General features: G+C 36.8%; 6 protein-coding genes and 1 pseudogene across 6 annotated transcripts; all 7 read left to right on the forward strand.

Annotated features, from left to right (window-relative positions):
* The first annotated feature begins 10,506 nt into the window (after positions 1 to 10,506).
* Positions 10,507 to 170,570, forward strand: LOC127230737 (60S acidic ribosomal protein P0-like; annotated as a pseudogene).
* A 65,200-nt stretch (positions 170,571 to 235,770) lies between these two features.
* On the forward strand, positions 235,771 to 239,127 carry LOC127230738 (E3 ubiquitin-protein ligase RBBP6-like). The gene has a single exon (XM_051196048.1). The coding sequence runs from the start codon at positions 235,771 to 235,773 to the stop codon at positions 239,125 to 239,127; it is 3,357 nt and encodes a 1,118-aa protein (XP_051052005.1).
* Positions 239,128 to 241,120: 1,993 nt separating this feature from the next.
* LOC127230739 (E3 ubiquitin-protein ligase RBBP6-like) lies at positions 241,121 to 244,476 on the forward strand. The gene is given in 2 exon segments (XM_051196049.1): positions 241,121 to 243,602; positions 243,605 to 244,476. Coding segments are annotated over 2 exon segments (3,354 nt in total).
* Positions 244,477 to 246,468: 1,992 nt separating this feature from the next.
* Positions 246,469 to 249,826, forward strand: LOC127230740 (E3 ubiquitin-protein ligase RBBP6-like). Its single transcript, XM_051196050.1, is given in 4 exon segments — positions 246,469 to 248,190; positions 248,192 to 248,809; positions 248,811 to 248,952; positions 248,955 to 249,826. Coding segments are annotated over 4 exon segments (3,354 nt in total).
* Positions 249,827 to 251,821: 1,995 nt separating this feature from the next.
* LOC127230741 (E3 ubiquitin-protein ligase RBBP6-like) lies at positions 251,822 to 255,179 on the forward strand. The gene is given in 4 exon segments (XM_051196051.1): positions 251,822 to 253,021; positions 253,023 to 253,433; positions 253,435 to 254,305; positions 254,308 to 255,179. Coding segments are annotated over 4 exon segments (3,354 nt in total).
* A 1,990-nt stretch (positions 255,180 to 257,169) lies between these two features.
* LOC127230743 (E3 ubiquitin-protein ligase RBBP6-like) lies at positions 257,170 to 260,526 on the forward strand. Its single transcript, XM_051196052.1, has one exon. It carries the CDS (start codon positions 257,170 to 257,172, stop codon positions 260,524 to 260,526), a length of 3,357 nt encoding a protein of 1,118 aa, XP_051052009.1.
* Positions 260,527 to 262,516: 1,990 nt separating this feature from the next.
* On the forward strand, positions 262,517 to 265,879 carry LOC127230744 (E3 ubiquitin-protein ligase RBBP6-like). Its single transcript, XM_051196053.1, is given in 2 exon segments — positions 262,517 to 265,005; positions 265,008 to 265,879. Coding segments are annotated over 2 exon segments (3,354 nt in total). The 5' UTR covers positions 262,517 to 262,523.
* Positions 265,880 to 288,358: the final 22,479 nt, after the last annotated feature.

The raw sequence follows: 288,358 nt of genomic DNA on the forward strand, positions 1-288,358 counted from the left end.
TTTCTTTAACCCTATAATGGCTCCCTCTATTATGGTAACTTTTTTTCTTGCTCTTCTCTATTCTTTCCCCGACTCAATCTTACTGCTCCCTCATATTCTGCTTTCCCCTCCTTTTCTCCCCTTCTCTTTCTCTTAACTCCCAATTTTCTCAGGAGACTTTGTCCCTTTCCCTGTCAATGGGGGACCATGTATGTCTCTCTTAGGGTCCTCCTTGTTTCCTAGCTTCTCTGGCAGTATAAACTGTAGGCTGTGGATCCTTTGTTTATGACTAAAATCCATATATGATTGAGTATATACCTTGTTCATCTTTTTGGATTGTGTTACCTCACTCACTCAGGATGTCAGGATGTTTTTGTTTGTTTGTTGTTTTGTTTTTCTATTTCTAACAATTTACCTGTGATTTTAGGATCCCATCATTATTTTTCTGCAGAGTAGTAAATGTACCACATTTCCTTTATCCATTCTACAGTTGAGGGGCATCTAGGTTGCTTTCAGGTTCTGCCGGTTACAAATAATGCTGCTATGAACATACTTAAACAGATGCCTTAGTTGCATGAATATGCATCTTTTTGGTATATGCCTAAAAGTGGAATTGGTAGATCTTGTGGGAAACTGATTATCATTTTCCTGACAAACAGCCATACCAATTTTCAAAGAGGCTGTACATGTTTGCACTCCCACCAGCAGTGGAGGAGTGTGTCCTTTCTCCATATCCTCTCCAGCATAAACTGACACTGGAGATTTTTATTTTAGTCACTCTAACAGGTGTAAGATGGTAATGCAGAGTTGTTTTGATTTACATTTCTCTGATTGCTAAGGATGTTGAGCAATTTCTTAAGTATCTTTCAGCCATTTTAGATTCCTTCATTGAAAATTCTCTATTTACTTCTGTACCCCATGTTTTTCATTGGATTATTTGATGTTTTAGTGACTAGCTACTTGAGCTAGTTGTATATTGTAGATCAGCCCTCTGTCAGATGTGGGGTTGGTAAAGATCTTTGACATTCTGTCTTATTGACTGCATTCTTTGCCTTCCAAAGCTTCTCAGTTTTAGGAGGTCCCATTTATTAATTGTCGATCTTAGTTAGTTGTTTGGTACAAAAAGCAGTCTCCTCTACCAATTCATTCAAACTCTTCTAAGAGGTTCAGTGTGTCTAGGCTTTGGTTGAGGTCTTTGATCAATTTGGACTTAAGTTTTATGCATTGCCATAGATATGGGTCTATCTGCACTCTTCTACATACCAGTATCCATTTAAGAAAGCACAGTTTGTTGAAGATGATTTCTTTTTTCCATTGTAACATTTTAGCTGCAATGTCAAAAATCAGGTGTTCATAGGTAAGTGGGTTAATATTAGGGTGTTCAATCTGATTCCATCGATTTACCTGTCTGCTTTTGTGCCAGTACCAAGCTGTCTTCATGAATATACCTCTAAAATAGAGCTTGAAGTCAGGGATGGCAATGCCTCTAGAACTCCCTTTATTGTACAGGGTTTTTTGGGCTATCCTGGGTCTTTTGTTTTTCCATATAAAGTTGACTATTGTTTTTTAAAAGTCTGTGAAGAATTGTGCTCACACTCTCTCTTGTCCACAAACATGCCAGTGACTGGGATCCAGATGCAGAGATGGAGGACATGACCAGGCTACAGACAGCTGACCTGAACAAGGGGGAGCTAATGGACCCCCAGACTGATAGCTGGGAAACCAGCATTGGACCGACTCAGACCCCTGAACATGGGTCTCACTTAGAAGGTCTGGGCAGTCTGAGAGTGGAACCAGGATGTATCCTTGTTGCACAAAGGAACATTGGGAGCACATTCCTCATCAAGGGATACTCCCTTAACCTAGAGGCAGGAGGGAGGGCCTAGTCCCTACTCCAAATGACTTGACAGATTTTGTTGACCCCCTCCCGGAGGCATCACCCTCCCTCTGGAGTGGGGTGTTGGATAGGAGAGTAGTCAGGGGACATGGGGGGGGAGGGAGACAGAGAGGAAGAAGGAACTGGGATCGATATGTAAAATAAGAAAAAATAAAGAAAAAGAAAATAGCCATCAACACTCCTCAAATAAAAAGGTAATGGCAATTCAAACATCAAAGTATAGCTTGAATTTAATGTACAGCTTATTAGCTATATTATATAAATCACAACATGGACAGGGAAGGAATCCCACACAAAGCTAAAGTTCTATTGGCATTTTATTAAAAAAAATGTGCAGGTATTTTGATGGTGATCATAGTGATTGCACTGAATCTGTAGATAGCTTTTGGCAAGATTGCCATTTTTACTATGTTTACCCTTCTTATCAAGAGCATAGGAGAGATTTCCATTTTCTGGAGTCTTCTTTAATATCTTTCTTGAAAGACTCAAAGTTCTTGCTATATAGGTCATTCATGTGTTTTGTTAAGGTATTATATGTTCTTTGTGACTATTTAAAGGGTGATGTTTCCTCTGATTTCTTTCTCAGCCAATATATCCTCTGTATATAGTAGGGTTACTGATTTTTTTGAGTGAATCTTGTATCCTGCCACTTTGCTGAAGGTGTTTATCAGCTGTAGGATTTCCATGGTTGAGTTTTTCGGGTCACTTATGTAAACTATCATATCATCTCAAGCAGTGAAATTTCGAAGACTTCTTTTTTCCAATTTGTATCCCCTTGATCTCCTTTTGTTGTCTTACTGCTCTTGTTAGAACTTCATGTACAATATTGAAAAAATATGGAGAGAGTGGACAACCTTATCTTGTTCCTGATTTTAGAGGAATCACATTGAGTTTATCTCCATTTAGTTTGATATTGGCTCTTGGTTTATTTTAAATTGCTTCTCTTACATTTAGGTATGTCCCTGTTATCCCTGGTCTCTCTAAGACTAGGTTGTTATTGTTTTTTGTTTGTTTGTTTGTTTGTTTTGTTTTATTTTGTTTTTTTTGTTTTGTTTTTTGTTTTTGTCAAAGGCTTTTTCAGCATAAAGTGAGATGATTATATGTTCTTTGTTTTTCTTTTTCAGTTTGTTCATATGGTGGATTACATTGATAGAGTTTCATATGTTGAACCATCCCTGCATCCCTGGGATGAAGACTACTTGGTAATGGTAGATGATTTTTCTGATGTATTCATGGATTTAATTTGCAAGTATTTTATTGAGTATTTTTGCATCAATGTTCATGAGGAATATTGGTCTGTAATTCTCTTTCTTAGTTGTGTGTTTGTGTGGCTTGGGTAGTAAGGTAATTGTAGCCATATAAAGAGTTTGGCAATGACCCTCCTGCTTCTATACACTTTGAGAAGTATTGGTTTTAGCTTTTGTTGTTGTTCTTGTTCTTGTTAGTTTATTTTGTTTTGTTTTGTTTTGAGACAGGATTTCTTTGTATTGTTTAGGGGCCTGTCCTAGAACTAGCAACTAACTCTGTAGACCAGGCTGGCCTCAAACTCATAGAGTTATGCCTGCCTCTGCCTCCTGAGTGAGGGGACTAATGGTGTGTGCCACCAAGGCCGTTTCTTCTTTGAATTTGTGGTAGAATACTACACTGAAGCCATCTGGCCCTGGGCTTTTGGGGGGTTGGGAGACTTTTGATGACTGCTTGCATTTTATTATGGCTTATAGGTGTATTTAAATTGCTTATTTGTTCATGATTACAATTTGGTAAGTGATATCTATCCAGAAATTTGTTTATTTCCTTTAAATATCTGAAATTTGTGGATTATAGGTTTCAAAATATGGCCTGAAGAACTCTGGATTCCCTCTGTGTCCATTGCTATGTCCACCTTTTCATTTCTTAGTTTGCTAATTTGCATATTTCTTCTCTCTTTTTTGATTACTTTGGATAAAGGTTTGTCTTTCTTGTTGATTTTCTCCAAGAACCAACTTTTTGTTTCATTGTACTTTGTATTGTTTTCTTTGTTATACTATATTAATTTCTGCCATCAACTTGATTATTTCAAAGCATCAAGATAGTGATATTGACTCTAAGATATCATAGTTAGGAGAGCCATTTCACTCTAAGACAAGGATATATGACCTGTAAATAATTCCTAAATTTAATAGTGAGAAATAATATTTAAGAATATTTTATGCAGTAATTTGAGGTACTAAAATTTTGAGTGAGAGGAAATGTGGGAGGACAACACGTTTCAAGTGCAAATACTGGAAAAGAAGTATAAAAGTAAATTCATTAGCTTATGCCAGCAATAATATAACAAAGTCTTCCAGTGCCTCCTCTCTCACTTTTTATGTATCTTGTCCACTAACTTGCTAAAGCCTAAGCCTCCAAACTATCAAATAAATTAGTTTTATTTGACATTCCTAAAGATCCAAGCTCTTTGACCACAATCTTTATTGTGTTTAAATTGTATATAAAGGAGATAATAATGTAATGCAGTGATAAAATATTTTCAGAAAGATCAACCCTGACAGTTGTTGACCATTTTATAAACCATTGACTTACATTGGCTACCCTCTACAAACAACTTTTCTCTAATAGATTTTCAAACAATTGTCTTAATTATAAAGGTAATTACACTACCAGAAAGTTAGGATTTGTGCTTTTAAGTTTTAACTATTTAAATTGAAAGATCCAAATCAATACTTTAAAATATCATTATACATAATCTTTAGGTATTAATGTAAATAAAGAATTTTTTTCTATTTGTTTGTTTTTTGATACAGGGTTTCTTTGTGCAGCTACCATGGCTGTCATGGAACTCACAGACCAGGCTGGTCTGAAATTTACAGATCCACCAACCTCAGCCTCCCAAATGCTGAGATTAAAGTCATAATCCCATAACTCTGCCTGAGGATGGAATTTTTATATAGTTTTAAAAGGAATCACTCAGAGATTTTAACAAATAGAAACAAAGAGATCTTTATTGTTGCTGTTGCAGACTTGCAATAAGCTTACATAAATCAACAATAATTGAAATTTTTTTATTTGATTGTGGAAATTGAGCCGAGTTAAATCAATATGTATGTATGTATGTATGTATGTGTGCGTGTATAATATGTAATATAACCTAATATACATATAAAATATAACCCAGTTCATTTCAATCTATTCTCCATAAAGCTTTTATGTGATTTATCCATATGATGACACTGCTGAGTATGAAAAAAAAGTGTAGCCAGGAAGAATTCTATCAGTCCATCAGGAAAATGCTCAGCAAATAACATTACATGGTAAAGGTATTGGAGCAAGAAAAATACATGGGATACACATGCGCACGCGCACGCGCGCACACACACACACACACACACACACACACACACACAAACACACACTTCATCTTTGGCAAAACCAGAAGCTAGGACAGCCTAAGTGAACTAAAGTCTGGTCTTTATACACAGATACATGGACATGACCATTTGATTTAGGGTTTGAGATAATCCTCAGCATATGGTTCTCTTATAATAAACAGGATTTGTCTCAATGTCCATAGGATAGAGTTTCATAGCAAGACATATGTAAAACACTTAACAATGGTATGGATTCCTTTTGTAATATGCAAAACAATAGAACCTGAGAACTAGATGGCCAAGAGGTCCAAAATAATACAGAATGCATAACACTGAAAATAAATCAATGCTGGATCTAAATACTATAAAGGAGTTAGGACACATTCAGTGAAATATAAAACAAATGAGATTTACACTTTTCCTCAGGAAAAAAAAAATATTTAAATTTGTAGAACTGTAAGGAGTAAGGTTTTTCATGTCATCCTGGATCCACTGTGGTGCCAGCCCCAGTTAACACACAGAGACTCTGTATTAGATATAATGATGTTGGCAAGTTACTAGTTTCTTATCAGATGTATCTGTCTTAATTATTAACCCTTTTCTATTACTCTAAGTACTTCCACATGGTCTTATCTTACCGGAGGGGCAAGTGGTTCTGCTCTCTACAGTCTCTCCATGTTGACTCCTCCCTACTAGTTCCTCGAATCCTCCTTATCTCCTAGTCCATCCTATCTTGCTTTCCTATTGGCCAACAGTATTTTATCCTTTAACCAGTATGAGAAACATATTTACAGAATGACATCTCCCATCATCTCCTCTTTCTGGTATAAATTAAAAGAAGGGTTCTAACCTTAATAAAGCAAAATATATAACACAACACTTATCAATTAAGAATCACAGTTAACAATATTTAGTCCATTAATATTTAGCAAGATTTAAAGAAAATATTTTATCATCTATCCTATCTTTGTGAGTCTAAAGTCTTATAATGTAACTTATCTTTAATCCTAACTAAGGAAAACTATACCCATAAATATATGTCTTCAACTCCATCAAAGACCACAGAAGGATAGTATAAAACTCTAGAAATGACAGAGACAACTCACTGCCTGTTCAGTCATTCGATGTTCTCCTCTAATCATCCATCTTCAGCCCATAAGCCATATTGTGTCTGGCAGACTCTTCATCAAAGCAGGAAACTTTAAACTGTCTTTTTGTATTGGCAGTTTGTCAGTCACTTTTCTCTGTGTTTGTCCTGCAGACTGTCTGCCAGACTCTTCCATGAAGCAGGAATTATGTAGCAGCAGTCACGTTTCTGTGGGTCCTCCATGTCCAGTTTATACAGCATAAAGTCAAACAGTCCAAACAAGGGCAATATCTTGTCCAAATGGCAATTCTTGCCATATTGGAAGTAAATTTCATAACGTGTTCCTTCAATGTCCATCTTGAATCAGCAGTCACTTTTCTGTGGTTCCTGCATGTCCAGTTTATACATCATGAAGTCAAACAGTCCAGACAAGAGCACTATCTTGTTCAAATGGCTAGTCTTGCCATATTGAAAGTAAACTCCATAATGAGTTTTTTCGATGTCCATCTTCCTTTCTGATGTAGGTGGAGTTGCCAGGAGCAGTTATGCCTCTCTGTTAAGAGAAATCCTAAACCATTTTAAATGCCATATTTTGTAGGACTTTGAAAGGTTTGAAGAATGCCTATTTATCTCATATATATCTTGAAAACCTAAGTAACTTAACTATAAGTTTTGACTATTAAAGTAACAATCTATAATCTGTACTAATTTATACATTTTAAAATGAGCTATATAAACACAAAACCTAAACAAAAGTAGAATTATACATATGACAAAATTGAACTTAAATTTGTATCAATAAATGAAAATCATATTTGAAAAAATTGGTTCTGGTCATTAACCATTTATAACCAACCCCATTTAAATGAAAACAAACATTTATAAACAATATTTGGGAATTTGAGCATTACTTTTTCCAAACTGCTTCCTGCTGGTAGGGGGCACTGTCATGGGGATCCTAAGGAGACACAGAAATCCTGGCTTGTCTCAGCTGTTTTGAATGTTAACTCATCTGAAACACTGTTTCAAGGGGTCTGTCTTCATCAAACCATGTTATTCAGGAAGGAATCCACAGTTTTTTATTTTCTGTGAAAACAAAAATAGAAATCCTTTTCCCCAGTAACCTGTCCTTGAACTTAAATTTTGGAGTCAAAGCAATTTTAAAATATATAAATTGGATTGATCCAGCAGCATTTGTTTTAACAGTTGTTCTTATTTCCTGATCAGTCAAGCAATACAAAGACAATATAATACCGTACACTATTCAGATTCTCTCCATCTTTACGTGGTATTTTATTACTCTGTTTCTTTTACTTTTTATTTTTTCATTTTTTTGAAACAGGGTTTCTGTGTGTTACTCTTCTCCAGTATTAGATATGAGTCATAAATTACCTCATGAACGTGGAAAAATATTATAAAGTACGTTACAAGACAGTCACCAAATATCCAGGCTGAACAAAAACAAAATATAATTTCTGAACAAACAGAGGAACCAAAAGCCCTGACCTTAAAATGACTAACAGAACCTGTCTGAGTAAATCAATGGCCTATGACCTCCAAGACTTAGAGACTTTAGAAAAACTGGTTCAGTAACAGCTAAATGCTGGACATATCGAGGAATCGACCAGCCCTTGGAATTCTCCTGTATTTGATATCAAAAAGAAATCTGGTAAATGGAGAATGCTTACAGACCTGAGAGCTATCAATAAAGTTATCCAGCCAATGGGCTCTCTACAGCCTGGAATGCCCTTGCCATCTTTGAAACCTAAAGAATGGCCTATTATAGTTATTGATTTAAAGGATTGCGTCTTTATTATACCTTTGCAAGAACAAGACAAAGAGAATTTTGCCTTAACGGTACCTAGTTACAATAATTCTCAACCGGTGAAGAGATATCAATAGAAGATTTTGCCACAGGGAATGCTAAATAGCCCCACTCTGTGCAAATATTTTGTACAAAAACTGCTAGAAATAATTTGTAAACAGTTTCCACAATCCATAATCTATCATTAAATGGATGATATATTGTTAGCTAACGCTAAAGGAGAAATATTACAAAAAATGTTTGAGAAAGTAAAGGAAGTATTAATTCGCTAGGGATTACAAATTGCACCTGAAAAAGTACAAAAAGGAGATTCTATCAACTACTTAGGATATAAAATAGGTCTACAGAAAATTAGACCACAAAAAGTACAGATCAGGAAAGATTGCTACCAGACTCTTAATGATATTTAAAAATTACTAGGAGAGAATTCTCAACTGCAAACCATTATTGGAGTATAAGGGCATGATTTGAAAAACTTGATTATGGCCCTAAAAGGAGACAAGGACTTGAATAGTCCACGAATAGTATCAGCTGAAGCTGAAAAGGAATTACAATAGGTAGAAAAGAGGACACTAGAAACATATGTGGACAGTGTGGATCCAAACCTAGAGTGTATTCTGGTTATATTACCATCTAGAGAACAATGGAACAAGAGAAACACCTTAATAAAGAGAAATGAAAGTCATCCAACAAATTAGGTCCCATGAGATATGTGGAAACCTCTCAAAGGTAGAGGAAGTTTTCTGTTCTTGTTCTTACAGGAAAACAGAGAACACCTATCTTCAAACAGCCAAAAGCCACTAAACATGTAGGTACCCACAGAAGAGAAAACAACTCCTCAGAAACAATCACTTAATAAAGAATAATCTGATTTATGGAAAAAATATTTAATTCTAATAAACTATTTCTATACAGAAATCTATTTCTTGTTACTGTCTAGTATTCTTGTATTCCCATTTAATGTAAACCAAAATGCTGGCTTTGGAGTTGGATTTTGGCTTTGTTTCTCTAAATTGAAGCATGTTGTTAAGATTAAATTCATGGTTTCTGCCTTAAATCAAGAAGCCAATTGGTGTAAGGCAGAAGATAACAAAATCTGGGGACTTATTTCTTATACGCAATTTTCTCTCTGAAATCCTAATTTTGTCACATACATTTTAATGCTTATTTTTGCCTTTCCCTAATGCATACCATTAAACTTGAAAATTTTACTTTAATATTGATGTTTAAGTTTTCCACAAGGAATAATAACAATTCCTAACAGCAATCTTTGAACTCTCTGGAAAGAAGATGGGATCCCAAGTCATTATTTCCACTTGACTCAACCTGTTGCATCTAGACTACAAACATCACCCTAAAATCGGTTTGAGACTATTTTGCTTGAGACAACTCATGACTAGCTAGCTGTAATGGTGCACTTTCTTATTACACCCTTATTACAAATAGAACTACTGTCAAGCATTTCTTGCCACACAGTGACTAGTTACATATGTCTCAGCTGGTTCTGTTGACAAATTTGGTTGCTAATAATTTTCTTTCTAAAGGATCCCATGAAGCAATCATCGTCCCATTTCAGAAGGAAGCAATCTTAAGATAACAATCCCCCCATTCCCTACTCTTGGAATTTGGAATAATATTCATCTTCTTTGTGTTGGTTTTAGTTACTTAGGGTTGGGTAAGCAAGGTGATGCTTAAAGTTGGGTTTATCTTTTAGACAGGAATAGGGTATGGTTGGGAAAGTTATGGTTAAGATGGGATATAGGTAGATTAGTCTATCTTCTCATGAATTATTTAGTAAGAGTGAGATAATAGTATTATACAGCTTACATTGTCATATATTCTTATTTGTGGTAAGCTATGTAAAATTAAGTTTATATTCCCTTCCTGGAAGAATTATATATTTTATTTTGTCATACTGTGTGAAATATTTCCACTTATGGTGTTTTAGGCACATTATTCTTACCACATTCTATGTATGTATATTTTTCTTGTATTCATGACATTTTGTAAATTGATACAATTGGGGATATTTATCTTGCTGCCCTTTATAGTTCTACTTCTTATTTAGACATTTCTACTCCACCTCTATTTTAGTGATTTACATGTTTATATATATACATAGTTATATTGTTTAAGTATTTATCCCTGCTTTACTCAAGGAATTTTTAATCAGTTTTTTAGCTAAGTTCCTGAGTATTACAGTTTATCTTCACCATTGTTTCCTTTAAATAAGAGATTAGTCAGACATAGATGCTTAATCTTCAATCACTTCATAGGCATGCAGAACATGGCATTTAAATGTTTTAATATTAGAACTCCATTGACATGAGGCACTATTGCTCCTGACAGCACCGTGCACTTTCCCGAAACTATGTTGGACTCTGTTGTTGCTACTTCTGTAGTTCATGCTGCCTTTGGCAAATGGCCTCTTGGGCAAAGAACTGCCCCCACCTTGACCAATGATATGTACATGCTGTCCTATGTGATAGCATGCTTGCAGGAGAAAAACATAGAAGACTGCTCAACCCTGCCTAGTCAGGGTAAGACAGCCATCCCTTTTACCTCCCTACTTTGTTGTGGTCTGTCACGTACTCTAGGCCTTAGCCAAAACGGGATGTACCAATGTTGCTGTGAGACCTTGGGTGACTGTTTAGGTAGCCTGCTGTTGCTGTCCTTGCTATACCTTTTGGAAGTTGCCCATCGCATTTCCTGCCTACCCAAGTATAATTATTTTCTTTCTCAGGTCTTTGATGAGGTTATAGTTTGAATTATCACAACTATTATTCTCCCTTTCTAGTTAGATATATTAGGTACTAGACAAGTTTTCCCAGCTTAGGACAACTCTATTGTAATCCCCCGTTTCGACTTCATCCTAAGACTAGATATTTAGGTTTTAAGTTTGTATTTTTTTTTATTTTCCTTTTCTTAGAGCACACTTGTTATTCACTATTTTGTATATAGTTTGTATATCTAGCCGAAATCTTTTCTTTAGACTAAAAGGGGAATTGTAGTGAGATATTCACCTTATCCTCACCTGTGGCAAAGACCACACCCATGGCTGGTGGTGACAGGGCCAGATGTGACCTGGGAGAACTAAGGCTGGGGAGGGGGCTTAGAGAGCTCTCTTGCTTGCAGCACGGGGACAGGTGCACTTCTGGGAGCACCCCTGGGGCCAGGAAGCTGCTGGTGTTCATCTGTCTATGTTGTGAGTTATTTCTCCCTGAATAAATATCTATTTGGCCTATTTGTTTCTCCTCATCCATATTAAATATCAATATAGAACCTTGTATTTAATGTCTATATATAAAATAAATTTAACTACACTTTACATAGGGATTTAATTGCTTCTTCTTTCAAACTTTTCAGGTGCCACTAATATCAAGTAACTTATGGACACAACTTTTCACAATAGATAAAAGAAAAATCATTCTCTTAAAATTTTCTGTTTTTTTAATATTTAATATATGATATCCATTTATCCTTAGGTTAATTTTGCTGAAGTTGATAGAAGTTAAATAAATCCTAAATCCTCCATTTGAGACTTAGCAATGGGAAATGATTCTATTCTTGCTGAAGTACACTCTAATATGTGCTAATGAGTCATAATCCAAAAGATGACACTAAGAATAGTGAGGATACAAGTCTATGATAATTTCTGCCTTGAATTTCATCTTAAACTTCTTTTCTTTTTATAATGAAGGAAACAAATTTGGGTGGGTAGAGAAGTTATGAAAGTGAGATGAGTTTATGAATGTGTGGGTTCTCAAAGGACAACGTGCATTTGTCTCTCTTCCTACCATGTGAGTTCCAGGAATAACTCTGAGGTCACCAGGCCTATTGGGCGAGTGCCATTTTCCCAGCCTGCAAAGTTTCAAACTTTTCAACCTGTAAAGAATATCAGTAATACATAAAAAGGAGGAAAAAGCACTAATCCTTAATTAATCTTTTGATTTCATTCAGTAATTACTAAAGTACATCACTAGCTAGAAATTTTTAAATGTAAAACCAATTCATATATTTGTGTTTATGAAGTTCTAGACCTTGAAAATCATTTTACTTCTCTTTAATAAAAGACAGTATTTCTCTCTTGTTTTTTTTTTTTTTTTAAATCTCAAACTTAATCATGCTGGACTCCAAAATTTAAGTTGAAGGACAAGTTACTGGGGAAAAGGATTTCTATTTTTGTTTCCACAGAAAATGAAAAGATGTGGATTTCTTCCAGACTAATGTGGTTTGATCAAGCCAGACCGCCTGAAACAGAGTACAAGGTGATCCTACATTCAAAACAGCTGGACAAAGCAGCCTTATAGACTACAGCCAGGATTTCTGCATCTTGTTAGAATCCCCCATGACAGCATCCCTTAACAGCAGGAAGTAGTTTGGAAAGTACAATGCCCAAATTCCCAAATATTGTCTATAAATTTTTTTTCATTTAAATATACTTTGTTATATAAAATAAATTAAAAATAAATAAATAAAAAAGAAATACAAAAGCCATTTTTACTTTATAATATTTTCTGTTCTTTTCACAAAGACAAAATTATATTAAGGTTCATATTATTTTCAACATGGAAACAGAACCAGAAGAAATCAAATAGATATTACAGCTTTATTACAGAGGTAATATTTTTAACCATCTTTTATCCCTGGGGAAATCTTACTTATTTAATGTAATAACTCTTTTGTTTCCTTGCTCAGTAGCTAAATATGATACTATTTATGGGCAGATATATATATATATACATATATATATTCACCTATCTATATTTTGAAAATAAAATAATGCATTCCAGTCTGATACCTGGGGAACAAACTTAAGACAGGCTCTCTGAATCTGAATGTCAGTAGCATGGCCTGGACTATCTATGGGGGTGCTGGCAGTGGAACCAGTATTTATCCCTAGCACATAAATGGGTTTTGGAGCCCATTACCTATTGAGGGATACTCTCTCAGCCTAGATACATGGGGGAAGATCTAGGTCCTGCTCAAAATGATGTGACAGATGTTGATGATCCCCTATGGGAAGGCTCACCCTCACTGAGGAGTAGATGTATGTAAAATAAGTTTTTAAAACAATTTTATAACAATTAATTAAAAATTAAGGCACTCTTTCGTTAACCTATGATTTTATAGCTCATACTTTGATATGCTTATAACTGTGTAATTATTTGAACTATTTAATAATACAATAAAATACAAAAAGTAGCAATTACATTGATTTTTTTTATTATTATAGAATTATTCTGAAGTAATTATTGACATAATTTTAGTTGCTCTAAATATCAGTTTATATACAACAATATAGACTTTATCTGCTATTTATGAATGTTTATACATAAAACTGAAAATTCCCTGGAAGTATGTGAAGCAGTTTTACTCTAAGGTGAGAGCTTAGGGCATTTGGCTGAGTATGAACCTTGACATTAATAGTTGCTAACAACCTCACAAATATGTATACATAATCAATTTCCTGCATATGGTTATAAGTTACCAAATATCAAATGATTCCTTCTTCTTTGTGCTGAAAACAGTATCAAAAGGATGAGTGGACAGTGATTTTGTGCATATTCTCTTCTTTAAGTATGTACAACCCTCAAAGAGTTCTCAGAATTTCACAAAATGAAAAAATTACAATACAGAAAAGTTTATTCTGTTTCTTTCCATCAATCCTCTGCAGTGACTAAGATTATGTCTTCATTTTTATTGACAATAATTGATGGATAATATGTAGATGTGCATGTATGACTCTAAGTGGTTTATTCATCATATTTATTAATGACTTGAAAAATAATTGTCTTTTCAATGACATATAGATAAAAAAACCACAATTTTCCTTATAATTTGAACAGTTTTAACAAAAACAACTACTACTTTATGCAATAAAATTTATTACATTGAAATTTTTGATGAATGGAAAAAGCACTTTGATACAACTAGATACAACATAGAGAGGATAGAGAAATGATTCAGTGGTTACAAACACTTGCTAGTCTTTAGACAATTTCCAGTTCATTGGCACCAGATTGAACAGTTCTAAACAGTCTGAAACTTGAGCTCCAGGAGACCTGATATTTGCTTGTGATTTCTACAGGCACCGATACACGTGACATAAGCTTTCCCCCTCTTTCTTTATCTCTCTATTTCTATCTCTCATCTCTCCCTATCCTCCTTCCTTCCTTCCCTCCCTCCCTTCGTATAGCATACATACATGAAATAATAATAACAAAACTAAAAATAATGAAAAAAATTATAAAGAACATATAAAAAATGCCATTAGCTCCATGTGAAGTGTTCTATGGCATTATCATAGAGTTTCAAGAAAACACAATGAGACTTTATCACACATTTTTAAATTGGGATATTTTAAATATCAAAATAAAATAAACATTGAGGAAAATGGCAAGTAACCACATTTTATACATTAGTATCTAGAATCAAAATATTGTAGTTATGGAAACCTGCCGGGAGCCTTTCAAAACCTGTAATCTTAAACTGTGATATGGCCTAGCATGAGGGGTTGAAGAAAATACTATCTATTCAACAATTATTCTTCAACCTAAATAGAAAGGAAAACCTAGAGGTTGAAACAACATAGTTAAAATTGACTTCATTATTCTAACTAAAATAAAATATGCATGGATGTAAAAACACTGTGATGGCAACATCCTTTGTGTTAATAGTTGTATGTCCTCTATCCCATACCAAAACCTTAGAAAAAAGAAACCAAATAGTTTCTCTTGGAGCTGTAGTTGTATTGTAGTCACTGATTACAATGAGACATAAACAGTTTTATATCATATTGGTGCTAACTGATACTTTGCCAAACAGTATCAGTCAAAGGTATACAAATCATATCACTGAACGTGCTCTCTCTCTCTCTCTCTCTCTCTCTCTCTCTCTCTCGCTCTCTCTCTCCTTCCATCTCTCTCTCTTACGTATTATCACAATCAATCTGATGTGGAACAGCTTCATGGGACATTTCAATGTAGGTATTACATTGAAAGGACTGAGCATCAAATCTTGTCTCTTGGTGGTCTGTGGGGTCTGGACTATGGACACAACAACATAAATATCAAAGAAAGTGAATTTTGGGGGTTGAAGTAAGATAATGAGAGATTAGCACTGTGATGAGCATTTCTCTGCTTCACAAGCATTGTATCATTTAAAATGTTCCTCAGCCATTTGCTGAACAAAGAAAGAACATCTCAAATACACGATTTCACTTCAAGTATTCAGCATGTGTACACAGAAAAGTGGCTAAGTTCAAATCTTATTTTTTTTCCTGTATTTTTCTTTTACTAAGTATGATTTCAATATATACTTCACATGTATCTAGGAAATAAGTGAGAGAAAGTAACACTGTAAGTTTAGAGGTTATATTGAAATTACACCTATAATTAAACTGTTAAAATGATTCCACAAATACACTTTTAGAATCATTTGAATAATAATATTAATAAAAAAACAGAGTTGATTAATGCAAATGTGGAGAAAGGGTATTTTCAAGATTTTAAGATAAAATCCCAAACTTTTTGGATGGGATCAACATTTGATTTTAACGATTTTCTGCATTTTTCCAAGCATTCAATAAATGCAAAGCACTGTGCAAAGATTTTGCACTTAACCAGTTAGATTAGGGTAATAATTATATGTCAAGTTGATAAGCTCTTGAGTAATGGAGATGATGAAGAGGATAGAGCAAATCAAATTTGAAGACTAACATAACCACATGCATTCAAATGAGGCTCAGATTCACTCTTTGATGAGTGAATCAAGGTAACAGATTTTCAAAAGTTTGAAAATTACCATGCCATTGTTTATTTTAATTATCTATTTATTGTATTAATTATGTATAAATGTAAGCAAAATCCAATTAATGACAATAGAGATGTAATTAAATTTGTTATTACTAAATACTATTTACAAGGCTGGAATGAAATCCTTCTGTAACCAATGTCATTAGGCTATTGATTATATATAGTTTTAAAATACTAACTTAATAAACATTTGTCACTGAGTCTGGTGGTGCTAGAAGGTGTGTCATCTGCTAATGAAGAAGAAAAATAATCATTAATTAACCCATATGTGAACTCTGCCAACAACAGCAACAATGGCTGACTTAATATGATACAGCCACTGCTGTAACAGTGGTATGTGTTATTAAGGTAGTAACTACTCATGGTCTGTTGCACTACAGAGAAACATCGGGTGACTATCCAGGTAGCTAGCTGTTTCATATTTTGCATCTTTCACAAGTCATTTGAATGCACTTCCTTCGTACTCGGGTAATATTATTTTTCTTCTCACGTCTTTGATGGAATCAAAGACCAGAAAATTGCAATTAAAATCCTTTCATATCTTAGCTAGGGCATATTAGGTACAAGATTTAGACTTTCCAGGATAGGACAGCTATTGGGATATCTTTGTAATTTGCCAATTTACTATGGCCTGGGCATTTAGTATGTGTTTCTTGCTTGATGTTCCTGTTGTAGTTTCTTTTTTGTTTGTGTTATTACCTTTTCTTTCTTCTGCACAATACTTGACAGTTGTCTTTACTATAAATAGTTTTATATTAGGATTAGAACATTCTTATTTAGAAAAATGGGGGAAGTGTTGTGGTATTTTCATCCATTTAGCTAATGATTTTTGGACAACAAGCACTAGGGCATGGTCTTGTCTGCCTTTGTGACATCTTAAACTCTGAGGGAGAAGGTAACATACTCTCTTGGTCTTGTGCTCTCTTGGGTGGTCAGAGCAGAGCAGGCCATGGAAAGGTGGTTTACTATCAATGCTTTAACCCTTGGGCAGAACAAGTGGATGAAGGCAGCTGGATCAGCAGTGGCATTAATTGGTTCTGTATTAGCGAGTGCTTGTCCCTATCTTATACCCTAAATAAATTCTTGAGACCCTTTAATAGACTCTGGTGCTGCTCATCACATGGTCTGTTTGTATCTTCTGCCCGCTCCATAATATGGAACCCATTCCCTTTAAAGGTAGTAAGAATCTGTATCTAGCTCCTAGGATGCTATATATGCAATGAAACGACTATTATTCTGTTAGATGGAAATAGTATTAAAACTCCAAATGATTTGTTGCTCTACCCACACATCAGAGTTTCTCCTAGCAGTAGATGGCAATTAAAACTTAACCCTCTGCTGGTCAGAGATAATAGATTGGGGAATGTTCAGTCCCAAATAGAATATAAACATTATACCTCTCCACCAAGTCTTTTTTTTTTTGTTTGTTTGAAGTACCAACAAAAACATTTTTTTTTATTTTACATATTGATCCATTCCCACTCCCTCCATCTGTCCATCCTTCCCTACCCTACTTGCTCGCATGCCCTCTGACATGTTCTTAAGGATCTCCTCAGTAGAAATGATAGAAAGAAAGACTGCAAGAGTCAAAGGTGTTAAACAATATCACCAAAGCGAGAAGGTACACAAGTGAACTTAAAATAATCATCACAATGTGCACAACACCTGTACAAGCTCAGTCCAAACACAAAACTCATCATAGCAGTAGGGATGAAGATGATACCCCCCTACGAGATGAGGAACTACTGGCATTTGGTAGCTTTTAGGAAAAAGAGACTCAGATTTCTTTAACGATGTGACTGCTAGTAGATCAGTCATGTACAAGAACAGGTCTTAATCCAAAGACTGGGGGAAAAATGGATCTTGGCTGGATTGAGAACACTCATATTTGGGAGGAAAGTGATTTGAGGCTGGTTATGGTACGTGTGGGGGAGGAGAGATGAATATATTCAAAATACAAATACATTGGGTGAAAGTTTCAAATTATAAATATAAACAGGATTTCAACAAGATAACAGCATAGACAATGTGTTTTTAATAGAATACTTTCACGTGGAAACAGTACCAACAATGTACATATATATCTATTTAAAACTGGATAGATTTTGAATAGCAAATTTAACAAATAGTCAGACAGTCTGTAAAGTGGAACAAATTCTTTGCTAGATATGAATCTGTAAGAAAATTACCATTTAGCATATATTGAGGATTCAAATCTCTAAAAAGTAGACAGACCATATGACTCAGATGCAACACTCTCTAGTATTTACCTAAAAAACTCTAACCCAACCAATAACAAGAATAATTGCACCACAATGATTTTCTCAGCAGTTCTCACAGTGGGTAAGCTACCCAGCCAACCTTGGTACCCATCAACAGATAAGTAGCTAAAGAGACTGGATTCTTTATCAGCCATGAAAAAGAATGAGGTTGTGTCACTTGCAGTAAAAGAGGAACAACTGCAGATGGAATAAATTCAATCTCAGAAAGACAAATATTGTACATATTCTCTCATTAATTGGTTTTAGTTTTTATATAGATACTTAATGATATATAGAAAGATGATGGGAAAGCATAAACAATACACAAGGGGAATCATGCAGTTATCTAAGCTGATTCCTAAAACCACAAAACATTAGAAGCAGAAAAGCAAACAAAACAACAAATCCCAGTACTGACTAGAATGTATTTTCTTTTCATGAGAGGGTTTCCTGTGTATGGGCATTGACTGTCCTGGAACTTGCTCTATACTCTAGCATAGCCTCAAAATCGCAGATATTTGCCTGCTTCTGCTTCCCAAGTGCTGGAATTAAAGGTGAGAGACACCACTGCCCCACCTGACTAGAATCTAATTGTTCTGGATACTAAAGATCAAAACAACATTGTAAAGTACTATTCTGTAATTATGTAATTTGACTGTTGAGATTGATGTAATAGAAACAACAATATAATAGAAAATAGGAAAACACTTATTGGAGCAGCAATCTGTACTTGTACCTTTGAGGGACAAAAGGCAGGTATAAATAAATAAAGCTAAGCAAGGATGTTAATAGATGTTCTTAAGTGGCCAGGGTAAGTCCACAAGCACTCATCTGTATAGAAATATCTACAGGCAAATTAGAAATGTTTACAGCAGGAGAAATGGTCTCCCCAGGATAAAGCAAACCAATTAGTTATCCAATATGAAATAATCATCCCAGAAATCATATCTATGAGTAATATAAAATTAAGAAACTTGTGCTAAACAAACACAAACACACACACACATTCCTTTATACATGTATGCATACAACAATTAATGAATATTGAGGTCATGTATTTGATAGAGCAAGGAGGTAAAACTTTGGAGGTAAGAAAGGAAAATGGCAATTATGTAATGATAATATAATCGCAGAAATAAGTTTTAAAAATATCAAACAGTTTTAAACTTGAATTCAAAGTGTGATTATAACACCAAGATATAAATGAAGCTAATTTATTTGGATGTTTTGTTCTATCACCACTAAATCCAATAGCTACATAGGAAGCAGTCCCCTGAAATGTAAATAATTTTGTGGTTTCCCATAAAAGGAGTAAAGTGTTTTGTGTGATTCATCTGATTTTAAGGTTATAGATTAAAGATACATGGTGAGCTAGGATTGCATTTTAATTATAAAACTGAAAAGTATTATCAGAGACCATTGATAACTTCACAAATCAATTTTTAAAACATCTTGATGGTGCTGAAGCAGAACAAATTTATCAATAATAGCTAAAGTAGATTAAATGCTTTAAAGTGAACAATCCATGCAACCACACTATATTTTCAGAAAGGAATAATTAAACACTAAACTAATTTCCTGCTATGCATGTGAAATAGAAATAAGTATTCTCAAAACTGATAAAAAATAGAAAAGAATTAAAAAGTACCTTTATAATGCTATTACTATGTTTGCATGTAAAGAATCTGTGAAATTCCTGACTATTATATTCATATATTCTTTTCATCACCAAATAAATGAGAAAGGGCAATTACCATCACCAATGGCTGCTAATAACACAAAATACAATGTACTTAAGCATTGCCTCACTCAGAAAATTTAGGAAAATAAGTTTGCGAAAAAAATTTGAGTGTTCACTAGGACTAAATATAACTGCTGAATTTCATGATTGTGGAGGAATAAAACACCCTGAAATACATTCTAGAACATAATCACAGTAATTGATTAATTAAGTTATAAACTTTAAGAAGCTTTAGTTATATAAACCAATTATATATATATATATATATATATATATATATATATATATATATCTTTTATATCCTACTTTCATACTTTCAGTTTAAAAATTCATTAGGGGGAAATGGGATATGTTCTAATCTTGTTTTTTTTTTCTTTTTTATAAGTTAATTTTTTAAATTTAATTTGTTATTTTACATGTTGATCCCAGTTCCCTTTCCCTCCCTCCCGCCCTCCCTCATTTCCACACTCTCTACCCCCCTCACATGCACCCTGACCACCCTCCCTTCCCACACCCCCACCTCAATTCCACATGTAGGGCAATGCAATCCAAGCGGGGTTATGTGTATCTGTCAGGTCACTTGAAGTAGGGACTAGGATTTCTCTCCTGTCTCTAGGTTAAGACAATATCCCTCCATGGGGGATGTGTTTGCAAAGTCCTTTTGTGACCAGGAATACATACTGGTTCCACTGTATGAGGTCCCTTAGACTGTTCAGTCCTACTGGCTAAGACCCATATTCAGGGAGGGGGGCTGAGTGAGTCCCATGCTGGATTCACAGGTATCAGACTGGCAGGGGGGGGGGGTATTTGGCGTTAGCTCCTCCTTGTTCAGACCAGCTGTCTCTATGTGTTTCTGAAACCTGGTCTTGTCCTCCCCATCTGCATAAGGATTCTAGTTCGACTCAGTGTTTAGGTATGGGTGTTTACTTCTGTTTCCAACAGGTACTAAATGAGGGATCCATGGATAAGTTAGTTGATCTCACTAGCCTGGAAGGCTAGTTATGGTAGCCTTTCCATGGTTGCTCAAATTGTTAGTTGGCTGCAGTCTTGTAGGTCTCTAGACCTTTCTTTAGGTTCAGTTTTATCTTCAAACCAATATTCTCTCTCTCTCTCTCTCTCTCTCTCTCTCTCTCTCTCTCTCTCTCTCTCTCCTGTCTTCTATCCTACCCTGACTCAGTCTTCCTAGTCACACATGCTTTCCTCTCCTCCTCTGCTCTTTCTACTACTTCTCTCTCCATTCACTGTCCCCCTACTTCCCCTGTGCTCTGGGGGACTTTTCCATTCCCCCTTCTGTGAGGAAATTTATATGAATCTCTTAGAATATACCCTGAATGCTAGTTCCTCTGGTGGTGTGAATTATAGGCTGGTGAACCTTTGTTCTAGGTGTAAAATCCATATATGAGCGAATACATACCCTTGTTCCTCTTTTCGTGACTGAGTTACCTCATTTAGGATGGTTTCTTCAAGTGCCATCTACTTGCCTCCAAATTTCAAGATTCCATTATTTTTTTCTGCAGAGTAGTATTCCATTTTGTAGATGTGTCACATCTTCTTTATCCATTCTTCAGTTGAGGGGCATCTAGATTGCTTCCAGATTCTTACTATTACAAATAATGCTGCTATGAACATAGTTGAACAGATGTCTTTGGTGATGGATGTGTTTCATTTGGGTATATGCCTAAGAGGTGGATTGCCGGGTCCTGTGGTAAACTAATTCCCATTTTCCTGAGGAACCACCATATTTGATAAAATATATCATTTATTTTTATTTAATTTTGAAACAAGGTTGTTTTACATATCAATCCTTCTCTTCCTCCCCTGTCCCCCCCCTTCTACCTCCATCCCTTCCCCTTTCTGCTCCCCAGGGAAGGTGAGGCCTACCGTGGGGAATCTTCAAAGTCTGTCATATCATTTGGAGCAGGACACAGGCTCTCCTCAATATGTCTAGGCTGAGGGAGTATCCATCTATATGGATTGGGCTCCCAAAGTCAACTCATATACTAGGGATAAATACTTATCCACTCCCAGAGTCCCCATGGACTTCCCAGTCCTCCCAACTAACACCCATGTTCAGGGTTTCCCAGCCAGTAAATTAGAGTTCATGAGCTCCCGCTTGTTCAGATAGCAGTTTCTATGGGTTTTTCTAGTCTGGTCTTACTCTTCACCTGCAACTGGATTCCATGAGTTTGTCTCAGTGTTTAGCTGTGGGTCTGCTTCTACTTTCATCATCTACTAGATGAAGGCTCTAGGGTGGCATGTAAGGTAGTCAACAATTTCATTATCAGGGAAGAGTATTATGGTATCTTCTTCACTATTACTTAGATTGTTAGTTGGGATCATCCTTATTAGATCTGTGGATATTTCCCTAGTCCCAGAATTCTCTTAAAACCTATAATGGTCCCTCTATTATGATATCTCTTTTCTTGCTCTCCTCTATTCTTTCCCTGATTCAATCATCCTGCTCTGTCATGCCCAGCCCTCCCCTCCTCTTCCTCATAACTCTCCATCACCTCCTCCCATACTACCAATTTCCTCAGGAGATCTTGTCCCTTTCCCATTCTCCAAGGGACCATGTTTGTCTCTCTTAGGGTCCTCCTTTTTTCCTAGCTTTTCTGTTGTTGTGGATTGTAGGCTGGTAATCCTTTGCTCTATGTCTAAAGCCATATATGAGTGAGTCATACTGTGGTGTTTTTTTAGTTGTTGTTGTTGGTAGTGTTGTTTGTTTGTTGTTGTTTTTGTTTTTGTTTTCTTTGTTTTTTGGGTTTTGTGACCGGGTTACCTCACTCAGGATATTTTATTCTAGTTCCATTCATTTGCCTGCTAATTTCAAGGTTCCATTGTCTTTTCCAACTGAGTAGTACTCCATTGTGTACACATTTTCTCCATCCATTTTTTAGTTGAAAGACATTTAGGTCGCTCCCAGGTTTTGACTATTTCAAAAAATGTTGCTATGAACATAGTTGAACAGATGTCCTTGTTGTATGAATGTGCATCTTTTGGGTACATGCCAAAGAATGGATTTAATGGATCTTGAGGTAGATTGACTCCCACTTTCCTGACAAATTTCCATATTGAATTCCTAAGTGGCTGTAAGAGTTTGCACTCCCACCAAGAGTGGAGGAATGTATCCCTTTCTCCACATCATCTCCAGCATAAAATATCTGTTTTTGATTTTAGCTATTCTTACAGGAGTAAGATGTTCTCAGGTTGTTTTGATTTTCATTTCCCTGAGGGCTAAGGATATCAAACACTTTCTTTAGTATCATTCAGCCATTTTAGATTGCTATATTGAGAATTCTCTATTTAGTTCTGTACCCTACTTTTTAACTGGATTATTTGGTGTTTGGTAACTTGCTTCTTGAGTTGGATATCAGCCTTCTGTGAAAGGTGTAATTCTCTGTATCCTTTATCCTGTTCAAAATAGTTCCCAGGTGAAATAATCTGCCATTCTCTCTTTCACATCTCTTCAGATTTTACCACTTACTGACTCTTTCAAATGGTTCTTGACTCTGAATAAATAGATTTACAAATATTGGAAAATCAATTTTTTCTCTTTTTAGCAAAGATACTTATTGAAGGTACTCTGAAAACTTGCAATTCACTAAGCATTTGAAAATTACTCTCTAAAGAAACCAGTTTTCTTTAAGAAGTCAGTAATATAGGGTCTAGAGAGATGGCTCAGTGGTTAAGAAGTTAGAAATATAATATATTCCATGGTTCTAATCTTATAGCAAGTGGATTTGAAAGGTTAAGTTCTATTTTGTGTTTTTTTCCCTAGATAAATGTCAACAAGATAAAAACAAAACATAGTGGATATTCGTGAAGCTTATCTTCATATACATATATATATATATATATATATACTCTATGTGGTTTATATATATTTAAGAATTACATATACATACATAATTATATATATACATATCATAAATATATATCAAAAGTAAGGTATGTAACCTATACAAGGGCTTTCATTAGGATTCATTATTATAGTTTTAGGAAACTTGGTAGTAATGTTATGTATTAGAAGAAAAATATAGTTTGATGCATTGTCACAGTTATGAACACATAATTAAATTATAAATGATGGCTTTGGAATATTTAAGAAGTTACTTGTGTTTAATTTATTACACTACATACTTCACTTTTTTATTGAAATATACTGTAATATAATTTGATCAATTCTTCCTAGATTTTCTTTCTTCTACTCTACATGAAACAAAATAATATAATTTGATTAAAGAAGTCCCATAGACAAGGAAGATCCTTAAGACATCATCAGATGAGGCTTAGAGTAAAAACTCAACAGATTTAGCATGATAGTACTACTATACTAAAATAGTAGTTACAAGAAGAATATCAGCAATAACTAAAGGAATACAAATTGATTTAGTATATAAAAATTGTTCATTCAAAGAGAAACTGTAGCATGCTTGGAAGGCAAGTAAATTAGAAACATGGAATACAGTGCTTTGAGATACAGGTTCGTTGCTTGGTAACAACTACGAGCCCTGAACAAATATTCAGAAGGACAAATTTCAGTATCAAATGTTCATGGAGTTTAAAAATTACAATGCAAAACTTGTTCTAATAGTCAGTGTTTCCTTTGGGACACGGACATCAGAATTTACTGGGCCTACCCATAACTATCGCTTTGTGGCTTGCCTGTTATTCTTTTATGTTAATCATATTTCTGGATTTCTACAGCTTAGGGGTATTAATTATTCTTAATCAAGCTGCTATAACTCAGTATACATGTACTATAAATGATGTCATACATGATATCACATGCCTATTACATCACTCTTAGAGCTAAACCTGGAGGATCAGAATGCAATTAATGGCTGTATAGCATACAGCAGATAAATTTTGTGTATTATATGCCTGTCAGCCTATTTCACAGATATGAACTTCTATTTCATTTATTCATCTTCTATCTCTAGCTTTCAAGAATTGAGATTAGATATTACAATTTAATCTCATTTCTAAATCCACATGTATTTTAGCTGCTTGTGGATAGGAACAAATTTGATGCTGTCACAACACTGAGAATTGCAGTGCATTCTGTTGTTATGCATTGACTAGGAATTTTTTATTATGTGGAAATAATCAGTTGTTTGATACCACATTTCTATTTTTAGTGAATCATTTCTGCATGTTTAAGAGGGGAGGGTTACATGAAAAATGAAGACATATGCAGCTACCTTTACCGCTTGTGCATTTTATACATATTCTGTGGGTGAAGCATGTCTCTACATGTGCTAAGAAGTATGCTTTCTGCTTCTCAGCTACATCTCCAACAGTACTGATTCTTTCATGTGTATAACAAATTGCAATTTTTGTTGCAATTAGTTTGTCTATATGATAGAGATGGCACTGATGGAGTACAACATATATTGTACTTGTGATGTTTGTTTCCCTTAGATTTCCACTTGAGGGAAAGAAAATTACTTAGAATTAATTAGGAATCAGTAAGACATAACACGGGGGCACAGATATCTAGGGCAATTTAGTGAATATCTTGCCGCCCTAATAACAAGAATTGAATACTTTTGCAAAGTTATTTTTCTCCCTGTGGTAGTCTATCTAATTATGCAAACCCATAAAGGAAAGTGTTATTTATTAGGTGTACCTTTCTTTTTACTTTCTCCTGCAGTGTGAATCCTTCAGCAGAGTCACACTTGCAAAACTTACTATTAGAGGAAACTATTTTTTTCTTTGGTCCTTTTCTTAGTTTTTTTTTTTATAAAGATGAAAATAGCTGCTTCTTTTTCAAATATTTTCTAAGTTTCAGAACCTTAAAATGCCTGTGATGATCTAGGATATGTCCTAAATTAATATTCAACAACTCATTAGGTGCAGTTGTAGTTTGAAACATATATCATGCACATCTTTGAAATTCTTTAATATAACCCATGGAAGAGTTTATTTTTTTCATGGCTTTATGTTTAGAAGGAATAATAGTTTAAAGAAATAAGATCACTTTTAAGGAATGTAATACATGATCTGGAAATTTCCAGATCTGTCATCTTTGATAGACAGCAGCAGAAACAACTACAACTTTCATTTTAGCAATGTAATTGTTTGCCAGGAAAAGGCTCGTGGCCAGAGAAAGATAAAGATTAACATTAAAGACTGATTCACATTAAAAAAGAAAAAGAAAAAACGCTAAAGGTTTACAGTGTGTTCTAAAATATATGTAGGCTTGGGAGAGAAAATAAATAGAATGGTTTTAAAAATACAGAGAGGAGCTGGGTCTGGTGGCACACACCTTTAATCCTGGCACTTGGGAGACAGAGGCAAGCAGATCTCTGATTGCAAAGTAAAACTGGTATGCAGAGTGAATTCCAGGACAGATAAAAGTTGCACAAGGAAAACCTGTCTCAAAAAATGAAAAATAAAAGTAAAAGAAACAGAGTAATAAAAAAGTCATGTAAAGATGGAAAGCACAGATACTAAATGCTATTCTGTTGTCTTTAAATTGTTTGACTGCTGAGGGAATAACAACTGATAAAAGAAATGCTGCTGGATTAATTCAATTTATATAAAAATGATTTTACTTCAAAATTTAAGTCCAAGTACAAGGATTTCTAATTTTGTTTCCACAGAAAATGAAAAGCTGTGAGTTCCTTCCAGACTAATGTGGTTTGATCAAGCCAGACCCCCTGAAACAGTGTCACAGGTGATCCAACATTCAAAACAGTTGGGACATAGCAGCCTTGCAGACTACAGCCAAGATATCTGGTTCTTCTTAGGACCCCCATGACAGTGCCGCCTACCAGCCGGAAGCAGTTTGGAAAGAATGATGCCCAAATTCCCAAATATTGTTTATAAATGTTTGTTTTCATTTAAATGGGCTTGGTTATAAATAATTAATGATCACAATCAATCTCTTTAAAGGTAAAGGGCAATTATGGAATAGATATGAATACTTTGTTTTGGAATGGATTTTCATTTATTGATACAAACTTAAGGTCAATTTTGTGATAAGTATGTTTCTCCTTTTGTTTAGGTATTGTGTTTATATAGCTCATTTAGAAATGTAATGTGTAATGTAATACAGATTATAGATAATTACCTATGATAGTCAAAGCTTAGAGTTAAGTTAGTTAGGTTTTCAAGATACACAGAGATGTATTTGATATAAAATTTTTCAGACCTTTCAAAGACCTACAGAGTATGGCATTTAAAATGGGATTTTCTTGACAGTGAGACATAACTGCTCCTGGCAACACCACCTGCTTCAGAAAGGAAGATGGATCTTGAAGAAAGGTGTTATGAAGATTGCTCCCAATATGGCAAGTCTAGCCATTTGGACAAGATGCTGTTCTTGTCTGGACTGTTTGACTTCATGATGTATAAAATGGGCATGCAGGACCCACAGAGAAGTGACTGCTTCATGGAAGAGTCTGTCAGATATTCTGCAGGACACAGAGAAAAAGTGACTGACAAACTGCCAATACAAGAAGACAGTTTATTGTTTCCTGCTTTGCAGAAGAATCTTCCAGACACAGTATGGCCTATGATCTGAAAATAGAAGGTTACAGGAGAACTGACCAGGCAGTGAGTTGTCTCTGTCATTTCTAGAGTTAATATACTATCCTTCTGTGGTCTTTGAAGGAATTGAAGACAGATAGTTACGATTATAGATTTCCTTAGGATTAAAGATAAGTTACATATTGGACTTTAGACTCACAAAGATAGAATAGATGATGGAATATTTTCTTAAATCTTGCTAAATATTAATGGACTAAATATTGTTAACTGTAATTATGACTTGATAAGTGTTGTGTGATATATTTTGCTATGTTAAGGTTAAAAACTTTCTTTTTATTTTAGACAGAAAAGAGGAGATGATGGGAGATGTCATTCTGTAAATATGTTTTTCATAATGTTAATGAAAAAAGCACTGTTGTCCATTAGGAAAGCAAGATAGGCAGGACTAGGATACAAGGAGGAGAGAGGGAGTAATAACTAGGAGTCAGCATGGAGAGACTGGGGAAACCAGATGCTGACTCCATTCCCTGGTTAGATAGGACCACGTGGATATACTTAAATTAATAGAAATGGGTTAATAATTAAGACAGAGCTAACCCATAAGTAACTAGTACCTGGCCAACAGAATTATATCAAATACTGAGTCTCTGTGTGTTATTTGGGGCTGGTGCGGTGGCAGGACAAGACCAGCGGTCGGCAAGAAAACCTTACTCCTTACAAGGACCCTTTGTGTAAATGTGAACAAAATACCTAGCAAAATTAGAAGGATTGTTTTTTTTTTCCCCGCTAATATTTTTAGATATTTCAGTCCAGAGTTATTGGCTGTCTTGTGATTGTAAAGGGAACCATGGCATCAGGAACTTGAGATTAGGAAGCTTCTTCAGGTCAAGGATGGAAGGAAGCAGAAACCAATACAGTGGAGAACATGTTGATCGCACAAGGGCACCCAATAAGCTACCTCCTCTAACTAAGCCCTCTCTCCTAAATTTTCCAAAATCTCCCAAACAGGACCAGTTACACTAGGAAATCAATGTACTATTCAGGGATACATTTTACATTTAAACCATGATCCTAAGCAAATCTTAATAGTAACAGAACTTGGTCAATATTATGTTAATAATAGTGTTACCCAAACAATTTTGTTGACATTTTCATAAATAATTTAGATTGGAATTGTGTAACTTTTCCTGGAGAAGACATGGGCTATTAATTTTATTGGAGATGCTTATATGAGGAAGGGGGAGAGATGATGTAGAGGAGCTTGGGTGGTACCACAGTGCTACTGGGAAGTGAATTGCCAAATTAGTGATGATTCCAACCTGAAAGTCAGCTTTGGGAAGTTCTTGGTCCCTGGTACAGATCTAAAGCACAAAATTGCTCTCTTTAACTTACCATCATGGTTAGAAACAAGTTCACAGAGCAGTATCAAATATTCACAGTTTGTATGGAGTTTGTTCCACATGTAACTACAATATGGTCTAACATGGATAGAACAAAGTAAATGTAAACACAATTCTAATGCAGAACTCATTGACATTCTTTGCTTAATCTTAAGAACTAAACATTTTTCACCTTTATAAATACTAAGCATAAAAATTGTCAGAGAACACTGATTACCTGATATGGGATTACTGTTTCCTTTTTAAATCGTTATGATTCATGTTTTCTTTTGAATCAGTCATGTAAGCATTTGACACAGAGTATACATTTAATGCATTATTTTAAAATCTCTTTATTAGGACAGTTGATTTTGAATATTATTGAACTGGAAGCCACTCATCTAAAGAAAGATCGTCTGTGCATTAGTCAATGTAACTTCATTTTACTACCTTGGATATACATGAGTAAGGGAAGTGATTATGACCAGTGTTATTAAACAGATGGCAGGAAACTTCCCCTTTACTCTCTGTAACGCAAAAGGAATGTTCTTTCCTATTGTGCTTCAAAATTATGTTTCACTAAAAGAATAATTGAATCAATTTTATGCTTTCCTGCTTTCAGTTAGGATGTAAGACTAGCATCTCATACTCAGTTGTCAGAATCACTAGGGTAGCTCCATATCTGAAAATAATCATGGACATAAAGCTGGGAAAATATCTATATTTGTTAGATCTTAAATATTATATCTGTCTCTTAAACAATCTTGAGGGACTTCGAAAGTGGGAGACCAGCTAGCCAGGGAGTGAATATAATACAGTTTAGTAGGATAACGCCAATTTTTTTAAACACAGAAAGGTAGCTAAATAAATTATTTTAAATCACAAGGATGCAGAATTACTTAAAGAATGAGGAGAGACTTGTCAATTAAATCTTCCCCAGTGCCCTTTTCTAGAGCAAAATATGCATTGCATGGGTACCATGCAAGACAGCTGGAGAGATTCCCCATGAATAGTGTACGGAACCTCTGATAAAGACTAAGTTATGGGCATTTCTGATATCTTAGGGTTTTTTTGTGTGTACATATGAACAATGATATGAAATTTGTACAAAGCATGTTATAGGGGATTTGATTCAAAGGGACAGGAAACACAATTTAGTACTTAACCAAATATATTTTAAATATTTCACAGAAGGTAACATTGTTTAACAGAAAAGATGAACCTGAAATAAAAAGAGGAAATTTAGCATATGAGAAGCCAGATGTTTCACAGTTTTAGAAATGGTCCTATATATAACAAGATTTCTACTTAAGATTTTTGTTAATTACTAATAGAAATGGAAAGCAATATATTATGAAAACTTAAAATGTGTTCTATATTAAAATCCGAATTACTTTCCATATTGTGTTAATATATTCAGTGCTATTTAATGTGGATACTTTCATATGAAACAAAAATATATAGTGCTGAGATTATTGTTTAAGACCTAGGCATCATACTATCTTTTGTTAATAACTAAATTAGTTAAATCCTTAAAGACAATTAAGATATTATTTTATGGTAAGCACTATTCTATGTCATTTAATTTTCTCTGAAAATTTCCCTTCTACATTTGCTCATGGATTGTCATGATATATATGTCCTAATTGTTTTCCCTCACAAATTATTAACCTAATTTCTAATATTATACATTAATTTTCAGTGAATTTACTATTGTATTAAATACAATTAACTAATAGCTTTCACCTTTGATGTTTTGTTATTAGTTTTAAATTTTCTGTGTTTGTTGTTGGCTCACATGTTCACTTATGTTTAATTTATTTCAATAAAAAATTGCCTTGAGTTATCAGGGAGTACTATTCCCTGTATTCCCTGTTGTGGCTGAGAACATATATTCTATCTAACCCCCTTTGTATACTTAAGTAGTGTATATTGTTTTGGAATCTATGTAAAATCTAGGATCCACAAATGATAATTACCACATGATACACTGCATTTATATTTTAGAGTAGTTTAGAATTTGTATATCTCTGGAGGGGTGTGAACATACATGTGTGGGTTTTTATTTATATTTTGATGTTGATTTCTACAGCTAAGTTAATAACGTAACATTCTAAACTAGACACAAAATTCATCACACCAACAGTATTTGTATCTGTCACTATCAATAATGAAAATATATGAGGTTGTACATACAAATTTTAAGTTATATTGATGTTATTTACTGACCCCATTTATACAATGTTGAGTTTTAAATTCATTATAATGATTATCCTTTAAAATGTCCAAATTTAAATGGTGACTTTTTTGATATAAGGGTCATATTTTAAGTTCTATCTGTGACTATATTTTAAGTAGTATATGTGAATGTTTTTCTGCATATACATTTTCAAGTATAATTGGGGGAAATATATAATCCAATTTAAAAATACTCTAATCAGGAATCACCAAGGCTGCAGCCTGTGCTACTCACCCTGTTGGGAAGAGGGAAGCATGGCCCATTGCTCTTCTTTCTGGCTGTAGTCAAATAGTCATACCCAGTGAGCCTTGGAGAGGCTGGCACCAATGGCAGAAAGATGTGCAGTAGCTTGAAATTCCTGAAGATCCTGCCTAGCTTCAAGACCACTCTGGGAAAAAGTTGGATATCCCAGATGAGCCTTGGTGATAGTCCAATATTTATGCTGTAGTGATGGTCCAATGTTTATGGAGCTTCAGAAACAAGAAAACTTAGATCAATGACATGCTTCAATAAGAAAATACCTCAAGGGTCTGTGCTGCCCAGAGGCCATGTTAATAACAGCCTGGAGACCTTCTGGTGCCTTTAGTCCATGCTGCCACCCCAAGCAGTGTCCAAAGTCAATATGAATGTCTATAGTCTGTATTGCTGCCAAGATTATGCCAATGTTTGTGGCTAGTGCCAGTGCTAGTACGTTGGAGGTCTGGGATAAGTCTGGTCAGTGGTCTGTGCTACTGTTGGAGATCATGTTGATGTCCATGGGTCCATGTTGCCATGTTGCTGTCAGGGAAAATGTTGTAGGTGAGGGCTGTGATGATGTTCTTGGTCTGATTGGGTGCCAGAGGCCATGTGGATGTTTTTGTTTGATGTTGTCTCCAGAAACCATGATCTTTGCTACCTGAAAGGGGCAAGGAAGCTTTCCTTTGCAGTGGTACAGATGATTGCAGACTCACATTTGAAAATTAGAGACATATGAGGCTTCTATGACTCCTGTCCTCAAATGAAAGTGTCTAGACTGGAAGCCATTGAAATGAACTCTTAAAAATGGTAAACATTATCCAAAAGTGTAGCTATTCACAATTGATAGGTGTGATAACAACTCAGTTTTCTTTAAGGGGCTGATCACTGGGAGTTTGAACAGGCCCCAGCAAGTAAATGTCTAACACAAATTTAACTTCCTATTGTTTTCTTTTTTCTTTTCTTTGGAGGAGGTCACAAGGGAGGGATGCCATGAAGATGCAAATACTAGGGAGTAAATGTGATTGGGATATTTTATGTGAAACTATCAATCAATAAAATTGTTATGTTGTTGGAAAAAATAAATATTAAATATGAAAAGAGACTGCAAATACAATTTTATTATGTATATAGCTTTGTTCTTAGTCAATTACGGGTTTCAAAACAGTAACTTGAAAAATTTTACATGAGTATTAATGTAAAGATGGTAAATTTACACTATGAACAAAAAGAGTCCATGTTGTTCTTGCCTCATATCTTCATGTTCCACAATTTGGGTACCACATTAAGTCTAAAAGGAAGATCTGTCCACAAATACAAGAAAGGTTGTTGCAGAAAATTGAGATGATTTGCATCACAAGACAAGTAAAAATCAATGAAACAGCAGACAGGGAAGAGAAGGAATTATTTTCCCCTCTTTATCTTTTTGTGGTATCAAAGTAGTAATGTACAGATGACTAAACAGAAATATAAACAGTGGATTAGGTAAATGAAAGGTCCATTGAGAAGACCTGTAAGTTATAGTACATACAGGAATGAAAAAGCAATACTACACATGTTAACAGATTCTGAAACATGTTCCATTAAAAAAAATAAAAAAAAAGAACCACACACAAAAAAAAAAAAAACCCACAGCTGTCTGTAATATGGAAGTTATACACCACATCTCAATATAGGTAGAAAGACATTAAATCATAATTGTCTACATAATCTAGCAGGGTTGCAAGCAAAACACACATGCAAGAAATACCTGATATTACTCATTAAATAAAATCTAGCACTTGATAGTACTGTAAAATGACAACAGACATTAATATACATGCACATTCATTTGTAGAGGATGAAAATTATATTGCTTTAAAGTGTCTAAGCATAACCCTTTATTTACTACTGGATACCTTTATCCTTCAATCATACAACACTAACTTATAGGAAGCTAAATTAAAAATGCAAGAGGAAAAAAAGTCAACAAAACAGAGTTTTTATTTTTTCATATATCATGGGTAAAAGAGATTTCACAGATTAATATTATGAGATAGAATAGAGCATGACAAGGGCATGAAATTAGAAAATAACATTATTGTCATAGTTGAAAGGGAAATGTGTGTGATGGTATAAATATATCTTTTTTTTTTTTACTTTTTCTGTGAGGAAGACTGGATGACACTGTGTTTATCAATCTCAAAAATTGCACATTAGGCACCAATCAGCTTGTTATTTTTTTATTTTTAAATTTGAAATTCACTCCAAATAGTAAGATTCAGATATTAAAATGCTAAACTTAGAAAATATCATTTTGTTTTATGAAAACAATTTTTCTCATATAATGAGAAATATATTTATTTTCTAATTTACTATAAATATGCATAACAGATACTGAAATTCAGTAAGAGCTTTTCTTAAGCTTTTACATGAAATGTGTGCTTGTGTGTATGTGCGAACTTCCAAGAGACATTTACAGGCTAAATGAACACTTCTCCACCTGTTTTTCATAATAAATGACCTCCATATTTTTTTAGTGATATTTGGTTATGGTTAGTGAGATTTCTTTGACTAATATGGCTTTTGTTTGGAGGTTTTTAATGGTAGGACCAATAATGTAAAAAAAAATCCCATAAAATTCCTGATCGTTAGGACTGTTAAGAAACTTTTCTAGTTTCATATCTTTAAACTATTAAAATTGAAATTAAATACTTGACATTACATTCATTTGAATGCAATTGATCACAGTAGATACTACGTCTATAATATGTAGCTCCCATCTCAGTATTGGTGAAAGGGCCTTACTGGTAGAGTGTTTGTTTAATATTTCTTCAGCCTTGGGTTTGATTTATTGAATTGAAGAAACAAAGGCATTTAGCTGCTATTGTGTTACATGCTTGTAATCCCAGCACTCAGTAAAATCAGAAACACGTGAGTTCAAATCAGCCTGTGCTACCTAGTGAGACTTTTTTTTTAATTATAATAAACAAACAAGAGTTGGAAACTAAATAAAATGCATCATACAATAACTTAAAATTTCCAACTTTTAGGAAATAATCCATTTCTTATAAGTTTTTCTTCCCCTGTATTGACAGTGTGTCCTCAATCAGACTTGTCATACTCCCAATGTGGATATTTCATTCATGATAATTATTACCAATTGAAAATCAACTTTCTCCCAACTAAAAACTACTTGTTAATTTCTATCTATGGTTTTCATTCCCTATAGTCTCATAGGATTCCCTTTTCTTTATTTCATGAATTCCATGCTATAGCATTTTCCTTTAAAGAAGAGGCATGAAATTATTATTTTTTCCAATGTCCAGTACTCCACTTTTTTGTATGTAATTAACAATTTTGAACAAATATAATGACACAATGAACATATAGAAATAGTGCAGACATTTTGTTCTTACTGAAAATTATGACCAGATAGGTTTTGTTCTCCACTGCTATCATTTTGTTACATTTAGGTATGCTGAAATTTTTTTCAAAATAAGCATTTCAAAATATTCATTGGTTAAGGCCATAAACATGTACATTATGAGACATATTAAGGAATACAATAAGCTGTATTGTGAGATAAGTGAACATTTTCTAATTAGAAATTGATTTGGAACATCCAGTCAAATTTGCAAAATCCAAAAGACAATTTTGTCATCTTTTATAAAACCAAACATACACTTATTATGTGATCCACTTTGGAGAGACCCTGTAGACATCATTGTAGGCAGGGAAGTGATCTTATGAGGGAGGCAGGAAACTTGTTTCAGCCAAACTGACCAAGTGCTGGGACCAAACTGACCAAACTTTGGGAGCCTGATCTCAGGCCAATTTAGTTCAGACATACTTAATTTCAGTACAATTATTAAAAACAAACAAACAAACAAAAAACCAAAAAACCTCCTACTGACATATATTCCAATTACATGTACAGAATAAAACCAGGCACTTATCCATTTTGAAACTCTTTCTATAGCTTAAGAATCTAGGATCTGTTGTAGTCTTTGACTGAGGCAAAACAGAGCATATCAGGCTTGAAAGTACATGTAACACTTATCACCCTTAAGGGTTGATTCAATTGACTGAGTGATAAAAGTAGGGCTGAAAATCTGGGGGTGGGGGCTAGGATAAGTACTCTGAGTGATTTCTGTGTGAAATGTCCCTACAGAAAGAAAATGTTGCCAGCTGATCAACCACATCCACTCCCAAACTTCTGTGTGGAAAACAATTGAAGAAACAACCCAGTGTGAGAACATTCCTGGTTTCTCCAATGCTTATCTCTGAGTAACTGTGCTATTTACAAGTCACCAATGATGTACCTTGGATTCGTGTATGACAGGAATAATTATGCCTTTACAGGGAAACTATTCATATGTATGAAAAGAGTAAAAATATAACTGAGAGCAGATGTGTTGGGAAAGGAAAAGCAATGAAAACAATGAAGAAGAGGGATTTCTAGCATTAAGAAATGGACAAAATCTTCAGCAATCCCACATCAGACAGAGGGCTGATTTCCAAAATACACAAAGAACTCAAGAAGAAGTTAATAACCCAATTAAAAAAGGAAAACCCTATTCAACAACCTTATAAGTCATTGACTTACAGATAAATTATTTTCAAAAATTTAAATACCAAGATTAACATTGTTCGCATATGAGAAATGGGTAAATGTTAATAGGGACTCATTAAAGTAGTAATTAGCACAAAATAATGTACATTGGATTATTATTAATCTAATAATTTATTTTGTGTCCATATATACATGAACACCTGAGTCACAATACATGGTGGAAATAAAAGAACTTGCAAGTGTCATTTTTCTCCTATCATGTAGGTCTAAATGATCAAGCTCTGGTTCTCAAACTTGGTGATGGCCACATTACCCACTGACTAACTATCTGGTATGAGCAAATAATTTTAAATATTACTTTTTACAGGTATCTACAAAACAACTTGGCTAAATGTTATGCTAGTATGCAAGTAGGAAGTTTCTTGTATATTAGGTTTACATTTGTCCTCTCAAATGGACTTTTATTGTCCCTCTAAAATTTCCTTTCTCAGCCCTTTTTCCCATCCTTTCCCAATTTGAAACTCCTGCTCCTGACCCCATTCATCTATAACTATGTATTCTTTTTCCCTTTCCTAAGGAGATCTTTCTCTTCCTCTAATCACTTTCTCTGTACCTACATTTTGTGATCATATGGATTATACCTAATTAAAAGATTTAGTAGCTAAAAACTTATAAGCAAAAACATACCACATTTGTCTTCTGAGTCTGTGTTACTTCACTCAGGATAAATTTTTCTAGCCCTTCCTTTATCTGTCAATTTCATTTTATGTTTTGATGGCTAAGTAGTATTCCATTGTGTAAAGGTACTATACTCCCTTTATCCGTTCATCTACTAATGAACATGTAGGATGTTTCTAATTTCTGGATGTTATTATTAGAGAAGGAATAAATATTGTTGAACAAATATCTGTGTAGTAGGATAAAGTACTTTATAAGTATTGCAGTAAAATTGCTTTTCATGACACTATACATGTCAGGTACATCCATTATACATTTGTTTAAATCTATAAAAATACATATCAGAATCAAATATCTAGAAGTGTTCACTTCTCTTCCACACTGATCTCTGAGCCATAGATTCAGAAGGTGTATTGTAGATTTCTCTGTTAAGAACTAGGCTCCTTAACTCTTATCTTTTGATTAGTTGTGGCTTTCTGTAATGGTCTCCATCTGTTACAAGGAAAAGTTTCCTTTATCCTGACTTCATAAGAAAGTAGTTTAATAGTAGTTTTCCCCAGGCAAAAGGAACACCAGTTATGAAATAAAAACAGCCCTGAAATTATTCCTGTAAGTAAACTGATATATACTGAGTCCTTTATATTTATATAAAGGAAAACAGAATCCATGGAATTGCCAAGGAAGGTGGATGGGTATATAGAGTGTCTTGGAAGAAGGAAAGGAAAAAAAGAATTGATATAATTATACTATATTCTCCCAAAATAAAATACATAATTTTAAATACCTAAAATTCAAAAGTCTTATGTAAATCATGCTCTCTGATGATTGTGTGCTAACATAAATTTTACTGATTATTATAAATAATGTACTAGTCTGCTAGAAGATGCAGGCAGAAAAAAGCTGGTACATTTGATAAAACTATCTTTTAAAATAAATTTTGTAGTCAGACTAAGTGTGATAAAAATCTTTAATAAATTTAAATGACAAATAAAAATGTTGCTGACATGCAAATTGAAACTTAAAACTATTTAAACCTGGCATACAAATCCTCCTTATATCATGATGGAGAAAACAATCAGTATGTAAAATGTGTTTCTTAGAAACAAAATATATGACACAAATAGCTGTCCTTAAGTTTAGAAAAGGCTTCTGTTGCAGTAGCTCCTAGTGACAGGTTGTGAAATGTTGTTCAAATGCATACTTTGCTATGTGAACTTTTCTTAACAATTGATGACTTTTAGTCTGTACCTTCTGAAAGGTAGCCTTTTATGCATCCATTCCTTATGTAACATGCCTTCATTAAGAACATCTTCATCTCATCAGAATGACCAATTATGTATGTGATGGAACTCTGTGATAACCCTGAAAATCCATGCTATTGTAGATTCCTTGTCTCTCAAACAGCCAAAGCTAGATCAGATAGCATGTGACTGACAAAATAATGTCTAACACAGTAATCCTTCTGCTAACCATGATGAATGATATCAACATTGGATTTTGTTTAGGTTATGTAGTGGTACATTCACCATTGATATTTCAATTCATTGTATCCTATATTCTGTTAACACTTAGTCTGTATGTGTCAGTAGTGTTGAGGATATCTCTAATGATTACATATGAAATCAAAAGACAAAATGGATCTATCACTTACTGCTATAATGCAGAGCTCTACTAGACAGCCATAGTCTTGGTAAGCAGAATTCACTGGTATTATTGCACAGCTTCTTAATACACAAAAAGTCACAGTTATCAGCAATTTTTATAATATGGAGAAAAAGTGTATGTAGTTGAGAATTGTATTGACATGTTGACTTAAAGACAGCTCATTTTAATAATTTGGACTTTTATTTATTTTATTTCAGGCATATAGGTATTTGGTCTTCATGTATGTATGTGTATCACATGAATCCTTGGTGCCTTTTGAGGTCAGGAAGATCCTATGGAACAGGAGTCACAGATAGCTAAATTAAGGTAGCATGTGAATGCAAGGGATTGAACAAAGCTCTTTTGAACGAGCAGTGGTACCCTTAACTACTGAGGCATCTCTCAACCAGCTTTATCTCATGCTAGATTTGGCGAAATTAAAAAAGGAAAACCCTATTCAACAACCTTATAAGTCATTGACTTACAGATAAATTATTTTCAAAAATTTAAATACCAAGATTAACATTGTTCGCATATGAGAAATGGGTAAATGTTAATAGGGACTCATTAAAGTAGTAATTAGCACAAAATAATGTACATTGGATTATTATTTATCTAATAATTTATTTTGTGTCCATATATACATGAACACCTGAGCCACAATACATGGTGGAAATAAAAGAACTTGCAAGTGTCATTTTTCTCCTATCATGTAGGTCTAAATGATCAAGCTCTGGTTCTCAAACTTGGTGATGTCCACATTACCCACTGACTAACTATCTGGTATGAGCAAATAATTTTAAATATTACTTTTTACAGGTATCTACAAAACAACTTGGCTAAATGTTATGCTAGTATGCAAGTAAAAGTTATGTTTATATTCTTTAAAAGTAATGAAATGAAACTAAAAAATTTAATTATATCTAAAACACAAAAGGAAGATTTTTTTTTTTTCGAGACATGGTTTCTTTGGAGTCTGTCCTAGACCTATCTCTGTATACCAGGTTGTCATTGAACTCATAGAGATCTGCCTCCCTCTGCCTGCCTGGGGCTAGGATTAAAGGTGTGTGCCACCAATGCCTAGCTCCAAAAGAAAGATGATAATTGAAATGAAGAAGGCATGCATAAAATATTTATAGTAGCCTCAAACAAAAATCAAATATGCTTCTGACTTAGAGTATACATAATAAATAAATAAATAGATGAATAAATAAATGAAAAATATAAAATTTATTTCTGTATTAGCAAGTCAGCCATATGTCTTTACATTATAAAAAAGGTTTAAATGACATAATTTTCACATCTATCAAAGTTATTTTTATTAACATGCACTGTCTAGTTTCTTTTTGTTGCAAATTGTTAACAAAATTTGAATAATATTTTCTTACAATTCAATAAATGCTTACCCTTAAACAGAGCATGTGTTGTAGAGGCAATATTTTTCCTACCAGAAGTTTAGCATTGATAATGCTAATCTACAAATATGACTGGGGAAAGCAAGAATAGTATTTTGTAGGTAGATTAATGGTCATTTAAAGGAATTAATTATATTATCTTTGGAATATGAATGTAAGTTATATAGCCAGTTGAGGAGAATAAAAACCAGAAAGAAGAATAAAACTTATTTCACTTATACAAATGATGCTTTTCTCTCTTTATTTTTTATTTTATAATTGCTCATTATGTATTGATGAATTTTCCTTGATAGATTTTCACCTGAAGCTCGGATTAGCCTCAAACACACTATGTATTGGTGGATGACATTATGATTGTTTTGTTTTTCCTAAAACCTGCAGAAAATGAACTACATTTCCCTGCACGTTATTTCATACACAGAGAGTGCTTTGGATGAGTGACCTCTAGCAATGCAGCAGTATATTTGTCTGTCTTCTCTATAGGCCATTGAATTTGTACAAATATGTTTAAGAAACAAAAGGAAATCATATATATATATATATATATATTCATATATATATGAAACAGTTGCTAAAAATTCCCCTTTCTATTCAGGAAACATAATGAATTTTCAAGACAATAATTAGAATAACTAGAGAATACTGGAAATTTTTGAAAAAAAAAACAAAGTACTAGAAATAACTCACATTAAAATAAATATTTTTCTTGTTTAGAAAAATAAATGGAATCAGATATCAAAGAAAATAAATAACTTCATAGAAAAGGACTTTAAACAAAATTAAACAGAAACTCTAAATGCATTCCTCACAAAAGCTTAAAGAAAGAAAAATGCAAATAATTGATAAAATCCAAATAACAAAATTATTTAGATTATTATATGAATAGGTGTTTTTGTAAAAAAAAAATTATAAAGCTTCTTTTGTATATTTTATTATACTTGTAAGTATGTTTATTGTGCTCTTTTGAATAAGAATGTTCCACATAGGCTCATATTTTTGAACGCGTAGACACCAGTGAGTATAACTGATGTATTCAGAAGGATTAGGTGACATGGAGTTTTGTAGGAGACGTATCACTGGAGATGATCTTTAAAGTCTCAAAAGTCTTTGGCATTCTCATTCTCTCTGTGACTAAGGCTGGTGATCAGGATGTAACTCTCAGCTATTGTTTCAGCAGCATTCTGGAAGCCATGCTCCCCACCATCCTCTTGACTATTACTATGGATTAAAACCCTAAAACATTAATCAAGCCCGTAATAAATGTTTTCTTTATAAGAGTTGCTTTGGTCGTGGTGTCTGTTTATTTCAATAGACCACTGACTAAAATATGAATGTAGGTGTATCTGTGTGTGGTATGCATACATGTATATGAGAGACTGTAGAGGTCAGAGTCAATGGATCCTCCAGAATCTAAAGTTTCAGGTGATTTGATGATGACTGATGTGGGTGAGGGAAACTAAAATAGGGTGTTCTGGAAGAGCCATTTGTGTTCTTAAATGCTATTCCACCTCTCCAGTCCATAGACTATTATGTGCACTGTTTCCCATCAGCCTGTTCCCACAGTCATGTCAGCCCCAAATGAACACTCAAAGATTGTCAGAGACTTGGGCTTCTTATTGGCTAGCTCTCTTAATAATTAACCCATTGCTATTAATCTAAGTATTTCCAAGTGGTCTTATCTTATCGGAAAAAAGGTCAAGATCTCTTAACCCTTTGCCGTCTCACATGGAGTTGGATTCTGACTATGTTTCCAAGAATTCTCCTCATTTCTTAGACCCACCTATCTTGCTGTCCTATTGGTTAACAGTGTTTTATTCATCAACCACTAAGAGAAACATATTTACAGAATGATATCTACCATCAATATAGCTCTTCTTATAATATAGGGCCCTGTATGGACCCCGAAGGCACCTTGAGCAAGCTTAAAGCTGTTGGCCAGAACTCTTTGCCCCAAAGCTGTTATTGGTACTTTCCCTGTTTTGATAACACACTCCTTGTGATAACACACACCTCATGGGGAGAAACTAAGCCAGAAAATCCTGTTATTTTCCACTGTGCTGTAAATCAGTATTTAAGCCCATTCCATCCCCTCAATAAACGGAATCTGGCATTTGCATTCAACATTCCAACCTTGCCATTGGACGAATGACCCACTGTGTGGTCTCTTATTTCAATCTCTATGTCTTTGCCCAATTCATGGAACAGATCATAGCACAGGTGCTACAAGTGGAGGTTCCACTGAGATCGGGAAGAAAGGACTACCTAAGAGATCTCCCTCAGAGACCAGCTGACAAAGTAAGTAAATAAGGGTTCATTAAAGGATGGGTGCCAAAAAAAAAAAAAAAAAGGATGGGTGCCAATAACTCTAAGGAAATTATCACTGGAAAATTAGTGACCCTATTAAAAAGACAGGACACCAAGATTAAAACAAGAATTCATTGCCATAAAGAAAATAAATGACAAAGAGAATTAGGACTTTTGAGAAAGTACAAGATCTAAAATCTGTAAATTCTATCAAATAGTTCTACTGTAACTGATTTTTTAAAAAGATACTTTAAAAACAAAATTTAAACAATTAAAACAATTTCTAAAGCCATCTCATTGTATGTATATATGTATGTATGTTCTGTATATATAATGTGGCCACACAAACATGTGTATAAATTGTGATTATAAATATATAAATTCTAACACAAGGTACTATGTAAATTGCTTGGGATATAGTAAAAAAAGACATCAGGTCAATGTCTCAATTAAAAGGGCTGACCATCTGCACCTCCCACAGCTGGCCTCTAGAGGAGAGCTGCAGGAAATGGACAAAACCTGCATGGCCTGAGAGCCAAAGGAATCAGTGTGGATGATTCATAGCCTTAAGCAAAGGAATGTGTACTGCTGTGACTCCAGAATGTAGTACTCAGTTTCTTAATGATCAGATGATAAAGGACACAGAGAGCTTTTTCAACTTTCTGTGTTAAATCATATCCCTGTTAATCTTTGGGGAAGAGATGTGATTCAGGCCATGGGAGTGGTCCTTATTACTGAGCCTGTTAAAAATATGCTAGCTGACTAAGGTTATATACAAGAAAGAGGACTGGGTAAGTTCCTCCAAGGTGACCCTCAGTTAATTATCAAAAGAGCTAGAGATTGCTCTGGGTTGGGAAATTTTCCTTAGTGGTTATTGCTGTGCAGCCTGTTCCCAATCCTATTATCTGGAAAACTGATAACCCAGTATGGGTGGAGAAATGGCCCTTATCTATTGAGAAATTACAGGCTTCACATCAACTTATAGAAGAACAATTAGAGGAAGGACATGGAATATGCCAATTTTTGTTGTAAAGAAAAAAATATGAAAAATGGAGACTCCTGTAAGATCTCCGAGCTGTTAGATTGTATGCAAATTATGGTAGCCACACAACCTGGCTTTATTGAGGTTAAATAAGGATCAGGATAAACAAATAGGCCAATTAGATGTTTATTCTGGGAAAAATAACTTACAACCTAGACAGATGAACATCAGCAAGTTCCACCGGATGCTCTCACTTCTGCCCATGGCTCCAACCACCATTGGGCGTAGTCAGTGCCATAGAAGGAGTCAAAGTAACTATCTCACTACATGGCTTACCTTCTCCTGTAGGTATTTCTCAAGGCTATCATTTATAAGTTATAGATGTAAAAGATTACTTCTTTACCATTCCCTTACATCCTCAGGATAGTGAGAGATTTGCATTTACCGTTCCTTCTATTAATTTTAAAGAGGCTTATAAGAGATATCAATGGGTGGTGTTGCCTCAAGGAATGGCCAATAAACCCACTATTTGTCAATTTCATGTATCTTTGTCCACTGCTCCTATTAGAAAGAAATTTCCATCCTTGTATATTATACATTATATGAATTATATCCTTTTTGCTGGCCCAGATCCTAAGGAAGTAAATAAGGCTTTTGGGGAATTACAACATAATCTTCAACTTGCTGGGTTAAGAATAGCCCCCAAAAAGGTACAACAAGAATTTCCCTACCAATATCTAGGTCATCAATTGTTATCTTCTGGTATCCATCCTCAAAATATTACTTTAAGGCAGGATAGACTGACCACGGTTAATAATTTTCAAAAATTATTGGGATATATAAATTGGATTAGATCTAGATTGGGCAGCTTAGACCCATATTTAATATTTTACAAGGAGATTCTGATCCTACTTCTCCACACACTTTAACACCTGCTGTGCAAGAATGCATACAGTTTGTACAAAATATCTCGAATATACACACCTAAATTAAATAGACTATTCTCAAAACTTGATGTTATTAGTTTTTGCTTCAATATATTCCCCTAATGTGGTGTTTTGGCAAACTGGTCTTATATTATGGGCACATGAAGATGCATTCACAAGAAAGACAGATATTATCCCCAAGCAATGCTTTCCATTATTCAAAAGGCATACAAAATGAGTCAAGTTTCTGGAAAGATCCCTGATGTAATTGTCATTCCCTATACTCAACAACAACAATGGCTTGAACAGTTTGATGAGGATTGGGAACATTTCTTGTGTTCCACACCCTGGCACTTTGATAGTCATTTTCCTTCTAATAAATTAGCTCATTTTTTAAAAAATCACCCTGTGTGTTTGTCCAAGATTATTTCCAAAAATCATTTAAAAGGGGCCCACAATATATTTACAGACAGCTCCCCAAATGGTTGTACAATTGTTGTTTTCTTTCCCATTATTAAACACACTACATTTAAAGTAAAATCTACAAAATTTGCTAAACTAGCTGCAGTAAAATTAGCCCTTCAACATTTTTCTGCTGTTTAACTTATACACTGACAATAAATATGTGTATCATATATTGGCCCCCTTAAAAACTGCTGTCTATACAGCTCTGGTCTCTCATATACAGGAACATTTACTAGCCATACAAAGCCTACTATGGAGGCACTCTCATCCAATTTCTGTATGACTTCTCTGAGCTGAGCACATTTTGATTTGCCTGGCCCTTTAAGTAAAGGAAATGCCATTGCCGATTTTGATACTAAAATAGATAGTGTAGTCTTGTATATAAGACAGTCTGGTTACAAAACAGACTACAAAGCTCATACAAACTTCCACCTTAATACAGGGCCACTTAAATTCCATTTTAAAATTACTAGAGAACAAGCTATAAATATAGTTAAAAAGTGTCCTCTGTGTGCAGAGTTCTTACCTGTTCCACACCTTGGAGTTAACCCCCAGGGTGCCACACCTAATGATATCTGGCAGATGGATGTTACCCATGTTCCTTTCTTTAGCCGACTACAATTTGTCCATGTATCTATGGATACCCATTCTCATCTCATATTAGCCTCTGCCTATGTATGGCTGACAGACAAAATGTTCACCAGAGACAGGTAAGGCAGAAGGAGTCCCATATCCAACCTAAGACAGGAGGGTTACAGGCCTGTGTGACCTCTCCAATGACAGGTAAGGAATTATATTGATATCCTCTGCCTCCTAAGACAGATGTTAGTTTATATTAAAGGAAAGCAGGACCTGTGGGGCCCTGCATGGACCCCTAAGGCACCTTGAGCAAGCCTAAAGCTGTTGGCCAGAACTCTTTGCCCCAAAGCTGTTATTGGTACTCTTCCTGTTTTGATAACACATACCTTGTGATAATACACAACTCGCAGGGAGGAGCTAAGCCAGAAAATCATGTTATTTTCCATTGTTCTGTAAGTCAGTATTTAAATCCATTCCATCCCCTCAATAAATGGCATCCAACACCTGGCATTTAGCATTCCAACACTGCCATTGAATGAATGACCTGCTGTGTTGTCTCTTATTTCAATCTCTAGACCTTCTCCTGATTCATAGAACAGATCATAGTGTGGGAGGTACATTATAAACAATTAAAATATATTCTTAATTATCTGTGCCTGTTAGTTTTGATGGGGTCTTATGTAACTCTGACTGTTCCGGTAATGTTTATGCAGACCTGGGTTCCTTAAACTCCAAAATATAACCTGTCATTGCCTCTTCATTGCTGGGATTAAAACCATGTGCCAAAATGCCAGGTCATGTAACAATTCTTAAACTTAGTTATTATTTTTACTAGAACAAATATATTGAACACTCACCATTATTTATCCAATAGAACAAAATCCTAATATTTAAAAAGGAAAAAAAACTCAGGAATGAGTGAAGACAGATGGATGAAGTAATCTTAAATGTTTATGATTATTAATAATTTGAAAAACTGGAATAGGGCAATTATTTTAATATACTTCTATACTTTTATTAGATGTCTTTCACAATCATATCAGAGAATGAATCTTGTTCAAGTCCCATTTCATGTGAGATAATAGACTATTTGGTTTAGGAATTTATTACTTTTTGGATTTAGTAATTAGATATAGCCTACTTCTCTGTTGCTCTAAAAATAAGTCCTTTCAAAGACAGAATTGTTATTTTGGCTCAAAGTTCAAGGATATGACACATCATTGTCATGAAATCATGGAAACAGAAGCAAATGTAAGAAAAAAAAAAAAAAACAAGAAAAGCAGTCATACAATGTAGAAACTTAGTTATTCCAGAAACTCTATAATATCAAAATTTGAATGTTAGCAGAAAAATACTCATCTAAAACAACTTTAATCGATAAATTCAACTTTCTGGTAGTTTGGTTTCTTCCTTCTCTTCCTTCTCTTTGACGTAGTTTCCTTAGTTATCCCAGACTGTGCTGGAACTTAAAATCCTCCTGATGGCAGGTGTAGGACCTTGCTGTTGGGTGATTTCTTAATAAGCATAGGTTTCAGTAATACCCAAAGAAAATTTGTCAGCCCATTTTAATTGTGTCAGTCACATAATTTGAATAGAGAAAATCCCATTTAGAAATCTAATATTGTGTCATTAGTTGGTGGGACATGCTTTAAATGCCAGCACCCAGGAGGAAGAACAAGGTAATTCTCTGAGTTTGAGGCCAGTCTGTTAAAGAGAGTGAGTTCCAGGACAGCCAGAACTACACACAAAAACTAGATTTAAAAAAAATCTAACATTTCTGGTTCTTCCTGCCTTTTTATATTGTGGTTTATATCACAATTTGCACAGAGACAGCACTGCCACTTAAACACTTCCAGAATCCTTATTCTATGACTTTGTCATGTCAGTAACTTTAAAAGGTAAAACTTATAAAATATTCCAGCATTTGCCACAAGTACTTTAAACATAGTTTATTTTCCTTAGAGCCTTACAAATATATGGTTTGCAGTAACGAATACTGAACGACTGAGCTGATGCTCACATATAAGGGCAAATAAGTTACAAAGAGAACACACTTGATAGAAACATAATAGTTATTAGTAAATTATTCAGGAAAATATGTTCTTTCTGTAAGGACTGCATGACTGCTGCTAAAACATTTCCATCGAGAAAACATAATGATCCCAATGAGACAAATCCAAAACTCTTTAAGTCTCCTCAGAAGGGCAGGTTAATCTTCTATGTAATTAGCTAATTGTTAAAGAGTCTAAATATGACTCTCAGCTTACCAAATACTTCCCTGTGTTTCTATCATCTTTCTGATACACATTTTTTACTGAATAATTCTTCCTGTCAACAGATTTTAGTATTATTGAACTTGTCAATACTTAAAACATGATGCAAATATTTAAGAGATAAGAACTTTGAATCTTCTGACATTAATCTATAATTCCATGTATCTGATCTTACACAGATTCTTACAAAATATGTAAAGATGGTACCGCATTATACCCCAAGTTTTATAAAATAATTCCAAGCCAATTTACCATTCAATGATTTTAAATGAACTAGATGAGCAAACATATGACAAAACAAAACAAACCAACAAAAACAGCAACAACCTCTAACTAGCAAAAAAGTAGGCCATACACATGTAAAAACTCAGTCTAAAAATAACTATATATGATTACATATATGAACACACACATACAGAGCTATGAAATGACTGAGAAAATTCAAAAAATGTTAGTTGGTTTTAAACACTTTTCTTTCCTTAGAAAATAGAAAATACTGCTTTGGCTGTTGAGATTTGGAGTGTCATTTCTTCCTTTGTCTTTTTTTTTCTCTTTGTATGGCCTTCATATCTCAATCAATCATCTGATCTAGAATTATAAATTTGTTTATAGAAGTAAATAACTTACAGGAATATCAAAATATTATTTGTTGGAATGTGAGGTTATTATGATATTCATAAAACAATGTGCATATTTTGACATAAAATAAAAGTATATACATTTGTTATGTGAAGTGTAATATCTAAGTACAGTGTTTGCATACACAAAATAGACTGTTGAAATTTGCTGAATTCTTGAACTCATATGTGTAATGCTAAAAAATTGAGAAATTCAAAACTCTAAGAAAACACACAAGCAAACAAGGACAGTGTGTTAGCAGCATCTGATAGATGATGGGGACATCTTCTCTTTATATGATTTTCTTATTGGTAGATGAATAAAACACTGATTGACTCATTGGCAAAGCAGGAAGTACAGGAAGGGCTAAGAGATGAGAATTCTCTGAAACATAGGCAGATGGAGACGTCATGTAGAGCCCAGAAAGTGAGGATGCAAAAGGTATTCTCTAGTAAGCCAAGGCTAAGTAGAAATGCATAGATGGGTTAATAATTAAGACAGAGATAGTCAATAAGAATCCCAAGCCACTAATCAACAGTTATATAACTGATATAGCATCTGTGTGTTTATTTGGGTTGAAATGGCTATGAGAACCTTACAGCAAGGCTGGATAATGAGTTAGATATCAATGACATCCTTCAGTTTCCCACACTCTTCTGTACAGGGCTGATGAATATAGCCACATGTTAACACTGAATTTCATGTGAACAAAGCTTAGATATTAGTGTTTCACATTTATGGTAAAAGCATTTATATGAAATTCAAGTTTAACTCAGTCCAAATAGTTCATCTAGCATCCCTTCTTCTGTGATCTATTATATATGCTACTCACAAGACACACTGTGCCTTAGCAAAATCCCGTTGACCAGTTTCTCTGGAAAGAGAAGATATGTTGCTTCAGGATGAAATCTCTTTATGAAACTCTTTTCTCAGTTTTTTTATATTCAGATAAATGGAGATATTCTAAGGAAAATCCAAGCTCTCTGCATCAGTTGTTAAATCACCAATATCTAAATACATGAGAAATACAATTCACTACTTAATTATTTCTCAATTTGATTCACTCTGAGAATTTTGGAAAGTCTATTTTGATCATATCATCCCATGCCAGCCTCCTCCAATATTTAACCACCCTTTTCAAGACAGATAAACTTGTATCTTTTTCTAATCATCAATTAATGTTGTGGCTGTTCATATACCCATATACCATTACAGCATCAGTGACCTTGCCCCAAAAGAAAAATCTCTTTAATCCAACAGCTATCAATAGAATATAGCGCCTCAGACAACCTCCTATTCCAACCAAGGTTTTGCTATTATTTGAGATTGAGTTCACATGTACAAATGTCCTACTGTGTCTTCTCATCTGTCACTTTTTTAAAAAAATCTTTAGCATTCCTTCTGCAATAACCCCTAAGCTTGACAAGATGAGGTATGATATTGATATTCCATTGAGTACTAAGCATTTCTCAGTATCTTATTCTCTGCCATTGTGGGTCTATTATTAACTGAAAAAAGAAGTTTCTCTGACAAATTTTGAGGAATCCACTAATCTATGAAAATCCAATAATCTATGAAATGTCCTGTAATTGGATCTTGGTCCCAATGAGCTGCTAGGTGTAGTTGCCCCCCACTTTTGAGGGTCTGCCACCCAGTTCCCAAGTAAACACATGAATGTCTGGGTTTAGCTTATTTTGTTTCTAGCCAGCTTTTCAAACTTCTTTTGAACTATGAGTTCTATGAGTTGCCTCTGGGATTTTTACCTTTTAGTTTTTATTATTGTTTATATCTTTCTTTCCTTCTTACTCAATGGATGGCTGGTTGGCTGGCCCCTGACATCATCCTCTCCTTCGCCTTTTCTCACTCTTTCCTCCTTTTCTTTCCTGTTTATTCTCTCTGCTGCTCAGCCCTTGCCTATTTCTTTCTCCTGTGGAGCTATTGGGTATTAATGTCTTTATTAGACATATCAGGTGTTTTAGGCAGGCAAAGTAACCAGCTTTACAGAGTTTAAAAAAATGCAACTTAAAAAGTGCAATACATTTTTGCATCATTAAACAAATATTCCACAGCATAAACGAATGCAATACTTCTTAAGTTAACATTCCCAATCTAGTGATGTATAGGTTTCAGTTTATGGAGGAGTCCTTAATGCCCATCACAATGTGTTCAGATATGCTCATAATATTCCTATCACTATTGCAACAGTGGTTACACCTTCCCACACAGTTCATTTGTGTGGGGTAGAAGGGTTCACAGATGGATGTGATTAATGAATACTTTTCTGCTTCATTAGTATTAAAGAAGTTTCCAGCCCACAAAAGCCAGTCAGTAGGGATGAAGCTTCTAGGTCAGTAGTATTGTCCTATGTCTCAACAATGTGATGTCTTCTACAAACATGTCTATGCCAAGTTCTGGAGAGTGACAAAGTACAATGACAATTGCCTATAATGTTTAGGGGTGAAGTCTGTGGGACTTCACTAACAATTAACTCCCAAAGAAATAGCTTATTCCTTGCACTGGGCTTTTTCTTTGTTAACCTATCGTATCTAGTAGGGGCATTGTTGCCTTGTTATACAGAAACTCCATTTAAACAGTCAGTATGTGTGTATCCATATATTTTAGGAAGTTTTTACAATAGCAGGTTTCCATATAAACATTAGAAATACCTTTAACATTACTTATATCTCTCCTTCACTCCTCCACCTTCATCTCCCATTTTTCTTAAAAAAAAAAAAAAAGTAGCTATTTGTGAAGAAAACAAACTGTTTTAAACAACTTATGCTCAATTATCAATATCACATCTAGAATTGATTCTGCTACTTTGGGTCATTATAGCTAGCATCTAAGTATTAAATCCTATATCACTATATCTTTAATTGTTATTGCTTTCTAACCACACTATTGCATTATTAAATGAAGTTTCACTGACCAGGAATATAATCCCCAAAGCAAAAAATAAGAAAACCAACAATGACATGAAAAAATATATTTATGGAATGTTGATTCTTATAAAATTTGCTTGTACAAAATTCTTAGTCTTGGATGAAATGATGTTTTGCTACCCCATTGACTGCTATGGGAAAATTAGATACAGAATTGTGAACAATGTATTTCTTTTTTTTAATGATACCAGATAAAAACTGAAGAAATTAAGTCACATATTAAGTTCTGCAATATCTATTTTTCAAATAAAAATAGTCCTTTATTATTATAAATGAATTGGATTCATTGCCAATACTATTCAAATTAGCATATGTTAATGGAATTATACTAGTTTTACAGAAATAAGATATGTTTGCTTTTAATCAAATTTGAGATAAGGGCAATTTTGAAAAGCCAGCAAAGTTCTTATGTATAGAGCAAATTAGGACTAAGAAAACAAATACATATTCATACACTGAGGATATTGCTGTAAAGAGAAATTGCAGGAAGCCTAAAGAAAATCGACTTTTTGAAATGCCTCTTTTTTGAGATTTTATTTTATTTGATGCCTTGTTGAGGATTCAGGACATAGAATTCAAAAAAATTATTTATTAATTAATTTTATTTTTGCTATTGTTTGTTTTCAAGATAGGGTTTATCTGTGTAAGTTCTGGCTCTCCTAGATTTCACTAAGTAGGCAGGGTTGCCTGGAACTCAGAATTCCACCTGCCTCTGCCATCTCATTAAAGGTTGGGATTAATGGCATGTGTTACCATCATAAATATTGTAATAACTTCCTTGGTTTAAGAATAAACACAAGGTCATGAATCACATTTTACCATTTTACTCAGGCAATGAAAACTATTTCCAAAGGCTAGTCAGTTTTGTTTAATGTGATATTTGCATGTGATTATTTCCAAATAGATCAATTAACTGATGGGAAATAATTCCTATGGTGTGTACTGTAAGTGAAAGTGAAACAATTCACAAAACCAAGGCCAATTGACTCTTCATATTAAGGAATTTGACACTCATTAGGTCAACAAATAAACATATCAAATATAACATGTAAATACAGGTAGCTTTATTCTTCCTGGAAGAAATTATAACTATCTCAAAAGTAAATAAATAAATAAATAAATAAATAATCAAAGTCTTGAATCAGATTTATAGAGGTAAGTGTTTCAGCCATTTATTCATTTATTTCTTAAAGCTACCAGACAGAATTATCAATCAATACAATATTCTGGGAAACAATTTAAATCTGATAAAAATCACATTTACAAGACAACTTTGATATGAAAATAAAGTATATTTTTATTTTATTTATAATTACCAAATATCCCCATAAAAAGGAGACAGCCTCATATACTCAATTAAGGATTTGTGTGTTTCAGTGTGTTATCTTATCCTGATTCAATAAATCAATCAAAAATAGTTTAGAGACAACCGAATTATTTAGTCCTTTCCATTCACATTTGAAATTTACTGTTGCTTTCCATTTAGCTTAGTTCTAGAAATAGAAAATAGTATTATCCAGACTATTAGATTCCAAAATTAAATATTCAGATGAAATCTCAAGAGAATGTAATTTATTTTGTAATATAAGGAAAAAGTAGTATTTGTTGTGGAAACAGTTCATTCAAATGTTAATTAGCTGTGAATTAGAGAGATAACTCATCTGGAAATAGCACTGCTACTCCTGCAGAGGAAACATTTGTTTCCCAGAAACCACATGGCTTTTTACAATCTGTAACTTCACTTCCAGGGAATCAAATACCATCTTCTGGCCACTATGGGCACCAGGTACCCTGCTGTGCACATACAGACAGACAGACAGATAGACAGACATACAGACATACATACATACAAACAGACAAAATACTCATACATATACAATAAAAATAATAAATAAGTTTTAAATTGTTATTTACACAAATTTAAAAACTGTATCTAATGAATTGCTTCAATCATAATTTCCAAAATCTATGGTTTTCAACATCAACATCTCTCATGTCAACAGTAGCAATGTAATTCTGGTTTTAAATGGTTACGTTTTCTGTTCTGCTTTGTTTCAGGGTTTTGAGATAGGATTTCATATGGTAGTCCATGCTGATTTCAAACTCACGGGAAATCTTCCTCTACCTTCTGAATGACAAATTGATAGGCATGACAAAAACTCTGAACCCTGAATTTATTTAGTTATTTTCAGAATGAAGAGGAACTTCAGAAATAATAGAGTATTAAATATTTATTTAATTTATTAGAAACTGCAAAAAGTAGTTTTTAACTACGTAAACCTGATGGCAATATATGGAACTTTATTCATACCTTAGGTTTAAGTTATAACGTATTCTGGAATGAAATTAAAAATTATACAGGTTTGTGCAGGTGGCAAGATTTGGTCTTCTTTATGATTCAACTTGGCTAAGTCTATACTACTTGGCAGAAATTGCATACTATTCAGTGGCAGTAGCCTGTGTCATGAATAATGAATAATGGGTTGGGGAACTTGGTGGATTCCACGGCAGGTGTGGGTGACCAAGGTGGGGGAAAAACATGCCAGGCAGACAGAGAAAAGGAAATGGGGTGGGGAGGAAGGTAAAGTGATACAGAGACAGAGAGAGGATAGAAGTGAAGAGGGAGGCAGGAAAAGTCCTATTTGCCCCAGGGAACAGCAGGAAAGAGAGAGGGAAAGAAAGCATATTTTTTTTTCTTTTAAAAGAGGGGTTTTCTTTTAAAGGGGTACATTGCACCTATGTGTATATTAGTAGTAATGGAATCCTACACTGACTAGGGAACTGCCTGAATACACTTTGCCAGGTTACAGGGGCAGGCCAGCATAATGCCAGAATCCTTATAGCTTGAAGTCCAATTAGTCACCTTTTGGCAACTCTAACATATAAGAGATATTATTGCATGATTTTGGACATATTTCTACACTGTTCATAGTTCTTAGAATTTATACCTAGTCAGGACTATCGATTGTTTTTCCCTGTCTCTCAATATAAGCATTTTATATTGGGTGACTAGTCCTAATATCTTCAAGCTATGTCAGAAGCATGTTTTGTCTTCAAATTCTGTGAGGCAACCAAGGTAAATAGTAAAATCATTACATTATTTAAGTAGTTTTATTCACTCTTGTGATCAAAACATCAAAGTGAGTTTTCCTATTCCTGGCATTCAAATCTTTGTTAATTAGTCTATAGCTATTGTGAGCCTTATTACACAATGTGGTATATTTTCAAACTGCATATAATACTACATCACTATTTATAACTTGTGTGTGTGTCTTGATTACTTTGATGTCAGCATGATACAAGATTAGAGTCATTAAGAAACAAAGAACATATATTGAAAAATGTACATACCAGATTAACCTGTAGTCTGGGTAGTAGGTCAATACTTTCTTTTTTTTAACTTGTTAATTTTTTTAATTTATTTTTTTATTTAATTTATTATTTTACAAGTCGATCCCAGTTCCCTCTCCCTCTCTTCCTCCCTTTTACCCTCTCTGCCCCCTCATATGCACCCTAACCACCCTCCCCTCCCATCCCCCCCCACACCAATTCCACATGTAGGGCAAAGCCATCCAGGTGGGGTCATGTAGGTCTGTCCGGTCATTTGAAGTAGGGACTAGGACTTCTCTCCTGTTTCTAGGTTAAGGCAGTTATCTCTCCATGGGGGATGTGTTCACAAGGTCCTTTTGTGCACCAGAGATACATACTGGTTCCACTGTATGAGGTCCCTTAGACTGCTCAGTCCTTCTGGCTGATACCCATATTCGGGGGGCGGGGCATGAGTCAGTTCCATGCTGGATTCTCAGCTATCAGTCTGGGGTCCCGTTAGCTCCTCCTTGTTCAGGTCAGCAGTCTCTATGTGTTTTTGCAACCTGGTCTTGTCCTCTCCATATGCATCTGGATTGAGTCAGACTCAGTGTTTAGGTATGGGTGTTTGCTTCTGTTTCCAACAGATGAGAGCTCCATGATGGTGGATAAGTTAGTTGTTGATCTCACTATCCTGGAAGGATATTTATGGTAGTGTTTCCACGGTTGCTCAAATTGTTAGTTGGAGTCGGTCTTATAGGTCTTTAAAACTTTCTTTTGGTTTAGTTTTCTCTTCAAACCAATAATGGCTCCCTCTTTTATGTTCTATTTCTCTCTCTCTCTCTCTTTCTCTCTCTCTCTCTCTTCTGTCTTCTTTTCCTACCTTGACTCATTCTTCCTAGTCACATGTGCATTCCTCTCCTTCCCTTCTCTTTCTCCTACTTCTCTCTCCATTCACACCCCCCTACTTCCCATGTGCTCTGGGGGACTTGTCAATTCTTGATTAATGATTGATGTGGGTAACCCAACCCAATTGAGGCAGTGCCAGTCCTGGACTCTCTCTCCATGCTTCCTAGTTAAATACATCTGTATTTTCCCAGGTTTCTACTTCAAAGCACCAGTGTCCTACTACACCATTCTCTAGTGCACATCCCAACTATGGTACATTTTACTTTCTTGGTTTCTGTGGCTTGTTAAAATCTAAACTTCAGGGATAACTGAAGTGTTTTCAGATAAGTGCAGTATGCCTTCTTCATCAAAGAAGCTTCTTTTTTTATGGTAGATATCATTCTAGAAAGTTATTACTGGTCAAAATATGGAGAATGAATTATTATGTGTTACCCAACCCCAGATGATACATAAGACTTACACTTGAAGTTAGAGAATATCAAAAGGGAAGGGACAGAAAGATTGGAAGAGCCAGAGAACCAAGGTATTTACTGTGGGACAGTGCCTTCTTTCATGACAGGAAAGCTGCACTCATGAAACTTCAACAAATGATGTTACTATCTAAAGAAGATTAGCATTATGAAAATAACCCCTGATAATCCAACATGGATAAGGAAAATCTCACAAGGTGCAGTTATAGATAAATAGACAGTCAATGGATTCTGAGTGAGGAATTTCAGGAATCAGGCCAGGACCCTAATAATTTATCATACAGGAATGTTCAGCCTAAACATGAATGCCATACAAACACACACACATACACACACACACACACACACACAAAAATCCTGCTGAGACCATTTTTTAGTGTATGTGTGTTTATGTGTGAGCATGTGTGTTGTGTGTATGCAGACAGACAGACAGAGAAAGACATAGTGGGATGTGCATAATTAAAGAACAGAGATTATGAGTTTGAGACAGAGTCAGGGTGGTGATAGCATTAGGTATTCTAGGGGTTTGAAGAAGGGAAAGATACAAGATAAATTCAGTATAAAATTCTCTTTAAAAATAATGTTAAAAGATCAATTTATTTTACATTTATCACTAAGTTATTTTATTTACCAGTATAGTACAATAAAATGTAAGAAAACACTGAGCATGCAATATTGTATATCCTCTTAATATATATGCACCACATTTACAAAAAAGAGATTTGCAGAACACATGCAGTGACTAAAATAATTCTGGACCAAAAATGAACATTTTTCATTTCTTTTCCTTTGTTTAAAAGACAAAGCAATACATGTATCATTTTCTTCAGAACTGGGAGACTAATGATCTGTGGAAAGATTTGAAATGTCGAACATTAAACAAACCTCAGATTTTAGAATGTGAACATACAACAATTTCATAGATGAATTTTTGGTGGTTTAACCAAATATTCATGCAAATCTCTTTGTATTGCATTTTGGATCAGTGGTCTAGAAAATTTTCTGAAAATTGCAGACACTGTAATCAACACTTTAGATGAAATCCTTACAAGGACCTTCAAGGAGAAAAAAAAAAATAGGCTCATCTATGTGCAAAGACAAGACTTCCCCCCAAACAATCAGGTTGTATATAAGCTTTGTATTTTATAAAACAGCAGTTAAATTTATTGTATATATTGCTAAGTAATGATTTTTTAACACAATTTTTTGAAGTTTACTTTACAATACTAGACATTTATTGTGAAAATGTCCCATAATTATGAAAGCAAGTTTTCTTAAGTTAGAGGAATTTGAAATTGAAAGAACCTCTTTCAGACTTCACACATTGATCCAGTTTTATATCTTACTACCATAAATAATGCTGCTTAAAATTCAAATAAAATAAAAATACTTCCAAGAGATAAATATTTGTGCCTGTTGTAAACCAAAATTTGTAGTTTACTATTTGGAAATTCCATAGTCAGACAATTACTTCTTAAGTTGGATTTTCTATTTTATACTTAGCACAAAGGAGGATCAGAAATGCAGTAACTAATTATGATCAAGTGAGGTGACATTATGGAAAAATATTATTGTCCTAGGATATTTCTAATTAAATTATTTCTTTCTAAATGAAAAAATTTCCAAATTCATCCATTAATACCTGGTAGTACTTACTAATTTTGTTTGTTTGTTAAACCAGTATCATTTTGTATACAAAGATAACTTTGCAATTATTAGGTAGTCCAGACTCATTGTGGGGTACTTCCTGCCCCATTATCCTGAGATTTGTGGTTCCAGTCATCAGTTATTATGTCTAGTCCCATGAATATATTCTTGAAATTATTTTATTCACTTTAATAAGATTTATACTTTAGATAAGGATACTTACTAATTCAAAGTTTTATCTTGAGTATCATTGAATTTCCAAAAATAATGTATGCATCGTTTAAAAGACATTGAATCAACATGAGCTATAGTTCATATACAGTAAAATATTTAACTACAACTTATTGAAAGTCTATCCTGTTATCAAAATTGCCTTTCCCTATCCATCGTGTATCACTCTTAGTTCTTTTGTAACCAAATTTTCACATGCAGAATAGTGAGAATATATATAATCATATCAATAATTTAGATCATTCTTAAATATACAGATTTTCCATCTTTTGTGACACTTGTTCATGAAACAAAAGAGTACTAACATTTGTCTTGGTTTACCTGAATAACTTTAAGATGGAAGGCAAGTGTATTATGTTATCTAAAGTGGGCATATATATTCAAAATGTTGCTATTATCTAAACAATATGTCTAGATTCATTGCTGAAACACAGTTAGTGAGTAAAAAAAAATGATGTGATTTTAGTGTCTTACAATTTTAGCTTTGAAAGTCAGAAATATAATATGGGTCTAGGGTTAAAATAAGCTTGTACCTAGAGCTGAGGTAAACTAAGAGGGCATCTTAGGAGTGTCCGTCTTCTGTTGCTGTGAAGAGACACTGTCACCAAGCCAACTCTTATAAAAGTCATTGTGGCTCTTCTTATAGATTCAGAGATTCAGTCCTTTATCATCATGGTGGGAAGCATTGTAGGAGGAATGGAAGGCAAGGTGCTAGAGAAGTAGCTATGCACTACACTGAAAGCCTGAGAGCAAGAGAGAGACAGAGACACAGACACACGAAGATACTCCGAGAGACAGAGGCAGAGACACAGAACTGGAACTAATACGGGCTTTTGAATCCTCAAAACTCACCTCCAGTGGCATACTACACCAGCAAGGCTACACCTCCACTATTGCCACACTTACTCAAGCCATCTCCAGGAGAAAGATGGCCTCATGTTTCTTCTTCTTCTCCTTCTCCTCCTCCTCCTCCTTCTGGAGGCTTTCAGCAGTGTACTAGAAGTCAGGCAGGCTCCAGAAGTAGTTTTAGGATTTTTTTATTTTTGGTAATTTTGTTTATTTGGTTTGGTTTGGTTTTGGTTGTTTTTAAATGTCAGCTAAGTTTTCTCATATTTTCTTCACTTTTCTGAGATGTTTATTATATTGATTTTTTTGAGGATTTTATGCATAGCAGCATTGTTTGTAATAACCAGAACCTGGAAGCAACCTAAATGTCCCTCAACTGAAGAAGCGGTAGAAAAAGTGTGGTACATATACACAATGGAACACTACTAGGCAGAAAAAGAAATGGAAACTTGAAATTCTACTGCAAATGTATAGAACTAGAACAATCCTGAGTGGGGTAACCCAGTCACAAAAAGACAAACATGGTATGTATTCACTCATATATGGTTTTTAGACATAGAGTAAATGATTACCAGACTATAATCCACAACATCAGAAAAGCTAGGAGAAAAGGAGGACCTGAAGAGAGACATACATGGTTGACCTGAGAAGGGGAAAGGGACAAGATCTCCCAAGCACATTAGGAGCATGGAGGAGGGAAGAAGGAATTAGGAAAAAGAGGAGGGCAGAGGTGGGCATGACCGAGAAGAATGAGTCAGAGAAAGAATAGAGGAAATTAAGAAAAGAGGTAATATAATAGAGGAAGCCATTATAGGTTTTAAGAGAAATCTGGCACTAAGAAAATGTCTAGAGATCTACAACTAACAATCTAAGCAGTGGTGGAGAGGCTACCTTAAATGCCCTTCCCTCATAATGAGATTGATGACTAACTTATATGCCATCATAGAGCCTTCATCCAGTAGCTGATGGAAACAGAAGCAGACACCCACAGATAAGGACTGAGCCAAACTCCTGAAATCCAGTTTCAGAGAGGAAGAATAATGAGCAAATTGGTCAAGACCAGGCTGGAGAAACCCACAGAAATTGCTGACTGGAACAAGGGAAAGATAATGGACTCTAGTCTAAACCAGCAAAGGACCAACCCAGATTTCCTGGATGTGGTGTTAGTTGCGAGGATTGGACAGTCTATGGGACCTCTGGTAATGGATCAGTATTTATGCCTAGTATATGAATGGATCCCACACAGAGGGATACTCCGCAGCCTAGACACATGGTGGAGGGCCTGGGCCCTGCTCCAAATGATTAGACAGACTTTGCTGACTCCACGTGGAAGGCTTCACCCTCCCTGAGGAGCAGATTGGGGACAGAAAGGGTGTTTGTAGTAGGGACAGGGGAGCATGGTAGGGTGATGGAACTGGGCTTAACATGTAAAACAAACCTGTTTCAAATTTAAATAAAAATAACTTCTTAATAAAAAGTAGAAATGGACTTTCAGTAAAGGGGATTGCTAGTTTTTTTTTTTTTTTAAATATATAACCAAGTCCATTTAAATGAAAACAAACATAGACAATATTTGAGAATTTGGGCCTCTTTCTTTCCAAACTACTTCCTGCTGGTAAGGGGCGCTGTCATCGAGGATTCTAAGAAGATGCAGAAATCCTGGCTGTAGTCTGCAAGGCTGCTTTGTCCAGCTGTTTAGAATGTAGGATCACCTGGTACTCTGTTTCAGGTGGTCTGGCTTGATCAAACCACATTAGTCTAGAAGGAATTCACCGCTTTTCATTTTCTGTGGAAACAAAAACAGAAATCCTTTTCCCCAGTAACTTGTCCTTAAATTTTGGAGTCAAAGCATCTTTTTTTTTTTTAATTTATTATTTTACATGTCGATCCCAGTTCCCTCTCCTTTCCTCCCTCTCTCCCTCCCTCCCTCTCTCCCTCCCTCACTTTTACCCTCTCTGCCCTCTCACATGCACCCTAACCACCCTCCCCTCCAATTCCCCCACCCCAATTCCATATGTAGGGGAATGACATCCATTTGGGGTTATGTAGATCTGACAGGTCATGTGAAGTAGGGACTAGGGCTTCTCTCCTGTCTCTAGGTTAAGGCAGTTATCCCTCCATGGGGGATGTGTTCACAAGGTCCTTTTGTGCACCAGGGATACATCCTGGCTCTACTGTCTGAGGTCCCTTAGACTGCTCAGTCCTTCTGGCTGAGACCCATATTCAGGGGAGCCTGAGTCAGTACCATGCTGGATTCCCAGCTATCAGTCTGGGGGCCTGTTAACTCCTCCTTGTTCAGGTAAGCAGTCTCTATGTGTTTCTGCAGCCTGGTCTTGTCCTCTCCATCTGCATCTGGGTTCTAGTTGGACTCAGTGTTTATGTATGGGTGTTTGCTCCTGTTTCCAACAGGTATTAAATGAGTGCTCCATGGATAAGTTAGTTGTTGATCTCACTTTCTGAGAAGGGCATTTATGGTAGCTTTTCCACGGATGCTAGTTAGTTGGTGGCAGTCTTATAGTTCTCTAGACCATTCTTTGTGTTTAATTTTATCTTCAAACCAATATTGGCTCCCTCTTTTATGTTCTCTCTTTCTCTCTCTCTCTCTCTATCTCTATCTCTATCTCTATCTCTCTGTCTCTCTCCTGTCTTCTATTCCTAACCAGGCTCAATCTTCCTAGCCACATGTGTTTTCCTTTCCTACCCCTCGTTTTCTCCTAACAATACATAAAATTATAATGATATCTTTTTTTAAAAAAATTATAATGATATCTTTGAAGTAACCTTGATTGCTGATCTTACAAAGTGAGACTAATTAGGAAATCAGAATAAAAAGGTTAAAAATATTATAAATTTTTAAAAATAGTAAAATTTGAGATCATCTTTTTATGTATATGGCTGTTATTCGTATGTCATTTTGAGTCTCTCGGTCCATGATTACCAATGACTATAATTCCAAATATTTCACAACCATTGTTGACTAACATTTGAATCTGGTCTGTGTGTGCCTATATGGCCACTCAGAGCAGTGAGTTTCCTGTCTTATAAGGTAATAAAGATGATAGACCAAATGTGTTACCATGAAAAGAAAGAAAGAAAAACTACTTCTAAGAAAAAAGAAAAAATATAGCTATGAAGCTATTTCATCATGGAAAGTAGTTATTTTGATTAAAGAGAAAAATAATGTGTTACTACATTTTTGGGAAATAATAATGATTGCCAGAGAAGTAAACAGTGATTATTTAAACTTCTCCAATGCAAAGCTATGGACAAGGCAAACATTGTACACTTACTCAAAGATCCAGAAATGTGCGTAGTGCAGGCCATAGCATAAGTATTTGAAAAGGCTGATGAGATTTTAAAATATATTAACTAAAACTGTGGAATTTGAATGAAAAGAAATATGCTGTGGAAAATTACTGGTCCATATATTTTTCTCTTTCTTCTTTAGTTAAGAAAAATTCTAAACTATGATCATAAATGAAGTTTGCATTAGAATATTTTCTACAAAATTTTACAAATGTACCTTGGGATAGCTATAAATATAGGAAAACAACTTATTTACATTTTTACAAAGAATTAATAAATTAGAAATTTTAATTCACAGCAAAATTTAACTAATTTTGGTTACTTTTCATAGAGTGCCACAAATGTATATATTTAAAGCAGTGTAGTTCTGTTATGATTATTAAATGATCGACAAACCATCTTCAATAATCATATTAATGTCATGCAATATAATAAAGGAATAAAGACATTTGTTGACAATTTATGAAAGCTCTCTTTTTCAAACTGACACACATCCTTAGGCAGACATTCTAAGAACTCTGTGAATTAAATATCTTTTTTACATTATCACCTTAGACACATTTTCTGAATCACTCATTCCAAGAAAATATTTCATAGTTTGGTGACTAAAGTACTTTCAATTTTTACATATGAATGCATAAATTATAAACTCATAAAATATTCCTGCTCAGACATTTCCACTTATCTCAGTAAAATCAATGGATCAAAATTAAAAGTAGTAATTTAGGGCACATAGAAATTTCATTTCTCTTTGGTGGAAAATGGAAGTGAAGAGTTCTTTGAAATGAATAAGGAGTGATAGAGATGAGTCATGGTGATAATGACATATTTTGTCATTATCTGTACTCTACTAAAATGTTACTTCTCTTAGTAAAGATGCCTAGTATCAAACTTTAGTTAATAAGTGTCATAAAATCCTTTTACTCTCTATGAGAATTGTCAATAAGGACAATCAACAGCAAACTAACAGGATAAACAATATGAGCACTAGCATTTCCAAGAGAACTTACCTAATGATGAAAAGTCTGTTTATTTTTTTCAAGGACCAGTAGAATGTATCTCTCCTGCAAAAGTATTCCCACACACACACTATGAGTATTTAATTCCCAAACTTGAAGTTGCCTTTGACATTGTTACATTGTGTTATACCTAACTCATAGTTTTCCACTCCAAAGAAAGTGAAAAAAATAGACTCCTTTTCTCCCTGTTCAGTTAACTCAGTGTATTTATAAAAAGGAAAAGTTCTATCAAAATACTTTTCCACTGGGGAAAAAAATAAACAGAACAGTAAATGGATCTTCTCAAGTACACATTCACTTGGTAACTTCAGTCCAGGACAGTTCATAAGAAACGTATTTGTCCTTATTGCCCCAGAGCCGGTCAGCATTACAGCTAATTGTTAAGTCATTTTCAATAGATTTTGTCGTGTTGATAATTGGCTTATACACATCATCTTCAGCCAAGTTCTCAGCACTTACAATTCTCTGAATAATGCTTGGAAGCTTGGTCAGAGCATCTGGGACAGTGGTGGTGGAAGCGTCTGCTGTAAACACTCACAGCATCTGTTGAGGCTGTCCACACACAGTAATTGATTTGGCCAAGAGCTCTACACCAGTCCCTGTTTACATCGAGCTAGTAACGTATCACCATGCTGTATCTCTTCAAAGAAGGATTTCTGCACAGCAGCAGCATATTTTAAGTAAGGTAACTTGGAAAGCTCAGCTCTCTCCTTAGCGAGGTTCTATTTCTTTCTTAATTCTTGAGGCCAGGTCTTGATGTTGGCGTCACTCGAAGAAGATGCAGCACCCGAGGAAATGAGCACAGCACAAGCCCACCACAATGCCACTTTTCCTTCCATGCTCTCCACTGACCGGGGTCATGTAGCCTCATCAGCTACCTAGCAATGCTTAGCTCGAACAGATCAGCGCACTCCAGTGGCTTTCATCCACCAGCCTCCAGTCCAGATAAAAAAGATCAACACTCATTTTAAAATGGTTTTTGTGCTATTCTGTTTATTTTTTACTTTTATATATGTTTACTGTGTTTACATTATGCCATTCCTCTCTTTCTGCTCAATTCCACCTCTTATTTCCATTTCCTTTCAGATTTGTAACATCCTTTGCTTGGAAATCATATATGTATGTATGTATATACACCCATTTATTGTTTCACATATATGTATATTTTTAAGGTTGAACACTTGATAATTAGAAGGCTCATTCCTGGAAAAAAAAATGATTCTCCCTCTCAGTAGCTATTAATTACTTGTATAACTTCTTCCAGTGTTAGGTAGGGCGCAGTGAGCCTTCTGGAATCCACATTGGAATGTCTACTAGTAATTTTTTTTTCTTATTTAGTCAGTTATATTTTTGCAAGTTCACATGTGTAGCTTTCCTGTCATATATAACATACAGTTTATTGCATGCTTACAAGAAGGAATAAAAATAATCATAATAGATTCTATTTTTTTCAATAAGAAAATAAAAAAAGAAAGACAATTGTGTTTCTATTGTCTCATAGATGAGAAACCCAAAACTGTATTCAGGATTTGTTTTGTTAACATTAGGTCCAAGTTCATATATACCTTAGTGCATATATTTGCTTTTATTAAACATACATGCAATTAATATTGTGCAATCATTTTGTTAATCAAAAACAGAAACACAAGTTGTGCATTGAGGAGACAGGATATTTTTTGAGAATTCTTTAGAAGACGGCCACATACTTTTCTGAATTCCTTCGTGTCAAGAGGTAGACTACAGATTCTAGTGCTGTTTTGTACATAAATCTTTGTCCTGTGGTCAAAGAGTTAGACCGACATTCAATTTTCCTAGGCATATTGCCATTCAAGGTATTAGTTACATCAGAGTTGATTCTCTTTGACAATATTCATGTGATTAAAAAACTGAAAACAACACTGGCATAGTGTCTTTTATATTTCCCATTAGTCCTTATCAATATTTCATTAATCATTAAATGTGGTCTTATTGTTCTTTCATGTGCCATAATTAGCCAAATAAACATCTTAATTGTTGTTTTTATAAGCATGTTATGCAATATAGTGTAAACTTAGTGTCTTAGTGAGGGTTTTAATTGCTGATGTCAAGAGACACCATGACCACAGCATTTTTTACAAAGGAAAACATTTGATTTGAGTGGCTTACAATTTCAGAAGTTTAGTTCATTATCATCATGTTGGAAAACATGGTGGCATGCAGGCATGCTTGGGAAGGAGTTGAGAGTTCTACATCCTGATCCACAGCAAGAAGTGAGTTGTGACACTGGGCATAGCTTGAACATGGGAAACCTCAAAGCCCACCCCCACAGTGATGTACTTCTCCCAACAGGGCCACACTTCCTCCAACAAGGCCAAACTTCTTAACAGTGCCACCACCTTTGAAGGATTTTTCTCCTTCAGTAAAGTTCACGGTGAAAGCAAGTTTTTACATATGACATATACTATCTACATTTCCCATCTACTGTAACACATATACCAATGGCATAACTTTCTGAAAAGATAGTTGAGTGTATAATAAGCCAAACCCAGTAGATAGAGTTTATTTCTCACCTTGCTATTTTATTTTCCAGCACTGGAAACTATGCAGGTAACTCTGAGATACAGCAGAGGTGGGAATCTAAAGGAAAGTTGTAAGTGAGAATTTAAAATCTGAGTACTCGATGGTCAGGACCAACGAGCCATGAATCAGAACCCTGTCTTAAATTGCCACTCATGAGAACACACTGTCATGTTGAAAGAACTTTGTAAGACATTGTATAAAGCAGAGTTTACTGAGCCTAAGTCACATCACACACTTTAGAAGTGATAGCCTGTCAGCCTCTGTCAATCAAGAATGTATTAGTTGGGTGAACTCATTCACAACATCAGCCAGAAGAGAGAATAGAGTAAAGCAGTTATTATGTGACTGGAGCTCAGAAAGGTCTAGATGGAAACAACAGTAATTCTTATATAAACAAGACAACTAGCTAAAGCATAAAATTAAATTCTTTGTGGACATGTTAGCAACAGGATCCACATTAAGATGACAAAGCTGGAATTTTTACATATATTTTTTACATATACCATACCATATATATATATATACATATATGTATATATATATATATATATAATTTTGCATTTAAGAAAGTGAGGAATAGAAGTTTATGAGTATGAATGAAGCTTTTGTAAGGTAAACATGACTGAGACAAATGCCTATATCGTGGTAGTGAAAATCAATTGTTTTTATTTTCCCAGATGGTATATAAACCATACTAAGAGGAAACAAACATAATATGAAATAAGGCCATGTATCAGTGAACAGTTTTCTATAAAAACATAGCTAAATGTGTCTGTGGTCCAAAAATTCAAGAACAATCTAGAAAAGGTAAAATTAGCAAGCAATGTTCGATGTCTCTGATTACAGGAAAACAATCATGACACAATCAATGTGTAAGATAATGACATATCAGGGTAAAACTGACACATACATATAGATATATAGATATGTAGTGCAGAAAAGAGAAAATAAAATTGCATCCAATTTGTAAAGCCAGTCTTAAAAAGACAATTCAAAAATGAATAAAATATTAGTAATTAATTAATATTACTGGAAAGGTGGTGTTATATGTGTGCCTACCAAGATGTCAGAGAAGTCCTGTTAACATATTTTCACTCCAAATGATGTCAAGTTTTACTTGTAAAGGGGTGTCTCTCAGACAAGGCACAGCATAAGAAGCAAAATAGAGAGTAACTCTGAGTAGGGCATAGAAAAATAAACACCAAGAGAAAGAGGAGTTGATGTTTATGATTACACTTTGCAGTGAACACAGATAGAAATAATGTGCTACATAGTTCAAAGGCCATGAAGAAATGTCTTAAGTGTTTCACTGTAATTAAATGATAAATATTTAAAGACACAGGAACTTTTAAAGTAAGCAGATTTAAATATTACTCAGTATATACCTGTAGCAGGACATTACATAATTCTGCTAATTAAAACAAAACAAAAATGAAGATAAATTATTACATTTGTCTTGATTTGTTCATCTTGAGATTTTTACTCTACTAGTTTTCAGACCATCTCATGAGGAAAGTGTTGCTGGGAGCTGAAGCTTGATGAGATGATTGTCAGCATCATCCAATGGTGACATTTTCAGGAGTGTGTGACTTGGTTGAATAGACATACCTTTTCATCTAAAGATAGGAAAGTCATTAATCTGAATGTACTGTCTTAAAGGTGATAAAGCACCATTCGATATGATGTTTATTGCTTTTATAATACATAAAATAAAATATGTGTTGCTTTTATATAAGGAAAAGAAGGTTCAAATATGTGTACATATTAATTAGCAGCACATCCATAATCACACAATTATATTATGTGAATTAAATTTACTATATATACAATTGAATAAAAATTTACATATATTTTCAAATTTATAACATAATAAAAATATAAGTTAAAAACTGTTAACTTTTTTTCTCTGTATTGCTCTGTAGCCTGTCCTGAAACTTACTCTGTAGACCAAGCTGGCCTTGTATTCACAGAGTTCTACCTTCAGAGTACTGGAATTTAAGGCGTGCATCATAAAACAAATATTTTAATATATGATATGTGTGAAATAAAACATTAATTCAATGATCATTAGTCCTCTGCCATGTATTTGCCATTTACTAAAGATATTTTTATTTTCAGGGAAAGCTGAAGCTTATAAATAATTAATAGGAAACAATTTCTGAACAGACTTGAAGATACAAAGTCATGTATTAGGACATGTATATAAATCATGGTTTATAAGTTTTAGTATACTTAGAATACTAGAAATGCATTTTTCTAGCATTATTTGCTATAGGAAAAAGCCATTATATTTAAAGATTTGAAAGTATCAGAAAATTTCTTTGCAAGTATATTTTAGATAGAAACACTGAAGAAGAAATCTGTGCTAGGAGGCCATATCCATGTCTACCATGACCTGTCAGAGTGTTTTACCTCCAAAAAGTAAATGAATTTTGACAGCATTAATCACAGAACAGACAGTAACTTGCCCAACTACAAACAGCATTCATAGACTTTTAATTCATAATAGTCTAGAGCCTCTCTATTTTAATGCTGATTAATATACATGCTAATTGACTGATAATTTGATATCCTAATTTTTCCACTTCTACCTTCACACTGAATTTAGGTTACACCTAAAAATAAAGCACATCATAAATGGAGCTGTTTTCTTGGCATACTTTTCTAGGAATCAGAGAAGTCATATTCATAGTAATATCTTTGTTTTCCTCATGCCATATATAGAATCTCTGAGTTGAGTAGCTAAATTATACCCATATTTCATGTGTTTGCAGTGGTCTCTTTGAATATTTACATATTCATTATATATCTGTTGTTTTCCTTCAGGAGTTTTAGAGTCTAATAAAACTGTCAAAGAATTTTTATCTGAAATGAATAAATAAATTATTGTTTGAGTTATTTTTCATTGTATAAATAAGTTTAAAACATGATGATTTTACAAGTATTATATCATCCACAAAATATTAAATTAACAGTGATGTAAATACGACAAAATCCTTTACCATGTCACTGTTAAAAGATTAAAATTGACATGATCAGTATACTTTAAAGTAATTTAAATTAAAAATAAGCAATTGGGGTAGGGGTATAGTTAAATTGATATGAAATTTGCTGGCTGCAGAAAGCCATGGGTTTCATTCTCACCCAGCACTCCAAAAAGTAGAAATGAAGAAAATATCAGCAATCGTAGCACTTGAGAGATAAAAAGTGAGAAGTTCAATGCCATTTCCCCTTCACAGAAAGCAAGAGACCATCCTGAGCTATAACATTTCTCTCCCTGTCTTTTCAACTCTTTGGAGGTCTGCCACCAAGGTCCTAGATAAATCTGTGCAGACGGGAGACTTACTCTTATTTATAAATGCCCGGCCTTAGCTTGGATTGTTTCTAGCCAGCTTTTCTAACTTAAACAATGCTGTTTCCTGTTTGTCTTTAAACTACATGTTGCCTCTGGACATTTTACCTTACTTATTCTATATATCTGTCTTTCATTCTTTCTTTGTGGCTGGCTGGTTGACTAGTTTGCTGGCCCCTGGTGTCCTCCTCTCTTCCTTTTCTTGCTCCCAGCTCCCTTCCCTAGATTTTTCCTTCTATTTATTCTTTCTGCATGTCATTCCCACCTATTGTTTTTCTCCTTTGCCTTGCTCTTGGCCATTCAGCTTTTATTAGACAAATTAGGTGTTGTACCACTTTACAGAATTAAACAAATGCAATGTAAAGAACATAATATGTCTTTGCATCATTAAACGATTATACACACATGAAAAATGAGTATAATGTATCTATCCAAATCAACAATTCTATATATAACATGAGGAAAACAGATATTACTGTAAGTATGATTCTTCTGGTTCCCAGAACATTGTGCATATTTGATATCCTATATTTTCTACTTCAAACTTCCCACTGAATCTAGGTTACACAAAAAATAAAGAACATCACAAAAGGAGCTGTTTTTCATAGTACAATATCACAGCATAAGTGAATGTAACAAATAATAAAATAATATTTCACAACAAGAGAGGGAGAGAGGGCAGGAGTAGGGACTACATCCACAGAGTATCAGGATAAGGCTAGTGCTTTGAATCCCAAATGGTATTTTGATGTGAAAAACACGTTTACTGACATAGAATACATATGATAAGGAATGCAGATCTTATAATTATGTATATGCCATGAAATCCCATTGGCAAAAAGAATGTTGAATCACAAATTCTATATAAGGTAATGAATGGTGTTTCAATGTATTCTAAAGATTAAATTAATTCCAAAAGTTTTTGTTCTTGATAAAATGACAACTGTAAAATTAAGGTGTAACACCCATTTATTTCACCTTGACTTAATAAGTTGAATATACACATATAGAAACTCTAGACATGGCCATTGGGATCAGAGAAAGAATCCTCTGAAAACTGCTCCTGAAAAAAAATCAGGGACATTGAGAAATCTGTCAAAATTAACTTTTTAAAATCTCCAGAACATTTCTAATATGCTATAAAATTCCAGTAAGCTCTCATTTAAAACTGCTAATCATCTTTTAAGACAATGAGGATGGAGGAAATGTAGTCCCTCTATTTCCTATTATCTATCTTAAACTTAGGTGATACATCATTTATTATTTATTAAAGCCACTGCAGATCAAAATAGCAAATCAGTCACACTATTTAGCTATGAAGGCTAGGCACTGGTTGTCCATATCTTTAATCCCAGGACTCAGGATTAAGAAGTAGATGGATCTCTGTTGGTTCAAGTCCACACTAGCAATGTGAAACTGAATTAGTCCTAAAAGAAACAGCTCACACAAAGGTGACCTCAGCACCTGGGATCACATGCCTTTAATCCCAGCATTAAGAATGTATACGAGATAAGAGCAGGGTCTCAGAGCTGGCATTCAGTCTCTAGCCACGTTGAGGAGAGCATAGCAGTTTGAATGACTCCTTGGTCTGAACATAAGTAGAGGTCAGACCTAGTAACTGGCTGCTTTGCATTTCTGATCTTCAGCTCGAAGCTTGAGATCCAATATTTGTCTCTCTGTCATTTATTTATAATAATATACTAGCAATATATCAAAGCTAAATTATAACAAAGACATGAGCAAAGTGGCTTTTCAGCTTTCTACAACACCATGTCCATTCAATCATCTCTTTCATTTGTCTATAAATAATACTCATTGTGATTATATTAATTTGACAGGACTCAAAGTTGAATGGAAGTGAAAGCCTTCCCCATAGATCATTTGTCAAAAGCAATTAATAGGGAGTGGATAACTTACAGCACCCTGAGGCAACCATGCTAATCAGGGTGAACAGAAGGGTGATAAGGAAAATTAACAGGGAAATCTGAAGAAGGAAATGTCCATAGCGATTCCTCTAACTTTCTACATATTCATAAGAGTTTAGAAGGCAATGAGTATATGAAAAGGATACTTGGAAAGAAATACCTTGTATTTGGAAGCTGCAGTTATGAGCAATGTAAACCAAGGGAACTAGCAACACAGACCAGATAATGCATTAGTAATGCATCTTCTATGAATAAGATGAACTTGTCTAGATAAACAGAAAAAATTTCAATGGTCAAATAAGAGAAAATATAGACTCAGCAAACTATACTGATATATAACTAATTTGTAAAGTACATTGATACTCAAACAGCCTTTAATAAAATCAGCAAACTGAACACTATAAGACACTGATGAATGAAACTTAAGATACTAGAATATGAACAATTAGCCTCCCACATTTATTGGATTGGTAGAATTTGGCCATTCAACCAAAAGCAATCTACAAACTAAACAGAATACTAATAAAAATTCAAAAGCTATTCTTTACAGAAATTAAGAAAGTATCCTAAACTTATGAAAACACAAAACACCTAGGTAGCCAAAAAAATCCTGAGTAGTAATCAAACATTAGATGTTATCACCACCCCAGATTTCAAGTTGTATTACAGAGCTATATAGCACTGACATAACAAGAGACACATATTCACAAAGGTATCTGATTTTGGGAGATATCATAATACACATTGAAGAAAAAAAAAAAAAAAACAGCCCTGATCCTGCTGCTCCTGTGTCCTGTCCCCATCGAGAGCACCATTGGAGATCTGATACAGCCCCACCCATCCCCACCACGAGCCTGCACCCCCCCACTACACTGTGCCCTACCCTGCCCACTGTCCTGCCACTCTGGTTGAGCACTGCGACAGAGGGTGGAGCCAACAGTCCACCTTAATTCAGAAACTTGTCAGAGCAAATCTGAACAAAGAAGACCTGCCTATCCATACTGGACAACCTGTAATTTCCAGCTTCTTGGTCTCTGACACCACTTCCAGTCATTTGCTGGAGTTCCGGGCCCCTCCCAGAGATCCACCTATCTCTGCGGGTCCACTCTGAGTTCCTTCTGGCAAGAACCTTGACCCCCAAAACAGGACCACTGCTAAAGAAAGAGGCCTCAGCTGGAGAGTGCCAGTTTCCAGTGAGATCAGACTATCCTGCAGAAATTTCCAAAGTTTCAGTTCAGGCTTTGTCCTCTTCTGCCAGCCATTGGCTAGAGCCATTGGCTAGTGGCATCTTCTACTGGATCTTCAGCCCTGACCCCAACTCTGGGTCCCTGTCTGCAGGGAGACATCCTATAGAGCTTGAACCACCCACAGCTACAGGGATTCAATATCTGACCTACATAAGCCCACTGGGGAAGTACCATAGAGAGAGGGGAGACCCCACCAACACCTACTGGAAGCAGCTATGGGAAGACAGCAATACAAGAAAACACCTAACAACAGAAAGTCAAGCATGACATCACCAGAATCTAAGGAATCTACACCAACTAGAATGGAACACAACAACAAAGCAGAGGAAGCTGAAGGGTACGACTTAAAATTACCATCATAAAAATGATAGAGGCCCACAAAGAAGATGTGAGAAAATCCCCTAAAGAAATGGAGGAAAAAACAAAAAAGTGGAAGAAATGAACAAATTCCTTAAGGAAAGTACAGAAAGCCAAGGAAAAACAGTTAAGCAGGTGAAGGAAAAGGTACAAGACTTGAAAGCAGAAATAGAGAAAATAAAGTCAACACAAACCGAAGGAATGCTAAAAATAGAAAAACTGGGCAAAAAATCGGGAACTACAGACACAAGCATAACCAATAGAATTCAAAAGATGGAAGAAAGAATCTCAGGCGCAGAAGATAAACTAGAAGAAATACATTCATCGACCAAAGAAAATCATAAATCCAACAAATCCTTAACACAAATAATCCAGGAAATGTGGGACACCATGAAAAGGCCAAACCTAAGAATAATAGGCATAGAGGAAGTTGAGGAAGCCCAGCTCAAAGGTGCCGAAACATATTCAACAAAATCATCGAGGAAAACTTTCCAAATCTGAAGAAGGACATGCCCATGAAAGTACAAGAAGCACACTGAACCCCAAGTAGGCTGGACCAATGAAAAAAAACCTCTCGAAATATAATAATCAAAACACCTAGCATACAGAATAAAGAAAGAATATTAAGAGCAGCGAAGGAAAAAGGACAGGTAACATATAAAGGCAAATCTATCAAAATTACACCTGACTTCACCATGGAAACACTCAAGGCCAGAAGGTCCTGGATAGATGTTCTAAAAGTACTAAGAGAACACAGATGCCAGCCTAGGCTACTATATCCAGCAAAACTCTCAATCACTATAGATGGAGAAAAGAAGATATTTAATGACAAAACCAGATTTTCCCAATACGTATCTACAAATCCAGCCCTACAGAAAGTATTGGAAGTAAAACGCCAACACAAGGAAATAACTACGCCCACAAAAAAATGTAGGCTACATATAATCCAACTACACCAGAAACCAAGGGTGAAGTACAACTAATATATTCACAATACCACTCTCAACAACAAACATAAATCAAACGAGCATCAACAATCAATGGTCCTTACTCACACTCTACATTAATGGCCTTAACTCATCTATAAATAGACACAGGCAAACAGAATGGATATGAAGACAGAATTCATCCTTCTGCTGCATACAAGAAACACATCTAAGCTTCAAAGATAGACATTACCTCAGGGTAAAATGTTGGGAAAAGATTTTCCAATCAAATGGAAATAAGAAGCAAGTGGGCGTAGCTATCCTAATATCTAACAAGTTAGAATTCAAACCAAAATTAATCAAAAGAGATGAAGACAGTCATTTCATATTCATCACAGGAGAAATCCATCAGCACAAAGTCTCAGTTCTGTCTATCTCTGCCTCTAATACAAAGTCACCAACATTTGTAAAAGAAACACTACTAAAACTCAAAGCTCATATAAAACCACACACACTTATAGTGGGAAATGTCAATACACCACTCTCAACACTAGACAGGACCACAAATCAGAAACTCAACAAAGAAACAAAAGAATTAACAGAAGTTCCGTCTCAACTGGGGTTAACAGACATCTATAGAACATTCCATCCAAAGACAAAAGAATATACCTTCTTCTCTGCTCCACATGGAACCTTCTCTAAAATCAACCACATACTAGGTGACATAACAAACCTCAACAGATACAAGAGAATAGGAATAGTCCCCTTTATATTATCAGACCACCATGCTTTTAAATTAGAATTCAACAACAACACAAATAGCAGAAAACCTGCAAACTCATGAAAAGTGAACAATGTGCAATTGCACCACACCTGGGTCAAAGAAGAAATAGAGAAAGAAATAATTAAGTACTTTCTAATATTCAATGAGAATGAGGACACAACATACCCAAACTTATAGGACACCTTTAAAGCAGTGCTATGAGGGAAGTTCATTGCACTAAGTGCCCATATGAAGAAAAGAGAGCATAGTCACATAAGTGAATAAACAGCACAACTGAAAGGCTTAGAACAGAGAGAAGCAAACTCACCCTGTAGGAGTAGATGCCAGGAAATAATCAACTTGAGAGCGTAATCAACAAAATAAAAACCAGGAAATCAATAAAAAAAATTCAATTCAACAAAGAGTTGGTTGTTTGAGAAAATCAACAAGATAGACAAAACTTTATCCAAGTTAACAAAAAAGCAGAGAGAGAACATGCAAATTAACAAAATTAGAAACGCAAAGGGGAACATAACAAAGGACACAGAGGAAATACAGACAATTTCCAGGTCATAATTTGAAAATCTGTATTCCACAAAAATTGAAAATTCTAAGGAAATGGACAAATTTCTGGATAACTATCACTTAAATCAAGAACTGACAAACAACTTAAATAGACCTATAACCCACAATGAAATAGAAGCAGTCATGGAAAGCCTTCCAACAAAAATAAGTCCAGGGCCAGATGGATTCAGTGCAGAATTCTACCAGACATTCAATGAAGAACTAATACCACTACTCCTCAAACTGTTCCACAAAATAGAAACAGAAGGTTCATTGCCAAACTCTTTTTATGAGGCCACAATAACCTTGGTACCTAAGCCTCACAAAGACACAACTAAGAAAGAAAACTACAGACCAATATCCCTGATGAATATCGATGCAAAAATAGTCAATAAAATACCAGCAAACCGAATTCAAGAATACATCAGAGAAATCATCCAACATGACCAAGTAGGTTTCATCCCTGGAATGCCAGGTTGGTTTAACATACAAAAATCTATCAACGTGATCCACCAAATATACAAACTGAAAATGAAAACCCACATGATCATCTCACTAGTTGCTGAAAAAGCCTTCAACAAAATTCAACAAACTTTCATGATAAAGGTCTTGGAGAGGTCAGGGATAACTGGAACATACATAAACTTAATAAGAGCAATATACAGCAAACCAACTGCCAACATCAAACTGAATGGAGAGAAACTTAAGCCAATTCCTCTAAAATCAGGAACAAGACCAGGCTGCCCTCTTTCTCCATATCACTTCAATATCATACTAGACATTCTAGCTAATGCTACAAGACAACAAAAGGAGATCAATGGGATCCAAATTGCAAAGGAAGAAGTTAAACTGTCTCTATTTGCAGATGATATGATAGTTTACATAAGCGACCCAATAAACTCTTCCAGGGAATCCTACAGCTGATAATCACCTTCAGCAATCTAGCAGGATACAAGCTAAACTCAAAAAAATCAGTAGCCCTACTTTTTGCAGAACACAAAGAGACAGACAAAGAAATCAGAGAAACATCACCCTTTACCTTAGCCACAAGCAACATAAAGTATCTTGGTGTAATGCTTACCAAACAAGTAAAAGACCTATATAATAAGAACTTGGTGGTTCTAAAGAAAGAAATTTAAGAAGATACCAGAAAATGGAAAGATCTCCCATGCTCTTGGATAGGTAGGATAAACATAGTAAAAATGGCAAGCTTGCCAAAAGCAATCTACAGATTCAATGCAATCCCCATTAAAATACCACCACCATTCTTCACTCACCTTGAACAGATAATAATCAACTTTATATGGAAAAACAAAGACTCAAGACAGCCAAAACAACCCTATACAATAAAAGAACTTCAGTAGGCATCATCATTCCTGACTTTAAGTTCTACTACAGAGCTATAGTTATGAAAACAGCCTGGTATTGGCACAAAAATAGACAAGTTTGAAAATCCTGACATTAACCCACACACCAATGAACACCTGATTTTTGACAAAACAGCTAAAATTATACAATGGGGCAAGGACAGCATCTTCAACATATGGTGCTGGCACAATTGGATGAGGGTGTGTATAAGACTGCAGATAGACCCATATCTGTCGCCATGCACAAAACTCATGTACAAATGGATCAAAGATCTCAACATCAATACAACCACATTGAACCTCTCAGAAGAGAAAGTAGGAGGTACCCTTGAACAAATTGGTATAGGAGACTGCTTCCTGAACATAACTCCAGGGTCACAGACACTGAGAGAAACAATTAATAAATGTGACCACATCAAACTTAGAAGCTTTTGTAAGGCAAAGACACAAGTCGACAAGACCAAACAGCAGCCCACAGACTGGAAAAATATTTTCACTAATCCTGTATCCAACAAAGGGCTGATCTCCAAAATATACAAGAACTCCAGAAACTAGTCAACAAAACACCAAATAACCCTATTAAAAATGAGGTACAGAGAAGGAAGAATTCTCAATAGAGGAAATCAAAAAGGCTGAAAGACACCTAGGAAAGTGCTCCACATCCTTAGCTATCAGGGAAATGCAAATCAAAACAACTTTGAGATACCATCTTACCCCTGCCAGAATGACTAAAATTAGAAACACCAATGATGACTCATGTTGGAGAGGATGTGGAGAAAGGGGAACACTCCTGCTGGTGGGAGTGCAAACTCATACAGCCATTTTGGAGATCAGTATGGCGGTTCCTCAGGAAAATGGGAATTAGTTTACCACAGGACAGGCTTCAAAGCCACAGAGAAACTCTGCTCAAAAAAACAAAAACAAAAAAAAATTATATATATTATCATGTCATATTCATCTTATAAATGTATTGTCTAGTATTGAGGATTTAAATTCTCTGTGTATATTTACATACTGTATTTTAAAGTTAGCAGGAAAATATTTCTTCTAATAATATATGGCAATATGGCAAATCCTTCTGAGAAACAGCAACTCCCTGCCCATTTCTTTTCATCCTTAATAGGTGAAAATGACAAAAAATCAATAAGAAGAATTGTAAGGTCATGATGAAAAACACTCTCAGTTCAGATCTTAATTTCAGGAACAATTTGCCTGATGCCTGTACAGTCTCTTCATGGCAGCTTAGCAAGTGTGACAGCTAAGTAATTATGAGTCAAGATTAGACACTGGACAGAAGACCAGTAGAGGGGAATCCATCTCCATTGTCAACAAGCTTCAGGTTTTTCATTTTCTTAGCCCTGAAAGACATAGCTCTAGTAAATCATTGTTTATCTTTAAACTCAAAAAGGCTATTGAACATGACAACAATTACTCAGGTATTTTTAGAGAAATACATTTCTGATAGTGAAACATGGGAACAAATTAGAATTTGTGTGTACCTGAGGATTCCTTGTGGATTTTGTATACATTATATGGAAGATCTAAAATTGTTTCCCCTTAAAATATGAGACCAAGATACAAAGCTGCCAAAATAAGTAAAAGGAAGGGCTATACAGCATCCATGAATTATATAGTAGAGCCACAAAATACATTATTATAACTTAATAATTCAAAGTTTCATGTAATTCTGTAATTATCTGTTAAATAGAAATATTTTGCTGAAAAGAAGCAAACCTTTTCCAGTATCACTAAGATAGAAATGTAAATGGTACAAAGTAAAGCTCTATATTACATATCTACTTTTGAACAAATTAAAGTGAGTGAAAGACTGATTAGATTTTTTAAAAAAAAAAAGTCACTAACATTCTCTGATCTTTCAGAAAAATTCGGGCCACATGAATTTAACCTGACCCTATAACTGAAGAGATAATAGTTAAATACAACTTACTGGAACAGGTTTCCTAAGGATAAAATGCCGCTTTTAATACATTTGCCAAGTAAAAGCTAGTTGTGAGAAACTCAGTGTGGAAATCCAATGATGGAAAGTACACTGAGATCCAGACTCTGCTGAGGACTCACACAAGATTTTATTTATTTTAGAAAAATTTTAACTTTAATTTTAGTTGTATTCTCCCTATCCCCTAAATTCTTCTAGATTTTTATCCTCCCTATCCACCAAACTTTACTTTTTTTCTCAGAAATAATTACAACAACAAAAAAATCCAAAACCAAAAAACAAAACACCAAAATAACCTACCCCAAACAAAAACAAAACAAAACAACCCCCTACACCAAATTCTATCCAAATAAGAAACAACAGACACAAAATCCATTGTAGTCTAATTGCATCTTGGTCACCTACTGCTGGGTCACCTACTGCTGAAACTGCTGAATATGATGCTCTCTCACTGTAGTGATTCATATAACCAGTGTCCCTTCAATAGAGAAAATTGATTTTCCCTTTTCCATGAGGTATAAATGACAGTTCAGTTGTTAACCTTTACCTTAACCACTAGGTTTTATTCATTAATTAATTAAAGCAATAATTCATCCATTCATTCATTTAAATATAACTGAACAAAATATAATAAGATAAACTAAAACTATTACATAGAATTTAGACAAGATAAACCAACTGAAAGAAAGGAGCCTAAGAGAAAGCACAATAACCAGAGACACACTCAAATGTACACTCACGAATCCCATAAAAGCGCTAAACTAGAAGTCATACTATATGCACAGGGTCTGCATATTTAAGGGCTTGCTGGGGCTGGGAGAAGAGAAGCTGATGTACAAGGTTCCTGAATAAACTGCTTGAAGAAGAGTCATGGTCCTGTTTCCTTGCTGGTCGAGGTAGACACGACCCATAAGGGGAACCTTTTTCTCTCTGTGCGTGAGCAGCTCAGAACTTCCAGCAGTCAGAGCAGTCGACTGGGTAAGTCCCTGGTAAGGTGGGACCAAGTTAAGGACCTCAGTAAAGAGGCAATAAGGTCTCTTGTGAGGAGCAATAAAGTTCTGGGTGTCGGTTAAAGCAGAAGTAATCTAAAGTGAAAGTATGTGAAATACAACATACCAGCCAGTTTTCCTTGCTATTCAAGAGCTGTTACAATCCAATGGGCTGTAGTTAAAGAAGAGCACTCTAGAGAGATTCCTTGAGGAGGTTGAGATGGTTGCTCCCTGGTAAGCTGATTCTGGTAATTTAACCATCAGTTGCTGGATTGTTTCTTGGAGTTCATGTCTATCAATCTGTCTGTATTTGATGGTCTTGTTTCCTTGATGTCCTCCATGTACTCTGGCTCTTATAAACTTTCTGTCTACTCTTCCCCTGGGGTTCCCTGAGTTTGGGGAGAGGGATTTGATGTAGACATCCCATTTAGAGTAAGTGTTCCATGTTCCTCACTCCACATAGTGGATAGCTATAGGTTTCAATTTTTGTTTCCATTTGCTACAGGAAGAAGCTTCTCTGATAATGGCTGAACATTGCACCAAGTTTGAGTGAGATAACTCAGACAACGAAAGACAAACATGATATGTACTCGCTTCAAAAGGAATATTAACTATTAAGTAAATGATAAGCATGACACAACCAGAGACTAACAAAGTTTTAAGATACAAGGAAAGTTTTAAGGAGGACACATGGGTCTCCCTGGGAAGGTGAAGGAATAGACTTCTGACAATGGACTAGGGGCTTGTGGGAATGGGAGAAAGAGGGATCAAGGGGGCTTTGCAGGAGGGAACCAATGCCCAACATAGCCTAGATGACCAGGAACTGGATTTTGGATAGCTTAAAACCAGAAAAACAATCAGTAAATTAATTCCTAATGATATTTTATTATACTCATAAATTGATACCTGCCTCAATATCTATTAGAGAGGCTTCTCTTGGCATCTGATAGGAGCAGATATAGAGATGCACAGCCAAGCCTTAGGTAGTAAAAGTTCAAGTTGGAGATCTTCAGAGAGTCTCTCCCATTGGAGCTGGGAGAACCCCTTTGAAAGTGAAAGAAAGACTGCTATAATAAGTGGAAGGGTCTAGGACATCAGGAGAGCAGGTTTAAATGTCTCACAGAGTAGGACTCATAGAAGGTAACACAGAGTGGGGTGGCAGTCCCAGAGCCTGCAGGTAGCTGTGGTAGGTCTTCAAATGTATGTTGGGGTTGTGTAGCATGGTAGTTTTGAGAGAATACTACAGTGGTTGATGGGGTACCTCTGACTGCTTTGCCTATTCTTGAGATCCTTTTCTTCCTACAGGGTTGTCTATCCCAGGCCTGATATGAAGGTTTACACCTTGTATTATTTTATCTTGTTATGCTATCCTCAGCTGATATCCCTGAGAGGCCTGCTCCTTTCTGAAGGAAAAAGAAGGAGGATTGGATCTGGAGAAGTGAGGAGGTATGTGTGGATGAGACTAGGAGAAATGGAGGGAGGGAAAAAAAGCAGTCAGGATATTTATAAAGAATGATAAATAAAACGAAAATATTTTATGCAACTAGGAAGAGACAACATAAAAAAATGTTGAAATGTGCCATATCCTTCTCTTAGCAAGGCTTGCCTTCTCAAGAAACTACTTGCCCAGTGTCTAAGACTTCTTAAATTAAGTTTTTTTTCTTATGATAGATATATGATAGATTCCAAAAAAACTCAAACACAGTTGTTAAAAACTCATTTGCTATAGGCTTTCAAAGGAATGAGGTGTTAAAATAGAGAGAATGAGCCCAGTCAGTTACCATATTCAGCTACACAATTCTCGCACATCAAATATGCTAATGCAAATAAAATAAATAAGCATAGAAGGATATAAACAAAAACAAAATTTAAATATAGGATTCTTGTAGGGAAGAAACAAATTTGAGTGGAAGTTAAAAAAAGAAAGAGGAGGTCATGATGATAATATGATGTGTGTGTATGTGTCAGACAGAGAGAAAGAGAAGGAGGAAGAAAGGAAGCAAAGAAGGAAGGAAGGAAATAAGAAAATAAGAAAAATTTCACAGTTCCTTTCAAAACGTGATTCCAACAAAATGTAGACAAATTTTTTTCTCAGACAGTTAAATTTCAGGAATACATTTTCCAGCACATCAAGATAGAAATTTTAATTTCTTTTCTTATTTATTTATTAATTTATTAATTTATTTATTTTATATGTAGATGCCAGTTCCCCTTCCTCCTTCCCTCCCTCCCTCGGTTTCTCCCTCTCCCTCTCTCTCTCTCTCCCTCTTCCTCCCTCTCTTACTCTTACTCTCTCTGCCACCTCAAATGCACCCAGACCACCCCCTCCTCCCATTCCCCCACACACAAATTGTACATGTAGGGCAATGCGATCCAGGTGGGGTCATGTAAATCTGTCAAGTCATTTGAAGTAGGGACTAGGACTTCTCTCCTGTCTCTAGATTAAGGCAGTATACCTCCATGGGGGATAGGTTCATAAGGTCCTTTTGTGCACCAGGAATACATCCTGGTTCCACTGTCTGACATCCCATACACTGCTCAGACCTTCTGCCTAAGACCCATATTAAGGGGAGCCTGAGTCAGTCCCATGTGGATTCCCACCTATCAGTCTTAGGGACCTTTAGATCCTCCTTGCTCAGGTCAGCTGTCTCTATATGTTTCTGCAGCCTGGTCTTATCCTCTCCCTCTGCATCTGGATTCTAGTCCGACTCAGTGTTTAGGTATGGGTGTTTGCTTCTGTTTCCAACAGGTACTAGATGAGGGCCCCATGATGGTGGATAATTTAGTTGTTGATCTCACTATCTGGGAAGGGCATTCATGGTAGCCTTTCCACAGTTGCTCAAATTGTTAGTTCGCAGCAGTCTTGTAGATCTGTAGACCTTTCTTTAGGTTCAGTTTTCTCTTTCAACCAATAATGGCTCCCTCTTTTATGTTCTCTCTCTCTCTCTCTCTCTCTCTCTCTCTCTCTCTCTCTCTCTCTCTCTTGTCTTCAATCCCTACCCTGACTAGACCTTCGTAGTAACATGTGCTTTCATCTCCTCCCCTTTTCTTTCTCCTACTTCTCTCCACCCACTGCTCCTCCCATTTCTATGTGCTCTGGGAGATTTGTCCCTTCCCCCTTCTGTGAGGGACTTTATAAGAATCTCTTAGAATATACCTTGCATGCTAGTTCCTCTGGTTGTGTGAATTATACTCTGGTGATCCTTTGCTCTAGGTCTAAAGTCTATATATGAGCAAGTACATACCATGTTCCTCTTTTTGTGACTGGGTTACCTCACTTAGGATGGTTTCTTCAAGTGTCATCCACTTGCCTGTGAATTTCAAGCTTCCATCATTTTTTTTCTACAGAAGAGAATTCCATTGTGTAGATGTCCCACATCTTCTTTATCCATTCTTCAGTTGAGGTGCATCTAGGTTGCTTATAGGTTCTTGCTATTACAAAGAATGCTGCTATGAACATAGTTGAGCAGATGTCTTTGTTGTATGGAAGTGGATCATTTGGGTATATGCCTAAGACAGGGATTGCCAGGTCTTGTGATAGACTGATTCCCATTTTCCTGAGGAACCACCATACTGATCTCCAAAATGGCTGTACGAGTGGCACTCCCACCAGTACTGGAGGAGTGTTCCCCTTTCTCCACATCCTCTCCAGCATAAATTGTCATTGGTGTTTCTAATTTTAGCCATTCTAGCAGGAGTAAGATGGTTTCTCAAAATTGTTTTCATTTGCATTTCCCTGATAGTTAAGGATGCTGAGCACTTTCTTAAGTGTCTTTCCTCTGTTTTGATTTTCCTGTATTGAGAATTCTTTCTTCAGTTCCGAACACCATTTTTAATAGGTTTATTTGGTGTCTTGTTGACTAGTTTCTTGAGTTCTTTGTACATTTTGGAAATCAGCCCTTTTTCGGATGTAGGACTGGTGAAAATCTTTTCCCAGTTTGTGGGCCCTTGTTGGTACCCAAGTCTATCAAAGACACAACTAAGAAAGAAAACTACAGACAAATATCCCGGATGAACATTGATGCAAAATTACTCAATAAAATACTGGCAAACTGAATCCAAGAATACATCAGAGAAATAATCCAACATGACCAAGTAGGCTTCATCCCTGAATTGCAGGGATGGTTTAACGTACAAAATTCTATCAACATGATCCACCATATAAACAAACTGAAAAAGAAAAGCCATATGATTATCTCCCTAGATGCTGAAAAAGCCTTCGACAAAATTCAACACCCTTTCATGATAAAGGTCTTGGAGAGATCAAGGATAACAGGAACATACCCAAACATAATAAGAGCAATATACAACAAACCAACAGCCAACATCAAACAGAATGAAGAGACGCTTAAGGTGATTCACTAAAATCAGGAACAAGACAAGGCTGCCCTCTCTTTCCATATCTCTACAATATTGTACTTCAAGTTCTATCTAAAGCTATAAGACAACAAAAGAAGATCAAGGGGATAGAAATCGGAAAGTAAGAAGTCAAACTGTCTCTATTTGCAGATCATATGATAGTTTACATAAGCGACCCAATAAACTCCATCAGGGAACTCCTACATCCAGTAAACACCTTCAGCAATCTAGCAGGATACAAGATAAACTCAAAAAAAAAAAAAATAAGTAGCCCTACTTTATGCAGATGACAAAGAGGCTGAGAAAGAAATCAGAGAAACATCACCCTTTACAATAGCCAAAAACAACATAAAGTATCTTGCGGTATTGCTTACCAAACAATTGAGAGACTATATAAAAAGAAGTTTGCGTCTTTAAAGAAATAAATTAAAGAAGATACCATAAAATGGAAAGATCTCCCATGTTCTTGGATAGATAGGATAAATATAGTAAAAATGGCAAGCTTGCCAAATAAAATCTACAGATTCAATTCAATCCTCATTAAAATCCTAGCAGAATTCTTCACTGACCTTGAATGGATAATAATCAACTTTAAATGGAATAAAAAGGCCCAGAATAGCCAAAACCACCCTGTACAATAAAGGCATCATCATCCCTGACTTTAAGCTCTGCTACATAGCTATAGTTCTGAAAACATCCAGGTATTGGCACAAAAATAGACAAGTAGACCAATGGAATCGAATTGAAATTCCTGATGTATACCCACACACCTTTGAACACCTGATTTTCGACAAAACAGGTAAAAGAATACAATGGGGCGAAGAAAGCATCTTCAACATATGGTGCTGGCACAATTGGATGATGGTGTGTAGAAGACTGTAGATAGACACATGTCTATTGCCATGCACAAAACTCAAGTACAAATGGATCAAAGACTTCAACATCAATCCAGCCACTCTGAACCAATTAGTAGAGAAAGTAGGAGGTACCCTTGAACAAATTGGTATAGGAGCCTGCTTCCTGAACATAACTCAAGGGGCACAGACACTGAGATCAACAATTAATAAATGGGACCTCTTCACACTTAGAAGCTTCTGTAAGACAAAGGACAGAGTGGACACGACAAAACAGCATTTTAATTTCTTATGCATTCTCATTTAACAAATTTGGGCCAATGATGATTCTGAGGCATATGTTATAAATTATTTGTGTTAATTTAAATAATTCATAGACAGATTCAAAATCCTGTGGATAAATAGGGTAAGTGCTAACACACAGCACTGAGGAAAGGAGGGAAGTGCTCTGGCCATACTGGGCAGCATCTCCTCATACTGCATCATGGAAAGAATATTCTCAGACTTCTGAATTACTGTGCTCTATGTCAACATGAAAGATAGATTTCATCCTCTCCTGCTCCTCACAGATTTGTAGGAATAAGGTTAAAGTTAAGACAGCAATTTAATGGAAGGTTTAATGCTAGCACATGCATGAGTCTTTTTTTGTTTGTTTGTTTAATTTTTTCTTTTCATTTTTTATTTCTTTTATTTTATATACTAACCTGTTTCCCCTCCTCCCTCTTCTACCACTTCCTACCTCACAACCTTTCTTAACAGCCCTCCACCATACATCCATAACTCAGAGGGGCTAAGGCCTTCTTTGGGGAGTCAACTAAGCCTGGAATACCATGTTAATGCAGCACCAACACCCTACCCTATGCATCAAGGCTGAGCATGGTATCCCATCATAGGGAATAGGCTCCAAAATGCCAGTTCATGTATCCAGGACAGGTCAATGTTTCTGACATTGTACTGCCTGCCATCAAAATTTTGAGTGGATATGCATTTTATTGTTCTTGAAGTTATTACAAAATTCTGTGTAGTTTAGTTTCCATGGTTGTTTTCTTTCCCTTTTTATTTTTGAGGCTTTCATAGATATATTGATATCCTCAGTGATATATAATAATTACAATTACCCTCACCACTCCTCCATATACAACATCACTCCTCCATAACAACTTTATGTCTGTGAGTTTAATTTCTACTGCCTATGTGGGTGTGGATTTAGGAAAACCCACTGAAACAAGGACAAAATGTCAGTGGTCACATTTCTTAAGAAGATTGTCTATCTCTTTCCAAGCAGCCACAAATTGACTCCTCAGTTATGGGTAGGATTTCATGAGCCTCTTCTCTTTTCTATGCTGAATACTCTGTGGCTTGATTTTGTGCAGATCTATGCAGAAAATTGTAACTGCTGTGTGATCATGTTCGTAGCAGCTAGGTCATGTCAACAAGACACTGTTTAGAAATATCACTCCCCAGGCTATGGCTATCATAGTGTTTCTACTTTTCATTCTGCAATATTCTATGAGCATTAGGGGTGGGGAATATCAACATATATGTAAATATTGAATCAGGAAATATGCACGTATTACTTTACCTTTTTTAAGTATGAGTCTCTGTATTAACTACCATCAGTGTAAAGGGTACCTTTTGTGATGAGGACTGAGAACTTCATTGTTATAGAGCTGCAAAAGTATATATTTAGAAGGGAATTTGGTACTATATCCATTTAACAAATTAAGATTAAAAGCTCTTACCTATGACCTCACCCTCTATGTATCTTGGACATGTTGATAGTTCAAGACACTCATTCCCAACTCTGGTTATACATTATACGTTCAATTTAACAACAAAACAGAAATCTACTTACAGAACATTACCACCATTATTGTACCAATGGACATAACTTGCCATATTAAATGCCATTGTAATTTGCATGAGTTATAGATGAGTAAGAATATTTATGCCATTTTTCTCTGAGAGGCTTACACAGCAACTTAAGGCATTAGAAAGCTAATCAATAGTGAGAAGCTTCCAGGTCTGTACTAGTTTGATTTCTCCATGTTCTGTGAGCCAACTGTGATATCTTCAGCAATACAGTCTCACCATCAAATCCACTATGAAATCAGTGAAGACATTCCTTGAAAAATGGAAGTAGATTCACTATATTATATAACACATAAAAATATTATTCATTACACAAGTGGTGTTTAAACAAGAAAAGTTTAATCTTTTCTAGTAAAATAAATAGCATAAAAATAGTCTTTTGTAAAAATCCTCCATTTTGACATTTTTTTCTCTAATTGTTGAAAATTGAAATCCCCAAGTCTTCAAATATATTTTAAGAAAAATGAAGGAAAACTTTTATATGAAGTGTATATAATATAAATAAACTTAACTTTCTAAAACTGATTGTCTCCAGCACACACATATTTTAACTACAAATTTTATATTCTAAACTAATGGTTCTGCTATGCCTTAAAATGTCACAAATCTAATGAATATTATATATATGCACTATTACCATGAATATTGAGTACTTACTAATCTTAAAAATATGTTGGTGTTTCAGTTCATAGGAATATATGTGTTACAATCTGCTTTAATTTAAATAGTCATGCTATAGTAATCAATTTATGACTTTGGATACTTGCAAGCCATGTCATGAAGTCAGTTTTCTGAACTTATATCAAAGCAAGCTGTAAATGAACATTTAGAAAACTGGCAAAGTTTTGAAATCAAAAATTCAACTCTTGACTAGAATACATCTTTAATTAAATGATTTTAATAATATTTTCAATATTGATCCAATCTTATAGTTTATATGTTACATCTATGTAAAGCATTCCATAATATGAGACAACTATTATTTTAAATTTTCAGTCAATTTAAATTGACTCTAATATTCTGTAAATATGTAACTGTACATATTTCAATATTAAATGCCTTTCACTAAATAGAAAATCATATCCTATAATCCATGAAATCATTCTGAAATAACTAAAACATCTTACATTGTTTAACACAACACTTGGTTTTGATACAAAAAAAAATATTTCTTATATGTTCAGTAATTTCCACAATTAAATTCTGTTGTCTTAAATTTTATATTAACCTTTACATTTATTTCTATATTTATATTTGATAATACTTATATTTTCAATATTTTTCTGACAAATATGATGCAATTATCTTAAATTTAAAGTTTTTTTGTCTATTTCTTTGTACTTATCAGTGGTTATTGGTAGATCAATAGTTTCTGACTCAGCTATTATACTTGTGATAGCAAGCAAAAATTTCCTTCTAGAATATTTACTTCAAGATGAAATGAAATCTTCTGTTCTTAGAAACACTCTGAAGCTTAAGTTCATGTCAATTGTTCCACAATCAGTGACCTTTTTATACTTAGTCTCTTCTTTCAAGTTACTTCTCTGAAGATTTGCTTTGCTGAAAATATATTTGTGATATCTGGAATATATACTTTATAAGAACTTTAGAAAGATTGAAAATATACAAACAGATTAAATAGAGAAATGTGTTGCTAATTCTAGTGTCATCCAAGTACACATATTACTTATGGGTTTATGTTCCCTATATAGTTTAAATAAGAAAATTAAATAAAAGTTTTTGCATGGTTGAGAACCACTTATTTTCTTTTGCATTTTATATTTCAAGTTCCAATTTCAAAAGCATCATGCATCATCTATTACATAATAAAACCCTTTATGATTAATACTGTCCTTCTGAAATATAATGCATATTTGGTGAAGGTATCTAAGGACAATATTGTACTGTTTTTTAATTATTATTAATGCATTTTCTTATTTTACATATAAATCCAAGTTCCCTCTCCCTCCTTCCTTTCCTCTCTCCCTCCTTCCCTTCTTCCAATGCCCCCTGATCACCCTCCCACTCCATCCTCCCCACACTCCACAAGGAGGGTGATGAATAATAAAATATTAGAAAATAATTAACTAGTACCATAACCAATTTTGCAAATATATCAGATCAATTATTGATATTGCAACACTCTTTCCTTTGGTTAACACCTAGAGTTCCGCCCCCCCTTTGGCCACGTTCCTTGTCTTCCAATCCAATCCAACCCAATCCAACCCAATCCATTCCAATAGATTAACCAATATGATTCAAATTCCTTGCATGAACATACTCTGAATCAGATTTCAGCATTAAATACTGGATTGGCTTTAATTTAGTGTAGAAGTTAAAAAATATTTAGTATTTTAAAACACAAAGCAGTTTCACTATGAAGAATCACTACCTACTAATATATGTTGAAGGAGCAGATTCTATAGTCTGTCTCTAGACATGTTCCTTCTAATGTGTAATGCTGCTTGCAGTTCTAAAGCTTTTAAAGAAACTAGGAAGAATGAAGAGACACATTTTACATGTGCAAATATAATTGCTTTTTCATGCCATTAACCCTTGAATAAAATCTTGTTACTTTCACTTAGTAGATTTGAAAATTCCAACAAATTAGGATCTTCTTGACATCCGACCCTGTTTGCCAGTCCCTGTAATTAAATACCTTGACAGCAACATAAGAGAATGTTTATTTTGGCTTATCATCAGAGATTCCATTTATCGTGGTAGGAAGATTATGGCAAATGAAAAAAGAAGAAAAGTTGGAAGTCAAATGCTGGTCACACTACACTGAATATCAAGAAACCAAAAGTAAACAGGAAGTAGGGCTGGGCTATTCCACCTTGAGTCTTACCAGATTGTTCCACTTCTTCAAGCAAGGATCCAGTCCTCAAGCTTCCTCAACCTTTCCAAATACAACCAATAGCTGGGGACACAGTGTTAAGCAAGAAGCTTTGGAGAACATTGCATAGTCAAAATACAACAGTGAAGTAAAATAGTATTTCAGGATAGATGCTTCAAATTTTCATGACTTGTCTAGCCAGCAGAGCATCTGCTAGAAGGAAAGACATGGTACACTCCATTTTTAACCAACCAAATTTACATATGAGTTCATCTACTTGGTGTAATAGGAAATGAAAAAAGGAAAAATGATCAGTGGTTAGAATAATGGAAAGAAACAACAAATGTTGTATTTGAATACATTATATATTTCAGTATTTTATGAGAAAATAAAGATCATTCAGAGGAATGAATTGGTCAAAGACAATATTGCCATTTATTTCTTTAATCATCAAAAAAAACCACATGAGCAAATAAATCATTAGGTTTATTAAAATTAGGCTGCAGGAGGGTAGGTCCCTATAGATTATTTAAAATTACTTGAGAGTAGAATAGTATTGAAAATAATATAACTTCTCCTTTAAATATATCAATTCAAGCACATTATATAATTACTAAGGATTTTTTTTTCCAGAAAAAGTTAATAACTCACACCAACAAATAAAACAAGGAACATACAAAGGAATGAGTGGACTGTCATAGGAAAAGACAGTTCAATTTCTAGAAAAGCAAATGAATTTTAACCTACACCCATCTTACTTTCCTTTGAAGAAATGGAAAGAAATGAGAATGTGGCTTATACACTTTCATCATAATCTTATCTCCTAACTGTGAGGAATATTAGCAATATATACTGAGACCTGCCTTTGCATAGTTTGGAAGTAATGTATCCTAGTGAAGTACTTCCTTTTGATACTGGTTTTGTTCACAGACAAAATGTCATTATGTGGATCTATCTAGCCTGGAACTCATGTTGAACTGACTGATGACAAATTCTCAGAGATCTGCCTGCTTAGCTGGGATTGAGTGGGGTGGAGCCATGAAAGGCAGGCTGTGGAATTTTGGTTTTTGTTTGTTTTGCTTGTTTTATGTCAGTAACTAATGGCAAACAACTATGAAGTTTATGAGATTTATTTAAATTTTACCATCTTCCTTAGGAAAAAAGTCAAATTTCAATCATTATTTTTTTTCCTAATGCTGTTGGTTCTCTTTTCAATATGCAATTGTTACTATCATGACTTGAAAAACTCACATCTTTCTCAACCATTATCTTCAACTCTGGCTCTTTAAAGCCCATGTCACCTTATGAGTGTCTCCCTTTCTCTCACACTACAGTAAGAAATGTGGATATTTGTTAAATTACATTAGATGTGGCTCTCCCCATATCACAGGTTCAAAACTATTGCCAGATTCCATCAGGCTTGAGTGTAGTATCAAATATATCAGTGCTTTCAGCTACTTCTGGTTAATTGCTCTGTCCTATCAAGCACGTCTAAGTGTGCTCTATGCTCCCATGGTTATATTAACATCTAGAACTTCGTGTATCTTCTTTTATTTTAAATGACACAATATTATCTACCTATTTCTGTACAACTCCCATTCTTTTAAATGACACAATATGATCTATCTATTCTTCTACATTTTCATTTCTTTTTTAAATGATACAATGAAATCTATCTTGTTACATGCTGTTTTTTTTTCTGTATTTTTTCCCTTTTTCATTTAAACTTGAAACAAGGTTGTTTTACATGTTGTTTTAAAATGTGATTTCTCTGGCAATACATCTGATATTCTTTGGAGAATAGATTCCAAACTATCAGCCATTTCTGTAAAACACACATAAAAACATTTTATAAATATAAGAATGAACTTGGTTTTCCTTACAGAGGAGAAAGCAGAAAAGGAGTCATAATGGAGAGGAGTATAATTTTCAGTTACACATTTATCCATAAAGTATTCAAAAATGTGTCATACTGAGATATAATAGATAAACAACACATAATATGTCTGGGAAAAGTATAGTATATACATGGTGATTGTTACAATTATATATACACACATATAGACACACATGTAAATATACATGAGACTCAGCAATGAGAGATAATTGGAACCTTTTGAAAAATAAGTTTAAACTGAGACAGTGAAGATGAGTATAGAAAATTTGAAAGAAAAAATGAAGTTTATATGTGGACTTGAGAAAAGGGGAAAAAAGCAGATATGTATAAAGAACTGAGCAAGTGGAAAGGAGCATGCCATGAAATAAAATATATATGACAATTTTCAGTGGAACCTAAATCTATCAGGACATTTTGAAAGGTGTAGATATAACACTAAAAACAAACAAACAAAAAAGACCTTTGGTGGTAGAACTGAAGATTATTTTCATATATGCAATTTTTTAATGTCATTCTGGCAGTCAGGTGGTGATCGTGTATGTGCTTAATCCCAGGTTTTGGGAAGAAGAGCCAGGCAGATCTCCAAGTTCAAGGCCAGACTGGGCTAGACAGAGAGTTCCAGGGCAGCCAGGGTTACACAGAAAAACAGTTTCAACTTCTTTCCCCACCAACCATGTTGTCATTCTGGCTACAAGTATGGAACATTTATGGATTTGAATTTAAAAAAAGTAATCTCCTATTATCTCAGATGGATTCTTTTTTCTTTTTCTTTTTATAAGTTATTAATTTGACGAAAGCTTGTTTTCTAGTCAAACCCAGTTCCCACATCCTTCCTTCCTCCCCTATACTCCCCAACAACCCCCATTCCATCCCCTTTTTGCTCCCCAGGGAGGGTGAGGCCTTCCATGGGAAGTCTTCAACGTCTTTCATATCATTTGATGCAGGGCCTAGGCCCTCCTCCATGTGTCTAGGCTGAGAAAGTATCTCTCCATGTGGGATGGGCTCCCCAAGTCCATTTGTTTACTAGGGATACATACTGATCCACTACCAGAGGCCCCATAGTTTTCCTAGTCCTCCTAACTAACATCCACATTCAGAGGGTCTAGGTCAGTAGGTCAATCCTATGCTGGTTTTCCAGCTATCAGACTGGAGTACATGAGCTTCCCCTTGTTCAGGTCAGCAAATTCTGTGTTTTTCTCCAGCCTGGTCTTGACCCCATTGTTCATCTGCAACTAGATTCCAGGAGTTTGGCTCAGTGTTTAGCTTTGGGTGTCTGTTTCTACTTCCATCATCTACTAGATAAAGGCTCTAGGATGGCATATAACGTGTTCATCAATCTCATTATTGGGGAACAGCATTTAAGGTAGCATCTCCACTATTGCTTAGATTGTTAGTTGAGGTCATCCTTGTAAATCTGCACATTTCTTTGTTCGAGTCTTGAACACAAATAGTGTAGTGTAATGAACAATAAAAAACCCCAAAGACTGATATTGGGGTTCCAGCTTTAAGCCAAAAATCAGAGAAGCAAAATAGCCAAGGCAATAGATCTTACTTCTGCCTCAGGCCAAAAGAAGTGATCCTGTTTCCAGGAGCTCTCACCAAACTTCAGACTGCTATCTTACCACAATGTGGCTGGAGAAGAATTGTGAGACTGACTACTGAAGACCATGCTTCTGTATCTTATACCTCTTTAGTGCAAAGATTAAAGGCATGTGATCCCAGGTGCTGAGATCATCTTTGTGTGAACTTTTTGCTTTAGGACTGAATATATTTCATGTAGCTCATTGTGACCTTGAACTAACAGAGGTCAGTCTAACTCTTCATCCTGAGTCTTGGGATAAAAGGTTTGTACCACTACCATTTAGCTTCTATAGCTAACTAGTATGGCTGCTTTGCTATTTTGATCTCCACTGGCTTTAATAACTCATAAAAAGTATGATGCCTTAGTAAAAGATTGGCCAATTTACTGAATTGTATTTTCTCACTACAAAGTATTGTTTATTGAAATAAGAAATCCTCAGAAGAAAATATATTAACTATGTTCAGTGTTTTTTAGGTAAGATCTTTTGGTGGAGATGAATAAACAAATAATAAAAATGCCCTGTTATTACGGAGAGAATCTAGATGCCAGCTTCTTATTTCATGAGGTAAGTCTCCATACATTACTAACTAATTGAATGTGGAGATAATGATGAATTTAGAAAAAAGTAAAAGATTTTGAAATGTGAAATGATCAAAAACTAGCTAAAACTCAAGCTATAAATGAATTTGTAGTATTACTCGCAGTAATTGCCCTACATATCAAGTGACTACACTCAACCTTGTTTCTGAACACTGTGCACACACATCTTATGCTGTGTATGTCAGAGATCAAGGCATTAATGATGCTATCTATTATAGAGGTAATATTAGCAAGCATTCTATGTTATGAACTCTATGTCTTTACATTATAAAATTTTCACTTTCATGGAAAGCTAATGATACCATTACAGGAAGCTTTATATGTTCCTACTGTCATTCCTCAGAAGGCAAATCATGATTCTTTGGATTGTGCTGTGCTTACATGTTTTATTTTAAAAATTGTTCATTGAATGGCATACTTGAGTTTCCTTAAAGGTCATTAAATGAATGTTGTCATTGTATATGGGTGTACATAACAACAGGTATTTTTAAAATATTTCAAAATATACTTATTTATTAAAATATTGAAAATTTTATGTAATCACCAGTTATTATATTTTAATTAAAACATTTAATATATATGTATATGTGTGTGTGTGTATGTGTGTATCTTGATCATAGTTTGTCCTCCAACATCTTTCCCACCTCTGACTCACCAAAGTCATGTACTTTCTCTATCTCTTTAGAAATCAAACAGGCAAAGAAAAATCAGAATAAAATAAAACAAAGAAATAAATGAAAGAAACATACATACTCAAATGTAATCCATGAAAAAACAAAATCAGGTACAACAATAACAAACAAAAGAGTAAAACAAAACAACAGCAAAACACATTCAAAGCATTGAGAGAGAAAAGTCTACAAAAATCACAATGAGTTCATTTTGTCTTGCCATTGTGGCATGCCCTTAAGTATAGTTAATATACCCAGTACACTATATCAAAGGAAAAAAGAACCTTTTTGTTTTGTAAGAAGATATCAGTTGGAGAGTGTTTTTTATTAGGGATGGGATCCTGGGTCCAATTTTTCCCTCAGTGTTGGAACTCCATCTCTCTTGGGAGTTCTAGTCCCTATTCATGTTGCAACAATCTCTGTGAATTCTTATGAATATCAGTTATGCTTGCTTGGAAGACACCCTTTCCTGGGAATCACCCCTGCTCTATTCCTCTTACAATATTCCATCATCTCCTCATCCAAGTAACACACTGAACTCTGAGGGAAGGGGTTTAATTTCTGAAGAAACCAGAACATTTATGTAATTTTGCATTATGTATTTATGATAAGTTATAATCAATGACTTGTTAATTATTAAAATAAACTTTAACATTTTGATAAACACACAGGATGCTCTACCACATCAAATATTTAGTATAGGCATTTTTAAGGTAATAAACAAATACCATTTCATTAGTGTAATAATATGTATATAAAGTTGTTTAAAAGTAAATTTCTTTGTATAAATATATAATATACCTATGTATGAATGTATGAGATGTAATTTAAATTTTCTCAGACTAAAAGTTTATATATATATATATATATATATATATATATATATATATATGAAACACTTTCAAAATACTCATTTAAGATCAATGATAGAATCTAGATAATAAAGGAGAATGTAGTTCAAGTTGAAATTTTTAGCCTCATAGAAACAGTTAGATATGCTGGTGAGTCCAACACCACCAAAGGTAAAGTTACCTTCACAGGCCATGTCTGGGTTCAAAGAAAATTCACCACAAAAAACACCAACAAAGTGCATTTGCAACAGGTACGTACTTAGAAGAATTGCTGGACAATGACATGTATGTTGTATCTTTTATATGTGAAGAAAGACTAACAAAACTAAATTAAGCTAGTTTAATATAAGATTATAATATGAAGATTATTCAGGACAAAGAACTTCTCTACTGATATCACTACATGATTATGAGCACTACAAATATTATATTTACATATATATACACTCATGTGCATGTATATATATTTAAAATGATATTTTAATATCTCATAAATAGGCTGAGTTATTTCCATAATCACAATTCTGAATTATGTGTTATAAGTTATTTTTACTTGTCCATATTTTCTACAATAAATCTATTTTTGCCTTTGTTAAAAAAAAAAAAAACATAGTCCTTGATTCAATACCAAACAATGATTGACTGTAGCAATTGGATCTACTTAACTCTCCAGAGCAAGTGGAAATCCTGGGACAAAGAAACAAATAAAAACAGTGAAATGTCTGTTTGAAAGCCTTGCACAGATATCAAGGCAGTGAAATTCCTAAAAGGAGAAGGACTATATACCCCAAAATAAAATCTAATAGTTGGCTTTTCTCTCCTTGAAGCAGCTTGGATGTCTACAGGAAAGGCCAATGTATAAGATGAGAGAAAAAACTGATTCCAAAAGCTAGAATGGACAAACGGTGTTCACCTCAGGCCAAGGATGAGAAACCTGAGATGCTGACAGGCTCACTGTGCAATAGAAATTCTGTATCTATAACAATGACAGCAGGAAGGAAGCAAATCTCAGCGCTGATTTAGTCCAGCCAAGTGGTGATGATGAAGTGTCAGGAATTATATCAAGAGGATAACAAAGCTGTCATAACATTGGAGATAGTCAACTGTACTTGAAACAATAGATCTTCTTTATTTAAAAAAGAAATTAAACAAGTAAAAAGAGGCATTAGGAATAAAAACAAATGGGAGTGATTTCACTTTATATGACCATAATGACTTTATTTTCAATGACTCTTGACAGAATTAGTAACTGTTTCTGATTTCTTTGGAAAATATCTGTTTAGAATATATTTCTGTTCGTGTGGAGATTTTAATTTCCGTTTTCCTATAACTTTTATGGAGATAAACAACTAGAAATTTCAAAATGTTTTCACCCATTATATAAATTTTCTGTAATTTTATTATCTTATAAGCTCTTCAAATGCTTCTTGATGTAATACTACTTTATCTACTTTTGTTTTTGATTCTTGTGATTTTTATCTTTTATCTAATAAATCATTGAACAGGGCTGAAAATTCTTTCACTTGTCTCCTTTCCACTTCTAATAATTTTAAAGTTGTCAATTTTATCTGTTTTTTGTATGATTTTTTTGCTAATGGTCTAAATTAGAAATCCAATTTTATTCTATTCAAATGAATTTTGATCCCTAATTATACCAGTTAATGAAGAATCTATATTTCTGCATGGTAAAATAACACATTTTTATGGTGAAGTTCAATTGGATAAATATATAGGTCGATAAATGATAAACATAAGCTTATTTATGATGTCTACTAGGTTCTATTAATATTCTATATGCCTACATCCTACTACTTACTGTCTAAATAATTATCAGATTAATAAATGAGACATTATTGATATTCAACTCAGAATTGTTTATAAAGTTAAAATCTTTTTTTTTGGTTCATTATACATTTTAAGGCACTTTTATTTCTGTGAAACATCAGAATTAATATTAGTATTGAACTATTTATCATATATGCAGAATAGACATTTTAACAGAGAAATAAAATGGTGGTCATGAAAGAAAGGAAGAGATTTAAAAAAAACAGCATACATCATTTTATTACATTTATGTAGTATTAATAAAAGTAAAAATGATCTATTATATTAGAAATAAATCAATTTCCAAGGATGAAGAGACTATAAGCAGTGACTGAAAAATTTAGAAAAGCAAGGGGTTTGTATTAAGTAGCTACTTTATAATTGCTGTCACTTCATTATGTATTCAGAAATTGCTTGTGACTAGTGCATCATTTATGTTTTTAAATTAAATACTTCATAAGATAAATTCAAGAAAAGATTAGAGAAAGCAGATATTAGATATATATTAGTTCTCTGGACATTTCTCTAGAGTTAGTTTTCTCTTCAAACCTATAATGGCTCCCTCTTTTATGGTATCTCTCTATTTTTTCTCATTTCTTCCTCCCCTGACTCAGTCTTCCTAGTCCCACATGCTCTCCTCTCCTCCCCTTCTCTTTCTCCTAAATCCCTCTCCATTCATTGTCCACTCCCACTCCCAATATGCTCAGGAGATCTTGTTCCTTTCCCCTTCTGTGAGAGACCTTGTATGAATCTTTTTGGTTCCTCCTTGTGTCCTAGTTTCTCTGGTTTCTCTAGCGGTGTGAATTTGGGAGCATATTACCCATGAAGGGATACTCCCCTAACCTATAGGCAGGAGAGAGGGTCTAGTCCCTACTCCAAATGACTTGACAGATTGTGTTGATCACTCCTGGAAGGTATCCTGCTCCCTGTAGAATTGAGGGGGAATGGGATGGGAGGGTGGTTGGGGAGCTTGGGAGGGAGGAAGTGAGTGAGAGGGAACTGGGATTGATATGTAAAATAAGAAAAAATATAATAAAGAAAACATAAAGACATAAAAAATAACCACCAAAAGTTATATATTAGAATAGCATATACATAAATGTTAAAATTTAGGTAAGTTGTGAACAGAAGCTAAAATTTTAAGTTAAACTCAAAATATAAGGCCAGAATACTTTTAAGAATGAGGAAAATTTGAGGACATATCAGACAAATAATTCATAAGCTATATTCTTTCCTTTTTCTGTATCTTTGCTTCTGCAATGGTGTACAACAGGACTGAATACTGATGAAGCAATGTGCACCAGAAATGATTAAGATCTAACATCAGATATATTAAAATATTTGTTATTTTCACATCTGTCCATTATAAGTAAACAAAATGAATTTATTGACCTTCTAGATATCTTGGTGAAGGGTAAAAAATATTGTTAATTTCACTCTATCAACTAAAATCTTTCTTTTATCTTATAAAAATATCATATTTCCCTTTAATATACTTTGTAGAGTTCAGTTTGTGTTATTCCAATCTCAGTATCTTCTACATCAATAGTTTTAATATGACAATACTAATGAAAAGTTTCCAACTTTACTACTTTGATACCAATAACATATCTAGTTTGTCAATGTCAGCTGAATTTTAATGTTTGGGACCACTTACTCAGAAAAAAAAATACAAAAAAAGGCCTCAATCACTAATGGTCTTTGTTCATTTGTGTATAAATTATGGATAAAATTATGCATAAATGGATAAATTATGCATAAAAAGAATATTTGTCCTATGCACCACTGCATATTTGAAGTCAGCAAACATGCAGATTACTACATTTTAAATTTACTATTATTAAAAGTATATTTAGAAGATAAAATATCCAAGCTACACAGAAACTCAAAAAAGAAAATGATAAAAAATATATTTCTTCCTCCTGAAGGATCTACTGATAATTTAATGACAAGAGGAAGAGTAATAGATGGAATAATTTCCCTTAAAGAATAATTCCCAATTTCTGGTAATTACAAATTAACCTGAGCTAGTAGGTCATACTTTGGTGACTGGGTTCTGAGAGAGAGGACCAGGAAATGAGAAGATATATATATATAAAATTTGGGGTTAGGAAGGCCTGTATAAGCTATGTCTTATACCAAGAAATTTATTAAGAAATACAGTATCCTACATACCATATTTTGGAGAGAAATGTAGGAAAGTTAGGGGAAGATAATCACACAATATTGTACAAGTAGAATGCAGAATATGTCAAGAATATTACAGAATAAGCACACAGTGTCCTTGGGACTGATCAACCCCATTTCTTCAGTGAGAAAAGCCAGGTTCCAAAGAACTAAAACCTCAACTCATCCCAGGCATTGACTCCATCCCCAGGATGGTTTTGCCAAATTCACATCAAAGTAACAGCACAAAACTAGATTTCTCTTGTCCTTTCATTGGGGCCTTTCAGAAACCATGAGATTTGTCCAGTTTCAACCACAAAATATCTACCTTGAAAGAGGAGTTCTTGTCAGGTTCTGTGGATACTGGTAATCAGTAAACTGACTTGTAATTGATTAAATAATATGATCTGGAGCCTTTGTATAATCCCAAATATTCTTAAATTTGAAGAAAGAATGTTAGTATTCAAGCATCTTTACTGGCCTGTCCTTCGGTTCTGACAGTATATGTCCTCAGCTGCAGCCATTAAGAGCACCACTTGTGCACATTAAGTAAATTTCCTTTTAAAAAGACCCCACCCACCTCCCACTTCCCATCTCTTCTCTCTCTCTCTTTCTCTCTTTCTCTCTCAATCTCTCTTTCTCTCTCTCTCTTCCTCTCTCTCTCTCTCCTCTGCCTCTCTGTCTTCCTTCTCTCTCCCCTTCTCACTCATCTTCCATCACTCCTGTCCTCACATTCTGGTCCCCATTCTCACCTCCCCCCTTTTCCAATTCATTTTATTCCATATTTAACCCCTCCAACCCACCCAAATTCTGTGGCATAGCATCTTTCTCTTGCTTGTGGCTTTTTGAAATTTCAATAGAGAGGAAATATGGAAGTTGGAGGATTTGAACATTAGAATGAGTTCATCAATTTTTGGTAACTTTGAACACACGGGAAGAGCAGAATCTGAAATATACCATAGGACTCTAAAACTTTGAAACTACAAGGTAATGGGTTATTTATTGCTGTCTCATGCCACAGAGTATCATATCTAACTATCTTATACAAAACATGTGGTGGATTACCACTTTTAGAGACATAAAGTAATACATTTACATTTTTTCAGATATGTATTTGCCCATTTATTAGTTTCAATAAGGAACTTAGATGAGAAATGTATATATAAAGAAATGTACATTTTACTTACATAGATCAGAAATATATAAGGGGCTGGTTCATTTTATTTGAGGTTGATTTTTGTGTCGTCCCCTTCACCCATACAACTGCATGTGAAAACGGCCATGACTCTGCATGTTACCCATATTTGTTCACATATATGCTTTCCCAACATGAAATATATACAAACATTCTCACAGTTTAGAATTTTTCACACTAGATGCAACTTATGATCATACAAGAATAAGTCATGGTTTGAATGAGGAATGTTGCTCATGAGCTCACATAATTAAATCCTTGGGCACCAGTTGATGGCATTGTTGTAGAAGTTGTAAAACCTTTAGGATATTGAGCACTCAGAGAAGTATGTCACTGGTGGTTCGAGTTTATATTCTTGTCACCCTTCTATTTTTCTCCCTTTTGTTCTGCTGAAAAGTGATTTCTCTAAGTCTTGTTCCTCCTGCCCTGTCTGCTTCTGGCTGCCTTGCCTCCCCACTATAATGGACTCATCCCTCTATAAACATGAAGGAAAAAGAAAGAAATGAAGGAAGAAAGGAGGAAAGGAAGGAAGGAATGACAGAAGAAAGAAAGAAAGAAAGGAAGAAAGAAAGAAAGAAAGAAAGAAAGACCTCTTGTACAAGATGCTTCTGTGATTCTGGTCATGTTTGTCACAGCAAGTATTAACTAATACAATCTTCTATGCACATAAACAATGAAGTCAAATTGAACACATTTTGAAATCTATTTTGTTCTCAGCAGTGGTTATAGAAAAGGATACTCTCCTTTAAGTGAAATATTAAATTACTTTTAGAAGTATGATTGCTGAAAAATACAGGTCATCAAGAAGTGCTTGAGTTTCATGAGTTCCAAGACTCAATCCCTGATGTTAGCAAAGAAAAATGTGAAAATAAAAATGATAAAGAAAATGACAAGCATTACATTGGAGTTGCATTGCAATACTTTTCAGGACTAGTGGGACAGACCAGCATTTGTAAGTGTTGTATACAAATTCTTGGGAACTAGAGTTCAATTCCAAGAATCCCAAAAGAAAATCAACTCCACACTTTTGTCTTCTGACATCTCCACATTCGCTGTGGCATGTGAGCTCATGCAAGCACACACACATTCACAGGCACTAATAAATATAATCAGAAACTATAAGAATACTAAATTTTGATTTCTCTGATCTTATTTGTACATATATGGTCAAATAATTGATACGAAGATATATTAATATTAACAAATTCTGATGAAGTACACCTATCCAATGTTCATTATAATTTGACAGGCAACTAATGGAAAATACACAACTACTTTAATAAGTGATTAATATTTAAACAAGTTGAACAGGTTTTTAAATTTTCTTTTGGCTTTTTGAGATAAAGCTCTCACCACATAGCCTTTTTTGTTTAGATCTTGGTGTAAAGTTTGGACTCATCAAATTAGCACCCATTCTTGTGCCTGCCCCTACACAATTTTGTGCTGCTATTTGGCTTCAACACAAGAGATATTAAAGAGAAACTTTTGGAATTAATTGTTTTTCTACTTTAAAATCTCAAGGAAGTTTCAAAGAAATTTCAGCATATGTCACCATTAACTGTTGGTAAAATGATTTGCTTCTGTTATTTGACAGAAGCATATGGAAAAATGACAATTTACATAGATAAGGTGTTTAAGGCTTGGAGAGATGTTAACAGTGCTTGCCACTTGACAGCAAGAACTGATGTTCAATCCATTGAAGCCATGGTGAAGCCACGGAAGTTGTCCTGTGACCTGTACATCAGGGCACATATGTGCAGTCACATAACCAATCATGCATACACTTAATATTGATAAATGAAATCTCTTTCAAAGTTGGATAAATTGAATGGCATAATGATTTTAATTTTAAGAAATCTATTAAAATGTTTTAGGTTTATGATAGCTATAGAGACATTCATAGTTATTTATACTGGGAATATTATTTTAACAAAAATCAGAAATTTGTATTAAAATTTTGGTTAAATTATTAAATGATGGTGGAGAATTATTGTTAAAATAGTATTCTGCATCATCAAAGAGAGAAATTTGTGTAAATTCCTGTGAGAGTTATCTCTATTTGGTGAAACTGAGGTGGGAAGACCGATCTCAAATAAGAGTGGCATCATTTATGGCCTGGAGTAGAAGCTACCTGAGCACTGCTATTTATCTATATTTGTTTTCTGACTGTAGATACAATGTAAACAGCTACCTTGTACCAGTGATTTCATGATCTTCCCAGATAATGGGCTTTACTCTAACTCTGAACCAAATAAAGTCTTAAATCAAGTTTGTTCTTTTATAACAATGAGAAAAATAACTAATACAGTGATTTACACACAGTGAATTAATTTGTAATAGTACAATTACAGTTTCTGAAAGATACTTGTTCATGACATAACTAGCAAGAGACCTAGGGACTTGAATGATGACATTAAAGGACAATAAAGGAAGAAAAGTGTATTTATTAAAATACCTAAAATCTCTGTTCTAGAATTAGAAATTATTGTATGTCATCAGAAATTACACTGAAGTTATTCATACTTAAGTAAAGTGTACTTAAACCATAGTATATGGTTACTGGCTACTAAAAACTTGTCTCTTCTAAATTCACCCAACTCAACTGCATATTTTTGCATTTTGAAATAAAAATGTTCAATAAAATTAGAATGAATTATTTTTATCTGCAATAGTCAGATTTATTCCCTTTGCTTAACCTTTTAAAATGATGAAATATACTTCTGCATTTTTTTTTATTCTAGTTGGTCTTGTATTCAGTTTACCTTTAGTATATTGTCATCTTCCATTTTCATAGAACCAATCCTTGGAAAACTTGCATACCTTTGCATGGTAAATGTGTTACAGGTTTTATGTAATGAAATCTCTGGTATTGAAGAGCATAAAACTTGGCTGTTTTACCTCAACATAAATCCAGCCACACTGAACAAACTGGTACAGGAGACCACTTCCTGTGCATAACACCAGTAGCACAGACACTGAGATCAACAATTAGTAAATGGGACATGCTGAAACTGAAAGGCTTCTGTAAGGCAAAGGATACAGTCAAGAAGACAAAATGGCAGCCCACAGAATTGGAAAAGATATTAAGCAACCCCACATCTGACAGAATGCTGATTTCCAAACTACACAAAGAATTCAAAAAGCTAGTTAACAAAACACCCAATAAGCCAATTAAAAAGTGGGGTAAAGAACTATGTAAAGAAGCCTCAATAGAGGAATCTAAACTGACTGAAAAGCACCTAAGAATGTGCACAATATCCTTAGCCATCAGGGAAACCCAAATCAAAAAAAAAAAAAAAAAAAAAAAAAAAAAAAAAAACTCCTGTTAGAAGGGCCAAAGTCTACAACACCAAAAACAGTTTATTCTGGAGGATGTGGAAAAGAGGAACATTCCTCCACTACTGGTGGGAGTACAAACTTGTACATCCACTTTGGAAATCAGCATGGCATTTCCTCAGGAAAATGACAATCAGTCTAACAATATCCAGCAATAACACTCTTGGGCATATACCCAAAAGATGCACATTCATACAACATTTAAGCAACAACAGAGAGGCTACCTTAAATGCCTTCCCCCAATAATGAATTTGATGACTACCTTATATGCTATCCTAGAGCACTCATCTAGTACTCATTCTGATGGAAACAGAAGCAGGCACCCAGAGCTAAACACTGAGCTGAACTCCTGGAATCCAGTTGCAGAGAGGGAAGAGTGATGAACAAAGGGGTCAAGACCAGGCTGGAGAAACACACAGAAAGCTGATCTGAACAAGAGGGAGTTCAGGCATCACAGTCTGATAGCTGGGAAACCAGTACAGGACTGACCCATACTCTCTAAATGTGTGTGTTAGTTAAGAGAATTGGGCAGTCTATGGGGCCTCTAGTAGTGGATAAGTATTTATCCCTAGTATTTGAATATACATTGGGAGCCCAGCCCACATAGAGGGATGCTCTCTAAGCCTAGACACATCAGGGAAGGTCTAGGTCCTGCTCCAAATGATATGATAGACTTTGAAAATCCTCCATGGAAGGCCTTATCCGCCCTGGAGAGCAGAAAAGGGATGGGATATGGTTTGGAAGGGGGACAGAGAAGGAGATGAAGTTGTGGGAATGATATGTAAAACAAGCTTGTTTCAAATTAAAAAAAAACTTGGTTGTTTAAAGTCAACTACTAAAACATAGTTGCATTAGTAGTTAAATATTTAAGATGTGACTTTTTTTCTTCTCCATGGATGCACAGTGACACTACATAAATTAAGGTGAAAATGATTTTCTTTTATAGGAATAAAGAGTCTCCCTCTTTTTTGCATTCTTTCAGAAATAAAACACCTTTTGGAATTATCTTATGTAGATGTAATGAGCACAGAATGGAAAAAAAACACATAGTTATAAATAATAAGATATATGTACTCCTTGGGGAGATTAATCTGTAAATTTAAGTAAAAAAGATACTGTGAGAAAAATCTAAGCACTAAACTAAACTAGGCACAGCCTGACACTGAGCTCATACCTACAGGAACAGTTGACACTCTGAGAATGAACCTCTTGTCCTTAGGAAAGCAGGAGGCAGTGTTCTGACCATTGCAAAGAGTCATTTCAATTTCAAAGCAAAAGGAACAGAACCAAATATTTTACTTCTTGTAAAATGACATAGATACTTCATATTAAATAATTCATATTAAGTAGAAAATCAATGAATGTGTAATGTGAGTTATTAAATCATGGGAGTTACTGAAGAATAAAGTAATGTTTTGTAATATTTCTTACTTTATTACATATTTGTAATTGGTTTTAGAAATATTCCATGTATGAAATTTTAATAAAAATAAGTAAGATGAACACTTTTTGTTTCTACTTTTCTTTGTGACTAAAAAGACATTATTATATAGAAAAATAATCTGGAATATTTTGATTATCAAAAAGATTAAAATCTTTTAATTTTTATGATGAGTCATTGTACATTGTTGTGTCATTTAGCATCATAGAAACTAAATCTATCAGAATTCTCCACAAATATGAAGGCAGTACTGTGAAGTTGTGAAGTGCTTGAGATGAAATAATGAGAACCTGAATTTGGATGGCAAGCCCTCTCATTCATGCCTAGACCATTTCTGTATTCCCAGCACTGGTAGAGTCAGGCAATGCCCACAATTTATTGACCAGACAGCTTAATTGAACAAAAAATCTCCTGGTTCATGGAGAGGTTATGAACATAAACATGTGAAAAATAAGAAGGTACCAGATGTTGGTTTCTGGCCTATATAAGCACAGGTACATATAAACTATGCACCTAATCTTCATTCATTCAACTAAGTAACAACCATATAACATATTTTAAAAATTGGTAAGAATACTAATTTAGTAATTTTTTTTTTTGGTTAGGGAAAATGATTCCTTAATAGTTGTTTTTCAGTTTTTTGTGTTCCATATAACTGAAGTATATACCAGTCTGAAAGGTGTACAGATTTTGTTTCAACACATAAAATCTAAAACTATATGTTATCCTATATATTATCCTCAGACTTAGAATTGTTAGCAATTTTTGTGTGTTTATACTTGTGTAATGTGTAAGTACATGTGTGAGAGCATGTAATTGTGGGGGAGTGTTTGTATGTGGGTATGCAAGTGTATGTACTTATATGTTGATGTATGCCAAGAGCAAAGGTTGTTATAGAGAACCTTACTTGATCAATCTTCTATCATATTATTTGAGGCAAGTAATTGCAATGAAACCCAGAGCTACTACAATGCCACGTAGCTCTGGGGATCCTGTAGAGAGAATACAGTTTGAGTTAGACTAAAATTACACATGGTTCTGAAGAAGAGAACTTAACTTATAAAATGAATCCCCCCCTCTCTCTCTGTGTGTGTGTATATGAGTGTGAGTATGTATCTTAGATATTGTAGAATGACTTACAGGTTGTGGTCCAGCCTATCCAACAATGGCTTCCCCATGAACAGAAGTAGTTGTTCAGTTCATGAAGCTAGATGTCTCACCTGATCTTCAATATATTCAGGAATAATGAAGAAGTAGGCTCTAACGCCTGTGAAGGAATGTACTTGCTAGAGATGGTGAAGGCAAGCAAGCAAAGAGCAGTAGTTTAATTCTTCCTTTTTATATAGGCTGCCAGCAATAACTGTGGCCCAGATTAAAGAATTTTCCAACATTAAAACATCTGGATTAAAAATTTATCTTTGCACCTCAAAGATACAAATTGAAATTCAGTCTTCCTACATAAATTGATTTTTTTAGGTTTTAACATGCTTTATTTTAGGCACTTATCCAAAAGAAATAAAAGCATATAGTCATATATGTTGACATTGACAGTGGACATATTAACATTTGAGGTTTACACTAAATGCAGGGCTCATGCCATCAACAGAAGTCAATAAACAAGATACATTCCTACATGGAATTCTACTACTAAATGAGCATGAATAAAATGCAGAAATATAGTAATATATAGGTATCTTAAAAATCAGTAAATTTTGTAAAGATTGAAGATCAACATGTCATATTATGTAATCCCATTTGTATAAAGTTCTAGAATAGAGAAACTGGGTTAAATATTGGCATGCTAATTGCCTACAAGAATGCACACTAGGGCAGGTGCAGACACTGAGGAACTTTTTGGGGTGGCAGAAATACTCCATAGTCAGACAGAACTCTCCATTTCAGGGGTATATTGACTTGCTCCAACTCATCCAATTATATACTTAAAGTTATGTTTCATTCTGTGTATACTTTGTTGCATATTAAAGAGGATAACCATGTATTTCAAATCTCTGGGAATGTCTTTATGAATTTGGACTGCTGTGTTCATTTTTCCTATCAGCATTTAATTCTACTCCACAGTTGAACATCATAATCAGCAACAAATACACTTAAGATGTTTATGAGAAACAGTTTTTTTTTTCTTTTTTATAAAATACCACTTTATTAATTCAAAGTAAGAATATAACTATCAAGCAAAGCAAGCATGGCCTAACTACAATGGGAAATTTCATATATATATGTATATATATATGTATATACATACACACACACACACATATATATATATATATATATATATATAATTATATAACCAAGTCCATTTAAATGAAAAAAATATTTATAGACAATATTTGGGAATTTTTTAAATTTATTATTTTACATGTCGATCCCAGTTCCCTCTCCTTTCCTCCCTCTCTCCCTCCCTCCCTCTCTCCCTCCCTCTCTTTTACCCTCTCTGCCCTCTCACATGCACTCTAACCACCCTCCCCTCCCATCCCCCACCCCAATTCCATATCTACGGGAATGCCATCCTCATGAAGATCTGACAGGTCATGTGAAGTAGGGACTAGGGCTTATCTCCTGTCTCTAGATTAAGGCAGTTATCCCTCCATAGAGGATGTGTTCGCAAGGTCCTTTTGTGCATCAGGGATAAATCCTGATTCCATTGTCTGAAGTCCCTTAGAAAGCTCAGTCCTTCTGGCTGAGACCCATATTCAGGGGGGCCTGAGTCAGTCCCATGCTGGCTTCCCAGCTATCAGTCTGGTAGCCCATTAGCTCCTCCTTGGTCAGGTAAGCTGTCTATATGTGTTTCTGCCACCTGGTCTTGTCCTCTCCATCCACATATGGGTTCTAGTTCAACTCAGTGTTTAGGTATGGGTGTTTGCCCTTATTTCCAACAGGCATTAGTTGAGGGCTCCATGGATGTTAGTTGTTGATCTCACTCTCCGGGAAGGGCATTTATGGTAGCCTTTACACGGAAGCTCAAATTGTTAGTTGGAGTCAGTCTTGTAGGTCTGTAGACCTTTCTTTAGGTTCAGTTTTCTCTTCAAACCAATAATGGCTCCCTCTTTTGTGTATCTCTCTCTCTCTCTCTCTCTCTCTCTCTCTCTCTCTCTCTCTCTCTCGCTCTCTCTCTCTCTCTCTCTCTCTCTCTCTCTCTCTTTCCTGACTTCTATTCCTAATCGGGCTCAATCTTCCTGGTTGCATGTGTTTTCCTTTCTTCCTCCTCGTTATATCCTACTTCTCTCTCCATTCGCTGCCCCCCTCCACTTACTCTGTGGTCTGAGGAACTTGCCCCTTCCCGGTTCTGTGAGGGACTTTATATGAATCTCTTGGAACACATTTTGTATCCTACTTCCTCTGGTGGTGTGAATTATAGACTGGTGATCCTTTTCTCCATGTCTAAAATCCATGTATGAGTGAGTACATACTGTGTTCCTCATTTTGTGACTAGGTTACCTTTTTCAGGATAGTTTCTTCAAGTGCCATTCACTTGCCTGCAAATTTCAAGAAGAGTATTCCATTATGTAGATGTGCCACATCTTCTTTATCCATTCTTCAGTTGAAGGGTATCTAGATTGCTTCCAGGTTCATGATAATATGAATAATGTTCCTATGAACATAGTTGAGCAGATGTCTTTGTTGCAAGGATGTGGATCATTTGGGTATATGCCTAAGAGGGGGATTGCCGGGTCCTGTGGTAAACTAATTCCCAGTTTCCTGAGGAACCGCCATACTGATCTCCAAAATGGCTGTATGAGTTTGTCCTCCCACTGGCAGTGGAGGAGTGTTCCCCTTTCTCCACATCCTCTCCAACATGAGTCATCATTGGTGTTTCTAATTTTAGCCATTCTGGCAGGAGTAAGATGATATCTCAAAGTTGTTTTGATTTGCATTTCCCTGATAGCTAAGGATGTGGAGCATTTTCTTAAGTGTCTTTCAACCTTTTTGATTTCCTCTACTGAGAATTCTTTCTTCAGTTCTGTACTCCATTTTTTAATAGGGTTATTTGGTGTTTTGTTGACTGGTTTCTTGAGTTCTTTGTATATTTTGGAGATCAGCCCTTTGTCGGATATAGGATTAGTGAAAATCTTTTTCCAGTTTGTGGGCTGCAATTTGGTCCTGTCGACTGTGTCCTTTGCCTTACAGAAGCGTCTAAGTTTGAAGAGGTCCCATTTATTAATTGTTTCTCTCAGTGTCAGTGACCATGGAGTTATGTTCAGGAAGCAGTCTCCTATACCAATTTGTTCAAGGGTACCTCCTACTTTCTCTTCTAAGAGGTTCAATGTTGCTGTATTGATGTTGAGGTCTTTGATCCATTTGCACTTGAGTTTTGTGCATGGTGACAGACATGGATCTGTATGTCGTCTTATAAACACCCTCATCCAATTGTGCCAGCACCATTTGTTGAAGATGCTGTCCTTGCCCTATTGTATAATTTTAGCTGTTTTGTGGAAAATCAAGTGTTCATAGGTGTATGGGTTAATATCAGGATTTTCAATTCGATTCCATTGGTCTACTTGTCTATTTTTGTGCCAATACCAGGCTGTTTTCAGAACTATAGCTCTGTAGTTGAGCATAATGTCAGGAATGGTGATGCCTCCTAAAGTTCTTTTATTGTATAGAGTTGTTTTAGCTATCCTGTCTCTTTTGTTTTTCTATATGAAATTGAATATTATGTGTTCAAGTGAAGAATTATGGTGGGATTTCAATGGGGATTGCATTGAATCTGTAGATTGCTTTTGGCAAGTTTGCCATTTTAACTGTTTATCCTACCTATCCAAGGGCATGGGAGATCTTTCCATTTTCTGGTATCTTCTTTAATTTTTTTTCTTTAGAGCCACCAAGTTCTTTTTTTTTTTTTTTAAGGAGTGCTTTTTCTGTTTCATTTTAAATTGAAGGCACACATGTGTTAAAATGAAAAGTTCAACATTAAAGATCATATTATTTATGCAATGTAATGTAAAAACTGCATTAGTAAATCTGATGAACAAAACATTCTTGGAACTGGTTGTTAGGCAAATACAATTAACAATGCCATTAAGATTGAAGGAACCTGGCAATCAAAGCTTTTAACAAAATGTATAAGTACAGACACACCAGTATATGAAAATCATAAGCAGACAAAATAAGACATCTTGCCAAAGCACAGGTTAACTATTTAAGAACTCAGTATATAAATATACATGTTTTATATGCACAGTTATGTTAGCCAGATTTCTTTTTTTTTTAATTTTTTTAAATTTATTTTATATAACTACGTCCATTTAAATGAAAAAAAAATTTACAGACAATATTTGGGAATTTGGGCGTTGTTCCTTCCAAACTACTTCCTGCTGCTAAGGGGCACAGTCATGGGGGATTCGAATAAGATTCAGAAATCCTGGCTGTAGTCTGTAAGGCTGCTTTATCCAGCTGTTTTTAATGTAGTATCACCTGGTACTCTATTTCAGGCAGTCTGGCTTGATCAAACCACATTAGTCTGGAAGGAATCTACATCTTTTCATTTTCTGTGGAAACAAAAATAGAAATCCTTTTCCCCAGTAACTTGTCCTTGAACTTATATAGGTCTTTTACTTGTTTGGTAAGCATTACACCAAGATACTTTATGTTGCTTGTGGGTATTATAAAGAGTGATGTTTCTCTGATTTCTTTCTCTGTCTCTCAGTCATCTGAAAAAAGTAGGGCTACTGATTTTTTTTTTTTTTGAGTTTATCTTGTATCCTGTTGTTTGCTGAAGGTGTTTATCAGCTGGAGGAGTTCCCTGGTAGAGTTTATTGGCTTGCTTATATAAACCATCAAATCATCTGCAAATAGAGACAGTTTAACTTCTTCCATTCCAATTTGGATAAACTTGATCTCCTTTGGTTGTCTTGCAGTGTTAGCTAGAACTTCTAGTATGATATTGAAGAGATACAGAGAGAGAGGACAACCTTGTCTTGTTCCTGATTTTAGAGGAATTGGCTTAAGTTTCTCTCCATTCAGTTTGATGTTGGCAGTTGGTTTGCTGTATATTGCTCTTATTAAGTTTATGTATGTTCCTGTTATCCCTGACCTCTCCAAGACCATTATCATGAAAGGGTGTTGAATTTTGTTGAAGGCTTTTTCAGCATCAAGGGAGAAAACCATATGGTTTTTCTTTTTCAGTTTGTTTATATGGTTGATCACGTTGATAGATTTTCATATGTTAAACCAACCATGCATTCCAGGGATGAAGCCTACTTGGTCATGGTGGATGATTTCTCTGATGTATTTTTGAATTCGGTTTGCCAGTATTTCGTTGAGTATTTTTGCATCGATGTTCATCAGGGATATTGGTCTGTAGTTTTCTTTCTTAGTTGTGTCTTTGTGAGGCTTGGGTACCAAGGTTATTGTGGCCTCATAAAAAGAGTTTGTCAATGAACCTTCTGCTTCTATTTTGTGGAACAGTTTGAGGAGTAGTGGTATTAGTTCTTCATTGAATGTCTGGTAGAATTCTGCACTGAATCCATCTGGCCCTGGACTTTTTTTGGTTGAAAGTCTTTCAATGACTGCTTCTATTTCATTGCATGTTATAGGTATATTTAAGTTGTTTGTCTGTTCTTGATTTAATTTTGGTAAGTGATAGCTATTCAGAAATTTGTCCATTTCCTTTGAATTTTCAATTTTTGTGGAATACAGATTTTCAAAGTATGACATGAAAATTGTCTGGATTTCCTCTGTGTCCCTTGTTGTGTTCCCCTTTCTGTATCTGATTTTGTTAATTTGCATGTTCTCTCTCTGCTTTTTCGTTAATTTGGATAAAGTATTCTCTACCTTGTTGATTTTCTCAAAAACCAACTCTTTGTTGCATTGATTTTTTGTATTGTTTTCCTGGTTTCGATTTTATTGATTTCAGCTCTCAAGTTGATTATTTCCTGGCATCTACTCCTACAGGGTGAGTTTGCTTCTCTCTGTTCTAAGGCTTTCAGTTGGGCTGTTAATTCTCTTATGTGACTATATTCTTTTCTTCATATGGGCACTTAGTGCAATGAACTTCCCTCATAGCAATGCTTTCAAGGTGTCACATAAGTTCGGGTATGTTGTGTCCTCATTCTCATTGAATATTGGAAAGTCCTTAATTTCTTTCTTTATTTCTTCTTTGACCCAGGTGTGGTGTAATTGCACATTGTTCACTTTTCATGAGTTTGCAGGTTTTCTACTATTTGTGTTGTTGTTGAATTCCAATTTTAAAGCATGGTGGTCTGATAAGATACAGGGGAATATTCCTATTCTCTTGTATCTGTTGAAGTTTGTTATGCCACCTAGTATGTGGTCGATTTTAGAGAAGGTTCCATATGGAGAAAAGAAGAAGGTATATTCTTTTGTCTTTGGATGGAATGTTCTATAAATGTCTGTTAACCCCAGTTGAGACATAACTTCTGTTAGTTCCTTTGTTTCTTTGTTGAGTTTCTGATTTGTGGTCCTGTCTAGTGCTGAGAGTGGTGTATTGAAATCTCCTACTATAAGTGTGTACGGTTTTATATGAGGTTTGAGTTTTAGTAGTGTTTCCTTTATGAATGTGGATGACTTTGTATTAGGGGCATAGATGGTCAGAAATGAGACTTTGTGGTGATGGATTTCTCCTGCAATGAATATGAAATGACCGTCTTCATCTCTTTTGATTAATTTTGGTTTGAAGTCTAACTTGTTAGTTATTATGATAGCTACGCCTGCTTGATTCTTATTTCCATTTGATTGGAAAATCTTTTCCCAACCATTTACCCAGAGGTAATGTCTATCTTTGAAGCTTAGATGTGTTTCTTGTATGCAGCAGAAGGATGAATTCTGTCTTCCTATCCATTCTGTTAGCCTGTGTCTTTTTATAGGTGAGTTAAGACCATTAATGTTGAGGGTGAGTAAGGACCTTTGATTTTTGATGCTTGTTTGATTTATGTTTGTTGTTGAGAGTGGTATTGTGAATATATTAGTTCTACTTTACCCTTGGTTTCTGGTGTAGTTGGATTATATGTGGCCTACAATTTTTGGGGGCGTAGTTATTTCCTTGGTTTGGAGTATTACTTCCAATTCTTTCTGTAGGGCTGGATGTGTACATACGTATTGGGAAAATCTGGTTTTGTCATTAAATATCTTCTTTTCTCCATCTATAGTGATTGAGAGTTTTGCTGGATATAGTAGCCTAGGCTGGCATCTGTGTTCTCTTAGTATTTTTAAAACATCTATCCAGGACCTTCTGGCCTTGAGTGTTTCCATGAAGTCAGGTGTAATTTTGATAGGTCTGCCTTTATATGTTACCTGTCCTTTTTCCTTTGCTGCTCTTAGTATTCTTTCTTTATTCTGTATGCTATGTGTTTTGATTATTATAATGAGGGGTCTTTTTTCTTTGGTCCAGCCTATATGGGGTTTGGTATGCTTCTTTACTTACATGGGCATGTCCTTCTTCAGATTTGGAAAGTTTTCCTCAATGATTTTGTTGAATATGTTTTTGGCACCTTTGAGCTGGGTTTCCTTACCTTCCACTATGCCTATTATGCTTCAGTTTGGCCTTTTCATGGTGTCCCACATTTCCTGGATGTTTTGTGTAAAGGATTTGTTGGATTTATGACTTTCTTTGGTCGATGAATGTATTTCTTCTAGTTTATCTTCTGTGTCTGAGATTCTCTCTTCCATCTTTTGAATTTTGTTGGTTATGCTTGTGTCTGTAGTTCCCAATTTTTTGCCCAGTTTTTCTATTTTCAGCAGTACTTCGGTTTGTGATGTCTATATTTTCTCTATTTCAGCTTTCAAGTCTTGAACCATTTCCTTCACCTGCTTAATTGTTTTTGCTTGGCTTTCTGTACTGTTCTTAAGGTTCATTTCTTCCATTTTTTTGTTTGTTTTTTCCTCCATTTCTTTAAGGGATTTTCTCACATCTTCTTTGAGGGCCTCTATCATTTTTATGACAGTAATTTTTATGTCGTTCCCTTTTCTTCCTCTGCTTTGTTTTTGTGTTCCATTCTAGTTGGTGTAGATTCCCTAGATTCTGTTGGTGTCATGCTTGTCTTTCTGTTGTTAGGTGTTTTCTTGTATTGCTGTCTTCCCATAGCTGCTTCCAGTAGGTGTTGGTGGGGTCTCCCCATCTCTCTATGGTACTTCCCTGGTGGGCTTATGTGGGTCAGAGATTCAATATCTGTAGCTGTGGGTGGTCCAAGCTCTATAGGAAGTCTCCCTGCAGACAGGGACCCAGGGTTGGGGTCAGGGCTGAGGATCCATTAGAAGATGCCACTAGCCAATGGCTCTAGCCAATGGCTGGCAGAAGAGGACAAAGCCTGAGCTGAAACTTGGGAAGTTTCTGCAGGATAGTCTGATCTCACTGGAAACTGGCACTCTCCAGCTGAGGCCTCTTTCTTTAGCAGTGGTCCTGTTTTGGGGGGTCAAGGTTCTTGCTGGCAGGAACTCAGAGTGGACCCGCAGAGATAGGTGGATCTCTGGGAGGGTCTCCGGACTCTAGCAGAGGACTGGAGGTGGGTTCAGAGACCAAGCAGGTGGAAATTACTGGTGGTCCTGCGGCGTGGCAGGTCTCCTTTGTTCAGAGTTGCTCAGAGGAGTCTCTGAAGTAGGATGGACTGTTGGGTCCACCCTCTGTCCCAGTGGTCAACCAGAGCAGCAGGCAGGACAGTGTGCAGTGTAGGGCACAGGGTAGGGGGGGTGCAGGCTTGCAGTGGGGATGGGTGGGGGGTGTATCAGATCTCCAAGGGTGCTCTCGATGGGGACAGGACACAGGAGCAGCAGGATTTGGGGACAACCCAGGGAGTTCAGAGGTGGGGGTAGAGGTTGTAGGGGAGAGGTAGCCCTGATTGGTCCCAGACTCACTTCTGGCCAATAGCTGTCAGAAGAGGAAAAAGTCTGAGCTGAAACTTGGGAAGGTTTTGCATGATAGTAGGATCTCACTGGAAACTGGGACTCTCCAGTTGAGGCTGCTTTCTTTAGCAGAGGCCCTGATTTGGGTGTCAAGGTCCTTACTGGCAGGAACTCAGAGTGGACCTGCAGACATAGGCAGATCTCTGGGAGGGGCCCCGGGCTCCAGCAGAGGACTGGAGTTGGGGTCATAGACCAAGCAGTTGGAAATTATGGGTGGTCCTGCAGCGTGGATAGGCAGGTCTCCTTTGTTCGGAGTTGCTCTGAGGAGTCTCCAAAGTAGGGTGCTCAACCAGAGCAGCAGGACAGTGGGCAGGGTATGGCACAGGGTAGGGGGTTTCAGGCTCGTGGTGGGGATGGGTGGGGGTGCTCTCGATGGTGACAGGACACAGGAGCAGCAGGATCAGTGGCCAACCCAGGCTTAAATTGATTTAATTAAGTAAAAACCCCTCACATGTTTTAGTAGCCCTTTGGTGTTTATTTAATTGAAATCTAGTCAAGTTGACAACAAATAGCCATGTCATCTATCCATAATTTTGATGTTTTTTTGCAAATCTGAACTCTTCTTACTTGCTGGTCAAGCTTTTTGACTATTGAACCATCATCTCATAAAGTCCTGTTATGGATAATATTCACATTATTTTTCAAAACTGAAGCAATTGCAAATAATAAATACCATGACAAATCAATTCAATAGGTTCATTTATTCAAATCTTAATATCTGTACTGAATGCAAGTCCATTGTGTAAGTGTCACACATTTTCAATATTTATTGCTTTTGTCATTTACATGTTGAATATCTTCTTTGTCCATTTAGCTACCCTACTATGACTGTAATGTCTTCCTTTTTTGATAATTGATCTTTGACAATTAAATACACACAGATTTCATTGACTTTTGTTTTGAAATGTATTTTTTCACAGAGATCAAGTAAATATTTTTTAAATCTTTTTATTACAGTGGCTTTAACCCAACAATTTCAAGCCTTTCAATATTTTTTTGGTAAGTATTGTTCATTTTGTAATAATTTATCTTATTGCATACAACAATAATAAATTTGATAATGATTATGATAATTTGGTCTTACGTTGTGGTGGTTAAAAAATAGTGTCACTTTCATTGAAGGTATGGCTTTTGGAATGGGTATAGCCTTGTATGAGGAAATGTGTCACTATGGAGTTGGGCTTTGAGGTTTCCTAAGTTCATGATACCCCAGTGTTTTAGTAAACTTCCTGTTGCTTGCAAGATGTAGAACTCTTAGCTATTATCACAGCACCACATTTGCCTGTACACTGCGATGATAACCTTCACGATGGTAATGAAATGAATCTCTGAAGTTGTGAGCAGGTCTCCCCAATTAGATATTTTCTTTATAATATTTGGAATAGTCATGGTATCTCTTCAAAGCAATAAAAACTCTAAACAAGTTGTATTTGTTCATAAACGCTTGGTCTCTATGACTAACCCCATACAGTTTCCTAAAGTCATTGTTACTAAATACTTTGTATAGGAAAAGAAATCAACACATTATTAAAAAAATAGTTTTGTTACTATATGGAGAATGCCTGTATGACTTCTATACTTGAACAAATGTTGAAGAAAATTTATATTCTTTAGGTATCTAGACTTCATTCCAGAAGACTAAGAGAAAAGATATTGAAGTATGGAGTATCATCTGGTATCTCTATCCAATGTGCTGAGCTGAGTAACAACCCTTTAGGACATTTTGTGATTTTGTTTTCTCCCATGGGAAATGTGTATGGAAATGCTAGTTACTCTCTGAAGTGCCAGATAATTGTGTTGAGTGCTCCTCAATGGATTTCTAACATTCATCCTTTTTTATTACTTAGATAAGAAGCACTATATTATATTAATTCTTCCATCATTTTAGGATAATTTTTACTGTCTCCATACATTTATTTTTCACCTCTTATCTCTTTCTTAGGATTCTAACATACAATTAAGATTTGGCAGCAGTGTAATTAATTTCTAATTTTTGTCTTCACATATTTTACAAAATTGAACTCCATGGATATCTTTACTTGCTAAAAACCTCTAATTTTCTTGTTTTTTTTTTATGATTTTCTAGTACTTTGGTTATAAAATCTTATCTGATTTGAAATTTCTGAAGAGTTTTTATTGGTTATTAATTAAAAGATAATAATAGTTTCTATACAACTCTACAAGCACATTCTATACATGACTTAGTAATGCATTTCTTTTTGAGGGTGTTGAACCATTTTCCACACTTCCAAAAAACTGTCTTAATTTAATAACCATATAGCTACAAATAGATGAAATTTTAAATTGTCCATTACATGGTTAAAAGAAGGTTGATATTGATTAAGAAACATGAGGAAACCAAGTGACTACCATCAGGAGGATGGTGTTTTTTCCTTGTTTGTTCTCTTGTAAGATTTATTGGTTTGTCATTTATATAGATCCCAATTCAGTTTGTGTCATGGAACCTAACTAAGATGGGAGATGGAATGAAGAAAAGGTGGGAACAAAGATAGAAGCTTAGGAAAACTGTTTTTGGTGGGAATTCTGTAGTAACTGACTTTTGTGTGTACTAATCAGTTGTTCATATGCATTGATTCCCACTCTCCAGCATAGCTTTCCATCCTCTAGATAAGGCATTGCTAAACCTGTGAGCCTGAGATATTGTAGCGCTGAAGATGGCTTTGTCCATATCAACAATACACACTTCATGTTTTCCTCAGCTTCTCACACTATTTATAATTTCTTTGCACCCAAGTAATTCCTTCATATTTTAGTAAATTCATTTTATTTATTTATTGTATTCATATATATATATTTATTTAGAGTTTTGGCATATTGAGTTAAAACTTGTGATATTTAAGTTGAGATGCAAACAATGGATCACCCTCATATTTCCAAATCTTAGTGTGCAAAGAGAGAAATGATGCATAGAAAATATTTTTAAATATTTAAAGATAGAATAACTCACTATGTTGAAAATGGAAAAGTAAACAAACAAAAAACTTTTGGCTTCAGTCAAACATTATTTTCAAACATCAAAGGCTTGCAAAGAAACCTAAGATATTTGGAGATCAATATCATAAAATATTTACAGAACAGAAGCATATCTCACTAGATCAGAAGTTGCCATCTTAAGGAGTTTAGGTGAGCTATATATGTCACTGTTTCCTTTAATTTATTAAAGAAAACAACAGGAAAAATCAGTTATAAAAGGCATGGAATACAAGGTAATCAAAGAAAAAGTGACATTATCTTTAAGAATATGCTAGTGCCAAGTTTACTTAAAACTCTAGTTTCTGGGAAGCAATAGTATTTTCAGCAAGGCTAGAATGATGCTTTTGTGAGATCACTGGCATTGTCATTTCTGGACTCTGTACTATGTATGGAAAAAAGGATCAGGTTCTTTCCTTAACTTTTCATTTGAGGGAGAAAAATGCTTTCAAGATCAAATAGTTTATAATGGAGTTGTGATGTGACATTTAGAACTTAGTAGCATGTCTTTTCAAATCAGAGAATATAGGTCTATGTTTCACCTAAGACCAGAACTGGCTCAGTAGCTTAGAGGACTAGGTTTCATTTCCCAGAATCCACATGGTGGCTAACAACTATATTTATCTCCAGTTATAGCTGACAATGTCCTTCAGTTTTATCATTAAGATTTTTTTCTAATTACAGTATTTTAAACAAATAATCTTTGATGATTTCATGCATTCAGAATAGTGTTAAAGAATTAAAGTAATAGGATTCCTGCCTGCCTGATCTCTGACCCCCACCCCTGGTCCTCTACTGGAGTTCCAGGCACCTCCCAGAGATCTGCAATTTCCAGGGGACCAAAGATCCAGCATGCCATATCTTTGATGCCCTTTGCCTGGCCTCTGCTGGAGCCTGATCTTTGACCCCCATTCCATTCCCCTGCATGAAGAGATACCACCTAGAGAGTTTGAACCACCCAGAGCTACAGACATCAAACTTCTGATACACCTAAGCCCACCAGGCAAATACCATAAAGAGAGAGGCACCACCTGCACCTACTGGAAGAAGCAATGGGAAGATAGCAACACAAGAAAACAACTAACATTAGAAAGACAAGCACAACACCACCAGAATGTAGACTCTATGCTAACTAGAACTGAATGCCACAAAGCAGATGAAGCAAAAGAGAATGACTAAAAAATATCATGAAAATGATAGAGGTCATCAAAGAAGATATGAGAAAATCCCTTAAGAAATGGAAGAAAAAACAAACTAAAATTAGAAAGAAATAAAGAAATCTCTTAAAGAATTTACAGAAAGCCAAGAAAAAAAAAACAATTAAACAGTTCAAGACTTGAAAATTGGAGACAATAAAGAAAACACAAACTGAAGAAATGCTGGAAATAGAAAAAAATGGGCAAATGATCAGGAACTATAGACACATGCATAAGCAATAGAATATAAGAAATTTAAGATAGAATTTTAGGTGTTGAACATAAAATAAATGAAATAGATTCATCGACCAAAGAAAATTGTAAATCCAACAAATCCTTAACACAAAACATATAGGAAATGTGGGACACCATGAAAAGGACAAACCTAAGAATAATAGGCATAGAGGAGGTCAAAGAAGCCCAGCTCAAAGGTGCAAAAAACATTCAAAAAATCACTGAAGAAAACTTTCCCAATCTGAAGAAGGGCATGCCCATGAAAGTACAAGAAGTATACCAAACACCAAATAGACTGGACCAAAGAAAAAAGTCCCCTCGACACATAATAATCAAAACACCTAACATACAGAATAAAGAAATAATATTAAGAGCAGATAACATATAAAGGCAGACTTATGAAAATTACACCTCATTTCTTCATGGAAAGTCTCAAGGCCAGAAAGTACTGGATAGATGTTCTACCAGTACTAAGAATCCATGGATGCCAGACCATGCTACTGTAACCAGCAAGACTCTCAATCACTATAGACAGAGAAAACAAGATATTTAACTACAAAGCCAGATTTTCACAATACCTATCTACAAATCCATCCCTATAGAAAGTCCTAGAAGGAAAACTCCAATCCAAGGAAGTTAACTATGCTCTCAAAGACTTAGTCAATAGATAATCCCACTTTGGAAAACCCAATGGTCAAGCAGGGCAATTATATTCACAATAACACTGTCAACAACAAATCTAAAACAAACAAGCATTAACAACCAATGGTCCTTACTTTCCCTCAACAATTATGGTTTAAATTGCTATAAAAAGACACAGGCTAAAAGAATGGATACAAAGACAGAATACATCCTTTTGCTACATACAAGAAACATTTTTATGCTTCAAAGATAGACATTACCTCAGGGTAAAAAGTTGGGAAAAGATCTTCCAATCAAATGGACCCAATAAGCAAACAGGTATGGCTATCATAATATCTAACAAGTTATACTTCAAACCAAAATCAATCAAAAGAGATGAAGATGGTTATTTCGTATTCATCACAGGAGAAACCCATCAGCACAAAGTCTCAATTCTGAACATGTATGCCCCAAATACAAAGAGACCCACATTTACAAAAGAAGCATTACTAAAACTAAAAGCTCACATAAAACCTCACAAACTTATAGTGGAAGACTTCAGCACCCCACTCTCATTTCTAGACAGGACCACCAAACAGAAACTTAACAAAGAAACAAAAGAACTAACAGAAGTTATGTATTAATGGGGTTTAGCAGACATTGATAGAACATTCCATCCAAACGCACAAAAATATCCCTTCTTCTCTGCTCCATATGCAACCTTCCCTAAAATTGACCACATACTGGGCAACATAACAAACCTCAACAGATACAAAAAAAAAAAAAAAAAAAAAAAAAAAAAAAACATTGGAATAGTCTCCTGTATCTTATCAGACCACCATAGTTTATAGTTGGAATTCAACAACAACACAAATTGCAGAAAACCAAGAAACTCATGGAAACTGAACAATGCACAATTGTTCCATACCTGGTTCAAAGAAGTAATAAAGAATGAAATTAAGGAGTCTAGAATTCAATGAGAATGAGGAAACAACCTACCCGAAGTTATGGGACACCTTGAAAGCATTATTAAGAAGGAAGTTCATTGCACTAAGTAACCATATGAAGAAAACGGAGGACAATAACATTAGAGAATTAACAGCACAACTGAAAACCTTAGAGCAAAAAGACACAAACTCACTGTAGAGGAGTAGATGCCAAGAAATAATAAATTTGAGAGCTGAAATCAATAAAGTAGAAACCAGAAAGACAATACAAAAAAAAATCAATGTAACAAAGTGTTGGTTTTTTTTTTTTTTTTTTTTTTTTTTTTTTTGAGAAAATCAACAAGACAGACAAACATTTATCAAACTAACCAAAAAGTAGAGAGAGAACATGCAAATTAACAATATCAGAAATGAAAAGGGGGACATAACAGTGGACACTGAGGAAATCCAGACAATTTTCAGGTCATAATTGAAAACCAGTACTCCACAAAATTTGAAAAATCAAAGGAAATGAACAAATTTCTCGAAAACTATTATTTACCAAAATTAAATCAAGAATAGACAAACAATTTAAATAGACCTATAACCACTAATGCAATAGAAGCAGTCATCCAAAGCCTTCCAACCAAAAAAAAGCCCAGGGCTAGATAGATTCAATGCAGAATTATACCAGAAATTCAAAGAAGGGCTAATACCAATACTCCTCAAACTGTCCCACACAATAGAAACAGAAGTTTCATTACCAAGCTCAATTTATGAGGCCACAATCACCTTGGTACACACAAAGGCACACTAAGAAAGAAAACTACAGACCAATTCCCTCATGAATATTGATGCAAAAATATTCAATAAACTCCTAGCAAACTGAATCCAAGAACACCTCAGAGAAATCATCCACCATGACCAAGTAGGCTACATTCCTGTGTTGCAGTGATGGTTCAACATAGGAAAATCAATCAACATGATCCATCATATAAACAAATTAAAAAATGCATATAATCATCTCTCTAGATGCTGAAAAAACCTTTAACAAAATTCATCACCATTTCATGATAAAGGTCATGAAGAGATCAGGAATAACATGAACATACCAAAACATAATAAAAACAGTATACAGTAAACCAACAGCCAACATAAAACTGAATGGAGAGAAGGTTCAGGAGATTCCTCTAAAATAAGGAATAAGACAAGGCTGACCTCTCTCTCCATATATCTTCAACATTGTACTTGAAGTTCTAGTTAAAGCAACAAGACAACAAATGGAGATCAAGGTGTCCCAAATTGGAAAGGAAGAAGTCAAACTGTTCCTATTTGCAGATGATATGATAGTTTACATAAACAACCCAAAAAACTCAACCAGGGAACTCTTACAGCTGATAAACTCCTTCAGAAACCTAGCAGGATACAAGATAATTTTTTTAAAAAAATTTTTTTTTAAAAAAATCCCTACTTTATTCAGATAACAAACAGGCTAAGAAAGAAATAAGAGAAACATCATCCTTTACAATAGCCACAAACAATATGAAGTATCTTGGGGTAATGCTTACCAAACAAGTGAAAGACCTATATAATAAGAACTTTGTGTCTTTAAAGAAAGAAATTAAAGAAGATACCAAAAAAATTGAAACATGCCCCACGCTCGTAGATAGGTAGGATAAACATAGTAAAAATGGCAATCTTGAAAAAGCCATCTACAGATCCAACGCAATCCCCATTAAAAACCCAGCACAATTCTTAACTGACCTTGAAAGGATAATAATCAACTTTATATGGAAAAACAAAAGACCCAGGCTAGCCAAAACATCCCTGTACAATAAAGGAAATTCAAGAGGCATCCCCAACTTTAAACTCCTACAGAGCTAAAATCCTGAGAACAGCCTGGTATTGGCCCCAAAATAGAAAGTATACCACTGGAATCCAATCAAAAATCCTGATATTAACCCACACACCTACAAACACCTGATTTTTGACAAAACAGCTAACAGTATACAATGGGTGAAGAAAAGCATCTTCAACAAATGGTGCTTGCACAACTGAATGATGGTGTGTAGAAGGCTGCAGATAGACTCATGTCTGTTGACACACAAAACTTAAGTCCAACCAACATAAATCCAGTCACACTGAATGTCTTAGAAGAGAAATTGGGAGTTACCCTTGAACAAATTGGTTCAGGTGATTGCTTCCTGAACATAATTCCAGTAGTACACACACTGAGATTGACAATTAATAAATGGGACTTCCTGAAACTGAGAAGCTTCTGTAAGGCAAAGGACACAGTGGAAAAGACCAAAAGGCAGCCCACAGACTGGGAAAAGGTCTTCACCAATCCTGCATCTGACAGAGGGCTGATCTCCAATATATAAAAAGAACTCAAGAAACAAGTTGAAAAAACAACAAATAACCTTATTTTAAAATGGGGTACAGAACTGAATAGAGAACTCCCAATGGAGGAAATCAAAAAGGCTGAAAGACACTTAAGAGAGTGCTCAACATCCTTAGTCACTGGGGAAATGCAAATCAAAACAACTTTGAGATACCACCTTACTCCTGCCAGAATGGCTAAAATTAGAAACACCAATGACAACTTATGCTTGAGAGGATGAGGAGAAAAGAGAACACTCCTCCACTGCTGGTGGGAGTGCAAACTCATAAATCCATTTTGGAGATCGTTATGGTGGTTTCTCAGCAAAATGTGAATCAGTCTACCACAGGACCCGGCAATCCCCCTCTTAGGCATATACCCAAATGATCCACATCCATGCAACAAAGACATCTGGTCAGCTATGTTCATAGCAGCATTATTTGTAATAGCATGAACCTGGAAGCAATCTAGATACCCTTCAACTGAAGAATGGATAAAGAAGATCTGGCACATCTACACAATGGAATGCTTTTCTGCAGAAAAAAATAATGGAATCTTGAAATTCGCAGGCAAGTAGATGGAACTTGCAGTAACTATCCAGAATAAGGTAACCCGGTTACATAAGGAGCAACATGGTATGTACTCATTCCTATATGGATTTTAGACCTAGAGCAAAGGATCATCAGCCTATAATTCACACCGTCAGAGAAACTAGGATACAAGGAGAATTCTAAGAGTTTCATATAATCTCCCTCGCAGAAGGGGAAAGGTACCAGATCTCCAGATCATATGGGGATGGGGGGAGGCAGTGAGTGGAGAGGGAACTAAGAGAAAGAGAAGGGGAGGAGAGGAAAGCACATAGGACTAGGAATATTGAGTCGGAGTAGAATAGGTGTGTGTGTGTGTGTGTGTGTGTGTGAGAGAGAGAGAGAGAGAGAGAGAGAGAGAGAGAGAACATAAAAGAGGGAGCCATTATAGTTTTGAAGAGAAAACTGATTCTAGAGAAATGTCAAGAGACCTACAAGAGTGACCCTAACTAACAATTTGAGCAACAGTGGAAAGGTATCATAAATGTTCTTCCCTGAAAATGAGATCTACGACTAACTTATCCACCATCATAGAGCGCTCATCTAGTAGCTGATGGAAACAGCATACACTCACAACTAAACACTGAGCTGAATGAACTGCAATCCAGATGCAGAGAGAGAGGACAAGACCAGGCTGCAGAAACACATAGAGACAGCTTACCTGAACAAGGAGGAGATGATGATAGCTGGGAATCCAGCATGGGACAGACTCAGACTCCCTTAATATGGGTCTCAGCTAGAAGGCCTGAACAGTCTAAGCAACCTCGGACAGAGGACCCATCATGTATTCCTGGTGCACAAAAGGACTTTTGGGCCACATCCCCCATGGAAGGATATTCCCTTAACCTAGAGAAAGGAGAGAAGGCTTAGTCCCTAATCCAAATGACTTGACAGATTTATATGACCCCTCCTGTAGGGCATCACCGTACATGAGTAGTGCGGTGGGCATGGGTGCTGAGGTTTGTTGGGGCATGAGAGGTGGGAGAAAGGGAAAGAGAGACTAAGGGAGGGAGGGGAGGGAGGAGAAAGAGAAAGGGAAGTGGGATTGTATTAATGAATTAATAATACAGAACAAACAGAAAATACACATAAAAAAAAAGGAAAAACTACATGCTTACATCCAATCTTTCATGCTATTTGTGAGAGGAAAATGGCAGTAATTGAAAGCAATTTGGTGGGGAAAAGCAATCCCAAATTGGATTTTCACCAAGTTTACCACAATAAACTTGCAAACTCACTTTTGCCAAAATAACAACAACAACAACAAAGAATGAATATAATACATAAAAACAGAAGTCGTAAATGTTGGGGAAGTTTTCACTAATGTTTTAACATATGTATTCTTTGCATAATGGCTCAATTGTGGTAAACATATGTACATTTTCAAAAACCTTTTATTTCTTTACAGTGAAAACTTAAAAAAATAGTTTATAAATAATATATTAATCCTATATCTACTATGTTATGTAGCAGTACACAATCTACTTAATTCAGTCTAACTATAATGGCACACAATGATCCATCTTCCTCCTCCTACCTCTGCCACTACCACATAGAATCTGTAAGTGATTCTACTCTCACACACCAAGTCTACTATGTAGAGTCCGCATTGAGCACGATTTTATAGTACTTATTTCTCTTAATATAATATCTTAATATAATAATCTCTAATTTTCCTTATGATGTCATTCATGACAGAACTTAATTTTTAAGGCTTGAAAAATACTATGGTGCAGTTATTTAAACAAACGAATTATTGTATATTGATCAAGTGATATTAATTTTAACCCACAGCTTTGTAGACAAATTAGAAAGTTATTTTCAGTAATCATTGGCATAAATATATAACTCAAAATTTTAGTGTATTGATAAATGTACTTATATTTTATAAAATTAAGGAAATAAAATTACTCATTATTATAAGGAGATGTATTTTAAAAGTTTTTAAATATTTTTATTACTATGTCATTATAATGAAAGTATTTCCCTTTCAAATGTAACCTTTTAACATGAAGTGTCTTATCATCTGTAGTATGTAAGCCCATATTTAAAGTACATCTAGAGTTTATAAATGTTTGCCTCAATTAAAAATTATCAACCAAGTAACAATCCTCCAATTTTTCCTCATGTGTTAAACTTTGTTTGTTCACTAGGATGTTTTTGTTTATTTGTTTCTTTTTCCTATTTTGGTCATTTAATTCTTTAAAAAAAAGTTGAGACTATATTTTGGTTTTTATTTCCATAATATGTAATTGGACTCAACACCCTTTCATGTATGCATGCATGCCACCAACACACAGGAAGAACTCCTCTCCCTCTGTTCATTATAGAAAATAATGAAATATTTTCTGATTTTTAGTCTGCATCCTTTTAAATAATATCATTCATCTAGCATGTAAGTGAATTTCATATTTATTCTGTATGTCAATACCAGAATTAGTATTTGTGTTCTTCCATTAATAGGGTATTACCCTTTTACATCATTAATATATTTCAAGCATACATAAACTTCTATGAAGTACTAATGAGAAAAAAATAAGCATCGGTAAAATAAAATATAAAGTTTTATAATTAGTTCTGAAGTGTATTTATTAGCATTCTATATTTTTATCAATGTAAATAGTAAGTCTACCTTTGTGGTGTTAGAAAAAAAAAAACCTTTCAATCCCAACACTCAAGAGGCAGAGGCAGAGGGATGTCCAAGATCGAGGCCAGCTGATATACAGAGTGAGTTCCAGGACAGCCAGGGCTACAAAGAGAAACCTTGTCTCAAAACAAACAAACAACAGAAAAAACAAAACACCACAACAAACAACAACAAAAAGGGATCCTATTGTTTTCACTAGTATATTTTCTTATCAGGTTATCCTTATTAGAGTTATATTTATGAATTTATGGGATACTGTGGGGCATCTCATACTTATTAATTGACCTGACAGTGGAAACTTCATTTCGTCATACCCAGTGACATTATACCTGCATACCAAATATCTTTTCAAAGAATGATGTTCAGTGTTGCACATTTTGATGTTGGATACCCACAAATTCTTCACCTAAAACACCCCAAAAGTGATATTTTATAATTTAATTTTACATTTCTCATTGTTGAAAGTAATTGTTTTAGAGTTCATTGTTAAAACTGAAATTCAGCCTGCACTTCACCATCAACAGAACAAATTCTCCCACAGGTGGATGACTTGTTTTTCACAAAATAAATGACTTGAGCACCTTCTCTTGAAAGTTCCTGTGTCTGGGATTATATGTTTGCAAGTTCCTGTAAAATTTTAGCTCTCTTCTCAGTTTTTTAAACTGTCAAAATAAAAGGATGAAGCTATTTCCCAACACCTTGACCTCTTGGGTTGAATCTGCCTTTGGCCTAGAAGAGTGCCAATGGTCCATTTTAATGACATGTAAATTGGGAGTGAAGATCATTTTCAGGGAGCTTTGAAATCTTTCTTCATAAAAATTAATTAAATTTAGTTCACAGTTTTTGATTATTTAGTCATCTTTCAAATATGCAGCTTATTATTTGACCATTTCCCAACAGAGAAAGTTTCAGGTTTTTGAAGTTCCAATGATTTCCATTATTGTAGAATCTTTTCTTGAAAAGAGACTTTTTTTTTTCTTTTTTTGGTCAAAAGTTTTAAACATTTGGATCTAGGAGATGAAGCAATCCTGCCATTTTCTTTCTTGTTATCTAATTTGTATATAATATGCTTTGTTTTCTTTTAAAATACATTTGTTGTAAATACCTTACATATTTTTAATAGACACAAAATAATCAAACCCTCATGACTGAATTAAATCTAATCATCTCAGTGACCTGATTCCCAAAATATCAGATGTTATGGCTTCACTCTATGAAATTTGTAGTAAAATGATAAAAGTAGAAAAGATAAAACTTAGCCCCAAACAGCTGAGCCGGGGAGTGCTAGACCATGAAATACCAATGCCTTATGAAGAAGAATAAAAGTGGCTCCTAAGTAAATGATTATATGTGAGAACTGGCCACACCTGTTTCCATTATCTTGGCAAATGGACTGTAGAGTCTTCTAAAGGTCACTAATATGTTGTAGAAAACCATGGGCAACTAGTATGCAGTACACAGTACAGCATTAGGAAAAAAATTCTGCCCATCAGACTGTTGCTTCTCTTTTACTGTAAATTCAGTTCTGTATTCACAAGTGAAAGATGCTAACGTAGTTCTCAACCTTTAACTTGTAACAAATTACCACCTAGAATCTTCTTGATTGCAGCTAAACTATTACCTTCCTAGTTTAACCAGCTAAGATAAATGTTTATTCAGATATAGGTGTGATGTCAATGCCACATTAGTAGATGCTTTCGGATAATGATCTACCAGTATAAACAACAAACATAAGCATTCAGTACACAAAAAGCCACTCTCTGATGTAGTTTTTTCACTTTATATATGTCTAGTTGATAATAAAACTAATGTTAGTTTAAACATTTTTGACAATTAAAAAAAATAAAACAAGATGTCACACAGCTGGAAGACATGAATTTTTATCAAGGAGCCATGTAGACTGTGGCTTAGGTTAATGATTAAGAAAAACAATTGAGTTCCAGTAGTCTAGCTAGTTTAAATTATAATCTTAACATTTGGAGATGTGATCACAGGTTTTGCTGTGCATCATTAGCAGAAACAAAGCCTTAAAATAATGTCAGGTTAGATCAGGTATTTTGATAATAGCTTTGAGATGAAAAACAAAAACAGAAAACAATCTAGAGTTCACAAGGACACATAGCTGAGGTCAAAAATACAAAGCAGCCCATCTGTTGCTAGCTGAAGAACTTTTCTTGCTAGTGTTGGTTGATGATCAAAGATAATGATTAATTCCTTGTACTATTTCCTGCCCTCAGTCTCCTCATATAAGAAACTACTGATGAGTGGGTTTGCAACCTAAAGGTTTAACATAGAGCTGATTGATTCTTTTTCATAATAAAATTATGGGTTTTTGATTTAATATTCCTTATATGATTTACTTTCCAAGATAAGCAATATAGTATCTGGCCCTTTCTTTGTAACTGCAAAATGCACCCTGATGGTAAAAAAACAGACTGAGAAGATTATATTGTTTCTTTACACACTTAACCTATAACAAGTTGCTTTAGTGTGAATGTACTTTGGCTCTTGGGATAAATTGTTTTTCACCTGTAGTACATAAAATAATTAATCATGTTAGGTAGGTGGAAAATATGCTGCTTTTTACTGTTTGTTTTGTATTCATTGTAATCATTCACTTAAAAAAAAACAGAATGTAACCACATTGTAATGTCAATATTGCCTGAATAATTTTGATGGAGTATATACACTAGAAGATATAGAGTAGAGATAGATTTAGAAATAGTTAAAATAGGTTAGAAGGAAAATATCAAGATGTGAAAGTTAGAAGGAAAACATCAATAACAAGAAAAGGAAGTTACCAGGAAAATAAAGAATAGAGAATACAAAAGAAGGATAAAAATGAGTCTGAAGGAAACCATCAAGAGAGTGTGTCTTTTTCCCTAAATCCATAAACAGATTCCTTACTTGAGGAAGGGTTAGATATTAATGTTAATGATTGGTTCTTAATGACTAAATACAGTGGCAGGTGATTCTAAACTCAAGAGCTTGCCTGATAGAGCATGGGGGTATTTTGAATCTTAAAAAAAAAAAAAAATCCCTTCTGAGGTGTGGTCTGGAGTAGGCTGGGAGGGGAAGTGGAAGTGGAGAGGTAGAAGCAGGAGGAGGGTAGGGAGGGGGAAAGTGGTTAGTATGTAAAAAAAAGTAAAATATTAAAAAAAATGAACAGAAATCCTGGCTGTAGTCTGTAAGGCTGCTTTGTCCAGCTGTTTTGAATGTAGTATCACCTGGTACTCTGTTTCAGGCAGTCTGCCAGGATTTCTGCATCTTCTTAGAATCCCCCATGACAGTGCCCCTTACCAGCAGGAAATAGTTTGGAAAGACCAACACCCAAATTCCCAAATATTGTCTATAAATGTTTGTTTTCATTTCATTTGTTTTCATTCATATACATACACACACACACACACACACACACATATATATATATACATATATATATGTAAAGAAAATTTAAAAAATTGCTAAATTGTGTTGAGAAAAAAATGAACAGAGAACCAACAATTGGTTATATGTAATTCCAGTTATCCATGTGAGTGACAGAAAACATATAAGTATTTTTTCTAGAGACAGGATTTTTACTTTGTAAAATGAAATAACTTGATAAACCCTATCAGACATCTCCAGGTAGCACAATAAATTCCAGTTTCAAATAGTCAAACTGACCAAATTGTCCTACTCTTTTGTTCCTTTTCTATGACATTTGAAATATATACATACATTGCTCAGAAATTTACAATTGTAACTTGGAAACAAATTTTATATTTGGCATTGATATTTTTATTTGGATTTTATCTTGATTTATCTCTGTATAATCTTCTGTGATCAGAAAAGTGTACAATATTGTGGTAGGTATGAAGAGGGAGAAATAGCATTCTATTTCAAAGCAACTTTTTCTGGTGAGTGACTGAAAGATTTGCATGAGGGAAAGAATAGGTCAAGAGATAAGAGGTAAGAAGAAACTCATGTCAAAAATGACCTGTTTCCAGAAATAATCTAATTCTAATTCTTTAGTCTCACACTCCAAACAAACAGTGATACAGCATTCACAGAAAAGAGCAACACGATTATGAGTTCCATTGTATTTTAATCAATAGCCCATTGGATCTGGACTAATTGTCCCTACTATACTATTTATTACGTGAAAAATCTTCTTTGTTCTTAGAATTGTAATGCTACTGCTAATGACTGTTCTCCACACTTTGCAGTGTTCCTGAAAGTGGCCAGAATTTCTTTTCATTTTATATTTTCTGCATTCATCAAAATACCCTACTAAAGGAATCAGTCTTTCTTCCTAAAGCCATTGGTTGCTTGGGATCTTTTTGCCAGTATGTTCCATGTATTTTATAGTTACCATCCTGGATACAGCCACAGAGCTACAGTGTCCATGCAAGCCTGGTAATAAAACCTGGACACCCAAGAAAGGAGGTCTTTTCATTATCTACTCCTGTGAGGCAAGTTAAATAAAGAAAATTGAAAACAGTCTGAACAAGTACCTTTAATAAGATACATGTAAATAATAAGGTACTGGTAAATATTAATCTCCGGGTGAGTAGGTTCATAGATAACCAGGAACAGATGTCAGCTACCAATAAAGAGTGTTACTTTTTTGTCATCCCTTTAAGAATTAGATTCTGCATCTCCAGCACAATTCCCTGAAGCTGAAACAACAAATGAGTAAGCAGAATCACAACATTGATTGAACATTGTAGGGTAAAGGAGAAGGTAGAAGCTGCTACGAAAATTGGAAAATTGGCCAATGGAAATCTTCATAGAGTCACCACCTTCTCAGTCATGAAAGTGGGGGAAACGTCTATGAATTGCTTTTTATCTTTCAAATATCAGTTGTCAGACATTGAATTTGTAAACATATTTCATAATTAGATTTCTTCAAAGCATAGCCACATTAGCTCCTCTGCCTTAGCTGTTTACATTTTATTGTCCATTACTGCTATACACCACAAGGTTATTTTCTGTGAAATCATAAAATGAAAAGATATCCATATAAAACTGGTGTAGACTCAAATTCATTACAGGAAGGATAGGAGGTCAAAAATTATTCAAAAGTAACCTTGATACCAAGTTCAACTATAAATTAACTTAGAAACTATTAAATAAATATCAGCAGTATAAAGTTGTCTGGAGGAATGGTTACTATACTCTCTTTTATAGAAAGGAATAAAAGGTAAATATAACCTCAACACCTTACATACTATGAAGGAAGCAAAATCTTGTTCTATACATTTTTATAGTGAATAATGTCTTACTAAACTACATTGTTAAGTTGCTTAAAGCACAGTCGTAGAGTCTAAGATGTCATTTTAGGTATAGATGGCAGTATGAACTTTCTTCAGTCAACAGATTTTCTCTTCTGTTTGAATACAATAGTTTTCCCAGACCAGTCTTTTTTTGTAGCCCAAGCTAGTCTCCAACTTGCAATTTCCCCTCATTTATATCTGAGAAGTTAGGATAACATATACTTCTGCATGACTGATTAATCTGATGTTCATTATTTGGATCTAAAATTATTTTATTTGTCATACTTGCTACTAAATTAATTAATTGAAATAAATGAATATAATTTTGTATTATAATTTTCTATGAAAACACATTAATAATTGAAGACTCATTTTCATCATCACCAGAGTGAATATTGTGAAGATGTCCAAAACGATGCTTCTTTTCCACCATATATACAAACTTCAGTCTATTGACTTCAAAAGCAAGAGAGATACAGATTTCTATATGGTTTCAAACTAATTAACATGAACATACAGAATTATACTTAATTCCTTCAAAACATCAGTCAATTGTATTTTAAATTGGTATACAAATGAAATATAACAAAGAGATTTAGTTGGGAGGTGTTCTTTCTCCTTCAAGTGTTTCTATAACATAAGGTAGTGTATTCATTAGCCTCCTCAGTCTACCATATTTTCTATCATCTTAGGTTTTCTGTTGCTGCAATGAAATATGGTGACAAAAAAGAAAGTTTTTGAGGAGAGGATTTATTCAGCTTATGCTTGCTCATCACTGTTCATTATTGAAGGATTTCAGGACAGTAACTCAAACAGGGCAGGATCCAGGAGGCAGGATATAATATAGAGGACACAGAGGGGTGTTGTTTACTCCCTTTGTTCCCTGGCTTACTTAGCTTGTTTTCTTATAGAACTCAGGACCAACAACCCAGGGATGAAGCCACCAACAAACAGCTGGGCCCTCCCATATTGATCATTAATTGAAATAATGCTTTATAGCTGGACCTCATGGAAGTATTTCCTAAACTGAGGCTCCTTCCTCTCAGATGAATCTTGCTGACCCACAAAACCAGCCTTTACACTGCTCAGCTTCATGTCGCAGTTATATCATCCTGTTTATTTTTACTTCATCATCATTTGTAACTATTGTAGATAACTAATTTTTCAGCAATGCTTTAATTTTGTCTTTAAATGAAAATATTTGAATCATATATGTAACTGTAGAGCAGTCCAGTCACTGACATACGACTAATATATCTTTGATCTGCTGTGAATTATTGAAATGAATGATGTATGTATGGCTTATGATACATGGATACCAACAACTGGATTTTAGATTTTGTTATACAAGAGATAAACTTGAAAAGATGAAAATCTGCTGTATTTCAAGTGGTGCATTAATCCTACATCTAGATTACAAATTGAAAATGGCACCAGTGAGCAGCCTCCTGGAGAAAAAAAATGATCTTTAATTCATGATAGCAAAAGTAACAATTTTCTGTCTATCAATAAATTCATAGCAAAATCGTGAAGAAATAAACTAACAGAAGCAGAGCTAAACTACAGAATAAGTTATCCTCATAGGTACTTGATTTAATGCTTTACTGTCTACAAGGAACATCATTCAAACAGATCTGACTTCATGTTTTAGGAGACATTGTAAGTCATTATGGTTTTTCCTTTGAAATCTAGATATATAAACTGTATCTTTGTCACTGCTTTTATTCCTATATTAATAGATATAGTAACTGTGTTCAATATAATACTATCAATACATAACAAAACACTTTTAAAAGCTTTTTTTAACCTCTTTTTTTCAGGTTTTTCAAAACTATAATTTAATATTTTTTCAGTCTACTGTGAATAAAGTACAAAAGAAATTATATATGCTTATTTACTTATTTATACATAAGTGCACATATACATATTTATATTTATATGATAAATATTTATATTTATATAAATATACATGTATTAACCCTCTTAGATATCAACATATATGTATAAGTATGGACCAGTTTTTTACTGAACATGAAGTTATTTTTCTATGAATTTAAACATATTTACCTGCAAAATGATTGCTAATTAGTACTGAAGATTCAGTATGTCCTCCTAGGGGAGGAACACAGAGTTTTCATCACTGTCTTCCTAAAATTTGTATATCTTTAAATACATGTATAAACCACAACAATTCTGTGTTGTCACAAGCTCCCTATTATACAGTAAGTAAAACTTGTGGAGGGACAAAGAGCTATACATTTGCCTTGCTGTGCAAACAGTGATTGTCAAAAATTTATGCTTCCTTTGAGAACACAAATGAGGACAACATTGAGACACTAATGCTAGCCCATCCCATCTTTTGCATGAAAAACTATTGTAGTCCTGTCTGAATAGTGTAGACTTATGTTTTCCTTGTTTGTTTCATTCTGAAGGATTCAAGAGTCCATCAGTGTGGATAGTTGCTGTTTTACTGGACCAGTGGTAGCAGCAAGCTCTTTTGAACAAAATCCAGCATCGTTCTAGTTGTCTTAGGAAGTGAGAAATCAAGAGAAAAAAGATTATATGATAATTGAGACAGGTACTTCAAGTATGTAATTCCAGCAAAATACATAGCTACATTTGAAGCAAATCTCACAGGCAAACTATGTACCACTGACATTTAAAAATAATAACAGGGGTTGCTAAAGTGACTTAGTTTTTCAAATAAATATCTAAAGCGACATATCTTTCATATGCCTTTTGTATAATTAAAACATTACCTGACTATAGTATATTGTAAGATGAATTCTTGGTGACATGGAACTTAGTTTGTTTAAGAAAGCAATGACCAAGTGAGAATGGAATGATTTTTAGAAAACAAATATTTAGCAGACTGGAGATTGATGTATGCTAGCAGCTAGCAGAAATCGTGTGTGTTTTTACCCTTAAGCTGAGAAAAAAAAGTGAAGATTTAAAGATAAGTTTTAAGTTAACCTCCAAATCACTTGAATAAGCTGTTACATTCATTATACTTCATCAAGAGAAAACCCTCAGTATTAAAAAAAAAAAAAAAACACTGCTCCCTTTAGCAGCATGATGTGTGTGCTAATTAATAATCAAAGTGCAGCCTGGAGGAACGTTCGCCCAGTAATTTGTTAAAGTAAAAGTGGAATTTGAAATGTGCTGTCAACTCTAATTGAGTTATGACAAAATCCCTAGGAATTTTTTTCTTAAATAACAGTTTAAATCTAAAAGAAAGCTTTTGACAAGAAATTAAAAGTGAGTGAAGAACAGTATCAAGTTTGTTATTTGACTGAAGATTGGAGGACACTGTGATAAATAGAAAATGGTATTTTTATTGTTTTTCTTTCATTTCTTCAAAAAGTCATCTAGGAGTTAAGGGGGCAATGGATTGAGAGCCACTTAAAGCCGATAATGAAAGAGAAGGATCTAGAATATGAGATGTCATCCCTCCAGGCCTTTCACTCAAAGAGCAATCAATTGAGTTGATATCGACATAGGACATTATCTATGCTATTAACAACAGTTAATTTCAGAAAGAAAATTCATTTGTGTAAATATCATTTTGCATTTTATTGGGTTTAAGGAAAGCCAATATAATGCCATAATTTAAAAAATAAACAAAACTTATGAATTATGCCATTACATTCAAGATTATATTTCCTTTGAGAAAAAACACATTAAAATATAGGGGATTTCCTAATACTGAGAAAAAAAATATCATGCTTCCAATTGTTGGTCTAATTGGTAGAGTAGGTTAAGGTTTTTGGTATTTACATAATCTATAAACAAAATGTAGAATACAAAAATAATCCAGGAATAGTTTGCAAAAAGATAGATATTACAGTCATCATGAAAGGGGAGATCAGAATGCACATGAATTAATGTGCCTGACACCGTGCGATCTGTTTATTAGAAAAAAAATAAAAATATATATTTTGAAATTGACTTATTAGTTTTGTCTTTATTTTTTATTTTATTGACACTAGATCTCTTGTAATTTTGTCTGACACCCAACTTTTAATTCTGCCTCAACCACTTGTGTTTTGATTACAAATATTAGCCAACATACTGGACATACTTCTTAGAATCAAATTTAGCAAGTTCATTAAGGTGCTGCTTTGGATAACATACATGTTCCTAAGATACAATTTTAAAGAATGAAAAGTAAGTCCATGGGAGAGAGGACCATCTATGCCTCTGCAGTCATTTGAAATTAGAGAACACCTTGATAGTGTTAGTTCTTGCCTTCTGTCTTTATGCACGGCCAAGAGACGGAAATCATGTCACAAAGCATTCACTGTGTCACAGCAAGTGAATTTACAAACTAGAACTTCTCTATAGTTCCAAATAACATTCTATAAAATATTCATAACCTTCTTGATATTGTTAATAATGGATATTTATTTGTAGACATGATGAATGTTTGCTCCAGTCATTCTTTTTTCTTTACAATCCATTCCTGAACTAAGTGAGGATGACCAAAGGAACAATAATGTGTTTCAAAAACAATAGCATGAAACTTTGTGAGTGCAACATTGAATTTCACCTTCTATCACTTAAGGATCTTTCCCTCACATTGACCAGCACTGTAGGACAGCATCTCTGTACAAAAGTCAACTCCTTATGTTTAGGTTCAGAACAGTTCCCAATAACTTATGATAAAAAATGTCCTTTGTTACTACTTTAAGTATTTATTTTAACAGTTGGCAAATTTAGACAAGGAATGAAATAGCTATGTGAAATATCTTCTCCATTAACAAGTGAGTCTAAACTATTTGAATGAATTTTTAAATCTAATCTTTAAATCTTCATTTATTTTTTCTCAGTTGAAGGGTTACAACACAGATGACTTCTGCTAGCTGAAGGCAAATAAGACTCTGCAGTCTACTATTTTTTTTCTAGTTATCACTTCATTCTCATGTGGTCATTGCATTCTTTTTCATTTTTATTTTTTTATCTATCCCAGTTCCTTCTCTCTCCCTTCTTCCCTCATTTTTTTCCCTCTCTTTCCCTCTCACGTGTACCCAGACCACCCTCTCCTCCCATCCCCCCCCACTCCACATGTATGGTAATGCCATCCAGGAAGGGTCATCTAAATCTGTCAAGTCATTTGCAGTAAGGACTAGGGCTACTCTCCTGTCTCTAGGTTAAGGGAGTATCCCTCTATGGGAGGATATGCCCACAAGGTCTTTTTGTGTACCAGGAATACTTCCTGGTTCCACTGTCTGAGGTTCCTTAGACTGGCTCAATCTTTCTAACTGAGACCCATGTTAAGGGGTCTGAGTCAGTCCCATGCTGGATTCCCAGCTATCAGTCTGGGGGCCAGTTAGCTCATCCTTGTTCAGGTAAACTGTCTCTATGTGTTTCTGCAATGTGGTCTTGTCCTCCCTCTCTGCATCTGGATTATAGTTCGGCTACATGTTTAGTTGTGGGTGTTTGCTTCTGTTTCCAACATGTACTAGATGAGGACTCAATGATGGTGGATAAGTTAGTCATTGATCTCATTATCAGGGAAGGGCATTTATGGTAGCCTTTCCACTGTTACTCAAATTGTTAGTTGGCGTCAGTCTCATAGGTCTGTGGACATTTCTTTAGGTTCAGTTTTCTCATCAGTCCTATAATGGCTCCCTCTTTTATGTTCTTTCCTTCTCTCTCTCTCTCTCTCCTGTCTTCTATTAATTCTTAAAGAAACTCAGTGCTATGTCATCAAGAATTCAGCCCAGTAGTGACTGTGTAATATCAAGATCAGGCCCCATCACAGGTCAAGCATAGTCACTAGTTACTTCACATTGACAGGACCATACAATATCCCGAACACCTGAGGCATTCTGTTAGCATTTTCACTAAATTTAACTTTGTTGGTTTTAGGTAAATGCTAACCGGATGTGTTTAATGAACTATCTTACTGTTACCTTTGGAGAAAGTCTTTATTCAGAGGCAGAACAATGTGTTGCATGAGCAGGTGGTGAATTATGAAGGGGAAGAATATGCTCAACTCAGAAACTATCTTACTTATTAAAATTCTATTTCACTGACATTTATTGTAATTTCCATCAGGATGACTGCAGAGCTGACAAGTTTTAAATAGCATGGATCCACTGGAAGAAGGTTTGAAATTTTGAATAGAAAATTAAAATGTTTCCAGTTTCACCATGAATTTTCATGTTTTACTTCAAAGTCTTGCTCACTTAATCAAGCTGATTCTCACTTGTGAGGGAAGAGAGATGCTTTCAATGGTGTATTAATTATGATTATGTACTTTTCCACAGAAAGATGACAGGAAGGTTATTAAAATAGCTCCTCCCCATTGGTGGCCTGGCCTTTCTGCTGGCCTGCAGGGAAAATCAATCTTCTAGGAAAACTTAACAAAGCTATTCCAATCCCATCTTGGTTTCCACATTGGGTCTCATTGTACCACAATTTCAAGGTGCTCTTGAAATTGAATATGTCAGTGTCCTTTAGTCCAGTTTACATTATATAACAAGAAAAACTAATACTCTAATCTTTTGAAATCTACACCAGTAAGCCTACCATATATAAGTTTGAACTCTAGAAGCAAGATGTTTTCATGTTCCATCCTTCTTTGTCTGCATTTGGATGCAAGAAGTCCTTAGGCTCCACTCACAGTACATTCTAGAATACCAGTTAATTTCTCTAGTTAAAATGGGCACATTTTACTTGGGAATCTATTACAGACAAGAGAAGAAATGGTGTATTCCAGTTTAATAAATTTAATGTGACAGTATGGTAGTGAGAAAGAGTGGGCAAGGGAAAAGGATGGAGGGAGGAAGAGGGGGAAAAGCACAGAGCAGAAGGAGAGAGGAAGTGAGGGAGAAACAAAGAGGAGGGAAGGAGATGAACCACTGCATCCACATGAGGGAATTAGGTAGACCTTTCAAATTTTTAATTCAGTTTGTTCATTTATCCTGGACAAATATACATTAAAAACATTGTCCTTTTGTGCACCAGGAATACATTCTGGCTCCACTGTCTGAGGTCTCTTAGACTACTAAGTCCTTCTGGCTGAGACCCATACTCAGGGGGGCCTGAGTCAGTCCCATGCTGGCTTCCCAACTATCAGTCTAGTGGCCGTTAGCTCCTCCTTGTTCAGGTAAGCTGTCTCTATGTGTTTTTGCCGCATGGTCTTGTCCTCTCCATCTGCATCTGGGTTCTAGTTCGACTCAGTGTTTAGGTATGGGTGTTTGATCCTGTTTCCAACAGGCATTAGTGGAGGGCTCCATGGATAAGTTAGTTGTTGATCTCACTCTCCGGGAAGGGCATTTATGATATTGCTAAAATTTTATCTTGAGCTTCCATATTATCCATTGATCTCAATCCTATGTTTAAGCCTCCATTAATTTGCTTATTATGTTGAAGAAATACTGAAATCTGAAATTTTTACAATACTATTCAAACAACTTAGGGAGACAAGCAATCTGGATATTGGTTGGCTGATGAATGGAAGATTACAATATGGTACACATTGTAATACCATTCATTTATTTGAAAAGTTAAAGCTCACGGTTTATGACATGAAAGATGGAATAGAAGATCATGCTGCTAAATGACATAAATTAGGAACAACAGAATGAATAGTACCTCATAGTGGTACCTGTACACAGAGTCTACAAGCAAATTGCTATCATAGACAATGAGAAAAGAATATTAATGATCAGATGGCAAAAAAGTGAGAGAAATTTAGCTAATGGATGCTAAGTTACAATTAACTTAGCAGTAAAATTTTCTCTTTAATTCTTAAAGTGTGTGTGTGTTTGTGTGTGTACACGTTTGTGCTCGTGCCTGCATACATAATGCACAAGTGCATATGTCTCAAAGAATGAAAAGGTGTGTAGTTGTGTACACAAAGGCAAGATGTAGATGTTGACTCTTTTGGAGATGGAGTTACAGGATTTATGAGACTGAATGTACATTCTGTGAACTAACATGACACAGCAGCAAACTCGCTTAACCACTGTACAAATTCTGTAGACTTTGGAGTAAGAGGTTTCTGCTGTGCTATTTCACAGCAATGTGCAGTGGTGACAATGGAGAGTGATTTCAATAACATACGTGGATGAACTTTTATCTTTTTAAAAACATTTCCATTAAAAACAATCTTATTTTATGTATTAGTCTCAGTTCCCTTTCCCTCTCCTCTTCCCATGCCCCCCAACCACATCCCATCCATCTTCTGCCTCATAGAAAGGGTGAAACCTTCCATGGGATATCATAAAAGTCTGTCATATCATTTGGTGCAGGAACTTGGCCACCCCCATGTGTCTAGGCTGAGAGTATCCCTTTATGGGGAATGGGCTTCCAAGGTCCATTGATAAACAAGGGATAAATGCTGTTCCACTACCAGAGGCCCCACAGATTGCCCAGGCCTCCTCACTGACAGTTACACTCAGGGGGCTGGATCCATCCCATGCTGGTTTCTCAGCTATCAGTCTGGGATCCATAGCTATTGCAGTTTAATAAGTATCAGGATAACCAAGAGGCCAAATAGATCTTTATTCAGGGAGAAATAACGTACAACCTAGACAGATGAACACCAGCAGGTTCCACGGGATGCTCTCCTCTCAGCATCCCGCCAGAAGAGAGTGCCCCCCCCTCCGCTCCTCTTCAGACCTAGTTCCACAGATCTTCTCTGCCCCTGGCTTGACCCCAAAATGGGTGTGGTCAGTGCCGCAGAAGAAGACAAAGTAAATATACCACTACAATCCCCCTTTTAGTCTAAAGAAAAGATTTAGGTTTGATACAAAACCATATACAAAATAGTGAATAACAAGTGTTCTCTAAGAAAAGGAAAATCGAGAACAACATGACATACATATCTAGTCCTAGGAAGAAAGCATAATGGAGTGTATAATACCATTGTCCTAAGCTGGAAAACTTATGTCTAGTACCTAATATATTTAACTACAAAGAGAGAATAATAGTTGTGATAGTTTAACATTCAACCTCATCAAGACCTGAGAAGGAAAATAAAGATACTAGGGTAGACAGGAAGTATGGTTGGACAACTTCCAAAAAGTGCAGCAAGGACAGAAACAGCAAGCTACCTGGACAGTAACCCAAGGTATCTCAGCAATGTTGTTACACCCAGTTTTGGCTAAGGCCAAGAGTACTTGACAGACCACAACAACAACAGGGAGGTAGAAAGGCTGTCTTACCCTGACTTGGCAAGGTTCAGCAATCTTCTATATTTGTCTGATGCAAGCACATAGGTCCACATGTACAAATCAGTGGTCAAGGTGGGGGCAGTTCTTTGCCCAAGAGGCCATTAACTGAGGTGAGAATGGAATCCAGCAGGAGCAACAACAGTGTCTAATATATTTTCAGGAAACTGTACAGTGCTGTCAGAAGCAACAGTGTTTCATATCAATGGAGTAACAATATTAAAACATTTATATGCCATGTTCTGCAGGTCTATGAAGTGATTGAAGATTAAGAATATATGTCTGACTAATCTCATAGGTAAAGGAAACATGGGTGAAGATAATCTGTAATACTCAGGAATTTAGCTTAAAAAAACTGATTTAAACTTCCTTGAGTAAAGCACAGATGACTTCCTAAACAATATAACTATCCATATATATATATATATATATATATATATATATATATATGCATGATAAATATCCCAAATTGTATCAATATACAAAATGTCTTGTGATGGGAAATGTCAGTCTGTAAATATGTTTCTCGTACTGGTTAATGAATAAAGCACTGTTGGCCAATAGGAAAGCAAGATAGGTGGGGCTAGGAAACAAGGAGGAAAGAGGAAGTAGGAGGGGAAGTCAGCATGTAGAGACTGGAGAGGAGAACACCAGCCAATCTCTCCAGTAAAATGAGACAACGTAGAAATACTTAGATTAATAGCAATGGGTTAATAATTCAGACAGAGCTAGCTGATAAGAAACAAGTAACTGGCCAACAGCATTATATCAAACACAGAGTCTCGGCATATTAGTTGGAGCTGCCTCCACAGTGGGTCCAGGCCAGCAGGGGAAAACAAACTTCTTACAGTCTTGAATACAAGCAAAAGTATACATACATAGATTATGGCAAGAATAATGTGCATAAAACATCATAAGTGGAAAGATTTCACACAATATGACAAAATATAATATACAAAATTCCGGGAAGGGAATTTAAACTTAATTTTACATAGATTACCACAAATAATAATATATAACAATGTAAGCTCTAATACTAATATCTCACTCTTACTAAATAATTCAGAAGAAGATAAGCTAATCTACCTATATCCCATAAAAACCATACCTTTCCCAACCATACTCTATTCCTGTCTAAAAGAGATAACCAAGTCTAAGCATCACCTTCCATACCCAACCCTAAGTAACTAAAACCAACTCAAAGAAGATGAATATTATCCCTAAATTCCAAGAGTGGGGAAAGGGGCCATCATTTTCATAAGATTACTTTCTGCTGAAATGGGATGATAATTTCTCCATGGGATCCTGTAGGAAGAAAATTTTTAGCAACCAAATTTCTCAACAGAACTGGCTGTAACATACATATTTAGTCACTGTGTGGCAGGAAATGCCTGACCGTGACAGCGCCCCATACCAGCAGGAAGTAGTTTGGAAAGAAAAATACCGAAATTCCCAAATATTGTCTATGAATGTTTGTTTTCATTTAAATGGACTTGGTTATATAAAATAAAAAATAATAATAATAAAATAATAATAAAAAAAAAGAAACTCTGGCCAGGGTGTAGAGACAGGAGAGAACAGAAGTCCAGGCCCACTCTCCGGTAAGATGAGACTAAGAGGAAAAACTTAGATTAATAGAAATGGGTTAATATTTAAGACAGAGCTAGGCAATAAGAAACTAGTAACAGGCCAACAGCATTATATCAAATACAGAGTCTCTGGGTATTAATTGGGGCTGGCACCGCGGTGGGTCCAGGCCAACACGGAAAACCTTGCTCCTAACATATGGCGCCACAACGTGAACCAAAGAACTTTCACATAAAACTTAAGAAAAGCTTAAAAAGGATTTTAGAAACAAAAGAACGAAGACAAGCAAAGCTTCTTGTTAACAGCATTTTTCTGGGTTGGACTCTGTTTTGTGAGAGACAAGCAAAGATTTGCATGGCTACTTTTAGGGAGGTATCTTGACTCAGCATAAGGGGGAAAAAAAACCACAAGGCTTTTAAAGAGTTCTGCTAACAATTTACTGGTATGTATGAGAGCTGGCAATGGCAGTGACCACATCTCCAAGCCGGCAGCATGCTTCAGGATGGCAGTGTAGACCAAGGTAGTGAGCACAACAATTAGTTTAGTTCTGGCAGTAAAAGTACCTGCTGCCATCTTGGATAGACCTTGGCTAACACAGCTATGACTTTTATTTGAGCAATGTTGTTGTTTCCCAGATACAAGACTCATGGCTACAAAAAGATAAAGATTTACAGTAAAGACAGATTCACATTAAGAAAACCTCTAAAGGTTAACAGCATTTTTTAAAATATTCATAGCCTTGGGAGATAAAAAGAATGAAATGGTTTTAAAAAGACAACAAGGAGCTGGGTGTGGTGGCACATGCCTTTAATCCCAGCACTGGGGCACAGAGGCAAGCAGATCTCTGTGAATGCAAAGTAAACCTGGTATACAGAGTGAATTCCAGGGCAGATAAAAGTTACACAGACAAATCCTGTCTCAAAAAATTTAAAAAAAAAAATAAAAAGTAAAAGAAACAGAGTAATAAAAAAGCCACATAAATATGGAAAGCACAAAAAAAGTGTGGATACTATACACTATTCTGTTGCCTTTAAATTGTTTAACTGCTGAGGAAATAACAACTGATAAAAGAAATGGTGCTGACTAATTCAATTTATATATTTTAAAAATGCTTTGACTCCAAAATTTAAGTTCAAGGACAGGTTAGTGGGGAAAAGGATTTCTACTTTTGTTTCCACAGAAAATGAAAAGCTATGGATTCCTTCTAGATTAATGTGGTTTGATCAAGCCAGACTCCCTGAAACAGAATTCCTGGTGATCCAACATTCAAAACATCTTGAACAAGGAAGCCTTGCAGACTACAGCCAGGATATCCATGTCTTTTTAGGATCCCCATGACAGTGTCCCCTACCAGCAGGAAGCAGTTTGGAAAGCACGAAGCCCAAATTCCCAAATATTGTTTGTAAATGTTTGTTTTCACTTAAATGGGGCTGGTTATAAATGGTTAATGATCACAACCAATATTTTTAAAGGTAAAAAGGGGATTATGGTATAGATATGAGTACTTTGTTTTGGAATGGATTTTCATTTATTGATACAATTTAAGGTCAATTTATATATACATACATACATATATATATATATATATATATATATATATATATATATATATATTCTTTAGGTACTGTTTTTATATAGCCCATTTAGAAATGTAATGGATAATTTAGCACAGATTATAGATAGTTACCTATGATAGTCAAAACTTAGAGTTAAGTTAGTTAGGTTTTCAAAATGTAGTTGAGATGGATAGGCATTCTTCAAAACTTTCAAAGACCTACAGAATATGACACCACCTGCGTCAGAAAGGAAGATGGACATTAAAGAAAAGCTTTATGAAATTTACTTCCAATATGGCAAGACTAGCCATTGGGACAAGATACTTCTCTTGTCTGGACTGTTTGACTTTATGCTGTATAAACTGGACATGCATGGTCCAAAGAAAAGTGACTGCTGATTCAAAATGGACATTGCTACAGAGTTCCTGCTTCATGGAAAAGTCTGCCAGACAGTCTGCAGGACACAGAGAAAAGTTACTAATAAACTGCCAATACAAGTAGACAGTTTAAAGTTTTCTGCTTTGCTGAAGAGTCTGCCAGACACACTATGGCCTATGGGCTGAAGAAGGAAGATTACAGAAGAACTTCGGGTGACTGACCAGGCAGTGAGTTGTCTCTGTCATTTCTAGAGTTTATATACAATCCTTCTTTGGTCTTTGAAGGAGTTGAAGACAGATAGATATGGTTATAGTTTTCCTTAGTTATGATTAAAGATAAGTTACAGACTCACAAAGATAGAATAGATGATGGAATATTTTCTTAAATCTTACTAAATTTAATGCACTAAATATTATTAACTGTGATTCTTATTTGATAATTATTATGTGATATTTTTTGCTATGTTAAGTTTAAAACCCTTCCTTTTATTTATACAGAAAAGAAGAGATGTTGGGAGATGCCATTCTGTAAATATGTTTCTCATACTTGTTAATGAATAAAGCACCGTTGGCCAATAAGAAAGCAAGATAGGTAGGACTAGGAGACAAGGAGGATTCTGGGAAGTGGTAGGGAGGAGTCAGCATGTAGAGAGAACAGAGGTCTGGGCCCACTCTCCAGTATGATGAAACCATGTGGAAATGATTAGATTAATAGAAATGGGTTAATATTTTAGACAGAGCTAGCTGATAAGAAACTAGTAACAGGCGATCAGCATTATATCAAATACAGAGTCTCTGTGTATTAATTGGGGCTGGTGCTGCGATGGGGCTAAGCCAGCAGGAAAAACCTTACTCCTAACACATAGCTCCCCCTTGTTCAGGTCAGCTGTTTCTGTGGTTTCCCCAGCCTGGTCTTAACCCCTTTGCTCCCCACTCCTCCATCTCTACACCTGGATCCTAAGAATTTGGCTCAGTGTTTAGCTGTGGGTCAATTTTTGTGCTTCCATCAGTTACTGGATGAAGGCTCGAACATGACATATAAGGTAGCCAACAATCTTCTTAAAGGGGAAGAGTATTTAAGATAGACTCTCTAATATTGCTTTAACTCTTAGTTGGGGTCATGCGTGTGTATCTCTGGACATTTCTCTAGTATCAGATTTCTCTTTAAACCTATAATGGTTCCTCTATTGTGGTATCTCTTTTCTTGCACTTCTCTATTTTTACTGTGACTCAATCTTCCTGGTACCTCATGTCTTCCTCCCCAAACCTCTTCTCATCTTCTCTTTCTCTTAACTCTCTTTTTAATCCCTCTGTGCTCCCAATTTGCTCAGGAGATTTGTCCCTTTCCCCTCCTCTGAGGGATCATGTTGTCTGTCTTAGGATCCTCCTTTTTTACCTAGCTTCTTTGGAGGTGTGAATTGTAGGCTGGTTATCTTTGCTTTATATCTAATATCCATATAGAGTGATCACATACCATGTTTGTCATTTTGTGATTGAGTTACCTCAATCAGAAAGGTTTCTTTTACTTCTATTTATGTGCTTGCCAATTTCAAGATTCCGTTGCGCCCTCCCCCACTGAATAGTATTCTATTGTGTAAAAGTACCACATCTTCTTTATCCATTCTTCAGTTGAGGGGAACCTAGGCTGCTTCTAGGTACTCACTATTATAAACAATGCTGCCATGGACATAGCTGAACAGATGTCTTTATTGCACAAATGTGGATTATTTGGGTATATGCCTAAGAGGGGGATTACCGGGTCCTGTGGTATCCTGATTCCCATTTTCCTGAGGAACCGCCATACTGATCTCCAAATTGGCTGTACATATTTGCACTCTCACCAGCAGTGGAGGATTGTTATCCTCTCTCATCCTCTGCAGCATAAACTGTCATTGGTGTTTCTAATTTTAACCATTCTGATGGGAAAAACTTGTTATCTCAGAGTTGCCTTGATTTGTATTTCCCTAATGGCTAAGGATGTTGAGCCCTTTCTTATGTTTGTCATTCATTTTAGATACCTCTATTGAGAATTCTTTATTCAGTTCTGTACCCCACTTTTTAATTGGATGATTTGGTGTTTTGGTGACTACTTTCTTGAGTTCTTAGTATATTTTGGAAATCAGCTCTCTGTCAGATGTGGGATTCGTGAAGATCTTTTCCCATTGTGTTGGCTGCCATTTTGTCTTATTGACTGTTTCCTTTGCCTTACAGAAGCTTCTCAGTTTCAGGAGGTCCCATTCATTAATTGTCAATTTCAGAGTCTATGCTACTTGTTTATGTTCAGCAAGCAGTCTCCAGTACCAATTTGTTCAAGGGTACCTCCCACTTTCTCTTCTAAGAGGTTCAGTGTGGCTAGATTTATGTTGAGGTCTTTGAACCATTTGGACTTAAGTTTTGTGCATGTTGATAAACATGGTCTATCTGCAATCTAATTCACAGCATCATCCAGTTGTGGCAGCACCATTTGTTGAAGATGCTTTCCTCCTACCATTGTATATTTTTTGCTGTTTTGTCAAAAATCAGGTGTTCATAGATGTGTGGGTTAATATCAGGATTTTCAATTCAATTCCATTTTTCTATCTGTCTATTTTTGTACCAATACCAAGCTGTTTTCAGGACTGTAGCTCTATAATAGAAATTGAAGTGAAGGATGTTGATGCCTCCTGAAGTTCCTTTATTGTACAGGGTTGAGAAATTTCTTAATTGTTATTCAGATATTTTAGATTCCTTTATTGAAAATTCTCTATTTAATTCTGTACCTTACTTTTTTAATTGGAATATTCACTGTTTTTGTGAGTAGTTTCTTGAATCTTTGTATAGTTTGAAAATCGGCCCTGTATCAGATGTGGGGTTGGTGAAGGTGTTCTCCCATTCTGTGGGCTGACATTTTGTCTTGTTGACTGTATCTTTTGTCTTACACAAGCTTCTCAGTTTCAGAGGTCCTGTTTATTAATTGTCTATCTCACTGTCTGTGCTATTGGTGTTATGTTCAGGAATAGATCTCCTCTACCTTTTCGTTCAAGGGTACCTCCCACTTTCTCTTTTAAGAGGTTCGGTGTTGCTGGATTTATGTTGAGGTCTTTGATCCATGTGGTCTTAAGTTTTGTGCATAGTGATAGTTCTATCTGTAGTCTTCCACAAGCCAGCATCCAGTTATGCCAGCACCCATTTATTGAAGTTGATTTCTTTTTTTCATTGTATAATTTTATTTTGTCAAAGTCCAGTGTTTTTAGGTGTGTGAGTTAATATCATGGTTTTTTTTCAGTTCAACTCCATTGGTCTAGCTGTTTATTTTGTGCCAATATCAAGCTGTTTGCAGTACTATAGATCTATCATAGAGCTTGAAGTCCTAGGTGGTGATACCTGGGGAAGTTGCTTTATTGTACAGGGTTTTTTGATGTGGGTAAATTTTAAAATATGTTTACAATATATTAATAAGACATTTTTGAACAAAATCACACATTTGACCTCATTTGAACATCACTGTCATGTTTAGTATTTCCCAGAACACAGCAAGGTGAAGTACTATCCACACTCTAAGACACAAAGTAGCTTCACAAACAACCTGGATTACTGAGTGAGACTGTGATTTTTAAAAGAGTTTTAAAAAATTGCACAATATATTCACACACAACAAAACATAGCATGTTGTCCCATTAATAGGTGTGGGCACAGCATTTTTAAGGTAAATGAATCAGGCAGCATATAAGTTAAATAAATTATCTGACTTAAGAAAATTACAGTATTCAAAATTCCATGGTACTCAAAATATATAACCATTTAAGCAACAGATCATTCTATGGAATGATTTTGTGAGATTTTATGTGGGAAATGCAGAGATTTAGCTTTCCCCCAAGAGATCATTCCCTAGGGTGGAAAATGTACAGTATTCTGATATCATAGACTCTGACTTTGAAGTCATTTGAGTTTGAAGATTAGTTCAGTCAACCTAATTCATGATTTTAGATGCTGTTTTATAAGTCTTTTGTTTTTCTGTATTTAGTTACTTACAGTACCACCAAACCTCACAAGCTAGGGCATTCTTACACCTTTCTTCAAATAATATGGGGTATGTAGTTGAGATCTGTTAACCAATAGGTTTATAATTTTATCCTTAAGTATTTTTAAATGCCGGATCATTTCCCAGTATTTCAAATGATGGAATAGTTCCAAATACAGTGGTTTTTAAGATATAAAAATCTCCAAATGATATAATAGACATTGAAGGTCTCACAGGGAAGGCATCACCTTCCCTGGGGAGCAGAAATGGGATGGGATAGGGGGTGGGGATGGGGCAGGTAAGTAGGGGAGAGAGAGAGAACTGGGATTGACATGTAAAAGAAGTTTGATTCTAATTTAAATTTTAAAAAAGAAAAAAAATATCTGAGTAACATACAGGTATAAGTATTACAGCTATTAGTATCAAAGAAAAGAACAGATATTAATATATTTTATGTCGAATACATTTTTATTTACTATTACTGCCATTAACATTCAGTGAGTTACTGATGACAATGATTATTGTCACTTTGTGCAATCTTAATTTTTATATTATACTTGATTTTTTCTAGTATAAGTAACAGAAATCTCTAAATACAGTGATCCTATCACTTGTCTCTGACTGCTCTGTGGACCTTCATTGTGTCTGAGTACATTAATGGTTTCAGGGTTAATGGACAGATATTTTAAAGTATGACTTGGTGAGCTTTCAGTTGAAATTTATTACATTTCCTGTCCCATTTTTAAAGCATCACTACACAAGGAACATTCTTTTTCAGGTAGTATATATTGTGTGTGCATGTGGGGGGGGGTTTACACATGTGCATGTGTGTGAGTCTGTGTATTATGTAGAGAGGTCACTGGAAGAAGACAGATGATAGTGTAATTTCTGGTAGAGTTAGGGTTATAGATGGTTATAAACAATGCGAAATAAATTCTCGTTAATTGAACTCTGGTCCTCTGCAAGTACATTAAACATTCTTAATGGCCATGTTAGTACTTTGGTCTCATATAGCCTAATCTTAAGGAATGAATGTTTATCTGGAATTCTGAACTTGATATTACTGTTCTGTAATTATTTCTATCAATGTATATCAATTATATCCTATTTTAATCCCTTCTCATTCACTCTTTCTGTTTCCTTCCTCTTTATTATCTCACCATTCACTTTACCTCAGTTTCTTCCTTTGTCCTTTGCCCTCTTTTGTTAGTTTGCTGCATCTTGGTCCATGTTTTTGTTGTTTTCTTTTGAACACATTTTCTAACACTGCAGAGTGCTTTATATTCACTTTGCTATCTTTGTGCCAGGCTCACATTTAGCTCTTTGCCAAAAAGTCTTATTTCCCGTATAAATGTGGAAGCTATAGATTATATCTATAGTGTTTTAAATAGACATAAAACATAGTTTACTTATTGCTTTGCGGCTAGTATTTACTTTTATACCCTATCAATAGAGAAATGCACATTGAAATGTAAGACCCTCAGAATGAGGAGTCTCCAAATTTCGGTTGGTACCCCCAAGATCTCAATGTCCAATCCAGTTGCTGCAACACCCAAGAGGCTTAATGAACAGGAATCGTTTGCGCAAATGGGCTCCTCCAGCATGCAGGCTAGAGAGAAGCCCCATCCCCTGGGCACAGGTGTTTTTAAAGGCAAACCCACAAGCTTAGGGAAGGGGTGGAACCCTCTGTCCATTGAGTATGTGATCCTTTGAGGCTGGATGGTTTGGCTATTAGGGTCAACAGACCTTAGGGCCTCAGGGTATGCTAATTAATTTTGTCTGGGCAAACCAGAGTTGCACCTATCTCTTTGTTTCCTAAGGACCCTATTCACCACCTGTTGACTCACAAGAAAGGAGGGGCAGTGTGAATTCTTGGTATGTTGTTATCTCAGGGCCTTGTGAGGGGAAGTTAGCAAATTCCAAGGAACAGATATTGGTTTCCAGGTTAATTCATTTCAAGTGAGGGATTTCTTTAACTTTACTTTTTTGTGTTTCAGAAACACTATAAATAAAAGACCAAGAGACAGATATTAGGGTTCAATCAAGATGATGTTCAGAAACGCAAAGCAGCTATTCACTAGGTCTTGCCTCTACCAAAGCTCAGAGCAAAGTGGCACAAACTGTTTCTGACTTAACTGCTCCTCAGACTCACTCAGACTGCTATGCACTCCTCAACATGGCTAGAGACTCATTCTCAGAGCTCTTCCTTTTATACCTCTCAAATCCTGGGAGTAAAGTCATGAGCATAGATTCACTCTCCAGTGGTCTTCAACTCAGAGATCCATCTGTCTCTTAATGTTGAGACCTGGTATTAAAAGTATGTGCCTGGCTTTTATGGCTAACTGCTATGGCTGCTTTGCTATTTTTATCCCCAGTGTCTTTAATAAATCATAAACAATATACAGTACCACAGCACATGCCATTCTTTTAACGATTTCTGCATGTAAACATTAAGACCACTGAAGATAAATATGACTGTACTCTTGATTCTATTCTATAGTTTCTCATTGCTATTCCAAACTGAATGATCCTCTAATCCACTAAACATTTTCTTCATTTTTGATTGATTATCAACAGACTATATTCAGGATGGTTTATTTTAAGTTCCATTAAATAAAACCTTGATCAGCCAAGTAACAAAGCTTATGAATAGTTCCTTTGCATCTTGCCTGTGAGCTGAGCAATTTTCATCCTTTCTAGAGTTATTTATGCCATTAGGAATTTCACCCACAATTTTCAGTGAAGAAAATTCATTTATTTTAATTTCAGCTTCATGGTTTTATAACATTCTACATTCAGTTCAGGACTTTTAAATATCCCAAGTAATATTTAGTTGTATCTTCACATGTTAGGGTACCTTTTCACCTTAATTCTGAATTTTAAAAAAGTCCTAATGTCTTATAGTCATCATCTTAATGTGATGCAAAATATCTTCATATGCTTAAACCTTCATTTAACATGAATCTGACACTACTGCTCATACCAAAGCCTCCAGGAAACAGTGATGTCTTTATCATTGCTATAGCATAGTTGAAAAAACCATACACATTTTGTTTAGACTGTTATCTTTCATTTTAAATCTATTTTACTTTTTTGTGGCTTCCTAACTTTTTAATATTAAGATATCCCACTTAATGAGAAGTCACAGTTTGTGTAGTCCTTCAAGTATTAGAAAGTCCATTTTTGTTTTAGGTGGGTATGAATGTATAAGCCATATATGTTTTAGTATGTTCTATGATTTACAAATTATAATATAAAAGGATCTCAAAAGTGTGATTGCAGAAAATATGGTAAAATGATACTTAACATTTCTAGTACTGTTTAAGCCATTTAGAATGAAGTTGCCCTTTTAAATACTACACCTTATTTTCTTATAATCCTGGAGTCCACTTTTATTTAGGAATAAAAGTAACAAAAGAATCATTTCTTACCATATGCTCTAAGAGTACATTACATTACATTGTACCAGTTTGGGAGCTTACCACCAATTTTTTGGCATGTTTTGGTAGACTCCAAAATTTGCCTTCACTTTAAACTGTCTTTACTTTTTGGTGTTCCTTCTTCTTTCATTTTATATCTCACACTCATCCTCTAAATCCATTATGATCTCAGCTCTAGATCTTCAACTTAATTATGAGTCTGTAGAGAAAAAAATAGTCCTAAGGAAGGTTTCATTTCTCTTTCCTGCAGATGAATTTGAAAAATGGACTTACTTCTTTTTACTGCATCATATCATATATTAAAGAACATTTCTTCCTGAAGTCTCTCATTGATATGCATCACTGTATAAAATAGCTTTGCCTCCATTGCAACAGTATCCAAATTCTAGGACAATTATCACACAGTCTTAAAGTCCTTTGTATTACTTGAATCATCATAGTTAAATAATCTCAGTTTAAAAAGCTCCTAAGCAACCACTGATTTTTCATACATCCTGGAAGCCAGGGATGTGTGAGACTCACAATGAAATATTTTAGACCAGAAATTTACCTCTACATGATTTTGAGAAGAAGAGAGTTCTCTTTTGATCTGTTTTCAAATTTCAATGGCTTCACAAGTGTAATAGCTGCCATTGTTCAGAACAGAAACAAGGGGACATAGTCTTGGTGTGGAAGAAGGCCTGAAGCAAAGAGGAAATCAAATCAGCTGAAAGACAGGGAAAAAGCAATCCAAGAAAAGAAAATGCCATCAACAAACAGAGGAAGCAAACAGCTGACACTGCAACAAAATGAAGTCTGCTGGGAGGAATAAGATATAAGTTAGTATCAAACAAGACAAAACATTCTACTCTTCAGTCAGATAATCAGTATTAGGATGCTCCCAGTCAGCCAGTACAGTTCTACATGGTCTTTCTTTTTATGGATCAAGAAGTAAAGGCAGTCTGTTTTAAATACAGGCAACATCTGAAAATAACTTAGAGCTGTCTTTTAGGTTTCATAAACTGAGTGAGGGAGAAAATAAGATAGATGCCCATTTAGTAAGAATAGCATCATGCACCACATCCATCAAACACAATTTCAGTTTTCTTTTCGTTTTCTTCCCTTTAATTTTAATAGTGGAGACAGGAACAAACATGATTTATTTTGTTTCATTTTCTCTCTAGTGACAAGCTACCATTCATTATCAGGGCTAGGTGAGATCATCACATAGGAAAATAAAAACTGTACAAACAAGAGTAGAGAAAATTGGAGTAAGTCTGTGCAAATCAGACCAAATTGGTTCAATATCAACCATAAAAGCATTAAATCTAAATGGAGAAGAATGCTCATCTCAGAAGTGGAATGAAATGAGGAGTGGTGATCAAGACTGAATGTGGAAATTTATTGCAGGTACCACAGAAAGGCTCACTGAAGTGGCAAACCCTAGCACAGATTTTTAAATATCTTCTCTGACTCTATAGGCCTTTAATAAATGTGATTTTCCTGAAAAGATGTCATTGTGTTCCCAAGTAAAACACACAAAGAAGGAAAAGAACTAGGGATAGAAGAGGTCATGGTTCAGGATTACAAATTAGCATATGGAAGGCCAGTTTCTCTGTTCAGCACCAGCTCTGCCTTGTTCACCTTGTTTTAGCAGCTCATTATTATTTTTTTTTTTTTTTGAGGCCACACAACCTACAAACTAGAAACTAAGTTGTTGCAATATACTAAGAAAGAGTTTGTTCTTTCATTTTAAACATTTGCTAAGTTTCTTCCATTTTTTTTATTTCATTTTACATTCCAATCACATTTCTCCCTCCCATCCCCTCACTTCCTTCTACCCCTCCCCTCCTCACCCCTAGCCTACTCCCAATCCATTCCTTCTCATGGGTAAAGGCTCCCAGAAGTCAACATAGCCTGGAACAATAGGTTTGGAGAGGGCCTAACCCCTCTCCCAGGTGTTAAAACTGAGCATGGCATCCCACCATAGGCAATGGACTTCAAAAACCATGGGAATTATGTCGTGATCCTACTGCTACTGAGCATAGCAACTCACACTAAGAAAAGGGCTTCGATAAGCAAGTTCACATACCTTAATACCAATCCCCATTCCCCCTCCCTACCTGCCTCCAAATCTCCCCTGCTTCCCCTAACCCCATCCCTCATCCACTCCTCAGAAAGTGTGAGGCCTTCCATGGGAAGTCAACAAAGTTTGCCATACCAAAATGAGGCAGGACCAAGGCCCTCCCCACTGTATCTAGGCTGAGCAATCCCCAATGTGTCCAGGCTGAGCAAGGTATCCCTCCATAGGGAATAGGCTCCAAAAATCCAGTTCATGCACTAGGGATAAATCCTGGTACCACAGCCAGTGGCTTGTTCTATGTGTATTTGTCTGTGTGTGGGTATATTCTCCAGAGTTCAGGTACCTGAGGAAACAACAAGCATGAGAATCCCTGGAGATGGATTAAAAAATGACTGGGATGGAAACTGTGAACAATTCCTCTGCAAAAGCAGTTTACACTCTTAGACACTGGGAAATACACCAGCCTCAACATTTGTTCTTCGTAGTATTTTTTCATAAATAATTTAACATGATTTATCTTAAACTTTCTAAGACTCAATAGGAATTATTGTCTAGGGCAGTTGACCATTAAAATTCAATAAAAGAGGCCATGCTTTATTATTCTAAGAGACAACTAAATGAAATTTGTTCTATTTATTCACAATCACATCTATAGTGGAAATTGTATCATTGCCAACACCATTTTGTACACAAGTCTGTGCACAGTTAGGATGTAAAATGAAAAGGAGCAAGTATATTTTGATGCATTTAAATCTTTTCAGTTATGGGCAGTGAAACTTTGATGTTGATGCTAACATTCCTTCCCTATCAGTTCAATAAAACCAGGAAAACAGAATAATATGTTTTAAAATAATCCAAACAAAAAGACAACATAACAGGAAAGATATTTTATGATATTTCTGCTCATGAATATTTTCTGGGAAGAAATTGTTTCATCTAGTTTAAAATACATTTTTAGATAGAGCATAAAAGAAAGCTGGTTATTTCAGTATACTTTGACAGCATTTTGTTTGCACATCAACATACCAACTATTTCCCAGGGAGACGAAAGGTTCAAACTCAGTTTTAGTGTTTTCCTGTCCTTGTCATGACATTTTCCTGATCTTTTTCTGCACCACATTTCTCAGTAAAATGTTGGGTTACTGTGGATTTCTGAATTTATTATTATGTTGTAAAACTGGTATATATTGGTTTTCCATTTCAGTTACATGTATCTGAAAGAATTAAGTCCATCATGTCTTTAAAAATAATCTGCATTCCTCAACAAATGTATTGGAAGAAGATTCTGAATCCACATTTCATCTGTGTGTTCTTGTTAAAAAAATCTCTAATTTTGTACCATCTCCTATTTACCATGGAATTACACTCTCCATTTTCTGGAAAGACAGAAAATTGTGATACAAAACAAAACAAGACAACAAAAAACAAAACTAAAACCAAAACCAAACATACAAAAAATAAATAAAACAATCCTTTGAACAAATTAATGGAACAAAATGGAAATACATTTTCATTTCCATATTTCATAAATCATCCCTGATTCACCGATGTATTGATGCATGCATAATGCACTAGCCAGGGAAATAGTATGTAAATACAGAAGAGCTCACCAGAAAAAAAAAAAAAAAAAACGGATGAATCTGGAAGAAAAAAATGTTCCACCTTTTCTGCCGGGACACTTGGATGCATTGGCTCCAACTTCTTGAGCTTCTCAATCAAAAATAAAAATATAATTAAAACTTTTACATTTTTGGCGATAGACATAAGAACACATATACAATGAATAAATGAAAATCCTAAATGGCATTTTATCATTGATATTCCACTAAACTCTCCCCTGCGCAGGGCAGAATCCTCAGATTCTCTGTTCCTCGAGTTTCTTGAAGTAACTTCTGGGGAAAGGAAATGAATCTTCCCTTCCCTGCTGTTATCAGCCAGACCTGAGTGCTTCAGATGAGAAGGGACTGAGGTCCATTTGTCTTCTAACCTCAAGAAAATGACAGAAGTTTTATTTGGTTGGGTATGTTGCCAGTTGCATGAACCTCTTTGTACAGTGGCACTAACATTTAATATTAGGTATTTGAAAGTAGCACCATTCAAAGAAAAGAGTTTCAAAAGTAGGAACACACTTGAAGATGAGGGACAGAAACATGTCTGCAATTAAATGCTTAGTATACAAACAAGAAGACATGGACACAGTACTCAGCATTCATATAAAAGGAAGGCCCCTCGCAGGTTCCTGTAATCTCATATAGAGGAGGATCCTTATCACCTTTTGGCCAGCCAGTCTAGCTGCATGAGTAAGTTCCAGCTTGATGGGAGATGTCATTCTGTATATGTTTCTCATACTGGTTAATGAATAAAGCACTGTTAGCACTGTTGGCCAATAGGAAAGGAAGATAGGAGGGACTAGGAGACAAGGAGGAAAGAAAAAGTAGTAAGGAGGGGAAGATGGAGAGACCAGGGAGACCAGATGCCTGCCCCAGTCCCCGGTAAGGAAACCAAGTGGAAATACATAGAAATGGGTTAATAAGATAGAGCTAGCCGATAAGAAACAAGTAATTGGCCAACAGAATTGTATCTAATACAGAGTCTCGGTGTGTTAACTGGGGCTGGCGCGGTGGTGGGACAAGACCAGGCAGCGGGCAGAAAAACCATACTCCATACACCAGCTTCAGTAAGATACCCTGTTTCCAAACACAAATAAGATGGATCAAATGATAAAGACATTCATTATGGACCTCATGTCTCCATACACAAATGCACATACACATAAGAACATGTACACACAGATACTGGCATATGCAAAAAATGTGAGTTCATAAGCATTGTAACAAAGGAAAAATAAAGTACATATGTAACTCTGGGCCAATATACTAAAAGGATTCTGAAAGATAAAACTTTGAACATAGCAAAAATGTTTGTATAAAAAGGCCAGGAGTCCACAATGGAAAATTTAAAGTATGATATTTTCTGTGTTTACATTGTGAATTCCTTTGAAATCTAAGTGTTACCTTCTCAAAATTGATAATTAATTTATTTTTAGCACTGAATTTTTACATTAGAACTTTTCATTCTTAAGTTTTATTATGGAGTAACACATCTACTTCATTTTACAAACATGTTCTATGTAGTTGCAAAACATATTTGTCACACTGTCTAATAAAAAAAGCACTCTATTTATTTGTCTTTGCTATAACTGGCCTGATATATTTTAATACAATAAAGGGAAATAAAGTCATGAATTTCAAGAGAGAGATATGTACCAGTCACTGTAGCTATGTTGCTGCATTAGAATTCCATCCCCATGTCTTTTTAATATGAAGCTGGTTAGGTACTAGAAGGATCATGGAGATTCCCTTTTGTTTATGACCCGAGTTGACAAGTGTGACTTCCTCTTTGTGGGTTTCTGATGGTTATGCCATGTGAGACTCACCTTCTATCATCAGAGAAGCAGCTGACACAGAGTGCTGGTTTGATGGATGACCTGAGTACTGCTATTCCCCACAGAGGAAAGTGGCAAGTTTTACAGGAAATTATTATAGGAAGACAGAGAGAAAGGAAAAAAAAGAGCATAAAATGTGCAGCTCATGGTGACTGACACAATGATTTGCTTACAGTTCCAAGCTGGCTCAGCTGAGAACAGCAGTGAAGGAAAAAATGGCTCATCAATATTTAAAGAGCTAATCATATAACCAACTGACAGGCCATTTGTGAGTGCAAATTGTGAAACTGAACTGGAAGCTATAGGGTTCTTTCTCCTCACTTACACTTTTTGTAGTTTCAGTTTACAGGGAGTTAAAATGAAGGATGTGATGCCATGCACCTGGTTCTTTCTTTTCGCCATCAAGTGTTTAGCCCTGATTCTCTATTCTCCAATTATGGCCCTATCAGCAGTTAATAGTGAGAACTTAGGCAGCGCACATTTTCAGATGCATGTTAGACTTCTCCACTCACAGCCTCTGTTGCAGGCTCAACAAACTGTGTTTTAATAAATTTCTTAAGAATACTCTCCTGCAAGCTGAAGTTCAAGAACCACGGCTTTCTATAATTGGCTTCAAATTCGACACTTCCTAGCCTTATAACTTATGTTATACTATTGATTTACAAGTTAAAAATGATGGCCAGAATCTGGTTTTCAATGAAATTATCAGCAGTATTAGTCTAAGCAGCATTAACTACTAGTTATCTAAGTAGCATTAATGTCTAGTTACCATGGTAATACTTTATTAACAAGCAATAGAAGAGGGAAACAGGATGATTCAAAGGAGAGGAAGTTATGTTCAGGATGTACTGTGTAAGAGAAGAATAAATAATTTTTTAATTAAAAAAATGATGGCCAGATTAAATGAATTTACAAAAACCAAAACATGAGATATTTAATCCTTCTGCTAGCCATTTTAACAACACAGTCACGCATTAGAATATAACTAGTGATTGGAAAACAGAATATAAACCTCATGTTTAGTATAAAAGAGATCATGAACAAGAAGACAATGTGTTGGACTACATAAATTACATTTATTTATCCATTTTGTACTTTAGTTATGTCCATAAAATGAACTCAGTCATTCACCACTGTTTCTTCCTCAAAGGAATTCACACCAAGATAAATTACAAGACATAGTCCAGTCTTTGTTTCTGAACCTATGAAAGGCATAGAAAGCTGGTGATCACTGTGAAGATACAGGGCCAGCCTAAGCTGCTCAGAAAATTGCCAGACTTTTCCTACTTAAAACTTTAACATGTGTTAGTTTTTTTTTTTTTTGGTGAAAACTTGTAACCACTTCTACAGAAAAGAAAAGAAAGGAAAGCATCAGTTTGAGGAGATTCTTTGTGTTTAATGAATAAAGCAACAGAAAATGTAAGGGTCTGAAATATATGCTCAGCCTGTACAGAAATATAACTTTGAGCAGAGTGGAGGACTAGACAACTAAGGTAAAACTCAAGTTAGGAAATGTAAAATTTTCTATAGCCTTTAATGTTCAGGAAACAATTTTACTGGGGATTGGGGAGGGAATTTCACAGCATAGAAGGAAGATTTCCTTGAGGAATTATTGTCATTGTCCCAAGACTTTCTAGGTTTTGAACCCACGCCCTGCAATCACCACATTTATGTATTATAGACATTTCTTCAAAAATATGAAATACAACAATATTTGGTAAAAATACCAAATTACAGGCCTGAAAAAAATGCTACTAATTTGTCTGTGAAGGACCAAACTTTTTAGGTTTTAGACAGTCAAAACTTGGGATCGTTTCTCAGCTGCTTCAAATGACCCTCACTTCTATTAACACACAAAAGTGTAATCAGCTGGAAATTTAAACCTTCCTCTGCCACTTGCCAAATCCACTTGCCAAATGCCAGGGGCAGTCAGAGGACAATCTTTTTTTTTTTTTTTTTAATGTATTATTCTTTAAATTTTTTGTTAATTATTTCTTTTCCCTATCTCAATTATAGCTTCCCCTCCTTCCTTGCCTCCCCTCCCTCCTGCCCCTTCCCTGCTTCAACCTTCTTCCCCAACTCCATTTACTCCTTCTTCCTCTTTCTGTTCAAAAAAGCAATACCTTCCATGTCTATCAAGCAGCCATGGCATATCAAATTGTAGTAAGACTGGACACCTTCTCTCCTATTAAAGGTGGCTGAAGCAACCCAATAGGAGAAACAGACTCCAAAAGCAGGTAACATGGTCAAAGACAGCCCCTTCCCCCACTATTAGGCATTCCCAAGAAGACAAAGCTATATAACTCTGACATGCAGGGGGCTTAGGTCAGTCCCATGCAAGCTCCCTGGTTGTATGGTTCAGTTTCTCTAATCCTTGATGATCTCTAGTTAGTTATTCTGTGGAGTTTTTTGTTTATTTGTTTGTTTGTTTGTTGTCCTTGACCCATCTAGTTCCCATAGTTCTTCCTTCCCAGAAGATAATCTTATCTTCTACTTTACATACAACAAATATATTTCTGGGTGGGAAGTTCTAAACTCAACTTGTTTGTAGACGATCCTCAAACATTTATTTTCAAAACTTGTGAGATTCTTTCAAATCCTGTGACACTGAGGAGGAGGTAAGAAAATAATGAGTAGTGAAGAAATAATAAAAGACTTTCGAGAATGAGCTACAACTGGTTTTCAGTGTTAACTGTCCTACTCAGTTACAGTTAAACTTAAACAGATCCTTACCTAAAAGCATGCCAACCTAAAAAACATATAAGTGTAAATTTTTTTTTTCAGTTGAAAAACACAAACTACCTCAACAAGAGAAACAATCCAGTCAAAATCATTAATATCTTCCCTTGGTAACTTTTTAATTTGTGTCTAATTGAGGTTTGCATGATTGTGATTGCATTCTTCTTTCCTCCCTCCCACCCTTCCTCCTCCCTCCCTCCTTCTCCTTCTCCTTCTCTCTGTCTCTCCCTCTCCCTGTCCACCCCCTTCTCTTCCTTTCTTTTTCCATTTTTCCTGACACAGTTTTTTTTATGTTTTTTTTTTTTTTTTTTTTTTTTTTTTTTTTTGGTCTGTATAATATCACTGGCTGTCCTGGAACTTGCTTTGTAGACCAAGCTGGCCTTGAATTCAAAGATCTGCCTGTCTCTGCCTCACAAGTGCTGGGATTAAACGTGTACACCACCACCAACCAATTGCATGATTTCTTTCACTTCAGTGATAATTTCACATGGATAAATACATACATACATATATATATATATATATACATATATATGTATGTATATTATGTGAAGTGCATAATACATTATACTACATAAAACACATACAAATATTCCAGTGTTCATAAGTCTAAATAAAAAAAAAAACCTTGGGGATATGATGATAAACATACCATGGATGAACTAAAGCCAGGATATGTATGCATATCCAACATAGTGTTCACCATGAGGTTATTTTATTACCTTAATACTTGTGAATCCATTTGCTAATTTCATAAATTATTCATCTCGGATCAACACCACACATGCACAGATGTCCAATTGGCAAGACCATCTAACATGACCAGTGGAGAGCTCAGGTGTAAGTGTGAAGGTTGAGTTATGAATATCTGTAGAAAGGAAATCAGCTTGTAAAACAGCTGCAAGGCATTTGATGGCCTGTTTGTGACAGTACCTTCACCACTTGTCTTCCTAGTTTGAGGGGTGAGGAAACAATTGTGAAACACTGATTTCCCCCTTATGCAAGATAACTGTGTTCATTCTAACAAGGTCCATTCTTTCAGGAGTGTGGTAGAAAAGCCCAGCCATACTCAGGAAGCACTACTATCTGGACCCTGTCATTGTAGCACACAGTGAAAGAGATCTATAGTTTACAAAATTTCCTGTTACCTGGAAGATTTTATATTTGCAAATGTTCAAAGACTGTCGTTTAATTTCCTGGAAAGATTACAGCAATTTCATTCTCAGTCAAACCTTGCTCTCTCTCACTCTCTCTCTCTCTCTTTCTCTCTCTCTCTCTCTGTGTATATGTGTGTGTGTGTGTGGGTGTGTGTGTGTGTGATTAAATGTAATGAATTCTATCTAAAAATCAATTCTACATAATGTTTATATATGGAAACCAGAAAATATGCATACATCTAAGCAGAATTAGTATACACTTTCACAGTATTTATTGCTAACATATTCTAATGCCAGATCCTCAAAAACTAGTCTAATTCTACACTGGCCTTGAGAAGAGTAGTTTTCATGCTGCTGCTTTACTGTTGGACCTGGTAAAGTACTAGCATTTTCTTTTGCTCCAGCTGTTGGATGAATTATTCATAGTCAGTGAAACATAGCTAACAATACACAGGAAGGGATAGCACAGTAATGCTGACAATCTCAAAACTATTTCAGATTATAATTAGCTAGCTCAAATTTTGACATTACAATAATCATTGACAATAAGATAAAACTGTTTCAAGATAATTGTTATCCTGAAAATGTTTCAAAAGCATCTGAGTAGAACATATCTTAAGTCTTTTTCCTTAAATAATCATTTTGTAAAATTTAAATGTGTTTTTAGAGCATATAATCGAAGTAATGTGTACTTATTCAAAAGTTATAGCACTATTATTCCCCATTATTTCTGCTACCTATTTCATGTAAATTATTATGAGATAGTGATGTATTATGAGATAGTGATCTAAATTTACCTTATCATTATTCTTTTTATCCTAAAATAAAGATGTCTGATCTACAGAATCAAGAAATTTCTCTTACAAATAAAAACTTTAACATATTGCCCCGGTGATTAAAATAATGACAAGAAATTCATCTATGAATCACTACACATCAAGTGAAGTTTGATAGTATGGTGGCTAGAATTCCATTTCAGTGTTAATGGAAACTGTCACAGCCAAACTGCTGGTCTTAGAAATTGATCAAAAATCTTGTTGTAGGACATTTTACATATTACAGTGGATGTGATACCATATTCATACTGAGCAAGGAAGGATCACCTTGGTGAGTGATTTACCTTTACTGGAATACATTCAAAGCTTCTTTTTTTTCTTTTGTCTTTTCTCCTCAAAAAAAAAAAAAAAAAAAAAAAACTTATACTTGATAAAATTGGCAAGGAGAATTTCTCTATTTGAATCCAGTTTTGGTTTACATTAGAAGCACTGCACCAGTAATCATTGGTAAAGAAAGTACAAGGTGTCAAGTGTCAGAAATGAGTAGAAATAAAAACAGAAAATGATTTACATTTCACCTTACTTTTCTACAGAGAAGTTAGTGCATTGTTACTCATCTATGCATAAAATTCGGTACTGATTTAATAAACTGTCTTCTTAATCATTCTATTACTATAGGGAATGAAAGTTTTTAGAAGGCAGTATTGAGTGCACAGGCTTGTTTTAAAGATAAAATTTGCATTAGGTATCAAATATAGGTGTTTGTTTTATATCAAAAGTAGCCTCTATTTTTCTTTCATTTTCTTCTGATTTATGAGGGCCTATTTGTAATGGCCACAGAGAAAAGAATACCTAAAATACCTTCTCCAATGATATTTTTTATATCTGTGTACCTTTATAAAAATAGTTATGAATCTAAACTTAATATGTTATCACATTTGGCAAGTTCCAAACATGTTATACCTATTTTCTGTTTCTAGGAAACACACAGTTGTAGAATATAAATGACCCTTATATTAAATATCTAAATTCAAATACTAAATACGTAATAACTGTTTCATATGGGATAATTTGAATATATTTATACATTTCTTTACAAATTGCAATAACCATATGAAATACAGTTTATTTTTGAGAATCAAATGAAAATATTATTTCTGTAAATATTTGGCACTAAAGATTTTTCTACCATGATTTTTTGTTAAAATATTATCAAAACTTTTAAGTGGCAATAGTTTCCCTTTTCCTTTTTTGGCAAAAACTCACTATTTAGACCCAGCTGCTTCTGAAGTCACACTCTTCCCACTACATCTTCCACGCTGATGAGATTATAGGCATATGCTGTCATTTCCAGAAACATATGTGTCATATAATATTTAGGCGTAAATGCATAAATGATATTCTTTAGAATCAAATGTCGTATATTTTAGCTCCACTTATTTGTGCTTTTCTGTAAGTTAAAAAAATCTGCAAATGGGAAATATCAAAAGAAAAATACTGAAATGAAATTAAATATTCTAGTCTGGACATATTCGTTCTTCTATTTGATAGTCATTTGTTACTAACCCTGCATTTCCTTTGTCCATGAAAAGATAGACAACAGAGGACTCAAACCACCTGAATGCCTGTTATAAGAATTAGTTTAAAGATATATAACTAGTAAAAACATATAAAACATAGCATTTTATGGAGGGACTCAATAATTTGAGATGCTTGCATTACAAATTTAAACATTTTAGTTATTAGATTATATTGGTGAGTAATGTAAGCCTTTAATGTCAGCACTTGGGAGGCAGAGCCAAATTGATCCCTGAGTTTGAGGTATTCCAGGATATCTGGGGTTACACAGTTGAAAATTCAAATGCATGAATGAATGAATAAATAAAATCAAACTTTATTTATAAAATGTGGCCTATTAGATAAATAAATATCACACCGTATTTAAGAAACTTTTAACAGTGATAATTCTTCTTCACAAAATAAAAACTGGATGGTTTTATCAATTAAAGCAAAAAGGACATTACACAGAAGACTTGATTCTAATTCTAGGTAATTCTAACTCACTCCAAGGAAGCAGTAAGCTTTGTAAGCTTTTTCAAATCATTGGACAGCATATTTGGGTGGACATCAAAGATACCAAAGATGTTGTCATTTTCCACACCACTGGCAATTGAGAGCCTTGAGTAAACTTTTATCAGCTCTCGTGTTTCTTAAATAATTTTGTAATTAAAATTTAAATTCTACCTGGTGTATTTATAAATGATAAAATGGTACTTGTCTTAGTTTCAATTAAGTTATAAATGGAAATAAAATGTCCTTTCCTTGATCATACCTGCTGTTTAGTGATTATTTTGTTTTGTTTTTCTTTGTACTATTTGCTTTCAACCTGGTGTCTGAAGGAGTCAGAATTTTTTTTTTCTTTATATGTTTTCATTGCTCAGTATAGTTTGGATAGTTTGGATTGAGTGAGGAAGACTAGTTCATGGATAAGACAATATATTCTGGCTAAAAAATGCCCAAGGGTTTTGGTCTCATCCAAGTGATAAGAAAGATATAAATGCCTAATAATATTCATGAAGCTTTATAATTTAACTACTGACATTTTTATTTAACTAGTATCTGGAGTATTCTAAAGTATGGACTAAAATAATTTAAAAATATTTTGGTAATAAAAAGAAACAATATTCATCCAACTGTGCCAGCACCATTTGTTGAAGATGCTGTCTTTGCCCCATTGTATAATTTTAGCTGTTTTGTTGAAAATCGTGTGTTCATAGGTGTGTGGGTTAATATCAGGATTTTTAATTCAGTTCCATTGGTCTACCTGTGCCAGTACCAGGATGTTTTCAGAACTATAGCTCTGTAGCAGAGGTTAAAGTCAGGAATGGTGTTGCCTTCTGAAGTTCTTTTATTGTATAGGGTTGTTTTGGCTATCCTGGGTCTTTTGTTTTTCCATATAAAGTTGATTATTATCCTTTCAAGGTCAGTGAAGAATTGTGGTGGGATTTTAATGGGGATTGCATTGAATCCTTAGATTGCTTTTGGCAAGATTGCCATTTTTACTATGTTCATCCTACCTATCCAAGAGCATGGGATCTTGGATCTTTCCATTTTCTGGTATCTTCTTTAATTTCTTTCTTTAGAGCCACAAAGTTCTTATTATATAGGTCTTTTACTTGTTTGGCAAGCATTACACCAAGATACTTTATATAGTAACTCCATTAAAAGTTTCATTTCTAATCATTTAAATTTAAATAAAAGGGTTGATCTATAAATATGGGGAAATGACATAATCAAACTCATAAATTTTGTTTACATTTGGCATGCATTTCATCTATAATCTTCACTGTATTATGTCAATCTCTCTTCTTGAAAACTTAATTTTAGAAAATGATATGTGAGATATAAAGGGCATGAAAAAAGAATTCAGATTCAGACCATAATAGCCAATATTTTTAATATATGTTCCATGATATTCTTTCTTCATGGCCCTGACCAGCAATTAGACACTCCCAAAGACTGCTATTCTGTCTACTTCTCAAGCCTTGTCTGCATTAGAACCTGGGAATGAGCCTTTCAGCAACAAGAGACCTTATAATATTCAATATGTGACCCACATGTTCAAAATGTGTTACTTGGCCAACAGGGGGAACTGTGTGTGAACATTCCTGAAAATTTGGTGTGACTGTGAACAATAACTACTACATAATCAGTGTCTGTGCCAACTGATTATCAAATTGGAATTTCAGTATTGAGATGAGATTGGAATTCTGTAGGTTCAGAAGCTAATTACTTTATCTTGGCTAGTTTTAGCCTTCTGGAAGAACAATTCATTGTGCCACTCTGTATCTGAACTAGCACCTCATGATAATAAATAAAAATCTCTTAGAAGCTATTAACTTAGCAGAAAACTAGCTTCCCCCAATCCAAGAGCTAAGAATGTTATCAAATAGCATATTGTGCCTATAAATTAACTTTCCATGTTGCTTTTTACCTTCATCTTTGATGTACCAATATGTTTTAAACTTACCTTTGTTTTGTGACTTTCTTTCCTTTATAAAATGATAAAAACTTCATAAAACTGCTTCCACATTGTGAAATGGAATCTGAGGTAACCAAAATCTGTCTTCTTTGGCTATGGTGACTCAAATGGTTTCAGAATAAACTATTTCTTATTACCTTACAAAGAGAGTGACAGAGACAGAGAGAGAGAAAGAGAAAGAGACACACAGAGAGACAGAGACATAGAGAGAGAAGATTTATTTCAAACATTTTTATGATAGGATTACTTACAGAGTTTCTAGTTATTATGATAGTTCCAATTAGACCTGTGCTAAAGAAATAGAATTATCTTGTTCGTGGAAACATACTGTTGCTTCTATCAGAGAAAACTATTTACCATAATTCAGATTTGACTTTGTTTTGAAATAGTCTCATTGCAGGAACTTCCATTTTTAATGTCATTATTGTGTGGACAGTTAACTTACAAAAAAAATGTTGTTTAATAACACTTATACCAAGCCTTAACTTCTTTTTGTCCTGGCTTGTCTGTTACCATCAACTCAGTATCCAATAACACATTAGGTGCCTTACCAGGTTGTCCTCTCATTACACAAGAGAGTTGTATTTTGTGACAGATTAAAATGTCACCAAACAAAGGATCTTGCAGATGATGCTAAAAATTTCTCTTTAGTATGTCTCAAACAGTTTTATTGCAGTGTAAATAAAGATGAAAGCATGACATTCAGAGGAGAATATATGGTACTGAAATAAATTATGCTTTTCTCATGTGCAAAAAATGTATTTAAATATATTTTTATATCAAATAATACACACAAAGGGGACTTTGAAAACTGAGGAAGAGATTCAAAGGTACAAGGCTTGGAGAACAAGTGATTCCACATTTGACCAGTTTCACGAACTAATGCATTTATTGCAGCTACTTGTAGTATCATGGGTGAGGTTTTTACCTTATCAGGCATTTGTGTCACAGGGTAGAAACATCCTTGAAAAGCACAACCAAACATTGATGATGATTTAAGAAAATTACATTACTAAATCTTGATCAACACTAGGTAGCTCTACAAGAAATGTCCTACTTAATTTTCATGGGCTTTTTGAGGATTTTGTGTTGTTTTGTTTTTATTCCACAGACTTACCATTCCCCTGCATTTTCCAGAATGAAATGTTTCAATTTGGAGACAAAACATAACTTCATAAGTATAAAAAAGGCAATTTCCAGGAGCTATAAGTTTATTGACTGAAAGTGTCACTGGTGGGTATCTTCCTATGTCTTGGTTAGGGATCTCCTAAGATTCTTTATATCATGCATTCCATTGTCACTGTTTCTGATTGCACAAACCTAGATGATAAGTTCTTGTTGCTTAAGATACCAGACTTTAGTTGCAGGACATGGAAAAATGTTTCTATCACTGAGTTTCAAGCTCCCTGTCCCCATAGCCTGGCTTTTACAAAGCCAGAAGGCATATACAGTCTGATGCAAAAGAATAGCTATTCAAAAACCCTGTTTATTAATTCTGCCTGGAATATTACCAACATTCCAGGTATGACGTGGCTGCTGATATAATAGTGATAAGATAGAGGTGCTACTAACTTCTTTAAGACAAATTGGATAGGGAAGAACCTGTTGCGTCTACCTCGGCCAGCAAGGAAACACGACCATGACTCTTCTTCAAGCAGTTTATTCAGGAACCTTGTACATCAGCTTCTCTTCTCCCAGCCCCAGAAAGCCCTTAAATATGCGCTCACTGCCCAATCAGCTCATGCCACCTGGTAATCCCGGATAGGCCAAAGAAGGAGGAAGCACACCAGATCCATCAAGCATTTCCAAATAAGGCTTGTTTACAGCTAAGCTCGGACTACCTGGCATCCAGCCAGGCACCACCTTGGGGCTGTGGCTTCCCACAAGAACCCATAATTATTTTCTTAAGACAATGATTTTTATGAGACTGGGGATGGCATAAGGCCAGTGAGGAAGCAGCTGCCAGCTATTGTTGTTTGGTATTTTTTTTTAAATGTAATCTGATATACACACTAAGCTATGAACAAAATACTTGTTTTTATGCCATAGAAAACCTTTTACGCACTGATTGCAAGAGGACAGTTACTTTTGGGGAAGGGAAAGAGATTCATAACTAGTCAATTTCCTAAGTATAAACAATTATTACTTTAGCAATAGTGACTTTTTATACTCATATAGTTATGTATTGTTCAGACTTTTCAACTTTTTCTTTCAGTATTCATCTGCATGCTTTTCAAATCTCTAAGAATTTCAGGGGTAAACATTATGATGAGAACCTTTTGCAAAACCGGGTAGGCTATCTGAAAGCCCATTTCTGTATACTCCAAACAAAAGCCAATTGATTTTGAACAACCCAGAAATACTGAAGAAGAAATACTAACATGGTCAAATATGCCACAAATTAATTTCATCATTGGAAATTTTTTTCATAAAAATAATATTGGTTATAGAGGCATTTTTGAGAAATTCTGCCCTAACTAGCTATTTATAATCCATATTTACTTTCTGTGGGACATCCAGCCTCCTTCATCTTAGGGTCCTACTGCTAACATTGGTCCACTATGTATTTCCCTTCCCTGATCACCCTGGGAAGGTTAACTACTGAAAAGCATTGTTTTGCCCTAAGAGAGAAGATAGTCCTGTTCTAGCCTGTCTTGGCCATCACTAAAGGAAGCTTCCTAATTCCTAGTGGTCACCACTTCTGCCTTGTTATCACCCACACATGCCTGCTGAAAGGGTTCCATAAAAAACAAGCAACCTCAAACCCAATTATACTGCCATGTAGGGAGGAAATGTACATCTCATATTCTCAGCAACTACCTACTCTTATGTAAACCTTAATCATTTTCAGCTGTGTAGTGAGATAGTTCTGTGGCACTGACCACGCCCATTGGGGGGTGGAGCCATGGGCGGAGTGACCTGTGGAAGGAGGTCGAAGGGGGCCAGGAAAGGTGCTCTCTTTCTGGTGTGACTCAGATAGGAGAGGATCGGGTTGAATTTCCTGGTGTTCATCTGTCTAGGTTGTAAGTTATTTCTCCCTGAATAAACATCTATTCAGCCTATTTGTTTACCCTGATCCTTATTTACCACGATATCTGGTGTCAGAAGTGGGATTTACCTGGGTTTCGCCCCCAGGAGGCAGAAGCCGCCCCCCTCCCCCACCTTCCCCAATGGTCAGGGTTTAACCAGGTGGACTCACCACAGCTTTGGGACATTTGCCTCTTCCTTACTGCAAAGGAGATCTTTGCCGCTAAAGCAGACCTGAGAAGGCACTTACCAGTTAACATTTTTTGCTCATTTCCGCACAGGACTTTGCATTTGCGCAGAGCCGCTTGGAGGCACCCGCCCGGCTTGCTCGCGTTTTGTCTTGTGTTACAAGTAACTCCAAAAGTCCCCTTTTAACAAAATTCTGCTTGTCATAGTTTGTTAAGAGCTATTCTACAGGGACTGGAATCAGAAGGATCGTCTGCTGCTGGACAATATTTGGCGGCACATTTCTAGGCAGAACCGGATATTTGGAGTAGGGTCTAGGCCCTCCCTCCTGCCTCTAGGCTAAGGGAGTATCCCTCCATGAAGAATGTGATCCCAAAGTCCTTTCATGCACCAGGAATACATTCACTGTCATAACTTCTAATTGGGACCCATGTTCAGGTGGTCTGAGTTGGTCCAATGCTGGTTTTCCAGCTATCAGTCTGGGGGGGTCATGAGCTCCCCTTGTTCAAGTCAACTGTCTCTGTGGGTTTCTCTAGGCTGGTCTTCACCCCTTTGCTTATCATTCCTCCCTTTCTGCAACTGAATTCCAGGAGTTTGGTTCAGTGTTTAGCTGTGGGTGTCTGCTTCTGTTTCTGCCTGAGAACCTTCATGCAGTAGCTGATGGAAACAGAAACCTTTCCTCCTTCTAAACCCTCCCATATTTCCTTACTCACTCCCTTTCAAATTTATGGTATGTTTTTTCATCAATTGTTATTATATGTAATTACATATATATTCCTAAATATCATAAGCTTAGCTTATCACTTTACTAGTAATTGATGTGCTCTTCCATGGAGAATTCCATTTCTCCCATTCTCACCATTACTTAGTAAGCCACAGATCTCTAATTGGATTTGATACCTACTGGAAAATATGGTAAATATACCTGGTACTGGAAAACTAGCCAACTACTCAGTGCTATTAAAGTCATAGTTCTTGGAGGAGAACCTACAACCCTTAATTCATTTAACCAGCATAATTTAAATATTAGAAAATACCTAAATATTTATCTGGATACCCACAGATTAATGTAGTCCTCACCTTCATTAGGAAAACTTTACTTTTCAAGAGACAAAGACCACTACAGAAGATCATAGCAAACCAAACTAAAGAGTTGAGGAGCCCAATATCAATGGGTACATCCATAAAATATGCCCACACATTAGGCTCATGGAATGTAGTAGAAGACGGTGCAAGAAATATTGTAAGAGCTAGAAGATCAGGGAATCTGTTGTGAGATTGTATCTTCTACTAATGTTAGAAGCTACACCATGAGTTCTCACCAACATGATTTCCTAAACATGAAATGAACACAGATGACACCCATAGATATGCCAATGTTGGTGGGAGGTGAGAGCAAGCCCAGGGCTATAACAGAGGTGAATACTTTCAGGTGCACGAATAAAGAAAAGTCTGATTATCTATGGTTCGTTTAGCAGTCATTGATTTTCTTTAGCTTTTCATCTTTTTGTGGGGCTGAGATTACCCCTATGTACATCGACATGTCACCTTCTCCTATTGTTTGTTTGGGTGTTCTCTAAGCAACATCATTGTTCACATTTCCTTAGTCACTCTAATGAGGCATTCTCATTAGAGTGACATTGTCTTTAAACCCTGTGTTGCATTCCCTGAAGCACCGTTGTGATGAGCAGGGAAGACGGCGACCTAGAAGTCCAACTACTTCCTTAAGATCATCCAACTACTTTTGAATGATTACCCAAAATGCTTCATTCTGGGAGCCCACATGTCCTTTCCAGGGAAGGCCATGGTGTTGATGCACAAGGCAATTTGGGGGCACCTGGAGAACAACCCAGCTCTGGAGAAGCTACTGCCTCATATGCGGGGGAATGTGGGCTTTGTGTTCACCAAGGATGACCTCACTGAGATTAGGGACATGCTGCTGGCCAATAAGGAGCTGACTGTTGCCTGTGATGGTGCCATAGCCACATGTGAGAGCACTGTGCCAGCCCAGAACACTGGCCTGGTGCCAGAGAAGACCTCTTTCTTCCAGGCTTTAGGCATCACCACTAAAATCTTCAGGGGCATAATTCTCAGTGATGCGGAGCTGATAAAAACTGGAGACAAAGTGGAAACCAGCGAAGCTACTCTGCTGAACATCTCCCCCTTCTCCTTTGGGCTGATCATCCAGCAGGTGTTTGACAGTGGCAGCATTTACAACCCCAAGTGCTTCACTTCACAGAGCAGACTCTGCACTCTTGTTTCCTAGAGGGTTTCCCAAAAGTTTGTTATTCAGACTCTCTAGGAAGCAGGATTCCACTTCAATCTTTGAATCTTGAGTTCTTTAGTGGACAGAGATTTACATAAGTTTGCTTAGTAGCTTTGAAAAAGTCAGTGCCTGAGGGAATAGAGAGGCCTAGGTACTGCTTGTTGAGGAGGAGTGACAGTTGTTGAATATGTAGCCATAACTTAAAAGGCATCAACAATTAAAAAATGAAAAACAAATTAGAGCGTAATGTGGGAGCATTTATGTTGCTTTTTATTCTGTAGTTTTTTGGATTTTTGAGAGGCCCAGTCACCCAGCTACCCATTAAGACATGGAGTAAGAAGGAAAGAAAGGTATACAGAAATAAAACGTGGAAACCCAGAGGCAAAGGATAGACAGGTTAATTTACATTAAGAAAAGTTGGCAAAACAAGCCAAGTTAAGTCCAGGCATTCATATCTGAGAATAAACCTCTGTGTGTGATTTATTTGGGAGCTGGGTGGTGGGCCCCTCAAAAGGCCAAAAGAGTAAAGAATAAAAAACACAACATCCTTTTATTAATTTACAGAGTAGGACCATTCCAATCTGAACATCATCAATTATTAATTTAAAAAATATGTATACATCCAAAATAAGATGAAATTTATATTCAGTATATTAAATTATATTATAATAATATAATATGACAATATAATTAATTTAATATCATTTAACAATAATCAGTAATATAATATTATAATAATTACTATAAGTATCCATAGTAAGTTTAATGCATTTTGAGTAGAATTTTCAGAGATAGAGTATTTAGCAGAGAAACAGAAAATTTAATCCCAACTGATTTTGAAAACCTCCTTTGATTTTTTTTCAATATCACATTTGATGTTAGGTAATACTTCAATTAAAAATATATTTCTATATGAACAGGTTTTAGATAAACTTAGCAAAAATCAGCTTAATATTTTGCTGTCACCATTGACCTATGGAACATACATTTCAAAAAGCTAACGAAAGCATATCAGGTATTTCCATCATATTGAAATGATGAGAGGTTGGTTCTGCCTCTACTAGATGTGTCAGGCTTTCTAACCCCATGTGAATTCTTACCCTTTCTAAGGAATGGATAAAGATGGGATAGAGAGAGGAGGTGTGGAGGGGGAGGAGGGAAAAGCGGGGGGACTGTGTTTGGTACAAATAAAAAATAGTCAGTTGATAAATATATTTAATCTAATTTAAATATATAGAACAGGTGCATCTATTACAATTTAACTAAATTTCATGAATAATTATAAGTCAAAATGAACATACTAAAATCTGCTTACCTTTTAAATGCTAGTATGTACTGACATGGAGAAAATCCTATGAAATAAAGACATTTATAAAACAATACTTGGTAAAGAAACAAAACCTTTGTATAGAGTAATTATTAGACATAAAAGCAAGGATCAATTTTGTAAACATAATTCCATTTGAAACCATGCATAAGAGGTAAAATTTTCTCAGTATATCCATTTAAACTGACTCTCATGCTATAGATGTCAACCACATTCATAGTGGCTAGTTTTATGTGAATTATCCCACAAGAAAATGATTTTCCAAACGAAATCCTATTACCCTTAAGCAGTGACATGCAATACTTTTCTATTTCTACTTCTACTTTCTGATATTTCCTTAAGGCTACTTCATCATGGATAGATAAAATAGTCTCTAATTCTATCTATACATCTATCTGTCAATCATCTATCTATGTCATATAATTCATCCTGAGCAGGTGATGACCCCAACTAGAGTCTTCCAGTTCTAGAATTTTTTTTGGGTTAAGTTAAAGATGATATAGTATTACATCACTTCCCTCCTCACTTTCTTTCCTACAGATTCTCCAAGCTACCGTCCTTCGAGGCTCTCCCACATTTTCCCAGTCTTAATTTTATACCCTCTTTTTCTTTGATTATTATTTTTGTATACATGCATATGAATATATATATATATACATATATACATATATATATATATATATATATATATCCTGCTGAGTCAGTTTTTTTCCTTACATGTAAATAGTTTCAAGGGTGACCACTATTAACTGGACAATCAATAAAGGGACTCATTCTTGTGAAAAGCTGATTTTTACCAGAAAGTGTGCTATGAACCAGGCTTTCCTAGAACAGGCTGAATAAATAAGGAAAGAGTACTGGTAATATCAATGGATTTTTATGGTAGTTTGGAAATGGGGAAAATTTTATGGGATCCCATTCCAAGACAAAGGACTACAGGGTAGAGATTAGATCATCTTGGGTGTGATCAAGTTATTTACATGACTCAATATATCACTACCTTCGCAAATTCCTGGAAGTTGAAAGAAGAGACCCACAACTATGAAAATATAAGTTGTTACCAAAAGAGAAAAATACAATAATTGAATTTCAAATAGTAAGAATTATTTGCCTTGACAATGGCTTGTCCTTACATGGACTTTAGTTTAATCACCAAAATGAAAATATAAAACCTGCAGAACCAAGAAAAATAATGGGTAAGACTAAGAACTCCCACATACTTAAATGTGATAGTGAATGAAAGGATACTTTGCACTTAAAATATCTAAAAGAAAAGACTTTGAATTTTTTCACAGTGTAAAAATGCTATTTTAAGAGAATTTAAAAAGTATGCAATGTATCCAAATATTAAAACAGCATGGACACTATTAATACGTATAGCTTTTAGGTTTTGATATACAAGGTTAGGTAGATCAACACTCTATACATCATCACAATGTTACATCAATAGAAACAAACACCTATCCCCCCAAAAATGGACACTGGGCTCAAAAGTGTTAATGACTGCATATTTTTACTGTGATGAGAGATTGAAAAGATAAAAAATGAATATATGATCTCAACCCATTGTAGATATTTACTTCTATAACTTCTCTTCATCTAAATTACAAAGGTAGAGAAAGAATGAAAGAAAAGCCATTTTTTCTAAGTAATACTTTTCCTTATGTTAAATTGAGGAAGCCAGCCATCTTCTTTGGTATGGCATGAGTCCTTCTGCTTGTAATTCCTCATTAAGCTCAAATTAATTTAGGTCTGTCCTCTGGCTCTTCTTCTGCACACATAACTATACAAAATTTCAGGTGTCAAATTGCAATGTGAAGAGGAAAATCAGTTGAGAGTTAGGAAAGTAATCACAGTTGTACTGAGTGAGAATACCAAACTCCATCTACTTTGTGAAGCAAATCTGTTAATATAGACAGGTGCAGTTTTCCTAAAATACTGCAGAACATTTAGAAATGATGAGAGAAAGACAAAATAATATAAAAGTTAAGTGTAAAATGACAGGAGATGAATAACAAGATCTTTGCAACAGAAGTGTCATGTATTAACATAGTTTAAAAATAGAAGACACAAATATCTTGGAAATTGAAACTAAAATTTAAGTTCGAATGGTTTTCTAGGATGCCAAATGGATCGAACAATTTAAAATATAAATTTAGGGCACAGGTAATACTACTATTAAAAAGTAAGACTTTCTGAAAGTATTGTAAGGCAAATAGCTGATTATCTCCATATCAATGAATTCCATTGTTACATTTTTCAGTAGAAACATGGTTTCAGTAATGCATTGCAACTACATCTTCATGAATTTATAACTTCAGACCTCTGTGAAAAGGTTCTGACTGACTATTTTCCTGGAATCAATTTTTCATGCAAAGAAAGTGCTGTTTTTAAGAAGCAGGATTGGCAGGGCCCTGCATATGAGTATTAAAATTATGATCCCTGACAATAACTAGCCTACAAATAACCATGTAAATAACTAGCTTACAAATAATGTATTTGAATATGCAGTACAGAACTAGAGAGATAGCACAGCCGTTTTGATCACTTCCAACTCTTTCAGAGGATCAGATCTTGTTCTTGTACTCATACTTGTCAGTTAACAACTACCTGCAACTCCAGCTTCATAGAATGCAATGCCCTCTTCTGGCTTCAGGAAATTTGTACACACTGTGTGCACACTTATACACACACATACAACTTAGAAACATGATTAAATATTTTAAAAAGTATGACACTTGCTTTATTATATTCTGGCTACAAGAATATTTTAAACCGTTCTCTTTACAAAACCCTTAATCACAGGGAATGGTGTGTGTTACAGGCATGATCAACTAAGATTCATCACAATAACATATGACTAAGAGAATAACTGAGGAAAAACATTCAGTAACCAAAATAATTTTCATGACTATAGTAAGGTGAAAATTCTAGGCTCACCATTCAGCTACATTACACCAGTAGAAGGCACTATATAATTCAGATTATTTAAGTAATTTCATTTTAATAATTGTAACTGATATTTCTTACTGATTCCTTGTGAATTCAAAATAAATTATTAATATAAATGGTAAGATACCTTCCCTTTCTGTTTGGGGGTTCCTTCACTCTGGGGGTATCTAGAAGATTAACAGAGAAATGCAGGCATTGTCATTCCATTTGGATTTCAGAGTGGCTGTTGTTAATTAGTTAAAATGGTGTCTCTCTTTGATGTGTGGTCTATTGGAGCTGGTGATGGACCTTTCTAGGTCAATCCTCAGTTCCCCTGCATTTGAATTTCAAAGGACTTTCACTTTCTTCACTTGCAATTACAACTCTTTCCTCTAATGGGGTAGGTTATTTTTACCCCATTCTTTAACATGTTTCTGTCTCTGCTTGTATAACCATATTTTGTAGCTGCTTATGTCTCTAAAACACAAATTCACAGTGAACAATAGCATCCAGTTACACAATTATTTTGTCTGCTAAAATTTAAGGTCTTAGTTAAAGTTCACCATTTTAACAGTTGGCTATGGGGAATTAGTTAATGAAACTTTACTGACAAGGGACTTGCTAAGTAAATAGAGTAATTTGTCCATGCTAAGCAATGTACAGATAAGTACTTACTAAACATTTTCTAAAAATAATGTTATTATGCCATCCATGACTAATTGTAGATCACAGATACACCATTCAGATGAAATAATCTGATTTATTGGAATAAAACTGCAGAACACATTGGGGATAAGCAGTGCAGCTAGCTCATTGCCAATGAAGCAATGTAGAGGAAATTGTCATTAGTATAGTTCCCTTCATGAATTACATTAATGTACACATGGAAGCAAAAGACTTACAGAATAGCAAACTGTATCAAATGTCCAGCAACAGTCATGTATTTTGTTACTAGAGAGTACTCTGTTTAACTGACCTTGTACAGCTCCAGCAAAGAACTTACCTGAAGTACAATATGCTTCTTTGTAAGCCTCCCAAAGACTGAGGTAAGACCCAAACCTATCAAACTACTAGAAGAAAACATATAAAAGAAATACTTCAGCATAGTGGTGTAAGCAGTGGTTTTATTTATTTATTCATATAAGCTCAGATGCACATAAAATGAGTGAAAGTTTACAAACCAGATTGAATAATAGTCCAAATTTTCTGCACAACAACAACAACAAAATATTAACAGATGAAGCTAAAAGGGAAGAACATAAAAAGAAAGATGATACACTCAGCAGGAAAGAAACAATTAAAATTATAAAGGAAAAATTACCTAAATGATATTTGTAAAAAATATGTTCAAGTCAGGTATAGGCAAAATTAAAACCACAATGAGAGTTGGAATGGTGATTTCAAACACTATCTTTAAGAATTCAAATATCTGTGAGAATAAAACAAAAAAGGAATATCCTACTACACTGTAAGTCAGTACAACCAATATGGGAACAATATCTTCATAAAAGTAGAAACAGAATTGATTATCATAGGAGCCTATAATCCTAATAGTACATATTCCAAGTTTTGTCATACTGCAAATAGGATCAATGCTCCCCACATATTGTAGTAGTACTTGTAAGAACCAACATACATGATCCAACTAAATGATCATCAGTGGAGGAAAGTGTAATATATATTGTATATACTGAGGGTAGAATGTTACTCATATCTAAAGAAAAAATAAATGCTTTCAGAATCGTGCACCACAGTTGAGCCTGAGTGATATAATGTTGAATAAAATATATGAGGCATGAAAAGACAAATATCTTATCAGTTCAAATATTTTCATAAATATGGCTGATATATGCATGTTGGAGAGTTTTCAAATAGAAGAAATAAATTTTAAAGTTGAGTGCTTATCTGTGAATCTCTGGTTGGCTTCCATCAGCTACTGGATAAAGGCTCTGTGATGGCATTTAAAGTAGTCATCAATCTCATTAGAGGGGTACTGCATTTGAGGTAGACTCCTCACTATTGCTTAGAGTCTTACTTAGGGTCATCCTTGTGGATCTCTGGAGATTTCCAGCTGTAGAAAGGCAGGAGTGATTGATAAGAATAGGGGTCAAGACCATGCTTGGGAAACCCATAGACACAGCTGACATGAACAAGTGGGAGCTCATGGACCCCAGTCTGACAGCTGGGGAAACAGCATAGGACCTAACCAGGCCATCTGAATGTGGTGTCAGTTGAGGTGCCTGGACAATTATGAAGCCTCTGGCAGTGTAACCAGTGTTTATCCCGAGTGCACAAATGAGCTTTGGGAGCCTGTTCCCTATGAAAGGATACTTTCTCAGCCTAGAGACCTGGGGAGAGGGCATAGATCCTGCCCAAAATGATATGACAGACCTTGATGGTCCCCCATGGGAGGCTCCACTCTCTGTGAGGAGTAGATAGGGTGTGAGATAGTGGGTGGGATGGGAGGACAGGAGAGAGAGGGAACTGGGATTGGTATATAAAATGAATTTTTTAAATTTAAATAAAAATTAATTTAAAAAAAAAGATAATGTTGAATAGCAGAGTGTGAGAACTAAACTAACAGCAGAGATTATAAACGTCCCCCTAAGTGTTGGAAGTCTTTCTTCAGAAAGGTTTGATTATCTGTGTGAAGTAGGCATTAAGAAGAGTCTGTGACTACATGTTGTTTAAACAAATGGCTTAGGGTGGCTTGGGCTTTTTTATTTATACAGTGTTAATGGTTTGTATGAACAGTTTTACAACCATTCTTTTAAGTTTAAAAATGGTTACAATAATTACCACTTTGTTTCTTGTCTCCCTTTCATTTTGTCTTTCAACATTCTCTGGTTTAGTTGTTGCCTTTTTGATACATATCATATTGTAAGTTGCATAAGCAATTTTCCAAGCTACAGAGGAACTTTTTAAAGTATGCCAACAGGTAGAATGGTGTATTCAAGTGTCTGAACATGCACTTATAGCATCATATAGGGTGAGAGACAATTATGTCAGTCTTTTGACATTTGTTGAAAATTTACTATCCCTCCTACATACCAATCTTTACTCCTTTTCAAATTCATGTCATCTTTGATAGCACACACACACACACACACACACACACACACACACACACACACGGGGGGGGGGAGCGTGGAGAGAAAGCCGGAGAGAAAGAGAGAAGTAATATGTATTAATACATATGTGTGTATCTAAATATTCTATCATTTTTGATAGTTAGATATTCTAAATACAGAAATACAACCTGCTGGTCTGCATAATGTTATCTGTATGCATGTTTTCAGGGATGATTATTTTATGTTTGGCAACCAGTTGGTGTGTTATTCTCTAGGTAGGACTGTTTATTCCACTCTCATCATCTCCTTAGTTATCTGTAGTTATTTACACAGGCTTGTGGCCTCCTGCACACCCTATCCACATTAGCACATCTGTTGTTGTCCTTGTTCAGTCCCCATTTAGGAAGTCATATTGGTGAAAATCCATGCTTGAAGCAGTTGACATTTTTAGGAGACACAGCCTCACAACAAATTCTTGTTCTGGTCCTCTGGTTCATACAGTCTTTCTGCTTTCTGTTCTGCAATGATCCCTGAGCCTCAGGTGTAGGAGCTGTGCTACAGAATTATTCACTGGGATTTAGCTCTACAGAACTACATTTTGATTGGTTGTGATTTTCTATAATGGTATTTATCTGTTGCAAACCTACATTGGCCACTTTACTAAATCAGCACAATCCCTAGTTACATTCTAAATATGTATCCTCATATCCACATATGAGTGAGTCTTCATCTTTCATCAAAGAAATTTTCTTTGTAAAAAGAATAGACCATTAAAATAAAACCACAAGTCATAAACTTATAAAATGTTTCTTCACTTTTTAATTTTGGTTTACTTTGATATCTCATATGAAAAATTGTATTTTAATTTGAAACAAAAAAATCCTCAAAATGAAAATGGAACTCAGAAATGTACAAACTAGAAAATATATCCTAACACAATTGCTCTCATTCAGAAACAATGGCGTATTATCTTAGAAAACCTGAAGTAAACACTAAATGTGGCCTTGCAGCAAGACTTAACATCATTGTGTATTTTTGAAGTAATGACTCTGAAAAGGAAGCTGTGGCAAAAGCATCCACAGAAGCCACCCAGACATTTTGTTCACTGTGTGGACACCATCAGCAATTATCTTTCCACTCCTGAAAGATATTGAAAAGGAAATGAAATAAAAACTAAATACCAAATTCATAATTTGACTTATTTATAAAATATAAGACAAATAATTCATTCTGATTTTCTCTGGTATCTCTTTGCTTTTTATAAATTAAATACAATTTTAATTTCGTGTTTTTTTCACAGTGGAGGTAATTTGAAAACTAAATAGGTATCTATTATCCACATTTGCTTCAGAAAACCTTAATTATGGTGCCTATATGTCTAATCTGACATGACTTTACAGAATCTTAATACTTATAGTCCAGAAATAATATTTTATATATTACTCGTTCTACAACTGTATCAATCTAAAACTTGAATTGTGATTGCATTCCTCTTAATGTTTGTCGAAGTTATTGAGATTTGGCTCTAATTTGCCAAATTTCTTTTATTGCCACTGTCAACTTACATTTAAAACAATTCTTTCTGTTAAAGTGAAAGTTCACATTGATGACAGTAGATTTCTGAAAAAGATGTGTAAGAACTAAATCTTTCAAATTATTTTTATCCTGTAAAAGTTAACCATGTATGACACATCATAAAAATATTAAAAGATTAGGCTCGGAGGTCAATAATTAATTATGTGGCATTTCTAAAAGGCTTGGAGTACATAATATAAAATTAGTTGATTAGGTACCAACATTTAGAAGTACTTTTAAAATAATGAACAGAGGTCAGTGACTTGGAGTGTTAAATATCTTAAATTCCTAGATGTACAGCACATCCTGGTCTGAGAAAAACCCATACAGTTTGCTTTCTTTGTACTGCCCTCTGCAGTCTTTCTAGCTCTGATTAGACTAGAGTATACATCTACATATTTCAAAATAATTTGATATAATAAATTTTTCCAACTGAGAAATTTAGAAATTATATATGTGTTAATACTTGCTTAACTGTATATTATAATGATTGACAGATGAATTTGAATTTGTTTTATGTATTGTAATACACTTATTGTTTAGGAATTTAAACTTAAGCCAATTTAGTATTAATTATGGAAAATAGCATATGACAGGTATAAGCTATGTTATTAATATAGAAATGAAATAAAGGTACATTACATCACTTCTAGGAGTCAATTTTAAGAATAAGAATGTGTTCATATAAGTAATCTTTGATAGCTGTCAAGAGGCTGTGAATTTCTCTGGTGCACTAAAATATTCCATTTCCTCTCAGGCACTTGGTATAAATGTGCATGATAACTGCTTTCATGCAGGTGAACAAAAGAATAACATTTTAATCCTCACAGTAAAAAAAGAATTGGTCACAGGGAAAAGTGACTCCAATTATTTTATAAAAAATACAAGGGGAAAGAATATTGTACTACTTACAGAGTGGTCACTTTCTACATGATGACATTTCTTTCTGTTCAACATATATCATTCTGAAAAGGTACCATCAGGCGATTGCCAAGCTCTGGCACTTTACATATTCTTAAAGCCCTCAGGATGCTAAGAGGAGAATTGATTGATGTGGTGATATATATTTTTATGATTTACTAAATCTTGCTTGATGTTTCAGAATGCCACAAGATTCACATAATAATCCCAAGACTCAGGTACATGAATCTCTGTTTTTTCAAGTCCACACTGACTATATGGAAATTTTCCAGTCCTAAAAGAAACTGCTTAGCACCTGGGATCACATGCCTTTAATCCCAGCACTAGGGAGGTAGAGACAGGAGTGATATGGAAAAGGATAAAAGGCAGGAGACAGGAGCTGAGAGTTTTTGTTTCTGAGGATTCATGGAGACAGGATAGCCATTTCAGCTAAGTAGAGGTAAGATCTATTGGTTTGGCTGCTTTGTTTCTTTGATCTTCAGCTTGAGGCTTAAACCCCAGTATTAATCTCAGAGTCTCTTATTTATCATGTTACAGGTATATTTATGGGGCTTCTTGTTATAGATAGAATGAAAAGAAGATGACATTTTCTTTATTCTTTTTTTCCTTTTATGTGAATGTCTTTAAAAAGCCTTGCTAACATATTGTATACCAGAAAATCTGAAATAATAAATTAAATCCAACAAAACAAAGCTAAGTACAAAGTGTGTTATCTCTACTGATATTCCCCAAAACACATTAAATATAAATAGAAGATGCTAATAAATAACACCATCTTATTATGGACAGAATACTATTTATGTAGGGCCATTAAATTTTGGAGAATTTACTTTTCTCATTCTTCTACTATTCTGAATAAGATTGTTTTTATTTAATTCTATTTGAAGTTAAGAAAATGTCTAGTCCTTACATATGAAAACATAATAACTTTATTTTAAACATGAAATATTTTATAATATAATGTATGTTTTAAAAATTTCCATAAGTTCCCATGCTTACTTACGAGGCCTAGGTCACCCAATATAGTCATGAAGAATGAAACCCAGCTCCATTAGAAGGGTCACAGCAAGACTGTGGCTGAGACAGTTTTATTGAAAGCAATCAGACTTTTTATACCTTATCATGAACAGAATATAATGGCAGTTTCCAGGATCAATACAGTTGCAGTTGCCAGGAAACACTGAAATTTGCAAGCCATATAGGGTACGCAAGATTTATATCTAAGACCAATTTTCCTGTCAAGCAACCATAATTACTTGACTACTAAAGGAGTATACAGAGAAACCTAAAGATGCCTGAAACACTTTATTGCCTGAAGGAATGCATCAGTCTCTCAGGAACTGGAAATCACATTGGGCCCTAGGAACCATGAACTCTAACCTGAAAAACCTATCACACATGCTTTCAAGGCAGCCAGGTCAGGCCTATTTGATTGTTCCCTGCACATTCCAATATTAAATTTAAACAATTTAATTAAGTTGAGCTTTACCCATTTATAGATTTAAAATTATCCTAAGATATACAAATTCTTTATTGAATACTAAATTATTTAGATGATATAATGTAAAATTTACATTGGACATGGTTAAGGATATTAAGTACTTATGTACAATTAATAGGAGGAAATAAGTGAAAACTCAAAATCTTGGGTTCTGTCACATCAAACACTCATAATCTGCATCAATACAAACCCTAGCTTCTAAAAGTAATTTGTAATTTTCATGCTCAAATTCTGTTATTCTTTGTTTAGGTTGCCATTTCAAATTATTTTTATTTCTCTTATGAGAGATAAGATGATGCTCATAAAATTATAACTATAATATCCTTACTATCAGCAAAATATTTATTACTTAACATATCAGTCATATTGCATCCCTAAAATATAACTATGATAATGTCATTAGATTCAATTTCAAACACTATTTGTATTTCCAGGACCTTTTTAAAGATTTATTTATGAGTATTCTGTGTGTCTGTGTTTGTGCATGTGTGTTTGTGTATGTGTGTATCACAGTGAAATGTGCCCTTGAAACAGAAGGGTGCAGCAGATTTCTTGAGCTGTGACCTTCTGGCGTGGGAGCTGAGAAGCAAACATGGGTCTTATACAGGAGCGACAATTTGTTTTGATCACATAACAATCTTTTCATCCCTTAAAAGTATTCTACATGCAATATTCATTAAATTGCTAATTTCCTTTTATCTAGAAATATAGTCTAAATTCACATAGAAATGTGCAGAAAATAAATATTGAAGAAGGAAATTGTACTCTGATGCAATATTTAATTCAGTCATACAGTACCACTTTATAGTGACAGTCTCTTCTCCAATTCGTGTCTATCAGATAATGTGCCACCTAGAAAACAATGTCATCTTTTTTTTTTTTTTTTTTTTTTTTTTTGTTTATTTGAGTCTTGAGACAGTGTCTTACTATTTAGCCCTGGCTGTTCTTGAACAAAAAGCTCCACATGATTCTGCCTCAGAAGTGCTGAAATTGAAGGCAGTCATCACCATGCCCAGATACACATTTGTTGATACAATTTAGGTACCCTAAGATTGTTTCTTGCATTTAAAATATAAGAGAAAATATTCAGACTTTTGCTTTAACATGTGAAAGTCTTAGAAGTTATGATTTCATCATCAGTAGGAACAGATGATCCAAAAACAGAATGACTTTTCATTATTTCCTCCAATGAACTGAAATTAGAAGTCTTCTAACTATCCAGACACCAAAGAGGTAGACATATGCAATGATTGCTTTCATCATAGTTTATTTGGAGAGGAAACCCCTGGAGCCACAAGCAATAAGGTCACTTATGTAAATATCCTGATAGAGTGCTGGAAGAAAGGGTTACACTAAAAAATATTCTCCAGAGGATGGATCTACTTTAGAATCTCATGTGAATATGGAAGAAATATGTCTTTGAATAAAGAAAGAGCAGAGTGGTCATCTTGGAATGCTTTTAGACTGTTCTAAATATCAAAGTCAACACAGCAAGGGAAACCATTATGGTAGAGCTATACTTAGAATAGGTTAGTCACTTAAATTCAGCCTCCACTAGCATTCCCATGGCTTCAGTCAAACAAATTTTAAATGATATTAAGTCAATCTCCAGATTTGCATTGTTTGGGGTCACAGGACAATTCAAAGGATAGATATACGATTGTAGAATAGCTTTTCTTTCCACATCATATTGCAATCCATTTCAGTGACACACCATGGAGAATGAGAATATAAAGTGTTACATATTCAAACTCAGTTGAAGAAGCTCTCACATTCAAGTTCTAGCTAGGCCCAAATCTGTTTACTTTCCATGACCAAATGTGATCCACTACAGTCATGTTGATATTACCATATTACAATAGAAATCAGTGCAATAATCATGTCTTATCAAAGAAGTTTATTCTGAAACAGATGGCACTGTTACTGAGACCCACAACTGCTCAAAATGCAAATAAGTGACAATAGATATCATATCACACATGATACGTCTACAATATACCATCACTATAGCTAAGACTTAGGGAAATTCACAAAATGGCTTTAACAGGATATATTTATATATTAATTTGTTTATATATAATAATTTTTAAAAAGTCTATGATTTGAGAGGGAATTAGATGGACACAGGAAGAGTTTGATAGAGGTGAAAGAAAGATGGAAATAATGTAAACATAGTTCATATATAAAATTATCAAGCAGAAATTAAACTTTATTGTTAAAAAGTGACAGGTATACTGGATTAAAATTTCCTATACACTGAACTGTATGTCAGATCCAAAGGAGAAATTTTAAAACTATTATGAAAAATGGGAAAATCTTGTCATTACAAAAATAAAACAATTTCTTTAGAAGGAATCAAAACTATACAGATAAAATAATTAGATATAGATAAAGAAGAATCAAATGAAAAACAAATTATAGGTGAATTAAAATATGTAATTTCTATGTGTATAATATGCCTGATACAACTTGAAATATTAACACTAATGATCTTGAGCAATTAAAATGTGGAAATTCACATATGCTACAATGATGTTATTAAAGAAATATGTAATATATTCAGCAATTTTCTAATAAAATAAAATTGTGTTATCCAGGAAGCTCTATAATGCCATATGAAAATAGATTCAGCTGAGTTGTATTTGTTATAATTAATACACAATTAAATCCAGCAATAATCACTGCATTAAATATATTTTGTATCTATTTATCAATCAATCTTTATATATAAAATTATTATCTATTTCTAGCATATTGTAATTTACACATTTGGTTTTAGGTATGTATTTATATGACATGTATGTACTTAAGTATTTATAGGTTTTCTACATATAATTATATGCATTTATATATTGGTAATGCATATATAAATGTATATATAAAGAGTAAGAAAGAGAAATTAATATAAAATTGTATCAAACTCAAGAAAGCAGGAACATAAGAAAATTGTGTATCAAAACAATTATGAGTGTAACAAAAAGAAAACAGTTGAAATGGGATTTCCATTGATTCAACTATGTTAGCGAACAATTTAAAACCCTGTAAGTTCGTAAATGCATGACACACAATGATGAAGAGGTTATTGAAAAGAAACCTCAACAGGATGTTTAAAAGCTCCTGTCAAAATGTTAAAACAAATGTCTACAAATGAAATGGGATAGAAAGACATTAATCAAAAACAAGCCAGAGTTCTATCTGAATTCAGAATAAATTACCTTCAAAAAAAAAATGAACTGAAGATGATAATTTAACTTTTCATGTATTACAAAGACTCTTCATGACAGAATCATGGTATAAAACACCCATCTAACAATATCATTCTAAATAACACAACAGAGGCTGGTAGCAGAAATTGCAAGAAAACAAATGCTGCATAATTAGTTAGGGACTTTACCACTTATTTTTCAGGAATTGATAGTAAAATATAATAGCTATTATTGGCATGGTTTAACTCCAAAGACCCATCATCCATTTGTATTTAATCTATATTGTAAATGACATTTCATTCAGCAACATAAGATCACACATTCATCCCAAGCTCAGATGGAACTTTCACCAAGATATACAACATCCCCAACTTCAAAAATGATTGACAAACTTACACGAAGATAAATTAAACAAAGCACTCTTACAAACTAAATTGGATAGGGAATAGAATAAAGTAGAATTTGATAGCTAAAAGAACTACAAAATTTCAAATCATTTAGAGATGCACCAGCACATTTCTACATTATTTATTGTTGATGAAATTTCAGGAAAATTTAAGATATATAGCGAAGAAAACTAAAGAATCATCCATTCAGGTTCATATAAGGCAATTAACATGTTTTTTTAAAATAGTAGACCTGAAGTCAAAACTGTAAGCTCAGTGTTAACAAACAAGCAAAAGTGTGTGTGTGTGGGGGGGAGTACATAATACTAAAGCAAACAGAAACATAAAAATTCATGTAGGGTAGAAATCAATTAAATTTGAAAAGAGAAAGATTTATAATACACAAACCTCATTATTTGAAAATATCTATAAAATTGATTTAAAAGACCTAAACTCTCCATAGAATAAGGAAGAAAGAAAAGGAAATATATATTACTATATAAATAAGAAAATATTTTTTCCTGCTGATTCTATATGTATTTTAATAAAAAATAAAGCTACCAAAACCCCTAGGTATCTGGTTCTCTGGGACCTTCCTTGTCACTCCAGCAGTGTTAAGTATGGCTTCCATTTCATGGAGTGGAACTCAAGTTAAATTAGACATCAGTCGTTTACTCACACAAAGATTGTGCCTCCATTCATTGCTCTAGAATATTTTGCAGGCAGGACAGATTATAGATCAAAGTTTTTTTATGGTTGACATTTACTTTTCTATTTTGGTAGCCTACAAAGTACCTTTCTATATCATAGACACTAGAACATGGGGGTGAATGTTCTATGTAGGAACCAGCTTGATTTCTCCATTTTAAATGAGTTATATGATAGATGGACATCATGCAGCCTAGTCCCAGCCAATGATTTCACTTGACAAGGACCAGTAGGCCATAAGAGAACATAGTAAATTACAAAAACATGTGTGCTGCTTGCAGGCTTTTATCTTTCCTATTATATTGTTGATTCTTAATTTTACATTGTCATTCATACTTGCAATAGCTGTAATTTTCCCTGAAAATTCTGTTATTTCTTGAACATTTTTCCTTAAGTTTCAGCAGGAGGCTATTGCTCCTCAAATCTCACATCTGGGAGTACTAAATACAACTCTTAATCCTGGGAACTTTTCTGACTCAATAGAACAACATTTGGATACATATGACAAAACAATAAATGAACATTAACCATGTTTCACAGTTGTGAAAAGGAGAGGAGCGTGTGTATAAACAGAATAGGGGGAAAGTCTCAGGAATACACACAAGGCCAACTATTGAGAGTAAGTTCCATGTACACCATGATATAAAGGTAATGATAGAATCTAGTATGATCCAAGGGGGGAAATGCAATGAGTTAATCCATCTTTTCCATACATAAGAGCTTATATTGGTGGAAGAAATATGATGTAGTGGGATGGGAAAAAAGTGGTTTATCCAGGTCTGTCTTTTACAGAGAGATTGTGATGTGGACCCCTCTTGTAGAAAACAGAACTCTAAAAAGAATATCTTGCAGAAATGAAAGAATTTTTGCATTTGAATATTGTTGTCCTTAAAGCATTGTATCCATGTCTATTACTTTTGTAACCACAGCAAGTTATTGCTAGATGATATAAGCGCAGCTAGAGCAGAATGTGTCTGATTTGATATTTAGTTAGGTCTGCAAGAATACTGCTTTCTGTGTGTAAAATAAGGTTATGTTGGATGTAGAAAAGTATAATTGGGGAAGCATAAAGGGGAAAATTTGGGGTAGGGAGTTATAATCATTACAGTGAATTTCTTTAAAAATGTGTATTTCTTAAAAATAGATGCCAATAATAAAAAAATATATTAAAGTATAAATAAAGATGTGAGTTATTAAGGCTACTTGCGTGGAATTCACCTCGTGGTAAGAATTTCTACTTGTGCAGATATCCCATCCCAGTGTCAGGACTTGAACTGGAGATGAGAATGGACCCTGGCATATGGTTGCTGTCTTCAGCAATGGGATATTGGTGCCAGTTTATGGAGAGCAAACTATTGTCTTCCCAATAGCCTAGTTAAGTGAATTTGTGGTTTCATAAATATATTCATGACCTAAACACAGAATAGAGACAGATCTACATGATAGTATATGCAAAACATTCTGTGGTGGTAAGCAGAGGACATTTGGAAATTCCCAGTAACCTATGGAAATGAATGGTACCATTTGTATCTGAATAAAGTCAAGAAGCTGTAATAGGTATCATCGTGGTTATGGCATACTGTCTAACACCCTATTCCACACACATATATCAATTTTGACTACTTTAAATGATCTCAAATATCCCAGAAGCATTTTGAGAGAACAGTTCAAATGGGGGCATGGCTTATACCCATGACCACATGGTCAGAGTGTGTCGTTCACAAGGATGTAGCCAACCAAATCATGAACTGTCTCAGATGGAAGGAACAGTTTAATGACAGCTCATAAATCCCACAAGTATTATATGCAGAACATACTGCAGGAATTCAATGCATCAGTCATAACAGTATCTTCATCTAGTGGAAAATGCAGGATTGAACAGTATTTATCCATTTATCCTAGGAGGATATAATTTTGCTATTAAGGTTAGGTGCTCTTTGGGGTTAGAGATATAAAAAGATAACACATCTGTTTTTCAGCATTCTTTATCTCAATAGAATATACATCAACTGTATATTTGTACTACTTTGCCTTGAGCTGGATTTGTGCTGATTTCCCTTAGTATTATTTCTATGTGTTTTTATGTATGGTTTTTCTCTTTTCAATCTTGATGACTCTGTCTATTAAAATTCCAACCACATTATATCATTTAATTACTGACACTTCCCCTTTACTAAAATCAAATGATTTTGCTCATCTTTATGCTATTTCTTTTGTTTTCTGAGTTCATGTGGAGTAGACTTGTTTCTAACTATAACTTATGTTTCATTTTGTTGTTGTTTTTACTGTTGCTTGATTTATCTCCTCTGTGTGATAGGGGTGATTGATTCCTTTCACAAAAGGAATATCATTATGAAAATTAGAAGAGAGATATTTGAAATTAGAAGAGATATCCATGACAAAAGCTTCTTTATTCCTATTAAAACTATCTTCTTAAGATTATTTATTTACTGGAAACAGGAGCAAACACCCATACATAAACACTAGAACCCATATGCGGATGGAGAGGACAAGACCAGGCTGCAGAAACACATAGAAACAGCTTACCTGAACAAGGAAGAGCTAACAGGCCACCAGACTGATAGCTGGGAAGCCAGCATGGGACTGACTCAGGCCCCCCTGAATGTGGGTCTCAGCCAGAAGGACTAAGGAGTCTAAGGGACCTCAGACAGTGGAGCCAGGAGGTATCCCTGGTGCACAAAAGGACCTTGCGAACACATCCCCCATGGAAGGATAACTGCCTTAACCTAGAGACAGGAGAGAAGCCCTAGTCCCTACTTTATATGACCTGTCAGATCTACATGACCCCAACTGGATGGCATTCCTCTACATATGGAATTGGGGTGGGGGAATGGGAGGGGAGGGTGGTTAGGGTGCATGTGAGAGGGCAGAGAGGGTAAAAGTGAGGGAGGGAGGGAAGGAGAGAGGGGGAACTGGGATCGACATGCAAAATAATAAATTAAATAAAACAAAGATTATTTATTTACTAATTTGGAAACTTGAAATGTAAAAAAAAAAAAATCTCATGATAACCTAAAAGAAAATATCACCAAAACATTAGATCAATTAGAGAGAGGAATATAAGAACCTAGATAAAAGGAAAAGAAATTTATAGATTCATGCAATCAATTTTATTGATTATTATCAATATAATAATGAGGAAATCATTAACACAACTGTCAAGTACTTGGGACCAGAAAGAAACCTGAAAAACAGCAGAGTAGAAGAAGGAGCTCAGCTTCAACCTAAAAACACCTAAAACTGGCGCACTATCTTCTTTCTCCCTATTCCCTAAGACCCAGTGACCCAGGAAATCTTGATCTGCAAAGAAACAAACAACTAATAGGCAGAGAAAGGATACCCAAATTTAATAAAACCAGAAATGAAAAGAACACAACAAAAGACACCAAGGATATCTGAAGAATCATACAGACGTTTTTTTTTTTTTTTTAAATCTTATCTTAAAAGAAATAATTTTCTCCATAGATACCATTACCAAAGTTAAATCAATACAAGATAAACAATTTAGATAGACCTTCAGCTTCTAGTGAAATAGAAACAGTCAATAAAATCTCAAAACCAAAAAATGCCCAAGACCATATGGTTTTATCACAGAGATCTATCACCCTTTCAAAGAAGAGTTAATGCAAATGCTCCTCAAATCATTGCAGAAAATAGAAACAGAAAGAACATTTCACAATTCACTTCATGAGGTCATAGTTATACATATAGACAAACTACATATACATTTAACAATGAGAGAGAATTTCAGAATAATTTCCATCATGAACATAGATGCAAAATCATTCAATATAATACTCTCAAAATAAATATAAAAAATATCAAAAAGATCAAGTAGGCTTTATCCCAGACATGTCAAGATAGTTCATTATATGAAAATCAGGAAATGTAATCCATAACCTACACAAACTGAAAGAAAAACAGTTATTTCTGCATAGATGCAGAAAAAGTCTTTGACAAACTCCAAGCCCCCTTCATGATAAAAAAACATGGGGGGTAGATATAAAAGGGATATACAAAAAAAAAAAAAAAAAAAAAAAAAAAAAAAAAAGGCTTTTATTCCCTTTTTAATTTAAATTCAAAGCAGGCTTGTTTTACATGTTAATCCACAGTAACCCCTTCACCTCCTCCCCTGAATTCTCAACACCCTATTTGGTAGGGTGTTTTGTTTTCCAATTTTATTTTAAATTTATTTACATATGGATAACAGTTTTCTATCCCTCCCTTCCTCCCATGCCCCTCACAGACACCTCATCCCATCCCCCATCCACTTCCATAGGAGGGTGAGGTCTTCCATGGGAATCTTCAGAATTTGTCATATCATTTGGAGTAAGGCCCAGACCCTCCCCGATGTACCTTGGCTGAGAGAGCATCCTTCTCACAAAGTCTATTCGTATGCTAGGGATAAATACTGATCTACACCCAGAGGCCCTATAAGTTGCTCAGGCCTCCTAAATGAAACCCACAGTCAAGGTGTCTGGGTTGGTCCCATGCTGGTTTCCAGTATGGGGTTCATGAATTCCTTCTTGTTCAAATTAGCTGGTTCTCTGGGTTTCTCTAGCCTGGTCTTGAACCCTTTGCTGATCACTCCTTCCTCTCTGCAACTGAATTCCAGGATTTTGGCTCAGTGTTTAGCTGTGGGTATCTGCTTCTGCTTCCATCTGCTACTGGATGAGGGCTCTAGGACAGCATATGATCTAGTCATCAATCTCATTATCAGGGAAGGGCATTTAAGGTACCCTGTCCACTATTGCTCAGATAGTAAGTTGGGGTCATCCTTGTAGAACTCTGAACATTTCCCTAGTACCAGATTTCTCTTTAAACCTATAATGGTTCCCTCCACTGTTGTATGTCTTCTTGCTCTCCTCTATTCTTCCCCAGATCAATCTCCCTGTTCCCTCATGTCTCCTCTCCCCTCCTCTTCTCCCTTCCCCTTTTTCCCTCCTCTTTCTCTTAACTCCCTCTCTCCTCCCCCAATTCTCCGAATCTGCTCAGATATCCTCCCTTTCCCCTTCTGTGGGGGACCATGTTCTGTGGGGGACTCTCTTAGGGTCCTCCTCGTTTCCCAGCTTCTCTGGCGGTGTGAATTGTAGTCTAGTAATCCTTTGCTCTATGATTAAAATCCATATATGAATGAGTACATACCATATTTGTCTATTTGTGACTGGGTTACCTCACGTAGGATGGTTTCTTACAATTCTATTCATTTGCTTGTGAATTTCAAGATTCCATTGTTTTTATCCCATTGAAAAGTAATCCACTGAGTAAATGCACTACATTTTCTTTATTCATTATCCGGATGAGGGGCATCTAGGTTGCTTCCATCTTCTGGCTACTACAAATAATGCTCCTATGAACATAGTTGAACACATGTCCTTGTTGTATGAATATGCATGCACCTTTGGGTATATGCCTAAAAGTGGAATTGTTAGATTATTGTAGTAGACTGATTCCCATATTCCTAAAGAACCACCATACTGATTTCCAATGTGGCTGTACAAGTTTGCATTCCCACCAGTAGTGGAGGAGTATTCCAAAAGGAATTTACCTAAACAAAATAAAGGCAATTTACAGCATTGTTATAGTCTATATCAAGTTAAAAAGAGAAAAACTCAAAGCAGTTCTCCTGAAATCAGGAAGAAGTTAAGGTTGTCCACTCTCTCTACATCTATTCAATGTAATACTTGAAGTTATAGCAGGAGCAATAAGAAAACTAAAATAGTTCAATAGCATAACATTTGGAAGGAAGATATTAAAATTATTTTTATGGATGATATCATCGTATACATACATGGCCTTCAATATTCTACCAGGCAACAACTATAACTGACAAACACTTTCATCAAAGTGGTTAGATACATGATTATCTGTAGCCCATCTACATACAAATGAGAAATGTACTGAGAAAGAAATAAGTGAAACCAAACCGTTCACAGTAGTCCCTAATAGTGTAAAAACATTAGAGTTAGTTCTACCCTAGCAAATGAAAGACATGTATATTAAAAACTACAAGTCTTGATTAGGGCATTGGTAGTACATGACTTTAATCCCAGCACTTGGGAGTCAGTAGCAGGCAGACCTTTGTGAGTTTGAGGCCAGCCTGGTCTACAGAGCTAGTTTTAGGACAGGTTCCAAAGCAATACAGAGAAAAAAATGTCTTTAAAAACAAAACAAACCACAAATCATTGATAGAATAAATTGAAGAAGGTATCAGAATATGGAAAGATAGTAAAAATGACCTTCTTATTAAAAGCAACCTACAGAATCAACACATTTTCCATCAAAATTCCAACAGTATTCTTTATAGATTCTGACAGGAAAAATCTCAATTTCATATGGAAAAATCAAAAATCTCAGAACACCTAAAACAATTTTAAACAATGAAGGACTCCTAGATGTCCTAATACCACCAATTTCAAGTTGTGTTACAGAGTTATGCCAATAAAAAAAAAAACACGTATTGTCAAAAAACAGACATGTTGATCAGTGGTATTTATTTGAAGACACAGACATAAATCCACACATTTTCTTCATGTAGAAAAATGTGAGTCGAAACATGTTTATCACCCTCCACAAAACTCAAAGACTTCAACATAAAACCAGACACACTAACCTAATAGAAAAGAAAGTAGAGAATAATCTTGACCAGATTGACAGAGAAGAAAACTTTCTAAATAATGCAGGCACTATGATCACAATTAATAAATGGAACCTCATGGAACTAAAAACTTCTGTAAGGCAAAAAACACCATCAATAGGACAATGCAAAAGCCTACAGAATGGGAAAAGTTCTTTCATCAATTACACATCAGATAGAAGACTAACATCCAAAATATATAAAGATGAGTAAATATACCAATAATTAAAGAAAGCAAATTATCCATTTGAAAAAGGGGTACAGATTTAATGAGAGAATTTTCAATATAGGACTCTGAAATGGCTAAGAAATTAAGAAATGTTCAACATCTTCACCATCAAAAAAATGTAACACAATTGCAGCTCATGCTAGCTAGGATGGGAAGCAAGTGAAATACTCCTTAATGCTGATGGGAGTTCAATCTTCTACAGCCACAATTATATGGTGGTTCAACAGAAAATTGGGAATCAAAGTACCTCAAAATCCAGCTATAACACTTTTGGGCATATACCCAAAGAACCCTCAGTCAATTATAGTCATGTCAATTTTATCCATAATAGCCAGAATCTGAAAACAACCTAGATATCCCTCTATCAAGAATGCATAAACAAAGTGTGGTACTCTTACATGATGTAGTCTTACTCCGCTCTTTTAAAATGTACCAAGAAATTTGTAAGCAAGTTGATGAAACTAGAAAAAATTCTTTAGTTAGGTAACGCAGATCCAGAAGAATAAATATGGTATGGATTTACTTATAGGGTGATGTTAACCATTAAGTAAATGCTAGTCAAACTATACTCTGTAGACCCAGGGAGGTTAGGTAAAGAGGAATGGTCTACAGGATTCAGATATGTTCATGTGAATGGAAAATAGAATATATTTCATGAGCAAACTAGGGTCTGATAAGGACTGGTGTGAGCAAGAGTGGGAGGAGATAGAGTAGAGGGACAGAGTATGGGGAACATTTAGGCATTTGTGTGGTAAGCTAGTGAAATGAAAACTTTCTGGAATCAATGAAGGTGATTCTAATTACAACTCCTATTAATGGAGTCTCAGCATGCCATTGCATGTACTCAAGCAAGGATTCCAATTGAAAACTAGAATGCATTTAATTGATTTGTTGGCCAAGGGGTCCCATGGAACCCCCACCCCAAAAAATAAGCAAAAAACCCAAGCTGTTGCCAAGACATAAGGTTTCTCTCCACACACTGAGAGCATGGACCAATTGCTTAGAATAATATCCACTTGAGTCAGTGAACATGGAGAAGTCCAGCTGGTGCCTTCATGGTATTATCACAACTATGCTCTAGTCTCTTTAGTGACGTAAGGTACTTAGCAAGCTATCCAAAAAGAAATGTGGAAAGCAAACTTGCTATAAAGCCTTTCACTTACAATCTGCTCTGACTATAAAATATGCCAGGGTATTGGTGACACAGAAGTTGTTGGACTAGCCAAATTTTATCTTAAGGCCCACTCTGCAAGAAAGAGCATATATCTGACACTGTTAGGTAACCAACCACTAGAGACTAGATATCCCAGAGATCTAGGGTAAAAACAAATATTACAGGTCTAAACAAACCAAAGCTTCAGTAAAATAATTCCTAAAGTTACCCTATTATACTCATAGATTATCCAGTCATCATTGGAGAGGCTTCTTCCAGCAACAGGTGGGAAAGTAGATACAACCAGACATTTTACAGAGAAAGAATTCAAATTGGAAGTTTCTATTAAATCCCTTCCCTCCGAGTTCAGGAAATTCCATGGAAGAGAAACCAAAATAATTTAAGAGACAGAACTGACCAGGATAACAGTATCATACTTTGATCAACTAAGCAAGGTGCATATGACCTCACAGATACCAAAGAAGCATGCTCAGACCTATAAAAGTCTGCACTAGGACCTCTGTATATATTACATCTACTAGCTTAGTGTTTTTATGGGACTCCTAAATGTGAGAAAAAGTGGGTCTTTGACTCTTGTGCATGCTCCCTGCTCTTGGGAATCTTTTCCTTATGTTGGGTTGCCATGCCCCAATTTGATATTACAGTTTTTGCTTCAACATATATTTCCTTTTTCTCATGACTGGATGTTATTTCTTAGAAGCCTTTCTTTTCTAATAGGAGACAGTAATGTAGTGGATCTAGAAGGGAGGGCAGATGAGAGTAACTGTGATGACTAGAGGCAGTGGAAACTATAATAACGAGTTTGTATGAGAAAATAACCTATTTCTGATTTAAAAAACAAAGAAGAAAAGCTTAGAAAAATGAATAAACAAAAATATAATAGAAATCAACCTAAAACTAGGGAGAAGTATAAACATCGAAATCCAGGGGGCATTATGCTCTAATGAAGATCCCAGAAATATAAACCAAGAAAATCTGTCTTTTTCCGAGTATAATTTCCAAATAAGATGATGTATTCACATGCATCAAAATTGTGCATGAAAATTATCCTTTCAAATAGATTAAGGTATTGATCTCTGAATATAAGAATATTAAAAAAAAAAGCAATTAGTAATGACAAAGTTAATGTTTTAGACATTACTTAAGCAGCAACTATACGCAAATGAGGAAATTAGGACTGTGAAAATCAAAGGAACTTGAAATAGAATAAATCTCACTGTAAATTAGAATTAGAAAAAAAGTAACACTTTCATCCTAATAAACTAGAACCTTTCACAGAGAGTCCGAAGAGGAAACATTACTGAAGTTAACCAAGAAACAAATAACAATATCGTATGAATTACTATTTAGCTTTACTTAAACCTTTAAATGTAAACTGTCCTAGTGTCCTAGTTAAAAGACAAAGACTTTCTAATTGTTTTAAATAAAAAAAATAGCTTGCCTATTTGCTATAAACAAGAAACCTATTTCATTTAGAAATAGATCTGGAGACTAAAAATAAATTAATAGAAACTAAAGGAATCTAAAAGTAAACGGCAGAAGTTATACTATAAATCTAGTCAGAAGAAATAGAAAGCTGCTACATACTAAAAATTAAATGAAACCATTAATCAAAAACATGACTTGATTATATATATATGTACTGAACATTGTTGAATCTACTTTTATAAATCAATAATTACTGGGCATTTTGTTGTTCCAATGAATGGTTTCAGTTACATTAATAGATAGACATATGTATAATTTGCCATGATACCTCAGCATTAAACTATACTACAAATCAAATGAAAGGAACTGCCATTTACAGACAATTGTGCCAACATCTTCAGAATATACATTCTCTTCAATTGCATTCTCTACAAAGAGAAAAAATGAAGTAAATTTGTATCTTTTCTCAACTCACAATGAATAAAGGAAGTATCTAAACATGGAAAGTGAACAACATACAATCAATTATTACTTCCTCATTGAAATAAATTGGTGTGGAAATTAAATTCTCAGAATGAATAAAAAAACCACTTGCCAGGATATAATGGGTTTTAAAAAGATACATTTTATTAAAACAATAGATGTGAATGCCTGCATTTAGAAAATAAACAGATATATTTCATTTAGTTGATCTAAATACACTTAGATAATTTGCAATAATTTAAAATTCTTAATTAAATTTAAACATATGACGTAACAAAAATGAATCTATAAGATATAAGAAATAAAAACTATTGTAAAGAGAGTAATATTAATAAATTCTTCCCAAAATAATATAGTATATAATATTCAATGCATGTTCTGGCAAAGGTGCTTATCTAATAAAAAACATTCTAATGTCAATATATTTCAAAATATTCTGTAAAATACAAAGTGAGTTTACATAGAAACTTCTGGTAAAGTAGATGCTCGTCTTTGGGTAGGGAAATCCAGGAAAGTTCTAGCTCAGAGAGAGGTATTCTAGTTCTGTTTCCGAAATACATGGCATCTACTGAAATAGGGTTTTGCCTTCAACCTCTGGGAGGTATTCTGGTTCTGTTTCCGAAATACATGGCATCTACTGAAATAGGGTTTTGCCTTCAACCTCTGGGGGTGAACTAAAGCAGCAGTTTCCAAAACAGAGGGACAAGCAACAGTCCTACTGAGTTATGATGCCTATAAATCACAATAATGTTCTATATGGTATAATAACCATAAGGAAAGGCATACCTTGGTGAAAACCAACAGTTCTCTAGTTGGACTTAAACACTCATCCAACAAGAGGGAGACCATGACTATTATTGGAAATATAGTTAATTACTCATGGTTAATGAAGGTATGGTTATTGGAGGAGAATCTACAACCTCTAGTTTACTAAACCAGCATACCCTTAACAACAATTTTTAATTTGTACTTACACCCAAAGGAAAAAGTAACCCTCACTCCTCCTTAGAAAACTTCTCAATGCAACACATGTGGATCACTACTGAAAACCACAACCAATTAATATGCATAGTTTTGGAACCCTGTCCCTAAAGACCCATTTACAAAGGCTCAGAAAACACTGCAGAGAGTATGTAGAAAGATTGTAAGTGCCAGAGGATCAGGGACTTTGCAGTGATGTTGTGTTTACTAGTCATAACAGAAGCTACCACCATAAAGTATTTTCAATATAATTGCCCAAATGTGAGCTTAACAATAGTAAAAGAATGCCAATCTGAATAGGGAAAGTTGAAAAAAACCCAACCCTATCCAAAAATTCTAGGCAACTGAGGAAAGCTAGGAATGGTGGCCTTCCCCAGGTAAGAGCAGACCAATGATTGTCTAGTACCAAATTTTCAGTGCTGAAAATATGCAAAGAGGTAGCATATGGACTGAACAGGATACATTTCAAAATATACACAGATATAAGATATATTTCAATAGTATACATTGTAATTAAAGGGCCAAGGATGTGAATGAGCAGAGAGTAATACATGAGATGGTTTCTAGGGAGGAGCAGAATAGAAAATGTTATAAATTAATTATAATCTCAAAAGTAAATTTAAAGTATGCAAGGCAAGGTGTGTTCCAAGTTAATTCTACAGTATAATGCCAGAATAATAAAATAATGATAATAATAAGATAATGATAATAATAAACAAGTAAATATCAATGCCAAAACTAATAAGAACAAAATAAGGAAATTACAGACGAGTTTGCTTTATAAATATGCATTCTAGACACTTCAATAAAAGTTTTAATCAATTTGTTTCATTCCAATGAGAAAAGGAAGATTCAATGTGAAAATCAGGTAACATAAAATAAAGCATAAATAGTATCAAGTATCAAAATCAAAATGATCATTTCAATAAATGATAAAAAGCTTAGACAAAGTTCAATATACTTTGCTGATAAAAATCCCTGAACAAACTGTTAATTGAGAGATTATACATCAGCATAATACAAAAACTATATGCAGACAACTGATTACTTACTTTCTGATAAAGGAGATCTAAAACAATTCCTTTAAAATCAATATAAGAGAACATGGTCAATTCTTATGAATTCAATGTATAAGGAAAGAGAAACTCCCTTTTACTAACCTATTTTTATTTACATCACAGAATGCAGTAATAATAATCCAACTAGACAATTAGTTGGATTAAACACTATGAATATAGAATCTTTTTTTTTACTCACATTGCAATTGGTATACATATACTTTTTAAAAATGAAATCAAATTATAATAGGAGCACAGATGAGTATGTGCTTGTACTTTAACATGATGTGATATCATTTAGCCACACCAATGAAAACATATAATCAAATGATAAATAAATATTTCTAATTAGGAGGGCTTTGGTGGTGCATGCCTTTAATCCCAGCACTTGGGAGACAGAGGCAGATGGATCTCTGTGTGTTTGAGGCCAGCCTGGTCTACAGTGCAAGTTCCAGTACAGGCTTCAAAACAATACAGAGAAACCCTGTCTCAAAATACATATGTGTGTGTATATATATATATATATATATATATATATATATATATATATATTCACTCAAATGTTAAGTGCATATTGCCAAGTGACATAAAAGAATGAACACGCTGCATAATGTAGCATTCCAATTACAGTCTACCAAAGTCAATACTATGAAGACACTGAAATATTATTAATTGCTAGAAATTTGAGGGAAGATAGGAATGCGTAGAGAACAACAACCCAAATTATTTGAAAGTGTATTTTGTTTGGCATGGCACTACAATGGTGGATCCATGATTTTATGCATTTTAAAAAACACTAGACCTACAGAACACAAGAAAGCAATCTTTCCGTACATATGTAAAAAGAGAAATCATCAAGCAGGTCAGTTGTGACTAGAGTATGTAATTGTGCTTTGAATTTATGGAGAGTAAGTCTTATTTAGAAGGAGATGGGAAATGAGGTGCAAAATACAGAGGAAACAATAATTCCTGGATATGAATGGAGGCTGCAATACTAAAAGCAAAATGAAAAACACATGAGCATTTTTGGTGATAAAATGGACTGAATGGGAATAGATACATTAACTCTGATGTTGTTATGCATGTGAACTTAAGTTGCACAGTTAAATAAACAGCTGCATGGCAGCTACATTTCTCATCAACACAGGAGAAATTACATATAAGCAGGCCAGCGACTGGAATGATCCATGTGGTAATAGATTAGATTTTGAGGCACCAGTAAAAACAGTTGCTTTATTTTCTGCAGACACAGATATTTCCAGATACAAATATTGATTTATATATGTATCTATACACTTCAATATGTATGCATTTATTTTATTTTTGTGCTTTTGGCTGAAAGCCTAGAAGAAATGATTTTCTCAATGTTCATGAGAAAATTTGTTACCCAGATCATACTTTGTAATATCGTTCTAAATTAAATGTAACCATTGGTAGATGGTGAAACTCAGACAAAGCTCTACAAAGCTGTGGGAAACACGTGCTGGAAACCAAGGAATTGTTCAATGCACACATATGCACATATGTACACACTCATGCACATGCACACACATTCATATATATATATATATATATATATATATATATATATATATATATATATATGGACACAAGCCTGTACACACATATACACACACAGAAATATACAACATGCATCAAAGCAACAAATGGATTACCTGAAAAACAAAGCTATATAATCTAAGTAAAAAGTAAAGTATTGCCAGGCTATAAACTATATATAAAATAAAAATAAATGCTCATTCTTATTTAATAATTATGAAGAATTAATATTTAGATGGAAAAAGACAAATATCCCATGAAGAATCCCTAAATAGTTCCTGAATCTTAAATATTTTAAATGATTACTGACTTCCCACTGATGAGTACACCATGAAAATCAGAGTAATAAAGAGCAATGATACCATTGGGAAACCTGACTCTATTACTTTTATCAGATAATCAGCATCAGCATCATGCTGGATCACTCCTGTGATAAATCTTGTGAAATGTATACCAATATAATGATGTAATAAAAGAGCACTTTATCTCTGTGATTCCCCTTATAAATTTTAAAACCCCAAGCTACTCAAGAAAGAAATCAATTTTATTCCATAGATAGGCATCCTACAAAAATAACATGCCAGTGCTATTGAGAGTTAGTTCAAAGAAAAGTAGGTCCAAAAACATTAACACAGCCTTGAAAAATCTAGGACAAGTAAGATTCTGGGACAAGTAAGATTCATTAATTGTGACAAATATGTTATAATTCTCTGTGGTTCTGAGAATTTTGGGACTGCATGTGGGAGATACAATAAAGAATATCATCTGCTCAATTTTTTTGTAAATACATCAGTTTTATAATTTTCTTTAATTAAAACATAAATACAATATTTTTTAAATTAAAACATAAGTACAATCATTATAATATTAATTTTATTGTACTGGTCTTTAGCAATTTTATGAGTTACTTTCACAAAGATTATATAGACACAATTTAGCAAGTCAAGTGTCAGTCAGTTATTTACTATTCTGCACACACAGCAAGGAAAGACAGTTCTTAAGATACAAGATGTACTTTTGCTTCCAGGCATCTCCAGTAACAAGCATACTTTCACTACATACATCTGTAATTACTTGATGATCACATTGATTCTTATGGAATTAAATACTGGATACTTTTAGAAAATCAACACATGTATACTAACAGCCTAGATCAGCCTTGCCCTTAAGATGCCTCTCTAGCTGGATGTTTAACAGAACCTACATTTTAAAATGTTCAAAAAGAGACTACAGGTTTGCCTTTAACAAAGAGGAATCTACTCTGTTAACGGCAAAGCCAGACTACTATTTGCATAGGCTTAAAACACTAAGTTTCCATTTTGTTTCTTTTTTTAAAGCTCTGCATCAGTTACAAGTTACACCAAGTCTTCTTAAAAAAAAAACATCTCTTCTTCTTTTAAAACATCTGAATCACACTACTTTATTTTTAAAGAATATTTTTCATTTTACAAGCATAACTGTTTTGCAGGCATTTATAAATGAGTACCATGTGGGTGCCTGGTGCTTAGAAGATCCAAGGAGTGTATCTGCTTCCATTGCTAGAGTCACAGATGGTTGTGAGCTCCAACAGGAGTTCTGATAAGAGAACCAGGTAATCAGAAAGAGTACTCAATACTCTTAACTGCTTACTCCTCTCCTGAATCCGTCTCACCAATACTTAAACACCTTTTGTCATTTTCTTGCCTAACAAGTGTTGTTTATAATTTTAAAAATATTTATAACACTTTTTCTTGCTTTTGCCTTTAATATTTTTGTACTAGAATAAGGTTAATTTTCTTTAAATAAAATAAATTTCTTATATAATATTTTCACTTTAAACCAACTTATCATACTCATGTCACTAGATATTAAGTTGCTTTCTTATTCTGAGGGATAACCAGTGAAAGTCTTGTACAATAACTATGAGACCCTGTACTTGACAACCAGTACTGAAAACATAGTTCCTATTGTAATGCATAAGACACTGAATTATGGTCATCAGAACATTTCAGTTTATTTTTTAGAACTTTTCAATTTTTATTCCTAATATTAATCTTATCTTATTCCAGAAAAACAGTATAAATCCTTTGATCGCTGTCTTTCACAGTTTGCCTCTGTTCATACCCTAGAATACTATACTAACCAATGTTCCATAATCTATTCAAGACCTTTGCTCTGAATTCATCTTCTCATTGTTGATTTCATCATTTCCTTTGAGACTTTTGCAAGCCAATGTACCAAAACCATATCATTAGTCCTTCCTCCACGTTGTCACCCTCAGATACCAGTCTGTGATCTTTCACATTACTAATTTTTTGTTATTGTGCTGGCTTCAGAGCGAGACATTTTCATAGCATTGAGTTTTTTCATATTTGCACTTGGAACAATGACACACCTTTTTCAAAATATTACTAACAAATGCCTATGAGGGAAAGACTACTCAATGTTAACTCCTAAAACTTTCTTTCTAGTTAAACTAAAAGTCAAAAAGGCTAAAGAAACCAATCCAGAAACTATAATCTTCTAAAATTATTTAATTTTCTCTGAATTACAAATCATTGTAATTACAAATTACAAACCTTGAATTACAAATCATTTATTTCAAACATCCACTTTATCTTTCCACATAGGCAATGCTTAATATCTCATTTCCCTAATAATTATAAAGTACATATCTTTTAAAAATTAATAAATAATAGGTTCAATTTAAGTGTTTAGAAAATTTTCTACACAGAAATATTTAGAAGTGGACAGAGTTGTCCATCTCTGAATTTCAAGGCTCTCTAAAGCCATGAAATGCAGAAAGCTTGAGGCAGGAGATTTCTGTGATCCCTTTTTCCTAGCATCATGACAAATGTCCACAGCTTAGACAGTGGTAACAGAAGCTTTATCATTGAAGAACTAGATTAGTTCTTCAATGATAAATACTTCATTTGCAACAGAGAAAAAGCTCTTTTTCTGCTTTTAAAATATGTCACAAACATTTTATTTAATAAGTTATAATTTACACATGCAGTAGTCTTTTGATTTCAGCTTGGTCTAGAGTCTGTTATGCCTTTATACCTTTACATGTGCCTTCTGCTGCACCAATTCCTAAAAGGTTGCTCTTACCACCCACACCTCTCTATCTGCCTTACCTTGGTTCTGGATACTCAAGTCACCCCTGCCACATCCATGACAATAGTGTCACAACACCTTATTTCGTTGTGGTGGTTAACATTTGCTTCAGCCATTTGATAGCCTGGTGATGCTTACCAATCCCTTTAAGGGGACCTCAGGTGGGACCACGTGTTAGTGTTTTGATCCTTAAGGCCGCTTATGGGCCTTAATTGTGGGTACCAACCTCTTCATGCTTTTGCAGGAAGGAGTCCTACAGTAGGTTATCAGTGGTCTCTGCCATTCAGCAGAGACTCTGGGGGCAGATGACAGTGAATGGCCTGAATATGGCTCAGACCACATTTCATCAAAGGCTTTTCATAAAGCCGCAACAGGTGCAGAATGCAAAAAATAGAGGGTGTTCTGTATGCCTCTTGCACCAGAGTTGGCTTTAGTATGAAGTCAAAGTGATCTGGGCCCATGACAGATCCCAGAGATGGAATTTGATCTGGGTCAGACTTTGTTATCTAGTCTTGAGAAAAGTGTATTCCAAGGGTCGTTGGCAAAAAGGGGTTCCCTTCTTTAATGAGATTTTTGTTTATTAAATGTTTGAATAGGCCAGGAGTTAAGGAAAGCTAGTCAGTCTTGCCCATGTTCTTAGTCTGGCAGTGACCTTTGAATTCAGGAGTCTTGTTTGGGACTCTACACTTTAATCTTTGCCAGGCAGTGGTGGAATACACATGCAATGCCAGGAGATGCAAATGGATATTAGTGAGTTTGAAGCCAGCCTGATCTACAGAGCTATTTCCGTCATAGCCAGGGCTACACAATGATATCCTGCCCCAAAAACAAAAACAAAAAAGCAAACAAACAAACAATAATAATAATAATAATAAGCTAGCTTTGAGGTAAGTGGATAAAATTTAAAACTGTGGTTTCATGCACAGGTTATCAGCTGTAAATATAATGAAGCTAGTATGTTAATGAAAAGCAAGAAAAGAGCTATATTGCTTCTTTACCCAGACCTATATAAAACTCATTAGGGTCTTAACTAAGACACTGCACTAAGAGCAATGAAAGTCAAGGCAAAGTTTGCAAATTGATGAATATCTAAAACTCAGATGAAAATCTGACTCAGTGGATGAAACCACGGTCAGAGTAAAATCACCTGATAGAAGTCCTATGATTGGACAAATACAAACACAATTCCTATCTATATCACAGATGAATGACTCAATCCTGCAAACTTTTTGGTAGCACAAAGATAGGCTGAGAAATTAGAGCAAATAAAACTTCCCCAAACACTTGAGCAGAGACGGTCTTTACTATTTTACCATAATTATTTCCCATCAGTCTTTTATGTTATAGCCTCAACTACTAGCAAAAAATAAGTTTTTGTATAGTATGTCTAAAATTGCATAAAAATGATTTTTAAATATTGTATCCACTGAATTTGTTAATTTTGATTTTGGAATTTACTTGCATTTTTAAATTATAAAATATTACATTATTTCCTTCTTTCAATCAAATATCTCATTTATACCCTTCGTTACTGTCTTTTGAATTATTGGCCTCTGTTTTTCCTTAAGGAATTATATACATGTATATGTATTTCTCAATGAAAAAATAAAACCTGCTCAGTCTATAAAATGTTACCTGTGTATGTTGTTTTAGGATTGACCATTTGGTACTTTCTAACTATTGGTGTGTTCACCAATAGTATTTCTCCTTCTCTCAATATTCCTTAGTTGCCTGTAATTCTTTGAGGGTTCCTTGTGTAGAGGTAAAGCCTCCAGGGCTTTTTTACTCCCAACTTAACATGTCTTTTGGTCCCATCGTTGATCAGCTCTACTTTAGGCAGCCCTTTTGGTGAGATTTTATAGGCTTAGCTTTTAAATTAATGTAAGTGTTCTTTATAAATTAATATAGGAAGTGCTTTGCCAGATGTATCATTTGTGGGTATTTCCTTCCAGTTTTCTTTTCTGAACTTTGTGATTGATTAAGTTATTATGTGACTATTTTATTCATTGTATTTTTATTGTATTATCTGAGGAATGTTTGTAACATAAGGCCATATATAATTATCTACTCCATAATTTTGAGATAAATTATTTATCCACACTTGTTTTAGATACATTTGGAGTCATATCTATGTACAGTTTACACACCACTCTAGCACATTTAGATATTATTCTTTGTTGTGTAAATTGTCTTATTTCATTTCATATTTCAGTTTATCTTGTTAAACTCATTTGCTTTAATGGTGATTTTATTTCACATTTTAAAAGACTTTCTACATATAAAATTATTCTACCTATGAATATTTGTTCATATTTAGCTTTTACGTTCTATTTTTCTTGTCCCCATAAATTCTAATCTCTAGGAAGAAGATTTGTACAAATTTGAAGTATATATCTTCCCTTTTCAAAAGTTACAGAAGAAATAAAACATTCCTGACCAATGCCTAATGTACCAGTTCCTGGTACTCATAGGTTTGGGAAGTTTACTATATTACATTCAAATATTTCCTTTTCCAATCATACTTTGAGGTTTGAATCATGAACAGATGAGATAATGTCAGATATTTTCCATACTTTCTGTGATGAATAAGTGATTTTTTAACTTTATTCTATAAATGTATTTTTCTCAGAAGTTATACTAAATGAAGCAAGGCAGGTAAGAAAGTATTTAGAGTGGACTTACACAAGTGATATAAAAAATTTTTCCTGATATGTTTTTGACAAGTACTGTTTCTTCCAGGTCATTCCATAATTTTTTAAACATTCAGAGGCAGATTACTTTTTTCCTTATTCTTTATAGAATTAATTTATTATACCACATCTATTACTAACAATAATTGAGTGGTTTTGAGATGGAAAAATATACTATTTTATCCTAAGTTTTTGAATATATAAAGTATGCTAAATCATATATTTCTGAAACTTTTCCATAAGTAGTAGCCGTAACTGAATAGTTAATGATTTGACCATTAAATAGTTAACAATATGTAAAAAGGTGGAACGGTACCATTTATTCCTTCTCATGTTAAGTTAAATCAGCAATGACATTTTCAAACCTTCAGCAAATTATAGGTCATTATATAATAGTAAAGGTAAAGGCAAAACTACAGAAGATATGAGTGTAAAAATTAGTCATCTGCTTTATTTAGTGAATACAAGAGACAAGCAATTGAACAGCCCAGTATTTCTGAAGGAAAAATCATTTCACACAACACTGAACTTAGATCAGAGCAATACAGTGTAGGTGAGGGGAAAAAAGTGAATCAGATAAATCGCCCAATGTCTCTAGAGAGAAGATAAGCACCACAGTATCTTCTGCTAAGGGGAGAATATTGGGGTGAGAAGGTCACAGTGATCAAGCTCCACCAGCCAATTGACTATCAAATCCAATAAGCTCTGCAATATTTTTATCAACTTCTCAAATCTCCATTAAGGAAATGTCTCAAGGGAGGGAGATAAAATACACCACATGGAAAGCAAATTGAGATAAAGAAAACTCCAGGAATAAACCCAAGCTACAAATTAATCTAAAGATAAAGATAGCTGTAGAGTATGAGGGAGGAATGTTTTGATTAAACCACTCCAATTCCAGATTTAAATGAGCTCTAAGTGAGACAATGTGTTCTGGGAACCCATAGGAGTCTATGGAGAATATTAAATTCTATATGCAGCCCCGAATATTAGAAAAATGTTCATGAGCAAATTTAAGTCATTGACACTAAGAAATTGTTTATGGAACAATAGAATTAGAACAATGTGTTCTAACAACCAGTGTGAGTGCAGTCTTTCTTAAAATATCTTGTTGAGCTATATTCAGCTTCCTTTTAGTTCTATCTAATGGCCAAAATAACTACTGAAATTTGGTATGGTTAATAAGTTCTACATTAATAAGTTGTTACATGAATACAACCTCTATTATGTACCTAAGAATGCTGATCTCAGCAAATGACAAATGTGTGACTAATGGGGGTAGCATATAGACAGAGCATGGGTAGGGTAGGCATTTAACAAAGACATAGCTTTGAGAGATAGAGTGGAAAATCTGAGATTTTTTATTTAAAAAGAGGAAATTTTAGAACATATATTATTTTTTTGAAATTTCATGTAACAGTTTCAGATAAAAGTTCTTTTCTCCTGGATAGCTTCAACTGTCAACTTGACACAGCCCAAAGTTTATCTGAAGGAGTCTCCATGGATAATTGCCTTGACCAGATTAGCATGTGGGAATATCTGGAGAGCATTTTCATATTTTTAACTCTGGTTTTTGAGATTATAATATAATTACATCATTTCGTCTTTTCCATCCTTCTCTTTCCAAGTAACTCTCCTACCCGGATCACTTTCAAATTCATGAATTTTTCTTTAATTCTTGAGATACATATTCAAATATATGTCTATATAAATACATAAATGCAACCTGCTAAGTCCATATAATCTTATTTGTGGGTATATTTTCAGGGTTTGCTATTGAATAGTAAATTGGTGTACTCATCCTTAGTTGAGACAATTTCTCCAACTTTCCAAACTCCTTTAGTTTGGGATATAAAACCATATACTATGCCATTGGAAATATACTACGTTCATTTAAATAACAGGTTAACAAAGGCAGGAAACGCATTATGTACCTGTTTTGTTTTGGAAAACACATGATGTATCATGCGTAACTATCCCCCAAATTGATGCCCCCCCAAAAAAATAGGACAGGTAAAACAATACATGGTACAAAATCTAGTAGGGAGACATAGTGCAAAGTTGTTTATCTTGACATGTTACTTTTTGGGTTACTTTTTTGTTGCTGACACCAATCTCCTTAGGAGAAACAGTTCACAGTGACTTAAGGTTTGGAATTACACAGCCCATGGTGCAGGGAAAGGAACAGCAGCTGGGGTTGCCATTGTGACAGGAGTGTTTTTGGAGTCTCCTCAGTTCCTTGATAGGCAAGAACAGGAAAGCGATGCCAGATATGAAGGTATCTTGAAATCTCAAAACTGGTGCTGCAGTGATCCACCTACTGAGTGAGGCTCCTTGTCCTAAAAATTCCACAGCAGCACCAACACTAAGGAAGGAATGTTCAAACACAAGAGCACGTGGATGACATTTCATATTCAAGCACACTGGTAATAAAACCAAAGCAGTGAAGAATGCAATTATATGATATACATACTAAAAATAATTTCAAGTCAGGCTTGCTTTCTCTCTTGCTATAGCTTAATATATTTCAGATATTATTTCAGATAGTATTTTGAACTATAATTTGAAGGAAAATATTTACAGCTAAATAAGAGCATATCTAGTTAAATGTATATCAATTTTATTCTGAGGTTAATATTTAATACAGATTGAAATTACTCTTGTATCCTTCAAAAATAACCAAATTCCTTAGAAAATATAGAATAAAATAAAGAGTTATAACTTTATCTTTTTATCATTACTAAACTCACAGGATGCTAATAGGACAAAATTGATATTAGATAATAAAAATAAGTGAGTGAGGCCAATTTATTATTTGTTAATTTGCCACTCTGGTGTGTCTGAAACATATAATTTCCAGGAATCTCCACAGATTGCATGGCACTCACTTTCTAAATGATTATGTAATACAGATTTTTAAAATAAAACTTTGGAATTTCTCTACTCCAAAACTCCATATTTTTTTACACTTCTGTTACCTAAAATTACTTTTGAATGAAATGAAATATCATTCAGTATCTTTCTACAATGTCATCTCAAAAACAAAATAAAATAGTGCTAAATTAAGCAATGTTGTAAGACAAATATTGAAAGCCTGGGGAAAGGCAACTCTAATTACTAGTGTAGTTTATGAAAAATAATTAAGTTTTCAACTTCTAAGTAAATATTTCATTTATTTACATTATCATTAATGTTTATTTTTATTCAAAGATGTGGTCTTTCAGTATTAGTATCATAGAAAGGTCCATAGTCTATATTAAGAGGTCCTATTGCAATGTTGAAAATAAAGCTACATTTTCAGTTATGAATAGTTTATTTTGCGTGATGTTTTCTGCTGGGAAAAATCCTTAAGCTAGAAAGAATATATCACTTCCAATAAGACAAACACCAATTACAATTTCATACTAATTTGTTATAAAATCATTATAAGAGAGAAGTTACATTGACCAGTTGTAAAATATTAATTTAAGGTGCGTTACTTTTGTTTATTCTCTGGAACATTTGTTTAATAATGCAAATGTGTTTGATTAAATAAAATTCACCTGTATTCAGGAGGCTAGGTCAGCAACTTGTTGACAGGAAATGACTGGGAAGAACCAGGTGGAGGGTTTATGAGGGGCAAGAACTAACAAGGACTTCTTGGGAGACTTGAGGAGGTGAGGTAGGTCAGCTGCTTGCTGTTCAGCCTCTCTGAGAAGCAGGATTCTACCTCAATCTTTGAATCTTGAGTTCTTTAGTGGGGACAGATATCTAAGTAAGTTTCCTTAGTAGCTTTGAAAGAGTCCGTGCCCCAGGGAAAAGAATTCCCTCAGGTTTCAGCTCTTATAACCTAGACAGTGCTGGTGGAACAGGAATGGCAGCTGCTGAATAGGATAAGCGGCTTAAATGGCAGTAATAGCAGTAGTAGTAGTAGTAGTAGTAGTAGTAACCATGTTCTAAAACAGATAGAAATGTCTCCATATATTTGCCCTATTTTTGCTTTCTATGGGCTCAACCAGGTGAAGAAACTCAAAAAAATTAGGTCAGGGTTAGGAAGACACCATCCTTAAGTAAGTTTGAGGGCTTGAGTTTGGACTACAACCACAATCATGGAAGTGGATTCAGTAGTACTCATCTGCAATCCTAGCACTCCCATGGCAAAATGGGAAGCAAAGGCAGAAAAATTCTCTTAAGTTTGTGGGCCAGATAGCATTGCAGTTGTTGGGCCCCTTTTCAGGAAACACAGAAGACTAGGACTGGCACTCTGACCTCCACAGAAATAATCTGGCAAGTGCACACTCTCATACCACACACACAACACATACATTTACACACACACACACACACACACACACATCATCATCATCATCATCATCATCATCATCACATACAAATTAGAAAATGGTTCTCTGTGATAATTGATCAACATTTATACTGTTTAAAATATCACAAAGCAACCACATTTCACTACCACCCCAATAAAAATCCAATATAGAAAATGATCTAAAATTTTTAAAGGCAATGGGTTTGATTTTTTTTTTTTTTTACACTTTAAGGCATGAAGAGTCAATGAAAAGAGAGAAAGTGACAGACAGAGAGAGAAAGAAAGAGAGAGAGATTTGGAAGTTAAATTTTCATGGTTACAAGCCATGAAAATCTTTTAGATGTGTTTCTCTAAGCAAAGAGATATCTTCTGGGGAAAGTGGAAGTCTATATAAGATTTTTACTAGAAAAACTGATTGGATCAGGTTGCTCCTGCTAAAAGATGAGTTATAGAGTTGCACAGACCACTTTGTATTGGATAGATTTTAAGATAACTGCAACATCCTTGGGAATGGCTCATTCTCTCTCCCAGCAGTCATTGGTTGTCTGTCTATAGTTCTGTCTGTCTAGGCATGGGACCTCAGATTATTACCTTATTTCCATATTAGCACATCAATTGCCCTGTTCTTGTTTATGGATCCATTTCTAGTAGATGATTTTTCACATCAGACATCTTAGTTTTCTGGCTCTTTCCAACTTTTCTTCCCATTTCCTGAATTGTTCCTTGATCATAGAGGAGCCGGGATGTGGATTTACCAACTGTGGCTGGGCTCCCCAGGATCCATTGATGGCTGCATTGTGTCCAGCTGTGAATTTCTGTGATGTTAGCCATTTCTGATCTAGCAAAGATGCAGTAGTATATTCTTCTCAAAGGTTCATGACCCCACTAGCGCCAGGAATGTTTCTTGTAATGCATGATATGTTTCCTGTAGAGTGGGCCTTAAGTCCAACTGAAAGACAATTGGTTACCACTATCATGTGAATGTCACTTAGTTCATCTTTATGGATATCTTGTTCTGCTGGTCACTGTTGTGGTCCATTAATTGCTTCTCTAAGAAGGCAGCTTGCATAGTATTTTTTGGACCCATGGAAGTGAGACTACAGGAAGTAGGCTTTCAGGCTTTATATAGCTTGAATCATCTGAGTCCTGTTTTGTATCTTCAGCAAAACGGGCTTGTTTTGAGCTGCATCAATAATCTCTATTGTTTTGGGAAGCAATTGGGATACCCTGACCAACCATCCTAAAGGAAGTTTCTGGTGTCTACTACTGGTATTTTTATAAGTCTATGCTTTTTGTGGAGAGCATTGCCAACTACAAATGGATTAGCTCCTTTAATGTATATGTATTGCATATAAGTATTATTTTCATATAAATTTATTTTATTTACATATAAACTAATACGTAATAAATATAAACACTAAATCACAAGATAATTAAAATAAAATTGTATGTAATAAAAATTAATAGCAAAATGAATAAATACATGACAAATATTTTAAAAGAAGTTGTATAGTGAATGTAGAGTCATTTGATTGTCTGAGGCTTCATCGAAACACTTTGGTATTACTTATTTTCCTTTGTCCTTCTCCTTGACTGGGTTGAAAATAAACCTGCCCCTATGTGGGAATCTGCTCCTGAAAGTGGTTGATTGTTACCTATATCATTCCCTTATTTTTCCTGGAAATCATAACCAAATTTATGTAGTGTAGAATTCTCTACACATCCCTGAATTATTTGTTCATATAGATTTTTAAACAGTAGTTCACTAATCACATCTGCCTAAATAAGATCGAATGCTTAGCTTACATGTGTAGGTTTATCTTTGAAGCACAGTAGAATGATAACCCAGAGGTTTTGTAAGACTGCTATTTGAAAACATTTTCACCTTTGTCTTCAACAACTGATGGTTAAGTCCCTTCCACACAAACTTGAATTTAGCTGAGCTCAGCATCTTCCTTCCTAGATAAATGTGGGTGAATATTTGCAAACTTTTCTACTATAACAAAATGTCTTACTATATGTTATATACTATATCTGTCCAATCCTGGCAGTTTGTAAATCACAACTACAGAAACACACAGTTGTACATCTTCAAAGACAAAAAGGAACAGTGTTCCAGGCCATGGATATGACTTCAACACTACAATTTCTCGTATCCAAGGTGCCTTAAGAGTTACAATGCTAATAATCTAATAGTCATGGTAATCATGGGGATATTTTTAAGATTCTGTCCACTTGCCACAGGTATGATAAAAAACAGAGACTAGTCAAATGGATTTTGTTAAAATCAAAATTTCTTCATTTTGCAGTAGGCAAAAAATATACTTCGATATTCAAAAGGACAAGATTTATTTGAAAGTCCACATTAGTAGAAAAATGTTTAAAAACTTTTATTAAGTAGTTGTATATGAGACAGTTTTAAAATTTTACAGCTTGAAGATAATACTATCTGATATAATTCAAGAAGTTTCTAAGTAATAGTACCTAATTTCAGTGAATGTAGCAACCAGATTGTAGAGAGTATGATAAAATATACCATTATTATTGTATAAAATTTATAATATAAGAATTTTTCTATAGAGAAGTGATATTATGTTTTCCATATTTTGTGGAAACTTCACCTCCAGCATACCTTCAGTACCCACAACTAACACTACAGACCCATTAAACAGTAGCTCTTATTCTAAATTTTCACCATCCACTGGTACCATTGCTCTCTTGTAATATTCACATACATGTACATTATTTAAGTAATTAAATATAGTAAACATATATACTTATTAGTAATTACAATACATATAGGTACATATTTATAATGAGCATAAATATAATTTTCTCTCTACATGTTATATTCCACACTCTATTGATATACCCAACAATAGCATTTGGGCTGTTTCCAAAATTTGGCTATCCAGGACCTACTGGCCTTTAGAGTTTCCATGGAGAAGTCAGGTGTAATTTTGACAGGTCTGCTTTTATATGTTACCTGTCCTTTTTCTTTCTCTGCTCTTAATATTCGTTCTTTATTCTGTATGCTAGCTGTTTTGATTATTATATGTCGAGAGGGTATTTTTTCTTTGTTCCAACATATTTGCTGTTTGGTATGCTTCTTGTACATTCATGGGCATGTCATTCTTCAGATTGGGAAAGTTTTCCTCGATGATTTATTTCAATATGTTTTCAGCAACTTTGAGCTGGGCTTCCTGACCTTCCTCTACGCCTATTATTCTTAGGTTTGGGCTTTTCACAGTGTCCCACATTTCCTGGATGTTTTGTGTTAAGGATTTCAAACAAAAATTAATCAAAAGAGATAAAGATGGTCATTTCATATTCATCGCAGGAGAACTCCATCAACACAAAGTCTGAATTATGAACATCTATGCCTTGAATACAAAGGCACCCACATTCGTAAAAGAAAAGTTACTAAAATTCAAAGTTCATGTAAAACCTCACACACACATATAGTGGGAGACTTCAAAACACCACTATCAGCACTAGACAGGACCACAAATCAGAAACTCAACAAAGAAACAAAAGAACTAACATAGGTTATGTTTCAACTAGGGTTAACAGACATCTATAGAACATTCCATCCAAACACAAAAGAATATACCTTCTTCTCTGCTCCACATGGAAACTTCTCTAAAATCGACCACATACTAGGTGGCATAACAAACTTCAACAGATACAAGAGAATAGGAATAGTCCCCTGTATCTTATCAGACCACCATGCTTTAAAATTGGAATTCAACAACAACACAAATAGCAGAAAACCTGCAAACTCGTGGAAACTGAACAATGTGCAATTGCACAACACCTGGGTCAAAGAAGAAATAAAGAAACAAATTAAGGACTTTCTAATATTCAACGGGAATGAGGACACAACATATCCGAACATATGGGACACCTTGAAAGCAGTGCTATGAGCGAAGTTCATTGCACTAAGTGTCCATATGAAGAAAACAGAGGATAGTCACATAAGAGAATTAACAGCGCAACTGAAAGCCTTAAAACAGATAGCAGTGAACTTCCCAATAGGAGTAGATGTCAGGAAATAATCAACTTGAGGGCTGAAATCAACAAAATAGAAACCAGGAAAACAATACAAAAAAATCAATGTAACAAGGAGTTGGTTTTATGATAAAATAAACATGATAGACAAAACTTTATCCAAATTAACGAAAAAGCAGAGAGAGAACATGCAAATTAACAAAATCAGAAATGAAAAGGGGAACATAACAACAGACACAGAGGAAATCCAGACAATTTTCAGGTCATACTTTGAAAACCCGTACTCCACAAAAATTGAAAATTCAAAGGAAATAGACAAATTTCTGGATAACTATCACTCAACAAAATTAAATCAAGAACAGACAAACAAAATAAATAGACCTATAACAGACAATGAAATAGAAGCAGTCATCGAAAGTCTTCCAATCAAAAAAAGTCCAGGGCCACATGAATTCAGTGCAGAACTCTACCAGACATTCAAGGAAGAACTCATACCACTACTCCTCAAACCGTTCCACAAAATAGAAACAGAAGGTTAATTGCCAAACTCTTTTTATGAGGCCACAATAACTTTGGTACCCAAGCCTCACAAAGATACAACTAAGAAAGAAAACTAGAGACCGATATCCCTGATGAACATCGATGCAAAAATACTCAATAAAATAAGGCAAACCAAATTCAAGAATACATCAGAGAAATCATCCAACATGAACAAGTAGGCTTCATCCCTGAAATGCAGGGATGGTTTAACATACGAAAATCTATCAACGTGATCCACCATATAAACAAACTGAAAAAGAAAAAACATATGATTATCTCCCTAGATGCAGAAAAAGCCTTCGACAAAATTCAACACCTTTTCATGATAAAGGCCTTGGAGAGGTCAGGGAAAAGAGGAACATACCTAAACATAATGAGAGCAATATACAGCAAACCAACTGCCAACATCAATCTGAATGGAGAGAAACTTCCTCTAAAATCAAGAACAAGACAAGGCTGCCCTCTCTCTCCGTATCTCTTCATTATCGTCCTGGATGTTCTAGCTAATGTTATAAGACAACAAAAGGAGATCAAGCAGATCAAATTGGAAAGGAAGAAGTCAAACTGTCTCTATTTGCAGATGATATGATAGTTTACAAAAGCGACCCAATAAACTCTACTAGGGAACTCCTACAGCTGATAAACACATTCAGCAAAATAGTAGGATACAAGATAAACTGAAAAAAAAATCAGAAGCCCTATTTTTTTCAGATGACAAAGAGACGGAGAAAGAAATAAGAGAAACATTACCCTTTACAATAGCCACAAGCAACATAAAGTATCTTGTTGTAATGCTTACCAAACAAGTAAAAGACCTATATAATAAGAACTTTGTGGCTCTAAAGAAAGAAATTAAAGAAGATACCAGAAAATGGAAAGATCTCCCATGCTCTTGGTTACATAGAATAAACTTAAAAAAAAATGGCAATCTTGCTAAAAGCAATCTACAGATTCAATGCAATCCCCATTGAAATCGCACCACAATTCTTCACCGAACTTGAAAGGCTAATAATAAACTTTATATGGAAAAAGAATAGAACTAGGATAGCCAAAACAACCCTATATAATAAAAGAACTTCAGGAGGCATCACCATTCCTGACTTTAAGCTCTACTACAGAGCTATAGTTCTGAAAACAGCCTGGTTTTGGCATAAAAATAGACAGGTAGCCCAATGGAATCAAATTGAAAATCCTGATATTAACCCACATACCTTTGAACACCTGATTTTCGACAAAACAGCTAAAATTACACAATGGGGCAAAGACAACATCTTCAAAAACTGGTGTTGGCACAATTGGATGAGGGTGTGTAGAAGACTGCAGATAGACCCATGTCTGTCCACATGCACAAAACTCAAGTCCAAATGGATCAAAGACCTCAACATCAATCCAGCCACATTGAACCTCTTAGAAGAGAATGTAGGAGGTACCCTTGAAAAAATTGGTATAGGAGACCGCTTCCTGAACATAACTCCATGGTCACAGACACTGAGAGAAACAATTAATAAATGGGACCTCTTCAAACTTAGAAGCTTCTGTAAGGCAAAGGACACAGTCAACAAGAACAAACAGCAGCCCACAGACTAAGAAAAGGTTGTCACCCATCCTATATCCGACAAACAGCTGATTTCAAAAATATACAAAGAACTCAAGAAACTAGTCAACAAAACACCAAATAACCCTATTAAAAAATGGGGTAGAGAACTGAAGAAAGAATTCCCAATAGAGGAAATCAAAAAGGCTGAAAGACACTTAAGAAACTGGCCCACATCATTAGCTATCAGGGAAATGCAAATCAAAACAACTTTGAGATACCATCTTATCCCTGCCAGAATGGCTAAAATTAGAGACACCAATGATGGCTCATGTTGGAGAAGATTTGGAGGATGTGCACTCCTCCACTGCAGGTGGGAGTGCAATCTCATACAGCCATTTTGGAGATCAGTATGGCAGTTCCTCAGGAAAATGGGAATTAGTTTACCATAGGACCCGGCAATCCCCCTCTTAGGCATATACCCAAAGGATTCACATCAATGCAACAAAGACATCTGTTCAACTATGTTCATAGCAGCACTATTTGTAATAGCAAGAACATGGAAGCAATCTAGATGTCCCTCAATTGAAGAATGGTTAATGAAGATGTGGCAGGTCTACACAATGGAATACTACTCTGAAGAAAAAAAATAATGGTATCTTGAAATTCGCAGGCAAGTGGATGGCACTTGAAGAAACCTACATGAATGACGTAACCTAGTCACAAAAAGAGGAACACAGTATGTACTCACTCATATATGGATATTAGACCTAGATCAAAAGATCACCAGCCTATAATTCACACCACCAGAGGAACTAGGGTACAAGGTGTATTCTAAGAGATTCATATAAAGTTCCTCCCAGAACTGGGAAGGGACAAGTCCCCCAGAGCTCAGGGCAAGTAGGGCGGGGCATCGAATGGAGAGAGAAGTAGGAGAAAACAAGGGGGAGGAAAGGAAAACATGTGCGACCAGGAAGATTGAGCCTGGTTAGGAATAGAAGATAGGAAAGAGAGAGAGAGAGAGACAGACAGACAGACAAAGAGAGAGAGAGAGAGAACATAAAAGAGGGAGCCAATATTGGTTTGAAGATAAAACTGAACACAAAGAAATGTCTAGAGAACTACAAGACTGCTGCCAACTAACAATTTGAGCTTCCTTGTAAAGGCTACCATAAATGCCATTCCCGGAGAGTGAGATCAACAACTAACTGATACATGGAGCCCTCAACTAATGCCTGTTGGAAACAGGAGCAAACACCCGTATATAAACACTGAGTCGAAGTAGAACCCAGATGCAGATGGAAAGGACAAGACCAGACAGCAGAAACACATAGAGACAGTTTACCTGAACAAGGAGGAGCTAACAGGCCACCAGACTGATAGCTGGGAAGCCAGCATGGGACTGACTCAGGCCCCCTTAATATGGGTCTCAGCCAGTAGGACTGAGCAGTCTAAGGGACCTCAGACAGTAGAACCAGGATGTATAGGAGCACAAAAGGACTTTGCGAACACATCCCCCATGGAGGGATAACTGCCTTAATCTAGAGACAGGAGAGAAGCCCTAGTCCCTACTTCACATGACCTGTCAGACCTACATGAACCCAACTGGATGGCATTACCCTACATATGGAATTTGGGTGGGGGATGGTAGGGGAGGGTGGTTAGGGTACATGTGAGAGGGCAGACAGGGTAAAAGGGAGGGCAGGAGGGAGGGAGGGAGAGGGAACTGGGATCCACATGTAAAATAATAAATAATAAGAAATAATGTAAAATAATAAATTATATTTAAAAAAAAATGCTTTGACTCCAAAATTTAAGTTCAAGGACAAGTTACTGGGGAAAAGGATTTCTGTTTTTGTTTCCACAGAAAATGAAAAGCTGTGGATTCCTTCCAGACTAATGTGGTTTTATCACGCCAGACCACCTGAAACAGAGTACCAGGTGATCCTACATTCAAAACAGCTGGACAAAGCAGCCTTACAGACTACAGCCAGGATTTCTGAATCTTCTTCGAATCCCCCATGACAGCGGCCCTTACCAGCAGGAAGTAGTTTGGAAAGAACAATGACCAAATTCAGCAATATTGTCTATAAATGTTTGTTTTCATTTAAATGGACGTTGTTATATAAAATAAATTAAAAAAGGGGGGGAAAGTAGTTGTGAGAGGTTGAAGGGAGGTAGACCATCACAAAGATAGAATAAGTAATCACTTAAAATCAAATGACAAAAGCATTAATTCTGACCCCTTTCATTTTTAAACATGTCTTCCTCATACTGAACTGCTAAGGAAGAAAGTAAATCCCACATTGTGTTGTAAATTCAAACTCTATGTATGGATTTTGATTGACCACAGACAAGAAAACAATGCAAGGTAGCTCTCAGCACAATTTGAGGAACAACATATCTGAGTTATATTTATTAGAATACACATTCACTATTTTTTAAGGGAAGTTGATTCTCATAAGCAATTTTAAGTTCTTAGTGCTGCTAAACTCATAGCCTCACACACAAATAGACAAATAGTCACAGGGCTGACTTGAATTAGCTGTTTTTAAAAGCATAAGAACATGAGGGAGCAGAAATATTAAGTAGGGGGAAGGATAGAGGAGAGAAAGAAAGGAGATACCATAATAGAGGGAGCCATTATAGGTTTAATAAGAAATCTGGCACTAGGGAAATGTCCAGAAATCTACAAGGATGACCCCAACTAACAACCTAAACAATATTGGAGATGCTACCTTAAATGTTCTTCCCTGATAATAAAATTGATGACTATCTTATATACCATCCTAGAGCTAAGAGAAGCAGAAGCAGACACCCACAGCTGAACACTGAGGGGATCTCCTGGAATCCAATTGCAGAGAGGGTGAAGGGATGATCAAAGGTGTCAATACTAGGCTGGAGAAGCCCACAGAAACAGCTGACCTGAACAAGGGGAGCTCATGGTTCCCAGACTGACAGATGATAAATCAGCATAGGACTGACCCAGACCCCCTAAATGTGGGTCTCAGTTAGGAGGCCTGGGCAGTCTATGGGACCTCTGACAGTGGAACCAGGCAGGATGTATCCCTGGAGCATGAATGCACTTCCGGAACCCATTCCCCATGGAAGGGTACTCCCTTAAACTAGAGACAAAGGGGGAGGACCTAGGCCCTACCCCAAAATGAATTGACAGAATTTGATGATTCCTCATGGATGTCCTTACTCTTTCTGGGGAGTGAATAGGGAATAGGGGATGGGATGGGGAGGTTGGTGGTGGGTATGGGAGGGAAAGGGGACTGGGCTTGATATGTAAAATAAGAAAAAAATATTAAATAAAACTTACAAATAAATAAATAGATAATCTTAAAAGTAAGACAAAAAATAAAAAAGGTGATCTAATGAAGGGAATGTGTTAAAAATTTTAGTCGGTAGCATCTGCTCTTCTTATGAAGAAATTGAACATGATATGAAGTAAATTTAATTAAAAGATGCTCATTCAAATGGGTATTATTTAAAATAATATTTGAATCTTGTTTGAATGTATGTTGTGCTATGTATGTGATGATACTACTCCAAGGGAGGAAATAAGAATGAAATATAAACTGTTGTCAAACCAGTACCATTTTACTCAAACTCAGAAGAGTACAATTTATGTCTATGATGCCATGTCTCTACGTAGAATTACCTACAATAGTTAAGAGCAAGCCTGGCAGTGGTGGTGCACACCTTTAATACCAACACTCTGAGTTTGAGGCCAGGGAGTTCCAGGATCGTCAAGGCTACACAGAGAAACCTTGTCTTGAAAAGCCAATAAATAAATAAATAATTTTAATGATGATGATGATGATGATAAAAGAGTAAGGCTTATTTTCTTCATTTTATTTTTGATTATCTCTAAGTTTTTGGGCTCCTACATTACTGAAAAAGAAAAAGAAAATACAAGATCATTCCACAGACTTGAGACCCCACCTGAAAACACAGACATTGGCACTTGAGAGGTACTTGAGAAGGAAAATTAGACTTATGTGCTACAGTTCATTGTGATAGTGGTAGATTACATATGTCAAAGCCTTCTCAGTTCCTACTATAGTAAAAAGATGGTATTGCTTCTGCACTGGATACCTTCCCCAAGACTAGTTGCCAGTGATCACAGTATCTTCTTTGTTTGGATCCATTTTCTACTTTCATTTTTTTCCTTTGATAAGATATTCTAACAATGGTAGTTTAACAGAATGGGGAGAGGATGTATATTAGTTTACAATTCCAAATTACAATCCATAAATTGTGGTGGAATCTACGCAATAACTTCAAATAGCTATCCACATCACATTCACAGTCAAAATGCAGAGAGAAATGATGCATGCATATATGCTTCTGTGCTTGTCTGATTGCTCATTTTCACTTCTCTACTCTCACACTCTTTAAGATCCCTCCCTAGGAAGTACTGCTGCCCATGGTGGGCTGAGAGTATCCACACTGAGTAATTCATTTAGTCCCACTCTCTACAGAGATGTTCACAGATCACCCCAATGTAGACAGCTACTTATCAGAACTCTTTTTTTTAATAGCCTGAGTGTGGTGATATGTAACTTGGCCAGAACATTCAGGAGGCAGTGTAGGTGGCTATTGATGAATTTGAGGATAGCTTGATCTATATAATGAGTTCCAGGTTAGCTAGGGATACACAGTGAGACCCTGGAAAAAGGTGAGGGAGTCTACCCAGGGGAATGCAAGTGTATCAAGTTGACAATTAGAGGTAACTAAAACAATCACTATGAAAGATCTCTTGCTTTACTCTCTGCTTGGTTTTTTATATATGTTGTTGATGATTTTCCACTAATGACTAATGTCATGTGACGGATATTAAGTTTAACTTGGTTTTCATTGGAAAATTCCTACAGAATTATACCATAATTTATAAATTATTTGTAATGCTGCCTTGGCCTCTGATTGTCTGAGACATCGAAGTTTCTATCCCTGGAATGACTGATGTGACAGATACTATTCTCCATGAAAAAAAAAATATTATTCCCAGGATAGTGATTCACTATTGGGAAGTTTAACATGCCTAGTTATTTCACTCAAAAATTATGTTCTATTTTAATCTTAATAATAGTCCAGTATTAAAATTTTCCATATACAGTAAGAAATGTGTATGTGTGTGTGAGAGAGAGAGATAGAGATAGAGAGAGAGACTAATACATTTACTATCTTTTTGCAACTTTAGTAGGAATAGAGTCTCTGGTATGGTTAAATTAGTTTCAGCACTGCTGTAAGCATTTACAAGTTAGGTATCATTTAAGATCTTCTGGATTCAAAACATAGATTATAATCAGCAGCATATTTTGGGTAAAGCATTCATAATACCATAGTCACAAACATTCCACAAGAATGTGGTGGCTTGATTGGAGCCATTCATTTCCTAGCTTCATCTACACCCTGCAGAGCAATTTAGCTCCTTAAATAACCAACCCCAACTGCTAGAAGCAACTATGTACTATGAAAAGTAAATTAATATATGTCATTTGCTTATATCAACAATTTCTTAATTTGCCTCATCATAAGAATTTTAATAAATCTTAATTGAGATCTTCATATTAAGAGAGGATTTGATCTACCTTCAGATGAGAATATTCACTCAGGTTTCATAAATGGCATATGCACCAACATTATGAAGTAGAAGTGCTAATTGAATTTTTACAAAAACTGCTTCTTAATCCTTTTAAAGAAGGAGAAAAACCCTTCAATCAGGATCTAATTTATAAGTGTTTCCTGTTGAAATCAGTCAGTAATTTATTTCCTTAGCTTAGTCATTCAAGATTCTAAACACTAGTATAATCCTTTAAAAGTATTTCTTTGTTTTATATTATGTGTATGAATATTTTGCATGCATGTATGCATATATGTCACAGATTATCTTGAAGCTTTTTAGCTCAAAGTCTATAATTCATAAAATATGGTGGAATATAGGCAATAACTTCAAATGGCTACTCATATCACATGCATAGTCAAATAGTAAGAAATGAATGCATGCATACACACTTGCTTTTATTGTGTAATATATATACATATACATATATATATATATGTATTGCATATTATAGGCATTACATGTTTGCCTGGTGGTTTGAAGGCTGGGATATGGCATCAAACTCCTAAAACTCGAGTTCAAGACTATTGTGAGAAGTGTTGATGTTTGGATCCAAAAACAGTTCTGGGAAAGACAATCATCTCATCAGCCACATGTACCATGTGTTTTTATTTTGTTTTTATTACATAATTTAAGTGCTTTGTTCTAAGACTCTGGCTATGGTATATGTATGTATGCATTTATTATTATGTATAAGTGTTTTATTTTCTGAAAAATATGTGAACCATGTACAAACCAGTTGTCCAAGAAGACCAAAAGATGACTATGGATAACCTGGACTGAAGTTATAGATAATTGTGAGCCATGATATGGGTGCTGGGATTCAAATATGTGCCCTCTGTTGCCAATCATATGATTTGCATGAATAGTTTTCATAGGATATTTTTACTCCTTTACTTCCAACTGATTCACAAAAGTATTTTATTTGATGCCTTATGTTCCTAAATCTAAACATCTAACAGAGCTTATAGGAAACTGAAGGAATGTGAAAGTGAGCAGGTGAAAATCACATGGTCTTTGAACAGAATTCCCCATTCTCCAAAATAACACTAGAATTTTTAGTTGTCCTAAAGTAGCACTAATTACATCAAATACTTATTAGGCACTGAAACAAAGTATGGCTACCAAGTGCATATCAATTTTTTGAATGTAATGTATGCATTCACAATGAATAAAAGGGGCTGCAAGTCTTACAGCTCCAGAGGGAAAGATATCCTGACTTGGAGGGGAAGTCAGGCTATACTAGGTTGCAGTAGGGGGTGGTCTTGCTGCAGGATGTAGCAATTCTGATCATCTCTAAGAGAGAGCCCTTACAGCTGAGATCTGCTTCACCCATTTGCCCCCAAGAAGTGAGTGTACCAGCAAGGGTATCCATTTCTTTTCAGCTCTGTCCCAAGATGTTACTTCTGTTTTACTCTGCTAAACTGGAAACCCTAGCAGAAATGTAGCAATATCCTCTAGCTATAAAGACATGCTGTTAACTTCTGCCTCTCTCCCAAGTGAGTTTCCCAGGAAAGTATCAATTTCTTCTCCTCAGCTCCTGTAAGGGAATATCCCAGCAGAGATTTTGCTCTGTGTCAGGGAAAGAACATTTTCACCTAAAACTCTTTCAAGAAAGAAATGTATTTGGAAGGAGGGAGCCAGAATAATGGCTGCCTTACCCATTGTAGAAAAGGACAGCTGATAACTGAACAGGCAGAGGGACTTAAATAGGGCTTCATAGATGGTGGTGGCTTTCCAGGGAGAAGATTTCAAGAAGGGAATCTGTCAGATGTCCATTGTTTTGAACTTGGGGAATCTCAGATTGGCAAGTTTTCCTGCTCATGGACTGCTTGTTTTTGTGTCCAGTTGGTCAGAGGCAGATCTGGCTCTTGCTTCAATGCCAAATTGTGTTTCTTTCACTTGCCCCTTTTAGCTTTTTGACTCTAGTTGCATGGCCAGGTTTCTTTAACTGGCTTGGGTCCAAGGGTCAAAGTATCTTCCTTTGGCTTGCCTTTATATCCTACAGAAACACTCCCAGAAACTCATCTCCAGGAATGTCATCAACAAGTTTGTATTTTTGACATGGCAAATTCCAGCTTTTACATAACTGATTATTCACACTTTCTTAAAGAGATAATAGCTTATAATAAAAATAAAACATAATTGTGATTATGTCTTTCTGCAACTAAGTAGCTCATAGCTACATTTAATTTTTGTTACTTGATCTGATAATAGTTGTGAATCATAATTGTGATCACAATGATAATATTAGGAAGGGAAATAATGACCAAGTAAACTCTGATAATAGTGTCTATTAAAGTCTGTGGTGGCTTAGTACAGGGTAACTTCTGAACTTAATAGATGAAATGAGCAACAGAGGTAATAATAAATTTGCTTCATTACCCTAGGGAGGTATTAGCATCAGAAGCTGAGGTACTTTACATACAAGGTGTCCCAAGTAAAGTGATGTATAAAAGCATTAATATCTACTACATCAGCATCTAACTACATGTTAACTGCTTAACCACTCCACAAAATCATTCTTTATATGTACACAAAGTGCCAACCAACTCTGTCAGTTTTTCAATTTTTAATCATTCTTCCTTTATTTCTTACTGAATTCCCAATAGGTGATTCAAAACACACATTACTTCTAGCAGAAATAAGTTTAAATTTGAAGGCAAGAAGGCACAAGGAAAGCAAGGTTGAATAGGGGGAAAGCATGCTGTGCACACTGACCAATTATATAGTGCAGCAAATTTCCCAGATAAGACACTAGCCAAACTTCTTCATAAAGTAGTGAAAAGCATCAGGAAGTCTAAGAATGTCTAATAAAGAAAACATTTCATAAAACCAGCTTGAATAACCAATAGCCTAACATTGCAGTACCCATGGCAATGTGTTTTAATGGAATGACAGCATATCAGCTGATTCAATGTTACTCATACTACATCAAATCAAAATGTAATTAAAATTCTCAAAGTGGTCCTACTGTGATACATCTCATTTATCTGATTATGATAATATAGAAGTTGATCATATCTATTTTTTTCTGCTTTTGAAACTATCTGTACTCATCTTTTACATATGCTAGGATTATACTCAAATTCTCTGTACTTTGTACTTAAATAATGCTTTTGTTTAAAGACAGATTAATAGCAAATAAATATTATTTTCATCATTTCAGATCAAGTAATATATTATTACTGAAAAACACAAATCTTTATTTTTACAACTTTGATATAATATTTTGCCTGAGGAACTGATAGGAAGGCATAGTTGTTCTTTCAGTGGTGAATTCTAGCAAAATTAGATAAAATTTGAAAATAAATAATGATATTTTAACTTTATTTAGGCTATATTAAAATTGATGGCATCCATACTGCCTTGTCATCAAGAAAAAAGCATTATAATTTTCCATGTCTCTAGTCATATGAATGAGTTCAAACTGATCTGGATCCCAAAAGAGAGGTAGCATTTTTAATAACTGCTGTCAGTTTCACCAACAATTTAATTAAATATATTTTAATTTGTGTGAATATTCCCATAGGAACAGTTATCTCTCCAGTTGCATAGAGGGAGCATTGAGGTTTTGCCTTGATTTAGAAAATTTGTGGAATCAGTTAGAATTTCTGGAGATTGTTATTTTTTCAATCAAGATCTTGATATGCAGGCAAGTTTTGTGACATTTTCTTTTGTTATTATTTTTTATTTTTATTTTACATATTGATCCCAGTTCCATCTCCCTCCCTTCCTACCTACCTCCGTCCCTCTTTCCCTCTCTCCCCCACTCACATGCACCCCTTTCACCCTCCCCTCCCAGCCCAACCCCACTCCACATGTAGGGTGATGCCATCCAAGAATGGTCATATAATCTGTAAAGTCATTTGAAGTAGGGACTAGGACTTCTCTCCTGTCTCTAGGTTAAGGGAGTATCCCTCCATGGGGGATGTGCCCCTAAGGTCCTTTTGTGCACCAGGAATACATCCTGGTTCCACTGTCTGAGGTCCCTTAGACTGCTCAGGCCTTCTATTTGAGACCCATGTTTAGTGAATCTGAGTCAGTTCCATGCTGGTTTCCCAGCTATCAGTCTGGGGGCCCCATTAGCTCCTCCTTGTTCAGGTCCGCTGTCTCTATGTGTTTCTGCAGTGGACATTTTCAACACAATTTCAATTTTTGTGAAGTAGTCATTTAATAAAGACAACAAAACCAAGACTAGAAATCCTGGCTCTAAAGAAAATCTTACTTGGTAATGGCACTTAGTGATGAAGGTACAAAAAGAGAACGCAATACAAAGCTAGAATATAAAATTTAGATTAACTTTGTTCCACTTTAGGGCATATACTGGCTCCTCCAGGTGATGTTACATGAACTTTTGCCCTGTCAGTGTTGCTGAATAATTTAGAATTATCTCTGCTATGATCAATATTATATAATGCTCTATTCTTTTTCTAGGATATAGTGTCACTCGGTAGGTCAGAGATGTGACAGATGGTTTTATGTCAACATAAGCAAAATTTATTCTGAAAGGTGGATCCTAATTATAAAAATGTCCCCACAGGATTGGCCTATGGACTCCACTGTGGTGCCTTTTCTTTATTGATGAATTCTGTGGAAGGGCCAGGTCACACTGGGCAGTGCCAGTTTTTGGCTGATGGTGCTGGGTGCTCTGTAAGGGACATCTGAGCTAGCCATGAGGAGCAAGCCTCACTCATCAATGGCCTCCTTGTCAGTGTTTTCCTCCAGGTTCCCATCCAGTTTTGAGTTCCTGGTCTAACATCCATCAGTGGTGGACTGCAACCTGATAGTATAAAATAAATCAGCCTTTCTTCCTCAAGTTGATTTTAGTCATCATGTTTTATCACAGCAATAGAAACCCTAAAATAAAAGGGTATTTGTTTAAGGTCATTTATTATCGTTGTGGTAAATGACAGCATTATTGAATTGATTTTATATTTGTCTCATTGGATGAAACAATAGTTGCACAGAAATGTTTTATTAATAACACATTTTTGAATGAAGTCAATGGAAATGATTTGTAAAAGAGGACAGAAAGGTCATTGGTTTTCCAGTTCTAATTCTGTCATGTAATTTTTGGTTTTGGTGTATAAAATATATCCGATACTGATACTTTGAAATTTTGTTTGAAGCTTAACAGCTCTCATTCCAAATGCCAATTCTAACTGTACAGACATGTATTAAGTTGTATAGATTTGAGACTAGCTGATTTTGTTCTGTGATGTTAGTATTTATTTGCAAGATATTTAATACTAATGAATTTTATAATATTTTTAAATTGTCACTTTAAAAGATATTATTTGAAATTACAACATAATTATTTCCCCATGTATATTCCTACCTCCAGTATCTTCCAACTACTACAATATTCTTTCTTAAATTCATGGTCTTTATTAAAATTTAATTTCTTTGTATGTGTCTGTGTAAAATTTAGGAGTATATATTATATATTTCCAATGAATATTATGTGTATTATAAGAACATCAATACAATCTCAGTGTGCACAATTTTGTTTATATGTACATGATTTCATGGGTGACATGTTGGTATTAAAAAGCAATTTTGGCAGCCCCTCCCTGCTGAAGAATATTTCTCACTTCTGCTTTCATAAGTCCTTGCTGTATGGAGTTCTTTCTGTAGGGTTTGGGAATGTGACATTTTCCTCTTCCATGTTAGCACCACTTTTGTTATCCTCACTCAGGACTTATTGAGGCATTTCTCTTTGGAATAGATGGAGACCACTGGAAATAAACACACTGGATCAAATGTGGAGAACAAGTGTTTGTGTGGTTCTCTGCCATAACTGACACATTTACAACACATGTAAGAGGATTTACAACATCATGAAAGAGGAATCGAAAAGACTGCAAGAGCAAAAAAACAGAATGTCTGCCTAGAGGTTTTTATCATGTGTTGCTGGCCAAAAGTAGAACATTTAATAGTAGGTAAAATAAGGGCAATTATTCATAGGAATAAAAATGTCTTGGGCTTTCTTTTCTCCTTAAAACTGTTAAAAATTTAAAATGCATTAAAACATTAAATTGTGCATATTATTATGCTCTGTCAATACATATATGCATTATATAATGTAAAGTATGGTTAAGAAAATATATTTTCAAATAGTTATCATTTTATCATTGCAAATTTTCAAGACATATTCGATGTTTTTCAACACAGGATACGTTATTGTTATTCACAATGATTCTGATATAAAATAGCCCAATAGACTTTCTTACTTACATTCCTGATATTATTTATTTCATCCCTATCCCTTTCTCTCCCTGGCTTTTGAGAATAACCATTATTCTTTCAGTGCTTATTGTAGCAATGATGTTAGGTTCCACATGAGAAGAAACCTATCCTGAATTTGCCTTCCTGGGCCTCCTTTACTTTGCTTAATATAATGAATGATGTCTGTTTCAATGTATGCTGTTGAGACTAACAGAATTTTATCCTTTGTTTTCTTGGTAGCAATTAATTAACTTGTAAGACACCTGTATTAATCCATCATGTGGTAAAGGTAGGTTGTTTCAGATTCTGGTATTTAGTGATAATTCAACATGTGGTAAAGGTAAGTTGTTTCTGCTTCTGGTATTTAGTGAATTGTGCTGAAATGAGCACATTGGTGCAGAATTCTCTCCAATTCATTGTTTTCATGTCCTTTCAATATATGCTTTTTGGGAGTTGTTAGGTTTGAATCTCAAATAACCCTTTGTAGGCTCATGTGACAAATATTGGTAATGCTATTTGTGGAAGATTTGGCAACTTTAGATGTAGGGTGATGGGGGTTTACCTTTTACTTTTGGAGTATACACCAAGTACATAGTCCAATTGTCACTTTTTGCTTTTATCTTTAAAATGTGAAGAAACTCCATAATCATACAAGTCTACTACCACAATTGTCAGTCCTACCCCAGAGCTCCAGCAAACCATGGACTGAACCCTTTGTAGCTACCAGTCAAAATAAATTTTTCTTCTTTAAGTTATTAATTTCAAACAATCTGCACATTAATTTAAATTTACTAATGCAGACCATGGCATATTCACCATATTTTTTAAAATAAAAAATATTATTTTACATACCAATCCCAATTCTCTCTCCTTCCTTTCCTCATACTCCCCCACCACCCTATACCTCATCCACTCCTCAGAGTCATCACAGTCTGTCACTTAATTTGGGATAAGACAGAATCTTTTGCCCCTGTATATATGCTGAGAGAGTGTCCCTCCATAGGTAATGGGCTACAAAAAGCCAGTTCATGCTCTAGGGATAAAAACTGGTTCCACTGCTAGTGAGGTCCCATAAACTGCCCAAGCTCCCCAACTGCCAACCATATACTGAACTAGACCCTCTGAATGTGGGTGACAGTTTTACTTTAAATTTATAGAAAAACTCCATGTTTTCCTGTAATATTTATAAAAGTAAGTATTTTCAGCATCAGCATGCAAGACTTCATTTCATTCTTCATTTACCATGCTTTATCTGGATGATGAGTGACTATTTTCTTTATTGTGTTATTTTCTTTTTGTGGGTAAGTTTGCCAAATACACAAATCATTTGCAATGAGGTGATATCTCATTGTAATCTTGATTTACATTTCCTTATGATTAGTACTGTTGAACTTTTCCTTCCTGTACTTGCTGGGCATTCCTATGCCTTTCATTTTATTTGTGTTAATTTCCATGACCACTCCAGTACAGAACCACTGAACCACATTTCTGGTTCCCCTCCTCCTTAAAAAAAATAATTATTTTTATTTTATGTGCATTGGTGTTTTTGCCTTTATATGTGTCTGAGTGAAGGTATTGGATCCCCTGGATCTTGAGTCAGAGACAGGTATAAACTGCCATATGGGTGCTGGGAAACAAACCCCACCCTCTGAAAGAGCAGTCAATACTCTCAGGCACTGAGCCATCTATCCAGCCCTCCTTCTATTTTATATTAATTTTTATTGAGTTCTTTGTTTACTGTTATTATATGGAATTTGATGTAAATCTAAAAATTCAAGCTTTAGTTGAATGTGTAGTTTAAAAATATTTTTGCCCATTTTATAGACTATTCTCTTTATCGTAACATTGTCTAATAGTTTTCTTATAGAAGAGATGTCAAAGAAACTAGGACATATCTGAGTGAAGGGAATGTGTCTTTTCATGATGAGCTTCTCCATGACCCTGAGGTTGTTTTTGTTTTTGTTTTTCCAAAGTGCAGGAGATGTGCATTATTAAAAATGATTAACCCCAGCAATTGAGGGGGAGGCATTCAAGAGTAGATACACAGAACCAGAGAAAAGAGTGCCTCTGAAGAAGGGGAGGCTCCATGGAGCTGAGAACCCCACAGAAGACTTCCGGCTCTACAGTAGCTTCCCTTCCCCTTGATGTGAATTGTTTGTGGGGTCTGATAAAGTACGTACTTGTTCTCTTGTATTTCTCTGACTGGAGTTGCTCCATTCCATATCACTCTCCCACTTTTACTTTGCTTCCCTTTCTGAGTGGATCCTTTTTCTGGAACATTTAAGCCTTTATCTCTCCTGTGGAAGGAACTCAGCAGTTCCCCTAGCCAAGGACTCTAATAACACTGGAGAGACATGAAGAAATGTCTCTTGAACCCAGATAGGGAGCCAATTGCAGAGAAAATAAATGCTTCCACCAAAGTTCAAGTTGGTGAACCAATGATTTTATTGGGACTACTTGCAGGATTGAGTGAAGGAGTTAAGGGACTCTGCCTAGTTCCAGCATGGCAAGCTTGCCTTTGGCAGGTCTTGTCCTTCTCTCCCATCCCCTTTGTCCTGCTAAAACCACTACATTACAGCACCAAGGCTAGCCACCAAGGTCTGTTCCCTTATATGGCCACTTCCTAATCCTGAAACTGACTACTAAGGTCCAGATATCAAATATTGAGGCCCAGCAATCAAAAGTCCCCCCATCTCACCTGATTAGCATGCCCAATTAAAACCAAACATCTAACCCTAACATGACATTTCCCTCTTTACCTTTATAAACCACCATTTGCCTATGTGCGGTGCCTGTATTTTCTCTATCCACAGGTAGTGATTTGTTCCTCTGGGAAAAACACTCCTGCACCCTTTCTTTTGTCTCCTTCTCCTTCCCCCTTGTCGTCTATCTCTTTTACCACTGAATCCTAGCCCATTTTAACACAGACCTCCCCTTTTTTCTTCTTATGCCTTTGTTTCCTCAGTTCTTGTATACTCTATTAAAAGATTTCAAAAAGAAATGGGAAAATTAATTACAAAGTAAACACAGCCCACTCTGTGCTGTGGAGAGGGGTGAAAAGACCATTACCCTGATCTATACACTAGGCAGATGGTGTGCTTATTTTTATAGCCAAATCAATAACAAAAATCTTCTCTGTAGTAACTTTGAACCAAACAAGTGGTGTCCAGTTGTGTTTAGACTAACTCTTGATGACTTTTCACATGTATGATCTCTCTGTTCTACGTCACAGAATGTTATATTCTGGGTTGAGCTTTGTTATGATTTGCTACGTTGTCTCCAGAAATGAAATGATCTTTTGAAGCTTAGGACTTCATATAGTTCAGTCCAAATAGTTATTTATTAACGTTAAGGCAACTTGGGAGATCATGTCAGCCTTGGAGGTCACTTTTCCTCCAACAGCTAGAAAAATGACTCAGGTCTTAACCTTCTGGTCATTAATTAAAGTCCAGCTGTGTCTGTCCTTTAGCACCAAAGCTTCTGAATATGAGGAGGGATTTAGACTCAATTTCCTTCAGTCCTCCTTGTATCTAACTGGCCACTTATCATAGCATACACAAAATGAAAGGGGAGGGTTAGAAATAAGTCAACACTAGGGAAGCCTGATATTTTGTTTTGTTAAAAACTATGATTAATCATGTTGATAGTGTGAATTCTACCCAGGCTTAGAAATAACACCCCCAAATTTGGCACTTTGAATACTGTCACTTTAAACTATTATATTAGTTTCAGAATGAAGTTACCTGTTTAGATCATCTATTTCTCCCCTAAAAAAAAATCTACTTTTCCTTGAAAATAATCTACATTTTCTACTTCTACGATTGCTATGAGGAAAAAAAAAGAAAAAAACATAATCCTGAAACCCTTTGTCTTTGTAGATTCACTTTCTATTCTTTTTTTTCCACTTATTTATTTAATTATGCATATATTCATTCATTTGTTTACATTACTGAGTATACAGTAAAAAATTGTTTATGGATCAAGAGGAAGGGATATGGTTTGGACCACCATTGCCATTTGACAAAGTTCCAACATTTCAACATTGGTGACCACAACTTTAAATTGCAGAACTCACTCGGGGAGGCAGAGCCAGGTGATTCTCAGTGAGTTCTGGCCAGAACCTGTGTCTCAAATAAATAAATAAATAAATAAATAAATAAATAAATAAATAAATAAATACAGGACCTATAATTCTGTGGAATAGTTTTGTTTCAGTTTCAGTTATTAAGAAGAATATAATCAATTTGCAGAAGTACATTTTAAATATAGTTACTTAATCATAATATGTTTAAACAACCCAACATAGTATGCTGCCTTTTGCTGGTTTATCATTACATTTATGTTTTGTATACGTCACACATGTTTGCAGACTATTTTCTTCAAAATTGTTTTCCCCAAAGGCCATTAAATCACATAATTCCAAGAAACTTAAAATCTACTCATTCTCACCGGCATTACGTTTTAAATTATTAACACCTTAATGTTATTTTCAATCAGAATATACTGTGGATATTATGACATATTTGAAGACAGTGTATTTTTATGTGTTTTTTTTTTCATTTCCACATCCTCTTCCTGTTAAGTTTTACTCCACTTGTATGCTCCTTTCCTCAGACTGTTTTCCTCTTTCCTAACCCGTCTTTTCTTTTGCCCCTTGTTCATCCTTACCAATGCCTAATAATGCCACTTCTCAGTGTCTCTTCTAAATTTTTATGCCTCGCCCATACCTATACCTCTTTATGTATATGCATGACCTGTAGTGTGGGATATACATATGGAGGAAAGAATAAGCTTTTCCATTTATAAGGATGAACCACTTCCAGTAATATTACACCAAGGGAAAGTGCCTTTTAATATATTTCCTTGTGTGACAGTGATGCATTACTGGTGATTCTCAGTTTACCATTAATGTGTTCAACAAATGCAGAGAGAGTCTTCATAATGATTTCAAGGTTGTGCCACCTTGAACATCTCAATAGGAATAAATCGGTCTTTCTTTTTCCCCTGTATCACAACATTTGTTGTAAAATTTCTGGTTGTTAGCCATTTTAGCTTGGGTGTGGTAGTATTTCAAAGTAGTTTCAATTCATATTTCTCCTATAATTACAGATATTAAAAGATATTTAAACAATTTGCTAAATACAATTTCTTCTGGGAAGTCACTGCTCATTTCTTTACCCTGTTTAATGAGTGACTGCATGTGTGTGTATGTGTGTGTGTGTGTGTGTGTGTGTGTGCTATCAACTTGTTCTGCTAATTATCTGTTTTGATAATAAGAAATATATTTACTTATTTACTTAGGTGTAGTCCTATCTCCTGATAGTGCTATTGGTATATTTTTTTCAGAAGGATCCTTCTTATCCAAAGATCATGAAGGTAATTTCCTGTACTTTATTTTCTGGAAACTTCAGTGTTTTAGGTATTAAAGGACTTAAAGACTGATTCACTTCAATATGATTTTGTACAGGATAAAAGACATGGATGTGATTTCATTCTGCAAATGGACATCAAATTTTGGCATCAACATTGACAAAAGGCTGCTTTTGTTCGACTGTATTTGTTTATGTTTGTTGGTTTGTTACCTCCATTCTGAAAATGAGGTGGCCCTCTTACAATCCACTATGTGATTAAATTATTAGTTTTTACGTCTAGCTCATGTTTAATAACACTTTAATGATTACTGTTAAATGACACAAAGGAATGAGATAAGATATTCAGAAATGCCCAGCATTCTCTTTAATGTTATGTTTTGACCATATATTTATTCATCTTCTTCAAGATTTTACAATCTGAATTTCAGTAAAAAAAAAAAAAAAAAAAAAAAAAACCTGAAAAACCTTCTTGAGGAAAGACATTAAAAAGAAAAGGAGAGAAAGATGGAAGGGCAGGGGATAGAGGCGTTTCCATGATATGATTGAAAGAAAATAACTTTATAAATATATCACCTTGTGCAGTGGGTAACAATAATAAAAACACCATGACATCAGGATATATCTGCAATGATGGTTAGTCCCAAACAGTTTGTAGTAAATTGGAATGTTAAGAATATCAAGCTTCCAATCTGTGGCAGCAGATAATGAGCATTATTTTGGTTTTATTTGTATATTCATGAAGAGGAAACCCAGACTACAGAAACGCATGGAACTGTAACCAGTGAAATGTACAATTCCAAAGAAGACAGTAAAAAATTGTACTCAATTTATAATACACAAAGAAAAATGAAAACCAAATTATTTGAATGTAAAAAGGTTACACCAGCTGGGCAGCAGTGGCACACACCTTTCTTTCCAACACTTGGAAGGCAGAGGTACACAGATCAGAGTAAGTATGAGGACAGCCTGGTGTACAGAGAGAGTTCCAGGCAAAATAGGACTATACAGACAAACCCTGTCTTGAAAGACCAAAGAGAGAGAGGGAGTGGGGGATAGAGAGGTACAGACATGGAGATGGACAGAGCTAGACACTCAAAGGGAGAGAGACAGAAAGAAAAAGAAAAACAGAGATAGACAAAGAGAGAGGAAGAGGGAGAGAGAGACACACACACACACAGAGAGAGAGAGAGAGAGAGAGAGCAGGGGACCTTGTAACTTTGCACTTTGTTTGGTGTGTAGGGTCCATATGGTACTTAGTTGATGGTGTCCTGTGGGAGGTAACTATGATTAGGTGAGGTGATAAAAACTGGGTCCCCAAGATGGCAGGGTCTTTACAAGAAGAGAACCAAGGACTTAAACCTGCATATGTGCCTGGTCCTAGCCTACAATAAATTATGTCTTGTTCTGAGTGACAAATAAGAATAAAAGTTTGCAAAGAAGACTGAAAACTGAGTGAGCATCAAGATAGGGTGCCTTTGTCTTCGTGTTTGCAAATGTTTAGGTGGAAACTTTAGAGTACATTGATAGTGTAAGTAATTGATGATACTGATAATATCTCATGTCTGGTTACTGCTAAGGAATCTTCTCTTCCACTCTATATACATCAAGAGTACCAAGCTGGGCTTTCACTGGGAACCTTTAACCCTAAATCAAGAGTAGTGTTCTGTAGGTGTTGGCTACCTTCACAGTAAGAAATACAAATTTTTACTTTACTGATTTAGTTAATGTCTTTGTGTGACCAATAAGGTAATTGTAAACCATGGTAAGTACATATAATCTATGTTTTTTACTTGTTAAGCAATCCTGTGTTCACTTGCTGAATGAGAGTAATTTAACAGTTAAAAGTTAAAAAAAAAAAAAAAAAAACCAACCAAAAAAACAGGTGTACCAGGTGTATGTGATCAAGGTCATCACCCACCCGGTGGAGCTGGGGGAGTGGTGGATAGGTTGGGGAAAGGGAGGTAGGGAGAGTGGAGTGGGATCGATATGTAAAAATAAGAAAAAACACAGCAAAACCTAATATAAAAATGAAAAAGAAAACATCCTCAAGAGAACGCAGGAAAGACAGAAAGACAGACCGACAGACAGAGAGTTGGAGGGAGTGAGAGAAAGACAGATAAAAAGAAAGGAAGGGAGGGAGGAAGGAAGGAAAGAGGGAAGGAAGAAAAAGTGAAAACGAAAAGACCAAAAATGAAATAAAATAATAAAATAAAACAAAATAAAAAATGCTGAGGGTAAGAGAGGATGGCCTCTTCTTGGTTGTCAATTTAATTCAAAATGGCGGAATTGGAGCTTCTCATCCGGGTCTTGAGGTGGGAGGTGACACCCTTAATCTGCATAATGCCTTCTGCTGGGCGCATATATAAGAAGGTGCAAGAAGGAAGCTGTTGCTTTCTGTCTGCTTGCTCTGGCCTTGCTAGCAAGTGCACGCCTTCACCCGCATTAGAACCTTGCAGTTCCTTGGGACTCCAGCGTCTCCTGAAGATCAAGGGAGACACTGTGAGCCTCGTGGACCGAACAACTTCTGGATTCTTGGACTTTCCGGCCTGGCCTGGTCTTTGTAGACAAGAGTTACCTCGGAGCCCCGGGGCCACCTTCAGGCCCAAACTTCAGGCCAAGACCACTGGGCCCCAGAGCTGCTGCAATCGTCAGCCGTCAGCAGGGTGCCTAGCAGGAGGAATCCTTTGCCACAATGTCCTGTGTGCACTATAAATTTTCCTCTAAACTCCACTACGACATCGTCACCTTTGATGGGCTCTATATCTCCCTCTGCGACTTAAAGAAGAAGATTATGAGGAGAGAAAAGCTGAAAGCTACCCTTAGCGATCTGCAGATCAGCAACGCGCAGACGAAAGAAGACTATCCTGAGGATAATGCGCTAATTCCTAAAAATTCATCTGTAATTGTCAGAAGAATTCCTGCGGCAGGTGTGAAGTCCACAAGCAGGACCTATGTTAAAAGTCGAAGTGAACGAGGGATGGGAACTACAAAAGCAATCGATGACTCTCCTGCGTCTACTTCTCTGGCCCAGCTTACAAGGACGGCCAACCTGGCTGAAGCCAATGCTGCCGAGGAAGATAAAATCCAAGCAATGATGGCGCAATCTGGCCATCGATACGACCCAGTCAACCACAGGAAGAAAGCTCTCGGTCCACCACCTCCATCTTATACCTGCTTTCGTTGCGGCAAGCCTGGCCATTATATTAAGGATTGCCCAACAAACAGGGATAAGGACTTTGAACCTGGCCTTAGGATCAAAAGGAGCAGTGGAATTCCCACAAGTTTTATGATGGAAGTGAAGGATCCCAGCATAAAAGGCGCGATGCTTACGAACACTGGAAAATACGCAATACCAAAGATAGATGCAGAGGCCTATGCAATTGGGAAGAAAGAGAAGCCACCCTTCTTGCCAGAGGAGCGGTCATCGTCATCATCTTCAGACGATGATCCTATCCCAGAGGAGCTTCTGTGCCTGATCTGCAAGGACCTTATGACTGACGCTGCTCTCATCCCCTGCTGTGGAAACAGTTACTGTGATGAGTGTATTCGGACGGCACTCCTGGAGTCGGATGACCATACATGTCCAACGTGTCAGCAAAACGAAGTTTCTCCTGACGCCTTGACCGCCAACAAGTTTTTACGGCAGGCTATTGAGAACTTCAAAAACGGGACTGGCTATCCAATAAGACTGCGACAACAGGTACGGCCACCCCCACGCCCATTACCACCACCAAGACCACGCGCCCAGCGGACCCCGCAGCCTCTGATGAGGTCTCCAATATCAAGACAGCAGGATCCTTCCATGACTCCAGGGGCGTCTTCCTCATCTCGTCGTCCAACTCCCTCCATAGCGTCGTCGTTCCCTTCAAATCCATCTTGCTTGGCCCCTCCTGTGCCTGGAAATCCGTCTCCTGCCCCAGCTCCAGGACCCGAAGGAACTGCAGCAGCGTCTGTCTCAGTCCATTGGGAAAAGTCAGAGGGCCCAGTCCGGGATTCTGATACTAAATTATCGCCAGCTGCTGCCCTCGCATGGGAACACTCGGAGGGAGCCTGCTCAATGGCAAGTGCTGCACTCGTGGAAGCAAAGGGTCACCGAGTGCCTGCCCTTGGAGCTCCATCGTTGCTGGGACAGTCACTATCAGGTGGACAGCTGATCCCCACAACTGGTCCAGTAAGAATAAATACTGCTCGTCCAGGTGGTGGTCCACCAGGTTGGGGACGTTCCAACAAACTCGGCTACCTGGTTTCTCCGCCACAGCCAATTAGAAGAGGGGAAAGAAACTGTTACAGAAGTATCAACCGCGGGCGACGCCACAGCGAAAGATCCCAGGGCCCACAAGACCCATCACTACCAGCAACTCCAGTCTTTGTACCGGTACCACCGCCTCCTTTGTATGCGCCGCCTCCCGATGCGCTCCCTCTTCCTCCGGGTGTACCTCCCGCACAGTTTTCTCCTCAGTTTCCTCCTGCAGGGTCCCCAGCAGCTCTCGCCAACATATCAACGCTTTGGGGTTCGTCGGGGGCTCAGACTGCTCATTCAAACGCCCTCCCTATCGCGCAAGCACCACCTGTCACCAGGGAAGAATTCTATAGAGCGCCACCACGACTAAAGGGAGGGTCTACATCGCCCTCTAGTGGTTCATGGTATTCAAGAAGTCCATACCCTTGCTTGAAGTCAAGTTCTGGCTTGACAAGGTCAGGCTATTGCTCTCGATCCTTCAGCCGCTCACACTCTCGCTCCCTTTCACCATCACCCCCATACCCCAGGAGAGGCAGAGGCAAGAGTCGCAATTATCGTTCACGGTCCAGATCTCGCAGACGTGGTGATCACCGATCGGGGTCAAGGTCGCCTCCACGTAGACATAGACGTCATCGTGCAAGATCTCCTCAAGCATTTGGGGGTCAGTCTCCCAGGAAGCCGAATGGACCTCAAGGAGAAACAGAACGTCAGTACTTTAATAGATGCAGAGAAGTTCCACCCCCTTATGGCATTAAAGCCTGTTCCGGACCGAGTGTCGAAAGTAGAGACCCTTTTGAGAAAGAACGCTACCACCGAGAACCGGAGAGGGAATACCGAGAGTGGTACCGGAAGTACTACAAAGGACCCGCTGCTGACAGAGGGGGCTTCTCTCCAGACAGACTTAAACCTCCTACTGTCAGATATCCACCCTTCCCTGGGGGGCGCAGAGACGACTGTCGTGCTGGACCAAGTCACAGAACTAGAAATCTAGGTGGCAGCTATCCAGAAAAGCTGTCATCGAGAGAGAGTCACAGTCGGAAAGATAATGCAGAAGCACAGGAGAGGGAGAACATTGCCGGCCACGATAAAGGAAACAAGCCCGAGAAACACAGAAAAGGAAGAAAGGGGGAGGAGAGTGAGAGCTTCCTGGCCCACGAGCTGTTAGAGCCTTCCGGGACATCCAGAGAGTCATCACGAGCTGATGACACTGAGACAGAAACACTCGTTTTCCTCCCAAGGAGAGAGGATGCTACCCCTGTTAGGGATGACCCCATGGGTGCAGAATCTGTCACTTGCGAATCAGTATCTGAAAAAGACAAGAGAGAAAACGGTAAGCCAAACGGAAAGAGTGAGGAGACCAAACGGAAAAGCGCTGGCTCTGCTCAAGCCAAGAAAGAAAAAGTTTTAAGACCTTCTAAAGGACCCCAAGACAAAGAAGACGGGGAGCGTGGAAAAGCTCCTTGGTCCGAACCTCCACTTAAAAACGCCAAGGAAGATGGTGCAAAGACCGGCTCTGCAAAAGCGTCACCATCATTTCAGAAGGATGACGATGTCAACGGAACGCCCAGAAGAGCCCACTCTAAATCTGTAAAGGGATACCTCGAGACAGAGCCAGTCAAGAAGGAGAAGGTGACAAGGGACTCTACCAAAGACATCCAGCCAGAAAAGCCGGCTGGTGAGGATGAAAAGGCCAAGAAGCCTGAGAAAAGCACACCACTTGTTCACAAGGGAGGAAAAAGAAAGAGGAAGGCGGAGGAAAAGAATAGAGATGGAGATTTTGGCGAGCGAAATAAAAAGAGAAAGAGGTAGACACACCATCAAAGAGGGAGCCATCGTAGGTTTGAAGGGAAAACTGGTTCGAGAGAAACGTCCAGAGACCTACAAGGATGACCCCGACTAACAACCCGAGCAATGGGCAGAGAGGCTCCTTAAATGCCCTTCACCGATAATCAGATTGAAGACTAACGTTTATCTACCATCACAGAGCCCTCATCTAGCAGCTGATGGAAACAGATGCAGACACCCACAGCTAAGCACTAGGCCGAACTGGAAACCAGATGCAAAGAGGGAGGAGTGATGAGGAAATGTGGAGAGGAAACCCAGGCTACAGAAAACCAGAGAGACCGCTGACCTGAACCAGGGGGAGCTAATAGACCCCCACACTGGTCGCTGGGACCCCAGCATTGGACCGACTCTGAACCCCTGAACATGGGCCTCAGTGAGAAGGGACATCTGACAGTGCCACCAGCATGTATGCCCTGGTGCACAAAAGGACTCTGGCAGCCCGTTACCCATGTGAGGGGGGGGGGGGGAGGGGATACTCCCTTAACCTAGAGGCAGGATGGGAGGGCCTAGTCCCTACTCCAGATGACATGACAGATTTAGAGGGCCCCTCCTGGAAGGCATCACAGTACATGTGGAGTGTGTGGGGTGGTAGTGGAATGGGATGAAAGGGTGGTTGGGGGCGGCAAGGGAAGGTGGGAGAGGGGGAGGGAGAGGAGACTGGGATCAATATGTAAAATGAGAAAAACTAAATAAATATATGAATAAAATTTCCTTGTCCAGAATATTCTCCCCAAGGTTCTCTCCTTTCCCAAAGAGCAATGTTAAGAATATTTAATTCTATCAAACACTTTATTGACACTTACTCTGTATATTCCAAATAAATGTTTAACATGGAACTGTAACCAGTGAAATGTACAATTCCAAGGATGACAATAAAAACTTGTACTCAATATACAATCCACAAAGAAAAATGAAAACCAAATTATTTGAATGTAAAAAGTTTACACCGGCTGGGCAGCGGTGGCACATGCCTTTCTTTCCAGCACTTGGGAGGCAGAGGTACATAGATCAGAGTGAGTTTGAGGGTAGCCTGGTCTACAGAGTGAGTTCCAGGAAAATGAGGACTACACGGAGAAACCCTGTCTTGAAAGACCAACGAGAGAGAGGGAGTGAGGGATAGAGAGGTAAAAACCAACCAAAAAAACAGGTGTACCAGGTGTATGTGATCAAGGTCATCACCCACCCGGTGGAGCTGGGGGAGTGGTGGATAGGTTGGGGAAAGGGAGGTAGGGAGAGTGGAGTGGGATCGATATGTAAAAATAAGAAAAAACACAGCAAAACCTAATATAAAAATGAAAAAGAAAACATCCTCAAGAGAACGCAGGAAAGACAGAAAGACAGACCGACAGACAGAGAGTTGGAGGGAGTGAGAGAAAGACAGATAAAAAGAAAGGAAGGGAGGGAGGAAGGAAGGAAAGAGGGAAGGAAGAAAAAGTGAAAACGAAAAGACCAAAAATGAAATAAAATAATAAAATAAAACAAAATAAAAAATGCTGAGGGTAAGAGAGGATGGCCTCTTCTTGGTTGTCAATTTAATTCAAAATGGCGGAATTGGAGCTTCTCATCCGGGTCTTGAGGTGGGAGGTGACACCCTTAATCTGCATAATGCCTTCTGCTGGGCGCATATATAAGAAGGTGCAAGAAGGAAGCTGTTGCTTTCTGTCTGCTTGCTCTGGCCTTGCTAGCAAGTGCACGCCTTCACCCGCATTAGAACCTTGCAGTTCCTTGGGACTCCAGCGTCTCCTGAAGATCAAGGGAGACACTGTGAGCCTCGTGGACCGAACAACTTCTGGATTCTTGGACTTTCCGGCCTGGCCTGGTCTTTGTAGACAAGAGTTACCTCGGAGCCCCGGGGCCACCTTCAGGCCCAAACTTCAGGCCAAGACCACTGGGCCCCAGAGCTGCTGCAATCGTCAGCCGTCAGCAGGGTGCCTAGCAGGAGGAATCCTTTGCCACAATGTCCTGTGTGCACTATAAATTTTCCTCTAAACTCCACTACGACATCGTCACCTTTGATGGGCTCTATATCTCCCTCTGCGACTTAAAGAAGAAGATTATGAGGAGAGAAAAGCTGAAAGCTACCCTTAGCGATCTGCAGATCAGCAACGCGCAGACGAAAGAAGACTATCCTGAGGATAATGCGCTAATTCCTAAAAATTCATCTGTAATTGTCAGAAGAATTCCTGCGGCAGGTGTGAAGTCCACAAGCAGGACCTATGTTAAAAGTCGAAGTGAACGAGGGATGGGAACTACAAAAGCAATCGATGACTCTCCTGCGTCTACTTCTCTGGCCCAGCTTACAAGGACGGCCAACCTGGCTGAAGCCAATGCTGCCGAGGAAGATAAAATCCAAGCAATGATGGCGCAATCTGGCCATCGATACGACCCAGTCAACCACAGGAAGAAAGCTCTCGGTCCACCACCTCCATCTTATACCTGCTTTCGTTGCGGCAAGCCTGGCCATTATATTAAGGATTGCCCAACAAACAGGGATAAGGACTTTGAACCTGGCCTTAGGATCAAAAGGAGCAGTGGAATTCCCACAAGTTTTATGATGGAAGTGAAGGATCCCAGCATAAAAGGCGCGATGCTTACGAACACTGGAAAATACGCAATACCAAAGATAGATGCAGAGGCCTATGCAATTGGGAAGAAAGAGAAGCCACCCTTCTTGCCAGAGGAGCGGTCATCGTCATCATCTTCAGACGATGATCCTATCCCAGAGGAGCTTCTGTGCCTGATCTGCAAGGACCTTATGACTGACGCTGCTCTCATCCCCTGCTGTGGAAACAGTTACTGTGATGAGTGTATTCGGACGGCACTCCTGGAGTCGGATGACCATACATGTCCAACGTGTCAGCAAAACGAAGTTTCTCCTGACGCCTTGACCGCCAACAAGTTTTTACGGCAGGCTATTGAGAACTTCAAAAACGGGACTGGCTATCCAATAAGACTGCGACAACAGGTACGGCCACCCCCACGCCCATTACCACCACCAAGACCACGCGCCCAGCGGACCCCGCAGCCTCTGATGAGGTCTCCAATATCAAGACAGCAGGATCCTTCCATGACTCCAGGGGCGTCTTCCTCATCTCGTCGTCCAACTCCCTCCATAGCGTCGTCGTTCCCTTCAAATCCATCTTGCTTGGCCCCTCCTGTGCCTGGAAATCCGTCTCCTGCCCCAGCTCCAGGACCCGAAGGAACTGCAGCAGCGTCTGTCTCAGTCCATTGGGAAAAGTCAGAGGGCCCAGTCCGGGATTCTGATACTAAATTATCGCCAGCTGCTGCCCTCGCATGGGAACACTCGGAGGGAGCCTGCTCAATGGCAAGTGCTGCACTCGTGGAAGCAAAGGGTCACCGAGTGCCTGCCCTTGGAGCTCCATCGTTGCTGGGACAGTCACTATCAGGTGGACAGCTGATCCCCACAACTGGTCCAGTAAGAATAAATACTGCTCGTCCAGGTGGTGGTCCACCAGGTTGGGGACGTTCCAACAAACTCGGCTACCTGGTTTCTCCGCCACAGCCAATTAGAAGAGGGGAAAGAAACTGTTACAGAAGTATCAACCGCGGGCGACGCCACAGCGAAAGATCCCAGGGCCCACAAGACCCATCACTACCAGCAACTCCAGTCTTTGTACCGGTACCACCGCCTCCTTTGTATGCGCCGCCTCCCGATGCGCTCCCTCTTCCTCCGGGTGTACCTCCCGCACAGTTTTCTCCTCAGTTTCCTCCTGCAGGGTCCCCAGCAGCTCTCGCCAACATATCAACGCTTTGGGGTTCGTCGGGGGCTCAGACTGCTCATTCAAACGCCCTCCCTATCGCGCAAGCACCACCTGTCACCAGGGAAGAATTCTATAGAGCGCCACCACGACTAAAGGGAGGGTCTACATCGCCCTCTAGTGGTTCATGGTATTCAAGAAGTCCATACCCTTGCTTGAAGTCAAGTTCTGGCTTGACAAGGTCAGGCTATTGCTCTCGATCCTTCAGCCGCTCACACTCTCGCTCCCTTTCACCATCACCCCCATACCCCAGGAGAGGCAGAGGCAAGAGTCGCAATTATCGTTCACGGTCCAGATCTCGCAGACGTGGTGATCACCGATCGGGGTCAAGGTCGCCTCCACGTAGACATAGACGTCATCGTGCAAGATCTCCTCAAGCATTTGGGGGTCAGTCTCCCAGGAAGCCGAATGGACCTCAAGGAGAAACAGAACGTCAGTACTTTAATAGATGCAGAGAAGTTCCACCCCCTTATGGCATTAAAGCCTGTTCCGGACCGAGTGTCGAAAGTAGAGACCCTTTTGAGAAAGAACGCTACCACCGAGAACCGGAGAGGGAATACCGAGAGTGGTACCGGAAGTACTACAAAGGACCCGCTGCTGACAGAGGGGGCTTCTCTCCAGACAGACTTAAACCTCCTACTGTCAGATATCCACCCTTCCCTGGGGGCGCAGAGACGACTGTCGTGCTGGACCAAGTCACAGAACTAGAAATCTAGGTGGCAGCTATCCAGAAAAGCTGTCATCGAGAGAGAGTCACAGTCGGAAAGATAATGCAGAAGCACAGGAGAGGGAGAACATTGCCGGCCACGATAAAGGAAACAAGCCCGAGAAACACAGAAAAGGAAGAAAGGGGGAGGAGAGTGAGAGCTTCCTGGCCCACGAGCTGTTAGAGCCTTCCGGGACATCCAGAGAGTCATCACGAGCTGATGACACTGAGACAGAAACACTCGTTTTCCTCCCAAGGAGAGAGGATGCTACCCCTGTTAGGGATGACCCCATGGGTGCAGAATCTGTCACTTGCGAATCAGTATCTGAAAAAGACAAGAGAGAAAACGGTAAGCCAAACGGAAAGAGTGAGGAGACCAAACGGAAAAGCGCTGGCTCTGCTCAAGCCAAGAAAGAAAAAGTTTTAAGACCTTCTAAAGGACCCCAAGACAAAGAAGACGGGGAGCGTGGAAAAGCTCCTTGGTCCGAACCTCCACTTAAAAACGCCAAGGAAGATGGTGCAAAGACCGGCTCTGCAAAAGCGTCACCATCATTTCAGAAGGATGACGATGTCAACGGAACGCCCAGAAGAGCCCACTCTAAATCTGTAAAGGGATACCTCGAGACAGAGCCAGTCAAGAAGGAGAAGGTGACAAGGGACTCTACCAAAGACATCCAGCCAGAAAAGCCGGCTGGTGAGGATGAAAAGGCCAAGAAGCCTGAGAAAAGCACACCACTTGTTCACAAGGGAGGAAAAAGAAAGAGGAAGGCGGAGGAAAAGAATAGAGATGGAGATTTTGGCGAGCGAAATAAAAAGAGAAAGAGGTAGACACACCATCAAAGAGGGAGCCATCGTAGGTTTGAAGGGAAAACTGGTTCGAGAGAAACGTCCAGAGACCTACAAGGATGACCCCGACTAACAACCCGAGCAATGGGCAGAGAGGCTCCTTAAATGCCCTTCACCGATAATCAGATTGAAGACTAACGTTTATCTACCATCACAGAGCCCTCATCTAGCAGCTGATGGAAACAGATGCAGACACCCACAGCTAAGCACTAGGCCGAACTGGAAACCAGATGCAAAGAGGGAGGAGTGATGAGGAAATGTGGAGAGGAAACCCAGGCTACAGAAAACCAGAGAGACCGCTGACCTGAACCAGGGGGAGCTAATAGACCCCCACACTGGTCGCTGGGACCCCAGCATTGGACCGACTCTGAACCCCTGAACATGGGCCTCAGTGAGAAGGGACATCTGACAGTGCCACCAGCATGTATGCCCTGGTGCACAAAAGGACTCTGGCAGCCCGTTACCCATGTGAGGGGGGGGGGAGGGGATACTCCCTTAACCTAGAGGCAGGATGGGAGGGCCTAGTCCCTACTCCAGATGACATGACAGATTTAGAGGGCCCCTCCTGGAAGGCATCACAGTACATGTGGAGTGTGTGGGGTGGTAGTGGAATGGGATGAAAGGGTGGTTGGGGGGCGGCAAGGGAAGGTGGGAGAGGGGGAGGGAGAGGAGACTGGGATCAATATGTAAAATGAGAAAAACTAAATAAATATATGAATAAAATTTCCTTGTCCAGAATATTCTCCCCAAGGTTCTCTCCTTTCCCAAAGAGCAATGTTAAGAATATTTAATTCTATCAAACACTTTATTGACACTTACTCTGTATATTCCAAATAAATGTTTAACATGGAACTGTAACCAGTGAAATGTACAATTCCAAGGATGACAATAAAAACTTGTACTCAATATACAATCCACAAAGAAAAATGAAAACCAAATTATTTGAATGTAAAAAGTTTACACCGGCTGGGCAGCGGTGGCACATGCCTTTCTTTCCAGCACTTGGGAGGCAGAGGTACATAGATCAGAGTGAGTTTGAGGGTAGCCTGGTCTACAGAGTGAGTTCCAGGAAAATGAGGACTACACGGAGAAACCCTGTCTTGAAAGACCAACGAGAGAGAGGGAGTGAGGGATAGAGAGGTAAAAACCAACCAAAAAAACAGGTGTACCAGGTGTATGTGATCAAGGTCATCACCCACCCGGTGGAGCTGGGGGGAGTGGTGGATAGGTTGGGGAAAGGGAGGTAGGGAGAGTGGAGTGGGATCGATATGTAAAAATAAGAAAAAACACAGCAAAACCTAATATAAAAATGAAAAAGAAAACATCCTCAAGAGAACGCAGGAAAGACAGAAAGACAGACCGACAGACAGAGAGTTGGAGGGAGTGAGAGAAAGACAGATAAAAAGAAAGGAAGGGAGGGAGGAAGGAAGGAAAGAGGGAAGGAAGAAAAAGTGAAAACGAAAAGACCAAAAATGAAATAAAATAATAAAATAAAACAAAATAAAAAATGCTGAGGGTAAGAGAGGATGGCCTCTTCTTGGTTGTCAATTTAATTCAAAATGGCGGAATTGGAGCTTCTCATCCGGGTCTTGAGGTGGGAGGTGACACCCTTAATCTGCATAATGCCTTCTGCTGGGCGCATATATAAGAAGGTGCAAGAAGGAAGCTGTTGCTTTCTGTCTGCTTGCTCTGGCCTTGCTAGCAAGTGCACGCCTTCACCCGCATTAGAACCTTGCAGTTCCTTGGGACTCCAGCGTCTCCTGAAGATCAAGGGAGACACTGTGAGCCTCGTGGACCGAACAACTTCTGGATTCTTGGACTTTCCGGCCTGGCCTGGTCTTTGTAGACAAGAGTTACCTCGGAGCCCCGGGGCCACCTTCAGGCCCAAACTTCAGGCCAAGACCACTGGGCCCCAGAGCTGCTGCAATCGTCAGCCGTCAGCAGGGTGCCTAGCAGGAGGAATCCTTTGCCACAATGTCCTGTGTGCACTATAAATTTTCCTCTAAACTCCACTACGACATCGTCACCTTTGATGGGCTCTATATCTCCCTCTGCGACTTAAAGAAGAAGATTATGAGGAGAGAAAAGCTGAAAGCTACCCTTAGCGATCTGCAGATCAGCAACGCGCAGACGAAAGAAGACTATCCTGAGGATAATGCGCTAATTCCTAAAAATTCATCTGTAATTGTCAGAAGAATTCCTGCGGCAGGTGTGAAGTCCACAAGCAGGACCTATGTTAAAAGTCGAAGTGAACGAGGGATGGGAACTACAAAAGCAATCGATGACTCTCCTGCGTCTACTTCTCTGGCCCAGCTTACAAGGACGGCCAACCTGGCTGAAGCCAATGCTGCCGAGGAAGATAAAATCCAAGCAATGATGGCGCAATCTGGCCATCGATACGACCCAGTCAACCACAGGAAGAAAGCTCTCGGTCCACCACCTCCATCTTATACCTGCTTTCGTTGCGGCAAGCCTGGCCATTATATTAAGGATTGCCCAACAAACAGGGATAAGGACTTTGAACCTGGCCTTAGGATCAAAAGGAGCAGTGGAATTCCCACAAGTTTTATGATGGAAGTGAAGGATCCCAGCATAAAAGGCGCGATGCTTACGAACACTGGAAAATACGCAATACCAAAGATAGATGCAGAGGCCTATGCAATTGGGAAGAAAGAGAAGCCACCCTTCTTGCCAGAGGAGCGGTCATCGTCATCATCTTCAGACGATGATCCTATCCCAGAGGAGCTTCTGTGCCTGATCTGCAAGGACCTTATGACTGACGCTGCTCTCATCCCCTGCTGTGGAAACAGTTACTGTGATGAGTGTATTCGGACGGCACTCCTGGAGTCGGATGACCATACATGTCCAACGTGTCAGCAAAACGAAGTTTCTCCTGACGCCTTGACCGCCAACAAGTTTTTACGGCAGGCTATTGAGAACTTCAAAAACGGGACTGGCTATCCAATAAGACTGCGACAACAGGTACGGCCACCCCCACGCCCATTACCACCACCAAGACCACGCGCCCAGCGGACCCCGCAGCCTCTGATGAGGTCTCCAATATCAAGACAGCAGGATCCTTCCATGACTCCAGGGGCGTCTTCCTCATCTCGTCGTCCAACTCCCTCCATAGCGTCGTCGTTCCCTTCAAATCCATCTTGCTTGGCCCCTCCTGTGCCTGGAAATCCGTCTCCTGCCCCAGCTCCAGGACCCGAAGGAACTGCAGCAGCGTCTGTCTCAGTCCATTGGGAAAAGTCAGAGGGCCCAGTCCGGGATTCTGATACTAAATTATCGCCAGCTGCTGCCCTCGCATGGGAACACTCGGAGGGAGCCTGCTCAATGGCAAGTGCTGCACTCGTGGAAGCAAAGGGTCACCGAGTGCCTGCCCTTGGAGCTCCATCGTTGCTGGGACAGTCACTATCAGGTGGACAGCTGATCCCCACAACTGGTCCAGTAAGAATAAATACTGCTCGTCCAGGTGGTGGTCCACCAGGTTGGGGACGTTCCAACAAACTCGGCTACCTGGTTTCTCCGCCACAGCCAATTAGAAGAGGGGAAAGAAACTGTTACAGAAGTATCAACCGCGGGCGACGCCACAGCGAAAGATCCCAGGGCCCACAAGACCCATCACTACCAGCAACTCCAGTCTTTGTACCGGTACCACCGCCTCCTTTGTATGCGCCGCCTCCCGATGCGCCTCCCTCTTCCTCCGGGTGTACCTCCCGCACAGTTTTCTCCTCAGTTTCCTCCTGCAGGGTCCCCAGCAGCTCTCGCCAACATATCAACGCTTTGGGGTTCGTCGGGGGCTCAGACTGCTCATTCAAACGCCCTCCCTATCGCGCAAGCACCACCTGTCACCAGGGAAGAATTCTATAGAGCGCCACCACGACTAAAGGGAGGGTCTACATCGCCCTCTAGTGGTTCATGGTATTCAAGAAGTCCATACCCTTGCTTGAAGTCAAGTTCTGGCTTGACAAGGTCAGGCTATTGCTCTCGATCCTTCAGCCGCTCACACTCTCGCTCCCTTTCACCATCACCCCCATACCCCAGGAGAGGCAGAGGCAAGAGTCGCAATTATCGTTCACGGTCCAGATCTCGCAGACGTGGTGATCACCGATCGGGGTCAAGGTCGCCTCCACGTAGACATAGACGTCATCGTGCAAGATCTCCTCAAGCATTTGGGGGTCAGTCTCCCAGGAAGCCGAATGGACCTCAAGGAGAAACAGAACGTCAGTACTTTAATAGATGCAGAGAAGTTCCACCCCCTTATGGCATTAAAGCCTGTTCCGGACCGAGTGTCGAAAGTAGAGACCCTTTTTGAGAAAGAACGCTACCACCGAGAACCGGAGAGGGAATACCGAGAGTGGTACCGGAAGTACTACAAAGGACCCGCTGCTGACAGAGGGGGCTTCTCTCCAGACAGACTTAAACCTCCTACTGTCAGATATCCACCCTTCCCTGGGGGCGCAGAGACGACTGTCGTGCTGGACCAAGTCACAGAACTAGAAATCTAGGTGGCAGCTATCCAGAAAAGCTGTCATCGAGAGAGAGTCACAGTCGGAAAGATAATGCAGAAGCACAGGAGAGGGAGAACATTGCCGGCCACGATAAAGGAAACAAGCCCGAGAAACACAGAAAAGGAAGAAAGGGGGAGGAGAGTGAGAGCTTCCTGGCCCACGAGCTGTTAGAGCCTTCCGGGACATCCAGAGAGTCATCACGAGCTGATGACACTGAGACAGAAACACTCGTTTTCCTCCCAAGGAGAGAGGATGCTACCCCTGTTAGGGATGAACCCATGGGTGCAGAATCTGTCACTTGCGAATCAGTATCTGAAAAAGACAAGAGAGAAAACGGTAAGCCAAACGGAAAGAGTGAGGAGACCAAACGGAAAAGCGCTGGCTCTGCTCAAGCCAAGAAAGAAAAAGTTTTAAGACCTTCTAAAGGACCCCAAGACAAAGAAGACGGGGAGCGTGGAAAAGCTCCTTGGTCCGAACCTCCACTTAAAAACGCCAAGGAAGATGGTGCAAAGACCGGCTCTGCAAAAGCGTCACCATCATTTCAGAAGGATGACGATGTCAACGGAACGCCCAGAAGAGCCCACTCTAAATCTGTAAAGGGATACCTCGAGACAGAGCCAGTCAAGAAGGAGAAGGTGACAAGGGACTCTACCAAAGACATCCAGCCAGAAAAGCCGGCTGGTGAGGATGAAAAGGCCAAGAAGCCTGAGAAAAGCACACCACTTGTTCACAAGGGAGGAAAAAGAAAGAGGAAGGCGGAGGAAAAGAATAGAGATGGAGATTTTGGCGAGCGAAATAAAAAGAGAAAGAGGTAGACACACCATCAAAGAGGGAGCCGTCGTAGGTTTGAAGGGAAAACTGGTTCGAGAGAAACGTCCAGAGACCTACAAGGATGACCCCGACTAACAACCCGAGCAATGGGCAGAGAGGCTCCTTAAATGCCCTTCACCGATAATCAGATTGAAGACTAACGTTTATCTACCATCACAGAGCCCTCATCTAGCAGCTGATGGAAACAGATGCAGACACCCACAGCTAAGCACTAGGCCGAACTGGAAACCAGATGCAAAGAGGGAGGAGTGATGAGGAAATGTGGAGAGGAAACCCAGGCTACAGAAAACCAGAGAGACCGCTGACCTGAACCAGGGGGAGCTAATAGACCCCCACACTGGTCGCTGGGACCCCAGCATTGGACCGACTCTGAACCCCTGAACATGGGCCTCAGTGAGAAGGGACATCTGACAGTGCCACCAGCATGTATGCCCTGGTGCACAAAAGGACTCTGGCAGCCCGTTACCCATGTGAGGGGGGGGGGGGGGAGGGGATACTCCCTTAACCTAGAGGCAGGATGGGAGGGCCTAGTCCCTACTCCAGATGACATGACAGATTTAGAGGGCCCCTCCTGGAAGGCATCACAGTACATGTGGAGTGTGTGGGGTGGTGGTGGAATGGGATGAAAGGGTGGTTGGGGGGCGGCAAGGGAAGGTGGGAGAGGGGGAGGGAGAGGAGACTGGGATCAATATGTAAAATGAGAAAAACTAAATAAATATATGAATAAAATTTCCTTGTCCAGAATATTCTCCCCAAGGTTCTCTCCTTTCCCAAAGAGCAATGTTAAGAATATTTAATTCTATCAAACACTTTATTGACACTTACTCTGTATATTCCAAATAAATGTTTAACATGGAACTGTAACCAGTGAAATGTACAATTCCAAGGATGACAATAAAAACTTGTACTCAATATACAATCCACAAAGAAAAATGAAAACCAAATTATTTGAATGTAAAAAGTTTACACCGGCTGGGCAGCGGTGGCACATGCCTTTCTTTCCAGCACTTGGGAGGCAGAGGTACATAGATCAGAGTGAGTTTGAGGGTAGCCTGGTCTACAGAGTGAGTTCCAGGAAAATGAGGACTACACGGAGAAACCCTGTCTTGAAAGACCAACGAGAGAGAGGGAGTGAGGGATAGAGAGGTAAAAACCAACCAAAAAAACAGGTGTACCAGGTGTATGTGATCAAGGTCATCACCCACCCGGTGGAGCTGGGGGAGTGGTGGATAGGTTGGGGAAAGGGAGGTAGGGAGAGTGGAGTGGGATCGATATGTAAAAATAAGAAAAAACACAGCAAAACCTAATATAAAAATGAAAAAGAAAACATCCTCAAGAGAACGCAGGAAAGACAGAAAGACAGACCGACAGACAGAGAGTTGGAGGGAGTGAGAGAAAGACAGATAAAAAGAAAGGAAGGGAGGGAGGAAGGAAGGAAAGAGGGAAGGAAGAAAAAGTGAAAACGAAAAGACCAAAAATGAAATAAAATAATAAAATAAAACAAAATAAAAAATGCTGAGGGTAAGAGAGGATGGCCTCTTCTTGGTTGTCAATTTAATTCAAAATGGCGGAATTGGAGCTTCTCATCCGGGTCTTGAGGTGGGAGGTGACACCCTTAATCTGCATAATGCCTTCTGCTGGGCGCATATATAAGAAGGTGCAAGAAGGAAGCTGTTGCTTTCTGTCTGCTTGCTCTGGCCTTGCTAGCAAGTGCACGCCTTCACCCGCATTAGAACCTTGCAGTTCCTTGGGACTCCAGCGTCTCCTGAAGATCAAGGGAGACACTGTGAGCCTCGTGGACCGAACAACTTCTGGATTCTTGGACTTTCCGGCCTGGCCTGGTCTTTGTAGACAAGAGTTACCTCGGAGCCCCGGGGCCACCTTCAGGCCCAAACTTCAGGCCAAGACCACTGGGCCCCAGAGCTGCTGCAATCGTCAGCCGTCAGCAGGGTGCCTAGCAGGAGGAATCCTTTGCCACAATGTCCTGTGTGCACTATAAATTTTCCTCTAAACTCCACTACGACATCGTCACCTTTGATGGGCTCTATATCTCCCTCTGCGACTTAAAGAAGAAGATTATGAGGAGAGAAAAGCTGAAAGCTACCCTTAGCGATCTGCAGATCAGCAACGCGCAGACGAAAGAAGACTATCCTGAGGATAATGCGCTAATTCCTAAAAATTCATCTGTAATTGTCAGAAGAATTCCTGCGGCAGGTGTGAAGTCCACAAGCAGGACCTATGTTAAAAGTCGAAGTGAACGAGGGATGGGAACTACAAAAGCAATCGATGACTCTCCTGCGTCTACTTCTCTGGCCCAGCTTACAAGGACGGCCAACCTGGCTGAAGCCAATGCTGCCGAGGAAGATAAAATCCAAGCAATGATGGCGCAATCTGGCCATCGATACGACCCAGTCAACCACAGGAAGAAAGCTCTCGGTCCACCACCTCCATCTTATACCTGCTTTCGTTGCGGCAAGCCTGGCCATTATATTAAGGATTGCCCAACAAACAGGGATAAGGACTTTGAACCTGGCCTTAGGATCAAAAGGAGCAGTGGAATTCCCACAAGTTTTATGATGGAAGTGAAGGATCCCAGCATAAAAGGCGCGATGCTTACGAACACTGGAAAATACGCAATACCAAAGATAGATGCAGAGGCCTATGCAATTGGGAAGAAAGAGAAGCCAATCTTCTTGCCAGAGGAGCGGTCATCGTCATCATCTTCAGACGATGATCCTATCCCAGAGGAGCTTCTGTGCCTGATCTGCAAGGACCTTATGACTGACGCTGCTCTCATCCCCTGCTGTGGAAACAGTTACTGTGATGAGTGTATTCGGACGGCACTCCTGGAGTCGGATGACCATACATGTCCAACGTGTCAGCAAAACGAAGTTTCTCCTGACGCCTTGACCGCCAACAAGTTTTTACGGCAGGCTATTGAGAACTTCAAAAACGGGACTGGCTATCCAATAAGACTGCGACAACAGGTACGGCCACCCCCACGCCCATTACCACCACCAAGACCACGCGCCCAGCGGACCCCGCAGCCTCTGATGAGGTCTCCAATATCAAGACAGCAGGATCCTTCCATGACTCCAGGGGCGTCTTCCTCATCTCGTCGTCCAACTCCCTCCATAGCGTCGTCGTTCCCTTCAAATCCATCTTGCTTGGCCCCCTCCTGTGCCTGGAAATCCGTCTCCTGCCCCAGCTCCAGGACCCGAAGGAACTGCAGCAGCGTCTGTCTCAGTCCATTGGGAAAAGTCAGAGGGCCCAGTCCGGGATTCTGATACTAAATTATCGCCAGCTGCTGCCCTCGCATGGGAACACTCGGAGGGAGCCTGCTCAATGGCAAGTGCTGCACTCGTGGAAGCAAAGGGTCACCGAGTGCCTGCCCTTGGAGCTCCATCGTTGCTGGGACAGTCACTATCAGGTGGACAGCTGATCCCCACAACTGGTCCAGTAAGAATAAATACTGCTCGTCCAGGTGGTGGTCCACCAGGTTGGGGACGTTCCAACAAACTCGGCTACCTGGTTTCTCCGCCACAGCCAATTAGAAGAGGGGAAAGAAACTGTTACAGAAGTATCAACCGCGGGGCGACGCCACAGCGAAAGATCCCAGGGCCCACAAGACCCATCACTACCAGCAACTCCAGTCTTTGTACCGGTACCACCGCCTCCTTTGTATGCGCCGCCTCCCGATGCGCTCCCTCTTCCTCCGGGTGTACCTCCCGCACAGTTTTCTCCTCAGTTTCCTCCTGCAGGGTCCCCAGCAGCTCTCGCCAACATATCAACGCTTTGGGGTTCGTCGGGGGCTCAGACTGCTCATTCAAACGCCCTCCCTATCGCGCAAGCACCACCTGTCACCAGGGAAGAATTCTATAGAGCGCCACCACGACTAAAGGGAGGGTCTACATCGCCCTCTAGTGGTTCATGGTATTCAAGAAGTCCATACCCTTGCTTGAAGTCAAGTTCTGGCTTGACAAGGTCAGGCTATTGCTCTCGATCCTTCAGCCGCTCACACTCTCGCTCCCTTTCACCATCACCCCCATACCCCAGGAGAGGCAGAGGCAAGAGTCGCAATTATCGTTCACGGTCCAGATCTCGCAGACGTGGTGATCACCGATCGGGGTCAAGGTCGCCTCCACGTAGACATAGACGTCATCGTGCAAGATCTCCTCAAGCATTTGGGGGTCAGTCTCCCAGGAAGCCGAATGGACCTCAAGGAGAAACAGAACGTCAGTACTTTAATAGATGCAGAGAAGTTCCACCCCCTTATGGCATTAAAGCCTGTTCCGGACCGAGTGTCGAAAGTAGAGACCCTTTTGAGAAAGAACGCTACCACCGAGAACCGGAGAGGGAATACCGAGAGTGGTACCGGAAGTACTACAAAGGACCCGCTGCTGACAGAGGGGGCTTCTCTCCAGACAGACTTAAACCTCCTACTGTCAGATATCCACCCTTCCCTGGGGGCGCAGAGACGACTGTCGTGCTGGACCAAGTCACAGAACTAGAAATCTAGGTGGCAGCTATCCAGAAAAGCTGTCATCGAGAGAGAGTCACAGTCGGAAAGATAATGCAGAAGCACAGGAGAGGGAGAACATTGCCGGCCACGATAAAGGAAACAAGCCCGAGAAACACAGAAAAGGAAGAAAGGGGGAGGAGAGTGAGAGCTTCCTGGCCCACGAGCTGTTAGAGCCTTCCGGGACATCCAGAGAGTCATCACGAGCTGATGACACTGAGACAGAAACACTCGTTTTCCTCCCAAGGAGAGAGGATGCTACCCCTGTTAGGGATGAACCCATGGGTGCAGAATCTGTCACTTGCGAATCAGTATCTGAAAAAGACAAGAGAGAAAACGGTAAGCCAAACGGAAAGAGTGAGGAGACCAAACGGAAAAGCGCTGGCTCTGCTCAAGCCAAGAAAGAAAAAGTTTTAAGACCTTCTAAAGGACCCCAAGACAAAGAAGACGGGGAGCGTGGAAAAGCTCCTTGGTCCGAACCTCCACTTAAAAACGCCAAGGAAGATGGTGCAAAGACCGGCTCTGCAAAAGCGTCACCATCATTTCAGAAGGATGACGATGTCAACGGAACGCCCAGAAGAGCCCACTCTAAATCTGTAAAGGGATACCTCGAGACAGAGCCAGTCAAGAAGGAGAAGGTGACAAGGGACTCTACCAAAGACATCCAGCCAGAAAAGCCGGCTGGTGAGGATGAAAAGGCCAAGAAGCCTGAGAAAAGCACACCACTTGTTCACAAGGGAGGAAAAAGAAAGAGGAAGGCGGAGGAAAAGAATAGAGATGGAGATTTTGGCGAGCGAAATAAAAAGAGAAAGAGGTAGACACACCATCAAAGAGGGAGCCGTCGTAGGTTTGAAGGGAAAACTGGTTCGAGAGAAACGTCCAGAGACCTACAAGGATGACCCCGACTAACAACCCGAGCAATGGGCAGAGAGGCTCCTTAAATGCCCTTCACCGATAATCAGATTGAAGACTAACGTTTATCTACCATCACAGAGCCCTCATCTAGCAGCTGATGGAAACAGATGCAGACACCCACAGCTAAGCACTAGGCCGAACTGGAAACCAGATGCAAAGAGGGAGGAGTGATGAGGAAATGTGGAGAGGAAACCCAGGCTACAGAAAACCAGAGAGACCGCTGACCTGAACCAGGGGGAGCTAATAGACCCCCACACTGGTCGCTGGGACCCCAGCATTGGACCGACTCTGAACCCCTGAACATGGGCCTCAGTGAGAAGGGACATCTGACAGTGCCACCAGCATGTATGCCCTGGTGCACAAAAGGACTCTGGCAGCCCGTTACCCATGTGAGGGGGGGGGAGGGGATACTCCCTTAACCTAGAGGCAGGATGGGAGGGCCTAGTCCCTACTCCAGATGACATGACAGATTTAGAGGGCCCCTCCTGGAAGGCATCACAGTACATGTGGAGTGTGTGGGGTGGTGGTGGAATGGGATGAAAGGGTGGTTGGGGGGCGGCAAGGGAAGGTGGGAGAGGGGGAGGGAGAGGAGACTGGGATCAATATGTAAAATGAGAAAAACTAAATAAATATATGAATAAAATTTCCTTGTCCAGAATATTCTCCCCAAGGTTCTCTCCTTTCCCAAAGAGCAATGTTAAGAATATTTAATTCTATCAAACACTTTATTGACACTTACTCTGTATATTCCAAATAAATGTTTAACATGGAACTGTAACCAGTGAAATGTACAATTCCAAGGATGACAATAAAAACTTGTACTCAATATACAATCCACAAAGAAAAATGAAAACCAAATTATTTGAATGTAAAAAGTTTACACCGGCTGGGCAGCGGTGGCACATGCCTTTCTTTCCAGCACTTGGGAGGCAGAGGTACATAGATCAGAGTGAGTTTGAGGGTAGCCTGGTCTACAGAGTGAGTTCCAGGAAAATGAGGACTACACGGAGAAACCCTGTCTTGAAAGACCAACGAGAGAGAGGGAGTGAGGGATAGAGAGGTAAAAACCAACCAAAAAAACAGGTGTACCAGGTGTATGTGATCAAGGTCATCACCCACCCGGTGGAGCTGGGGGAGTGGTGGATAGGTTGGGGAAAGGGAGGTAGGGAGAGTGGAGTGGGATCGATATGTAAAAATAAGAAAAAACACAGCAAAACCTAATATAAAAATGAAAAAGAAAACATCCTCAAGAGAACGCAGGAAAGACAGAAAGACAGACCGACAGACAGAGAGTTGGAGGGAGTGAGAGAAAGACAGATAAAAAGAAAGGAAGGGAGGGAGGAAGGAAGGAAAGAGGGAAGGAAGAAAAAGTGAAAACGAAAAGACCAAAAATGAAATAAAATAATAAAATAAAACAAAATAAAAAATGCTGAGGGTAAGAGAGGATGGCCTCTTCTTGGTTGTCAATTTAATTCAAAATGGCGGAATTGGAGCTTCTCATCCGGGTCTTGAGGTGGGAGGTGACACCCTTAATCTGCATAATGCCTTCTGCTGGGCGCATATATAAGAAGGTGCAAGAAGGAAGCTGTTGCTTTCTGTCTGCTTGCTCTGGCCTTGCTAGCAAGTGCACGCCTTCACCCGCATTAGAACCTTGCAGTTCCTTGGGACTCCAGCGTCTCCTGAAGATCAAGGGAGACACTGTGAGCCTCGTGGACCGAACAACTTCTGGATTCTTGGACTTTCCGGCCTGGCCTGGTCTTTGTAGACAAGAGTTACCTCGGAGCCCCGGGGCCACCTTCAGGCCCAAACTTCAGGCCAAGACCACTGGGCCCCAGAGCTGCTGCAATCGTCAGCCGTCAGCAGGGTGCCTAGCAGGAGGAATCCTTTGCCACAATGTCCTGTGTGCACTATAAATTTTCCTCTAAACTCCACTACGACATCGTCACCTTTGATGGGCTCTATATCTCCCTCTGCGACTTAAAGAAGAAGATTATGAGGAGAGAAAAGCTGAAAGCTACCCTTAGCGATCTGCAGATCAGCAACGCGCAGACGAAAGAAGACTATCCTGAGGATAATGCGCTAATTCCTAAAAATTCATCTGTAATTGTCAGAAGAATTCCTGCGGCAGGTGTGAAGTCCACAAGCAGGACCTATGTTAAAAGTCGAAGTGAACGAGGGATGGGAACTACAAAAGCAATCGATGACTCTCCTGCGTCTACTTCTCTGGCCCAGCTTACAAGGACGGCCAACCTGGCTGAAGCCAATGCTGCCGAGGAAGATAAAATCCAAGCAATGATGGCGCAATCTGGCCATCGATACGACCCAGTCAACCACAGGAAGAAAGCTCTCGGTCCACCACCTCCATCTTATACCTGCTTTCGTTGCGGCAAGCCTGGCCATTATATTAAGGATTGCCCAACAAACAGGGATAAGGACTTTGAACCTGGCCTTAGGATCAAAAGGAGCAGTGGAATTCCCACAAGTTTTATGATGGAAGTGAAGGATCCCAGCATAAAAGGCGCGATGCTTACGAACACTGGAAAATACGCAATACCAAAGATAGATGCAGAGGCCTATGCAATTGGGAAGAAAGAGAAGCCACCCTTCTTGCCAGAGGAGCGGTCATCGTCATCATCTTCAGACGATGATCCTATCCCAGAGGAGCTTCTGTGCCTGATCTGCAAGGACCTTATGACTGACGCTGCTCTCATCCCCTGCTGTGGAAACAGTTACTGTGATGAGTGTATTCGGACGGCACTCCTGGAGTCGGATGACCATACATGTCCAACGTGTCAGCAAAACGAAGTTTCTCCTGACGCCTTGACCGCCAACAAGTTTTTACGGCAGGCTATTGAGAACTTCAAAAACGGGACTGGCTATCCAATAAGACTGCGACAACAGGTACGGCCACCCCCACGCCCATTACCACCACCAAGACCACGCGCCCAGCGGACCCCGCAGCCTCTGATGAGGTCTCCAATATCAAGACAGCAGGATCCTTCCATGACTCCAGGGCCGTCTTCCTCATCTCGTCGTCCAACTCCCTCCATAGCGTCGTCGTTCCCTTCAAATCCATCTTGCTTGGCCCCTCCTGTGCCTGGAAATCCGTCTCCTGCCCCAGCTCCAGGACCCGAAGGAACTGCAGCAGCGTCTGTCTCAGTCCATTGGGAAAAGTCAGAGGGCCCAGTCCGGGATTCTGATACTAAATTATCGCCAGCTGCTGCCCTCGCATGGGAACACTCGGAGGGAGCCTGCTCAATGGCAAGTGCTGCACTCGTGGAAGCAAAGGGTCACCGAGTGCCTGCCCTTGGAGCTCCATCGTTGCTGGGACAGTCACTATCAGGTGGACAGCTGATCCCCACAACTGGTCCAGTAAGAATAAATACTGCTCGTCCAGGTGGTGGTCCACCAGGTTGGGGACGTTCCAACAAACTCGGCTACCTGGTTTCTCCGCCACAGCCAATTAGAAGAGGGGAAAGAAACTGTTACAGAAGTATCAACCGCGGGCGACGCCACAGCGAAAGATCCCAGGGCCCACAAGACCCATCACTACCAGCAACTCCAGTCTTTGTACCGGTACCACCGCCTCCTTTGTATGCGCCGCCTCCCGATGCGCTCCCTCTTCCTCCGGGTGTACCTCCCGCACAGTTTTCTCCTCAGTTTCCTCCTGCAGGGTCCCCAGCAGCTCTCGCCAACATATCAACGCTTTGGGGTTCGTCGGGGGCTCAGACTGCTCATTCAAACGCCCTCCCTATCGCGCAAGCACCACCTGTCACCAGGGAAGAATTCTATAGAGCGCCACCACGACTAAAGGGAGGGTCTACATCGCCCTCTAGTGGTTCATGGTATTCAAGAAGTCCATACCCTTGCTTGAAGTCAAGTTCTGGCTTGACAAGGTCAGGCTATTGCTCTCGATCCTTCAGCCGCTCACACTCTCGCTCCCTTTCACCATCACCCCCATACCCCAGGAGAGGCAGAGGCAAGAGTCGCAATTATCGTTCACGGTCCAGATCTCGCAGACGTGGTGATCACCGATCGGGGTCAAGGTCGCCTCCACGTAGACATAGACGTCATCGTGCAAGATCTCCTCAAGCATTTGGGGGTCAGTCTCCCAGGAAGCCGAATGGACCTCAAGGAGAAACAGAACGTCAGTACTTTAATAGATGCAGAGAAGTTCCACCCCCTTATGGCATTAAAGCCTGTTCCGGACCGAGTGTCGAAAGTAGAGACCCTTTTGAGAAAGAACGCTACCACCGAGAACCGGAGAGGGAATACCGAGAGTGGTACCGGAAGTACTACAAAGGACCCGCTGCTGACAGAGGGGGCTTCTCTCCAGACAGACTTAAACCTCCTACTGTCAGATATCCACCCTTCCCTGGGGGGCGCAGAGACGACTGTCGTGCTGGACCAAGTCACAGAACTAGAAATCTAGGTGGCAGCTATCCAGAAAAGCTGTCATCGAGAGAGAGTCACAGTCGGAAAGATAATGCAGAAGCACAGGAGAGGGAGAACATTGCCGGCCACGATAAAGGAAACAAGCCCGAGAAACACAGAAAAGGAAGAAAGGGGGAGGAGAGTGAGAGCTTCCTGGCCCACGAGCTGTTAGAGCCTTCCGGGACATCCAGAGAGTCATCACGAGCTGATGACACTGAGACAGAAACACTCGTTTTCCTCCCAAGGAGAGAGGATGCTACCCCTGTTAGGGATGAACCCATGGGTGCAGAATCTGTCACTTGCGAATCAGTATCTGAAAAAGACAAGAGAGAAAACGGTAAGCCAAACGGAAAGAGTGAGGAGACCAAACGGAAAAGCGCTGGCTCTGCTCAAGCCAAGAAAGAAAAAGTTTTAAGACCTTCTAAAGGACCCCAAGACAAAGAAGACGGGGAGCGTGGAAAAGCTCCTTGGTCCGAACCTCCACTTAAAAACGCCAAGGAAGATGGTGCAAAGACCGGCTCTGCAAAAGCGTCACCATCATTTCAGAAGGATGACGATGTCAACGGAACGCCCAGAAGAGCCCACTCTAAATCTGTAAAGGGATACCTCGAGACAGAGCCAGTCAAGAAGGAGAAGGTGACAAGGGACTCTACCAAAGACATCCAGCCAGAAAAGCCGGCTGGTGAGGATGAAAAGGCCAAGAAGCCTGAGAAAAGCACACCACTTGTTCACAAGGGAGGAAAAAGAAAGAGGAAGGCGGAGGAAAAGAATAGAGATGGAGATTTTGGCGAGCGAAATAAAAAGAGAAAGAGGTAGACACACCATCAAAGAGGGAGCCATCGTAGGTTTGAAGGGAAAACTGGTTCGAGAGAAACGTCCAGAGACCTACAAGGATGACCCCGACTAACAACCCGAGCAATGGGCAGAGAGGCTCCTTAAATGCCCTTCACCGATAATCAGATTGAAGACTAACGTTTATCTACCATCACAGAGCCCTCATCTAGCAGCTGATGGAAACAGATGCAGACACCCACAGCTAAGCACTAGGCCGAACTGGAAACCAGATGCAAAGAGGGAGGAGTGATGAGGAAATGTGGAGAGGAAACCCAGGCTACAGAAAACCAGAGAGACCGCTGACCTGAACCAGGGGGAGCTAATAGACCCCCACACTGGTCGCTGGGACCCCAGCATTGGACCGACTCTGAACCCCTGAACATGGGCCTCAGTGAGAAGGGACATCTGACAGTGCCACCAGCATGTATGCCCTGGTGCACAAAAGGACTCTGGCAGCCCGTTACCCATGTGAGGGGGGGGGGGGGGAGGGGGATACTCCCTTAACCTAGAGGCAGGATGGGAGGGCCTAGTCCCTACTCCAGATGACATGACAGATTTAGAGGGCCCCTCCTGGAAGGCATCACAGTACATGTGGAGTGTGTGGGGTGGTGGTGGAATGGGATGAAAGGGTGGTTGGGGGGCGGCAAGGGAAGGTGGGAGAGGGGGAGGGAGAGGAGACTGGGATCAATATGTAAAATGAGAAAAACTAAATAAATATATGAATAAAATTTCCTTGTCCAGAATATTCTCCCCAAGGTTCTCTCCTTTCCCAAAGAGCAATGTTAAGAATATTTAATTCTATCAAACACTTTATTGACACTTACTCTGTATATTCCAAATAAATGTTTAACATGGAACTGTAACCAGTGAAATGTACAATTCCAAGGATGACAATAAAAACTTGTACTCAATATACAATCCACAAAGAAAAATGAAAACCAAATTATTTGAATGTAAAAAGTTTACACCGGCTGGGCAGCGGTGGCACATGCCTTTCTTTCCAGCACTTGGGAGGCAGAGGTACATAGATCAGAGTGAGTTTGAGGGTAGCCTGGTCTACAGAGTGAGTTCCAGGAAAATGAGGACTACACGGAGAAACCCTGTCTTGAAAGACCAACGAGAGAGAGGGAGTGAGGGATAGAGAGGTAAAAACCAACCAAAAAAACAGGTGTACCAGGTGTATGTGATCAAGGTCATCACCCACCCGGTGGAGCTGGGGGAGTGGTGGATAGGTTGGGGAAAGGGAGGTAGGGAGAGTGGAGTGGGATCGATATGTAAAAATAAGAAAAAACACAGCAAAACCTAATATAAAAATGAAAAAGAAAACATCCTCAAGAGAACGCAGGAAAGACAGAAAGACAGACCGACAGACAGAGAGTTGGAGGGAGTGAGAGAAAGACAGATAAAAAGAAAGGAAGGGAGGGAGGAAGGAAGGAAAGAGGGAAGGAAGAAAAAGTGAAAACGAAAAGACCAAAAATGAAATAAAATAATAAAATAAAACAAAATAAAAAATGCTGAGGGTAAGAGAGGATGGCCTCTTCTTGGTTGTCAATTTAATTCAAAATGGCGGAATTGGAGCTTCTCATCCGGGTCTTGAGGTGGGAGGTGACACCCTTAATCTGCATAATGCCTTCTGCTGGGCGCATATATAAGAAGGTGCAAGAAGGAAGCTGTTGCTTTCTGTCTGCTTGCTCTGGCCTTGCTAGCAAGTGCACGCCTTCACCCGCATTAGAACCTTGCAGTTCCTTGGGACTCCAGCGTCTCCTGAAGATCAAGGGAGACACTGTGAGCCTCGTGGACCGAACAACTTCTGGATTCTTGGACTTTCCGGCCTGGCCTGGTCTTTGTAGACAAGAGTTACCTCGGAGCCCCGGGGGCCACCTTCAGGCCCAAACTTCAGGCCAAGACCACTGGGCCCCAGAGCTGCTGCAATCGTCAGCCGTCAGCAGGGTGCCTAGCAGGAGGAATCCTTTGCCACAATGTCCTGTGTGCACTATAAATTTTCCTCTAAACTCCACTACGACATCGTCACCTTTGATGGGCTCTATATCTCCCTCTGCGACTTAAAGAAGAAGATTATGAGGAGAGAAAAGCTGAAAGCTACCCTTAGCGATCTGCAGATCAGCAACGCGCAGACGAAAGAAGACTATCCTGAGGATAATGCGCTAATTCCTAAAAATTCATCTGTAATTGTCAGAAGAATTCCTGCGGCAGGTGTGAAGTCCACAAGCAGGACCTATGTTAAAAGTCGAAGTGAACGAGGGATGGGAACTACAAAAGCAATCGATGACTCTCCTGCGTCTACTTCTCTGGCCCAGCTTACAAGGACGGCCAACCTGGCTGAAGCCAATGCTGCCGAGGAAGATAAAATCCAAGCAATGATGGCGCAATCTGGCCATCGATACGACCCAGTCAACCACAGGAAGAAAGCTCTCGGTCCACCACCTCCATCTTATACCTGCTTTCGTTGCGGCAAGCCTGGCCATTATATTAAGGATTGCCCAACAAACAGGGATAAGGACTTTGAACCTGGCCTTAGGATCAAAAGGAGCAGTGGAATTCCCACAAGTTTTATGATGGAAGTGAAGGATCCCAGCATAAAAGGCGCGATGCTTACGAACACTGGAAAATACGCAATACCAAAGATAGATGCAGAGGCCTATGCAATTGGGAAGAAAGAGAAGCCACCCTTCTTGCCAGAGGAGCGGTCATCGTCATCATCTTCAGACGATGATCCTATCCCAGAGGAGCTTCTGTGCCTGATCTGCAAGGACCTTATGACTGACGCTGCTCTCATCCCCTGCTGTGGAAACAGTTACTGTGATGAGTGTATTCGGACGGCACTCCTGGAGTCGGATGACCATACATGTCCAACGTGTCAGCAAAACGAAGTTTCTCCTGACGCCTTGACCGCCAACAAGTTTTTACGGCAGGCTATTGAGAACTTCAAAAACGGGACTGGCTATCCAATAAGACTGCGACAACAGGTACGGCCACCCCCACGCCCATTACCACCACCAAGACCACGCGCCCAGCGGACCCCGCAGCCTCTGATGAGGTCTCCAATATCAAGACAGCAGGATCCTTCCATGACTCCAGGGGCGTCTTCCTCATCTCGTCGTCCAACTCCCTCCATAGCGTCGTCGTTCCCTTCAAATCCATCTTGCTTGGCCCCTCCTGTGCCTGGAAATCCGTCTCCTGCCCCAGCTCCAGGACCCGAAGGAACTGCAGCAGCGTCTGTCTCAGTCCATTGGGAAAAGTCAGAGGGCCCAGTCCGGGATTCTGATACTAAATTATCGCCAGCTGCTGCCCTCGCATGGGAACACTCGGAGGGAGCCTGCTCAATGGCAAGTGCTGCACTCGTGGAAGCAAAGGGTCACCGAGTGCCTGCCCTTGGAGCTCCATCGTTGCTGGGACAGTCACTATCAGGTGGACAGCTGATCCCCACAACTGGTCCAGTAAGAATAAATACTGCTCGTCCAGGTGGTGGTCCACCAGGTTGGGGACGTTCCAACAAACTCGGCTACCTGGTTTCTCCGCCACAGCCAATTAGAAGAGGGGAAAGAAACTGTTACAGAAGTATCAACCGCGGGCGACGCCACAGCGAAAGATCCCAGGGCCCACAAGACCCATCACTACCAGCAACTCCAGTCTTTGTACCGGTACCACCGCCTCCTTTGTATGCGCCGCCTCCCGATGCGCTCCCTCTTCCTCCGGGTGTACCTCCCGCACAGTTTTCTCCTCAGTTTCCTCCTGCAGGGTCCCCAGCAGCTCTCGCCAACATATCAACGCTTTGGGGTTCGTCGGGGGCTCAGACTGCTCATTCAAACGCCCTCCCTATCGCGCAAGCACCACCTGTCACCAGGGAAGAATTCTATAGAGCGCCACCACGACTAAAGGGAGGGTCTACATCGCCCTCTAGTGGTTCATGGTATTCAAGAAGTCCATACCCTTGCTTGAAGTCAAGTTCTGGCTTGACAAGGTCAGGCTATTGCTCTCGATCCTTCAGCCGCTCACACTCTCGCTCCCTTTCACCATCACCCCCATACCCCAGGAGAGGCAGAGGCAAGAGTCGCAATTATCGTTCACGGTCCAGATCTCGCAGACGTGGTGATCACCGATCGGGGTCAAGGTCGCCTCCACGTAGACATAGACGTCATCGTGCAAGATCTCCTCAAGCATTTGGGGGTCAGTCTCCCAGGAAGCCGAATGGACCTCAAGGAGAAACAGAACGTCAGTACTTTAATAGATGCAGAGAAGTTCCACCCCCTTATGGCATTAAAGCCTGTTCCGGACCGAGTGTCGAAAGTAGAGACCCTTTTGAGAAAGAACGCTACCACCGAGAACCGGAGAGGGAATACCGAGAGTGGTACCGGAAGTACTACAAAGGACCCGCTGCTGACAGAGGGGGCTTCTCTCCAGACAGACTTAAACCTCCTACTGTCAGATATCCACCCTTCCCTGGGGGCGCAGAGACGACTGTCGTGCTGGACCAAGTCACAGAACTAGAAATCTAGGTGGCAGCTATCCAGAAAAGCTGTCATCGAGAGAGAGTCACAGTCGGAAAGATAATGCAGAAGCACAGGAGAGGGAGAACATTGCCGGCCACGATAAAGGAAACAAGCCCGAGAAACACAGAAAAGGAAGAAAGGGGGAGGAGAGTGAGAGCTTCCTGGCCCACGAGCTGTTAGAGCCTTCCGGGACATCCAGAGAGTCATCACGAGCTGATGACACTGAGACAGAAACACTCGTTTTCCTCCCAAGGAGAGAGGATGCTACCCCTGTTAGGGATGAACCCATGGGTGCAGAATCTGTCACTTGCGAATCAGTATCTGAAAAAGACAAGAGAGAAAACGGTAAGCCAAACGGAAAGAGTGAGGAGACCAAACGGAAAAGCGCTGGCTCTGCTCAAGCCAAGAAAGAAAAAGTTTTAAGACCTTCTAAAGGACCCCAAGACAAAGAAGACGGGGAGCGTGGAAAAGCTCCTTGGTCCGAACCTCCACTTAAAAACGCCAAGGAAGATGGTGCAAAGACCGGCTCTGCAAAAGCGTCACCATCATTTCAGAAGGATGACGATGTCAACGGAACGCCCAGAAGAGCCCACTCTAAATCTGTAAAGGGATACCTCGAGACAGAGCCAGTCAAGAAGGAGAAGGTGACAAGGGACTCTACCAAAGACATCCAGCCAGAAAAGCCGGCTGGTGAGGATGAAAAGGCCAAGAAGCCTGAGAAAAGCACACCACTTGTTCACAAGGGAGGAAAAAGAAAGAGGAAGGCGGAGGAAAAGAATAGAGATGGAGATTTTGGCGAGCGAAATAAAAAGAGAAAGAGGTAGACACACCATCAAAGAGGGAGCCGTCGTAGGTTTGAAGGGAAAACTGGTTCGAGAGAAACGTCCAGAGACCTACAAGGATGACCCCGACTAACAACCCGAGCAATGGGCAGAGAGGCTCCTTAAATGCCCTTCACCGATAATCAGATTGAAGACTAACGTTTATCTACCATCACAGAGCCCTCATCTAGCAGCTGATGGAAACAGATGCAGACACCCACAGCTAAGCACTAGGCCGAACTGGAAACCAGATGCAAAGAGGGAGGAGTGATGAGGAAATGTGGAGAGGAAACCCAGGCTACAGAAAACCAGAGAGACCGCTGACCTGAACCAGGGGGAGCTAATAGACCCCCACACTGGTCGCTGGGACCCCAGCATTGGACCGACTCTGAACCCCTGAACATGGGCCTCAGTGAGAAGGGACATCTGACAGTGCCACCAGCATGTATGCCCTGGTGCACAAAAGGACTCTGGCAGCCCGTTACCCATGTGAGGGGGGGGAGGGGGATACTCCCTTAACCTAGAGGCAGGATGGGAGGGCCTAGTCCCTACTCCAGATGACATGACAGATTTAGAGGGCCCCTCCTGGAAGGCATCACAGTACATGTGGAGTGTGTGGGGTGGTGGTGGAATGGGATGAAAGGGTGGTTGGGGGGCGGCAAGGGAAGGTGGGAGAGGGGGGGAGGGAGAGGAGACTGGGATCAATATGTAAAATAAGAAAAACTAAATAAATATATGAATAAAATTTCCTTGTCCAGAATATTCTCCCCAAGGTTCTCTCCTTTCCCAAAGAGCAATGTTAAGAATATTTAATTCTATCAAACACTTTATTGACACTTACTCTGTATATTCCAAATAAATGTTTAACATGGAACTGTAACCAGTGAAATGTACAATTCCAAGGATGACAATAAAAACTTGTACTCAATATACAATCCACAAAGAAAAATGAAAACCAAATTATTTGAATGTAAAAAGTTTACACCGGCTGGGCAGCGGTGGCACATGCCTTTCTTTCCAGCACTTGGGAGGCAGAGGTACATAGATCAGAGTGAGTTTGAGGGTAGCCTGGTCTACAGAGTGAGTTCCAGGAAAATGAGGACTACACGGAGAAACCCTGTCTTGAAAGACCAACGAGAGAGAGGGAGTGAGGGATAGAGAGGTAGAGACATGGAGATGGACAGAGCGAGAAATACACACACACACACACACACACACACACACACACACATACACACACTGAGAGAGAGAGAGACAGAGACAGATAGAAAGAGAAAACAGAATATAGACAGAGAGAGAGGAAGATGGAGAGAGAGAGAGAGAGACAGAGACAGAGACAGAGAGAGCAGGGGACCCTGTAACTTTGCACTTTGTTTGCTGTGTAGGGTCCATATGGTACTTAGTTGATGGTGTCCTGTGGGAGGTAACTATGATTAGGTGAGGTGATAAAAACTGGGTCCCCAAGATGGCAGGGTCTTTACAAGAAGAGAACCAAGGACTTAAACCTGCATATGTGCCTGGTCCTAGCCTACAATAAATTATGTCTTGTTCTGAGTGACAAATAAGAATAAAAGTTTGCAAAAAAGACTGAAAACTGAGTGAGCATCAAGATAGGGTGCCTTTGTCTTCGTGTTTGCAAATGTTTAGGTGGAAACTTTAGAGTACATTGATAGTGTAAGTAATTGATGATACTGATAATATCTCATGTCTGGTTACTGCTAAGGAATCTTCTCTTCCACTCTATATACATCAAGAGTACCAAGCTGGGCTTTCACTGGGAACCTTTAACCCTAAATCAAGAGTAGTGTTCTGTAGGTGTTGGCTACCTTCACAGTAAGAAATACAAATTTTTACTTTACTGATTTAGTTAATGTCTTTGTGTTACCAATAAGGTAATTGTAAACCATGGTAAGTACATATAATCTATGTTTTTTACTTGTTAAGCAATCCTGTGTTCACTTGCTGAATGAGAGTAATTTAACAGTTAAAAGTTAAAAAAAAAAACAAAAAACAAAAAAACAACCAAAAAAACAGGTGTACCAGGTGTATGTGATCAAGGTCATCACCCACCCGGTGGAGCTGGGGGAGTGGTGGATAGGTTGGGGAAAGGGAGGTAGGGAGAGTGGAGTGGGATCGATATGTAAAAATAAGAAAAAACACAGCAAAACCTAATATAAAAATGAAAAAGAAAACATCCTCAAGAGAACGCAGGAAAGACAGAAAGACAGACCGACAGACAGAGAGTTGGAGGTAGTGAGAGAAAGACAGATAAAAAGAAAGAAAGGAAGGAAGGAAGGGAGGAAGGAAGGAAAGAGGGAAGGAAGAAAAAGTGAAAACGAAAAGACCAAAAAATGAAATAAAATAATAAAATAAAACAAAATAAAAAATGCTGAGGGTAAGAGATGATGGCCTCTTCTTGGTTGTCAATTTAATTCAAAATGGCGGAATTGGAGCTTCTCATCCGGGTCTTGAGGTGGGAGGTGACACCCTTAATCTGCATAATGCCTTCTGCTGGGCGCATGTATAAGAAGGTGCAAGAAGGAAGCTGTTGCTTTCTGTGTGCTTTCTCTTCCCTTGCTCGCAAGTATATGCCTTCACCTGCATTAGAACCTTGTAGCTCTTTGGGTCTCCAGTGTCTGCTGAAGATCTAGCAATACACTGAGCTTCTTGTACTGAACTACTTCTGGATTCTTGAACTTTCTGGCCTGGTGTTTGTAGACAAGTGTTACATCGGAGCCATGGGGCCACCTTCAGGCCCAAACTTCAGGCTGAGGCCACTGGGCCCCAGAGCTGCTGCAATTGTCAGCTGTCAGCAGGGTGCCTAGCACAAGGAATCCTTTGCCACAGTGTCCTGTGTGCACTATAAATTTTCCTCTAATCTCCACTATTACATAGTCACCTTTGATGGGTTCCATATCTCCCTCTGCGACTTAAAGAAGAAGATTATGAGGAGAGAAAAGCTGAAAGCTACCCTTAGCGATCTGCAGATCAGCAATGTGCAGAGGAAAGAAGACTATCCTGAGGATAATGAGCTAATTCCTAAAAATTCATCTGTAATTGTCAGAAGAATTCCTGCGGCAGGTGTGAAGTCCACAAGCAGGACCTATGTTAAAAGTCGAAGTGAACGAGGGATGGGAACTACAAAATCAATCGATGACTCTCCTGTGTCTATTTCCCTGGCCCAGCTTACAATCGACCACCAATCTGGCTGAAGCCAATGCTGGGGAGGAAGATAAAATCCAAGGAATGATGGTGCAATCTGGCCATTGATAAGACCAATCAACTACAAGAAGAGAGCTCCATGTCCACCACCTCTATCTTATACCTGTTTTTGTTGCAGCAAGCCTGGCCATTATATTAAGGATTGCCCCACATATTATTACCATTTTCTATTCCCTAGGTATTAATTGTTTGTCCATATTGTAAGCAATTGCAAACTTGCTATTTTTTCTTCTTCTTTTCGACCTTATGTGACCTAGGAATTGGTTTCATACTTAACCAAAAAGAGCACATGTTGTTTCTGATTATATGGTTTTCCCTCTCTGTTGACCTTCCTGTCCTTTGACTGCAGGATACAAATTATTTATACATTTTTAAGATATAGATTTCAAGGAAGACATTAATCAATTGAATGAATAATGAAAAATTTTAAAGATTTGTTTAACTCATCTATGTGGGAGCTAGTGAGAAGCTTAAGTAGATTTAGAAAGCTTTTGAGAATCTTTATTTACTCATTTGATTAAGAAAATTTGGAGTGAGATTTATAGGCAATGGTAAAGCAAACTATAGGAATGTAATTCATAAACTCTGAAATTATCTTCTCTACTTGATATTAAAAAATAAACATAAGAAGTTAGTACTTGGTAATCTAATAGAGACATGGGACTTTATAGCACTGTTTGGAAAAAATTGATGGATCATCATATCCTTGCAAGACCCTCCCCTGCCATCTTAGAGGTAATAATTAACTTAGAGCTATTTTTAATGAGTGACCATGGCCTAGGAATCAGGATTTATGTTATTCCAAATTCCATGTTCCAACATAAAAGCAGCTTCCCAGGGTTTTTATAGTTTTATAGAACAAGAATGTATTGAATCAAAGAAAACTTTAAAAATACATTGTTGGGAAAGCTGTTTTATATGTTAAAAAAATACTATCTGATGAAATTCTTATCTCATTGATTGCTTTTATAAGTTAGTGTTTTGTTAAGTTAAAAGCATTTAAAGGGGCCATATTTATTATCACAACATGTTCCTTCACATACAGTGGTTCTAGGAATGGCTGTCCCAGAAGTCTAAAATTAGACCAAGATGAAGTACTTATATATGCTGATATATTACTAATGATTTATTAAATATTTCCTGAGTATTCAGAAAAGCAAAGCACCTGGAAACTAGCTCTTATTTCTACCTCAACTCAGACCACAGGGTTGATCCTCACACTGCTCCTGACCTCATTACTCCTCAGATTCACCCATACTGCTATGCTCTTCTCAAAGTGTCTAGAGACTAACTCTCAGACTGAATTCCAGCTCTGAGACACTGGTCCTGTCTTACATACCTTCCTCATGCTGGGATTAAAGGCTTGTGATCCCAGGTGCTGAGATAATCCTTTTTTGAGCCATTTCTTTTAGGCCTGGATCAATTTTGTGTAGTCGTTGTGGCCTTGAACTACAAGAAATCTGTCTACTTCTTAATCCTGAGACCTGAGATTAAAGGTATGCATCTCCACTGCCTGATCACTATAGCTTCAGGCTGGCTTTGCTTTCTGAATCATCAGGCAAACTTTAATAAATCAGAAATAACATGTCACCACACTTATATTCCCAGTCTACAAAAGACCAATTTATCTATGATAAGGAAATGCTAGTCAGTCTCAGCAGTCACAGAATCTCCTCCCAGGACTTTTGTGTTCTAGGCCAAAAAAATAGCATCTTTTAGGAATTTTCATTTACAATCAAGAGGAAGGAGGCATGATCTGTAGGCTGCATGGGCATGCAACTCTATATTAAAAAGGAACAAATATACATACATACATACATGCATATATATATATATATATATATATATATATATTTGTATATTTATTTCTGGTCCTTGTCTCTTTAATTTCCTTCTCCTGTCCAGAGTCTCAACCCTTGGAGATATACAGGAATATAAAAGTAAAAGTACCTAATTAGCTGCCAATTACTTCTACCCACTCACAAATACCAAACAAAAGTAGACAAAGTTCCTCAGTAAAAGCAGAAGAGATAGAGATCTGTGGTCTCTGACTCAAAAGTCTGGTCTATGATGTTGTTCTAATGAGGGAGAAGACAGTTACAATGGTGACTGACAGTTCAGATTCTGCTACATAATCTATAAAATTGGTGAATATCTATGCTGGATGCTAAAGTTAACCATGTCTATGAAGTTATATTTGGAGAGTTTAGATAGAAGGCAGGATTTGCCTGAGGAATGTTCTGCTAGGCTCCTTGTCTTTACAAACTCTCAATATCTTTGTGCAGATATGAAGACATTTCATTATACATTTCAAGTTATAGCATATTTGGGATGCTGTGATAGGAAAATTGACATCAGAAATTTAATACACAATGTTTATACACATGAAAGTTACATTAGTTCAAGTTTCTATCTTTGTTTTCCTCCAATTATTTTTCCCAGGTCTTAAAAAGCAAAAGCAAATCTAACATAAATTAACTTTCCTGTTTCTTCAAAAGGCAACATTTTGAACTTTCCTAAGATGTTAGTAAATAAATTCATATTAAGGAAAAACTAGGTAAACTATTTTTCTTTCTTTTTTTAAATCAAATTCATATTTATTAAAGAGATATTTTCCCTGAAGGAGTTTTGCAAGAAAGTAAAGGGATGATTGCACTAGAGTAAGATGTGCTGTTATAATAAGAAGAACATAGTGACCATAAAATTCATAAACACCAAAAGAAATGTGTAAGACAGGGCTTTTGTTTCATGGGAAGGAGAGAGAAAAGTCTAGAAAGAGCCCAGTGTGAAGAAACAGATAGAAAATGGCTAATCCCATAGCAGCTCACACACAGGCTGTCTCCAACTGATTCAAGTTTAACTTTTCCTTGCATGTTGTTTTTGTTTTTTATTTTATACTTTTAAACCTATTTTTTTAGGGAGGGATGGAGAGGGAACTAGGATAAAAATGGAAAATAAGGTAAACTATTTTTTAAAGGAACTCATGCAAAAAAGTAAAAAATTAATTTTTGGTCCATTTTCAAAAATAATCTTACCAAAAATACTCTTAAATTTTTTTTCTAAATCATTGTATATTTTATTTGCTGTGTCTATTACAATTGTTGTGACAAAATACCCTGAATAAAGCAGCTTGTGAAAGAAAACATTTATTTTAGCTTACAGTTCAAGGTCACAGCCAGTGATTGTGGGGAAGTCAAAATAGTGGAAGCTTGAGAGAAAACCTTCTCAGACAGAAGAACAGAGTGATGTGATCCATGCAAATATTTATGTGCTTAGCTAGTTCTTCATTCTTAGTGGTCCAACCAATGAACTGAAGCTCTCCCTCTCCAGGATGAGCATTCCCACTCCATTTAACCAATTAAGAAAATATCTTACAGGAATGTCAACAGGCAACTCGGTGACTTGAGTTACCAAAGTAGTATAAAGAAAGGGCTATGGAAAGTTTTCTCACCTTCCATAAAAGATGTGTAAAGAGCTACAGATTATCCTATGGACAAAGATAAGACTTTGGGAAACTTTATTGTATGTGTCAGTTTGATTGGAATAAACCAAGACAATCCCATTTAGACATGCATATGGATGCCAGCTGTTAGGAAAAGGCAAATATGTCATGCTGTCAAAGAAGTGATTCATAACACTAGACATCAGCCAAAGGCAAAAGGTGGCATTCAAGAGGTGATTTCAGTCACCAAAGGGATCTCACAGAAATAAGTGAACACCCTTAGTATGCAATTAGGTATAGGATCATAGTTAGGGTTGGTTAGGGTCAGAAGTAGCATTAATCTTAGGCCACCCACTTTCAGGTTGAATATTCTATGTCTATTAAAACTATAAAGAAAATCTGCAGAAAATGACCATTGGCCAATCTAATAGAAAAAAATCCCCCAATGAGACACCTAACCAGGTGATTTATTGTTGTACCAAAATGAGGATTAAAGTTAATCATGACAATTCAATCCCATGACAACATAGTACACGTCTTTAAGGCAAAATCTTTTACTCATTTCCTTAAAGTTTCATGTTTATATCAAAGCATAACTTACAATAAACTTTAAAAATCTATAGACTCCTTAATCATTCTAATTAATACTTAAAACGTGAGAGCTCTTAATTGAGATATCCTTTAAAATCACAAACAAGACTGGGACAGAGGGTGGAGCCAACAGTACACCCTACTTCGGGGACTTCTCCGGGCAACTCTGAACAAAGGAGACCTGCATATCCATGCAGGACCACCGGTAATTTCCAACTGCTTGGTCTCTGAACCCACCTCCAGTCCTCTGCTTGAGTCCCAGATCCCTTCCAGAGACCTGCCTATCTCTGCCAGTCTACTCTGAGTTCCAGCCTGCAAGATCCTTGATCCCCAAAGAAGGGCCTCTGCTAAAGAAAGAGTCCTCTGCTGGAGAGTGCCAGTTTAAAGAGAGATCCAACTATTGTGCAGAAACTTCCCAAGTATCAGCTCAGCCTTTGTCCTCTTCTGCCAGCCATTGGCTAGAGGTGAGTCTGGGCCCAATTGGGGAAGCCTTTACCTTACAAACTCCCCCACCCCAGAACTCCCTGGATTGACCCCTGATTCTGCTGCTCCTGTGTCCTGTCCCCATCGAGAGCACCCTTGGAGCTCTGATTTCACCCCATACCCACCATGAGTCTGACCCTCCTACCCTGTGCCCTACCCTGCCCACTGTCCTGCTGCTCTGGTTGAGCACTGGGACAGAGGGTAGAGCCAACTGTACACCCTACTTCGGGGACTTCTTGGAGCAATTCTGAACAAAGGAGACCTACCTATCCACGCAGGACCACACGTAATTCCCACCTCCTTGGTCTCTGACCCCACCTCCAGTCCTCTGCTAGAGTCTTGGACCCCTCCCAGAGACCTGCCTATCTCTGTAGGACCACTCTGAGTTTCTGCAGGCATATTCTAATGGATCATCTAATGGGTCGCTGTCTGTGGAGAGACCTCCTATAGAGCTTGGACAACCCAGAGCTACAGATATTTAACCTCTGACCCACATAAGCCCACCTGGGAAGTACCATAGAGAGGGGGAGAGCCCAACAACATCTACTGGAAGAAGCTATGGGAAGACATCAATACAAAAAAACACCTAACAACAGAAAGACAAGCATGACACCACCAGAATCTAGGGAATCTACACCAATTAGAATGGAACACAATAACAAAGCAGAGGAAGCAAAAGGTAACGGCTTAAAAATTACCATCATAAAAATGATAGAGGCCCTCAAAGAAGCTGTGAGAAAATCCCTTAAAAAATGGAGGAAAAAACACAAGAAAGTGGAAGAAAAGCAAAGAAAGTATAGAAAGCCAAGGAAAAACAATTAAGCAGGTAAAGGAAACGATTCAAGACTTATAAACTGAAATAGAAAAAATAAAGGCAACACAAACCGAAGGAATGCTGGAAATAGAAAAACTGGGTAAAAAAATCAGGAACTACAGATGCAAGCATAACCAACAGAATTCAAGAAATGGAAGAGCGCATCTCGGGTGCAGATGATAAACTAGAAGACATAGACTCATCGACTAATGAAAATCATAAATTCAACAAATCCTTAACACAAAATATCCAGGAAATGTGGGACACCATGAAAAGGCCAAACCTAAGAATAATAGGCATAGAGGAAGGTGAGGAAGCCCAGCTCAAAGGTGCCAAAAACATATTCAACAAAATCATCAAGGAAAACTTTCCCAATCTGAAGAAGGACTTGCCCATGAAAGTAAAAGAAGCATAGCGAACCCCAAATAGTCTGGACCAAAGAAAAAAGACCCCTCAACATATAATAATAAAATTAAGAATAAAAAAAGAATATTAAGAGCAGTGAAGGAAAAAGGACAGGTAACATATAAAAGCACACCTATTAAAATTACACCTTCCTTCTCCATGGAAACACTCAAGGCCCAAAGGTCCTGGATAGATGTTCTATAAGTATTAAGAGAACACGGATACCAGCCTAGGCTACTATATCCAGGAAAAATCTCAATCAATATAGATGGAGAAAACAAGATACTTAGTAACAAAACCAGATTTTCCCAATACGTAACTATAAATCCAGCCCTACAGAAAGTATTGGAAGGAAAACTCAAACCCAAGGAAAGTAACCACACCCACAAAAATGTAGGCAACAGATAATCTAACTACACCAGAAACCAAGGGTGAAGCAGAACAAATATATTCACAATACCACTGCCAACAACAAACATAAACAAACAAGCATAGACAATCAATGATCCTTACTCACCATCAACATTAATGGTCTTAACTCAACTATAAAAAGACACAGCCTAACAGAATGGATACGAAGACAGAATCCATCCTTCTGCTGCATACAAGAAACACATCTAAGCTTCAAGATAGACATTACCTCAGGGTAAAGGGTTGTGAAAAGATTTTCCAATCAAATGGAACCAAAAAGCAAGCAGGCGTGGCTATCCTAATATCTAACAAGTTAGACTTCAAACCAAAATTAATAAAAAAAAAATGTAGATGGTCCTTTCATATTCATCGCATTAGAAATCAATCAACACAAAGTCTCAGTTCTGAACATCTATGCCCCTAATACAAAGGCAACCACATTTGTAAAAGAAACACTACTAAAACTCAAAGCTCATATAAAACCTGGCACAATTATAGTGGGAGACTTCAATATACCACTCTCAACACTAGACAGGACCACAAATCAGAAACTCAACAAAGAAACAAAAGAACTAACAGAAATCATGTCTCAACGGCAATTAAGAGACATCTATACAACATTGCTTCCAAACACAAAAGAATATACCTTCTTCTCTGCTGCACATGGAACCTTCTCAAAAATTGACCACATACTAGGTTGGCATAACAAACCTCAACAGATACAAGAGAATAGGAATAGTCCCCTGAAACTTATCAGACCATCATGCTTATAATTGGAATCCAACAACAACACAAATAGCAGGAAACCTGAAAACTCATGGAAACTGAACAATGTGCAATTTCACTACACCTGGGGACACATATTCGAACTTATGGGACACCTTGAAAGCAGTGCTGCGAGGGAAGTTCGTCGCACTAAGTGCCCATATGAAGAAAACAAAGGATAGTCACATAATAGAATAAACAGCACAACTGAAAAACCTTAGAACAGAGAGAATCGAGCTCACCCCATAGGAGTAGACGCCAGGAAATAATCAGCTTGAGGGCTGAAATCAACAAAGTAGAAACCAGAAAAACAATAAAAAAATATCAATGCAACGAAGAGTTGTTTTTTTTTTTTTTTTTTTTTTTTGAGAAAATCAACAAGATAGACAAACCTTTATCCAAATTAACGAAAAAGCAGAGAGAGAACATGCAAATTAACAAAATCAGAAATGAAAAGGGGAACATAACAACAGACACAGAGGAAATCCAGACAATTTTCAGGTCATACTTTGAAAATCTGTATTCCACAAAAATTGAAAATTCAAAGTAAATGGACAAATTTCTGGATAATTATCACTTACCAAAATTAAATCAAGAACAGACAAACAACTTAAATAGACCTATAACACGCAATGAAATAGAAGTAGTCATTGAAATCCTTCCAACCAGATTGATTCAGTGCAGAATTCTACCAGACATTCAAGGAAGAACTAATACCACTACTCCTCAAACTGTTCCACACAATAGAAACAGAAGGTTCATTCCCAATCTCTTTTTATGAGGCCACATCCACCTTGGTACCCAACACACACAAAGACACAACTAAGAAATAAACCTACAGACCAATATCCCTGATGAACACCGATGCAAAAATACTCAATAAAATCCTGGCAAACAGAATTCAAGAATACATAGAGAAATCATCCACCAAGACCAAGTAGGCTTCATCCCTGGATTGCACGAATGGATTAACATAAGATAATCTATCAACTTGATCCACCATATAAACAAACTGAATAAGAAAAAACATATGATTAACTCCCTAGATGCTGAAAAAGCCTATGACATAATTCAACACCCTTTCATGATAAAGGTCTTGGAGAGGTCAGGGATAACAGGAACATACCTAAACATAATAAGAGCAATATACAGCAAACCAACTGCCAACATCAAACTGAATGGAGAGAAAATTAAGCCAATTCTTCTAAAATCAAGAACAAGACAAGGCTGCCCTCTCTCTCCATAAGTCTTCTATATCGTATTGGAAGTTCTAGCTAAAGGTATAAGACAACAAAAGGAGATCAAGGGGATCTAATTTGGAAAGGAAGAAATCAAAAAATCAAACTGCCTCTATTTGCAGGAAATATGATAGTTTACATAAGCGACCCAATAAACTCTACCAGGGAACTCTTACAGCTGATAAACACCTTCACCAAACTAGCAGGATACAAGAAAAACTCAAAAAAATCCGTAGCCCTACCTTTAAAGAGACAGAGAAAGAAATCTTAGAAACATCACCCTTTATAATTGCTACAAGCACCATAAAGTATATTGGTGTAACGCTTACCAAACAAGTAAAAGACCTATATAATAAGAACTTTGTGGCTCTAAATAAAGGAATTAAAGATATCAGAAGATGGAAAGATATCCCATGCTCTTGGATAGGTAGGATAAACATAGTAAAACTGGCAATCTTGCTAAAAGCAATCTACAGATTCAATGAAATCCCCATTAAAATCCCACCACAATTTTTCAGTGACCATGAAAGTATAATAATCAACTTTATATGGAAAAACAAAAGACCCAGGATAGACAAAATAACCCTATAGAATAAAAGAACTTTAGGAGGCTTAACCATTCCTGATTTTAAGCTCTACTACAGAGCTGTAATGCTGAAAACAGCCTGGTATTGGCACAAATATAGATAGGTAGACCAATGGAACCGAACTGAAAATCCTTATATTAACCCACACAGCTATGAACACCTGATTTTTGACAAAACAGCTAAAATTACACAATGGGGTGAGGACAGCAGCTTCAACAAATTGTGCTGGCACAATTGGATGAGGGTGTGTAGAAGACTGCAGATAGACCCATGTCTGTCGCCATGCACAAAACTCAAGTCCAAATGGATCAAAGACCTCAACATCAATCCAGCCACATTGAACCTCTTAGAAGAGAAAGTAGGAGGTATCCTTGAACAAATTGATATAGTAGACCGCTTCCTGAACATAACTCCAGGGGCACAGACACTGAGAGCAACAATTAATAAATGGGACCTCTTCAAACTTAGAAGCTTCTGTAAGGCAAAGGACACATTTGACAAGATCAAACCGCATCCCACATACTTGGAAAAGATTTTCACCAATCCTATATCTGACAAAGGGCTTATCTCCAAAATATACAAAGAACTCAAGAAACTAGTCAACAAAACACCAAATAACCCTATTAAAAAATGGGGTACACAACTGAAGAAAGAATTCTCTATAGAGGAAAACAAAAAGGCTGAAAGACACTTAAGAAAGTGCTCAACATCCTTTGCTATCAGGGAAATGCAAATCAAAATAACTTTGAGATACCATCTTACTCCTTCAAGAATGGCTATAATTAGAAATACCAATGACAACTCATGTTGGAGAGGATGAGGAGAAAGTGGAACACTCCTCCACTTCTGGTGGGAGTGCAAACTCGCACAGCCATTTCAGAAATCAGTATGGCGGTTTCTCAGGAAAATGGGAATTAGTTTACCACAGGACCTGACAATCTCCCTTTTAGGCATATACCCAAATGATCCACTTCCATGCAACAAAGACATCTGTTCAACTATGTTCATAGCAGCACTATTTGTAACAGCAAGACACTTGAAGCAACCCAGAATCCCCTCTATTTAAGAATGGAAAATGAAGATGTGGCACATCTACATAATGGAATACTACTCTGCAGGAAAAAAAAATGGTATCTTGAAACTCGCAGGCAAGTGGATGGCATTGAAGAAACCATCCTGAATGAGGTAACCCAGTCACAAAAAGAGGAACATAATATGTACTCACTCATATATGAATTTTAGACCTAGAGCAAAGGATCACCATCCTATAATTCACACCACCAGTGGAATTAGGATACAAGGTGTATTCTAAGAGATTCATATAAAGTCCCTCACAGAACTTGGAAGGGACATGTCCCCTGCCCCCCCCCCCTGAATATGAGTCTCAGCTAGGACTGAGCAGTCTAAGGGACCTCAAACAGTGGAGCCAGGATGTATCCCTGGTGCACAAATGGTCCTTGGTAACACATTCCCCCATGGAGGGATGACTGCCTTAACTTAGAGACATGAGAGAAGCCCTAGTCCCTACTTCACATGACCTGTCATATCTACATGACCCCAACTGGATGGCATTCCCCTATATATGGAATTGGGGTGGAGGATGGGAGGAGAGGGTGCTTAGGATGCATGTAAGTGAGCAGAGAAGGTAAAAGGGAGGGATATTGGATGGAGGGAAAGAGGGAGTGACAAGGAACTGAGATCGACATGTAAAATAATAAATTAAATAAAAAAAATGCTTTGACTCCAAAATTTAAGTTCAAGGACAATTTACTGGGGAAAAGGATTTCTATTTTTGTTTCCACAGAAAATGAAAAGCTGTGGATTCCTTCCAGACTAATGTGGTTTGATCAAGCCTGACCACCTGAAACAGAGTACCAGGTGATCCTACATTCAAAACATCTGGACAAAGCAGCCTTGCAGACTACAGCCAGGATTTCTGCATCTTCTTAGAATCCCCCATGACAGTGCCTCTTACCAGCAGGAAGTAATTTGGAAAGAACGACACCCAAATTTCCAAATATTGTCTATAAATGTTTGTTTTTATTTATATGGACTTCTTTAAAAAAAAAAAAAAACAAGACTGTACCTACCTAGTAGGTCATTTAAAACATCAGTTTGTTCATGCATATAAACAGGTAGAAAAATGTGTTGGTGGGGAAAACGCAAATCAACCAACAACAAAACTGTTTTCTCTTCAAAAAGAATAAAATGTGGTTTATTCTGAAGCTAAATGTGAGTAACCATAACCCAGGAATACAGATGTGTGTTACCTGAAATAAAATTTTCAAAAATGTTAAAAAAAAAAGTATAAATCACAGGATACTAGCAGCTAATATAAAATATCAATTTGTGAAAATTATGTTGCCAGTGACTTATGAAGATTAACCAATAGAACAAGTCTAGAACTTCGCTCAACTTTAGGGGACCAGAAATTTCAAATGTCAAAATAGAACTAACTTCAAGATGTACTTGGGTGTTATTGTTTTTCAAAACATTGTCTATAAACCCTGAAAGACTAGTGTGTCACCAAAGTAGATACATAAAAGTTGGCCTCATATTAATAATGTTTATAATACAATCACATCTATGTTCATTCTACCATGAGGAGTACCCAATTCCATTGTGTACTTCATTTATATAAGTACTTTGAACTTTTTTTTTGCCTCCTCTCTACTAGCTAGAAACTGTTTCAGAATGGAATTCAAATCTACAACAGATCTATGACTCTGAGAATCTAGCATCATCAGGAATTTGCATAAATACACCTTCTGGTTCTCATGGTAGCTCAGAACATTGTGTTAAATTATAATGCCATGTATTTTGTATACCAGCCTTTGAGCTAGTCCCTGGATAAAACACTGGATGGGCTCCTTGCATGTTGAACAGTGTTGAAGAGTCTGACACTTCCCAGCTGGTCCTGCCTCAACAGCCTTTTGTAGTGATGGGACTGAAGTGTATACTTAAAACCAGCATACTCTTTTTAAATTAGGAAGGGTTTCATTCTATTTAAAAACTGTTACTCTCATCCAAAAGATACAATCACAGTTTAGATGTAGGTTCAGATGCCCAGAAAATGAACTTCATTGTTCCTTTCATTCTGTTAAACCATAGATGACATTCGTTGTTTTAAGACCTAATGATATGGGGAGGATTGATAGCTGTGGTTCCACAAACAGTGGAAAGAAGGACCAATTATCAGTCATCAACCAGACTCATATAATTAAGTATTCTTATGAAAATTGCCTATTAATATATGGAGTTGTGTTATATTTTTAATATAAGTATAAAATAATTGAATAGCAAATTACTTATATTTCACTGAAATATTGTCTTTTCAGTTGACAGTCACTGAAAACATTTGTGGTTAAAGGCTCATTGACCAGAGCCCTTATCAACTTGAAGAGGGCGCCCCTTATCAGATGGAAGTCAGTGAGGCTGAGTTGTTTTGATCCACTTTTCCTTTCTCTGCTAATGCAAAGGAAATACTACACTTGTTTCTGTCAGAGATGATGCTATGAAGTGTGGAGAAAATGAGATCCTAGACCTTTTGTTTGTCTTCCCAAGATAATTTCATGATGAAACTTCAGGAAACCATCAGTGACTATTAAAATATGACTTGGCCAAATGAGGTAGCAAATAGTGTATGACAATACTAAATAAAGCCACCTTTTTGTTTGAAAAAAAATCACAAACAAGCTATGGTATACATTAGCACTCTTATTTAAAAGAGAAGAATATAGGCAGACACACACGCGCACACACACACACACACACACACACACACTCATACTAAATCAAAACCAACTTCAGCAGGAAATAGTGCAATTGGGCCAGTGTAGAATTGTGTCTGGCTTCTAACAGCCCCTGCCAGGGATCAGGCATTATTTCCAGGTTACTGGGGTGGCTTGACCTGAGGAAGCATTTCTCAGGAAAGTCAGAACTCAAGGCCCCACAGCCTTCTACTCCTTAAAGATAGTTTTCTCTACCCTGTGTCTGTAAAGTCCCTAACCATTTGAGCCACCCACCAATCAAACATCAGACAAATGTCCCTCTCTCCACCTGTCAGCTCTCAGACTAATCTTTCCTCCCTAAAATTTCCCCCTATACTTCTTAAAAGGGGACCTGAAAGCATAACTTGTTGGCAGTGTTGTTATTAATAAACACTCTTGCTAATTATATGCATGACTTGTGGTCTTTTATGACACTTCTCATGGACCATAACATAAATGACCAAATCCTTCAATTCTTATGTTCAGTATTTTGGGTACCTTCTGTGCTTAAGCTGCCTGAGTATGCTCACATCTCCAGCTTTTACACTTGCAGCATGAAAATTCTATCTTTGTTTTACTGCCTCCACTCCACACATGTCACTGTCTTAAAACAATGTCTCATAGTCCTGTTCATTATAGTTCCTAGTATTTCCATTGCATCTGAGGTTTTAGCATCATGGTTTCATAGCTTTTTTATGAGGATTATTACACTACCACACATGTTTACTTCTCAGATACTCTTGAAGAATCAGACAATTTTACAAGGTCAGGATCATATGAAATACTCTTATGACACTACCAACTTCTATATATGTTACCCACTTGTGATGTAGCCTTGCACAATTAGGTCACAATGGTATCAGTTTATTTTTCTTTCCCTGAGTAAATATTTTCCACCAGCCCCATTGCAATATATGAAACTTCTCTGTAATGGTACGGATGTACTGATTACTTTATCAATGATAACATTTTTTTTGCACCAGCCTAAATTATCTCTCATCTTGAAATTTTCCTGCCAAAAACTATAAGTTCATTATCTTTAAATTTATCACTCATATCCTCAGGACCTAAGCATACTGAAGCCACATTTTCAGCCACAATGTCACAGAAACAGACCCTGTTCTCTTCTGAAACCACATGAGCCAGGCCTTCTCTCTCTTTGTTGCTCTGAAATATTGTCTTCCCAGATCCCACTAGCAAGAGCCAATCCAACTTGACTCCCAACTTTTAATAGATTTTTATAGTCTGATTTTCCAAAATACTCTGAAATTATAAAAGGCAGATTGTTGAAATCACCACGAAAATAACCATGCATCCATGACAATAGTTTCTGTAGAGAGAAATGAGTGCAAGCATGTTTCGCACCTAGGGAATTTTCTCTATTGTTTCATAGTTCAAGTTCCCTCCTAGGGAATGGTGTCTCTTTCAAGAGGATCTTCCTACATCAATTAATGTTCTCAAGAAAATTCCTTACAAGCTTACTATTAGATCAACTCAATCTATAGAATTTCTTCACTGCCTTCATAAGTGAGCCTAGGTCATATCAAGTTGACAAACTGACCATCACACAGTGAGGGTTTGGTTATTATAACTGGAAAAGAGATTATGAATTAGAGAAGGGGGCATGGAAGAAGTTGAAAAATAGGGAATATAGAGTAAAAAATAGCATACATACAGTAACCAGGTATGAGATTGTCTAAAATAATGAAATAAGAATAAAAAGGACCGCATTCTACCACAAATTATCAGACCATGTTGTAAGACAAAGACTGTCTACAAAAACATTCTAAAAGCCAAATTAGAATAAAAGGAGAAGAATCTTAGAAAAATACAATGAGCCAGGTGGCTGTGGTGCATGCCCTTAATCATACCACTTGGGAGGCAGAGGCAGGTGGATCTCTGTGAGCTTGAGGACAGCCTGGTCTTCAAATCTAGTGCTGAAAGTTTCCAAAGATACATAGAGAAACCCTGTCTCAAGAAAACCAATAAAAATGCATTTATTTTGTATTTTACAATGAACATGGTTTACCAATCTTTGTGGCATAATTAAAAAGACACCTTGATTAAAAAACATGATATGATAAACTAAATAAAAAGAATAAAATAAAACATTTGTGAAAATGGTTATACAAAATTTAGACTGTTTTCAAAATACGCTCAAAATGGAAAATATTCTGGGAAAAAGAAATCTAAGTTGCAAACAAAGAATAAAAAAATGCATGTAAAAAATAGAAATTTCTCAGAATGGCACAAAATACTATGTTGAATATATATTTTCCTCTCCTATACAGATCAATATCTATAAAGCCTAATTAAATGGTCACAAAACTACTGTGAATGTACTTCAATTTAGAAATAGAATATTTTCATTTTATAAGAAATTTGTGGACTGTTTTCAATTAATAAACAATACACTTATAATGTATGGTGCTTCCAGAAACATCATAGTTAATAAATGTTTAAGATTATTGCCTACATCAGAATAACAAAAAGGAAGATACCTAAGCTAGATTGAAATCACATGTGTGTATATGCCTGTGTGTATGTGTGTGTGTGTGTGTGTGTGTGTGTGTGTGTGTGTGTAAGAAACGAACATCAATAAAAGAAGGTACACAACAGAGCAGATTTCTCTGGTAAACATGTCTTCCTAATTAATTTTGCTACCCTCTCACTCCTATTTACAAGAGTTCTTAACATCCCATTATTTATTGTAGTGTGGTGACATGTAATTATTAGCATGCTTACTTGCAATTTCTACTTCTTAAGTGTACAGGCAGAGAAAATACCAGCATTATGTTTGATGCTGAAAATGAGGAAAAAGTAACTGAACTTGTAAATTTGACTCAGAAATTACTGTCTTGAAATTTGAATAACCATTTTGTATATGAACAAGACATGAGTTACAATTGTGATATTTCAAAAAAATGTATTTCAGAAAAACAAGTAGTTAAATCTCATAGTTGAATAGATAATAAAATGATAATCTGAAGATAAAAATTGGCTCTAGATATAGACATAATTTCTTTGTGTATTCCTGAATTTATATATAGTGTTGCTGGCCTCAGATTACCATTACTTAAAATGAGATTTTATTTAATTCATTTTCTTTTTGCTTTAATGGAGCTTTTATTATGATAACATAAGCCTGATGTTGAGCTACAGCTCCATTCCTTTTCTTTTGAGAAAGAGTCCTGCTAATCATTCCAACAAGGGAAGCCTTGTAAGCTCACTCTGTAGCACAGTCAAAAAGAGACCTGGCTGTTAGCATGCCTTAAATTCTCAAGCAATGAGGATTATAAGCCTGCACCACACATCAGTAAACCTGGTTTATTTTGCTCATTCTCAGTACAGTTCGTATAAAACACACCTCTTTAGCCTCAAGTGCAGAGTTCTTATGTTCTTTTTATTATTTAACAATATCAGAGCCTGTGATCCATTTTACCTTTGCTCAAGGAGTAATTCTTCATGAGAAAATTAAATGCTCAACACTAGTTGATATAATATGAACAATATGCTAGATTTAAGGAGTATTCTTTGGCCTATGAATAAATCAGTAAAATTATTTGATAATATTTCCTGAACCATCTTGATGCAAAGTAGTCTTAGTCATAGATCTTCTAGAGAAATAATATATCTAGGCAATCAATTAATTTTTTATTACATTTAGCTTCCTTAAAACAAAATAATCAATGTTGTTTGCTTACCTGGTATAGAAATTCTGAAATAAACACTAACTAATGCCTCACACTCATAAAATTGATGAACATACTGAGTGAAATATCTTGTAATATTAAAATTATTGCTATATTTAACTTAATATTTTAAAAGTTCTAAAGCAAAATATTGAGAAATGCTGGAAAGCTATTCTATTATTTTCTCAAATTTTGAGGACCTTTGTATTCAAATTTCATGTTAAGGAAATATTTTTGTTTTATCCACCTGTATTATTTCAATAATATTTGATTCAAGTATAGTTTGAAGGGAGCTGTTTTTGTTAAATGCTTATAAAAATTTTGCAACCATACTCACATTAGTTACAGTATACTATCACAATAGCAAAGAACAAAAATCCACCGTTTTAAATTTCATTCACAGTCATTTTCTTTCATGCCACTGTCAATGGAAACACATATATTCTACTAACAATAATTCTGTTTTTCAAACTGCCACAGGAGTGGAAAAATTAACTTTTAAAATTTCTATGGTTGTTTTCTTTTGACTAAAAATTATATCTTAGACTAAAATGTAGTGTTTCCTAGTTTAAGTTTTTCAAAATATATTTCTTAATTTTGCCATTGATATACCCAAATTTGAAAACTAGCTGTCATCTTGGTGTTTTTCTGTGACTCCTATCAGCAGGAACATATATGTCTCTGGTTCTTTTATCTATTCTTGAGACTCTTTCCCAGCCTCAGTATGAGGACTTTCATTAGCAAGTCACTTGACTTGCTAATGGCCATTCAGATCTTTATTAGACCATCGGGTGTTTTAAACAGACAAAGAATCATAGCTTCACAGAGTTAAACAAATGCAGCACAAACAAAAGGCACACACCTTAAAATAATATTCCCAAGCATAGCAGTACTGCTCAAAAGGCAAAAAGTGACTTTGAAGAGAAGCAAGTGAGACAGGAATATGAAAACCACATGCAAATTCGTGCCTGATGAGTCTGCTATTTATCATGGCATTTTAGCATATAACCTACACAGCAAAATGGCCTTGATGAGTGTCCTGGGCATATTTACTGGATTGTGGATTGATATATATACATACTGTATATATAAATATGTTTCATTGCCAAATATTTTTGTTATTTATTTTTTATTTATTTAGTCTACTTTTTATGACAAAGTCTTCTTATGTAGCCCATGTTGCCCAGCCCTCATTATGTAGCTCATGTTGGCCACAAACTGTACTCTGAAGTATGGTGCAACAGGATTATCATGAGAATAAACCACTGCTAGAGACTACTTTAATTGACATTTTATAAACAACAATCACAAAACACATTCTAGTTATAAATTTAACCACTAGGTTTGGAATGACTGAAGTTTTAGTAATGCAGTTCTTAGACTGTCCTTATTTCCTACTCTATGTAATGTTCCTTTACAAAGTATGATATATTATGTAGATATTTTTATATATTAATACTATGTAACACATATAATTTTTTTTAAAAAAAAACAATTACATTGTAAAATATGAAGGAAAATGGATTGAAGTAGAAAAATAAATCATCCTCAGTGAGGTAACACAGACCTAGAAAGGCAAAACTTAATTATAAGTGGATATTTGTCATAAAGGATAAACATGCTTCAATCCACAGACTCAAAGAAGCTAAGTAAAAAGGAAGGTTCAGGGTAGGGACAGATTAAGAGGGAATAGAATAGAAATCACAGGTGGCAGTTGTGGGGGCCCTTTGTGGAAGATAGGCATGGGAAGTGGAGAATTAGGTGGGCAGAGGATGGAACAACAGAGTAATGGGATACACAACTGGAATCATGGGGCATCTTGGGAGGAATTAGCTTGGTTCCAATCCCAATTTTCAGAGAGGCTTCCCCTCACAACTGATGGAAACAGATGTAGAGACCTACAGCCAAATACTAGGTAGGGCTCAAGGAATCATTTTGAAAAGGGGGAGGAAGAATTGTAGAAGTTAGAAGGATCAAGGGTAACACAATAAAACCATAGATGCAAGTAACCTGGTTTCATAGGGCTCATAGAGACTGAATCACCAACCAGAGAGCTAGCATGGGACTGACCTCCACCCTCAACAAGTATGTTACAGTTGTATAGCTTATTGTTCTTGTGGCACTCCAAACAGTGGGAGCAGGAGCTGTCTTTGGCACTTCTACCTGCTTTTTGGACACTTTCCCTCAGACTAAGTTGCCATGTCCAGCCTTAATAGGAGAGGAGGTGCCTAGTCTTACTTCAACTTGGTATCTCATGGCTGGCTCATAAATGCAGAAGGCCATTACTTCTCTGAAAAGAAAGAAGGAGAGTGGATATTTCTTAATTAAATGTTCTACAGGAAGTGCATAAAAATAATAAATTTTCTACATATACTCTATTCTTATTACAGTGTTCTTCCCCCAAAGCCTCTGAGATCTTCCTACTTCCCCTTCTACTAAAATCTACACCATTTCTTTCTCTCTAGAATACAGACAAGCATCATCATCATCATCATCATCATCATCATAATAATAATAATAATAATAATAATAATAAAGTAAGATAAAGACAAACAAGAATAGGGTAAAAAATAAAAACATGAAAAAAAGAGCTAAAGAAAAATCACGAGAAACACATACAGATAGATACTATAACACATATTCACACACAAATAAAACCCGTTAAAACAAAATATAAAGCTATAATATATAAGACCAAAAAAAAAAAAACCTCACGGAAAATATATGACATTTTTGTTTATCTACTGCTGGGTATGGGGACCTTCACTAAAACATGTTTATAAACTCAGTGAAATTCAATTGGCAAAAAACAATTTTTAATTTTCAACTTTTAATATCCTGGACATTACCTAGTTAAAGCATGGAAACTGGAGGACTACTTCAGTGTCTACTGGTCTCCTTTAGTAGTCTCAGATAACCACTGTAGTCACAGAATTACTGGGAAAGGCAACCTGTTCACAGTTTGTGGGAATATACATACAGTTCCTATGATGCTTTAAAAAGAAACACAAATATTTGGAGTCAGAAATGAATTAGAGGTACATAATGTAGTCATGGTCTTT

The sequence above is a fragment of the Phodopus roborovskii genome, unplaced genomic scaffold, assembly GCF_943737965.1.
Source record: "Phodopus roborovskii unplaced genomic scaffold, PHOROB, whole genome shotgun sequence".
In the NCBI taxonomy this organism is placed as follows: domain Eukaryota; kingdom Metazoa; phylum Chordata; class Mammalia; order Rodentia; family Cricetidae; genus Phodopus; species Phodopus roborovskii.

Bases quoted from the DNA above. Each gene is read 5' to 3' on its own strand.
- LOC127230738 (XM_051196048.1), top strand. From the start codon at position 235,771: ATGTCCTGTGTGCACTATAAATTTTCCTCTAAACTCCACTACGACATC.
- LOC127230743 (XM_051196052.1), top strand. From the start codon at position 257,170: ATGTCCTGTGTGCACTATAAATTTTCCTCTAAACTCCACTACGACATC.